The sequence below is a fragment of the Platalea leucorodia genome (genome assembly GCF_965183815.1).
Source record: "Platalea leucorodia genome assembly, chromosome: 4".
Taxonomy (NCBI): Eukaryota; Metazoa; Chordata; class Aves; order Pelecaniformes; family Threskiornithidae; genus Platalea; species Platalea leucorodia.
The window spans coordinates 105,639,349-105,927,706 of record NC_138826.1 but is presented as its reverse complement, the minus strand read 5'-3'; the positions used below and the strand labels follow the sequence as shown (position 1 = coordinate 105,927,706).

At 40.7% G+C, this 288,358-nt stretch overlaps 5 protein-coding genes across 5 annotated transcripts; 2 read left to right on the top strand and 3 right to left on the bottom strand.

The window, feature by feature from the left end:
* Positions 1-69,176: 69,176 nt before the first annotated feature.
* On the bottom strand, positions 69,177-119,018 carry IL17REL (interleukin 17 receptor E like; the record flags this gene model as incomplete). The annotated part of the gene is made up of 17 exons (XM_082308580.1): positions 69,177-69,204; positions 71,305-71,359; positions 73,743-73,800; positions 74,803-74,862; positions 77,454-77,599; positions 77,927-77,984; positions 78,641-78,688; positions 81,069-81,232; positions 84,611-84,674; positions 86,901-86,972; positions 87,136-87,275; positions 88,108-88,152; positions 89,766-89,880; positions 91,371-91,480; positions 92,259-92,408; positions 98,114-98,141; positions 118,917-119,018. The coding sequence occupies 17 exons, from the start codon at positions 119,016-119,018 to the stop codon at positions 69,177-69,179; spliced, it is 1,443 nt and encodes a 480-aa protein (XP_082164706.1).
* Positions 119,019-140,816: 21,798 nt separating this feature from the next.
* On the bottom strand, positions 140,817-158,738 carry MLC1 (modulator of VRAC current 1; the record flags this gene model as incomplete). The annotated part of the gene is made up of 11 exons (XM_082308410.1): positions 140,817-140,891; positions 142,877-143,044; positions 144,510-144,632; positions 145,724-145,780; positions 146,737-146,853; positions 147,329-147,400; positions 148,335-148,436; positions 154,004-154,105; positions 154,191-154,244; positions 156,346-156,435; positions 158,559-158,738. The coding sequence occupies 11 exons, from the start codon at positions 158,736-158,738 to the stop codon at positions 140,817-140,819; spliced, it is 1,140 nt and encodes a 379-aa protein (XP_082164536.1).
* A 5,457-nt stretch (positions 158,739-164,195) lies between these two features.
* On the top strand, positions 164,196-212,831 carry MOV10L1 (Mov10 like RNA helicase 1; the record flags this gene model as incomplete). The annotated part of the gene is made up of 25 exons (XM_082310219.1): positions 164,196-164,283; positions 166,527-166,711; positions 172,310-172,466; positions 172,873-172,985; positions 173,890-174,080; positions 176,199-176,339; positions 179,575-179,769; positions 180,466-180,580; positions 182,097-182,274; positions 182,895-182,965; positions 183,338-183,429; positions 184,192-184,250; positions 184,823-184,933; positions 189,570-189,748; positions 190,259-190,405; positions 191,105-191,226; positions 192,041-192,140; positions 192,589-192,753; positions 195,225-195,374; positions 197,009-197,116; positions 201,077-201,214; positions 201,995-202,086; positions 206,324-206,328; positions 206,440-206,556; positions 212,653-212,831. 25 exons carry the CDS (start codon positions 164,196-164,198, stop codon positions 212,829-212,831), a joined length of 3,198 nt encoding a protein of 1,065 aa, XP_082166345.1.
* A 15,858-nt stretch (positions 212,832-228,689) lies between these two features.
* Positions 228,690-251,100, top strand: PANX2 (pannexin 2; the record flags this gene model as incomplete). The annotated part of the gene is made up of 3 exons (XM_082308933.1): positions 228,690-228,915; positions 247,400-248,851; positions 250,739-251,100. The coding sequence occupies 3 exons, from the start codon at positions 228,690-228,692 to the stop codon at positions 251,098-251,100; spliced, it is 2,040 nt and encodes a 679-aa protein (XP_082165059.1).
* Positions 251,101-283,183: 32,083 nt separating this feature from the next.
* LOC309588763 (tetraspanin-7-like) lies at positions 283,184-283,900 on the bottom strand (the record flags this gene model as incomplete). The annotated part of the gene is made up of 1 exon (XM_082308427.1): positions 283,184-283,900. One exon carries the CDS (start codon positions 283,898-283,900, stop codon positions 283,184-283,186), a length of 717 nt encoding a protein of 238 aa, XP_082164553.1.
* Positions 283,901-288,358: the final 4,458 nt, after the last annotated feature.

Below are 288,358 nucleotides of genomic sequence, written 5' to 3'. Positions count from 1 at the left end.
AGGAAAAAAAAGCCCATAATGGCAGCTGCTTTTGTGGTCAAAATGCTGCAGCTCACATTCCTATGGAGAGCATCAATCAAGTATCAGCAGGGTTCTCCTACTTCACACAGAGGCCAATTCTTAGTTATAAGTGTTTTCAGAACAAAAACAGTCAGAGCGCTTTACTGAAAATAATGATGTAGGCCCTACTGCATTTTGGCCCATATTTCTTGTGCTACGACAGCCCCTCATTATTACTTCTTTTTTTCTTAATAAAAAGTTTGTACACTTTGAGGGGGAGTAGGGAGAGGGAAAAGAGGAAGGGACTGTGATATCACTCCAATATGCCCGTATGTGACAGCTGTGAATTTAACTCGCCTTTTAACTCTCCTTTTAATCTAGCAAGTAGGCATTCAGCAGTTGTGGACATTAAGCTCTCCACAGTCACTTTCTTAGCCTAAAAATTCATGACAGCTGCTACAATTAAGCAAGGTACCTTCAGTAGATGTACTTAATATAGTGTCTAAGTGACTTTGATCAAAGATATTTGTATTTCGTGTGAATAAATGTACTCAGCGTGGAGAAAAGCATTACCAGCTTGATTTCCATAGCCATGTGCCTTAATATGTATTAACAGGATGAAATTAACTACTGCCGGCCCCCAAAATTTATCAACCAGTTAACATGTAGTAACATACCAACTTGTACTTGTGGCCTAGATATTTACAGGCTGGCTAATATTCTCCTCTCCCTGTGTCCCTCTGCTCCTGCCTCGTCTGAGTCTGGAGACATAGCTAATAAAGTCACCTTGAAAGGATAAAAGCAGAAAGTGCACTCAAGGAAATGGGTGGCTGGTTCATTCCTCAACAATTACTGAGTCTGGAAATCCAAGACGTACAGCAGGAAAGAGCCATTAGTTTATAAGAAAACTTGGAACATCTCACATCAATAAACAGTGAGGCACTGTTCTCAAGTTTTACATCAATACTTTATTTTCTGACAGTCTTCATAAAGGCAATATTTAAAAAAATAACATTCATATTTTAAGAATTCATTGGGCTGCATTGAACTGAATTGATAAAAAATGCTTAGAATTGTCTTTAAAAATATATTAGATTGTATTATTGCGGCTACGGTTGGAAATTAAAGGCAAAACTATTGTTAATTCTGAACACTCAGTCTAATGGAAACCTTTCAAAGATTACTATATGCATAAAAATATGGTAAGTCAAATCGCTCAAGTAATTTCTCCATGTCAGATGTCCTAAATAAGCTCTTGCACAAAGATATAATGAATTTTAATTGCATACAGAAAATGTCTGAAACCTAACCACAGGTATAACATGCTGTGCCAGCTATTTCAGACCTGCTTTTTTTGTCCCTTGCATTTCATTTTGATCACCCTGTTAAGAATAAGCTCATATGCACAAAGAGAATCATTTTTCTTTTAAATTATTAATTAAAAGATTAATGCATACCTTCAGATCTCACATAAGAGCAATGTTCCAATATCTGTACAGCTTTTAATGAGGTGAGCAAGAAAGATCCAAAAACTATTCTTTTCTGTGGTCTTTTTTTCAGTGTTAGTGAGAAAATTTAGCATCCAGTGAAGAACAAGTCTCAAAATCTGCTACAAAATATCACATAGACTAGGTTGAGATATGGAAATAGCCTGTTACATAAATGCAGAGAAATGGCTAGAAACGAGGACTGTTATGTTGGACATCCCAACTCTCCCAGAACAACTCCTTTACCAAGTATTCAAATCAGGAAGAGATTGCTATATACTGCTGCCACTCCACACCAATCCCATATTTTACAATGGGCCCATTCTTTCTACAGGGAAAATTAAACAAATCCACATTATTTCAGTTGATTGGATATGCAAAATACCCTATTTGTTTTAAGAGGTATTAGGCAACCCTTCTAGACAAAGAATCCCAGCTCATGGCATGTGCAACTTCATATATCCACCTTCAAAATGCCTAAGCAGCTCAGTTCTGCCAGTCCTGCTGTGCCAACTCAAAGGCCAATGTGAAATATGCACTTTTTCTTTTATTTGTGGCTTCTCTTTTGAAACATGTACTCATTTCACAACATCCCCAGGGCCATCTGGTATCAGGTTGCCTTTCGAGGCATACCTGTCCATCCCCAAAGTATTACCTGGCTTGAGCTCAGAGGTTAGGAAAGCTTACAGACAGAAAAAGGCAAATCAGATGTTAGCCAATAGAGAAAGGCATAAATAAGTTTTTAGATATATTATGTTACAGGTCTTACACTGTGGTCATGACTAATTCATTTTCTCCTCATTTCTCTAAGCCAAATTTTTTTCATATTTTAAAAGGCAAATTTTAAACTGCAGCAAAAACAAAGAAGTCATTGAAGTCTCATTTTTTCTTTATGCATTACAATTACAGGAAAAATATAATATCACTTTGGGTCATTCTTCTGTGAAAATTCACAGAGTATTAAATAGCCTTACTGTCAGAGTACATAATTTTAAATTGCGTAAGCAACAGATGGGAACAAAGGGTCATTTTGTCCATTCTAGTGTGTGTGTTTTTTAAGTGTTTTACTTCTAGTTGTAGAACCTCTAAAATTGAGGCTTTATGTAAGAAATTACATAAAACAGCAGATAGTTACATTCACCACGGGAAAGAAAGACAAGAAGAAATAAATATGATAATCGGATGATTTAAAACAGCATGATCTCTTGATTGCAGTCTAAATATTAATACCTCTGTGTTTACTGTCCTGGTGCATGGAGAGAAAGACAGGAGTCAGGATGACAGACTGCATCAAGCATTCCTGGTGCTCAGCACCCAGGGAGTAGGACCACTATTAACGAGCTGCAGACAGGATTTGATTTGCCCATTCCTGCCATACAGAAAGGAAGAGGACTTAATTAATGACAAATTATCACTTATCTGATAATGCATATGGCTCCCTGCCATACTCTGAAAATTACCTTTATAGTCTTAAGTTGCTCTTACTGTTTTGAAAGGTGAGAGGTGTTTTGTACTGACAAAAAAGCATAAGATCTTGGTTTTAATCTTATTCCACAGTAGAAAGCAAAAAAATGGCAAAAAATAACAGAACAAAAAAAAGCTGGTTTAGCAGGTAGATTTTTGGCTGAATTCAGATTTTCATTTAGTTTCAGCTACAGAGGCTCTCTTCTTTATCTTATCTAATATGAAATTCCTATTCTGCCATTAAAGCAGTCTGGTAAACTACTAATTAGAGCTATTAGCCTTAAATGTCCTTTGAATTTTGTACATTCAGTCAGCACCCATCCCAAAATGTGCTTTGATCTTTGATGCAAATGTAAGAAGCATCCTGATGTCCTCCCTTGAGGAACATAGTCCTGTCACTTTAACTTTATGGTTGATGCTGCCTGGGGTTAATATGGTATTGCTCCCAGATGCAGTAAAGAAAAAGACCATGTTTTGCTGAGAAAGAGAAGTAGACTCACAGTCCCTCCAAATTCTTGAATTCTAAATGTCTTATTTGGTATTTCAAGTACTTTATTTTGTGACGTATTATAGAAAGAAAATAATTTTAATATTTTTTATTGTCCACAGGTAAAATGCAATGCTTCATTCTGCCACAGACTACCTTTTCCTTTAAGAATGGCTGTATGGATGACTTATTTTGAAAAGATTCCTTAGAGAACATTTTGTAAGAAAGACAACAATTGTAAATTAAAGCACAATTATAATTTATATGGAGTCCTGGTCTTTTATGGTCTGACTCTTTATTAGAGCTACTATTAGCAACTCCCTGCAGAGCCTCTTTTTGTAATCAAAATGACAACTCATATCATCAGTGGTAAACATTGTTTGAAATGTAATACAACACTTCTTTGACAGAGGCACAAGCAATTTTAAATTCACAGCCTAAGCCTACACTTTCAAAATCAATGAAAAAGCCCATCAAATTCAGAGGGCTTCTGATTAAGACAAGAGTCGTGTAAATGAGTAAGTAAATGTTTCAAGTGGCATTTTTATACTGATAAGAAAACCAAATAATTCCTTTGTGGATCTGCTGTTCTGAGGTGTGATCCTGCTTTCCAGTGCTGCTGATGCACTCCTTCCAACGAGTCCTTAATGCAAAACACATAGGCAACCCCAGAAGCATCCCTTCTCCTCCAGTAACATCCACATGAGTGTCCATACCTAGATTTCTACTTGCTCTTCCGTGATGTCTCTAGGCCGTGATTCCACTGCTCTTTTCTGCACAGAGGAACTAATATTGTCCGAGGTGAAATTGTTCACTCTGTCAGCTTAGACTTGCTTGTACCCTGGTGGCGATGGCATTCTTTTGTGAAGTGGGAGTTCAGGATTCCTTTCTCTTTAACAAAAGTTATTAATTCGGTCCTAGGGTTTCCACTGTTGAGTAAGTGCGCTAGCCATTATGTTACTCAAAAAACATGGTCAGTGTTTCTTTATTATGAACTGAACTCAGCATTCTCAGTGTGTAATTCATTCGCTTAATAAATCAAGTCCTTCCAAGGACTTATGCTTAGTTTACACACTTCTCTTCCTGTCTCTGAGACACAACAGGTCTTGGATGGGGACTTCATACTTCTGAACAGTGACATGACAGCCAGTGAACAGTCCACATGGCAAGTTTAGCCCTTAGTCACTTGTGGGTTCAAGTACACCCCAGGTGCCTTGCTCTCATCTCAGTCCCTAATACATATTAGTGCAGTCCGTCTGTCTGCACAAGTGCTTCTGTTTAGTGCTTTCTGCACAAGTGCTTCTGTATCTGTCAGACAAGTGCAAAAGTGATTAGTCCAAAGATATTGCACATTTGATTTTTAATACAAATGCATGCAACTAGCAAGACATTTCCAATTCTTCTTTCTATAACTAACTCAATCACATGCATCTGCAAGAATGTCAATTCCTCCCCAGTGACCTGAAGAAAGTAGTTTCATAGTCCAGTAAAACACATTAAAGTCCGCATTCAAAGTGAAAACAAAAGGGGGCAAAAAAAAAAAGGCAAAAGGACCGCTGTTATGAAATCTGTGGAGAATTTTCTTTTTTGTCCTTTTGGAAGTCAACCCTTGCTGTTCACAACTATCTTGTTCCTTACAAGCAAGGAGCCACAATAAATAGAATTATATTTTCCCTGAAGATAGTGCCTCAGTTCTAAGGGTGATGATTTCATGTATTTATATTGGGAGAATAATTTGAATGGTGGGAACATTTTTTTTTTTTTTAATACACACATTTAATACAAATAATGAAATTACAGTATTCTTATATATGGTGTTAAAAGAGAATTTACTGAAAAGCATTTTTACATTTTGTCTCACAATTACATAATTCTTATACTAACCCTGTTGCCTACATCTTCACATTTTCAAGAGGTGTGAATTTGACAGATCAGATGTCAGTTCAGAAAAAGTACACTAAAACTTGCAAAAGGTTGGATGCCATTCTGGCTACACCGATTAAAAATTGACACATATTTGGAACATGCCAGTTCAAGATTGAAGATGACAACAAAGGAAAGTATGAAGACATGGAAGTTGTGATTGACGGGTGGTACATTATTCTAAATTAATACTTAGACTGGGAGCCGACATAGTGGAGCAAAACAAAAAATGTTGTATTTTATCTGATACGCTGCCCCTCACAATAGCATATTCTGAAAGTTCAGAGAAAAATACTACGCTATTTATAGCAAACACATAAAATATCATCTTAACTCTTTATAAATACCTCCTTTATAACACAAATAATACAAGAAGAAGCCATCTTGATTTTTATAGTTGATTATGTATTACCATTTACCCTGTCAGACCCAACCTTATGAATCTGACAGCTTTAGTATCTCTGTAACCTCGGCACAGTTATCTGCAACTCAGAGACTGCTGTATTTCAAGGTCAAGGGTGCCAAAACCCAAATACCTCCTTCTCCACTCTTCCATACATACCCCTTTCACTTTACCCCAGTGTCTCTAACTTCCCTCCTAGCATTATCTCCTCACCTTTATTTCCCAACATCCACCCCCTTGCCCACATCCCCTATATTTCTTTATCACCTGTTTTTAATTTTCCTTCTCCAGTGTTTTCAGACGTAAGCACCAGGGTGCCTAACCCATGCTTGTCAAGCAGTTTCTGATGCAAGGCTGGGGTGAGCTGGGAGGACATGTGCACTGGCAAGGGGACTTCACACATCAGTGACCGACTGGGCAATCTGACCACCTTTCATATCACCTGTTTTTCCTTGCATCCTCACATCCTTTCCTCATGGCCAAGAGAATTGTTCAGAAGGCTACAAATTGTGCAACGCTTCTCTTGGATTTCTAGCTGCTATGTAAAAGTGCCTCATAGGACCACACTGCATATCAGCAGTTGGCCACGTCTGATATGCAGAAATCAGTATGAACATCCTTATAAGCATCTTTATAAGCCTGTAATTTCTCTCCTTCACGTCCTAACCCACTCACAGAAACTATAAATGCCTCCAGCCCCTTGGGACACTTCTACCTGAAATCTCCTGCGACATTTTGAGTTACGCTCTGTCTCCAGTGCCAGTGTTGGTCTTTCTAATACAGAATAGGTCTCCCTAAAAACAGTCTAAAAGGTCTCTTAGTCAAGTCTAAAACAGAAGAAACCAAGGCTTTAACTTAGAGAATTCACTATGGATCATAATCCCTACATCCTCTTTCTCATCTGAGAAACACTTTCATTATTTCATATTTTGAGACACAAAAGTAGTATTAGACGTAGGAAGCAGTTTCAAATATTAAAAACCAAAATTATAGACTCCAAACTCAGTAGTTCTGATTTTTAAAAAAATTTATATTCCTTTCTCTTGTTAAAGAGCCTTTGTTTCGTCTTTTTCATTCTTTATCTTTCCTCTCCCCAGTTTAATGTCCCTAAAACTGACAAAGAAAGGAATAGTCATGAAAAATACATCTGCTTTGGCCTGCCTGTGCAAATGTTAATCAGAAAGTAATAAGTAATGTTTTGTATGTGTTTCTTTACTAGTACATCACAACATGGTCAGTGTTAAGGCTACATGTTTTCAAGAGGAATATAGAATATTAAAAAATCAGGACAGCGTATTCTTTTTGCAATGCAAAAACTGAAATTCCCAAACACACAAGTAGTACAACCACTTCCCTTGAGAAATGGAAATGAGCATGAACATGTGATGAAGCATACTTCCATAAAAGACAGAAAATCTGGTAGCCAATTTATCTGTTTTGGTAAGATCCGTTTTCATATTCCACTACTATTATCTAATGTAGGAATTTTATGAGGGGAGTAAAAACACAACTGCACTTACACTGCAAGGAGGTGCAATGTAGATGCCTCCAGTTTTACATGTGATTGTTTGAATACCATCCTAAGTCTAACCACAGTTTTGTAGATAATTAGTTAAACCATTTATTTCTCTGATGTGTACACATCACTGAATTAAAAAAATTGCAAAGTGAAGTCACTACCAAAAATGTAGTTCTGCCCTTTACCTGCCCTAACAGTATATTTCCTCCCCTCCTTGCATCAGTAATAGTACCCACATATCCATCAAGCCTCCTGATCCAGCTGTGAACTAACTTTTTTCTCTTTTGTGCTATAATTAATTTTCAGTTAGATCAGCAGTTTGATTCAACTAACCATAGGGTGCCAAAAGCCAATGCCAATACGAAGGTGAAGGTGAAAATATGTAGTCAAGGATAGAGAGGAGAGTCCTGTCACTCCTTTGGGCAGCATCATGACCTGAGTATTCAAACTAAACTCATGATACTGCAGGCTAGCCACAGACACACACAGGCTGCTTCTTGTGTCCATACGCACTGAATATTAGCTTCAATACCCTCTCATACAAGACAGCGTGTCATAGACACACCTTTGGAGAAACCACCAAGCAAGGTAACAGATCTTAAAGCCACAAGGGAAATTCCTCAGAGCAGCACTCTGCCTGTAAGTAAACTGCTGTAAAACCCCCTCTGCTTTTGGAAGCTAAGCTCTTTCCTGCAGCACAATCACGGGACGCTGAGCGTCCCAGCCCCAGCATCGAAAATGGACAGTCAAAATCACAAGTTTAAGCCTGTATTTTGAGCACTGGAAAATGAAAGGGTTTCCTCTACTTGCAAATTCTTTCTCCAAGAAGGGGGGATAATGAAAACAGCTCTTTAGCAGTATAACATACTACTATCACGGTTCCTATCTATTCTCTACCAATCATAATTTCAGTAAAACCCCTATATGTAAGACAAAGACTTTTACAACTCTTTCTTTTTAGTCATCTCCTACAACCTAATTCTTCCAAGACTGTCTTTTTTTCATTCTGTAAGTGACATTTACTGCAATTCTTCATAAACCCCTGAGAATTGGATTCCTTGCTCCTGGAATCGAATAAAATATGTGCACAGCCTGTCAGCAGGTCACATGTATCCTGCCAACCTACAACTAATAGATTTTTCACTTTTCATCAGTGGATTTCAAGACAGTATGTAGTCTGCCAAATTTACTAAAAAGCTTGCTACAGTATCGCACTTTCAAAATGTGCAATCTGTCAAAGCCACAGCTCAAAATGTCTGCTACGATGAGAGTCTTTGAAAAATCTGCTACGGTGTTGGCATTCATTCAGAAAATAATGAGTATATCAACAGAGAAGGAGGGGAAAGGAAAAAAGTTGTTGGGGGGAGGGGGAAGAAGTAGAGAGGAAAGAAGATTAATCCTGAATGTAATTTTCTAGAACCTAAAGAAACTACAGGAATTCTTTATGCAAGTGTAATCCAGTTTCATACAAATTCCTCCAGGATGACAGCATGTTAATAGATAAATAGTCGGAGTGCTACATTTAATAACAGTGATGAAAAGATAATTTATCATAGATTTGACCACAACTGTACACAGCAAACCTCAATATTGATTCAAACACTGAATACATTTAGCAAACAGAAGACAGCAAAATTCCTTGCACTGCTATTGAATATTATGAGATGCTATATATGGAGAGTATCATAAGAGATAGGTGGAGAGAGTAGGGATGCTTAATTTATTAACTGAAAAACGAAGGAAACTGATGCAGTTAAATAAAAATAAAATAAATAATAAATAATAAAATAGACAACAACACTCACAACAAAATACCCAAGGACTGTCAAAAGTAATTCTGAGAAATTTCCTTGTCTGTTTTCCTTCATCCTGTATTTCAGAAAATACACATTTACATTCAAAGAACATAAAAAGAGGCAAAAAGAGGGGGGAAAAAGAACATTTAGAAAACAAGAAAATATTTGCATATTAAAAACAAGTTCTGGTGTACCTACTTGAACAGCTGACAACACAAGCAAGTTTTCCTGGACGTGATGCTAAGCTAGCAAAAGGACTGCAGTAGAATTTTGAATTCAAAGCACTACAGAAGATCTGCATGCTCCTTGCCATGTATCTCTGAGAACAGGAGGTTATAGAAAGTTCCTTGAATGTAGGAAGCAAATGTATCCTTAACATCATAGCATTAACATGTCTGAATCCAATCACTTCTAGAACCAAGCAAGGAAATTGATAGTAAGAATATTGAACAACAACAAAAAAAACCCCAAAACCAAACAAACAAAAAGCAAACAAAAAAACCCCACACCAAAATAATATCACACACACAAAAAAAAAAAAAAAAAACCCTCCACTTTGGAGAAAGCTTGTGCAAAATTTCCTGCAACCAAGAAGGCTACTGAGCTGATTGAAACCAATCAGGCAGGCTTACAATGAGCATGAGATAACTAGAATAAACAGGGCCTGTGAACTAACTTGCATTGCCAATTTGAGTTTTCTCTATTAAAAAGTTAAATATTCATTTTCTATTCTAATAAAATCTGCATTTCTTGTTTATTTTAAGAGCTTTAGGCCTTATTTGGGAGCCTCACTGAAAATCTCACCTGGGATATATGAAACCAACTCTTGAAAGAGGTCTTTACTGAATTAATTATTATATTGGAATTGCTCCTAATTTAGAGAATAAAAGTACTTCAGTCCCTTTTTCATGCAAAAGGAGAAAAAAATTATTGAATCTTTGAGATTATGGTTTTATGTTTAATCGTCATGTCCCTAAAAGCACAACAAAGTGTCCTGGGTGACTTTGGCAATGGAAGCCAAATTCTTTGGTTGCCTTTAAGAGACAAAATTCAGAAGTGGCTTACCATTTTATAAAAAATACTAAAAATATTTTGGTTTTTAATCCTAATATTTTGAAGCATCTTTAATTAGTCCCTCTTTCCTTCCCCCTCTCACTTCCATACAAATATCTTGAATGGGGGGTTCACATCCATAACTTCTGTTTGCATAAGCAAACCACATTGAGGAAGAGTCCAGTAGAGGTAATGAAGTTGCATGAGTACTTCATAATTTAGCACTATGGCCACAAGCTGAGATTCTGTTCTATAGGCTTCAGAATAGTGATTTATTTCCAAATATAAGTATGGTAACTTAAAGTAGATAAATTGAAGAGTTTGTCCATTAGTCTGTTAAACAAATGCAGCCAGAGTACATTAAAAAAGCATGTAATTTTAATGTAGTCAGCTTCATGAAACTGCCGGGTCTCTTGAAGCTCCTGCAAACATTCTTATTTTCCAATAGAGATGGTCTATAAGGTCCATTTTCCCCATCTTTCTCCTGCAAAAGAAGTTAGGAAGTGTGTGGGCTTCAGTTCTTCTTTCACATACATCACAGTTTTGTCTTGGAAAACTTAGAAATCACATTTAAATGTTTACAGGTTCTGCCCTGTGGGATCTTCAGAAGACATCTTTGAATTTTGTTAAATTGTGCCTTCAGCATAAGCATTGCAAAATTGTTTCAGTAGGTGGACAGAGATATCACTCATCAGCTTAACAAGATTTAGAATTTCATTTCTCCTTCTCTGTAGAAGACCATCAAAAACAGCAGCCTTGATGATCCACCTGTGTCTTGCTTCCAGGTTTATATATTGTTTTATGTTACAGTTCTTTAAGTGATTGCCTCCTGCAGCACAACGTAGAGAACCTGGATTGCAATTAAGATGCCATCCTCTCAAATGTTCTTCTTGCAAGTGTCAAAGGGGTACAATAGTTCACTAATGAGTCAAAGCTGCAAAGACTCAAGCACCTATAGTGTGTGAAAAATGTCAGCGGTTTTTGTTGACTTCAGTGTTCAAAAGGCTGCAGATTTAGGCTCAGCAGCTGGAACTTTAAAGCATATGTCTACATAACTGTTTTAAGTTTGACCAGAACAGAGCTTTCAAAGGGAATTTCCTAATCATCCCCATTTACAAATCAAATCCCTTTTGATTCACAGTACAGAGCAGTCTCAGAATGTCTGAACTCCACTTCTACATAAAATGTTTTGCCTGGAATGTTCTCTGAGATCTCATAAGCTTCCATACTGATGTGATCAGCTGTGCTCCATCACAGGCTTTCCCACTCTTAAATGATTTGTTCTCACTTGAGTTTCTCTACTTGTCTAAAGAGGGACTTCTCAATACGCTACAGGCTGGCCAATAGGTATGTGGATGTTCTTTGCAGACCACCTCTCTGTGTTTTATCTTTACAACTCTAGAAAAGAAGGTGCAATTTGAGAATCAACTCTTATTTTGGAGTGTGGATGTTAAAAAGAAAACAAAACAAAACATAAAATTAAAATAATCAAAAGCTAGAAAAACAAGCTTAGGGCATGTTCTTTGGAAGACAAAGCCCACACCAAGCCTCAAGGAATTCTGGGCTCCAGAGGACTGCAGACTGGGTCTGCTCCTTTCCTTTATCCCAGAAGAAGAATTCCATCCAAATTAGCTTTTGATGATGTACAATATTAGGGGAGGAAAAAATACAGTTAAGATTATAAAATCGTCTCTCTAAAGTGATATTTTATTCTGCTGGCTAACTAACCCCCTACTTGTAGTAAAACTATTTTGTTGTATACTCTGGAAGGAGAGAAATGTAGCTGAGCTGTCCCAGTTCCATAATAAGGAGTTAACAGAAGTGGGATTGTATCTGGGTCCCAATCTGGGAGGGACAAAAGTGCTTTTGTTTCCTTGCAGTGGAACCCTGCAGGAAAGTTAAATAGCAGACAGAGAACCCAACAGAGAAGTGGTAATACTACATAGGCTACAACCTGTGCAATGCACAAAGATATATATACACATACCATGGAGATTATTAACACTCTCCAAATTTAGGCACCTATTTTAACCACTTACTCTCACTTACAGCCAACAGGAAGAGAAAGATGGCTTTTTCCAAGGGGAAAAAAAAGAGATTCCTTGATCTAAACTAGCCTTGGAGCTGACTCTCTCTTGCTCACTTCCTGCACTGACTACAGAAGGAAAGTGCAGAGAACAGCCAGCTACCTTAAATACTAAGAAATTCGCTGATATAAATATCCACCACTGTGCCTTTCCCATCCTCACAGATAATGTGGATTTCGAAGATAAGGGAACTGTTTTATATACTATCTAAAGTAATCATTCCTCTGCTGGCTTGTCAGATAAGTCAGTCCTACGAAGTTTTACAGAACTCACAGTTGTTCTGAAAGTTAGGATCACCCCAAAAATGAGGAGACTGAAGGCTTTTAGGAATGTAATTTTATTTCTCCTTTCTTTTTCTACAAGATAGACTGTACACAGTTTCTTGAGGAAAAACACTTTTAATTAAAAAAAAGGTTTGAACTCTTTGGTTGCAACAGCCTCAGCCACAGACTGCACACAGTTTTAAGAGAATGGTGCTTACAGCAGAATGATTAATTCAGAATTCGATTGAGATAACTTGACTGTTTTGTAAGTGCCTACAAACAAACTGGTCTTCCTCATGTTTTTTGAGGATTCAAAGGAAATATTTACAGACAGCAATTACAAAAAGTGATATGGTGGAATTACCGAAATATTTGTGGAAGTTCTTTTGCAATATTTGTTCAGCTCTAATGGAAAACTCACTTCCAAACATTTCTAAAATTGCACTTTACTGCACAGTCTTAAATGATGTAAATGCATGTGATACTAGTGCATACTAGGAATTCCCAATAATCTGAAGTTCAGCTACTCCACAGAAAAGACTTTCAAGAATTCAGACATTTCACAATGAGGAGTCTAAATATATGCTAACAATGACACCAGCTTCAAAAAGACATTGCATTTTGGAAACTGAATGAAATACCTAGCAAGTGTGGTCTTATATAACCTACCAAGATGTCTGTTTAAAATAAGAGCTCTTTAATCCGATTATGCAATGCATATAGTAAGAAAATACATTGCTGTACATACAGAAAAGCTTCTAAGCTACTATTGGGGCCTACTACATGCATTCACAATTTTCTTCTGAATTTCTTAAATATGTATTTATCTATTAGACCAAAACAAATTCTTCTTAGCTGAATCAGCTTCATACATTACGAAGAGTAGAATTATCGAACATGCTGCTCATCATAAGACCACTGGTACACTTCATCAAGTTATCTATATCAGAAAAATGACCATCCTGTTGCTTCAGCCCAAGTAGGCAGTGACAGGATGACTACAGAGAAAGCCCACTCCTAATTAACTGCACCTCATTCTCTGAAAAAAAAAAATTTAACTAAACATTTTATTTCTTCAAAGCAGGAAAATTTCACAGAAGCATCAGGAATGAAGACAGGGAGATACACTGAAATAGACTGTGGCAGATCCAGCTCAGTTCCCTGGACTGCCCAAGTGAGGAGCCAAGACTTTATCAAGCTGAAAACCCAGCCCTCACATGCACACACACATTACATTATGTACTTAATATTATAGTATGCATCAGTCTCAAGTGATAACTGCATTATTATCAAATACATGCAATAGATATTACGCTAGTGTATTTGCCTACATTTGCCAAGTGCAAGTACCCTGAAATCATCTTTGAAATCCAACTTATGAAATTCATAAGGAAAGTAAAAGGAGCGTTTTCCCTAACTGACTGATGCCTTGAGCAGTCTTTGAAGTAAAATTCTATTTTTCAGTATAAACATTTTGTCAACTGCTTCCTTTCTCACTTATGCACGCAGTCATTAAGTTCATCACATATTGCCCTGTATTGAAACACATGAGTCTCACAAGCCACCTGGCCTGCATATTCCCCTTACCTACTCATGGTTCATTTCATTTATTATACTACCTATTGACACAAGCTTCCATGCAGTGGTTCCAATTGGGCACCCTTGAGTCCCTGCTTACATCCAGGGCTCAGTGCCAGCGCCAGCAGTCACAGCAAACACCCCCTCCCGGTGAGCGACCGGGTGGCAGCTCCCGGCCACGCTTCCCTGGGGCTAACCCCCAGGATGGGAAGCGGCGCCTCTCCCCAGCTCCCAACAAACGCTAGAAGCAACAACCTCCTTCCCAACCTACGAGCCTCACTTCTAGCACTACCAGCCAGATTTACAATATTTTCCCTTCAGGGGACTTTCAGCATTAGATGTGCCAGGAATTTCATTAAAACGCAACATTGCCTTAACAGCTCAAGTCTCTGGCGGTTTTCCCCAGGAAAAACTGGCAGGATCGATTCCAGGCTGCTCTCCCCATTACAGAACAGCACAGTGCTTCCTACACACACCACTGAGTTACAAGGATGCTTTAAACTTGCATTACTCTTCCCACTCAAACAAGATGTTGGTTTTAATGTCTGCTAATAATACAGAAGTATTTTGATGATTCAGAGTGTGGCAGCTGACTTACAACTCACTTTGCGCTATTGAATTCAATGCAAATTGCAAGAGAGGACAAAAGTCTTGTGAATGTGAGCTTTGAATTGGAAGAAAAGGTTTCCTTCTGGGAAATGTTTAAGTTGGGAAAAAGCCTACTTGAATTTTTATGAATATGTTGTTAATAAACATTGCCATTGTCAAGGCGCCACAAAGGCTGGTGGGTCCCTTGGGGTCAGGCACTGGGAGTGATGAGGGCTCCCCAGGAGACCCAGCCAGGCAGGGCCTCTCAGCCAGGGCCTGTCCCACCCCAGCCAGGAGCAGGGAAGCCAGGGGCAGCCCCAGCCCCAGGCATCAGGCAGCTCCCTGGGGATGGGAACAGGCTGAGGCCAGGCTGGGACATGGGCCTGCAGGTAGGCCCGGCTTGGCGGGGCCCATGTCCGGGCAGGGCAGGGCTGTGGGGAGCTGGAGACCGGGCCTGCTGCAGCTTCACTGGGGCAGGGGCTGACAGTCCCGGGGGGCTGGAATGGGGTCCTGGGCCATGGCCAGGGCAGTGCATGTATATAACTGCTCACAGGAGGGGAAAAGGAAGAATCAGCCCTTCAAGATTACACAGCAACTCAAACTCCTTTAAGAAAGTTTACCCCAAAATTGCTGCCAGTCCCACATATCTGGCTGCCCAGAGTCTCCATTGTATAAATATCTAATAACAGCAACTATGGACTTTCACCATACGGAACTGCAACACATAACACAGTTGGTTGAAGGATCAGATGCTCAGGTAGTGTTTTCTTCAATCCTTTCAGTAGCAGGGAAGAATATTGAACAGAACAGGCAGACCCAGCTGACAAACACATGGCTCCGAGGCTGGTGTCACCGTCGGAACTTTAGGTTTTTCAATCATGGGATGGTCTATTCATCACCAGGTCTACTGACATCCGATGGGATGCACCTTTCTCAGAAGGGGAAAAGGGTTTTTCTCAGGAGCTAGGAGGGCTGATTGATAGAGCTTTAAACTAGATTGGAAGGGGGAAAGGGAAAATACCAGGCTAGTCAGCGATGAGCAACGGGATGGCACACCAAAGTCCGAAGAGCTGCATGCTAGTGAGATTCCTCAGACTGCTCCACGAGGTAATTGGGCACAATGAACCGCACTTGAAGTGCTTCTACACAAATGCATGCAGCATGAGGAACAAGCAAGAGGAGCTAGATGCCTTGGCCCAGTCCCAGAGATACGACATCATAGGCATAAGCGAAACCTGGTGGGATGAGTCTTGTGACTGGTGTGCCATGATGGATGGTTACAGGCTCTTCAGGAGGGATAGGCAGGGCAGGCGAGGCGAGGGGGTGGCATTGTATGTAGTGGAGGGGCTGGAATGCATGGAGCTAGCAGTTGGCGATGGCACAGTTCAGAGCCTCTGGGTAAAGATTAAGGGACAGACAAATAAATCGGATGTCGTTGTGGGAGTCTACTATAGGACACCCAGCAAGGATGACGACACTGATGAGTTATTCTTTAAGGAACTAAGGGATGCCCTTGTCCTTACGGAGGACTTCAACTTGCCAGATGTCAACTGGGAGTATCACACAGCTGGTACAAGCAGGTCCAGAAGATTCTTAAACCATCTGGATGATAACTTCTTGGTACAGGTACTAAAGGAACAAACCAGGAAAGGTGCCTTCCTTGATTTGTTGCTTATTAACAGAGACGGTCTCATGGGTGAAGTGGTGATTGGTGGCTGCCTTGGCCACAGCGACCATGAAGCAGTCAAGTTTAAAATCTATGGTAACAGGAGGAAAACTGCCAGCAAGACCTCAACTCTGCATATGAGGAGAGCTGACTTCAGTCTGCTCAGGGAACTACTTAGTAAGGTCCCCTCACAAAAAGCTTTTGAAGGTGCTGGGATCCATCCATGCTGGTCACTTTTTAAGTACCACCTCCTAAGAGCACAGGAGCAGGCAATTCCAAAATGTCAGAAGTCAAGCAGGCGAGGTAGAAGGCACGCTTGGCTGAGTACGGATTTTCTTCTAGAACTAAGGCGAAAAAAGAAAATTTATGGCCAGTGGAAGCAAGGTCAGGTGACATGGCAGGACTACAGAGATGCTGTTTGCCACTGTAGGGAGGAAATTCGCATGGCCAAAGCTCAACTAGAGCTCAAGCTGGCCAGTACTGTGAAGGACAATAAAAAGGGCTTTTTTAAATATGTTAATAGAAAAAGGCAGGCCAGAAATAACATTGGTCTGTTACTTGATGAGCATGGTCACCTCACAAACAGGGATACAGACAAAGCAGAGACGTTTAATGCTTTCTTCGCCTCAGCCTTCAACACCGATGATGGGCTCTGGGACCCCCAGAGCCCTGGGCTAGAGAACCATGAGTGTGAGAATGAAAAACTCCCAACCAACCCCGAACTTGTGCAGGATTTGCTGCTCCTGGATCCCTATAAGTCAACGGGGCCTGATGGGATTCATCCGAGGGTACTTAAAGAGCTGGCTGATGTCATAGCGAGACCTCTCTCAATGATTTTTCAATGCTCTTGGGAATCTGGGGAAGTCCCAGTTGACTGGAAGCTGGCAAACGTTGTCCCAGTCTTCAAGAAGGGCAACAAGGATGACCCCGGTAACTACAGACCTGTCAGTCTCACCTCTGTGCCTGGCAAAATTACGGACAAGATTATTCTGGGAGCTGCTGAAAAACATGTGAAAGACAACGCAGTCATTGGTCCCAGCCAGCACGGGTTCACGAGGGGGAAGTCCTGCTTAACAAACTTAATTTCTTTCTATGACAAGGTTACCCACCTAGTTGACCAAGGGAAGCCAGTCGATGTAATCTTTTTGGACTTCAGTAAAGCCTTCAATATTGTCTCTCACAGTATCCTCCTGGACAAAATGTCCAGCACACAGCTGGATAAACACATAATGCAATGGGTGAGTGATTGGCTGACGGGTTGGACTCAAAGGGTTATAGTAAATGGGGTTACATCGGGCTGGCGACCAGTCACTAGTGGGGTTCCGCAGGGATCCATCTTAGGGCCAGTGCTCTTTAATGTCTTCATAAATGACTTGCATGCAGGACTTGAAGGACTACTATCTAAGTTTGCCGATGACACAAAATTGGGAGGAGCTGTTGACACTCTCGGGGGCAGAGAGGCCCTGCAGAGATCTGGACAAATTAGAGAGCAGGGCAATCACCAACCGTATGAATTTTAACAAGGGTAAGTGCCAGATTTTGCACCTGGGAAATGGCGACCCTGGATGTACATACAGACTGGGGAATGAGAGACTGGAAAGCAGCCCCGCAGAGAGGAATCTGGGGGTTCTGGTCGACAGCAAGTTAAACATGAGCCAACAGCGCGCCCTGGCAGCCAAGAGGGCCAACCATGTCCTGGGGTCCATCATGCACTGTATTGCTAGCCGGTCGAGGGAGGTGATTGTCCCACTCTACTCTGCACTGGTGGAGCACTGGAACAAGCTCACAAGCGCCAAGCCTGACAATATTCAAGAAGCATTTGGACAACGCCCTCAGATATATGGTGTGAATTTTGGGGTTGTCCTATGCAGGGACAGGAGTTGGACTCAATGATCCTTGTGGGTCCCTTCCAACTCAGGACATTCTATGATTCTATGATTCTATGAATACATTGGAAGCACTGTGCAAGACCCTGAATTTTGCATGGAAAAGCAACGTACCCAGATTTGGAGTGGTATTATATGTGCACATATAATTGATTCAACAGGTCTTGTTTTTAAATGGACATAAATCTTCCACACAGTGTTGACATTTGCTTTCCCAGGGTGCCTCAGAAACCATGCAGCTTCCCCCCCAAAAAAAAAAAAAAGAAAAAAGTGACATGCTGATGGAGAACTGAGATTTTTTTATTTCCCCCTGTTTTTAAACCAGATAGTAAGTAGTTCAGAGCAAGTATTTAATAGACTGGAATAGTATTTCATTTTTGTCTAATCCAAAGACATTCATCAGAAACCTTTCAACTTACAGGTTAAACTTGTGAGTGAATGTAAGCTTTACTTGTTTCACTGAGATTTTGGCTTCTCCCTTCCCAGCTCCATGCAGTTACTATCTCACACAGCTTAAAACAGGAAGCAAGAGGTTGTCTTCTGCTCCCCAGCACTAGTTTCTTCCCAAGTCCCACATCTGCCTTTGGGTCCCCCAGCATGCTCCCTCTTCTTCCTATAGCGGTGGTTGTCCTGGTCGAGGATGGGGCTACCCCATGCACCTCCGCTAGCCCTGATGATACTACCATTCCTCAGGCCTTCCTGTTTCTTCTGCCTGGGGAGATCTGTAGGTCCAATAGAGTTCTCCATTCTCACTTCTCAGTTCTGCAACGGTAAGAAAGGGGAAACAAGAAAGAAGGAAGTAACACCAGCTTAAATTCAACTTTTTTTTTTGTGTGTGTGTGAGAATATGGCAGCTGATTTTCCCCACATTCTGGACCCTTTCTGTTCACTTCACCATATCCTCAGAGAAACAAGCAAATTCCTGTATTTCTTTCTTGTTCAAAAGATTCCTCTTTTTAAGGAGCTGGAGACAGCTGAAGCTCCCTCCTGACTCAGCTGTTTTCCTCCTAGTGGCAGGGAAGTGCAGAAAGCAGCCAGTTCTTGGGACTTTTCAGTCCTTTTGAATAACAGTAATATCCAGCCCATCAAAGCTTCATTTGCAAGAGCATTACCCATCTATGAAATGTTCCATGAACTTTCAGAAACATTTCCCAAGTCTTGTAGGAGTAGAGACTTGAACCCTCAGGTTTTAAAAAAAAGGGCGTTGGGGGGCTTGAATGACAGTACATCAGCAACATTGTACCATAAACATTTGTAGCAAGAGTGTCACTGTTTCGAATTACTAAAAATATTGAAAGGAGTTTCCTAATATTAACTTTTTTCTAATACACTAGAAAGCCTGCTGTGATGGAAGACAATGTTTCTTCAGCTAAGACACATGTTTTGTGGTCTCCCAGCTCCGAGTTCTTATTGTCTGTCCTTGACAAACCCCATGTGATGACAGGAAAATTGAACTCTGCCACAATTAACATTCAGAATAGATGAGCATATGCCCTGGTAAATATTATTAATATGAAGAAAATCTTAAAAACAATTACTTGCACTCAGAGGGAAAACATAAACATCAATCCAGACATTTAGAGCTTGAAAGTTTGTCTACATAAAAGTCATGACACTCATGTTAAGAAAAATGGAGTGGTTTGTTTCAGGCAGGGTCAATTTAAAATTAAAATACCTTTCCTTCTCTTAAAACTTAGTGAACAATGTGACATAAAATATAATATGTTCTTTTACTGTCTTTCCCTAAAATAGAATGGTAGGTGAGAGGAAGACATTAACATCTATATAAAATATAAACCATTAACTGTAAACTAAGAAACAGATAAAAAATGCACAAACAATAGGAAGCAGAGACTACTCACTGTTAACTTGGATACAGTACATGATTCGCAGAAATGGACACAGAGCTAAGAGGGAAAAAAAAAAAAAGTTCTGACTTCTGTTCACCCAGTCAGAAAAGTGGGGCATAATATTCACATTTAGGATCCACATTTCTCTTTTTCTCCTTTAGTAAAACCTGAATACTTTATCCTATTTTACCATAGATCACAACTATCCAAAGCCAATACACGTGAAGGGGAAGAAAAGATTCTGAAATTCCTTCTTCTCTAGCAATGGCTTTGAAACAAACAGGTTGGTTTACTCAATTTTTTGCTGCAGAATTTCTTAGCCAAAAGAACAATCTCTATGTCAATTATGCAGACATTTCACAGGCTTAATCAGGTATTTTAAGCTAGCAAGGAGTTTCCCCATTTAACATTTATTCTCCAAAGTTCTGCAGAAGCTCTTCCAAGTTCTGCAGAAAGTTCTGCAAAGTTCTTCCAAGCTCTGCAGAAAACATGTTTCAAAACTGTGACAATGTCACATTGCAATCCACAAATCCTACCCTTCATAACTGCAGCAAATCCTTGGCCAAATACATCTCCAAGTGTTTTCAGTTAACTAGGACTGTTCATCCCAACATGTATATTCACAGCAATAATATGAACAAAATGCAGATATTTTTACTTTAGAATTATTTCTACTGCTTAAATGTAAAAAGAAAAAGTTCCATTATAAATATAAGCAGTTAGACACAGCATCTATTTGATTTTATAAAATAATTTTCTCTTTACTCAACAACATAAAACGGTCACCCTCTTTAGTCAATACATCGTTTCAAGTCTAAAAACTTCCAACAAATACAAATATTTCTGAGAAACAGGCACACAGATTCTCTTTTAGCAACATTTATTTACACCAGAATGGAATCTGTGCAGATTAAACCTACAGTTCATCTTAAAGTATTTGGACAAACTATTGCCAAAATATTCCACATAATTGTCTCATTTATTTTAATTCACTCTTCTAAGCTGAATACATGCGAAATAACCCATAATCTTACATTCCTAGTGACCACTGGAATGACTTCATAAAATGTCATCAATATAAAGCATATGGAATAAAAGACTAAGCATATATCAATGCTGTATTAAAGGAGAAGGGAAAAGTGCACTTTCAAATATTTCTGCCTTGACATTCTGGCCTACCAGCCACTTAGCCTATAAATAAGTGGATTTAGTCTTTTATGGACTCTATTCTTTCCTTCAAAAATGGACTGATTCATCATCATTATTATTATCAAAAGCACTATGTTTATTGGCTATTAGTGTCTTTCTGCAGGGACACATCAACATTAAAAAAAAAAAAAAAAAAAGCCAGGCAAGTTAAAATCCCAAAATCCCAAAATCAGATATAAAAGTGTAACACTAATTTTAGTTGATTCAGTGTTGGGTTTGATTTTTGGCTATTCCTTAATTTAATACATAATCACAGTTGTAAATACTCTTATTCTGAAAATATTTCATGTATTCATGCAAACCAACAGATCCTGGAAACTTGGAAGTGGCATATCTTTGTGTTTGTGTTTTAAATTTTTCTTGAAGGTGATTTGCAAAGTCCAGAGCTGATAAAAATAAACTATAAAAAAAAAAAAAAAAACCAACTAAAAAAACCCCAAAAGGTAATTTATATATCAGGTAGACTTCATTAATCAATACCATCGCTTTCAATTACGCAAATACTGCATGCTTAACTCTGACCTGCTGTTGTTATACCATACTCAGCTATTGCAGGTGGGAAGTTAAGCATTTCTAAAGGAAAATAGTTTTGCTACCTACTACTTGTTTCAGAATTTTTTTTAGGAATCAGCACAGGTTTTGACAATGTTAGATGCACAGCAGCTGGAGCAGCAGGTGATCCAGGCCCTTTAAATACAATACCTACAAACACACAGGTGACTTATACAGGTGTCCACATAAATACTTTCAATTCCTAAGTTTATGAAAGAAGATTTTGACTGTGATCAAAGGTTTGACTTAGTTTTAATGATTACTTCCCCATTAAATGTTAAATATATTAAGTAGCCACTCTGCCAAAAGACTCCTTTCGGCAATTACGCCTTCCTTTTACTAAGAGTTGATATATAGGCAAAAACCTCAGTTTGAAACAGGCGTGACACTAATGATTGAGAAGATATACAGACAAAGGGAAATACATAAGAGCTGAAAATTAGCCTTTTGCAGGGAAATAAGAGAAGGCTTGTGGAACTAAAGGGAAATGTATGCAGCACCCATACATTCAAGCAGATGGCAGCTATTAGTCACCCACAGGACTGTGGTTTCAACATTGAACTTGCATATGATTTATCCTTAAAAGCATCTACAGTAACACTAATTCCTCTGTGCAATGAGGCAGACTTCTCTGCTGTGATAAGAGGGATGCCACTGTATCCTTCTCTCTCTATAAATACCTTGTGTATACAGCGGTTCAGATGACCGAGGGTTTTGGTGTGAGATTTACAATAGGAAGTTAGGCCACAGAAGTCCCAGCGTATTCTAATATTGTTATGGAACACAAAGGCTGTGGACAGCAAGCTGTAACGTAAGGCAGCTGGAGTGAGACTGTGCATTTAAAAGCATATTCTTACCCAAACCTATTCCCTTGAAATTACAGAACAGAAGACGATGTATACCTTCATTCTGGCTTCTTGACTGATGGGAGGTTTTCAGGACAGAAAATTCTTGTTCTATATGGAGCTTTGTGTTACAGAGTTGTGCTGGTCAGATAATTCAGAGCAAGTGGAAAAGCTTGCTTAGAGGGATTGCTGGGTGTGGAGGTCACCCGTTGAGGAAAAACAAAAAGCTAAACCATGAGTCAGCCTCAAAGGATGCTGACAGAGAAGAGGCTCCTGCAGGCTGGTTTTGCATTTTTATCCCCTAAACAAAGCTTTTTCTAAAGGAGGCAGTATGATTTCTCAGCCTTTTAGGTGACAAAAGATATGAAATAACAATAAGCTAGAAAAGCAGCTGAGTTTCCCAAGGCACTGCAAAAATCATGTAATTTTTGACATTTACAGAGATGAGCCAACTTGTTTAAAAACATACATATATTAAGGTTGCTTTGCAGGTGACCAGTTCTCAATTCCTTTGTGTAACCATGCCAGTGAAATTCTCAGCTAGTGGGATTAAAGCCTCTGAAAACTGTAACTCATTGAAAGACAGATTGTGCCATGTTCTGAACCAGTGCTTCAGGTTTCCAAGCCTTTTACATGACTTTTCAGCTTCTACTATAGCTGTTAGGCTCTTAGCAGTCATTGAGCACAGGTCTGGAAACTAAAATCACCTAGTGAGGATCAGGAAACCTTTTTAAACACAAACTACAATGTGTGGGAAAAGGGAATAGAGAAAAGAATGGAGGGAAATAGGCATCACAGCATTCAATTCTTCCCATACTGCAAAAGAAAATATGATTGCCTCGATTCTAGCACCTCCAGAAGTTATGAATGAGACATACATGGCACCAGCTATGGTTAAAAGCTCCATTTTATCCTTCATAGGTTGACAAATGTTACAAAATGGGCTGTGCTCTTACATTAAATGCAAGGAGCAACAAGTTACTGACTGAGGTACTGAGAAACAGTTAAAGCTCTAGACGGCAATGACAGGGCAAGTGCAGGAAGAAAACTGCGAACAGAACATTCAGTATTTCCACTGTCCCCCAGTGCTCTCCTTACACTGGAAGATGGGAGACTTTTGATCCTTCCTGTCAAGAGCTGTAACATAGATGGGCTAATGCAATTTCTAGGACAAAGAAATTATAAAATTAGACAAAAGCTAAACACAAACAAAAGACATAGTTGGTTCAAAATTTCTTCACAATCTCCTCTGTAACAGGTCAGGGAAATATAGCAGCAGAAACGGACTGTTTTTCTGGGGAGAAAAACAGTATCATCAGTGAGATCAGTCCTTGGACCATTTATTCAAATCCTGAAAGGTGCTGAAATAAAAAAAACCCTGATATGCATTCAGCATATTGCAGAGAATTTGGCTATTGGCAACAAGATAAAAAATTTAAACAAATACAATTAAAAAGAAGACAGAAATCAGGCTTACTCTTACTGCCAGTAAGATGACTTACTGTTTTTTCTGAATCGCTCATTGATTATTCAGAATTTAAAATCCCTCCTGAGTACGTATGCTCAGTTGCCTTGATGGAGCATTCCCAAATCTCTGCATTGCTACTTGCCCAAGTCCTTCTAGCCAGATTAGCAACAACAGTCAGACTCTTCTGCTTATAAAGATGGGGCATGCACTTTTCAAATGCTCACTGAATGCTGTTGCTCCTTCCACATGACCACCTCACTGTTTCATCTTCCTTTCCTCCTGGGATATTCCAACTCCCACAGCCAATCCCTCTGCCTTGCTGAAAGTGCTGTTACTGCTCAGGTAGACAGAAAACTCCCTTTGACTTCAATGATTGAAATTCACTGTACACTGAATCATTTCAGTTGCTGTAAAACACAAATGGTGAGCTCTTATTCACTCTAAATGTGATAGAGAATAACTGAAGTCATCAATGCTTCACATGTTGAAGCTACATACTTTCAACAAAGCTGGCTGAGGATGGCAATGTCACAGGAAAAATTGATTGCATGGTTGTGTTTCCCTGGCAATTTAAAGATACAAGTGAATCCACTTGTTACTTTCAACACTCCTCAAAATTCTACCAACTGTGCAAACAATATGTCTAATGGCACTAGACTAGCAGAGTCTGCTTGAAATTAGATATGTGCTCTGAATATCATTGGAATGCCTGTAACAAAAACTCCCCTGAAACTACAACATGACGTGAAGTATATGTCCCCCGCTATCTTCAGTGGAATCAGAGCACCCGTGAACCCAGATCCACAACAGCATCAGCTCCAAGGAACCCGAACCCAGTTCATGTTTTGCAAGAAGTCACAACCTGTGAGCTAAATCAAAACTGAATATCCAGAAACACTCATCCTGGCCTTATGATATACTATTACATGACAGGCATTAGTTCATGTAATTAGAGTTTGTATGCATAGATTAAGACATCAGGCTGCAGAGGAACATTTACTTTGAGCAGGATTGTGACTTGGATTACATTTCTCTATGGAAAAGAAGGATTACACATTACTGCAAGTGGAATATTTAGGGCATAAATAGAGCACCCACTTGCTCCGATAAAACATAGGTGGGGACACTTTCATTCCCTGGGGCAGGGAAATAGTTGACCACGGGTAAGGGTAAATCTCAGACCAGATATATATCTTGCAGCACTACAGAAAAATATGCAAGAGAAATAATGAGGAAATTAGCTACATTACTGAGTAGAAAATGCTAATAAATGGGATCCCACCTCTCCCAAAATTAGAGAGATCTTCTTCCAGCCCAACATGCATGCTGTGTGAAACTGCATGAACAATCCAGCTTTCCTGGAATCTGCATCATTCCCATAAGCAAACAGAAAAGAGCAAGTCAGTTACCCATACAAATGGGGCATGACATTGCAACAGCCTAAGGGTTAACATTCAGTCCTCTCTACACTGGAGAAGAAGCGATGCTCACCTGAAGCCCTGCATCTCAAAGGTTCTCTAATGAGATGGCACATACTGCCAACTGTGGCTCAGAAATCCACTTTAACCCTCATGGTTTGACAAATGTTGTAGAGTGAGCTGCGGTCTTACCGTACCCCAAGTAGGAAAACGGGATCCAAGGCACTTCTCAGATGCTTTGCTCTCTCTAAAGGTTGTCCTCAAAATCGAGCTTGAGACTACAATGAAGCTAGCAGCACATCCCAACCCTGCTGTTGAAACAGTTGTTCCATGAAGAACAGAATTCATGATTTGTAAGTCCAGAAGAAGAGATCAAGGAGGACCCTAACAGTACAGTTCACCTGCTCTAAAAGAACCTGAGGTTCTGCCATTCCTTCTCAGCACAGCTGCTTTTGCACGGAACAATTACTGGGTAAAATTGCAGTATCAGCAACAGGAGCTATCATCTATTGGCTGTGCTCTTTGGAAAGGAACAACTTAATCACCTTTGAGTGTCAGTGGGAACGCAACCTAATCACAAGACATGAGAAACCATCCTGATAAAGCCACTATGCCCAGAGAACAACTGCAGCACTAGAAATGGAGAATAAGGTGCAGTGAAGTCATGGCTGATGGCAGACATGCTAAGCAAGGCATGTTTCCTAGACCAGTAACAGAGATCTCTCAGTGAAAGAAGAGACTGAGAATATCAATAAAACTATATCATCGTCCCTTCTCTGCTGGGAGGCTCCAGGTCACTTGACAAAAGTCTCAAAGCTGTAGTTACAGTTAGTCTGTGTTAGGCCGATCGCAAAAAGCCAATGCCAGGGAACATTACACTCTGCTACCAGGTGACTATTGATCTCTAGATGCAGTGAAAGCTGTGTCTTATTTAAAGAAAATCCACGGAGATTTAAGAACCCCAGTAGCACAGACAGAAGTTTCAAAACTTCTGAGAAAACTCTGACATGCTTATACCTAGTCAGAGAGCCACGAAAGCCAGGATTCATGTTGTTCCACATATGCAGCTAGGTGCTGTCATTAGAGTGCAAATTTGGAAGAATGTAGGTCCCTAGTTTTTCATAAAAGAATCTGAGTTCCCTACAAAGAGGTGTCTCTGAGAAGGCACACTCTTGAATCTGGCAATAAACCTGTCTTCTCAAAGTAAAACACAAATCATGAGGTTTTATCCATGGTTTAAAATACCACATAGTTCCAAGGATGTGCTCCTGAAAGAAATGAAAATAACCGCAATCATCCATGGTGAAAAGCTTTAGTCGGTTAATTATAGTCTCTCTTTCCAATGAGAAATATATTTGATGATATTTGGGCTGAATTTTGAAATGCTTATCATGCTTCTCCAAATATGAGATTCACATTTGCTCATGCTGTGCATTGGATCTCTGTTTGAAAGAGAGAGGCAAGAAATGTTTATCATAGTGAATTCATAATATGGGCATGTTGTTCCAAAACCTGCAAGGAGAACAAAGATATTACTCTGAAATTAAATGCACTACCCTAATCAGCAAGCCACTTCAAATTAACTCTAAGAATACCTGTACTTTCAGTCCTCTCCTGCCTTTTTAGTTGTTTAAAAACAAGTAAGTATTATCTTTTATGATGTCTGTACTTTTCAATTAAAATTGAGTTTTAAATATTTAAACAACAGCTAAATAACATTGATATGAGCTGATGTGGAGGAATATTCACATTTGGGAACTGCCATCATCGTGTCAATAATAGTTTAAAACACTGGAGGACTTGTCTTGCAAGACATAAATCTTTAATCAACCTATGAACAGTTTGTTATACGTTAATTCATATTGAAAACAGCACTCCTGTGTCAGAACCACACAAAGACAGGCCTACCACCACATGGGAACCATCTGCACATAATCCAAGTTACCATTGTTTAGCAACAGCCTGATAAGCTAGAGGTCCACTTAAATGTGTGTAAGAGCCGTTTCTCTTCATCACATCCTAGTTCTGTCAGACTGACTTTATGACATGAAAAAAATGTAACAAGATTATGCAGCACAGCTGGACAGCTCTTCCAGGCTTTCAAACAAAACACTGTGTAAAAGTTATTGTCAAACACACCTGTCCATTCCATTTGCTTATATGTCAGCGCGCAACCAGTCTCTACAAAGCTCCTACTTTGTAGAGCACCTTGAGACACAAGACTCTTTTAGACAGCCAGGTTCTATTTCACGTGAAGCTGATAAGGTGATAAAAGTAAAAGCATCTTTCCTTTAAGGAGGTTTGTAGCTATTAAAGCAGTGAACAAAGACAGTACTTGGTCTGAATTTGCTCAAGATCACATACTGGGAGACAAAGAACTGCAAGGCACATTCATGTGCAAATGCCCCCATTAGCCTTTGTAGTTTTGAGCATTACTCCTGCTTTCTTTTACTTTTCTCCATTATAATTACTTATCATTCAAAACTAAATATTCCTGCCAATTTTACTTGATCTCTCATCAGTCTCTGATGCGGAGGTGCTGCTGATATGCCTGCAGGGCCCGTTAAGGCTGAGGGGGATTACTTTAAAACAGCTCATTCACTCCTGTTTGGTTGCTACCAGAAGGCTGTGATGGGCACTTGTGTCTGTTCCCTAAAGGCTTTCGTGAGTTCGGTCTTACATTTTTCACAATGAGGTTTTACATCTTTCACTCTGCTTCTCTCACAGCTGAACATCCTTGAAGGAACCATCACGGAAAGTATTTGGGCTTTTGTACTTGCAGTACAAGAGGAGGAAGATTCAAGGAAATAAATAATAAGCACCTCCTCCCCATATCACTGGGAGTGTTAGAGTATTTGAAAGATATGGGATATTTGGAGTTAAGATTATTTGGACGATACAGGAGCCCTCCGCTTCCTAGGGGCAGTTAGACTCTTGTCTCCCACCTCCCAGGGAGAGTCTGAACCACTCCAAGGTATACTTGAGTGGTGTTCTTAATTTCTCCTATTAGAGCAGGTCCACTTTACATGAAATATCCATCAGGGTAAAGAGAGAAAAAACAGGCAAGACAACTAAGTTCCTATCCCTTCTCCACCAAAAAGCTTAGTATTCTATGCAATGCTGAACATCATGAAGAAGAGTACTTGAGAGAAATCCACCCTGGAGTTACACATACAACAGTGGTTAGTGAACTCTGTTGTGAGATATGGGTTCACATCCCCTTGAATTGCAAGAGAATTGAATCTGGGTTTCTCACATCTTCAAAAATTCCAGTCCAGAATGGCTGGGTAGGGAGAAGTAAGAAAAGAGTAATTTTTCTGTCTGGCTGTTTAGTGAATAATGTATATCACTTCTTCGTCCTTTTTCCACAAATTTGCAAAAATACAGTTGTCAAAGCTTGTCTTTTTCTTTTGGACACAATGTTTTGGTAAGTTTAGGATTAAATTTGCTGACAGGCTTGACAACTGAAATAAAACCCCAAAATATTTTTCCTGGTTTCATTTATAGTTTAAAAAAAGAGAGCACACAAGGATCAGATATCTGAAGTTTTACCTCTACAAAAATATGTATGAAGGCAAGCGCACTGAACACGTGTATTACAAAAGACTCTCACCTTGACACCCTCCCCAGCTCTCCCAGTGTCTCTTTCTTTGCCGCCCCACAGTTTGGGACCCATTTCACCAGCCATCTTTGCCAGGAGGACCTACTGACACACTCCAGCACCCACATGTGTATTTATCCTGGCCCCAATCTGCTTCGCTTCCATGCCAGAGCTAAAAAAGTAATTTTCGAGCCATCACAGCACTGGGGTGCAGAAGATACAGAAGCTGAGGCTCATTCCTGCTCCCCAGCTCCCAGTTCTGCTACAGGATTGAGGCAGAAGCAGCCTCAGAGTGAATTTAAAATGCAGGAAGCAGGCTCCAGAGATCCCATAATTTCACCTTCTGTAAATAGAGCCTGCCCCACCTATTACCCCCAATCTAAATAGACTTTACAAGAAACAACTGGGTGCTGTGCAATATGCATCATTGAGGAGCAGATGCGGGAAGGAAGACTTACAGAATATATTTTATTAATGTGTGAAGATTTCCTCTTTCATCAATCAAACTATTACATTCTACAACTTGTTTTTCCTTTGCAGAGTGCTCCCTGCAACGCACAAAAGAGAAGGCTCCTCATGGTGGGTTGAAATTCAACCTTAGTATGGTGGGAGACAACAGTGTTTGCCATCATCAGATGGCAGACCCAGATAAAATCCAGGTTACTTTCCAGAATTCCTTTGCCCTCCCTGGCTAGGGGCAGGCTGGGCAGGGAAGGGTCTCACACCCAAATCCCACCACCATGTGCTGATATATTGGCCAGCTGGCAAGGAGTATACATTAATTGGCTAGGTACTGCTGCCTCTCAGCTCAGGGGAAAATCAATGAAATGGCTTCAGAAGCTCTTTGCCCTCTTACAGCTCCTCCTGCTATGTCAGCAGTGCAGGGACCATCCCCACAGACTCACTGAATGTACTGCAGCCAAGAGATGCAGGGATGTAGCCTATTTCTTTATCAGCTCTTTAGGACCAGAGTGAAGACAGGCACTGAACTGAGAACAAAAAAAGTCTAATTTTTCTTATGCTTGTCTCTCCCGACTGCTGACAGTGTTGAGGAGGAAGCCACTAGATTTAAATATTTTGCAACTTTGTTGTTGTATTTTTACCTTTGTGTATGTGTAGTTTTCTAGGATTATTAAAAAACACAATGAAAAGCTCCACCGTTTAACTCCATATTAAGCACCCATATCAGACCTCAGAAGCATTGCTCTACATGTTTTTAAGTGTGCATCACTTTAAAGCTAGTTGACTGCTAGCTGTCTTTTCATTCTGTATAGGGGTCAGAGGTATCTGCAGCTTTTGTACTCCCAAATGCAAGATTATCTCTAAAATCTATTTTCCCATCTTATATTTCTTTTGTTCCGAACAGTGAGAAATAGACTGCAATAAGATTTAGTACTTACCATGCATACTATGTACATTATGTGAAAGAAACAGGTCTAGCCTGGATCTGTGACTTCCATGATTTTATTTCATTGTTCTTGTCCTTGCCAAGTCCTCAAAACATAATTTGATTTCGTATCATTCGAATGACTACCAGTATCACATGATTAATATAAACGAACAATGTCTGAGGAAAAAAATAAGACCAGATGAACATAAACACCAGAGGATGATTCATTCTTGGTGTAATTTCTGTGTCAATGGAAAATACAGCAGGGATAAATTTGGCCCCATGACGCAGAACTTCCAGGAAACATGAAGCTATTGTAACTAGAGATCTCTGCTGACGTATGAATTGAAAAGCAAAATAGAAATGAGGCAAATTCAGCATGGGCATAAAAGGAATGAAGCTAGCTCTATTAATTACCCAACTGAAAGAAAACAAAAGCCTGGATCAAAATAACCTAATGTACAGAAAGAAAAGGATGAAAACATGAGGCAAGAACAACAGCATGATGACAGATTTGAGAAGCAGCACATAGTAAATAGGATGACTAAAATGGAAAAAGAAAGTGTTTTCCATGACATTCAGCACAGAAGACAAATCTTTGACTTCTGAGAAACCCAGTTCAGAGAGTGTTCAATGAACTACATCGTTCAATAAACATCCTTTATGTCCATTAATAACCAAACAGCTTTTGCTAACACCATGCTCATACATAAAATTGTGAAGAGATGGCTTTTGATCTGATGAAATTAGGGTAAAGGTGATCTGTTCCTACATAATTGGTACTGCCATTTTCATCACTTCACAAGGGGCACAAGTACCAGTTCACCTCAGGAGATGCCCCACACTTTCAATTTAAACTCTTATTAGTGTAAAATATAGGTGGTAGAGTAGGGCGCAGAAGAGCAAAGGTCAAATAAACCCCTCCTTATTGGCACATTTTTTTCCTAAATTTGATAAGAGAGAGTCAGAACCGTCACTAACCCTGCTGTCCAAATCTTCTGCCCTGGGGGAGTTTGGGAACATGTCCCACCTCCCTCCTTCCCTGCCTGCCCTCCCTGCCTGGGTTTGCTGCCTATGGAGGACAGGAGAAGGGGGCCACCCCCATCTTATTCCAACGTAGAGTTAGACACAGTCGAGACATGCCCTTGGTGCCGAGGACTGCCTGTAGCAATTATCCCTTAATGTGCACAGATTCTACTGTGAAGAGAAGATAATTCAGGTCAGAGAACATTGGTGAAATTTTTCTTGTAGTTATTTTTAAGGAACTGGAATATTTTATTACAATATCTAAGGTTGTTCCTAAACCAAGTAACTTATTAATGGTGTCGCCAACTATAATATAAACCCTTATGTTCCATGCAAGCTGTGACAAGTCAAACTGTAGATTCTTTTTTCTGATAGTTTATTAAAGGCAAGAAATGGTATCATTAAAAACTCAGGTTGACAAGTTCTCCAAGAGCAGCGAGGAGAGGTTTAGGCTCACTCCAGTCATGGATGTCCTCCTGAGAATTAACAATCAAAAAGGGATGGGAGAGTGAAGAGAGAAAATAAATCCAGATCTTCAGATGGCCTCTCCCATCCTCATGACAAGGTAATTAAGTTATGGGTTGAGAATTTACCCTTGTTAAAACATGAACCTGTCCTTTCTGGTGAAAGCTGAGTGCATACAAATGATCTCACCAAGCTGTGTTCCTAAAGAACTCCACCATGTAATCATAAGCATAGCCACTGTGTGAACTTCATAAGCACAAATTAAATTTCCACAGATAGACAATCCCAAAGACACAACCCAGATGCAATCTGATTCCTCTGTGTTCTCCAGGATGGGTCTAAGTCTTACCACCCTTGACAAGTGAGCTTTTTTCAGTTGTGTTATTTTAAAAAGTGTCATCAGAGGAAAGTAGTGCTTTGTGATAGACCTGTATCAGACTAATATTTACTAGTTTGCAGATCTGGAATATGAAATCATTAACAGCCTGTTTGTTGCTATCTTTTGGCCTGTAAAAAACTACTCCAGAAAGACACATTTGAGGAGGATTTTGGCAATTATGAACCTATGTCTTTCAAAGTACTAAAATTGCAGTTGCTGTAAATTACTATATAGAGCTGACTTCTCAAATAACAGATGTTCTAAAAGACAAACGGACACATACAGAAAATCCTTACTGAAATTTTTATCATGGAAATATTTCCATCTAAAACATAATAGTGTTCTTGCTTGACTTTTGTCACGAATTATCTGTTATGATTGTCTGAACTACAAAAGAGATTTCAGTGTTTAATAAGTTATGTTTATCTCTTGATTTGCCATTATCATATTAATATTACCGAATTTCTACAATACTAATAAATAAGGAAAAGAAGATATTATTCTTGTCAGTCACTCCAAAATAAGAGTTTTTGTCCAGGAGGAAAACATATCATATGTATGTTATTAGCTTGGTTGATTTGTTCTCTGTCTTATGATTTGCAAGGAAAACTTGAGGTGTAACAGGCAGGGATTTAATAAAAGTTATTTTCTAAATAAATAAAAGTGAATTATTTCCCTGTGGCAACCACCAGGAAGAACATTACACAAAGAATCCTACATAGTTTGGTGCTTCTTTTTACATGATAAATGATGACCATCTGTCCAGGCAAGGATCAGTAGTACGGCTTCTCTTACAAAGTAAAGCAAGGTCAGAAGTTTATGCATCCGTCTTTATGTGTCTGAGATGGCAAATAGCACCCTCAATGTATTACAAGTGCATCAGTTTGCATCCCTGACCCAAAGTGAAAAATTTGGTGCGGATGATGCTATTTATTACTTGAACGACATGAGCCAATTTCTGTGACAATGACTTGATCCTGAAATCTCTCTTCATGTAGACTCTCAACATTGCCAATGAGATACTTGTAAAAATATGAACTATTAACTTCAGCAGCAAAGAACTTAAGGAGTATTGCCCTTCTGAAGACTTCTATCATGGATATGACTAACTAACCAAAAAATAATGATACTTTCTATTTAATAATCGCTAAAAACAGCAGTTGGCAAACAGGGGAACTGGATAGGAAAACAGGGTCAGGTGGTTGGTTAAGAGATAGACATAAAGTGACAAATTTAGGACTGGAAGGAGTTAGAGGACTAGTACAGGCACCTGTTTTTCATTCAGAAGGGGAACAGAGATAGGAAAGGAATTTCCCATCAACCTCCCTAATCTTCCTTCCCTTTTCTGGTTTCCCAGAAGAGAGGAGGAGAGCAGGGTTAGGAGAAAAGGTAAGCAGACGAGAAAGGGGAAAACATGTTGCTTATCTCTTCCCCTGCTCCTTCCTATCCATGACAGGCAATACTGCAGGAACAGTAACAAAACAGCAGCAGGTACAAAGGATCAAAGCAGGCTAGAAGGACCAAGAGGGAGGTGTCATGGGGATACAGGGGATCACCAGATATCATTGCTAGGCCCCGAGAAACTCCTTAGCAACCCAGTCTGCATATGAACATAGCCTTTACTATCATCAAAATATTTGTCTGTGTCTCCAACACTGCTAAATATTCAAGGTAAAACCTATGCTATCCCTTTGTAACAATTTTATACAGATCCTTCCACATTTGAGTCCTGGCTTCCAAATTCCCAATACAGGACAGTATCACTAGCTTCCCCACTTCTGCTTACTCCAGGAAATCCTACAGGCATAGGGATAACTTCTCTGACTGGTCATTCTAATTTTCCTTCTTTTTTATTTTTTTGTATACATAGCTGGGAATATTTTTCCCACAGTGAACTAACTTGCAGTTTTCCTGTGTGCCTGTGGTCTGAGAAAAATGTCTTACATGATTTGTGTCAAATTCTCAACAGAGAAAAACGGAATTTGATCTTTGCTTTTTAATAGAGATGTAGTGTTACCACCTTCTGTTTTGGATATAGGTTAGCCTCTTTTATTGATAAGGGCTTGAAGCAGTGCACTTCTGTGCCAGAGCTGATTCAGAGTCCAGTGGTCTGATTTCCTAGTGTAAAGCAGCACAGAAACACTGCTGCCTCTTTGCATACTCTCTGTCCCCCAATCCTCACTCCAGCCCACTGTCATTGCTAGATATGTTCAGGGCATTTGGCATCTCCATGCAGAGAAAATAATTCTTTTCACCATGTCTCACCCACATCTTCAGCTCAGTAATATTAAATTTCATAACTGGGCTATGCTGATCACAGCTGGAGCAGAATGAACCTAGAGGATTTGAGGAACTATTGCTCTGGTTCTAAATAGCACTGTTCTTGTCTCTCTGAATGACCAGGATTTTGTCTGGGGTCTCCTTGCTTTTAGTTACCACATCACATAACCAAGCATCTCTGGTCTGAGATTACAGTATAAACCTACAACAGAAGATTAATATGCAAGAGTCTGCCCTACACTATTTACATCCCTGACATCTAGCAAAGGTTTCTACAGAGAACTTGCTAACTCTCTATTAACTCTGTATCTAGATACACCTGCTATGTCACTGCACAGGCGATGTGCTTTGAGAGACAGGATGCACAGCTAGCAGAAGATAATGGAATGGTCACATTAAATTGAACAACAGAAGCACCTCCTAATTATAAAGCAATATCCCTTATTTTCAACACATTTTTATGTCTATTAAAAATAACTATCAGTCTGTGTAATCATTATATGACTAGTGCTGCAGATGAAGCTACCCAAAGGGCTATTTTTTCTGTATCTTAACTAATTTATTTTGCCTGCATCTAATATTCCTAGTGTATTATCTTGCCAACAGAAATATGGACATACTGTTCCATACAGCTATGTATGAATCGGTGACCTTGTTAAGAAGTTAGCAATATATTAGCCCCATCTCCTGTGGTTTTGTCATCTAAAGAAATTTATGCCACACTAGTCACCTCACCAAGAAAAACATAGCATAGAGAAACTGAGGGAGAAAATTCAAGGAAAATGTGATGAGAAAGAGTAGGGATGTTGGTAGAAATCATAAAAATATGAGGATTATTTTCCTTGGAAAGCAGGTGAATAAGAGGCTACAGGATTAAAAAATACAAAGAACAAGACTGAGATACATTTTCTCTGTGTCAAAGCACAAAAGTAAGAGGATATTCAATCAAAATAGAATATCATCTCACATGATACTCAAACTCTGGAACTACATTTCCGGATGTCACAAGCACCAGGACAGCAGCAAGATGGAAAAGGAGATTACATGTTCAGAGGTAACAGAAGAAAATATGGAACAGAGCTAACAGCATTTCAGAGGAGATTAATCTTCATGTTTCAGGATGTAGTGAAAAATATCTTAACTTTTCTGAGGTATCTGAGCTGGCCACTTTCACAATAATACTGAATGGCTGATGAGGCCACCTAACTAGACTGCCATGTTAGATTAACTCCTAGACTAGTCTTCACCTGCAGAGTAGAAATGTTGAGAGTAAGCAAACTGTCTTATAACTGTCTGTAAAAAGCCAGCCAAAACCTACAAATGCATTCACTTTTCCACCCTAGTGTTATATCTGCCTATCATCCATACAGTGAGAGATTGCATTTTCCTTCCATTCAAATTATTGCAAAAATTCTGTTAAAAAGGGAAGTTAGAAGGACAAAAATAATTTGAAAGATCAAATCCACATGTGTACACATATGGAAGGAAGATGCCTACCTTCACTTTCTGAAACTGGATTTATGTTGGACTCATAGCTTCTGTAGGAACGCAGGAAGAGCTACACATGAAAGATAAGGGACATAAAATGCAGTGCTCTTCATTTTAGATACATTTGGTCTGAGTAAATCAGCCATGTATTATCATCACAAAGAGCTGGAGGGACATCTAGTGGACTTACTTACTAGTAGGAAGGCCTTTGTGCTATCGTTTTACTGCACTGCTCCACATCAGAGGTGTTAATCCTAGAATCATAGAATCCTAGAATCGTTAAGGTTGGTCTTTCCACTAAATGAGCATATGAAATGCCAGAACAGTACTAAAATCCATGCCATGCAAAAATAGGCAGCCAGCTATAAAACATACTGTCATCAACTCTAGATCTGTAGTCCGACTCTCATATCCAAACTGAGATACAATTTTAAACCAATCTACAGCTTACTGACACTACTAGATCAGAATTACATGTTTAAAATACAGACCTGAGGCATTTTAAATATAAATACGTGTAGTGCACATTGTACCAGCCTTCCAAAAGTTGTTTATGGTTTAACACCTATGAAAATTCCTTTACAGGCTGCAGGCAAGAGATAATTCTATTTTAAATATCTTTTTTAAGAGTAAGAGAGTACTATCTTACAACTTTACCCTAATCCTATTGGCTTCAAGAGAAGTAATGCATTTTGGAAAGCAGAATGAGTCATTCAGCAACATGTATTTCATATAAACTTTATTCTTATCCAAGCTATGAATATTTACTTCCACTGGCCTTCCTCAATAATATACCTGAACATTTCCAAGCTTCCTAGGAATGGAGTTACAAGTGTATTTACACATTTAGGGAAGTGGACAGAGTTGGGGAATGCTCTGATTCTGGGGAGTAATCCTACTAATTTCAAGTACCTTTGAGAAATCCAAGAGAAACGATATTTGAGAGCCTAAACATTTTTAGTGCCTGAGTCCAACAGATGTATTCCAAAATAGTTCATCAGGTTAACATCTGTATCTTTAAGAATATCTTTAGGTAATCTGGCAATTCCCACGAATTTTAATTTGAGCTTCTGGACCTGCAAATGTGTTCAACTTTGTTCCAGACATGGGCAATCAATTTTCTGTTTAACTGAACTCTTAAAGTATTCTAGTTTAAGAAGCAACTGAAGGAGAATCATGCAAAAGCCATTTCCTTCTTCTCTCCACCCGAGTCAAAAGCTGAGTCTCAGCTTTCCTATCTCTAGTTTTCTATAGTTCTCTATAGTTGAAACTACAGAAACAGAAAACTCCTCCACAGTTTCAGTAGCATTTTCAGCTTTTCAAATATAAAAGTTATTTCATTCTATGGTCTGTTTTGATTAATGTGAAATGGGCCAATATCAAACTAGGCCAATTTAAAAAATTAGAACAGAAATCAGTTCCGTTGAAGAAGCTGAAAGGAAAAGGCCAGCTTCTCTCAGATATAAACTTCTTCATTCAGAGCCATCCCAATATGCAGAGTTATACTAAAACCACAGGTCTTGAAAAGCATGAAAGTCTCAGGGCAACAGAAACAAAGACTAGGAGTCAAATACGTAGGAGGGAAGAAGAAATCTTTATTTAAAATTTAAAAAAAAACCTCATGTGTCGGTCTCATGATTTTTCTGGAACTCGGCAGATGGCTCTTAGTCCCTGACAATGAAGGGCCTACAGGTACAACCTGGAACTGCCTGGAAACCAAGCTATCATCCATTTGAGTTCTCAGATCTGACATCTGTTTCCATCTGCAAGTTTTGTCCAGGAGGACGAAAAGGACTTGTGAGGACTTCAGGAATCTGAGTCATGCTGGTGGTCATTTCAGTTGCTACACAACAGCTGAAATATAGTCATCCTGACACAGATGGGATTCAGTAGATCCTATTTTGTTTACGCACTTCATGCCAATCTGTGTGCCTCAGATCTGTTGTGAGTGGCCTGCTCACTATCCACACCCATATTTCAGTCTGGAAGACAAGATACACACAGCAACCCTACACTGAATAATAAAAAGCTCTACAAGTGCCTGCTTAAGCTACAGTCCCTGGTGGGAATCTTTCTTTTCCTCCAGTTCTCACAGGCTTAGCTCTGGTGTCTCCCAGGTGTTCATGATGCTACCTGGAAGAGGGAGGGTTGCCTGCATCCAGTGATCAACGATATTACTCTTGTCCTTGTCTGAGCATAAAATTCACATCACATAGGCTAACTTCCAGCTGGCTGTCCCAACTCTGTGCTGGGACACAGAGCTAGGAGACCCGAAATGCTGTGACTGAAGGGCCAGACCTTGGGACAGAGACGGACCAGACTCTGATCAGTTTCTAAAGGGACAGTCTGTCCTGAGACAGCAGCACATGCCACAAGAAAGATCAGAAGATCTTTACCTGAATAATGGTAATTTTTCATCACATTAGTGAAAATACATTGAAAAATGCTACTTTTAGAAAACAATTAGTTATTCAAACATCTGCACTTTTCACTCCACCCTGCCAAGAGTTCTTGGTGTTGGCTTTGTAAAAAAACCACTAGGATTTCTCTCAGAAGTTTCTGATCTTGCAAGGGGAATTTTTTCCTTTTCTATAATCCTATATTTTGGCTACCAAGTGATAAGTGAATAGAATCAATGTGACAGAAGGTAGACATGCAAACAGGAAAATCGCACTTGGAAATTTTACTACATTGTTGGTTGTTTCATACAGAATAAATGTTTGGCACCACAACATCGATGGGGTATAGGAGTACAAATACCGAATGCATTATACACAAATAGGAGGCTGGGAGCAATCCAATCTTCAAGAAATTCTGAATTCACATGTCAAAGAAGATACCCTCCTTCAAGAAAGTACACACTTTCTGTTTGAATATGTTCCTTATGAAAAATGCTCATTTCAGGTTATTTTGCCACGCATTAAACACATAGACATTTGTAATCCAAGCACATGTTACTACACATCCTAATGCGCACAATACCCTTCACATCCCTCAATAGATTCAACTCCAGGTGGCCTTTCACTCTGCTAATCGAATCCCTGCACACTCATACAGTGTCTCTGTTCCTCCAAGGTTTGGAGGAATGACCTGACCCTGCTCCTACCTCTTCTGTGTTCCTTTATTATGTTTTTTAGTCAGGAGACCTCATCTATTTCTTCCTGTCTGTAGCAGATACCAGCCACAATGCCCATGTTTGTCACCCACTAACTCTAACCCATAAGCTCTCAGCTGGCTCATCATGCATCCCTAGGCAAAGTTCACCTACAGTGTGTAAACTCTGTACAAGAAGAAAGCAAAACCTTCAGAAGGCTGGCTTTCTGAAAGAGAAGTCTGCACAAACCATAAAAGAAACATATGCTTCCTGTTGCACTGACACAGGAACATTGCAACTTCTACTGCCATGTTGCCTAATATGGGCCAATATTTTATAGACTACAAAAGTGTAGAAAGTATGGCTTCATAAGTAGACAGCTTTCATCCACAGCAAGCTCCGACATACAAATACAGATTATTGAGCAAGACACTTGCTTTCATTGACATTTTGACTAAATTCTCTTTTAGGTTCCTAGATTTGCTTGAATCCAAACGTGAAAGCAAAGGTTCTCAAATATGCACATAAAGCTGAAAACAATCTCACAAATAAAACCCAGAGAAAACCGGCCAGATTTCCATTCCTATAATTTTTTTTTTTTTGTATTTTGCCCTGAATGGACTAATAATGCCTGTCACAAACAGAGACAAAATATCTGACAATCTTTCTTTCCACTGTGCTAGTGTTAGATTTGGTCCCATCTCACAGTGTTTTCATGGATAGACATAGGAATGGGGAATAACACCATCATTTGGCCAATGGATTTTCTAATTAGATCACATAAAGGACATCTCCTGAAAGCTAGGCAGGATCAAAAGTCAACACTGCGCATTTACTAGCTACGTAGTACTTATGGAAAAGTTATGAAGAGGATTAATAGTTACCCAAAAACTGAAGCTGAGGTTTTCCTTGGATAAGGCTCTTGCAATGTGCAGGTTAACAGAGAGAGGTTGATTGCTATGTCCCAGTTAATTTCAGAGAGCACCCATTTGGACATTTGGACTGCAGGAGCAAATTGCTGCAATTTGTATTGCTAGGTGTTCTAAATCCAAGTCCAGACCTAGAGTTTAAAAGATAATTTTCATTTCTGTGGCATTCAAAATACATAGCTAAAATGATTTTCTAAAAGGTTGCAGTGAACAAGCCCATGCAAACTATTCTCATGGTGAAGGTGGCTTATACCAGCCTGAAGATGACAAATAAACCTACTGCTAATCTCATTGCTGAAAAAGGCAGACAGCCAAAACACAAGGTTATTCCCAACAGATTTACAGGCCAGCAAAAAAATCCCCATCTCAGGCTTGAAGTCCTTTTGACTGAGTAATAATAAAAGTATTATGTCTACCAGTGCCCTTCCCATCCTTATTCATATTTCCACCCAACTCAATTCAACAACAAAGGAGAAAAAGAAAAAAAACCACCTTTTATCTGTTTCAGTCTTCAGGATGCAGAGAGCAAGGAAAATCCTCTCCTCTCCCACTACATTTTTCTTCACATTTCTTTTAAAAAGAGGACACGTCTCTTGCTTTAAAAACACTTTTCCTGGAATCACAGGATCACAATGCTGAAGTTGGCAGGGACCTCTGGAGATCATCTAGTCCAACCCCCCTGCTCAAAGCAGGGTCACCTAGAGCAGGTTCCTGTGGACCACGTCCAGCCAGGTTTTGAGTATCTGCAAGGACGGAGACTCCACAGCCTCTCTAGGCGACCTGTGCCTGTGTTTGACCACCCTCGCAGTAAAAAAGTTTTCCTTATGTTCAAATGGGAATTCCCATACTTCCGTTTGTGCCAATTCCCTCTTGTCCTTTCACTAGATACCACTTAGCAGAGTCTGTCTCTGTCTTCTTTACTGTCCCCCATTAAAGATTTGCCCACATTGATAATATCCCTCTGAGCTTTCTCTTCTGCAGTCTAAACAATCCCCTCTCTCTCAGCTTCTCCTTGTACCTCAGGATTGGCTCTAATCCCTTAATCATCTCAGTGGTCCTTTGCAGGACCCACTCCAGTATGTCCATGTCCTTCTTGCCCTGGGGAGCCCAGGCCTGGACAGAGTGCTCCAGCTGTGGCCTCGCTAGGGCTGACCTGGGGGGGAAGGATCACCTCCCTCCACCTGCAGGTGCCACTGCCCAGTGCAGCCCAGGATGCTGCTGGCCACCCTTGCACAAGTGTGCATTTCTGGCTAATAATTTTTGTTGCATCCCAGGTCCTTTTTGACAGCGCTGCTACCCGGCCAGTCAGCCCCCAGGCTGCACGGGTGCAGGGGGACCCGGCTGCCCGACATGGCAGGAAGACAGGCTGCCACCAAAGTTTTCTCCCACTGTCTGTCCAGGCCTCACAAATGCTTTCATGTTGCCCTCCCTTATCACCACTAAGACAGACCAATGTGGCTAGTAATCATTTGAAAGCCCAGCATGGAAACTTTGTCTGTTTTTTTAGGAGTCAGGCCCTGCCTTGACGGACGCCGGTGGCCACTCACCACTCCCGGCCCCCATGGCAGCCACCAGCCTGTGCTGCACCATGACAGACACGTGCAATGTCAGAATACATAGGGAAGCTGCTATATTCCTGTTATTCAGCTCCACTTTCTTTAACAGTTGATAGAACATATAATTCTCTGCTGAACAATGTGAGACTTCAGAGTACTTTCTGTTCAATCTTCTTGGTTAATTCATGGTAAATCTGCCAGGGATGGCACACATTCAGCGGTCCATCGTCATTCTCTGCCGTTGTTTACCCCGTCTCGCCCAGGCTGCGGAGTGAAGGCGGCGCCACCCGCGGGCCGGAGGTCCCCCGGGGCTGCCAGGCGGGAGCGCAAGGCCACAGCAGGCCTGAGATGGGCCACCCTTCGCGCTGGCCTGCAGCAGCTCTTCTGCAGGATCGCCATCCACGCGGCAGACTACAGCGGATTTTGCTTCGGTGCCAGCTCGGTGCCTTTGTGCCCCGGGCACTCGCTGCGGAGCGGGTGCCCGGGCGCCCCGGGGGCGACCGCCGCCCCTCCCCGCTCCCGCCAGCCGCCAGCAGGACGCCGCAGCGGGCAGCGCCGCGGGGCGCCCCGCCGCCGCCAGGGGGCGCCCGAGGGCTGCGGCGCGGGCGGCGGCGCGGGCGGCGGCGCGGGCGGCGGCGCGGGCGGCAGGCGGGCTGGCAGGTCTGGCAAAAGCACCGCGTGCCAGCGGGTTTGCTCTCCGTGAGGGGATCGATGTCACTGGGGAAAGGAGTTCGTGTAGCTCCGCTAAGCTGCGGTGACAGTCGGAGTCGAGTCCTTCCGAATACGAAGCCGGGGAGGAGGGAAAGGCAGTGAGGCTCATCGGGGTACCGAGCCTTTCTGTTTATTTTCCTGGGCAAGAGCAGATGAAATCCCAGAAATGCCATTTCGGACTGTTGCCAAATGATACTGAGCAAATCAAAATGTGGTAACGAGTTGCAACAGTAGAGGATTGTCTCTGGGACAAAACTCAGGAAGAGTTTGTACGTTTCACTAAGCAAAATTTCTGTGGTTTGAAAAAAGTGGGGGTGGGTTTGGTAAAGCAGCTGACTTACGAAGGGGTACATTTCCACATAAGACACAATCTCCAGGAGTGTCCTGAGTTGTGAAACTTTACTACTTATAATTTACATAAGGGGGTTTTTTATTCCTTGATGTCAAAGCAAGAAATGAGTGTCAACTTGGTGTCATTTGTACATGAGGTAACAAAAGCAGAGAAGGGTTGAGTGCCTCATTTTAGGTCATAAACAAAATCACGGGCAAAGCACAGGCCAGAATTCAGATTCTCCAAATTCCAGTCCACCTCCCTACTCAACGCAAAACTCTGCAGCAATTCACACCCTTCCACATCAGGTAGCTTTATGCTTTTCATTGTACTACTCTTGCACAGCTTGAATTTCATAGCAACTTCAGCAAGATATCAACCTTGAAAATGTGTCTTGCAGAGGCAGAAAAGAACAGTTATCAGCTTGGGATAATAATTCTCATTTACAAACTCAAGAAATTTCCAGAAATAGAGGTAGTACCGTAGTTCCATTAAAGCCAATTCCTGCCATTTTGGGGGTGAGGGGGCAGGAATTCATTCTCTGTGTGAAACACTGAGAGCATTAAAACATTGAATTCAGTACCGCCGGGACTAGATCCTTTTCTCAGTGCAGGGATCAAACACCCTCTGAAGCCAGGGTTAAATTGAAACAGAATGGCTAAAGAGATACGGTGTCTAAAAGAGGTGTTCTTCCTGCTCTCTCTACCTCTCTCTCCATGAAGCTATCTCTAATCAAGCAGACCATTTTTTTCCTGGGTCAGTTTTCTGCCAAGTAAGGGAGTTAAATCAGCTCAGGGTCTGACGAGTGCAAATTGGTGCAAGATGAATAGGGAAATCATGCAACCGAGAGCAAGGGGAGACAAAAAGTAGGATGAAGGACTTCACTCATTCAGCTGTGATGACTGGCCCAAGCCATCTTTAGCCATCAGCTTCACCACCAGTAGCTGAAAAACTGTACACACCAACCCCTCCTCCCTGAGTGAAGATTAGCTTTGGAGCTTGTCATATCTGGACTCCTTTCCTTTTGTAGGTGACCTTAGCTTAAAAGTATACATGATGTTGCCAGGAAAAAAAAAAAAAAGAGAATACAGCTTTCACTCGTTTCACAGGCACTTTTCTCGACAAGTTCTATTAAAAGACAAAGTTTGTGCACAAATAAAACCTCCCTGTGTCACAAGTGCATGAAATTGTCCTGACTTCAGGCACACGTTCTCCCCCCTAACTTGACAGCAAAACAGTGTTGATTGAACCATCTTCTCAAAAAAATGGAAGCACTCACTGCTCCTGAATGAAGTAGCCCTGTGTTGCAATGTAACTTCCTATTTCTGCTTTTTTCCCAGTTCCTCAGAATTGTACTTGCACAGGAAGGGCAGCACATACCACTCCTGCTTTTGACTTTACTTTTTTCTTAATCATTCTTGAGAAATTGGAACAGGCTGCCCAGGGAAGTGGTTGAGTCTCCACCCCTGGAGGTGTTTAAAAGACGGGTAGATGTGGTGCTTAGGGAAATGGTTTAGCGGTGGACTTGGCAGTGCTAGGTTAATGGTTGGACTTGATGATCTTAAAGGTCTTTTCCAACCTAAACCATTCTATGATTCTATATACTTAAAAAGGCAATATTAACCAGTCAGAGGGGATCTGCAGAAACAGTGGGAATATTGGCAAGGCAGGCTGAAGAGTGAAGGCAGCAAGTTCAGGCACATGTCAGCTCAGATGAGCAACAGATGATACCAGCAGAGAGGAAAGTTCAGGTCCCTGCCCTTCAGCTGCTGTGGGACCATGTCCACAGTTTATGGATGAGTCACAGGAACACCGTCTTCCCATTCACAGGTGCAATTTCTGCACTTCTGCTTGTAAAAGATAGATCTCATTGACATGACCTGAATGTGTCTTCACCTGGTTATTAGCCTATTAAAATAATTATACCACCATTTTAAGTAGCAAGAATTTTGTCTTATACCTTCACACACATGAAGGTCCCCTGCTTGCTATAGTGGATGCAATAAGCATTTATTTCATTACGATCATGTGTTGGTTTTATTAAACATCTTTTGTATTGCAGTTATGATTTTCATATCCTTGGCAGCATGGGCTTTGGTGTGTAAATTCTTCAGATGGGTTCTTGGAATAAACAACACGGCTTTCTGAAATAGCCAAAAATATCTGTTCTGAGCAGAGCCTTGGAATACGTGTGAGAGGCTGGGAGAAGTGGGGGAGGCAGCTCAGGCTGGCCTCTGGTCAGGGATTCCCAAACCATATGAGCAACTCATGGGGCACAAGACGTTTCAAAACGTCCCCTATGCGGGAAGGTACAGAGAGAAACTGCTGCTGCCGCCGAACTGCAAAAGAGGAAGTCTCAAATTTAAATCCTTTCTGGGTTGATTATGAAGCTCACCAGGTAATTTCTTGTCACCATGTAAAATGAAAGCTCTGAAAGAGGGTGCCCCTACCACTAAAATTCCTGTATGTGAGCTAAGACAGCCACAGTTTAAATTAATTCCCCATTCCTGGGAACCCAGCAAAGACGCCCCATTACTTCTATATTGGACAGACAACACAGCAACATTACAAAACCTTTACCATGGAAAAATTACTGGATAACAGCTCATATGAAAGAGATTGTCTTTTGTCATTTGCAGTGAAAAAGCTGGATTGGGAAACTGATTCATGTATCAAATGTATCTTTTTGCTCTCCTTGTTACACTATTTTCTTTCATCCTCTTTTTCATATAAAGTATTAATAATTTGCTCAAGTGACTTGTCCTCCATTCAGGTGTTGTGTCACCCAGCACAGCTACAGATGAGGATGGCTTTCCTTATCCATTGGCAACTGGCTTAGAGAAAAAGAATTTCAGGCTTTTCTCCAAGAAAATCCAGACCTTCATTTTCAGCAATGACCTGAAAAATACGCTTCAGGAGCAGAGGTCACAATCTTCCAGACCAGTGAGCACACAAGGTGATGGCTGTTGGCGGTTGTCTGAGGTGAGCCACTATATCCTGCTTCCACCCTCACAGGGGAAAAACTTGGATTTAGCATGGCGCTAGTATATTCTGGGGGTAGTAGTTTGCCTTTGGGGATATTCATGACATGTATTTTGTTTCTGTCCCCCTGTGTTGCCTTTGTTTACACCCATTTGTACAGTGCCTTGCTTATGACTGAGGAAAAACCTTTTCTTCAAAGCCTAGCCTGGTTTAATTTTCTCAATTTAATTTAATTTCCCCACAGTTCTGCATGAGAGGGCGAAACAGTGTGTGCCTGTGCTTATTTGTTAGGGATCCTCAGGGGCTGAGCTTGGCCAAGAGACTGAATTGTGCCTTCCTTTCTGCCAGTCAGTCCATGGCAGAAAAGTTACATGAGTGAAGATACCAGAATCACCATCACCCTGAGCTGCATGACAGCAATGAGATTATGAAAGAAAACCAGTTTTAGAAGTGAGAACCCATTTTAGCTGCGAGTGTGTGGAACTGTGTAAGAGCTCTTGGCATATGCATGGTGCTTGTACCTGGCCTTGCAGTCTCTTTGCTGTGTATATTTGAGAGACACAGTGTTAATATTTGTATATCTGTATCTCTCTATATAGATACGTAGTGTGCATGCACTCTGGGGTGGTTCACGGTTCACGATGGGGGCACAAAGGACAGCCTGTGCCTATAACATAGCAGTTCCCTTGCTGAGGAAACGAAGACAGATCAGAGTGGGCAGCACAGTCTGAAAAACTCCGGTTACTGTAACATAAGTTACCTTGAGAAAATCCCTCAAAAGGGAAGCCCTTTGAGGGATTTTCCGCTGTGGGCAACGCCAAACTTATAATGTGCAGAAGTGAAGAAGAACAGTGATTACAGGAGTGCTTTGCCAGCTGTTAAATACAGAGGCTTCTGTAAATTAACGTGTCACCAGAGATTTAGGTTTTCAAATGTCTTTTTTTCACTGACACTGCTGAGACATCTCTGACGCTCTGTTTCACTTCATATGAAAAAGAAAATGTAAATAGCATAACATCAACAGAAAATGGTCCATTAAAAATGCTACAAATACTCATACATTCACACCTAGGTCCATCTTGACCATCTTGTAAGAGCTCTTTATACAACCTGCCATCCTTTCAGAGAGTTCCTAAATGGTTCAAGATTGACATATCCTCTGCCTCCATTATGGCCATATCAACACACAAGGAGACAGCCAAAATGCATGATCTAAAAGACAAAAAATAGGATATTGTCTGGCACCTAGATTTTAGGCCACTATTCCTAGATGGGATTTGTGAGCTCTGGGGAAGAACATAACTGAACTTCTTTAGTTTAGCAAAGATTCTCCAATCACTCTCAGCAGAGTAGATTTTTAAGAAATAGGTAGAAACGATGTAGTCAGGATCTGCTAACATAGCATGATCAAATTTAGGAATAGGCTGCTTCAGTGCTTCTTACATCTCCAGACAGTACTTTGGGGTGTAGATCTGCAACATGTCATACAGTGTTAGATAGTCTCTCTCAGACAGGAAAGCTCATCATAAAGCCTGGTGATTCTGCCTGTCAATGTTTTGCTGATGACAACTAAGGTAATAAAGATGAGTAGAGAAGAGATCGTTGCTCATCACAGCAACCATCTAGATTTAGGCTGAGGGGTGATGGGATGCTTTTCCTCCCATCTCCATTCTGTGACAACAGAACAGGGTACAGAAGGTTGGGGTTGGGTGGAGTCACACACAGGATTCCCCTCTGATTTTGGAAAGAGCCGTAGCAATCAGAAGGAGCTGAGAGCAAGCCTACAGCGATTCCTCCATTGTCCAGGGGACACTGGCAAGTCATTCCTAAGTCTGAGCTTTTCAGAAATTGAAACATTTAGGTTTTTGTTGTTGTTAGTCCTGTAAACAAGTCAAACCTGCAGTTAAGTACAAAAAAAGTCCTTGTTGTTCAGAATCTATGACTGTTCACTTGTGGTGTTTAAAGACATGCCTGATTAAGTTATCCACCAGACTGTTCTAATAACTGCAGCACAAAGTGATCTGATGCCAGATGCACGAGTTCAAAAGCTTCAGACTCCAGTGCTGGAGGAGTTTGCAGAATGCCTGTCTCTCGGGCAATACAGGCAGTAAAATACCTGACAGAAATTTACCCGAGTATGATAAAATACAAAATGCAAGTTGAACATGTTTTGTGCCTGCCTCTGGGTCCTTTTCTGTCTCTCTCTGAAGTAAATATTGGCAAAAGATTTCATGCCAAAAGGCCTGTTTCTACTCATTAAAATTACCTAGAATTATATCATTAGCTCAGTCTGTGTGGTTAAGTTACATTCAGAAACTGAACTTTGTTCATTTTCCAGACAGTGCCTATTTCTTTCCAGTGACTATAATAGCAGACAACCAGCTCAGCAGTAGATGTCTACACCTGATCAGCTGAATCCCATCATCAGCCAAATCATTGCCCCAGCTACTAGATTAGAGGCTTCTCAATCCCGACATTTTTCATTGTGAATACATGTTTTCTTTTGATCACTCTGTATAGTCATATTTCTTCATTAAGCTGGGTGCATGATGGGAGGTGAAGACCTGAAAATGAATCATTTGGGTTCACTTCAGTAAACCAAAGTGGATTCTTTTGATTCTGGACTATGATAACATTTCATTTAGATGTTAAAAACAGCAGAAAACTTCTAGATTTTTAATTAACCTTTTGTGGGAACATCTGTGAAGAACTACGTGCTCACGTTTTTTCTTCATGTGTAATAAAAACAAATGTTGAAACGTTGGAATTTTGCTTGGGATTGAAACTGGGTTCTGTTTAACTGCACTAAAAACATACTGAGTTCAGCCAATTAGGTCATGAAGTTACAAAAGGACATTACAGTAAAAAAGAACTTACCATATTTAAACAGCTTTGTAGTGTTTTCCTTCTACGTTTGCTGTAGCAAACCATAATGCTGATTGCTATGAAATACCGGCCACGTCTATATTAGTAAGCTAGACAACTGGGGTATGTTTTCTGACCATGCAAATGAATGGGACTGCCTGGCTTGCTTGTTTCAGCATAGCTAAACCCTCTTCCTCTCCAGAACAGTGCGGCCTTCTCCATACCATGTATGGCAACCAGTCCCTGGCCTCATGTTATCCCCCAAGCCACTCCTGGCCATCATCTGGGGGAGTGCTAGTTAATGGTCAGGCCAAAACTGGGTCAGGGAGAGCGGTAGTAAACACCAAACAGTACAAATGATAGATGCTGCTTCTCAAGCCAATGCCTTGACCTTGGTTAGCTTGATTGCAGTTTGCTTTTAGTTTACTGCTGCTAAGCAGGCTCTAAGTAGCATGGCCTGGTTCACGCCGACACCACACAGCAGATCTCCTCATGCCTCATGTGGTAGACCAGTGGTTCTAAGATACTGCTACTATTCTGTCTGCTGCTTTCAGTTCAAAATGTTTGAAATAACACTAAGAGGTGTTTTGCAGTCCATCAGGATGTTTTCATAGCAAGCGTTGTAGGGCGTGTATTGCATGTCCAGGGATATGCTATAGGACTGTGTGGAGGTGTGTGAGAAGGCAAAAGATGCTGATATATTGTGGAAAGAGTGTACGGGGGAAGAAAGCCAAAGCCAGGGTAGTCTCATACATACTACCTTTTGAGAAAAAGAGCCTGGAGCCAACTATCCCTAGTGGGCTTTTTCCTAGCTAAAGCAGGTCAGAGAGAGCCAAGCCAAAGCCATGGAGTAAAACTACAACTAAACAGAGTGGATGATCAAAGTCTCTCTCCTTTGCCCTTGTGCATTTAGCAGCAGTAACACCTCCAGGTTCTAATAAAATATTTAACAATAGTTTGTCATCACCTTTGGGAAATCCCTGTGGACTGAAGAACTGGACTCTAGAGTCAAACCATGCGTAGCTTGCAGGTTCTCTAAAGCCAAAGCTTTCCAATGTCAAAACTTCATTTTCAATTTTAGAACAACTGGACTTGAAGGGAATGTACAATTTCTGCACAAAGGATAATTTAAACCTTTGCTGCTCCAAACTGGAGCATTTTTGTGTATGGTTTGTGGCCAGGCTTTGGAACAACACTCTGTTGCATGGTAACAGTCAAAGTGACACTATGATCTGTTTTGCAGAGATATAATTTTATTACAGTGGTGCCCAGTGAAGAGTACTCTATAATAAAAGATTCATAAATATCTATTTTCAAAAGGCCTTATCTAAACCATAAATTTATCTTCAGGCATGTGCTATAAAATAACGCTGTGGCACTCAAGCATAATTTTATATTTTTGGCAGCAGCATAGACAGTATGTTTAAATTTGAGTTGGTTTGCCCTGATTTAGTCCTTTTTTGGTAACTTAAGGGATGTCACAAATTATATCACATTTTTATAGTGTTATATTTTTTTAACAGATTTCATAAAAACCCAAAAGAAGGCTGGTTTTATGCCTGTAATTTTTATGGGCCAATAAATCTGTGAGATGGACTGGTGTTTCACAGCTAAATTCCAGCTCTGTACAAGCATGTTATTTTCATTGTCTTTGTAGAAACACTAATTACTAAAACCAAGACTCTGTACAAACTCTTGCTGATACAGGTTTGTAATCTACTGGGAAACACCCTGAGGAATCACTTTTTTTTTACGCACTTTTATGTTTAAGCTTAACCTGACAGACTGGTGACTCCTTACAGAGAACCATGGGTCAGAGCAATAGCAATAAACAATGTAATAAATGTGAAATCATTTCAGATCTGTATGATAGCATCTTCTGTCAATTAAATGAAGAAGAGTTCTTTTTTTTATGCACAGCAGGACCTAGCCCAGTCCCCTGGGCTGGGAGGTGGTGGGGCAGGGACTCTACCTGCCAGGCCAGGCACACGTAGACGTTCACATCCAGCAACAAGCCTCTGTATCCCCAGACTGCTTCAATACCAAACAGCTGCACCTGCAGCCTACCTCCAAAATCCCCGTGTACCAGTGCATCACCCTCTCTTATGCATCACGCAAAATGCCTATTAATCCTGGGACGTCCTACAGCCAGCTCCACTCAGCCCCACAGACACTGTCTCCCACCTGTCATCAACTGTCTCAACGCCTAGTCCCATGCATACTACCTCACTGTAAATCCCTTACCTGCTGCCAGATATGCGGCACGCATCAGCAAAGTCGTATGATTGCCAGCTACAGAGCCACGGGGCTGCAGAGCCAACGAGGAGCTGTGCAGCAAGGCCACCCCGGGACACTCACCATGCGTTGGCCACTGTTGCTACACTCTGTGTGTTTTGACCTCGAGGTTCGCTTTTCAGTCAGTGTGGCATGGCAAAGAGGGCAACCAGAAAGAAATACACAGAAAGAAGTTTCAAGAGGAGCACTGACTTGATGATATAATCGAAAACAAGCTTGGGAAAGCTCATGCTAGGAATTAGGTAACAGAAGTACTCTGGTTTCTAGGAAGAAGTGATACTGCAAAAACATTGGGAATAAGATAAAACTAGGAGTGACCCACGTGAGGTCATAGGTTAGATCATCCCTGCCCTACTGGAAATGAATTGAATCTAGGTATTTTTAAAGAGCTAATAAGGAAAGTGACTGACTAGGATGTAGCTCTGCTGGCATGGTAACAACCATGAGCTACATCAAACCCAACATGAGAGGCATATGGCTAAGCACAGGCTGTAAGATTTGTTCATTATATTGTATAGGTAATAAGCATGCTGTCAAATAACCTGTCTTCACCTCATCCCCATAATCCCCATACATGCAAACTTTTTTTTTTAATCAGTCCCACAAGACTGTGTGTCTGTAATTCAGTTTTATGACCCCTGAGTCCACATATCTTCACTCTTATTATTTAAACTAAATCACAGTTACTAGTTAGAATGACTTGAAATGTCTCAGGTTTTCCTGCAATTCATTTTTCAGAATGAAAATAGCTTTCTTTTTTTCTACTTTTTTTTTTTTTTTAAAGCTAGGCTTCCCATTTAGGGGAAAAAAAAAAAAAAAAAAAAAAAGACAGTTTTCTGGGCAGGAGGCAAAAGCTGATCATCTTTCCTTTAACTCCATGGAAGGGAAGGGAGTAAACAAGGAAGTGGAGACATTCTGCTGCTGAGAGAGCAGGAGGAAGAATTTCTGTAAATAGCCTTGTCATTTGGTGAGAAAATGCCAGCTGCAGGAGACAGTTCCTTACTGGAATTAGCTGCAGGGAGAGAGATGAACACAAGGCACAGATATAACACGCCAAACGACTGGCTGCCTGAGGCCATCCCTTAAAAACCTTTTGGACAGCACATGGCTGGTGTTGCCAGAAGGGAATGTTCCCCAGGGCGACTGTGCAGTGATGCCCACGCTCTGGTCCCCAAGCTGGTGCCAGTCTGTCCCTGCTCTATAAACCCACGTTCACTCTACAGAAGCCTTTTCAGAGAGGTATGTGTTTCCTCGCTTCACGGGCACTTCTAGCTATACCACAACGCCAGCATGTTGTGCTTAGATCTTAAAGAGCCTGGTAAATGATACACATATGGCCTTATCCTCTATTTTTGTTTCCCAGTCCCCACAGGACTTTCACTGCTTGTATCTGCACAGAAATTGTAACATTTCTTCTGCTCCTGAGCTGGGTCTGCTGCTGCTTGAAAAAGAAGCTCACAACACACTTACTCCTTCCTATTTAACCCTATCTAACAAATTACATTAAGGGGCACAATCCTTTATGAAAAGACCTACTATAAGTCTTTTTGGCTCAGAGAGGACTCCTGACCAGAACAACTGATCAGAAAGTACACCCCAAATGAGTTTTTAATTGGGAAAAAAATCCTATTTTCCCTTTCTATACCAAATCTGAAATTTATATTATAACTGTGATCAACTCTGTCATGATTCAAAAGCTGGAAAAAAATTGCAACCCTTTTCTGTTTAGCATAAATTTGTCACTGATGTTTCAGATAGGTCTAATCAGATTGATGTAGTCATAGGTAATTATTTTCCCAAAAAGTCATTAGACAATACATTAGCCAAGGAGTAATATTTTAATGTCTAGGACTGCATAATTAGTTCAGCATACACGTGAAAGCTGAGAAGTTCACACAAAAGAGGAAGTAGCCGTTTCTTATCACCTTTGATTTGCTTACACTCCTCTGGCTTGCTACATAGCAGGAATAAATTCCTGTCAAGTATTTCCCCAATTCAGATTGGTGTGTCATCATCCAACAATCTGGCATGAGCTAGCCTGCAAAAGAGCAAACTTCTACAGCAAACGGAGCATATCCAGTCTGTGATTGATCTCTTTCTCAACTTTCATACTTAATATGCCTCATTAAAAGTGAAAATGCTGGTTCATTCCCTCAACGCCCATGTGGAGAGGAGCAGTGATAAACCACAGAGCTTGGAGTGCATTCAGGATGACTGCCCTCAGCAGCCCAGATCTCTGAGACCCTTGGAGTTCTATGGAAAATGAAACTACTACAGTATCTCCCAACTGCGGCTTACGAGCAGCAGCTCCCTGTGTTACTGATCCACTGGCAAACCCCAAATTTCCAGTTCAAAATCACAACAGTGTAAAATGCAAGTGGGTAACCGTCAGCCCAAACACCGCAAACCCTTCCACCTACTTTCTGCACAAAGCAGACTACTGGAAGGGGTAGTTTCTAACAGTAAGGTATAGGCTAGATAGTGCTACACATAAAGCCTCCTCCTCTTCTTCCAGATGTCCCAAATATCCAGGGAGTTCGGATCCTACATCCTTGACCTCCTCTGGAGGTTCCGTATCTTGCTCCCTTCATGGGATAGTATTAAGAAAAATAAAATCTGTAGAGGGTTTTAATGTTTTTTAATTTAATTTCATTAACCTTGCAATTTGAATAGCTGCTAACTGGCTATAGAACAGGATAGGTTAGCATGGCAAAAAAACAGTGGCTCAGCCCTTCCTGATTGACCCATGCTCTTCTTAGGTGCAGTGATTTCTTTTTTGCAGTTGTACAACAACCAGTTAAGACCATTCAGATGAGTGCAGCCTGAGCAGTGCCAGTCCCTCGAGGACCACAGAAAGATCTCAGCCCACAGAGGCCAGAGTCTCCTTCGTGTTATCTACACAAATTTCAAGGGGTTTTCTCATCCGAAGTAACCCATAACCAGCAGAGAAGAGGAAGTCATACTTCCTCACACACCCACATGAAAGATGATTGACACTAATGGCATTTGCTGTATTGCGGTAGTTTCTCCTTTTGTCAGACCATGTTGGTCTCTAGTTCTGTCAGAGGTTCCCAGCACCGGCTGACTTGGTCTTATCATGACAGCCTTACTGGAAACTGTTGTTCCTGTTGTTGTTATTCTTCACAGGATTCATCATTCCTGATTATTGCACCAGTTTTCAGAAGTGCTTGTCAAGTGGAAATTCCCAAACTTTGAACAAACTTACAGAGATTACAGTCTATATTATATTTGCCTAGTTTCCTTATAGGAAACTGGGGCCAGGTTGTGCTTTTCAAATTAGCTGGTTTACTTTCCCTGAGTTACCCTCCTCTGAAAATTAAAAGAAGCTGTGTTGTAACTGGAAAGCGGCCAAAGATAAACAGTTTTGTAATGGGCTGTGTGTCAGACTATAACCTTGGTTATTGTTGTTTCCATGTCAAGGCTTAGCTCCCTGACACAGCATGCAGCCATTGGAGCCAAGGAAGTAACATAATTACCTGGACGCAGCAATAGGCTGTTGCCTGCAGTGGCACAGCCACCATAGCACAGGCATTGATCATATGAATTCTCCGTCTGAAATCACTGGCATAATTTTCTTGCTCATGTTATCTGCTGGAAAGAGCACCTGGAATCACCCCAAAGCATCCTCTTACGCAATCGGCTGAAGCTAAAAATCAAATTCTGGAATGAGAATTTGTATTGAAATGGTTGTTATTGGTGTTGAAGCTCTGGTTAGAAATCAGTCCATGAATTCAGCCTCAAGTTAACACAGTTTAAGGACTGGAACAATTTTCAGGGAGGCCTAGGAAAAAATAAATAAGGAAGGAGATCATGAAAGAGGTAAGATGACTGATTTCAGCTTTTAGATTTCTACCTGATAGTGAAGGAATTCTGAAAGACAACTTTGAATAAATTAAAATTCACCTGAAAGGCAAACACTGATACTATGTCCCTCTTCCTACCCAATGACAAATTATGTCTTTCCACATAAACAGTTGGAGGATGCAAATGTCTGAAGTAATACAGATAACAAATTACTAAAGTAAAATAGATAACTGATAAGAAGGAAATGCAGAAACTACTTCCGAAGCTAGTTTCTCAGCACAAGGAATTTGTAGAGCAAAATAAACATTTGAATATCTCTGGCAAAATAAAATAGGAAAAAGAGTGTGTCATCACAATGCAATAAAACAATATTATGTCTATGGGCTTTTTTTTTTCCCCAATGGAAGCTAAGAGAAGAGAAGGGCTAGAAAGGGTGCAGAGGTGGAAGCTAATCTTTGGTCTGCATGGCTGGATCCAAGGATGCTATCAACAGACTAGGAGATAATTCTTTGTGCAATACTGGGAGAAGTATTAATACAAACTGATACCTCTGTGATAAGGAAAAGCAAGGCAGTAAAGCCAAGTCACTTTCAAAGTCAGGATTCACAATCGAGCAATTCCCCCTCCTTAGAAATTACCTCTTAGTGTGTGCATGTGTGGTCCCTGAAGACTTGGCTCTGCAATTCATACCTCAGTCATTACCTCATAGAAAGGGGTAATTTGACAGCAGATATATCCTCTGTATTTTGTTTCAGAAGGTACTGCATTAGTCATAGGTTTCACATTCCTTGCATGCACATTCCTCTGTTTTATATATCATTTTAGCATTCTTCTCCTTTTGTTCCCCTTGCATCTAAGTGGAATTGAAATTTTTCTAGGAAAAAAAGCATTTGCAAACTTGCATTCACTTCCCCATTCTTGTCTTTGCAAAGTGGACGGACCTCCCACAGGGTCTGATATTGCTGTATTAATAAGTAAAGTAGTTAGTTTTAGTCAAAAATTCAGGGTTAAAACGCTGTGAAGTAAAAATGGCAGTACTTTCTCTTCTGACTGTGGTTTCATGTTCAGATTGGAAGCATATCTTGGGAACCCTGGAGCTGAAACACGAGCATCATGAAAAGGAAACTGCTGAGAATGATCTACAGTAGATAGAAGTGGGTAGGAAATGGGTGTCTGAAAAGAGATGAGAAACAAAAGGGATCTGAAAATGTACTGAGCTGCCTTGACAGGAAAGTATTAGGGAACTGTGGATTTCAAGCTTTGCAAAAAGATTTATGATGATGCACCACCATATGCCCATTTTTTCTCTGAAAGCTTTATGTGGAGTAACTGTAGGGAAACCGGAGGAGCCACATCTATGGAGAGTGCAACCAAAGCCCCACAGCCACCATGGCAAAGCCACTGCTGCTTTTCGTGAGGAAAATAATTCCCAGTAAAAAATGTCATGAAACATCGCAATATAACTTACTAATCTGTAATTAGCTTTCATTTGCTTTTATGAACCCATATTTCTTTTCCAGTGGAGCAGCAGGGAAGTCACCTCCAGAGTAAGCCCTCCACCTCAGCTCTCCTCTGGAATGAGCAACAGCCCAAATGAAGAGCCTCACCCGGGCCTGCTCCCTGTACCTCATGTGTTAATCAATATTGCATCCATATGCGTTTGCTTTATGAAATGCATGTTAGAACAGGAAGGTAGAGCATTTCATGTACCTATTATCTATCCTCTTTTCCAAATAAATGTTTTGGAGACTTTTTCCTGGCACACAGTAGGTTCTCCCGGTCTGCAAGCTGGCCCAGGCCCCATGTTTTGCAGTCTCTTTTCAGCACACTCAGCAAAAACGTTGCACTCCCCACCTGCCTGAGAGTCACTCCCACCAAAACTGCCATCCTGCCTTTACAGCCCCCACAGCACAGCCATATACACAGGGGCCAGCTCCTGGGCTCTGACCAAGAGACTCCTATTCTTTCCCATGAGTTGCTGAAATGCCAGGCAAAAGCTCAGAGACACATCAGTGTTGGGGTGTTGGTCATAACAAGTTTGTGTTGACGTTCAGTCTCATCAGTCCCCAGAGGGAATTTCCAGCCTTGTTTGTTCTCCTCACTGTACCTCAGGCCCCTACTTTGCATTTATTATTGCATAGGTGGATAGGAGTCCCTCTTCCCCTTCCTATTTTGTGCCAGATCCTAAAGGTGCTTTGGGCAATTCCCAAATTGGGAAGATGGGGCAATACAAAAAGTCAATACAAGAGCTCAGACACACGTGGGGTTAGCAATCACCTGGCTTCACATCCTACTGGATAAGCTACTGGATAAGCTAACTTCCAAACCATCATACCATAACCTTCAGTACTCAAGTGCACCAAGAGGGGGAAGGCCTCTGTTTCTTCTTCTCTGTGTCATTTTTAAGAGGAAAGAGAGGCTGAGTTGCTGCTGAGGAGTCCCACTGGGCCTTGAAAACACATAGAGCAATGGTCTCCAGAGGGTTTTCCAAATGGTCTGTCTTGAAAATCAAAGAGACTGACAGATGTCAAGGAATGAATAAACAAACAAACAAACAAACAAACAAACAGATAACTAAGTGTCCTGGATATTGCATGGAGAATTTCGCTATGCAGTTTCAGAGGAACCATGCAATTGTGGAAGCACATTTCAACACAGGCTGAAATTCCCCCTATCAGACTCCCAGATGCAGCAAGACTTTAGCCTAGGCCCAACAGGTAGTCTATTCTTTCCTTACCAGTCATTACACTTTGAATGCTATGTTCAGTTTTTCACAATTAATCAAATAAATGCTAAACCTACGCAGCTGTTAAGAAATGCTTGATAAAAATCACAGCTGAGAAGGTGAAGGAGAATGACTAATCCAAAGCAAACAGTACTTTGCATAAATTAAGAAATAAATACAGGGAGATATATTATTCACTGCAGAGCACTTCCCTTTGGAGCACTCCATGGCTAATTGCAAGTCAGTGCAATTCCATTCTGCAGTTTTCATTTTTGGCCCCAGCTGTGCTATTAAGGAGTCTATCTGAAGACAATGGTGTCTTCTAGTGACAAAAAAACTGAGGATGAGGTAGAGGGCATGGAAAAGGTATGCAGCAATTTAAGAAGAAATATCGATGTAAATTTTAACTGCTGTAGAGGGAGCATGTGTTGGTTTCTCAACTGTTCAACATGCTCGTAAGTTATCTAGGTACCAATATAAACCATTTGTTGATGATCCTAAGGTATTCAAGCTGAATATGACAAATTACAAACGGGTTTCGCAACAGTGAGAAGCTGGTGATAAAATGGTAGGTGATATTCAATGCTGATAAATAAAGTGATGTGTGTGGGAAAAAAACAATCCTAACTTCACAGCTACAGAAAACACCATTGACCCCACCACCACCGTCACCACCCCTACCGTGAAACCTTAACTACATGCAGAACGTACCCCGTGCTGGCTCACAGTAACTTGGTACACTCGTGAAGACAAAAGCTACCATAATGAGTAGGTTGCAAAACTTTTCTAAAGCTACTTGTCTTGCGGAAAAATATTATAGTCCATATACGATATTGTCACGTACAGCTTGCTCTAGATAGAAGTGATTTAGACTGGAGGGTCAGGACCATTCTCTCTTAAAACCTGCCTATATAAAGAGCACAGAGTTATAACCGTGCATGGGTGCCACCATATACAACCACCTACTTACCATACAAAGATCCAGGTACGAACTGAACATCCTCTGGCTGGGTCTTCCCTGCAGATTGGCACAGAGGCATATTAACATGCATGGAATGTTACCAAAAACTGTCTAATACAAGGCAAGTGCCAGCAGTTGTCTTTTTTCCTTTTGATTTTGCTTAGTTAAAGAAGTAATAACAAAGCCCCTCTCTCTTCTTTCCAGTCTATAAGAAGCAGAGTCTGCACAGACAATAAAACTGCATTTTTTTTGTAATATGGTGCTAAACTCTGATTTAGCCATAAGCACTAAGGAATGAGATCTCAGAATTCTAACAGTTCCATGTTGTCAGTAGTTCGGTCCTTAGTAGCACTGGTTAAAAACAGGCATGTAGTTGTCAGCGCTGTTAGGTAGGGAACAGAGAACAGGGCAGAACATCACGACGCCACTGTATAAATTAATGAAGCACTCATATTTTTAATACTGTATACAGTTCAAGTGATTTCCATTTAAAGAATGATTAAATAGACCTGAATTCTTCAGACTGACAAAAAGATCAGGAGGGGACAACATAGAGGTCAATAAAGCATAAGGAGTGTGAGAAAATAAGTACAGAGAAACTGTTTGTTGTCCCTTACGACACGAGAGCTAGAGGACAGATAGAGCTAGGTGAAAGGCATAGTGGCTGGTGACAGGTTTAAAGCACAGATACTTCACACATCACCTCCTTAAACTGTGGAGTCCCTTGCCACAAGAAATAGAAAATTCGAGAAGTTTATATGAGTTCAAAAAAAGACTTAGGTAAATTCCTATAAGAAAAATCCTTCCAGAGATATTAAACACACACAAAAAATCTGTTCATCAAGTTCTTAAGACATGGGCATTGAGGCTGGGGAATATCACCCTATGCTTGTGCTGGCTATCTGCAGATATACCCGTTGAAGACAGAGTACAAGCTAGATGAACCTTTGATTTGACTCAGTAAAAACTCTCATATGTCCTTATATAAAGACAGGAAAGCCTGAGGTGATTGGATAAAAATGTGAAAAATGTGGTGGCGCAGAGAAACTCTGCTGACAGCGTGCATTGAAATCCTGGCTAACTCATCAAGATTGTTTTTGGAGTGCTCTGCAACAGGTAAGGAAGGATGGGATGTACAGGAGAAAAGACTGAACTTTTCCTACCTCTGTCTGTGATTCCCCACATTCCCCAGACAGTACTTTTTGCTTCTTCCAGCTCCTCAGCCCCAGTTTCCCAGATGCCAACCATCTGGCCTCCAAGAACAGGAGAGAAAATGCAGTGTTGTATGGCAAAAAGGGAATGTGTGCCTCTAGCTCCAGCCCCACAATCCCCCCCCAGGATGGACTTGATTTGGAGATGGCATAAAGGGAAGGGGCTTGTCTCATCATGTGATACAACACGGTTGAAGGAGGAGCGTCTTTGTCACAGGACACAGTCCTGGCAACTGTGAAAAAGTAGCTACCCCCACAAAATATCAGGACTGCATCCTGCCCTGATTTACATCGATGGGGACCTAAAGTCAAGCCTTTAGGGGAACTAGCAAGGATGACAGCAAAAGCATGGATGCTCATAACACCTGATCCAGAGCCCATCAAAATTTGCCTAGTGAGGAAAAGACTTTGATTTCTCATGCTTCTATACCATATATATCATTTGTACTCTCTAGACAAAACCTATAATTACCCACATTTCAAAAGCTGTTCTGTATGTCTCAGTCTAAAAACTTGCTTTCCACTTACCTGGAAATGAATCACTGGACTTCACAGAAGAATTAAGAGCTTTTGTGTTTCTGGGAAATGAAGCTCAGTAGTGTGCATATATTGCCAAGCAAAAAATAGCAGAAAAGACAAATGGAATCCGTATTTGACTGGGATTTACTACTAATTACTACAGATGACTTACAGATCAGAGGCGTACTTTGCTTGGGTGGGACGAAGTCTGTTTTCTTCATGACAATAATAAGTAAGCAGTGAACGATGTTTCTGGCAGGCACAGCAATTGTTGCTATCAAGCCGAGGTTCACAGGGCAGATAATACACAAGAGAAAGTTTCTCGTGATGAAGTTCGTTCTTTGTCTCCCTTTGTCTCACGCTTCACACACATGAACACACACACACCCTTCACAAAAATTCACAGCTGTCAGATTAGACATGGGATGGGAATTGTGGTTGTGAACTATATTACAATGAACATTCTTTAAGGGCCCCTCCCACTTTGCTGGAGTTTGTCAGAATTCCTTAAAATTGGCTATTACATTTAAAAGCAGTTTCTTTGCAGACCTCAAGATATAGATAAGGGAAAGCTGCTACTCTGTATGCCAAGCCTTACAGAAACCTATCTCCAGGAAAGACTTGATGCAATGGTTCTTCATTTCTGTGAGACAGAAACAAAATATTGGAGTATTTAATGGAGAAAGAGAATGAAACTTTGTGAGAATCTAAACCAAATTAGCCTGTAGTGTTTGAGTCTTATAAAATATTAGAAACATAGATGGTGGCTTACGTTCTTCAGACACAGTCATTACTTTTCGCTTGTAATGATGACAGAGCATTGCTAAGCTGGAGGACAGTAGAGCATCCATTCAGGAATTACACAGTCCTCTTTCATCTGAGGCAGTGACACGACGGCAGCAATTTTTGTACAGCTATTTCCCATGATACCCAATGTCTCTGCACCAAGCAGATAATGACAAGTGATAGACAGCCCTCACAAGTACATTTACATTATCTTTGTGATCTTTGCCATGAAGTAAATCTTGGTCTGCAATATCAACTTGCGCAGACTAGGTTGTATATATACTGTTCCCAGGCTCTTTCAAGAACAGACTGGCTATATCCACACCCCCCCAAAGGGAGGGAAAATACCCTGGAGCCTAAGCTGTGCCCATGCTTTGTCTCAGATGGGAAAAGCTGGTTTGCTCCAAATGAAAGCCCTGGAGTGAACTAATATGTATGTAACATGGATGATCAAAACCCTGAAGTAAACTGGAACAATGAAGTTTCACCCAAGGGACTACAAAATGCTGCTTAGACAAAGAAAGTAACAAAATATTGGAGAGCTTTGTATTCCCCAAAGACCAAGGGTCATTTCACAATGCCCCTTCAGACCCAGTTTCCTGAAAGTTGGTCCTGTATCACTTTTAAGTGCCTGATAAGACCTCTTTAGCAACTGGAACACATTTACCTCAGCATCCTGTTGGTGTTTGTATCTCCAAAGTATTCCTTTAAGTTAGTTCCAGCTGGCTGTGATTGAAAGTGCTGCCTCCTCAGAGGCATTCCATCTCATGGGACACAAGGAAAAATCGGAGGACAAAAGAGAAAGAGATAAATTCATTAATAATTTCATTCATGCAAGAACAGATCTCCAAAGCCATTTCTGGACTAGGGAAAGGCAAAGGAACAAAGCTTTCATTCTGAACTCCAAGAGCTCTGCTCACAGAAGTCAGAAGATTGCTCGTCAGTGAGGAACCAACACATGCTTCAGCTGTGAAGGCATAGGTTCTTGATTTGCCCCTGGCCTTTGTTGGGCTTTGGGCATGACACAAAGGCCTAAATCCCCCCCAAGGTATCCAATTCAAGAATTTCATGTGGAGGCCAGATGGAGCTGCAGTGGAGCAGCTCCCAGGAATGAAAATTAGCAAATAAAATTAAAAACCAATGCAGTAAGACAGCATCTGAAGGTTTTGCAGCAACAGTTGAAGGACAAAGTCAAGCAGAAGAAAAACGTTTGTTGGATTTGACTGCAGTATTTACTGACAGACTGGGAAGCCCTCTTGCACCATTTCTTTTTGGAAGTGGAGATGATGTCTGGTGAGCTGGCCAGCAGCAACTAGATATTTGGTGAATATTCTCCTGGCAGTAGAAGCAGATGAAATCTGATCACCTTGGAGCTTAGAAGTAAAGGTGATCTGTAACACACCCTTAAAGAGATAGAAATGTGCCTCTAGAAAGAAACTTGAGGGTCACAAAACACCACAGAAGTCAGCTGCCTGAAAACAGGCCAAAGGAGTTGAGTCAGGCTAGATATTGATGACAGTTGTGTGCTCATCATTAGCTCACAGAACTTAACACAGGAAGGATGCTCAGCTTGAATCATAAAAGAAACCCACAGTCTCTGAAGGAAGGGACCCCAAATGAGGTAGCTCATTTGGCTCAGCTCAGCCTCATACCTTAAATAGGCCAAGACAGAAAGAGCAAATTTGGGAAACACAGCTCAAATAACACTACAGAACATATATCCAGAAAAAAGGCTGAAGTTTTGTTTATATAGCAAGGTGCGGACAGATACCAGATTGCTGTCTGTGCTCTCACTTGGCCAGAGCAAGTTATCCTCAATCTGGAAACCACATTAGTGCTGTGGTCAAAATGATCTGTCTTGCCTTTCAGTAAATCTTATTAGTTTAGGCATATTCCCACACAACTGCAGTTGACTTCCAGGACTCAGATACACAGCCATCTTACAGCACAGGCAGAAAAAGCTTGCATGGTCTAGAAATATTCTGAGATATTCAGACACTCATGGTTGTAAGGTTAATCAGTGTAACCTCGGTAGGGCACAGATAAGAAACTGAGCAGTTAAAAGGACACATCAATGGAACAAGTAGAACATTTAAGGGTTATTATGATATTAGTATCTGCAGACATATAGAGAACGATGTCTTCCAGGGTGAGCTGGCAACAGCCCCATGTGAAGGCACTCAGCTGGCCAGATAAAAAAATCAATGAGTAGAAACTACAGATGCAGGAAGAGATTCTGGATTTCACAAAGAATGAATCGAGAGCAGAAGAGGAAAAGCCACCAGAGTGGAAGCTCTCGACTCTCAGAAGTGGCTTCTCTGACTGCCACAGAAGTCCAACACTGCAAGAGAGGAAGGGATTCATGATAATATTAAGTAACTAGAGAAAGGGAAAGTTCTACTTCTAAAAATAAAGAGAAACTGACAGTAATGCAAAAAATGAAAGAAACAGCCCTGTCAAGTGCCAGTACTTTTAATGTGGAAAATGGTCATGAAGGGACTATTAAACATATATGGCTGTTGTGTAATTCAGTGGTTCTCCGCTCATTTGAATCACACTTTTGCTTTCTCTCGCCACTATTAGGACTGTTATTATTGAAGAAGAAAAAAAATGACAGGCTGTTTCCATGGCCCTTCTAACTCATGGTCTGCATTTAGAAGCTGAGGCGTAAGATGACTTGCTGAGAACCCAACAAACTGGGAAGTCCTACGGGTAAGAAGCCCATAGGCACACTGAAGAGGACTCCCTGTCAGACAAGAAGTTTCTGGGTCTGTTTGCCTCCCACTCACCGTGATGTTGTGCTCCATGAGAGAGGGGACAAGATAGCATAGGGCAGGGATGAAAGTAAGAAGCAACCAGCTAGGGCAAATGTATGCATGCACTGGATGCAGAGCAGTACATGCCTGGTTCCTTTTCACTTGCATTCCCGTTTTACCCGGAGGTTCTGACTCTGACTGAGGAGTAGATCTGAGCCAGCAATGTGAATCACACCTGGGCTGGCTGACTTCACCTCCCCCTTCCCTCTCCTGCCTCACACTCTTTATCCCCTCCAGTCCACCTCCCCTGCCCCACCTCCAGTCATCCCTGCCTCCACTTCTGCATGTCCACTTCATCCTTCACTCTTTACAGGCTTCCTTCTGCAGGCTTCTTATACACTGTGTCGTGGTTTAACCCCAGCCAGCAACTAAGCACCACGCAGCCGCTCGCTCACTCCCCACCAGTGGGATGGGGAGAGAATCGGAAGGGTAAAAGGGAGGAAACTCGTGGGTTGAGATAAGAACAGTTTAATAATTGAAGTAAAATAAATTAGAACAGTTAAATAGGCAAAGCAAAAACCGTGCACGCAAACAAAACAAAACAAGGGATTCATTCACTCCTTCCCATCGGCAGGCAGGTGTTCAGCCATCCCCAGGAAAGCAGGGCTCCATCACGCATAACGGTTACTTGGGAAGACAAACGCCATCACGCCCAAATGTCCCCCCTTCCTTCTTCTTCCCCCAGCTTCTATACTGAGCATGACGTCATATGGTATGGAATAGCCCTTGGGCCAGTCTGGGTCAGCCCTCCCCCCGGCTGTGCCCCCTCCCAGCTTCTTGTGCACCCGGCAGAGCATGGGCAGTTGAAAAGTCCTTTACCACTGTGAGCGCCACTTAGCAACTACTTAGCAAGAACAAAACGTCAGTGTATCCTCGACATTGTTCTCATCCTAAACCCAAAACACAGCCCCATACCGGCTACCAAGACGAAAATTAACTCTATCCCAGCTGAAACCAGGACAACTGTTTCCTGGTGAGTGCTTCTCCCTACCTGTGCCCACAGATGGCTCAACGTACATTCTCCCCATCTTTTATCTAGTCATCCTGTTTCTGGGCCTTCTTTTGCCTTTCATCCTTTCTTCTTCCAGACATCACAGAACCTCTCATGTAAAAACTGTTGGCCAACCACAAACCCAGCTTCAGAATGCATATAAGCTATGAGAGCAAAGCTTGGAAACCTCTGCAGTGGATGTACTAGAAGCTGTGAAATACATGAGAATAGTGGCTATTGGCACAAACGCAAGAGGTTTTTGATTATATTGGCTATGATATGAAAAGGTCCAAAACCTTACAGAAATCACGTGGAGACAACCATGTGGAACGTGATCCCATCCCAAGCTGGTTTTGAAAATCGGACCTTTAGAACTTAGATAGGAACTTACACAGCTTTAAAAGAGGATGGTTTAGTTTCATTAGCCAGCATGTAGTCAATGGCAGGAAATATATCTTACAAATTCCACCTGTTGAAAGATGCGGTCTAGAGAAATTATCATCTTCTTTTCAGTAGATAAGCTGTCTGTTTTTTATTGTATCAGCTATTTATTAAGGAGTCATTCAGCCCAATGTAAGATGGAGAGTAGATGAGATCTGTCCTGGCACTGATGGTTCCTAGGAAATCATAATTTCTAGAGTCCTTGTGAATCCAATACTGGAACTGACCCTTGCTCATTTAGTTAAAGTTTTTAAAAAATGGCACTTAGGGCCTATTCCTGCAAAATGCGAGCCAGTGATACTGACAATGGCTTGGAGCGGTAGAAAACCAGAAGAGGGATGGGAGTAATAGCTCCCACCATTGCTACCGGACTTGTTCCAGTACTACACTAGACACAGCAGCATTACATGTTTGCACTAAAGGGCTTTCTGGATAAGAAAGAAATATTGTTTTCTTAATCCAGGGAAGATATTTCCGTGTACAATAAAACACTGTCAGGGGATATGAGATGTAAGATAAAGTCACCATTTTTTAAGGCCAGCTGTCACAGGCTACGAGCAAGGGGAATTTGCTCATTGCAACTTTTCACAGTAAATTGAAGCAAATACATTTTCTTCTGTTTGCTAAGCACAGGCGCATGATCAGGCTGCAGTGTTACTTTACGGTGCAGTCAGTCTGCTGTCTAAGGAACTAACAGGAGCAGCACTGTTTCCACTCCCCTGTAGCTGGGCTGCTTCCCTTCTGCTGGCTCACCCATGCCTGACTTTGTAGTTCAGGGAGTGAAATCAGCAGTAAACTAAACCTACAAAAGAAGTAGTCACTATTTCTCTTCTCATTTATTTCTCTGAAGTAGTTTATCAGAAGTCCAGGAAAGAGATGGGTGAGGAACACAGACTGCAGAGCACTGGACTAGGTCTGCTGTGGCTGTTACCATGGCTTAGTGAATACACAGCTACTCATTAGGATGTGGCGATTCAAGCATGCCACTCAACTACAACTTGCTATCAAGGGAATGTATCCACTACTGCAAATAAAGACATCCAAAATCCTGCAGCAGCATCAGTCTGGTTTCCCATACCAGACCCAGCGTAGGTGTGGCAAGTGAAAATAAGTCCCTAAATAAATAAGTAGAGGAAAACTGCTTTAATTTCTGTGGTAATTTTAAATGTTAGTTTCAGGTTGTGCAATGCACTAGGCACAACTGAAAGTCTTTTGAAGAGATTACTCCAAAGCATCTATCAGTGCTTTTGCTATACCTCAATGATATTCTGATATATGCTAGTATCTTGGAAGAACTGGGACATTGATGCTCTGTGATAATAGTAAGAACGTACATATGAAATGAAAACCAAATAACTGCGGGTTGTCTCAAAATAGGGTGATTGGACTGGGCCCACAATAAGCAAGAAGGGAATTTCCTTCAACAAAAGAACGGAGGCTCTACAGAATTAGCCAAGTCTATAGGCAATCACATAGGGGATTTTTGCATTTAACTGTTATTACAGCACGTTTACTTATGCATTGGTCAATATTGCAAAACTATTGCATAGTTTGGGTGAGAAAAAGAAAACATTTCAGTCATCAGCAGAGTGAAATGAATACTTGTAGAGTTAGGAAAGATACTCATACCTTCTTCTTTCAGGACTGACCTACGAAAGTTTAAAATGCCTTGTGAAAAAGAAAAAAAACCCTTTGTTTTTGCAGCTGTAATGTCACAAGGATGGTAGTGTCTGGTAGCTCAGTAATGCAGAACTCTAACTTCTCTAGAAAAGGTATCACTTGAGTGGAACTCCTTCCAGTGTGTTACATGTATAGGGTGGTCCAGTCACTATTTGAGAGAGTGGGAAGACCTGTCCTCAGGTGGAGCATGAATTTTGTAATCAGAAGAGACAATGTTTACCTGAAGTAGTGTATTAGAAACAGGACTCTCAGAGATCAGCTTGGAAGTCAATCAGAAAAGCTACCAGCAATTTTCTCACTACAGAAATGCAAACAGGCAGACCTGAGCCAAAGTATGGAAATACTATTCGGGATTCTTTGCAAATGTTGCCATAAGCAGGAATGTCTTAACGGTGAGCATTTAGGCTAAGATGTCTAGGCTCCCTCTAAAGCAAGTATCCAAGCAGAATGAAATATGCTTGGGAAGTACCTGTCTCTCTGCAGTGGCCATCATGGGAGCCTAGACTACTACCTTTGAATGAACACCTTACTTTCAGACAGTTAAGTGACATGTCTGCTATGCTCATCATTCAAGCTTTCCTATAATACAGCACCAAACCGATCAGGACCATGGCTGGTCACATTCTCTTTGGTATTTCCATCACTACAGCCAACAAGAGAAGATATACTGCAAGAGATTTAGTGTCTGTGCAGCTGAAACAGGATCTTATCATTGAAAGCATCCAGCCTCAGTACAGCTGTTGTTGCTTCAGGACCTCATATGAACTTGTCCTTAGAGGTGGTGTTTTGTCCTAGCTCCACTTAGGTTTTCAGATCCTGCCGCACCTGTATATTCATTTTCAGTCTGAGGACATATTCAAAAAGTTGATCTTAAGACTTTGCTACAATAAAAAGCACACCGTACAAATCAATCTTTCCTACAGAAAAGACTTTTCCACTTTTCCACTGGAGGAAAGTGAAGAGAGTAATGTTATGGTGCGCTCTCAGTTGAATGGCTGAATGTCTTGTTTCTGGCTGCAGTCTGGAGGGTATTAAAGGGAAAGCAGATGTCTGAATAGATCACTGCTGCTATTTCACAGCCAAAGCAAGTAACTAAATGCTTTAGGAAAGCTGCCTTGCCACCGCTGCTTTTGGAGCTGTAGCACTGCTTGGAATAAGAATATATCTAATAGATGTGCAGTCTACACAATGAAGCTTTGATATCAAAGGAGCCAAGCAGAATTTGTCCACTTCAGGGCACCGCAATAACCTTGTGTTTCAACACAGCAGATATGTCTCTTACACCATATTTGTCTAATGTAAATTGCTCTTTGAAAGTCCTGAAACAAAAAAACACATTAAAATGGAAAATATATTTTTATTGATCAACTTCTTGTTCCAGACCCTAACTCCCCACCCATGTTCCTGATCCCACATGAGCAATTCCACATGGTTTCAGGATTTGCTATTAATCATCTCTTAGTTGACTTTATTTCCTTGTTACACAACAGGAAGTAAGGATATTTGACAGGAGTATTCAGTGAAATAAAGGCCAAATGTTTGATAATTAGTACAGTGTGTAATATTATTCTCAACAACTGAGTATAAATACTGGTATAATGGAAAAAAAAAATACTTCAATTCTTTCCACTGAACTGTTAACTTCTAGGCTGGATTTCCACATGACAGTTTTAAATAGCTATCAAACCAAAGACATGTACCTCCTCAGACAAATAGGAAAGTTATCTCCAAGTCAAATAATACAAATGCAAACACAGAAAACAGTTGTTAGATATATTTAAGGAATATGGTCTGTCATGGTGAGATCATCAGAATGGCATCAGAAAACAAAGGAAATTACAAAGAAGGATAATGTAACAAAGCTGAGAAAACTTCCTCCATCCTTCATTTCTTAAAAACTTTTGCTTGTGGTTTGAAAACGAAGGTTACAAATAAGAAAATCTGAAATACTTGTTCTATAGGTACCCAAGGTACTATGAAAGTACTCATTTATAGCATATTGTATATAAAATATTAATTTAGAAGGAAAATGTGAACCTGATTCTGTAAGTGATCTAAGACATTTTTTGTTTTGCAATACTGGGAAATGAGGAATCATAATCCAGCTTCTTTTGGACATGTTAGAATAGGCTTAACTTGCTAAATTCTTCACTCAAGAATAATCTCACAGTAATTAGCAGAAACTACTAACATGAGAAATGAGCAGTCAGACAAGATTTGCAAGTTACACCAAAATACAGCTTGATGTTGAGAAGATATTAAGGACCTTGAAAATGTGTTGTTGAATTCAATGCAAGGAATGCACGCTCTTCATTCTAGGGGAAAAACAGAAGAGGAAAGAAGATGATTGGCTTTTTTTTCTCCGAAATGTGAGAAAGTTCATTGCATTCATATATAGTTGGAGTTAAATAACAAATCTAACCATTTGTCTACAGCTTGTGGACTTGACTGTCACAGTCCAAACAGCACTCATATGAACAAATTAACTAAACCAAGATACCTTATTCTGAATGGTATCTTCTGACAAGGGAAAAGCCAAAGACTGCCTCAAAGCAAAAATGGTAGCCCCTTCTCAACCATGACTTGCATAACTTCTGCAAGGCTGCATATTTTTCCCATCTTTGAACAAGGGCTTTTCAGAACATCTCTACTCTCTCTGGAGTTCTAGGTTGCTCCCACTATTCTGGGTTGCCTCTGAAAGGGTATCCTTAAAGGAAAAGCTTTTTTAAGAGCTCAGGGTCTACCAAATCATACATCCATGGGCTGCATTAAGTACCAATTTGTTTGCAGCCTAGGAATAGGTGTTTTGCAAAAGGCTGTGGGAATGAAAAGCAGCACTGGAAAGCTGAGCAGGCATGTCTAATGAATGAGAGCACAGATGGGATTGATCTGCCTGTAAATGTCGGGGAAAAAGAAGGGGACTCTTGGCTGCTCATGGCTTGGATGGGTGCACTCTGCGCTAGGTTAAAAACTGGCTGGACGGCCGAGCCCAGAGGGTGGTGGTTAACGGAGTCAAATCCAGTTGGTGACCAGTCACAAGTGGTGTTCCCCAGGGCTCAGTACTGGGGCCAGTCCTGTTCAATATCTTTATCAGTAATCTGGATGAGGGGATTGAGGGCACCCTCAGTAAGTTTGCAGATGACAACAAGTTGGGTGGAAGTGTCAATCTGCTGGAGGGTAGGAAGGCCCTACAGAGGGACCTGGACAGGCTGGATCATTGGGCTGGGGCCAACTGTATGAAATTCAACAAGGCCAAATGCCGGGTCCTGCACTTCGGTCACAACAACCCCAAGCAACGCTACAGGCTGGGGGAGGAGTGGCTGGAGAGCTGCCTGGCGGAAAAGGTCCTGGGGGTGTTGGTTGACAGCCGCCTGAACATGAGCCAGCAGTGTGCTCAGGTGGCCAAGAGGGCCAATGGCATCCTGGCTTGTATCAGGAATAGTGCGGCCAGCAGGACCAGGGAGGTGATAGTGCCCCTGTACTCGGCACTGGTGAGGCCGCACCTCGAGTACTGGGTTCAGTTTTGGGCCCCTCACTACAAGAAGGACATCGAGGTGCTGGAGCGTGTCCAGAGAAGGGCAACGAAGCTGGTGAAGGGTCTAGAGAACAAGTCTTATGAGGAGCAGCTGAGGGAGCTGGGGTGGTTTAGCCTGGAGAAGAGGAGGCTGAGGGGAGACCTTCTTGCTCTCTACAACTACCTGCAAGGAGGTTGTAGCGAGGTGGGGGTCGGTCTCTTCTCCCTAGTAACAAGTGATAGAACGAGAGGAAACAGCCTCAAGCTGCACCAGGGGAAGTTTAGGTTGGATATTAGGAAAAACTTCTTCACCGAAAGGGCAGTCAGGCACTGGAACAGGCTGCCCAGGGAAGTGGTTGAGTCCCCATACCTGGAGGTATTTACAAGACGTGTAGACGTGGTGCTTGAGGACATGGTTTAGCGGTGGACTTGGCAGTGCTTGCTTAACGGTTGGACTCGATGATCTTAAGGGTCTTTTCCAACCTTAAGGATTCTATGATTCCATGATTCTAAGGGGACAGGTCCTAATAATGTGAATGTCATGCTCAGCAAATCTGAGATTGTTCCAAGGCTCTTGAAGGTTGTCTTGTTACTTTACAAACTTCTCACTTCCAAGGTTATTTGTCTCCCTTTGTCCTCTCTCTTTGGCAGCAAGGCAGCTACTTCTGATGCCACTGCACTGTGGTGCAATAGAGAGCAAGAGGAGAGAGAGCATAGGAGCAAGAGATGTCTTCAGGGGGGACAAGGAAAGGGGAGAGATAGGACCCTGATACTCCTGCTGGCTAGTACAAAATTCACTCAGACATTGCTTCTGTTCTTTAGAGAGGCCAATGATACGTTTTCAGGATTAACAACTCTGTCAACTCTCAAAGATGTTTTAAACTATACATTGGATGGATACCTGTGTGTCATGGCCTTTGCTGGGTTTCCATCACCGTATGTCTGACCACGAAAATCTAAAGAAACAAGTTCAAATGTAGGTTAACATTTTGTTTTCGTTATGGTTTACATATTTATTCTCAAATTAACTGATCTGGGTTATTGTTTCATTCAGAATATATACATTTCTTTTTTAATAGGTGAAATAATGTCTCAAAATGTTGGGCTACATTAAACAAAATCTAGAAAAGTGGCCAAAGGAAAAATAAAATTTAAAAAGAACACAAAGTTTTGTCTCTAAGTCAATGTTAGTAAATGCAAAAAAAAAAGGATTTTCCCATTTCCATTTTCTGTAGAGCAAATAAAGCTAAGCCATTCTAATTCCAAAGCACAGCTACTGATAGAAAAATGCAATGCATTGCAGTATAATGCATTCTACCTGCCAGAAAACTCCGCTTGCAGCTGGAAAGAACGTAGCCTTCATGATGGTTAGCTACACTGATTTTTTTTGTAATAGATACTGTCATCACTGGAATCTTGGTTTTGAGTAACAAAATACATGTTAATAACATTATGGTTCTTTTGGACACACTGACGCTGTTTGGTATCTTTAACAGTGATACTTAACGATGTAAATTTCTGTTTTACAAAGACATGCAGTAAATATTTTCACTACTTTCACTGTCATTATAAGATTATTTCTCATTTAGTTTGACATTTTGTATAATCCAAATTGTTACAAATTGCAGACAAATCTTTGGTTTAATATTTCCTTCACCTTTATGTGGATTGTTTTTCATAACATCTTGGATTCAAACACAATAGCATCCCAGTGTAAGAATTATCACCCTCAGTGACATTGTCTTTAAGAAACTTTCATCATCTCCTGATTTTGAAAAGCTGGTGCTTGAGAAAATATCTTTGTTATAGAAAATAAACATTTAAGCATGCGAAAGTCCTTAGTAGTAATGCTATTACTGTTACATTAAAAATCTTACACGTGCCAAGCAGTTGATGGCTCCTGACAAGTCATTAAGAACAAAGAATTACAGCAATGAGTTGAACCCCCTCCTGGTCAGCAGGCAGAGATGGAATTATCCACCTACTAATGTGGACCGCATTATCCCAAAAATATAAAGTATGGCAGAACCCATGAAGCATGAGTTTAATATCCTCTATACAAGAAACATAGTGATCACATATTACAGTTCAGATATTCTTGCTATGCACACACTTTCTCAGATTTTTTTCTGAATCTCCACAAAATCTTGATCAGAACAAAAACTTGTGACAAAAAGTTCCACATTTAAATCAAATACTGTGCCCAAAAAGTTCTTTACTCAGTTTTCAGTGTTCCACCATTTTCATTTAATATGCAGACCCATTCTCTCCTGCTATAAGGCAGAGGGAAATTCCCAGACTGCCATCTCTGGAGCCTTTCATTATTTTACATGCTTTCATCATACCCTTCACATTTGTTAAAAGGAAGATATGAATAAGGAAAATGCACCCAGACTACATGAATCATGACACTGTTTAATTGATTAACCTTGAGTGGGCTTGTTATGAGTTTTTAAGTGGAGAAGAAACCTGAACTTGCATTACACAAGGGCTTGCATGGAGAACTACATTTAGACTACAAATTCAAGCCCCCTCCTTTTTAGTATCAGGCTTCCAAATCTGAAGCTATAGTTAACTGACAGGTATTTTTAGAAAACAGAGAAAATCTGTCATAGGAATCATTATGTTTACAATGAACTGGGAGGGGAGGTTGGTTGCGTGGGTTTGGGGAGGTGGTTTTGACAATGCTCAGCTTGAGCCTTCTCTCAGCTTGACTCCTTTTAGATTTTTTAGTTCTAAATTAGTCAATCCACTCCTGTGCTCTTCACCATAAACCCCACAGCCTTAGTTCACTCTGAACTCACTAACTTTTACAACGCCTTACTTTCAGGGCTTGGAGATTTCGGAATATTCTGACTCCATGAGCGTATCTGACTGTACCTCAAATCATAATAATATCCTCACCATACTTCTGCACTGGAGGGGAGTCCCATTTGCAGAGGTGGGGAATTAACAGTAGGGCTGTGCTGCAATCACTACAATGACAGCACTGTGTGCCTGCTTGCCAAGGATTGTTTTTAACTAGTTCCCTCATGTACCGACAGCAAGGTAAATGTAGGTGTGGCGTGCAGAACTTGGCACAGGCTGGAAAATTCACCCAGGAAGCAGAGAAAACAGCCAGCCACACAAGTCGCCCTTGCAGTAGCTAATTAAAAGTTAGTTAAGGTATATAAGTCCATTGCCTATAAAGGAAGCTGAGCGTATCTAGCTCACACACAGACTTCTACATTCAGTCAGGTGAATCCCACCTCAGTTTCCCAATGAAAACACACTTCACCTGAGATGGTCTCTTCTATACAGTGAAGACCTAATTCTTCTTTTGTTATCATTCATACTTACCACAGTGGATATCACATATCTGCAGTGGAACTGAATAATCTACATCTGTCCTCCAGCCCTTTTAAAAGAAAGAAGTGAGGCTTATTCCCCTTTCCGCAGAACTGTTACTAAACACTTGTGTTGACAAAATGAGATTGCTTTATTAGTTTACTCAAGTGACTGCATTTTTTAATCTGTTTTTAAATAAATGCATATGGAGACCGCTGGTCTAGTGTATATTTAGTGAGTTGCAATCACTTTCAGGTTTCCAAATGATAAAGCTAATCAGATTATTTTGGGGGTGGGGGGACAACTGTATTCTGACATATAATGTCTTATTTACAAAATAAATGATCTATGTAGGAAAACATCGATTTTACCACCAAATCTGACTTTTTCACTAGGGAAAGAAGAGCAACTCTCATTACCTGGAAGGCTCTTGCCAGTCTCACTTTCATCTTCCTCCTTTCTTCCTAGCAGCAGAAAGTGAAGCTGACAAGGGCCTTCCAGGGCAGCTGCTGGAGCCTCGCAGCTCCGGCTGTCAGTCTCTCTTGTCCTGGTGTCTGCTGAGAACATTAACTCCAGAGAGGAATAAACCTATCAGCTTCACGCTCACTTTCTATTAATGTTGTCTTAATAAAGTTCAGCCACAGAAATAGCGTGCAAAAACAGCAGTTACTGTACTGTTTGCTATATGCCTAACCTTTTCCAGCTAATGTCAATTTTTTAAATATTCATCTATGATTTACTTGGATGTTTGATACCTTGGAACTTTTTATTACAAAGGAACATACAAAGACAGGATTAGCAATTTCCTGATTGATATCCCTTTATCTGCCACTGACAAAGGAGCAAGACCATGGAGAGCAACTTCTCTGTTAATTAATGTCATCTCAGCAAGAGGTGGTGGCAGCACATCAAGCTAGAAGTAATGCTCTTTGCCAACTCCATTCGCACAGAAATCAGATTTGGCTGTAAGGAGAAAGCAGTGAGAGTGTCTGCTGGTTTTCTTATTTGGGGGTGGGGGGGTTGATGATTTGTTTATTTTGTATAGAGTACCTGCCAAAATCAAGACACATACCTGAATGCAAATTGTTGACCCACACATTTCCCGTGACATAGGGATTGACACAGAATCTCCCTAATGAAAAGAAAAAAATTGAAAACTATTATTTTCCATACTGTGGAACAATGAAAATGTATTGTGCCTCTCCAGCTCTTTGGTTTGTTTGCCAATAATGCTACATGTTCTACTGTGTCAGAAAATTAATAAAGTATATATTCATTATGGAAGGTTATTTATTTTCAGAGATATCCCCGGATCTCAATGACCATAAGCAGCTGATGTAGTTTTGCCAAGCACAGTTTGGGCAGCACAGGAAGAGGGCTAATGTTCCTGCATTTTAGGAAGCATCATAAGGCACGACACCCTCCCTGCCATGGCTGCTCACACCGTGGTAGCAAATGAGCATCTTCACTTCTTTTCCCTGGTACACAAGTTGAAGGAATGACCCTTTCTTTACAGTTCTTCTGGATTTCCCATCACATTGTATGCTGAGAACAAGTTCAGCCTTAGGGTAAAATTGTCCTAAATGACTGTTCTGACATTTAACATTTGATTGTTTATGGTTTGTCGTCAAAATAATGTTAGTTACTCAACTAATAGCTATGAATTCTACACCGCTCTCTTTAGTGTGGCAAACTCCTAAAATAATTTGGGGCAAATTAGGTGAACATGTTCTTTCTTGAGCACGATTGAACAGAGATTACTAGGTAGAGAATGAACATTGGGTTTTGGGAACACAGTGCTAAGTCTTGATGAAAACTTTGTGTATATTGCTAATGGTCTTGAGACAGCAACTGTACGTAATTTATGTGGGCTCCCATTCTGTCATAGTAGCATAGAACATAACAGCTTTGTACCGGAGGGAAGAAAACAGCTTTTTTAAATGCATCAGTGCCCTTCATTAAACACACACTTCAATACCTAGCTGTGATTTATTGGTGGTCCACCATTACCCTTCTCACTTAGCAATTCATGCAGGGAACCTTTAAAACCAGAAAGTCTAAACTCCACAGATTTCATGTGAAATAAGTCGGTTGAAGGGAAGTGCCACTGTAAGTGTTCACTGAACATAGTGTTTGACAACTCTTCTACCAAAGATCTCCATCTCTGCCAGTAATACAGCATTTGCCGAGATACCTTGCCCCATTAGGACAGACTTTTGATAGCACCACCAATGCCCTCTGTGGTCTGTGTTGATTAGGACAGCTGTTTTTTCCCAGGCCTTTCCCCATGTTTATTCAGCTCTGGGATCTCCTGCAGGAGCAGTTATCATGTTCCACTTAAGCATGCCCTCAGCTTGAGCAGCAAAGCTGAGTTGGAAAACTCTGCTTTTAACAGCTGCTCTGTTACATTGAGCACCAGAGATGTAATAAAGACCTAAACTGATTCATTAGAAAATAAATTCAGCTTTCAGTGTTCACCCCTCTGAGTTTAAGAAGTCCTTATTCATAGCTGCCTGCTTGTCAGCTACCCCCTGGTATGTGCACCCTGCACACTGAAAGCATCAGGGGTACTTGAAAAAGTCACAGTTGCAGCATATACCTGCATACAGTGGCAAAGAAAGAACTACAGCTGGAATATATCCTAAAAAGAGGACAGCTGTAGGAGCTACAGCATGCTTGTGTTTTCTAAAGCCCATCCCCCTACAGCGGAGTGAAGTCAATGGGCACAATTAGGAATAACAGCAGAAATCACAACATCTGGATTTCTCAGCTTTCTCAAAATCCATCATATGACATCTCATATACCTGGTCAGTGGAGCAGAGAGCAGGAGCACACATTTAGGGGTGGATGCAAGACTACTGAGGAGCTGGCTGCTGAACCAGCAGGATGCGTTTCAGCATGGTGGTCCTAGTAGCTCCTAGGACCTATCCTGCTAATATTCTCCTATTTGAAAAAGAAACGTATGGCCACTCTTCTGCTCTTTGACCCCACTTTCCAGATGTACCTCTCAGCTGATCACAGGTCAGACCCACAAGGTAACTCTGGTAGGGAGGGTTGAAGGGCAAGGGCAAGCCACAAGTGCTGCACTGAAAATGTATGAGATACAGGCTCAGTTGTAAGAGAGGAACGAGGCTCCCATTTCATGACTAGCTGCTGCCTGAAACAGAATTCTCACCCTCCCATAATCTTTCCCCTCTCTCCCTCGCTTTGCTGGAAGAAGCAGTTGTGTAGTCACAGAGTCAGCCAGCTCAAAAAAGCTAATTTGGCTGAAAACTTACCTTTTTTGTGTGTTGAGTTTGTTTTGGCAGCTGTGAGATTTAGAGGGCCTCAAGATCATCGTGGATTTATGCCTCAAGTCTTGCATTTCATAACGTGAGATTTGCCAGGTCAGCTCTATCAGTGACCCATATATGAAGTACTAACACTAACATTTGCTATATACATAATAGAAATACTACACCACAAAAATATGTTGAAAGAATATTAAGGTTCCGCTTTCTTTGATGTGACTCATTTGACTTTAGGATCCTTATTTATTTCTTGCTTCAGTGTGAGATCAGAATTAGAGCTACATGCTTTAAAAATGTTCCAGTAATTGTTCCAATATGTACCTGCATGGGTTTATTAATGCTTTCAAAGCAAAGCAATAAATGGAATAATAAATGAATGCAGTTAGATATGTTTAAAAGTCTTACAATGTTTAAGAAATAACATATACAAACCACAGAGACTGAATGGTGCGTCCCAACAGATTCACATGAGGCCAGCTGTGTCCTGTTACACACAAGCACTGAGAACTGTGCCTTGGTTTGGGATGTGAAGAAAACTTGTATTTGTTCTGCAGCTGCAGCAGTTCTCATTTTCCAAGCTGACATTAGGGGAAAAGACTTACTTTTAGATGTACAAGGACCATACATTACATTCTAAATTGCTATATTTAAAAGAAATGTCTTTTTAATTAGTTAAGTGCCATCAAATGATATGCAATTATTTTGATTCCCACAAGTTACTTTTTATACTGATAAATACTTGATCTACTGGGGATACACAGAAGCAGCAAACTGACAAATCTCTTTGCCATAATGTACAAGCTACAGTGATGTGAAAAAGTCTCTACTGGAGAAGGCTCATATCTAGTGACTGATTTAAATATTTTTCACAATTTAATATTATGTCATTAAAAAAATGTATTTACCTGGAAATTCTCCATGAGCAAATGGACATTTAACCCAAGATCCCTGCTTGGTTGTAAACTGAAAGCAGAGAAATCTGTTAGGAAAACTGATTTTTCGATTTCAATCTGTGGCTACAGATTCAACTAGAGATGATCAGTGCATTCCAGAAAGTTGCAGGAGGTGAATTCACAGCTTTCCTAGTTGGGTCTCTTCCAACCCTTAATTTAAATTAGGTCCCCCAGTTCTTCAGATATTTATGCACATGCTTATTTTACAGAAACATGTAGTTTCACCAACTTAAAAGTAATCTAAAAGAAAACAATAATATGCCTATATTAACCTTATGTGAAATTCTTTTCTCAACTAGAATAAAAAAAAAAGGTACTCCAGTAAATGTAGTGTATCGATCATTATTACTAAATATTTAATACAGAAAACTTTATACATTAAGTTTACTGCATGCTTCAGAGTTTCCATTGACCTAAAACATTTTTTTCCCCGCTTTTCCTAAGCAGAGAAAACAGAGGGCACAATCTGACGTGTGTGCTATTATTGCTGCTGCACTTCCTAAGAACCTCCTTTTAATCTAATCTTTCAGATTTCCTTCATTCTTACTTCCCGTTCATCAGAGCTATGACACAAATTACTGATCCTAAAGAACATTAGCAACTCATTTTTTTAGAGCTGACAGAAAGAGGACGTTTAATAGGTGTTTTACAAAGAAATCCCTTTACCTTCATGCAAAGTCTCGGGTGAGTGTCTACACGAGAATATTTAACCTGCTTGAAAAGAAAGCACTCAGCATTAGCTAGTTTCATTAACTAATTTCACAAAATCAATTACCCAAAATTTTCATGGTTTGATTACTGAGAAAGGAACTGGTTTGTTTACTTTATAAACATCCTAGGAAGTTTATCACATAAAATAGTAAGTATAGAAACAACCGCTATTTTGAATTACTGAATAATTTGCCTCTTTTTATGTGCAACGTGTAGCATTTTTATAGTCAGTCTGACCCATTAGAGCTAAATTAATCACTTCTGTTGCGGCTTGTGTGCAAAATTCTGATTACACAGTCATCTTGTTTCAGTCCCTCATTTACCACTCATCAACAACTCAGTAGAACATTTAAACATACACCCAAAAGTCTTGTTCCACCTTCAGTTCAGAAATTTTTCAATTTTCCATATCCCTGTTCCAGAAAAGACTTAAACATAGACCGAATTTTAGACATCCACTTAAGCGACCTACAAAATGTTGCTTTTTTGGTTAACAACTGTTTGTTCGCCAAGGGCTTCAGCATAAAAAGCCTTGTCTCATATAAACAATTACTACCACTGTAAGTGATCTTACTTAAATAAACACCGTTGCTCAAGTGACTGAGCACAATGGACCCTGCACACAACACATGGCATCATGACGAAAGTAACACCTCTTTCCTGTAACTTTTTTGAGAAGAAAATAATGGGTGTCCTTGGGTATGTCTACAATAGGGTCACAGAAGATAGATAGTTCTGCAAGATTCCACTCAGATCTGGAGACAGCATTGCCATTGACAGAGAAAGCCCCACCCTAATTAGAGAAGAGTTATGTAGCTTTTGGGCCTAAGTCAGTACCCGTGCACGGTATCAGAGTGTACAGCATCGTGTGGATTTACTGGGGGAGCTGGCACTATGTGAGGAATCTCTGCAGTAGTCTCCAGCACACTACAGAGATGGTCTTCAGGGTTACAGTACAAGAAATGAACCAAAATCAATATCAAACCTTTTAGAATGAATTAGAAATAAAGGGAAAATTCATCCTGTCCGTGAATATTAATAAATACAGGAAAACATTCATTGTCTGTAAGAAACTAATCTTGGATTGTGTTCTGGGTAATAGATATGATCATTACCAGCCAAACCTCATTTTAAGTGCATTTCTTTTTTTTTTTCCTTTTTTTTCCTTTTTTTTTTCTTTTTTTTCTTTTTTTTTCTTTTTTTTTTCTTTCCTGCAAACAATGAGTTGTGCTTGTTGTCAGCAGATAATGAATCCCACAGGGACCCCTCACATGTATAAAATTAAATATATTTATTTTTGCAAGATCAAAGCTTTGTTGAAACCCATAAAATGGTGAATGTGAACAATCATTAAATGCTTGGCCAGGAGTTCCTAATCAAAAAAGCATTCAACAGTCTTGAGTCAGCCTCCCCCCAAATCATGTCATCAGAATAGTTCTCAAATTATCAAAAATTAAGAATTTGTATTTGATTTTATTTGCCTTTTCAGTTGTTACCTCAGGTGTACTGGCTTCTCTCCACAATCAGGAAAGCCTGAAACCTACTTTTCAAGATGAAATCCAGAATTCTAACCAACCTCATAAATCCAGTGCATTCAGCATCATGAGACTTCAGATTGAAGTATGAAGCAGTTCAAGATACATGCAATGAAAAGTCTTTTCAAGTTTAGAACATAAGTACTGGAAGAACTGAGGAACGCAATATTTCAACACCCACAATTTCAAGACCAGTTTGAGGAAGGCACTTCAAAGAGATCTGAACAGAGTACAAAACAATCATGCCCTACCAAGGTACCGTTATGTCTCCAGTAAGATTTAAAGAGATTTAGCTTCATCTCACTTACATTTTAAGTGTCTAATTGTTAAATATCCAAATGTGATCTAACTACAATATACTCTTGTCATAGTCAGTGAAGAGAAAGAGGTACCTTCAGAGAGAAATCCTTCCGACCTCTCTTATATGCCTATCTTCAGATGAGAAGAGTTGTCCTCTCAATATGTCTGTTTCATTTACTTACTTTAAAGGGAATCTGAGACGAATAGTATAGACTTGAACACCTATCTTTTAGACAGTAAAGTCCGGGCAGATGAATCATGCCTTTACTATAAATGAAAAGCAGACCGTATTTACACCAAAGAATTTAGCAAACATTGCTAGCTTCACAGTCATCTCCACTTTTTGTTTCTTAATAGTGAGTCAGTCAATAAGAGCTCTTTGAATAAATCATGTGGTTAGTTCACAAGGACAGGCTGTGATTATGAATAGTTTTAAGTACCAGAAAAGAGAGGAATTTGCAACTGCTCTTATTCCAAGTCTAGCTCTTCACATGCCTTTGGTCATGGCCTTCAATCTCACAGTTTGAATAAATCTGCATAGCTCTTACTTTCTCAGAAGAATTTTTGGAAGAGTTTTGTATATCTTCACAGAGGTCGTTAGACTTCGTTAACCTGCATAGGTTAACCATGACAAGCACAGGACAGGCTGGCTCCCAAGCTAGGGTTTGTGTCACTGGGTTGTAAACAATATTATCCCATAGCACCTTCGTATCTGCGCACAAAGAGTGGAAACATTATTCAAGATGTCTAAAACTGAATCAAAATTGGTCATAAATCTGGTACCCATACATGTGCTTAAAAAAAAAAGCATTGTTTTTCCTTGTCATTTTCACCAATCAGAACTGCAGTGTTTCACATTGTAATAGCGTAAAACTTTAATTCATCCCACTGAAGTGTTGGCATTTACCAGAGGTACTCAACCTGAGAGCTTAAGTCTTACCAGTCTCCCACTACGGCGATAGATAGGCGTCACCAGGGAATGGCGCCTCGGCTCTTAAGTAGGTTGCACTGGAAGTGCATTCTCTGCCCATCAGTCACAGGGGGAGTGTAACACAAGTAAATTCCTAACCAAGGACCCTCAGTTAACTGTGTATGGTAAATTGGAATGAACCCATACATTAGTGACTAGGGGTCATGGTATTGGAGACTCAGATTCTGTATGTCTTTTGTAGGACTTATATGCACACAACGTATATGTACAAAGATAAATTCAAGCCTTTAGCTGAATATCAAGAACTCCAGTAGTAAACAAAGCTGTGCAAGTAATTCACAATAAATATTTTTTCTATAGCCTTTATATAAATCTTCCTTCTATGTATACTGTGCACACTGTAATGTCAGAGCTAGTCAACATATATTTGGGGCTATCTTAAATAGATACTACTATAAAATAAAAGCTGTCTTATTTATTTGATTGGTCAAATTAGTCACTTCATACTGACTTTCTTTTCCATTTACCTGCACATGAATGAGAGAATTTCCAGCATGAAATTCAAACTGATATTTCAGTTCATACTTCAAGAAGTAATTTGGAAAGTTTTATGTTTGTCTAATAGTCAGAAGTAGGTGAAAAATATATTTCTGCAACTATTTGTGAAGCAAAAACTTCAAAATGTGGCCAGTTGGACGTTCAAGAGGAGTGAACAAACAATAGCCATGACTAGAAAATGTACCAAAGTGAAGAAACACAGTGTACATCAAAGAGTGAAAACACCAGGTGCCCAAATTCAATTCCCATCAAGCACAACAATTCCTTCTCTCAGAAATGTCCTGAAATAAAACCTTTTGATATTTTCTAATAAAAACATTCCAGACCCTTTAATTGTGCCAAGCCTCTTGCTGTCTTAACTTTGTGTCGCAATGTGTATACATCAAAATACTGAAACTTTCTATGAAGTGGAAATTTTTATTCTGTTTTAAAAAAAACTGCTGGAAATTTTTATTCTTTTTTTAAAATGCTGTTTTTAATAAATGGACATGTAGTATAAAGCTAATGTTCAGAGAATATTTAACCTGACTGCAAAGTCCTGGGTTCCAACAGTTCTGACAGTTTTCACAGCTATGTTTTGAATGTTATAGGAGTCTGTAGTAATGTAGATATAATGTAAGTGTAATCCTAATAGTTAAGAGAATAGCACCACAATTAAGACTTCTCAGGTTTGTTTCCAGGCCTGCTCATTGACTTATTACCTCACTTTCCTTCTGTTTTACTCCTTTGTGGCATCTACTTATTTACATCATAATAAAGAAAGATGCTCATTCATCTTCAGTCTCATGTAATTACATTGTTCAGTAACCAGTAGACATTCTTTTTTCCTTTTTTTCTTATCTTAGTTACATTAACGCAAGAGTTATTACATGAGGAGCTTCTTTCTGATACACAACTGTTAATTACCTCCTACCACAGAACTAAATCTATAATCCCAACTTTATTACACCAATGATAAATGAGCCAAAAAAAGAACTAATCTACTTTAGATATTCCAGCAAACAGAGCTGTCAGTTAGGAAAAAGAAAGATTTAAAAAGAAAACAATGTGGCTCAAAAGCTGGAACTCCTTATATACTGAAATAGCTGGGTGCTAGAGTCTGAAAAATTGCTTGAGATTTCTGTAAGGAGGATGGTTGAGTAAATGAAAAGTATAGCTATAAAACAGTATTTCCCATATTCACTTCCTTATCAAAGCTATAAGTTAAGTTTTCAATTGTAATTGTCCATTGGAACTTCCTAAATGGACAGAAATAAGCTTCAAGCCCTTCAGTGTGCCAAAGCATATACTGCCTTTCCTCTGACTACATAAAGCTTTGTAACCTATGCTTCAGCTTTCCCCATAGTCCTGATTCAATGCCATCAGGGAGGAGAATGACTGCAGTAGGAGGGGAAGGAAAAGAGGCAGAATACAGAAGGTAGGAAGGAATCATGGGATCCACAAGCCCAATTTCCTGCACTTGCAAAGCATAACCATTCCAAGCACGGGGAATAGGTAGAGATAGGAGAAAATCTGGAAGAAAACAACCTGTGCCTCATGAGACCCAGCCCCAGGCTGAACAGCTACTAAGAATGGAGGTTAGGACTTCATACTGCAGATGGCCAACAGGCTTTGCTTTGATGACCTTAGAGCCAGATCCGAATACACGACGTAGACACACCTACGGACAGAGCTTGAGCATTCCTATAAGTGTTCTCTATTGCATAAATAGAGAAAAAAAAAAAATCCCTTTTTATTTAGTCAAACTGCACTCCGTTGCTACAAAGGAATTGTAGTGTCACTATATTCTGCCACAATAAAATAAATCAGAAATGAAGGCTGGGCTAACTAAAGAGGAAATTGCTTCCATTTTAACACAAATGTATCAGCCCTGCAAGAATGTGAAAGGATTGCAGTGAATGTCTAAGCAGTTTAATGGAGTTTGGATGCACTGTTATGGGTTGGTGTTTTCATTCTCTCTTATGGTATGTTTGGTTTTTTTTAAATCAAATACTAAAATCCCTTAATGGGCTTCTTAGCATAGTCTGGGGAAAAAATATTGTTGTACTTATATTGGACTTAACACAATAAAACACTTTTTCAGGCTACACTTTCTTCTATCTGCCTGGTAAAACTTCCACTAAAGACCTATATAATATGACAATTTCTTTTTCAGCTGTCAGACCAAACTCTGATTTTGCTGGAACACTTTGTATGAATAATTTCCCATTAAGTATGGGAATTCCTTAATTTAACTGTCTTCTTTTTCAACTCCCTATTCCCTCCTTTAAGTTGGGTGTCAGACACCTTCAAATCTCTCCTTGAAGCCCTCTTCTCACATCAGCATTTCAAAGCTGACCTCAGTGGCTTTTCTTCCTTCTGGCCAGTTTGCGTGTGACTTAAGAAAATGTGGGAAATGACTAGAAAGTTACTTAGTGTTTATATTGGCATAAACTTGATGAACAATTTGTTCTGAAAGTTATTTCGTCTACCCACAGTATAACAAACCAATACGATGTTTTTTTTAAGTTTTGCAATGTATGGTTTTCACCTTAGATGAATTTCAAATTGTGACATACTACTGGACCTGCTGAAAATCACTCATATAAAGAGTAATCACACAATACTTGCCATTTTCAAAGGGGCAAAGTTGTATCCTCCTTGCATCTGGAATTGCCAGCCAACCCTACAACCCAAAAAGTAGCCATTAGCTAGAGATTCTCAGAAACACCAGTTTTTAACATTTCAGACAGAATGCGACAGAAAACCTTTCCACCAAAGATAAAGATGCCATGTTTATTAGAAAGCTTTGGAAGTAGTTTTTTAAAGGATGTTTTGCACTAGATATCTATTTTATTGTTCATCATTAGGGGGATTGGAGCTGATGAACTAAGGTGATCCCTTCGAGCACTATATTCCTACTATTTCTGAGTAATTATTTGGCCCAATTTGATTTAGAAACTCTTCAGTTTGATTTTCATTAAGTTTCTTACAGTGTCATTACTTTCTAGGCGTATCAAAAGACATTCAAGAATCATAATATCAGACCTCCTGGCCTTTGCTATGGTAAAGGATGTATCCTTAAAATCTGAGGACTAACACTTAACCCAATCTGCAAGTATATGTGCATGGCTCTTACTATACCCTAATTATTTAGATTCATGTGCAGATGTTTCTATTAATGATAGTTCCCATCTGTTTACCCAGCAATCATATTGTGGAATTCTCTGTGTATATGCTGAGAGGAATAATATCTTTCCAGTGAACTCATGCCTTTCAGAGTGGAATAAAAAAAAAAAACCAGGCTTGGAAAAGACCTTGTAGTTCAACTCGCATATGGACGTATGTGATTTTAGGTGCCCACAACGTACACATCTGAGTGTGACTAAAGTGCCCAAATTACAGTAGCCATATGAAGATCTAGCCAATACAGCCAGTGGAGTCTACAGTGCTACCCAGCACATCCCAAAATAGCCATCTACATTTTGTCAGTTGAGTAACTAACTGCATGAACTAGATCTCCATTGACTATAAGAGTTTGGACATCTAATTCAAATGTAGATATCTACATTTGGACATCTACATTTAGGTATCTTAATCCGCAAGGTAAATCCTACCGTAAAATTCACTGAGAAACTAGGTCACATAGTATCTTTATATCTTACCAAGATCATTTTAAATTGGTTTGCTGACTTTTTATTCCTTTTCATGAAAGATATTCCAAAATCTCATTTCTCAGATTATCAGAAAAAAATCTGTAGCTATCCTGAATATATTAATGGAATGAAGTTTATCCCCCTTCATTCTTGTGGCAAGAATGGCTTTAGCTTAAAAAAAACTGTTCTTTTTCCTTATAAGCAACCCTTCTGATGTGTGTTTAGACAACAAACACATTTTCTCTTTGTGTGTGTTTTACCAGGCTAATGAAAACATGTTCTTTGAATTTCCTTTATAGACAGTCTCTCCATTCCCCAACCATTCTAGATTTTTTGTGTCTTCCATTCCATCTTCCATTTCAATTAATCTTTCTTGAATATGGATACAAGAATCGCCTACAGTATTTCAAAGAAGGCCTTGCCTATACTTTCCTATTAGCTTGGAATAATCTAACCCGCTAGACCTTTGTTCACATTTACATCATGTAAGCATGTTGGTTTAATCATCCTGCGATGAACTATTACACCCAGATCTTTTTTCCTCCACTGTTATTTCTAAATGAGGACTTGCATCTTACAGCAAGAATTCTTTTTATTAGAGCAAGTGCATGAACTTGCACTTCATCCTCCTTTAGTTATTTCACGTATAAAGATCTCTAGTCTCTTCCAATTATCCTGACCCACTTCCATTTTGATTACACCTCTCAACTATATTATCAGCAAATCTCTGTAACACGTTCCCACCTTTTGTGCCCATGTCACTGATGAAAACATTTATATAAGAACTGCTCTAAGTGTGTTCCTTAAATAACCTTCCTACTAGCACAGCTCCATTCAACAGGAGTAGTTTGAATTAGCCCTCCAGTTAGGTATTATCTACCATACAAATCTTGTTCTCACCCCCAGCTTCCTCAATTCCTGTTTTAGTTTCTCATGCAATACTACACCAATGCTATGCTGAAATTCAGTCAGATTAAATTTTATGTCTTATCATTGCTTATAAAAAAAGTCAAATTAATCTTACACAATACTTTCCATAAATTAATGTAAATTGCATCCCATTTTCTTCTTATCTCCATGTTTTAATTAGTTTCCTAAAAAATCTCCTGTACATTTACATAATCATAAGGTCAGACAAGCCCTAGTCAAAAGCTTAGGTCTAGAGCCTTTTTCTGCAGATTTTGCCTCCTTTCTTAGCACAAATCCCAGATAAAATTTCTTTAATCAGGTATATACCAAATTCCAGATTGTATTACCTCAATGCAAAGACAAGGAAGTAGCTGAGAATATTTCAGAGAAACTGATTTTAAAGATTCCTTCCCTTTTATCTGAAATGAAAAAGATGGTCATGAATCCAGGACAGTAAATCACTTTTAATAAAGCTAAATAAAGATATAGAAGGTCATTTCTTATAACTATGACCTCAATGAGGATTTCCATCTACAAGTCACCCCCCACCAGTTCAACAAACTGCTTTGAGCTTTAACTCACCACAGCAAATGCCCCTGCATCTTCACAGGTAAACCATTTGTGGCACAGGCGAACGTAATAATCTTGATCTCGAAGAAAGTTGGATACATTCACTGATATAATTTTCCTTGCCCTGTCTACATTATAATCAAACTTTCCAGCTGAAAAAGAAAATTTAAGCATGAAATTATCACATCTGTTTCTTTATTACTTTGTTATTTCTGATTTTGTTTTTTTCTTTATAAAAGGTACAGAATATATTTTGTAACTTGATGGAGATGAAATTCAACATCTGTAGATTCTTACCTAGGATGTTTGAATTAATTCTTTTTATATCCTGATATTCCTAAAGGTATTCTTATTTTCTAAGATATAATAATTTTCATGAGAATAAATTTCAATATTTTTCAGTTTTAAATTAGCACTGGCAATACTGAGAGGCCAGGACACCTACCAATTTCACCTCAACCTTAGTACTTGAAATGTTATGTAGTTCATGTACAGATACTTGAAATATACACACTAATACTACTATAAAAGCTGATTATCCCAAAGTTCCAATTACATAGCATAGAGAATATGTGCAACTATGTTAGACAAGTACAATATGTGGGGGGATGTTTTACTTTTTTTGTATTCATGGGTATGCCAAAATCAGGATAACAGTTTGGCAAATTAATTTCAATCTACTTATGAGGTCTGTCTGTAGACAAAATATAAAACCAGCAATCCTAAGTGCTTGAAAAGGACACAAACCTACTTCCAAAAGTTTAAGTATTAAATAGGTTGTCAATATCTTTATCTGCTATCTAGCATTTCCAAGTCAATATAAAGAAACACATTTTCTAGGACATTATCTATCAACTACATGGTAATTATTAGTGTTAGTTGCAAATCATCATTTTTCCCTGCTTATTCAGCTATGAAAACATATCATTGCATAGGTCACCAGAAACATCTCACAGCTTTAAATTGTATAGAAGATCAGCTCACCCGAACAATCTGAAATATATTTTCCCACATCACTGTTCCTGCAATCTGCAAAATAAAAGCCAGAGTTTTCTTCAGAGTTTTCTTCAGTGCAGCTTTATTTGTATAACTGTGTAAATAAACTGCCAAATTATCCGATAGCTTCCCAACAGGAAACCTCTCTCTTATACCCCTTTTTAAAGGCAGATGTACATCCACTTCTAGATAAACAGCAAAAAAGAAAAGTACCCTTACCACACACAGAGATTATATCACAACTTGCTTTAAGGAACTCTCTCACCAGTGTGGGGTTTCTACTGGAAAACCTCATCAGCAGTTTAAGGCAGCAATCTAGGGTATAACACTGCACTTCTTTACCTAGTACCTAACAATAATTTAAATAATAATAATAATTTCATTTATTCTTTCCTTGAATGCTACTCCTGTTGTTTACCAGACTTATCCCTCTGTTATAAACAACTGTGTATTTTTGCTGTTCTGACTCTGCTCTAGACTTACAAAGAAACATCCTATTTACCTCCTAAGGAGCTTAGCAGAATTAGAGGCCAGGTGACACTTTCAGAGCTTATATCTAATATTTGTATCTCCAAAACTTAAATCTTGATTTAAGAACATTAAATCAGCTCATAGTGTGCTGCCTACTGTTTTCACCTCTCATTGCTTAACTCAGTATTAGAGCAGCACTGTGCTCTCATTTCCACACACAGTTCTTTTCCCCAGAGAAATATTTCCTCTTTTCATTTGTTTACTCACCCTTGTCAAGTGTCTTAAAACTGGGCTTTATAAAACCTTATTTTTCCCCCCTCTCTATTCACAAAGTACATATCTACTTCAACAGTGAATCAGGATTTATCAAGAAAATGAAAGACTTTTTAAATACAAAAAGTTTTTACTTCTATGAAAGTGTGAAACAGCCACAATGTGTCTGATGCTGTGTGCAAGAGATGATACTGTACCAAGGGGCAAGAGCCACCCACCCACGGGGTCTGGAGATGGAAAGGCAGGACAAATCCAGGCACCAGACTGAACAAGGGGTCTCATCTCATTTTTTGCACCACCATTTGGTGCACTTGTCTTCACTAGCCGCACTGTATCTTGGTTGGACCACAGTGCTGAATCTATTTTTATATGCATATGGTAGGCACTTTACAACAAAAACATGGAAAAATGCTACCTCGTCTTATCCAGTTACATGAAAACAGGTGATAGAACAGCTAGCTAATGAAAGTAAAAGGAAATTTCTCTACACTTTCTTATTAAGCTTTCCTCAACCTCTGGAACCACCTGTGGCCTAACTCTGAAGAGAAGCAGAGGCTCAATCTTATGCACAGAGAGCACACAGGACTGAACCTGCAGGCAGAGAAAGGGCATGTGCCAATCACAAGAAGGCCAATTAGAACAAATGCATAGTGTAGTTCAGTTTCCCATGTACTTTTAGCTATAAACTCCGGTCTCTGTTTTTTATAGCAAGTCAGACATTTATAGGCACAAAATAAATCACTGAAATGTAGAATGTCCTGGCATACATGATCTACAATCAGTTAGATCAGTGTATCCCAGAACATGATTTGGCTTTGCATTTGGGGCTTTTTGGTTTGGGTTGGGTTTTTTCTTTGAAAAGATGTTTCTTGAAAAACATCTGGTTTAAGATGTTTTCCTACCTTCAACATAGTATTCCTGACTCAGCTTGACTTCACAGTAATTTGGTACTGTTTTCATGGTCACATAGATGTGTTGTGCTACCTTGACTTCAATGCAATTGAATTGTACCTGTACCTGTTTAAAACATTTATAAAATCAAGTTTGTGCATGACTTCCAGAATACATGAAAACCACTGGTTATCAGAGTAAAGCAGGCAATATTCTTTGTTCAGACTTATTTATATTTACAAGGAGCATTAAGCAGTCAGATATTGTAGCATTAAGAATGTAAAAGAAGCAGATACCACTTAATGAAAGGATTTCAAAGAGTATCATTACTTCTAATTCAGGATGTCGCTATATCTTCTTCACTTCCAGAAATCCAAATATCTACAAGCTATCAGATAATCCTAAAAGCATAGAAATACAGGTACCCAATGCTTATTGAACTTCAAAAGCAAAAAGGTCTTTCATACTACCAAAAGTCCCAGTTTGTAGGCATTTTACAAGCACAAACACTTGCAGAATAGGAAAAAAAAGTCTGTTTAAATATTCAATGGCAACTTTAGCAAATTTATTCATTCCAGTAACAGTTTGTAAGGAAGAAAGTAGTTTAGGAGACAAAAGTTGAGGTGCAGTTATAGCAGGTCGTTCCCTCACTGATGGCAGTAACTATTAAATTCCATATAGGTTTTCACGTTGGATATACTCCTAATTGGTACAAGGTATTTGGAGGATAAAAGACATCTTATGTCACCATTCTAGTCACTGAACTGAAACTAAGAAAATTTCATTAAATATGTTTGTTGAGTCTTGCCTATAAACTTACCTTACTCTAAAAGCTACCAATTGTTCTTTGCTGGCCCTGCATTTCCTATAGGGACATTTGATCATCAAGTGATGCAGAGTGTAAACTACAATAGCAGTTTGGGAGAAGATCTTTGTTTCACATGTGCAATCAATATAACATTTACAAAGCACACAAAGTAACACATTTTGTATGGGATTAATAACAGCTACCCACCAGTAACTGAAAGCAAAAATTCATGTATTTTAAATAGTTAGTCAAGGATGGTTCTTTTTTTTTTTCCCAGTTGCAAATTTTAATAACAAATACTTCTGGGTTTAGTTTAATAAAAAATTGTACTCTGCTGTTGCAATTATTACCATGAATTTAAGACAGATGTGCACAAATGCTTAGGCACTTGATTGTCTTCTAGATGTGTAAATTGTGTTGACATGGTGGGACTTAAATAAATCATACGTATGCACTTAAAATCCCTGTGGCATTGTACTTCATAGCAATTGGAGTTACAAAAGCTTCCCCACAATTTGGTGGGCACAAAAAAAAAGCTAGCAAGATTGATATGTAAATCAGGCTTTGCAGAGGCAGTTTCTCTTGCAAAAAGGTAAGTGGAAGAAGTATGAAATGGTGGAGAATTGAATTTATGGGTTATAAAAGGACATTTTGTTATGGACTTTCATTTGACAATGCTGAAGTATACATTTCATTGCAGTTTTCCATAAAGTCGATAAGAGAAGAAAATAAGAGAGATACAAAATATATTTCTTTCCAAAGGCTCATAAACATTTAAATGAAAAACAACCCAAAAAAAGGAGTCTACCTTCTTTCCATTAAGCATCTTGCTTTTTTTCCTAGCAAATCTCACATTTGTGCACTGAGATTGCTGTGTATCCAGTGAAAGAGAACATATTTCCAGCCCACGGATATTTTCTGAAATGAGTTAGGAACAGATTTCAAAAATATAATTTGAGCATCTTTAAGAAAAACAAAAAATAAGTTAAAATATACCATATCATAAGTTTTCCTTCTAAGTGAAAGGCACATGTATTTTATCTCTGTTAAAAAAGGGGCATTATATATAACACACACGGAAGGTAGGAGCAAGGATTTAATACAGATTGCTATAAATTAAAGCTTTAATTATGTAAATTCTTATGCAAATTTAAAAAATAAACCTATTAACTCTGAGTGAAGCACACCAGGAAATATCTAAATGGTAACACACTAAGCACATGAATGGCAGGGCGTTAGTAAAAATAGACTATGCCTAAAAAGTTTGAGTGCTTTCATTTTATTTTAGTGCAGAATTGTAACTTCAGACACATAAACTGTTTCTCCTTCTGTTGGGGCAGTCACTCATGTCTGAGCTACCAGGGCAGACAGAATTTGTATGTGTGTGTGTGTGCATGCACACGTGTCAGAGCAAGAAAGAAAAGGGCAACAGTGTGCTTGGGGCACTGGTAGAGGACAAGTGTATTATATTGGAAGTAAAAATTCAGTTGTCTTGAATTATCTCAATTCTCATTCCCTTGAGAAGGGCCACGGCTTTATCCTGGTTTGTAGTAGAATGGTTTCACAAAAAATATCTTTCTGATATAATTACATGGAAACAGCTTGGACACAAATATTGAATATGGAACAAAATTTGGCTGAGCAGCTACAAACAAAAAGTAAACAGAAATGATTCAGTAGCAAATCTGCTTCCTACCATCCAGACTCAAAGTTCCTTTAATGTTTAAATGAAGAGAGCATTGGCTTCCTTGGACGCATTTCATCACTGTTGAGATCTTCATGCTTTTCAGTACCATAGAAGATAAAGATGCAGGAGCATCATGGCAGAAGCTGTTAAAAACGCCACCTGCAAATGCAAATACAAAGACAGAGAAATCTCACTGTGCACAGGATATCTGCGGGAGAGAAAGGGCCAAAGGTGAAGCTCCAGCTCTACTGAAATCAGTAGGAAAGTCACCATTGACTTCAGCAAAGCCAGTACTTTACCTAAGACTTTCACATGGCCAACATAGCTAGTTGGCTTCACTAGCAATGCGGGGCGGGTGGAAAGAACTACATTACAGATGGGGTTGATAATAAATTTCCTGGCTTAGGGAAGTGTTAACCCACAAGGGGAAGGAATCACACTTCTAACAGTTAAGGCTAGCAGAGCACACCTAGACTAACAGTGGTTTTAAATAATCAGATCTGCTAGATCGTGGCTAGACTAATAGTTTATTTAAACTTTTTTTCAAAACCATTACCTGTATATTGTGAGCACTCTCATAGGTAGTATTTTAATTTTAGGATTGGCCGATGGTCTCAACTGCTGTTAAAATATCACTTTCACACAAGAGGGCACCATTGCATTCCTCGTCATGGAAAAATCCCTCACACCTGCAGGATTTCCTTCTGCTTTAGACCAGAACAGCAAAAGCAGAATAAATACTATCCAGGCCTTCTTCAAGGTGTAAGCAGTAGGCACAGGACACAGCTACTATGTCTCATCTTATTTTCCTACGGAAATTTAGTCATCCCAACGCCTTAGGATATCGGTTTGCACAGCCACCTTCTGTAGGCTAATGCAAAAGGAAAAAAAGTCTTAAGGCCCCAAATCTCGTCAAGTAGCCATATTTCATCTCTTTCTACTTCTCAGATCACCCTGCACAGAAATCAGTTTTTTGTTTATGAATTTATGTTGGTACAGTGGATTTAATCCCCAATGCATTCCTTGGGCTTCTATACCTCACATAGATTGTTTGTAGTCCCAAAAATTAAGAGTTCAAGAAACTATCAGAACAAACAGCCAGGGGACTGGGTTTTGTCCCTTGGCTTTGTGGTATACAATGCAGCTCACCTCATTTTAGCTGTAACTACATCATAGCAATTTCTTTGAAATATCTATTACCCTTCTCACTTAGGGACATAACATGAAAGTTAAGACACTCAAGTACAAGTATTTTACTGCACATTCTCCTCCCCCTGGGGAGAGGTTGGAAGAACAAAAAAACATTTGACTCTTATTAGTCATAGTGCTTAACACACTCCTAGAGGAGTTCAACTAGTATGGTGAAGAGCATAGTATGAAATAGCAGTGCCACAGTAGTGTGCTTGCCATAAAATACAGGGTAACAACTCTTAACTTGGATCATCAGGTGCCCGTTGACTCACATGGAAGACACATCCACAGTTCTCACAGAGGAAAGGTAGGATGTAGAGGAGGAGGAAGGGCAAAGCTTATCCTTACTTACCCCTCCAACCCCTCCAATGAAGGAAAGTGCTCTAAATTTAAAGACTGAAAGTGTATTAACTTGTACAGGACCTCTTTCTATATTATGAGATCCTCACTTTCACAGTGTCCAGTTGCAGCTGAAGCCCATTGTCAAGGATCAGATACTGATACATGCAGAATGTGAAGACAGGCTGACATAAACATTGTATCTTGGCTTGAATCTGTCAGGCCTTAAGGTGCCCTCACACTTGGTATTAGGATAAGTCCAGCATGTTACATACCAAAAGTCAGAAAAGACAAATACTTCACACCTGAGTCTCCACTCCATTATCCTGGTTTTGTGCCATTAAGCATCTTTTGGAGGCAACATGACATGCTAATATGAACCAAATGGAAAAGAATGGAAAAGCAAGGACACTTTACCTCAACTGGCAGTAGTCAACTCTCAATTATCCAAGGCAATATTGGCGACAAGAGAAGACAATTTGTGCAAACCAAAGAAAAAGCACAGATCATTCAAAATGTACAAATTAGGCTTTAAGAGCAGTGGAGTACATTGGCTTTTGAAGAATTTGTAAACGTGTTTCCACAGAGATGAGGCAGCCTTAAGAAGTACAGGGCACAGCAGCCAGATGTGAACACTATATTCCGTGTTCCAAGAATGGGTGTTGTAATAACTAATCCTGAAGGTATCTCAGGTTGGAGAGTTATTGTACAACATCCAATCAATCCACCCACAGTTAATTGGGAGGTTATTATATTGCAGAACTACCTGGAAATAATTACTAATAACGTGATAAGTGATGATTAGTTTTAGCTCTGTCTGTCTCTCTCAAAAGATATTTTCTTGACTGCATCGTATGACATGCAGTTGTGGATACCAAATGGTACCCAGGAGCAGCTGTTTCTGCTTAATTCCTTGGTTGGTGGTGTAAATTTCTTGATCCAGGCCTATAATCTTGCCCATTCCCATGTCTGTGTAGAAATGATTTAAGGGAAGAGCAATGTGTATATATATACATTGTCAAAGCTGACAGTTCTTTACAAAGTATTCTGTTTGGGTGAATTTGACCATATTATTTGACCCTACATATTTTTAGGAGAGACTGTCATGACTTAATCGAATTCAGTCCTTAGTTATTACCGCCTGAGGTATGGTATTATCAGATGTCACAGGCTTGGAACTCTCTCAGGAGAATCCTAAGTCATACCGAGGTGCGCTACTGACATTGGATCAGTATCAGGCAGATGCACAGTTTTAGAGACTACTGTCTGTCCATAAGCAGGGACACTGTCCTCCTTGATTACAGTTTCTACCTTCAAACTGAGAACAAATAAGTAATACACTGGATAAAATGAAATTACTCTTCCACTCCGGATATTTTCCCATTAATTTTACTATACATTTTGAGAATTGCAAAAGATGCTGCAAATCTCATTAATAATAATTTAAATGGATCATATCATGCATGAGGATGTTAGTTTTGGATCACAATAAATAGATGATACAAGGAAGACCTGACAGAAAATAATTTTCATTCTATAAATCATCACGGTATGAGACTCATTTCTGACTAATTCTTCAGTAAGCTCTCACCTTATCATCTTTTAATCCCCCCCTTAGACAGTTTCCTCTGGAACACACACCTCTTTCCTTTTCTCACGAGTAGTTTGATCTACACCTCAGAAGACATAGAAGATACATCTTGCTACACAAAGCATCTGCTGAGTAAATCTTGCCTAAATTTTATGTTTATGAATTATAACTGTAATTAGCCCTACATGAGAGAGGGATTGTTGCTGTAATAAAAGATTCCTTAATTATGGACACATATAAGCCCAGGCATAAAGAAGCCAAGGCTTATTATTCAGCATGTAGACACTTTCCTTGTACTTCTGCCATCAGCTCAAGCACAGCAGATTATTTTTTTATCTGATGATGCAGCAATCAACCCAGAACTGTCATGACAGCAAAACACACCTTATGTACACTTGGATAATAGAAGCCAGAGCTGAGCAATGAATACGCAATAGAAATGATTAGATGGATAATCTGAAGCCTCAGGCAAGAAGGTGAAATTGGAGAACAGCAAAAAAAATTACAGAGAAAACCCATTAACAACAGGTCCAGGCCAACACCTGATAAAAAATCCTAACTGGTTTTTTGCCTGGTATTTCTTCCCTACAAGAACTGTAAGAATCTGAACTACTTAGGATACTGACAGTGCTAAATCTGTAAGCAGCTCTAAAGCACACTAGAATTGCTTCACTGGAGCATCATTCCATGAGTATGAATTAGAGTAGCATTTCAAACCTATTTGCATATGATTTACCACAGTATCTGCTGCATCTGTGCATTAGGATGATTCAACAAAATTCATAAACAAACTAGATATGCTCTTCTAAAATAACCACATGGTGCACTTCAGTTAATAAATACCAAAATTCGCTACTTAAAAGTACTTACACCAATTATGAAATTGATTAAATTTCAGACTGACAGCCTCTCTTTCACAACAGATTTCAATGCACAGTAAATTAGAAGGGTTTCATAGTTGTACATTCAGAACATGTTTCAAACTTTCAAGGGTATTGGACAACATGGTGATATAGTGTGCCAAATACATTTTATGAGAATGTAAGGCTTTTTTAAAATCATTGATATATTGATATCGATGTCTGGATATATTACAGTGAATTTCAAATACTACAGTAGCCTTTATGTACTACTAATAGTCTAGAAGAGGAGGAGGGAGAAGGCAGGGTCAAAGCTACATTGCCAAATACTACTGAGCTGATAGCTGCAAATTCTAGGAAATAAAGTCAGCTTTTTGTTGCAGCTAAAAGCAATGACTATGCAAAGGAGCTCTATTATACAGTTAAGGTCTTTTAAGGTAATTGTACCTCAAATAAGAAATAATAAAATGAATGACTATAGAAAAGGAAGTATGGAAATGAGTATACACCCACTGTTGCACAAGTGAATTAGGATGAAGACTTGAAGACTAAAATATGTTTTTTCATCACCCCTATAAGGCTGAGCCATCCTACATGTTACTTGTATTACAGACAGCTGATAAGTCATTTTCAGGCAGCACTGAAAACCTACAACGAGCTCTGCTTCATGTACATCATCTCGAAAGACAAGGATCTTTAGTTTACAAACTCTTCAGTGTCCAAAGTCTATATCCAGCTAAGAGCTAAACATCTAATTTAAGCTTATGTGCATTATCTAAGCACCTCTGGCAGTCAACAGAGAGGGAGAACCCCTCTTGCGTCCCTCCCAGCACGTAAATCACCTTGTCCTAAGATGGGTGGAATGAATCACCAGCTTGTGGTACCTGTAGCGAGTCTCCACTATCTAGATCTGCATTTGTGTAATACCCAGTACAGATTGTAACTCATAACCAACAGTATTGCAGGTATCCTTTCCTTTGAGACCAGGGTTGAAGGGTTTAATTTCCTCAGCCTGTGCTGCCCAAGGGCATGAAGGCGTGCTAGGCAGAGCAAATGTCAACACCCCTGCTTCTTCCTCTGCTTTCCACATAGTTTGTGTAACTAGCAGCTCAGCTGCCTAATCCTAAAAAGATTCATTCGCAGTCCTTGAACCTGCCACTGATGGTTCACTCTGCTCGCCGGCAGAAGACTAGAGACTTTTTCAGGTGAGACTTTTAACTTCATCCCTTCCACAGTTGTGTTCCTTCTCTCCACCTCAACATGTGTCCCGTAAATTTCATGCTTCCAGAGTAAGATTCATGACAGCTGACGTTGGGCTCATGCCCCACACCATAGCATCAGCATCTCACACGCTTGCGGCTCGACATCACGGCTTCTCCCTGTCTGTGGACTCTCTGCCACACGGATCCAGGAAAGGCACCGCGGAGACAAGCAGTGCTCAGAGCTGGGCCTCCAGCCAGGACTGTCCTCTCAGCAGGGACTGCCTGCAAGGCAGCTGCCTCGTACTTCCCTGTCAAGTGACTGTGTGTACTGGAGGAGTGACTGATGGAGGCTTCAGAGTTCAGGTAATTCAAGAGCCTGTATTATTACTGTAGGCAATAATAATAAGCAGAAGCAATAAAAACATGTGAAATGACTAAGCAAATTCTCGCAATGACAATCTATGATAAGGAAAATTATAAAGCAACAATGCACAGTCATTATTAACCTATTATTTAGCAGAGCCTACCAATTTTACAATGTTTTGTCCAAGGAAACTGGTGATAAATACCCTGTCATGACAGTGATCTGATGTCACCAGGGAAGTGGATTCATTATCTGCAATAAATTATCTTTATCTTTCAAAAACAAATGTAGTAAAAATGTGAATGATGTATACTCACTGGAAGGTTTGCTTTTACAATGAATCCCCTGCAAACAGAAACAAAAAAATTATAAAAGTTGAGGTAACAGTAAAAATAAATATTGCTTAATCATTGTACACAAATATAAACATACCTCAAAGAGGTAAACATATTCACAGTCCAGAAGAGAAATAATTTTCAAGATAAAAAAAAAAGATTTTCAAATACAGAGAAAATACACATTACTAATGCATATGACAGCCTGATGTGTATGCGGACACAAGATCAGCATTATCCTTATTTTCATGTATTTCTCCTGAGATGTAATTGTTATAACAAGTATAACAGTTCCATCAAATACAGACATCATTTTATCAGGTACTGCCATCCACACTGACCAATAGCTTATTGTTTTGTCAAACTTTACAATGGACTGCTTCATACCAGGGCAAATAAACCAAGCAATTTTTTAATGGAAGATATCTAAAACACTGTTGAATATTACATGATTTTTAGAAGATCACACCAGGCCAATGGAAGGAAGTATTACAGTAATTGCAAGTGAAGTTTAGAAATAAGACTTGCCCTTTTATTTCTGAGAACTATCTGGCTCAGAATCCTGAAAATGAAATTACTCAGGCACAGTACTTACCGTGTTAAAGTGGCAAAGTGTTTTTGTAAGAGGCAAAGCGAACCTGACACTGAGATTTTAGCAAGTTTCCAGTTATCTTTCAGACAGATGACATCCATTTTCCCAGTAAAATAAACACTTAACCACACACTAAAATAACAAATCTTATTTTGACTACTATTCATGAAATTCTAAAGAAAGGCTATTACTTAGCCAGCAAATAGTTTTCCGCTGCTCTGGCATTCAAGTTTCTGACATAGCACTTATACCAGTATTCCTTTGTATACGGCATATACGTTCCCCCCTGCTTTCCTTTAAAATCAGCGTCTCATTCAGAGACACTTTTGTCACACCCGCAAAAGGAGCAGGCACCACCTTGTCTCCTCTGCTCTCACATGGACTGGCAGCTCTCAGTCCTTTTAAAACATTTTAGGATCTTGTCAATAAGCCAACAATCTGTGAGTTTTAGAGCCCGCAAAAATCTCTCAGTGGACATTTGGTTGTAGTTCTCAAGTTGTAGACAAACACAGAGACTGCAGCCTGGGTAACCATTAGCACATCATCAAATAGCTATTGCTTGGTCTTCCATGAGGCTTTTGTCCACAGGTAATTCTGTCCTCCTCATAAACACAGCTGTAGAGCAAAATCATATTATTGCTTCAGGTGAGAAATGGTAGCATGTTAGCTACACTGTGGCAGCTGCCTAGAGAACCTGCGAAGTGTGGTTTCTGTCCCTTATTGCTCCTTTTAAGTTTTTAGCTAGATAAGATGGTTTTTAAAGAAGGCCTTTAGAAAACCAGTGACCAGTATCTAATCTGTATTAGTTCTCATTCTTTTGTCCTTTTGGCACTTTTATTTTTAATAATCACTTCTGGAGGTAAGTTTTTCATCTTTTACAATTGGCAGTTTGTCACTATGACTCAGAAAAGTGCAGATGCATAAAAGGTGGTATTTTAAAGCACTTTTTTTAAAAAGACAGGGATAGTCATATACTTTCATAGACTGAAGATTATCAAAATTACTTGTGACATTGTTAAAGGTATTGCTTTGGCTGCTTCTACACAACACTACATCGACACTCAAAGAAGTAGGACCTGTCACGTAGAACAAGGCGTAATGGTTTTAAACTAAAAGAGGGTAGATTTAGACTGGATATAAGAACGACATTTTTTATGATGAGGGTGGTAAAACACTGGAACGGGTTGCCCAGAGAGGTGGTAGATGCCCCATCCCTGGAAACATTCAAGGTCAGGTTGGACAGGGCTCCGAGCACCCTGATCTAGTTGAAGATGTCCCTGCTCATTGAAGGGGAGTTGGACTAGATGGCTTTTAAAGGTCCCTTCCAACTCAAATCATTCTATGATTTTATAAAGGTAATCAAACTTCTTTACATAACCATTCTAAAACTAGGGTACTTCTATTTCAAAGGTTTCATAAATTCCTCAAATCCCCCTGAAGGGCTGAAAAACATAACTGATGTGACTTCATTTCTGCTGCAACGTGTTCATAGAAATATTTGTCGTTTATGAATTATTTCTGCCCCCCCCCAAAAAAGCTTCATTGGTACTGTGCTGATTCTCCCAATGCACATTCATCAATAGAAAGAAGACTATAGCTTTCTGAATAATTCAGGGCAACACTAAACCAATAAAAGTGGAACATGCCAGTTCATATAAAACTACTGGAATTTTAACTGCTGTTTCAAAGGCCTGATTTTGAATTATTTCTAATCAAACCCTGTAGGAATATGCAGAAGGACAATTTGAATTCAGTCTCTTTACTTGAGGTTCTTCATGGCCTTAGGGAGTGGAATAAACAAATATACAAAATGACTGCAAAAAATCGAGTAAGTGAATTAGACAGCTAGCTTTCTTGGTGAGAAAACCTAACTGTTGGATCAACCAATTGCTGAGCAACTGCTTACTTGAAGAAATTAATCTCTCATGAGGTTGATAATTTAGCAAATTACTCCCATATTTTTAACTCCCCATTTTGCAGCCAGATTATTGAAAATATTTTGGTTAGGTGGTTGAGAGAGTTTCCAATTGTCAGTCAAAATTTCTTAGAGCATCATCTTTAAATTAACTTCTCTAACTGTTCTTTCTGGTTACAATCATGGTGCAAAAATACATTAGAAAAAAAAAAAACAAGATCTCACTGAAGTAAAGAACAAAAATCTCACAAAACTCAGAGGACTGAGCCTTTTACTTAAAGAAGGCCACTGCTTTGGAGTCCCTGTTATGACACCTGAAAAATGCAAATCATATATGTAAATAAATTATCTTAAGTTACAAACATGAAAAAAAACCCCACCCACTTCTGTGGGACAATGCAGAAATCCTCCTATACCTTCTAGCCTATCCTAATTAATTATTGTTTTTCACTGTTGTTCAGATGAATCCTACCATCTGAGCACTTTCCAGTACCATCTTGCATTTATTTTCTCATCTTCTCCATGGGAAAAAAAGAAACATATCCATCAGTGATGTTTTTTTCTGGTAGGAGATGTTTTGTCACTCTTGGGCACTTGGTTTTGTTCTGGGTGAAGAGTTGTTGGGAAGGTTTACATAAATAATCAAACATTTGCACAAACACTTGCCAGTTACAGCAAGCATTTGGTCACAGCTCAATTCCTTTTTTTTTGTAAGTGTTTCTTTTTATTGTACAATACCAAGGGGGGTGGGGGTGGTATTTTCTTTTATAATCATTTTGCAAAATAGTCAAAAGAGACCATTTGTCTCAAAGAAGAACTCAAATAAATTAACCAAGTTCCTCTCCCACTTTCTATATCTTTTGTTTTCAGGAATTTTCAGTGATGAATGCAATAGAAAAACATAACACCCTAAAACCAGAATGGAAATTTTCTTCCCCTTTCACAAATGCCGTGGGTGTCTTTTATGCAAAAATAAGACCCTGAACATGATAGTACGTTTTACTCCTATACAGAGAGCATCTTTGATTCATATCTGCTTTGGCAAGGAGCCTAAGCAAAATATACTTACACAATGCACAAATAGTTAGGGATTTTCCTATTTCTCTAGGGTTTTCCCCATTTGTGGTATTACTCAACTGTAGCTAGAGGTTATCTGAACAGACACCACCAACGTGCAGCGTTCTGAATAGAAGGTGTGGTGCCAAATTTTTAGCTAGCACAGCAACTTCTCCTCAATCTAACCCAATTGTAATATCACATTGTTTTATTTAAAGACTGTAGAGAAGAAAGTTGAGATCAGCACAGGAAGACTTGGATTTGGGGGCACAGAGAGTATTTTCATGAATTAAAATTGCCAAGGAAAAGAAACAAAGATTAGACCTGCTTCCCATTTCCTCTCATATCTTTAGGCACTGAATCAAGCACAGAATTGTGGAAATTATTCCCTGAATATTCTGTCATGCAGGAAAGTGTCTGAGGCAAATTTGGTTTCACAGTCTACCTGTTAGCTCTGTTGTACCTCGTCCATAGAAGAGTTGGTGGCAGCTCTTCCACAATTCCATAAGGAATAGCAATATGCCTGAAAACGCCTGTGCTAGTTTTGGCTGGGGTAGAGTTAATTTTCTTCATAGTAGCCAGTATGGGGCTATGTTTTGGATTCGTGCTGGAAACAGTGTTGATAACACAGGGATGCTTTAGTTATTGCTGAGCAGTGCTAACACAGGGTCAAGGCCTTTTCTGCTTCTCACCCCACCCCACCAGTGAGTAGGCTGGGGGTGCACAAGAAGTTGGGAGGCGACACGGCTGGGACAGCTGACCCCAACTGGCCAAAGGGATATCCCATAGCATATGTCATCATGCTCAGCATATAGAGCTGGGGGAAGAAGAAGGAAGGGGGGGAGCATTCGGAGTGATGGTGTTCATTACATGTGATAGAGCCCTGCTTTCCTGGGGATGGCTGAACACCTGCCTGCCGATGGGAAGTAGTGACTGAATTCCTTGTTTTGCTTTGCTTGCGTGCACGGCTTTTGCTTTACCTATTACACGGTCTTTACCTCAACCCACAAGTTTTCTCACTTTTACTCTTCTGATTCTCTCCCCCATCCCCCTGGGGGGTGGGGGAGGAGTGAGCGGCTGTGTGGTGTTTAGTTGCCGGCTGAGGTTAAACCAAGACAACACCTTAAAATGTATTCTTGGATTGGGACCAGGTTGTCAGACACTTAACATTCATTCATTAAGGTGCCTACATTAAAGTCAGTGAATGTAGACGGAACAGTTTTTCCCCCTTTTGAGAGATCCTCAGTGGCAAAGCTATTACCTACATTCCTACTTTAGGTTCAACTGTCAAAGAGGGCAGAGAAAAAGGAACATGACCATATTCTGATGTTTCCCTCTATTCCAGCAATTTCTGATCTTTGTCCACCATTAAAAGTAAGCATGGGATTGTATGTATTCTCACAACACAGGGAAAGTGTGGTCTTGCAATAACTGATGTTGAAATTGTAGCCAAAAGGCTGATAAAGATGATGAATTTAATCATATTCTTTTTGATTTCCAGTCGAGAGGGGATGCTCTGCAGAAATCCATCTTATTCTGCACAAAATTAGAAAGGATCTCCCAGATCACTGGGTCTAGTCGCCTGATAACCACAGGTTATCATCATCTAATCTGTTTCAAAAACTGGTGAAGCTTAATTTTAAAATCAGTCAGGCTTTCATGCGCACTGCTCCAATAGCCAAGGCTATTCCGGAAGCCCTGTTCTCTGCCAGCACCAAATCTTTTGATTTTTAACATAAACACAATAATAGTTAGCTTGTATTGACTTCTGATTGTGCCTATTATCTTTAAATAGATGCTTTCCACCCTAAAATTTACTTTCCATTTATCTACAACCAGTAATATACCTTTTCTCAGGTTTTTTGTGAGACTGTAAAAGCCAAGCTCTTTTATTCCTCTCTAATAAAACAGGCTTTCCTTCTTACCATCACCTTTTCCAGCAGCTATTTCTACTTTAATGCATCTGTTCAAATGGAGTGACCAGAACCATGCACAGTTCTGAAGACAATTTCCCACTAGGGTTTATTCGGTGCCTTGTAAAGTGGTGATATTCTTTGTCTCAACTGGGAGCACCCCAACCATGTCCTATCAGCAGTTATCCTCCAATACAGAGAGGGAGCTACTTATCCCTTTCTACGTAAGCAATCCAGCAGCAGCCTTCTTTTCTCCATCTGCTCACCCCATTCAGTTCGTGGAGGGAAGAGCCTACAGATGCTGGGCCGTAAGAGTCCTGAATGATTTCTCATGGCCTCTAGTGAAAAACCTGACAATGCTAATGTGATCTCAGTCACCTCCATAAAGACAAAGCTCTTTGAGCAGTGGACAGCCACAGACAAAGTGATACAGATCTATACAATTTAAGAACTTTGGATGGAAACAGAGAGGATTCAAAGCTGTATCATAAGCTCCTCAGACAATCAACAAATGACTGTAATTTCTTTCACAGAGACATTCAGCTCCAGAAACTATCTAGGGAGAACTTCACAAATGGAAATAACCAAGTATGCTTTAGCTTTTTCCAGAGCTATTTTCACAGGTGAAGGCTTTGCACTTTACCTGTCCTTGATGCTGGTGGGGATGAGAACCTCACGGGACTTTTCTCATTCTATCCTTATAAAGGTTACCACTGTATTTATCTTACTAAATGTAAGGAAGCAGAATTCTTTACAGTAAGAGAAAGCAGAGGGATAACAATGATTCCTATCCCACTAAAAAAAGTCTTAACTATATCATGGTCAAGTATTTATACAAAAAAGAATGTTATTGGAAATGGGTGAACAGGAAAAATAATAGGCCTACAGAACACACCTGGCAATTGAATAAAATTATGGTTATATTTACTGAGAACTAGAGGAATTATAATGATTAATACACATAATATGAAAATTTAGAACTGTTAAAAATTCATTGTTAGCCCTGCTGATAAAATGTCCCCAAAAGACCTTTGCTCAAAAGAAGCATCTGTATTTGTTTTGACCTCATGTGTAATTACTTTCATTGCCAAGGTAAAACTATCTTACTGATGATCCTTTTTAATTTTTGGCAAGCCACAAGGTTGTTCTTCAACTTTTATTGACAATGTGGTGATCAGATACATGTGAACAGTGTGCAATGGGATCAGCTAAGCAATCATAGGAGGAAATATTTGGACTGTTATCCATACAGAAAAGAAATAGGCACCTGAACTTACGGCAAAGCATTATTTTGGAGTACTTTGAACTATTGCTTCTACAAGAGCACCTGGGTGTTGCTGGATTTTTTTACAGAATGCTAAAAACAAAACATCTGAGTCATGCCAACAAATTATCCAGCTCCGAGTCTCTCTGGATGTCTTCCAAGCTGAACAAAACCCATCCCATCACATCAGTGCAGTGCTGAACCTGAAAGGATAAGTTCTACCGAGAAGTGGGATATTAAGCTCAGGCTCAGTACAGCGCTAACCGGGTCACACACTTTTTGGATGAGAGCTGGCTTGTGTCCAACAGAGCAAGGTAACATCCCCCTGTGTTAATGCCATGTTGATGTGCTCTCAACTAAACAGTGACCTGACAATGAACAAACAGGGAAGAGATTATTGGGTTTACTGAAGATTATTGGACAATCTTCAGTAGGGCTTCACAGTTGTCTAAAGCATAGCCTTTTACCAATTTTTGTTTCCTGCGCCATTTGCCATTTCACACGTGTATGTAACTGTCGTCCACAACCTACTGTTTGTCACGAGGCCAAGACTTCCATTACAGCCTAGCAGTACTTCAGTAATGCAGGAGCACATGACTAACACAAGACCCTCAGGCCCCTTAGATTTTTGTCCTTCTGTTTACCTGCTGCTATTCAGGTGTAACAAAGGCTTCTGTCTTCAAGTCAGTATGTCCTCCTCCACTGTACCACTGCAGAGGAATCCTGTTCCCATATTTTAACTGGACTGTCTTGCATTTTAGCTGGACTGCATGTGGCATATAATGTCTTCTGACCATTACTGTGGCTGCTTGGCTGTATCCCTTTTACAGAGCAGAACAAGTGAAAGAGTTGGCAGCACAGTAATTATATATATGGGAACTCTTTGCAGGGACATGCATTTATCCTATAAGTGAATGTCCAGTCAAAACAATACTGCTTTGAGGTCTCACAACTGGGAAGAATATTCCCCCCCTTGTATTTTTTTGTAAGTGAATTGTATGTAAAAATAATGCTGTGATACAAAAAGGACCTACATAGAAACCACTTGCTTTTAAATTTATTGGACCAAAGGGAGCTATGACAGTTTGAAATAAAAGCTGCCTGTTTTATTGTATGCTTCAACTCCAGGACTAGAAGCAGAATTTTCTTGAAGCAACAGTATGCTCTACCTTCTTTTTTTAAGAAATAAAACCCCCAAAAATAAAATAAAATAAAAGTTAATCATTTCGATGTCATGTTTCCTAAAATATTAATACAAGTTGTTAACAAAACAGAATTGCATACAACAAACAAAGTAAAATTAAAAAGCACTTTGAATGCCATATCCTCAGCTGGTATAAATCAGCACCATCCCATACACAGAGTGTCAAAAATTTCAGACCACTCAACTACTTGAGAGGACAACTAATCTACCAAATCAGCACTTCTAGTCTAACAATGAGAGAGGGACATTCTAACACAGGATTAATGGCTATTTCAGTGAGTGACTGGAGATCTCATACAGGGGGTGATAAAATGGAGTCAAAGAAATTTAGGGTGGAAGGGGTCTCTAGAGGTCACGAAGGCCAGCATCCTGCTAGAAGCAGTACTGTCACCAACACCAGATCAAGTCAACCATTACTTTGGCCATTTCTTGAAAAACTGGAGGACATCATAGATTCTACAAGCTCTCCAGACAACCATGGATATCCCATGCTTTGAGGTTGGGATGGTATAACGATCTCTGTAGCACAGAAGAGGCTACAAGAAAAACTTAGTCAAGATCCCTCAGCAGCACTGACAGCACTGAGATTTGCAGCCTCAGAGATCATAGAATCATAGAATGCTTTGGGATGGAAGAGACCTTTAAAGGACATCTAGTCCAACCCCCCTGCAATTGGCAGGGACACCTACAACTAGATCAGGTTGCTCAGAGCCCCATCCAGCCTGGCCTTGAATGTTTCCAAGGATGGGGCATCTACCACCTCTCTGGGCAACCCGTGCCAGTGTTTCACCACCCTCATTGTAAAAAATTTCTTCCTTATATCTAGTCTGAATCTACCCTCTTTTAGTTTAAAACCATTACTCCTTGTCTTATCACTACTGACCCTGCTAAAAAGTCTGTCCCCATCTTTCTTATAAGCCCCCTTTAAGTACTGAAAGGCTGCAATAAGGTCTCCCCGCAGCCTTCTCTTCCCCAGGCTGAACAACCCCAGCTCTTTCAGCCTTTCCTCATAGCAGAGGTGCTCCATCCCTCTGATCATTTTTGTGTCCCTGCTCTGGACCCTCTCCAACAGGTCTATGTCCTCCTTGTACTGAGGACCCCAGTACAGTAGGTGGGGTCTCACCAAAGCAGAGTAGAGGGGCAAAAGAGCAGAGTAGAGGGGCAGAAAGCCCTGGAACCAAAGGGAAGTGAGATTGCCACAGAAAAGGAAGAAAAGGGAAAAAAAAAAAAAAAAAAAGGGCAAGAACTCAAGTGAAGATTATGAGAAGAGCCCCTCCAGGACAGAATTGATCCTCCTGCTGCTGCTAGAGACAGTGGTTATTTCTTTTGGAAATACTTATTTTTCTTTTGGCCTGAAGATCTTTTTCTATTCCAGTTACTGTCTTCTCATACATCCTAACACTACTGCTCAGCAAAAGAAGGAATATATTGCAGGCCTGGCTTTCCAGTGTTCTTGCATACACAGCAAAGCCCTCACTGTTTTGCTCTAGGCAGCTACTCCTTTTGCTTATGTTTAGAGTCAGTCCCAGGAGCTGAACAGCGCTCTGTTGTATACTGTGACCTTTATAAATGATAAATGCCATCCTGCTCACATTCACAAATTGTGGAGGACTGTGGTTGAGTGAAACTCTTTCCACTGATTTGAATGAACTATGAATCAGATCCAAGTGGGGAAAAATTTTTTGCCTATTGTGGTGGGTTGACCCTGGCTGGACGCCAGGTGCCCACCAAAGCCACTCTATTACTTCACGTCCTCAGCTGGACAGGGGAGAGAAAATATAACGAAAGGCTTGTGGGTCGAGATAAGATCAGGGAGAGATCACTCACCAATTACTGTCGTGGGCAAAAGAGACTTGACTTGGGGAAAATTAATTCAATTTATTACCAATCAAAATCAGAGTAGGATAAAGAGAAAATAAAAACTAAATCTTAAAACACCTTCTCCTCACCCCTCCCTTCTTCCTGGGCTCAGCTTCACTCCCAATTGCTCTATCTCCTACCCCTGAGTGGCGCAGGGGGATGGAGAATGGGGGTTGCAGTCAGCTCATCACATGCTGTCTCTGCCGCTCCTTCCTCCTCAGGGGGAGGACTCCTCACGCTCTTCCTCTGCTCCAGCATGGGGTCCCCCCCACAGGAGACAGTCCTCCATGAACTTCTCCAAAGTGAGTCCTTTCCACAGGCTGCAGTTCTTCATGAACTGCTCCAGCGTGGGTCCCTTCCATGGGGTGCAGTCCTTCAGGAACAGACTGCTCCAGCATGGGTCCCCCACAGGGTCACAAGTCCTGCCAGCAAACCCACCCCAGCATGGGCTCCTCTCTCCACAGGTCCACAGCTCCTGCCAGGAGCCTGCTCCAGCATGGGCTTCCCACAAGGTCACAGCCTCCTTCAGGTGCATTCACCTGCTTCAGTGTGGGGTCCTTCATGGGATACAGGTGGATATTTGCTCCACTGTTAGCCTCCATGGGCTGCAGGGGGACAGCCTGCTTCACCATGGTCCTCACCACGGGCTGCAGGGGAATCTCTGCCCCCGTGCCTGGAGCACCTCCTCCCCCTCCTTCTTCACTGACCTTGGTGTCTGCAGAGTTGTTTCTCACATAATTCTCACTCCCCTCTCCAGCTGCAGCTGCTGTTGCACAGCAACTTTTTCCCATTCTTAAATATGTTATCACAGAGGCACCACCACCATCGCTGACGGGCTCAGCCTTGGTCAGCAGTGGGTCCATCTTGGAGCCGGCTGGCATTGGCTCTATCAGACATAGGGGAAGCTTATAGCGTCTTCTCATAGAAGCCACCCCTGTAACCCCACCACCACTACCAAAACCTTGCTACGCAAACCCGTTACACCTATACAAACTTCAGCTTTGCCCATGAAAAAAGGGTCACATCATTTCCAAGTAAGGCAATTTCTCTGTGTGGATTTTGCATTCATTACTACTGGTAGTAAAATGAAGCCAAAGTTTGCAGTATTTGCAAAATAATATTAAGTCAGCCAAATCTAAAAGAGGATTTAGGTACCTGAAACATGATTTAAGCAAACTGTGGTAACCTCAGCCAAACACCGTGATCCATAATACCCTATTAATTGCCACCTAACACTAGGGGCACCTAAGCTTATTGGGCACCTCCCTTTCTGATCTGAAAGCTCCCTGGATGCATGTAGTTTGCTGTTAGGTCATGACCAGAACAAAACTGGAATGACATATAGCTCATGCCAAAGCTCTTTGGGATAGCATACGCTCACTTGTGAGACACACACGACCCCCAGTGTAGCAGGCGGCTGGAGGAGATTTAATAGTAACAGAGGTCAAACTAACAAAGCTCAAGCCTAGCTTCTTTGAAACTGGAAATATTAGAAGAGGAAAGCAGAATATGGGCATGTTCCAGCTTTTATACTCTAGCTTTCAAGTCCGTACCTCAAGGGACAGCCAGGTTCAACATCCTCCTTAACCTGAAGCAGTTCTAACCCTAAGTTGTCTGTTTGCCACGCTGCCCAGTAAATGAGAGGGTTTCCCAGGCCTCCTGCCAAAGCAGTGATATTGTATAGAGAGGAAATAAAAGAAAAATGGTCTGAGAGAAGGACAGGCAAGATGCAGTGCAATTTTTAAAGCCAAGTGCTTTCAACATTCAAATGGGATATCTGTTTCCTACTTCAAAGGCCACTTACATTTTATTTTAAGCAGTCATCAGAAAAAAAAAACAGAAACTGAAACTTTGGAAGAGTGTCTCTCAGCAGCTACTCTGAAGAGAGAATGTCAAACTCTGGCTCATAACTCAGGTGCCTGGGCTCTAGAGAGTGGAGTTCAGGCTAATCCAGTGCTTAACTGTTTTCCCTGCCTAACTTGAGGCAGCACCATGCTGAGCATGCAGGTTTCTCATACTGCCCTGACAAGTCACTAATGCTTTCTCATGATCTCCATTTAATCTGTATTTAATAACCTGGAACCATAGGAAAGGAGCGGGCTCATAGAATGGGTGAAAGTTGCACAGATACTATCCTGAAATGTTGGGGGTGGAGGGGCTTAAAAACAAAAATGAACTTGCTAATCCCAACCCTGCCAGCATGGATCACAAAGTCATACTAAAATTTAGTACAACAAAGCACACCTGGCAATATTTTCTTATAACAGTTTCAAGACTTTGGAGGCCACGTCTCAGGGCTGAGACACACTTCAAAGCCACGGAGAGAAACCCAGGAACACACTTCTGTTTTTTGTAGCTCCGATAAAAATGGTATTTCTCTCTTTTCTTCTTCAATAGAGAAAAATTTCAAACCTAAATAAATTTGAAACTACCCATGATTATAGCTCTTCCTGCTGAGAAATATTTTTAAATGTCGACTTTGGTTTTATTCTAGCCTTAGCTTGTTATGTTGCTGTGTAAGGATGTAAGGTCATACAAATGATCCCTCAGGCCATGCTAGAAGCAGTGGTAGTCTCAGATGGCAACCCTGAGAGGCCACTGCATTCCTTCCTGGTGCCACAGTATCAGTTAAGGAACTGCTTCCATTAAAGACAATAATAAAGATGCCTGACTAGCTCTAATTGTGCTTGCTTGAGTTACAGAAACACTCCAGCCACAGCAAAATGAGGAAAATCTTCTTAGTACATGTAGGTGAAAAACTCTTTATTGCAGCTGTATACTTGAAATTTTTGAGAGAGAGGATTATTTCCTAACTATTCATATTTGTATTATTATGGCATCTGAAAGTCTTAATCCTACACCAGAAATCTTATACCAGAATCCCTGCATACATGCTTTTCCTCTCCTATCAAGAGCAACAAAAGCCCAAAAAAAAAACTTTCCTTCAAAGAGTTAGCAGTGCGAGTACATGAAAAATTAAAAAACATTTGAAATTTGCCATGTAGAAAAGTCCTACTGAAAATATATATACTGTGTATTCCAGCTGAAACACTTGCAGTTTGAGATAACTGATATAGAAGTTAGTTATGAATAAATTTGGAAATGCTAAGGAAGAATAAATAATATAAAATACAAAATAAAAAATAATTACTTGAAAAGTCATTACATAGTCTATCTCTCTTTTTACTGTTAACGCATAATTTTGTGGGAGTTTGGGTCGGGGGAAGGAAAAAAAAAAAACACCTACGAAATAATCACATAGTTTGACTTCACCTTGTGCATCTTCCAGGTACTGTAGTTGCTAAAGTTATCACAGTCCAATTAAAGGAGGCAGAGGTCCAAAAGAAGAGCTTCCAAAGAGACAGGATTCTACCAACTTTACAACAGCAGCATTGTTTCACCTGACTCTCCAGATCACGTTCTTGTCCCTAGAGGCAGCAATAATTCCTGGTGTCCTGGTTTCAGCTGGGATAGAGTTAATTTTCTTCTTGGTAGCTGGTATGGGGCTGTCTTTTGGGTTTAGGATGAGAACAATGTCGATGATACACTGATGTTTTGGTTCTTGCTAAGTAGTGCTAAGCTGTCTCTAAATAGGTGCTAAGTGGCGCTCACAGTGGTCAAGGACTTTTCAGCTTCCTCTGCTCTGCCGGGGGCACAAGAAGCTGGGAGGGAGCACAGCCAGGACAGCTGACCCAGGCTGGCCCAAGGGCTATGCCATACCATATGACGTCATGCTCAGTATAGAAGCTGGGGAGAAGAAGAAGGAAGGGGGGGCATTGGGCGTGATGGCGTTTGTCTTCCCAAGTAACCGCTATGCGTGATGGAGCCCTGCTTGCCTGGGGATGGCTGAACACCTGCCTGCCAATGGGAAGGAGTGAATGAACTCCTTGCTTTGCTTTGCTTGCGTGCACGGTTTTTGCTTTTCCTACTTAACTGTTCTATTTTATTTTACTTCAAGTATTAAACTGTTCTTATCTCAACCCACGAGTTTTCTCCCTTTTACCCCTCCGATTCTCTCCCCCATCCCACCAGGGGGGAGTGAGCGAGCGGCTGCGTGGTGCTTAGTTGCTGGCTGGGGTTAAACCACGACACCTGGGCATGGCCTCAGCTTAATAAAACCATTGGTGTTGAGTGCCTTCATATGTTGCTTCACCCTATGTCTCATTTTTAATGATAGCCCTTACTCACTGAAAACCACCTATACCACACATTCACCTAAAAAGTGTATGTGTTTTTTTCCCCCTTAAGTGGAAGAGAAAATAAGCTACAAAGGCAGACTGAATGATAACACAGATATGACCATGCTCTAAAAATTATTCTATTATATCATATATAGATATAATATATTGAAAATGAGGGGAAAAAATTAAAAGAACACATACTACTGACCAAAACTAAGCATGAAGCATGACACTATGAGAATTGCAAGAATAAATTAAAAAAAAATAAAAAAAACAAACCACAAAAGGGGAAAAATTATAATACACAGCTATCAAAACTTGAAAAGTAATGGAGAAAACTGTCATTGCAGTCATGGAAGGAAGAACAGCAGGTCAGGGAGATGAGAAAGTGGGAAAAAGATCAAAGAAGTTTGCGTATGTAGGGATGAAAGGGAAAATCAAAACTGGAGACAGTGAAGTGTATTAACTGCAATAAATTCTATTTCCTCAAAGTTTTTCCAAGAAAAGACAATGAATGCACATCTAGTACTGTACAATGTTGTTTATATGATTCATACTTTCTGAAAATATGCAGGCAAGTAGAGGCGACTCCAAGAGAGTTTTCCAGAAATGATTGAAATTTACCACACATATTCAAAGCAACTAAGTTGAAACATTTTCTTGCAAGGGAAAGAGCCACAGATAATTTGCGAAGTAAAACTAAAACTCTCTTCATTTTTGCATAGATACTTCCTGAATGAGATTGTATGTCCCATACAGCTTCCACAGCGAGCCCCATATTCTGCGTGCTGAAAGGGCAGGATATGCAATACAGCAACACGGGTCTTTGGCTCTGTTGACTGTTCCAAAGGAATAAGTTAAATATGACTTGAACGACCATCTGTAGAATGCGGAAAAGAGAAAATGATGAATGAAAGTAGAGGTATCAGGGTTAGAGAAGAACTCAAGATGTCATCTACTCTACACTTCTGCCTTAGGAAGAATGACCTTTATCTGAGACACATCTAAGACATATTTGCTTAGCATGTGGAGAGATCTCTATAAGCTCCACAGGCAATCTAGTCCAGTGCTCAGCATCATTAGTTACTGTGACTTTCCAGCTTATTCATAACCTCAGAAAATTCTGGCCCAGTGAATCCCTACAGTTGTGAAGGCAGGGTCAGGGCTGTGATGTGTCCACATCACATCTGAATATACAGGAATTTACCAGTTCTGTTATCATTCCCAGCCAAGTAGTTCAGAGCTGGTCTGGAACGTCCTCGGCAACACATTGCTGTTCAGGGCATATTTTCTGTTTCGTGTTTTTAGGATGGCAAATAATTTCCCAGTTTTCAAAAAACAGCCAGTAAATGTTAACAGAATCAGAAAAAAGTTTTACAAGGAAAAATATTTTCCTGAGAGTATGAAAACTGCTATGAAAACATCTGTGCCAGAGCTGATATCTAAAACCTAGGGAACTCTTGTGGGGATAATGGTAACGCAATGCATAGAACTTCAAATGTGGGTTCCTGGTTTGAACAGCCTGGTAGCCGCAGCACGGCGCATGGGAGCTCATGGCTCCCAGAAATCAAATGATTTTCAGTTAGAGATAGGAGGAAACTCCTTTCTTCAGTCCAAATTACCTACCTATCTGGGAGTGAGACCCAGCTTCTCAATGCTGAGCCAAAAAGCCAGGAGAGTATCCAAAGCTATCCCTAGAAATAAGTCTTTTAAAACTTCTTTTTGGTCCTTCTCATTTTTGATCATCCCTGGTTCTTTCCCATGCACAAGCATTCTGGCAAGAGAGGAAGAACGGGACAGTATAAACAAACATGCCTAAGTAGAAGGTACAGCATTGCCAGCTCCAGTAAACGTACAAATTAAGTTAATCCTAGACTTTACTGCAAGACCACATGGTCCTGTTAAAGTTATTACTGCTCCTAAAAAATTTGTCCTGCCTAGATTTGATCAAATTACAAGTAGCTTTCCAACTGCAAAGCAGTCAGTCAGACAGCATTATTCTGCAGCTGTGGAAAACACCTACTCCCAAATCTCAATATTAACCAATGAGCTTTGGGTCCAAATGGAGCTGAAGGATATCTTCCCTCCCTAAGATCAGGGCTGAGAGAGATTTGTGAGCTAAAATTCGCTGCCAGTAATAAAGGTCAGCTGCTCCCATCTCCTGCTGAGCTTGCTTATATATCCTTTTTTTTTTTTTAAATATCTACCTCCTGCTAGAGGTACAGATTGCATACTTATGTTGACGTCTCATGGTGGTGAAGCTTCTAGCACTGCCTTGTGTTTCAGTTCAGGACACCTTGTCCAGGTCGTGTCCAGGACATCTGGACACAAGTCCAGTTCCAACATCTGTTAATTTTGTGCCCCCAACTTTCATGACTGTCTGTAGTGCTTCTGCTCTTGCTACTCCAGTGGCTTATCTCTTTCCAGATCTTATAACCTTTTTCCAGAGTTCTTGAGGAAGGGACAAGTGAGAAAGAAAACAAACAAGAGCTACCATTGCATTTTTTTTGCAAGTTCTGAATTGCAGAGCTTTCTCCATCTCCACCTCTCCTGAAAGAAGTGGAGGCAGATGCTCTAACAATGAGGAACACTGGAGAGATCTGTGAGTCCCTGCTTGTACCTGTCACTGGCTGTTTTCTTCTCTGGGGGTGAGGAAATGGGATGGCACCCAACCAGTAGCATAAGACGCAGCAGGAAACATGGAAGTTAAGTGTCTCATGTCATTGCCGTGCTATTTTTGACCCTAAGAGCAAATGTAAAACACGGTCCAAGAGATAAATCACTTAAACTTGCTAAACTGCAGCTCTCCTGACTACCAGCAGAGAAGGCAAGCAGGGATATCTAAGCAAATGGGTTAATATCACTGTAATACAGTGACTCAACATGATTGAGCCCCTTAAGTATGAATGCTTTGACTAATGAGTACTTAACACTTAATTATAGTATTCAAAGCACTTAATTAAAACACATAATTAAGACACATCACACAGGAAGGTCAGCACTATTTTGTACTTGTGAAAACTGAAGAAAGGAAATTACTTGCATAGGGCCACGCAAGTGAGTCAATGACAGGCAGGGATGCAAAACCCAGGCTTTCTATCTAGGGCATGCTCTCGTGGATTGTACTGCATCTCAGCAAATATTAGCAGAGGATATGTTTTATATTTTTATGCATCTTCTCCAGTCATCGGGTATATCGATGCATACATAAAAAAGTCTGGTGAATCATCTTCCTGCGTTGGGACTTCACACTGTATCTCTCATTCACTCTGAGGAAGCCAGGTCAGAGATCAGTCTCTTTAGACATTTTCTATGTCTAAAACTAGTTTTTCGAACAGATTTTGGAGACCAACTGAATTATGTCACCTAGATTATCATGTCCATTTTTTAAAGGCTTGGGATCACTTTTAAAATACGAATTGCTTACCTTAATAATGAACAAAGAATGCCAATTTATGTCAGCTGAGTTAGTGCCCTAAGGGTTGTATTATATCACTGGTTTTGCAGTGTGTAGTATTCAGCAAGAATGGACTGATCCATGGCATAAATATCCAGTAAAGAAACATCACATACTTCAACTATGAAAGCATGAACAGGCAGCAACTATATCAAGAATTTGCTGACAATAACCTTTACAACGGGAGGGAAATCCCGGATCCAGTTTAGGGTTTCCTTCTTTATCCATGGACTTTGGAAATGTTACTACATTTAATGGCAGACAATACAAATACTATTTCATAGCTTTCTGGAGAGTTTTTTTTTAAATGTAGTGCTCTTGATCTTTACCAGCTGTTGAGTCAAATTTGGCATAAGCCTGTTTCTTTGTGTACAGCCTGCAAACAATGTGGATTGTAAAATGAGTAGGGCACAAACCCAATTTCAATTGCAGGCTGGGATTCCCCTATGCTTTTACAGGGAAACTTGGTTGATAACTGTGTTTGCTATTGGGTGACGCATGGAGACCAAGCCCATTATATTTAACCTTTGAATACCAGAATATCATGTGAGCTCTAAAGCCAAGCCATTAAAATAAGGAAGGAGAAATAAATCATAATACATAATAAAAGCTTGGTTGTTCCTTTGCCATCACTCAACCCACAATTGTATATTTTCATGCTGTTTAAATTTTCATGTAATACTTGCATAAACATCCAGTGTTCTTTTGTTTTCCCTTTCCTGTACTGAACAGAAGTACAGTTTGTGGTATAGTGATGAAACCTGGATATTGCCTTATACAAGGCAATGCAAGGATGTCTTGCTGAATAGTCATGGTAAACTAAGAATGATTCATAAAGTTGTAATAAGATCCAAAATCTAAACAGTTCAGTGTGAAGGGTTTTTAAGTCACATAGCTCAAAACAGTTATGTCACTGTTTCCCTCTTAAGTACAACCAATGTTTTACTCTGATAAGGAGTACCCAAGGAGGTCAAAACTGCTTACAAATATTCAAGGGACATAGCCACCTTAATATCTAGTCTGCTGGTCAAACTCAACAGTTTCAGTTATTAAACCTGCTCAAAACCTTCTGACAATAGCCACAGTTTGAAAAATGCAGAAAAATGCAAATTAATTGCTTTTCATTCCCTTGTTGCTTTATGAAGAATCACACAACCTCAGGGCTGACTCTGCAGAAGAGAAATCTGCCATACAAACTTATGGGAAAACATCATAAAGAAAAAAATGATTTTCTATAATACTCACTTATAGCAATAGCAGCTACAGAAAACTTCTGATAGTTTTAAAATTACAAAATCTCATTATCAGATTAAGCAAATTGCTAGAAAAAAATGGCATTGATTCTCTACTTTGTGATCTGATGTGCTATAGCAGAAGACAGCACACATACATTGCACATAGACAAAGACAAACTGTAACCCCTGGTTAGTGCCCGTGTAAAGACCATCGAGTTATAAATTATGCAGAAGATAAACTGCTCCCTTTTAAACTAACTCAGGTAGGAATGGGATTGAGGCCACAAACTGTCGTCAGTTATGTAGGGAAATTGAAGTTACTTCCAAAGGGAAAGGAAGAAGGAGTTTTCTCTAACAAGCTAGTCATAAGACTTTAAAGTTCATGTAGCTAAAATGCTTTGCACCAGATTGAAAATGCTACGCTGGCAGTAATTTGTCCTGTTGAGATCATAATTGTTCCCAGTGAGAAAACATTTTTGTCTTAAAAAGTCATTAATTCATTCAAGATTCTTCTGAATGCAACTAGCAGAAACATTACATAGAGAACATGAACTGAATCCTATCTTTAACATCACAAATGACTGATTCCATTACACTGTAAACAATGTATTTCCCCTGCAAATTAAAAAAAAATATACCTTTCTCAGTTATTCAACCTTCAGTATTGGAAAAGTTGTAACACAAACTCTTGAAGGCAAAGAAAGGGATCCAGTCTACCAAACCTCAGGGTTGTGTCTATATCTTAGGCATCTAGTGAATCAGTCTTCTTAACATACATACCTAAGATATGACAGAGAAAGATGCCCTTTAAGGTCCCCAGAATTAAATCCTATCCCCTAGACTGAATCCCACTGAAACAGGTTGCTATTGTTTTTTTACATGCTGAGTCTGATAGTCATACACTCTTTGGAGAGATAAATTAGAACGGTAAATCATTTCTCATTGCAGCAGACCAAGGAGCATAATTATTTAAAATGCATGTGTGTTTGCATTCATAAACATAAGTACATAAAAATTCTTGAAAAGTGCTCAGGTACATCTAGAGATTAATCTCTTATGACTATACTTTATTATTCTAAAAACATTATCTAAGTGGATAGAGACTACAGAATTTGAATGCAGCAATATTAAACAACTTTAAATATAGAGGTGTTTTTTTTTCCCTCAGCCTAGTATTTTATAAGCATCTTTATTCCTGATATTTTCTAGGATACACGTATAAAATACAGAATAAATTTCTGTAACATGTACTAACTTAATATCTGGGTAATACCACCACATTCAGACAATCTTTAGTATGTCTTATTGTCTGTCATAAACACTGACATCTTCAAGCAGAAGCCTGTACAGCCAGCCAAATTCTTTCATGCCATCAACTCCACTTCTCTGTAGCAAGTACATAGGTATCATCTCCTACCAAGACTGAAAGTCAGATTCCCTATTATTTTATCCTTTTTTAATTTACCTTTCCATTTCCTCCATTCTTAGAGTTTCAGAATGCCAACAGAAGCAGAATATCTCCATACTGCCCCTTTGTGGGGATTTTTGGAAACATACAAAATTCAAAGCTGTTCAAGAGATACTATGGTTCACGCTCCACTTTTATGCACATACATAAGTCATTACATTTAACACTGCAGCTACATTCATCCCACAAAATGAAAAACGGGTTTTACTCTTTCTCAGACTTAATTCGTTTATTCACAGGAAAGTCAGTGTTTCGTATAATCCTAACATAATGAGCAATTTCTGAAACCTCCCCTTCCTCCCTCCCTCATCTCTTTGGCACCACTGCTGTTGTAAAAACTGACGCTCCACAGTAATGAATGTGAACTAAATAATTTTTTTTTTCAAATACAAAAGACAGATTAAAAAAACATACTAACAACAGCAGTTGGAAATAGGGTAAGATGCATTTTCTTACTCTCTCCCTAACGGTCATCTTTGCCGCTTTGAATACTTAAATCAGAATGACAGGAATATAAAGTGAATGTTCAGGACAGCTGAAATATTTTTCCGTTTTTGCTTTCTTGCTTTTCTTACAATTATTTTAGCAGCATACAACTACTATATTAATAGACAGCAAATAAAAACAAGTAAGAGATTACCTGAGAACATGAAAGTCCACATTCTTCAATCCTGGGAATAATCTGGCAATCAGAATTCCAAAAAATAATTATTAGAAGAATCTGAACATAAATACTTATCATCCTAAATTGAAAAAAAATAGCAAAACCTCAGAAGAAACCTTCTACTCTGACAATTCTCCCTCTCATGCCAAAACTTTAATATGAATTTTAGTCCCTCCCACAGCACCTCTGAGCTCCTCCCTCTAAAACTTTCCAAAGACAGAAAATTGCTAGTTATGGGAAATACAAAGCATGTTCAACTCATTTCTTATGTACTGTAGTGAAAAATGGGAAACGTGAATTTCTGACAACCACAGTAAAAGCCTTTTCCTTCTGGATTTCATCATGTCAGCTTTAGATCAGTTTTAGCAAATTTCTTTTCTGCAAATTCTATGTATAAATGGGAATTTTGTTTCTAGAGTGATGTACCAGGCAGGTTCACTGGAATCCAAAGGCATTCTTATGTCTACTTATTTTCCTGGTTTTCTAATGTGTTGAATAAAAAGAAAAACAGCTTTGCTGAGGTGGGTAGTCTTGGAAGACTGGTTTCTTGGTTTTCATCAGCAGGAAAAACAGATTCATTTACCCTAGAAAATTGTGCCTTGAACTTATTTCACGTATTATTTAATTTTATCAACAGAAGCCTCTTGTATTATAGCCTATCTCCAGTTTTTGGATTTTCAACACACTTGGGAAGTATGTATGCTTTGCCAAAGCAGCTCAACATCACCAGCTCTGAAAGCAGGGTACGAGTGACTCACAACACCTCAATACCTGTTAGCATAACAAAGTGCCCAGGAGTGCCTTTCCGGGTGCTACCTTGCACAGTCCCACTACCCACCGCAAGGAACAAGTACTCCAAAAAACACACTCGCTGGTTCATATGGAGGCTATATGTGGTGTGTTCTGCCCATAGGTGGAATAGGGAGTTATTCCTCCATAGAGAGGGCTTGCTCACAACTAAGAGGGAGATCTTTCAGTAGGACAGTGCCAGAACCCGAGTCCTTCGTGCTCTTGCAAAACCTTTTCCATCAGTTAAAGTAAGGAATACACAATTAACACCATCTACTAGGATCTGGCTTTACCAATATTTTCTTTTAATAAACAGGTAAAAGACAATGTCTATTCTGCCAATGTATCTACTATACTTGTATTTTAGATACTTTCATATGAGTCTAGTTTGTCAATTTTCCAGTAAGACTTTATTTTTGGAAGATAAAGAACTGTATCAATCACAGTACTGAACAAATTGTTATTTAATTATTTTGGTTAAAAAATAAAAATTAAATTTTTTCATCTCTACATAAAAAAACACCAGATCAAAGATCTGGCCAGTACACTCTCCTGTGCCTAACAGAATCAGTAGCAGATTCTTAGAAAAAATAAGGAAGGAGTTAAATATGCTACTTCCATGGATTATTTTAACCTATAGGCTTCCAAGTTCCAATGACTTGGATTTTATGGACTTCCTGAACTGAAAGCCATGTGCACATTGCTGTTTTTAATAGCTGTTTCTGGACCTTTCCTACATGAATTTGTACAACAACTCTTTGCATCTATTTATCCTTTTGGTTTTCAAAACTTCTTGTGGCTATGAGTTACACAATTAAACTATGTTTATTTGCTTTGTTTTGATTTTAAAACTGCTTCCAAATAGTTCAGTTGGGTTCTCCCCTTGTTCTTGCTTTAGAAAAAATAGAGAATATCCATTCTCATCTCACCTTTGCTAAAATAGCCACAATTTTATTAATTTCTAGCATATCTCCCCTATTTTTATTAAGAATATACCTCTTCATTTTTACTATACCCTTTTGTAAGATAGGGGATCCCGCACACAATATTCAGGAGTGAGCAGATCAAGGATCTTTTTACAGAATAGCATAGTGATACTGACTGAATCATCAGAAGCATGATGTCCCTCTACCAAAAAGCCATTTTGTCTCTCCTTAGTGTATCATTTACCAGTATGTCTACTGCAAGCAAGCCAGTTCAGCACACACCACAGTTAGCAGTTTTGCAACTTCAATTTTAATTGCAATTTATGGGACCATGTAGAATACCGTTTGATTACTGTTTCAGATATTAATCTTATTCTTTTGGATTATTTGTTTTAAACTGAGGGGGATATCTTATATACGCACTATTCTGAGTTTTCCCTACATTACTTTTAAAGAAGCTCCTTGTGCCTGGAAAGCTTGTACCCTTTCAACTGCTCCTTTTAATTTCCTTTTGGAGACTTATTAATTTTATATAGTTCCTTTTTTACTTATGCATTAGCGTAGCACATTTTTTTGGATATTGAACTTGTGCCACTATTGAAGAGCGGCTTTTTGAGTGGCTGCTTGGAAAGAGTTCTTTCTCTGCCTATGGGGTCTGTGATTACTTGCTCCAAGCAACAGTCATTTGTAGTGTTTACAAATTTAGTTTCTGCATCAAGCCCTGAGGTAACACTCCTCCAGTTTCCATAGAAATGACTGATGTCGCTCACTTATTAGGTTTTCTCCTCACTTACTGTTTCTGTTAATTTCTTAGCACACCTCTGTCACCTTCCGAATAAAGTGGTTAGTAGCGCTGCTCTAACACTGTACTCTTTCTATGCAGGAACAGTGTTTCAGTCCAGTTTCTGTAATACCTGTTATTAAGCTCAGCAGGCAACAACCTTATTGTTATTTACTTTATCTGACAGTAAGCTTTTTTAAAAGCATGTCTAAACTAGCACAATCTATTTTACCATTCCTACATAATTTATATCCTGGAGTTACAGTGTTCATCCATTGTTTTTATTACGTCATGTTATGGAACCCCCATGAGGGTAACATTTAACATTCCCACTAAAAGCTGGGCAGTATAAGAGATCCATGCCATGTTTTTTGAAAACTATCATTTATGTAGAAGAATCTCTGCATGTGAAATTTATATGGGCATTAGCTCTTAGGCTCCCTGCTCAAACAGGACTCTAATTCTTGATAATAATTCTTGAAAATAATTTCTTGATAACAGATTTCTTTTATTCCTTGTTCCTCAGTACACCTTACCTATGTTTTAATCAACTTTTGTCTTGTGTTTGACATTTTTATTACTTCATCCCTGAAGAACAGATGATAGCAAATTATGTACTATCCTGCTTCTACCAACGTTCCCTCCATCTTAAGAATAAAGACTCTTTAAAAAACCCTTAATAGAAGCAGCACCTTTTGCACTTTGGTAATATAGACACTTTGTTCCCTAAAGCCTTATTGGAGCACTGGTCAAGGATATAGAAAAACCAAAATTTAAACATTTCTCAGTTCAAGAAGGTTTGAGTCCAAGTCTTGCACATTTCAGGATGGTAGCCTGACTGCTCAGGTTTTTTTAATAAAATGCAGAGGTAGACCATAGAGGACAGAGCAAAATCCAGTATTTCCCATTCTCCATTTTCTTTTGGGTCAAGCCTGATCTCTGGACCGTCAGCCCAGGTCCCTTCTTCTTAACTGCTCTCTGGCTTCACAAATTTTGCATGCTTGGCTACACACTTGGCCTATTTCAAGAGAGACCACAAATATAATTCCACCATTGCTCAAATGTGTTCAAGGAGCATTACATGGGAATACAAGTTAGGACAGACATGCCTACGCAGCCAGACATGGATTTTGTGACTTGTTGTGTAGAAGTTTAGGTACAGAACTCCACACAGATTTCCACCTTGGCTACATATTTACTGAGTTTGTTGAGATGAACATGTCAGTGCCTAGGCTGGAAGGCATGTCCCTGTCACATCCATACTGGAGTAGTCCCAGCCTTCTTTGGAGCACAATAGCCATGTTCACACTACATTTTGCAAGAGCATCCTGTGGTACAGCAGTAAGTACTTTCATGTCTCACCAACACAGGCACGCATATCTTATTATTATTATTCCAGCTGTTTTGAGATGAAGGGCCATGGCCAGCACAGTCCCATGGCTCCTCTTTTAATTTAGTGTGCAGTCGCGCTGCCTGCACCAGGCAACAGACTTCTTGCCTCAGGGCCACTCACATCAGCCACAGGACAGCTGAGTGTTTATAACTTAACAGCTTCTTGTCATGTTGGGCAAGCTCTGGAGCGGAGCTGTGTGGGTTGCTACTGTCATCACAACAAAATATTCACAATAATTCAGAACTACTTGGGAGCTGCACTTTTCCAGGAGTGTGCTTACATCTCCTGTCCAGAGTGAGCCTGCACAGCCAGGGCAGATACTCAGTGGAGGGTACCAGCAGGGCACGTAAGTGCAGCTCCCCACGTAAGCAGCTCCCCAAGTGCTCCTGTATCAGCATGTTACTGCTTCATTGTCCAAAAACAATCACTCCTTATTTCATCTACATGATCCAAGAGGACCTTTACTCTCTTCCCCCAGCCCATCCCTTTCCTACAAGAGTGACAAGTATTCAGCAACGATGGCAAACATTACAGTAGGTAGCACCTTAGAAGCATTGCCTACAACCTGTAGAAGCAGCCAAAACGCACCCAGAACTGTAGGTAGAGGCTAGAAATGTCATTCATGCGCAAGTCTGCAGTACAAGGGGCGAATGAAATGCTCAGTGGGGTGCGAGAAGGCTGTTATTTCACCTGGTTCATGCTGTACTATAAGCAGGCACTTATAGTTAGACCCAAAGTTGAAGAGATTACACAGTTTTTGCAGTTATCCTGTATTTGGGCCCCTTTGGAAAATGCAACTTTCAAAATATGGCCTTCTGCAGAGGCAGGTCAGGTGCACCAGACACCTAGGGATTAAGTCCTATGTATGCAACTACTATTAAAATCATGTATACTGTATCTAGGCAGCAATGTCTAGTTAAGAAGTGATTTACTTCCAGGTAGAACTACTAGCCATAGTATTGTGTCCAGTGATATTGCTTCCCTGCCAAAGCAAACCAATTTCTCCTGTGAGTAACCAAGAGTTCCTCCTTGTATCTACTTCTCTCACCACCCACAGTGCCAGGAAAAAGGCAGGAAAGGATGAAGCATTGCTGGAAGATTGCCCCTGCCCTCACCTTTCTCCCCCAATACAAATATCCACATTAACACACTTGTCTGCCGAGTACTCTCAGTGGAGTGCACTGACCTGAACAGACTCATTGCTGCTCCTCTGGACTGGTATCAGCAGTATTATATTCACTAATAACACTCTGTGAAAATGCAGTTTTTTACTTAGTACAATCAATCAGGATCATTCTCAAAGATGATGACCTCTAATCGGCATGGGATTTTTCCTGTATCCGACTACTTTAGTTTTAGTTTCAGTTTCTTCTGTCCCAGTTGCTTTGCTTCTTTTCAGATACTTGTTTTAATATCAAAACTGCATTGAGTTTATGCTTTTCCTTTACATTTTTTCTGAATCTTCCCTTTTTCAGGAAAGGATAATGCAGGGTATGCCGAAGGTGAGAGCATCTGCTTGATAGGTAGACATAGCTTTGGAAAGGGCAAACCTGGACTTAGTAGCTGGTAAGAAGGGGAAAACAAGAGGAATGTGAGGATTTTGGACATTTGAGAGGAGCCTGTGGGACTACACAAAACTCAGTAAAGAACGTGCAGAAGAAGGGGATCAAGGAGGAACAAAGGGGGAATAGACAGAAAGGAGCCAGCTGCATCTAAACAGCGTCCGGTCAGTACGCATGTGACCAAGCTCTGAGCTTGATGAGCCCAGTCTGTCCTGTCTTCTTACTGAATCCCTTCTTAACCATCCCTCTGTCATTTCACTCTACCCCATGTGTGGGAACACCATGGGGACAAGGTGCCAGGAGAATTCAGGAGAATTTGGACTATTTTCTTCCCTTTCTCAAAAACCTCTTCTGCTGTGTTGCCCCACGCAATGATGTCATCAATGTACTGCAGGTGTTCCGGAGCCCCACCCTGTTCCAGTGCAGTCTGGATCAGTCCATGGCAAATGGTGGGGCTGTGTTTCCACCCCTGGGGCAGCCGATTCCAGGTTTGCTGGACGCCCCTCCAAGTGAGAGCAAACTGTGGCCTGCACTTTGCTGCCAAAGGGATTGAGAAAAATGCATTAGCGATGTCAATTGTGGCATGCTACTCTTCTGCCTTTGACTCCAATTCTTATTGAAGTTCTAACATATCCAGCATGGCAGCACTCGGCGGCGGCGTGACTTCATTCAGGCCGCAATAGTCTACTGCTAGTCTCCACGCTCCATTAGACTTTCGCACTGGCCATATGGGACTGTTAAAGGGTGAGCGAGTCTTGCTGATCACTTCTTGGCTCTCCAGTTGACGAATCAGCTTATGGCTGGGAACCAGGGAGTCTCAGTTGGTGCGATATTGCCACCGGTGCACCATTGTGGTAGCTATTGGCACCTGTTGCTCTTCAACCCTCAGCAACCCCACAACAGAAGGGTCTTCTGAGAGACTGCTGGACAGCTGTTTAATTTCCTCTGTCTCCAAGGCAGCTATACCAAAAGCCCACCGGCACCCTTTTGCGTCCTTGAAATACCCTCTTCTGGGGTAGTCTATGTCAAGGATGCACGGGGCCTCTGGGCCAGTCACAATGGGGTGCTTTTGCCAGTCATTCCCAGTTAGGCTCACTTCAGCCTCCAATACAGTCACAGCTGTTGGGATCCCCCTGTCACTCCAGAAATACAGATGGGTTCTGCCCCTTTATAGCTTGATGGCAATTAGGGTACACTGTGCACCAATGTCCACTGGAGCCTTATAGTCCTGTGGGTCTGATGTGCCAGGCCACTGAATTCACACAGTCCTGTAAACCCAGTTGTCCCTTTCCTCCACCTGGATGGAGGCAGGGCTCCTCTAATTCTGGTGATAGCATCTGTTACTCACTTCTTGTAAATATGAGTCAGGAGTTCCTTCGTTACAGTCAGCAATAAGATCAGCCCTTCTACTCTGTCTGCGGAACTGTCCACTGGAAACTGGAGCAGCAATTTTCCTGGAAGACCCTTGTGTGATTACTTTTCCTTGCAACTTGCATACCTGTGCCTCTAGGGTTGAAGTGGGTTTTCCATCCCACTTCCTCATGTCCTCTCTGTGGCCACGCAGGTAAAACCACAGGGTGGCCCGTGGTGTGTACCGCCTATATCCTTCCTCTTGAGCAGAGGAATGCTTGCTCCTAATAGCTGAGGTACTGGTCTGTACAGGTAGGGAGTAGGATCTATCCTCTTTGAGTCGCTGGACCAGTTTCTCCACAGCCGAGATAAGGAAGGAAGAGACTTTCTTTGTATTGCCAGAATTGGCCAGCCAATTCATCTACTATTTGTCCATCTCCATCTTTCCAGGTCATTACTGCCAATGAGTTGGCATACGACGATGGTGCGCTTTGTACAAACTTCCACCACATGGGCCACGTGCACTTGACTTCATCTGGATCTTTGGATAACTGCTTGTTGTCCAGGTTGTCAAAAATCACCTCCAGCATGGCTAATTCTCTCAGGTACTGGATACCTCTCTCCATGGTTGTCCACTTGCCTGGGTGACATATAACATCTTCCTTGAATCTTCCTTCCACCTTTCCTTCACACCTGACAGGAGTCACCTCCAGAGGCTGAGGACTTGTGCCCCTTTTCCAATCACTTTGTCAATGCCCCCTTCCCTAGAAAGGGATCCCAGCTGCTTGGTTTCCCTACCCTCTAATTCCAGGCTACTGGCCCCATTATCCCAGCATCAGAGCAGCCAGGTGACAATGTGTTCACCTGGACGATAGCTGAAATCCTTTCACATATCTCGCAGCTCACCCAGCGATAGAGATTGGGTGGTTACCATCTCTTTTATGAGTTCTTCCTCTTCCTCCTTCTGTTCTCGTGATGGCCCTGTTCTAGAGTAGTCTGCCTCCTCACCGTCCAGACAGTATGCTTCTTCCTCCTGCTCCCTCTTAGGAGGAGCTTCCTCATCCCTTTCTAAACAAGCTGACTTCCACTTCCAAGATTTCTTCCTGTGTATGGGGGCGACTGGTACCAGCACAGGTTGGTTCCCTGGTTTATCCACAGTGCCTGTGACCAGGGTTTGAGTACCTGCAGTGCCTGTCACAGAGGCAGATCTCTGGATCGTATTCTTAAATAGTTGTTTAACCCTAAACAAGACCTGAACCACATTCAGGAGACATAGCAATAGGAACATGCTGCTTTGAACATCCCAATGATACTCAAAATTCCCAAGAGCTGTGGTAACTAACCTGAATGAGAAAGTGAAGGTGAAGGAGTGGGGCAAGGTGTCCCCCCCATCTCCCCCATAGACTGGTTCTCTGAGGAGAAGAGGTAGAAAGTATAATTATTAATAGTTTCTGAGAGATGGCTCCCAAAGTACGGGGATGACGGCAGTGCTGAGTATAATTTTGTGACGGATAATTTTATCATACCATAAGCCAGTGCTACACAGCCCGGCAAAGCGATAACTGTAATCCAGCTCCCAGAGGTGATAAGCAGCACCGCAGGGAGCGCGTACGGCAAGTAAGGTGTTACGTAACACGCCTCTGAGAGCAAATAAATCAACATTGCGACCAGCGACTACTAAACTAATATAATGAATGCTCATCACAGGTTTGTTTTAACACACTCTGTTCAGATCTGTCATTATCTCGAACCCTTCGAGCCCCATGTTGGGTGCCAAAAAGGACTGTTGTGGTTTAACCCCAGTCGGCAACTGAGCACCACACAGCTGATCGCTCACCCTCCTCCCCACTGTGGGATGGGGGAGAGAATCGGGGGAAAAAAAAGTAAAACCTGTGAGTTGAGGTAAAGACAGTTTAATAGGACAGCAGAGTAAGAGAAAATAATGATAAAAGAATATACAAAGCAGGTGATGCACAATGTAATTGCTCACCGCCCACTGACCAATGCCCAGCCCGTCCCTGAGCCGCGATTACTGCCCCCTGGCCAACTCCCCCCAGTTTATATACTGAGCATGATGCCATATGGTATGGCATAGCCCTTTGGCCAGTCTGGGTCAGCTGTCCTGGCCGTGCCCCCTCCCAGCTTCTTGTGCACCTGGCAGAGCAGGGGAAGCTGAAAAGTCCTTGACTGGTGTGAGCACAACTTAGCAACAACTAAAACAGCAGTGTGTGATCAACATTATTCTCACACTAAAACCAAAACCCAGCACTAGACCAGCTACTAGGAAGAAAATTAACTCTATCCCAGCCGAAATCAGGACAATAATAAACACAAAATAAGACAAAAACCCCTGTAAGGTATCAGTTTTCTTGGTAAACTATTGCTAATTAATCCTACCAACCCCTCTGGACGTATTTGTCTGTCTGCTGCATCTTTTCTTACACCTAGTAGGTAAGTTTTCAGCAAGTGGTTGTTACCTTTGGTATTGGTCTGGTAGTGTGTCCAGCACAATGTAACTTAGATCTTTTATTTAGCTTCCCAAACACAACTGTAATGAAAACAGTAAAAACAACTCCTGTCTACATACAGTACACTCAGTTGTACAAACTGAATACAACTAAATTCTACTTTTAAGTAAATTAAATGAATGCAGGCACAGACCAAAGACCAAAAATGTAATAAAATTAATAACATCCTCAGTAAGATTCAAAAGCATAGAAAGAATATTTTATTTCTTCCATTGTAACAAAGATTTTGGGGCTGAACTACACACTACAGAGTTCGCAAATAACCGGTTCACTTGAAGTCATTGTCATGAGACCTGTATAATACTGGAAGAAGGAATTTGTCAGGTGTCTTATGAAGTCATAGGAATATTCTTCTGCATACACAATTAACTTAGTGCTCCATTTTAAACTGAAGCTACTATAGCAATAAAACATTTCTTAGACTTTAAAGCAATTTCCAGAATGAGCTCTCCTTGACCAGAATGTAATGCTATATCCTCCATACCTGTTTCTAGAAAAATCAAATTTTTTCTGTATTCTTGCCTTTTTTCCATTTTTTTTTTTACTATTGAGAACAACCTTGTTTGTGTCTTCTTGTACCTGCGTACATAATTTTGCCGTGACTAGGGCTGAAGGAAATTTGGTTGGGCTGGTGTTGACTTCAGTCACCCATTGCTTAAAGTCCTGCCCAAGAATAGTATCGGCCCTAGTGGACTCAAAACTGTTCTTCCTGGGTTCAAAAGTATTTTGAGCCTTCTTCATGGTATAGTCAACCTTTCTGTTTTAAAAATGAGATTTGAATTACAATAGGAATTTGGGACCTTTACTATGCTTTTCTAATACTTCTTCCTCCATCACTACAGTTATACTGTAACTATTATAAGTAAATGTGTACAATTGTGTAAGAGGCTGCCACAACAATAAATTCAAATTGCAACCATTTTGGTTACATCAGTGGAAAGAGAAAAAAAAAAAAAAAAAAACAAAACAACAACACAACAGTATTTGTCCCTTAAAAAAAAGTATTCATTACAAGCTAATCCTTGGCTACTTTTAAAAACAAAACAAAAACAAAAAAACCCAAAACAAACCCAAAACATTACTCAAGAAATACCTTTATCTGTGTCTACATCTCTCTTGCTGATTTTTTCTTCGGCCTCCTGTGGTATTCTACTGCTGGCATTTAAACAACTCGCTTGAAGGAGAATACAGAAGCTGCTGTATTCCAGAAGTCCTCTAAAATAAATCACACTATTGTGAGTTCTCTTTCACTAAATTTAAGCAAACCATTAATAATTGTAAAGGAGTTCCACTCCCTCCTTGCCCTCTGGAAATGAAACACTGGTAAATCAATCCTTTGAGTAATCCTTAACCTAGTATAGAAAAAGATATTCAGTTTGGGCAGTGGACTGGCACCAGCCTCCTTACTCCAAGACATTTCTCTGAACTATATCAGTCTCTAAAATTAAAACCCTGCCAAGTTCCTATTCCTTATGTCATCAAACATTCATTTATTTGAAATACATTTTAAGAGACAGAATGCTATTCACATGCCACTTAAAAAACTTTAACATTTACTTTAAAAGTTCTATATGTGGGGCTTACACATTTGGAAGACAGTAAATCTGTGCCCATACTTTCTGAACTGTTGCATAATCTCTACAATAATCCTCCTAATGAAAAGGAAGAAATTAGACTCTGGGGAAGTCCAGTGAAACAACCCATTATTCTGGGTGGAAGCAAAAAAAGGGAGGAATTTTTTTTAGCAACTGTGTACACCTCCTAAGATCATTCAGTGCACTGTGGCCATTTTCCACTTCAACAACAGTCAAAATTTAGCAGCAATATGTTTCCCCTAAGCCTTTAGTGGTGCAAAATCAGTGCTGGTGACTCTGGCCAAGGTTTTAAAAAAACTTCAGCTGCTTTACTAATCCAGTCGGCTGATCGATAGAGCTTTGAAGAAGCCTAAGGCAAAAGTACGTACTCTGTAAATTAGGCGTTCAGTGCAGTATGTCCTACTTCAAACTCGTTGACCTTATAACTGCTCTGTGTACTGCTTACTCATAGTGAAGTATCATGGATCTTCCTTAGCACATGCTATCAGTAAGATAAGACTATTTTAAATTAGCTCCTCAATTATAAAACCAAAATACTTTTTTTCCCTGCAATGCCAATTATTTGCTATGCTTGAAGTATCTGTCAGACGAGCAATACCCTTCAGTGGCAGGGCATCTCAGCCTGAAAATTTAAAAAAGGAAGGCATTGGTTTCAGAGGATTAAGATATTTTCTGTTTTAGTACACATGAGCAGCATAGCTTTTAGGAAAGTATGAAAAAAAATATGCATGCACTTTTCAAATAAACGATAGGCTATGACTAAGACCCACTAGCTGACCCATCTCAAAGGCATTGTAAAAACTACAACAGGCATGAAACTTGTGCAACTTAATAAAAGAAGCTTGCTTCAAAAAGCTAGAAAATTTCATTCTTTTCTCTCATGCAATAGAAAGAAAAGGTTGCCTCTTTAAGGCTAAACTCTTTAGTTATCCAAATTATGCTGAAACGCTAGTGTTAGCTGAATGACTAACGAATCTACCTCACCTTTCTGAAAGATTCTGAGGGTAAACAACGTATTTTGAAGATTAACATTTTTGTTTTCTCCAATACCATGGTAAGAGCATTACTCTGGATTTCACCAGCATATCTAAACCAGTAGATTTTGCTTATATATGTTTTCTTGCAGGAGTGAAGATATACAGTGAAACAGCAGAAAGTGTCTGGCTATATTTGACATTGCAAGGTGTTGAGTTTTCTGAACCCAACTCAACCCAGTATTTTAGCACCTGTTTTAATGGTAATGGTTTAATTACTTCAATAGAGCTACACATGTTTTATATCATACATACTAAGGCACTTTAGTAGATACAGGCAAGTGTTCAGTACCTTCCTGCATTAACTTGTAGGTACATAAAAATATTCCTGGTTAAACAGTCAAAGAATGAAAAGACTTACCCATAAAAATCTCAGTTTTCATCTTCCATGCAAATACCCTAAGAGTGGGGAAAGAGGGTAGGAGGATTTACTCAAGCATACCAGTGTAAATTTCTCAAATTTAAGCAGAGTCTAATCTTTAAAAAAAAAAAAAAATTACGCACACACACGCATATATATACATTTGCTCTGACTTCACCACCATGTCAGTACCCAGAATGAGACAGAATATAGAACATTGACACACACAAGAATTGAAATATGTATTTTTATAAAGCATGCAATTCCATTAAAAGGATCCCGTTTCGTGCTCTGATGATATGATGACAATTGTTAGCCAATTCTAGCTGCTTGCTGCTGCAAAAGAAAGGCATAGTCCTGCTACCCCTACTTCCTTCAGTCTCAACCTTGCTCATCAGACTACCTACCAACATGATTCAATTTGTTGACCTATCAGAAAACTAATCCATCCCAATAAACTGAACAGCTTCCTTTGGGTCAGCTAGCGAGTTAGCTCAGATAGATACACAAGATCCTACAGGACAAGACAGGAATGCATGGCTGGAACCAAGCACGGGAGAGGTAAGGAAGGACGTGAAACTGCTTCTTCTACGAGAACCTGATTCGCATACAACAATTAAAACTGGCAACCACAAGATTCTCCAGCATAACAGGCATTCCTAAGAGACAGAGCAGTTCACTAAAAGATACTCCCTAGCTTATTCTACTACTTAATACATTCCTAATTGAGATGATCCTTCTCCTTATGCACAGTCAACCAGTTTTAAATCAGAAAAGGATCCAGTTAATTTAGCTAAGTATTTAAGACCTGCTGCTTTCTAATTGTTAACATGAATGTTTTTATTATTCAGTAGTAAATCCCTTGTAGTATGGACTCCTCCCACCTAACTTTATCTAAGTGCTAAGGATTCACATTATGCCTAAACCAAAATAACAGCTTATTTCTCCTCTTTGCTTCCTTCCCGGCTCTTTCCCCTTCATATTCAGTTGCACAATTTCACTCTTCCCTCTGCCTTAGCACAGACTCCGGCACTCATTTCATCAAAAATGAATGAATTAAATTAATCCAAGAAGAAAAAAAAAAAAATCTATTTGCTGCATTGGTGAGTTAAACAAGCCTACTCTGAAATGAAATGAGTACCTAAGTTGACTCAAGTTCAACAAACAGCTGTGGTGCAGAGCAGGGAGTGAAGAGATTTTCTCATCCGCGTCAGAGAGGTCGGTGAGGTACCATACCATTCTTCCCAGGATCTTCACAACTACAATACAGACCACCCTTACTATCCTGCAAAACCACTTGTACAAGGAAGTCTTTTCTCCACTCTTTTTCCTTATTTCATATGAGTTACTGGATACAATCCACACATGCTTAAGACTTTCTTTTCCTAAAATTAGAATGATACAACCATGGAATGGTTTGGGTTGGAAGCAACCTTTAACGATCAACTATTTCCAAATTAGGTTGCTGAAAGCCCCATGCGTTATTAAAGAAAAAAAAAAATTAGAAAAATTATTTACAAATTATTGAAGAAAATTATTTTAGAACACTATTAAAATTGTTAATAAAATTATTAAAGAAAAAGCTACAAACTTGAGTGTTCAAAAAAAATCCTCTTGAAACAAAAAGAAAAAAAGAAAAAGAAGGAAAGAAAAAGAAAGCATATTCACAATTTTCCAACCTTTTTGTAGACAATCTATACTTTTAAGAACTTAAAGCTCAGAGAAACTGGAGCTGTTAGCAAATATGGGGTTTTTGCAGTTAAGAGTAAATCAATTAACAAACATATTTACCTTAATCGCCTTTCTAGAAATCTTACCAAATTGTATTTGTCTGTAGAAAGTAGTTCTTGTGCATTTCTATGATTTAGCCCTATAGAAGAAAAGAAGCAAAAACAACTATAATCCAAGCAGCAATAAAAAAAAGCAGTACTGGAAAATTTTCTGTCATTTCTGTGCTAAGGACTATGTCTATCTATTTATTCAGTTTTACTACTTACATTAATACTGATGTACTGAAAGGCTTAGAGATCTGGAATTTTTCAGAGTTGATACAAAACACTTTTACGTGAACTCTGAGGCTGCTGACTACTGTTAGGTAGGGAAGAGCATAAACCCTGTGATGAATTACTTCTATAAGATCTGACTTTGTTTAGATTAAATTGTCTAAAAATCAAAAAAAATATTACATTTCTCAAATTCAGATGTATATACTGATTTTGTTATCATCACATATTCCCACAACTATATAATAACATTAATAACACTGGAATGTAAATAAAGCAACACTGCAAAAACAGTGTCCCGAGTTTACTATGGGCTTACATAAACCAATTTTGTTTCCTAATGCAGATGAAAATTAGATGACCTAGAAAGAGAGGAGCATTTAAAGGCAAGTTCTTAGGAACCAGTTACCCTAATGTGAACTGCAATGCATGTAATTTACCCTTTTTTTCACCAGACTACAGCTACAAGTGCACCTAAATACTTGAAATACTTTGTTCCTTTAATTTTAGAAATAAAAAAATATTGATTTTATCTGATTTAGTTTTCTGTTATGCCCACAATATTTTTCAGTCATGGCTGCTTAAAGGAATAATGCTAATGAGTGAATTAGAAGTTATCCTTACCTAAAGGGCTGCAGTGCATTTAGGATGTACCCTATTAGAAAGAACAAAGGCTGAAGCCCCTTGTCCTGGTCACTTGTTCTCAAATGTGTGAAGACCCCACCTGCCAATGAGTCAAAGTAAGATTTAAATGCTAAACTCTCCTCAGTGCAAGCAATCACAAGTGAGAATAAACAGACCCAACTGCCTCTGTGGAGAGCAATGTTATATCCACTTGTATGAAAAGCTCTCAGTTCTCCACCTCACTGTATATTAAAACCAATTCAGCCATGCTGAATTGAAAATGCATTGCCAAAATCTTCTTGGGTTATTTACCACAAGGTCTACTTCATTCTGGTGATGATAATTTTTTGGAGGGCTTTGGTTTGTTGGGCGGGAAGGGGATTCTCTTATACTCCATGACATCTCCACAAGTACAGTTATGGCTCACCTTTAAAGTCCTAGTGCATCATTATTAGGACAGACTGGATTCTAGAGAGAAATACATACTCTGTGATTAGATACTAGATCTATGGATCAGATCATGAATAGAACAGATATTGAAGTATTGGGTCATGGTACACACAAAAAATGGAGGTTAACACACAAGAGATGCTGCACACGAGGACACCAGCAGTTTCTAGAACAGAAAGTAACCCTTAACCATCTGGAAGGATTGAAATAAAAATTGCTTCCCAACTATCAAAATTTCAGCTGAGGTCAGCAAGGTAGGACTTCAGATTTTAGACGGCATTAACACCAGGACCAAACAAGAAATAAAAATAAGTTGAGTCACAGAAAAAAGGAAAGCTGCTTCTCACCATGTTCTCCTTTCTCACCAAATCTAGGAAGAGTCTTGCCTTGAAAAGCATGGACCAACAAATGAAAGTGATATGGGGAACTCTGGAAAGACTGGCGGAGTGGCAACTATCAACAAAGTGATGCTATGTAGCCCTCTAAAAATGGGAAGTCTAGGATAGGGTTTGAAAATGTTGTAAGCGGCAACAATGCCGGCTTAAGCTAACACCATATCTGCTGTCCCGTGCTGGAGCATCTCAATCCTTCAGTTGAACTGAGAGTGTGAAGCCACATTGTAAACTGAATAAGGAAACCAATGCCGTTTTAAAACTTCTTCAGAACAAAGACTGGTTTTGTGTGATTTGAGTGATTTGGGGTTTTTTAGGCAGCTCAGTTTGAAGCATTACAGGTGTCCTGGTGGAACTCAACGTAGTAGCAGACAGCATGGCGTAGGCTGAAGTTTTAATGCTATCTTTTTTCCTTCCCATTTCAATCTTGAACTTCAGTGTTTATATAATGCAGATAAAATCATTCCGATTTTATGTAACTTTTTATATAAATCAGATGTTGGAAAGAACATAAAAATAAATACAAAAAATCCAAGACGAACCATATTGAAATAAATGAGACTCTTTCCATAGACTTCAATGGAAATGGGTAAATGAGCAGCAGAACATGGTGAATAATTTAAACCAGGACTGCTGGCAAAGAGTACATACCCTCAGAACTGAGCCTGAGTGAGTCAAGGCCTCTGTCTAGAAAAACAAGCTCCAGGGTAGTTGATATTAATCCTGGTTATTCGTTAAATGGCAAGCCCAGGAACAACCAAGAATCAGTCACAATCCCTGCACTGTCAATAGAGGCCAGTAGGAAAGACAGGCTACACCCTCTACAGACAGCATAGAGGCACAGAGGTAGGAGATATGGAGGGAGGAGGCACTCCATCAGCATCTCCCCTCTGGGGGCACTTCTGAAAACAAGCAATGTTGGGGCAACCTCTAGCAACTCAGCCCCTGTAGGAGCACTTGGCCTCTTGTAGCTGCTGGAAAGCAGAGCTGGTAATACAGGAATACACTTCCAAGTTCCTCCTGGATGCCCAAAGTCTGACAGCATAAAGCACAAAACCATGCAATAAAAAACAGCAAATCATCCTATGCACGCAGTGTTTTAACACTCTTATTTTCGCTTTCCAGAACATACAGGTGGTAAGTATCCCTACAAACTCTGGATATCTGGATTTCAGCCTCCATGGTTCACAATAAGCAGAGGAGAAAAGAACAGGTCCTATTTAAATCTAAACATTCTGGCCTTTGTTTGAGGAAATGGCCACTACCAGGCATCTGTATAAAAGGTGTTTCTTGGATTAGGAGCTACATCAGATTTTAAAAACAGAGTCAGCTAGGGGAAAAATCATTCAAAAAAAAAGAAATTCAGTATCAGTTTTATATTTTTTCTCCAGAAACAGTTTATCTTCACAGGACAGAAAAGAATAATTATAACCTGTTCACTAAAGAGGTTATAACTTCTGAACAAATGAAACGGAAAGGTTAAGTAGGAAATAAATGTTTAAAAAAATACTCCGAGGAAAACTCTAGTAAGCATTACATAAGGATATTTTATACCTGTAGACTTCTCCTGTCTTGAAAAAGGAAGTATGAAAAGAAATTTTTGCTTATATTTGGTGGCCGTAACTTGATACTAACACAACACTGATTAGAAAGCAATTGGCCAATACAAACTGTTTCCATGGGCATTTCTTTCTTCATTGCTTAAAGCTAGCAGGCATGGTTTTCCTTTCGCATGAATCTGATTCATCGTGACACATTCAGCTCTATCATTATTTCTCTCCTTGGCTGTTTTCCCTATAAATGTAGGGGCAGAAAAACAGTCTACTGTGAAATATCTCATATCATATTAGCATTAGAAAGGTAACACCAGAGAAGGGGGGAAAAATTATCCAAACCTCATCTTTTGAAGATACTTTATCTAAGATACTATTATTCATAAAATGGATGATACTAACATTTTCTACTGACTGTCAGTTTCTCCCTGGGGGACTTCGCACTGAGTAACAAACAAAAATACTTTTAACAGTTGAACAAACAGGAAATTACTATAAAACTAAATCAGTTGCCAGGGAAGCCTGACTACTCCAGTTTCTGAAACTAATTTAGATTTTATTATTTTGATCTCATGGATTCTCTTCAGCAACACAAGACCCAGATCACAAAACACGCAATTTTTATTTGAGAAACTCCTTTAACTGCAACTATAATTGACAGCGATCTACACACAAACCAACTGATTACATGGTCATAAAGTTGTAATTCCTGGTAATGGATCATGTACAAGTCTACTTTTTCAAACAAAGAACTAAACTAAATCAGCAGGAAGCTATTAATTTTTTTTAATCAATAAATTTTCTGCCAGTTTAATCAGATACCAGCCATGGGTAGCACAAGGGAAGAGGCCAGAGGAGACAACCCCTTTCAGCACTGAGTTTGATCAGCACATTCACCTTGTAAAAATCTTCCCTTTCAGCTGCTGGAGATAAATGGTAGCAAAGATCTAAAAAACTCCTATCGACTCAAAACTGTCCATGCAGAACATCCATGTACATATAAAAACACACATGCACAATCCATTTGACACAGAGACATTTCTGGATAGAAGGAGAGGTCTGTATTCCTGTTGTGGGGTAGGCATTGTACCAATTCTTCCAGACCCCTCATTCTAGTTGAGCACCAAAAGTATTTTAAAGCCCAGGTTCACAACCGGAGCTTAGGGCCAATGAAAATACAGACATACTGCTTTTCTAACCATAACTAGGCATGGGTCTTAGCAGAAAAACAGTAGATAGAAGCACCAAAGGTGACACTTGATAAATTGGATCCTAACTGCAGTTTTCCTCCTCGCCTGTCAGTTCTTATAAGGCAGGTTACTACTAAAAACAACAAAAAATATATATATATCAATAGTCAACAGTGTTTTCTTGTTCCTGGTGAGATGCTACACGAAATTTGCCTGCAGGAGCAGAGAGGATTAAAAAATGCTCTTAAAACTGTGATTTTCCCTTCCTGCTTTCCTCACTTTTCCTAGCTAAATTGGTAGCTGAGGAAGGATTCATGCACCAGGTGCACACAATTTTTTTTTTTTCAGAAGATGCTTCAGCCAGATTTGTTTGTTTATTTTACCTAGGGCTATTTTTTTTTCTTTTAAGCTAGGACCCTAACTCCTGGTATATGCTAAGCAGTAACCCATGGCATTAATTCTGCTGAAACCCAGCAAGGTAGGAAAGGGCACTCTCCGCCAGGTTCCAAGCAGAAACCCTTATAGCATGGCACACACAGTTATCTCACCAAGCTGACCTCAGAGAGGACTATGATTTTTGTCCCTTGAACAGGCTTCCCAGCTGTGCTGTGGAAAAAGATCATCTACCAGCACACCCTAATTAAAGCTACAAGCAAGAGAGATTTATTGTGTCAAACACCAACACACAAAAGCACTTGGCAAAGAAGGGTTGACAGTAGCAGGGGCCACAGGGGGTGTTGCTTTGAATTACAAAAGCATTTACCCACAGAGTGAGATTTACAGTGAAGCTTTCACTGCCTGAGGAAGGATTTTCATGCCAGCAGCCAGCCCTACATTAATTATGGTTTTAAAAGCCTGCCTCTTACCTCCATGATTTTCTCTCTTGCATGGGCTAAGAAAATTCAACCTGCAGAGCAGTATCCATGGTGGGGCTCCTGGTTTACTGGGTGTGCAGGGAAAAGTCCTGGCACCTGGCAGATTGTGCAGTCCCGGCTGTGCTGAACAGGGCAGGAAGGGAGCCGTGGCCAGGCAGGGAGCCCAGGGGTGTTCATCTTCACTGGAAAGCAGAATTTACGCCTGGTAGCTCTATGACGACCTCTTCTTTTATTCCCATCTATTCCTTCCCCTTGTTAATCTAAGAAGACTAAAAAACCTCAGATACAGTCATATATCTCAATCATTACTTCAGCGTCAATCCAAATTCTAACTTAATCAATTTATTTAGCCTGTTTAGTTTTCCTCTTTCTTTTTGATGAATGCTATTTTCTTCACCTCTTATTAAAATACTTTAGTTCCCCAAAAGAAAGGTAAATATCCCCTACTATATCCCGTCATTGGGTTTTTCCTAGCCGCTCCTAGCCACAGCAAAACAGGAATCAGTAGCTGTTTAAAAGGTTCTTACTGTTTGGAGGAGAGCACCTCAAACCATTTGACTCAAAAGGAGATTAAAGACCCTCAGCGCCTTGTTAGTGTAAGCATTTTGTGGAAAGGAAATTCCTTCAGAATGTGCAATTTCCCACTAATTTCTTTTCCAACCGAGGTCAGTAATAGAAGTAATATCTACTTATATCTAACCTTCTGGATAATGAAAGCCAATCACCATTTGACAGAAAAGATACAGATGATCTCTTGAAGATACAGATTCAGTTAAACGAAGGCAAATGTGTTACCACACAAAAGAAAGCAAACCGTTAAGATACACTCACGCTATTTTACATATGACTATCTTTTCACTTTACAGTGATTCATGAAGAACTTCTACACTATCTACAGTCTTTGTCCAGTTTCAATCCATGCGTGATATTTAGAAAGTTGTTCGCATGGTTATTTTTAGGTAGAACTGTCACTATTTCTTTGCGACTTTCAAAAAATAGTGTACAATTGAAAACTAACTTTTTCTATTTCTAAATATAGTAAGATTGTAGCAGATACATCATTATTTATCTGCCTTGTTGAGAGAATGTTTACACAAGTACCACCAGTAGAGGCATGAGATTTGGCAGTATTTAAGGAAACAGCAGCTGCATCCTCTTGGTTGTTGATGTATTAGTCTGGACCAAAAACACATACTGTTTTAGGTGAACGGACAGGTTGCTATATTCATGCTCTTAGGAAGCACTGCTCTAAACTTGAAAGAGTATTCTCTATGTATTAAAATACCGTAATAATTGTCAGCTTTCCCAAAACCAAAAGAAAACGTGCTAGTATACCTGAAGGGCTCCGCACTGTACGTACCTTTCTCTCTCTTTATTTCCCCTCCCCAAAAGCAAAGAGGTAAGCTTTGCAGCATGCTCTGAACAAATGATTTGGGTTATTTCAGATTAAAAAAGAATGAACTTCGAAGTCTAGAACCTTTCAAAAACCAACAATAAAACAATAAACATAGAAAAACGATAAAAAACCCACCACCTTGTCAGCAGCTCTCTCTCTAGTTACACCAAAAAGCCTATTAACATGGAAATGCTTACAGTGTTCGGAATCTACACAATCATACACATAATTCAGGCTAGGAGGCAAAGGCAATCTGTATGGGGGATATCCCTTGTTTAAAGGCAGCTAGGTTCTGTAAGTTTTAAAGATAGTTAGGAAAATAAATAAATTAAAAGTAATATACCTAAAAATACATTTTCATATGTGAAAAAACTCCTTTAATATCAGTAGTATCTCCTGTTATATGATTGATTGCTTCTGTTTGTTGGTTTTTTTTTTTTTTGCTTTGGCTAGTAGATTTTGTGCCTGGCCACTCAGAAAAAGCCCCTTCCCCCTTTAAGAGTCCAGAAATGGAAGCTTAATGGGAAAGAATATTCTGTTTTCACCTCCCCAATTAGAATGTCAATCCACATTCTGGAGTTTCCACATAATAAAGACTTTTATTTATATAAAAGCAATGAGATGCAAAATAACTTTACAACTCCTACAAAAGTGAAGTATAAGCAAAAATATCAATTATGACTTGTATTCATAACTTTACAAAAGCATTTACCAGTTACACTGACTGCATAACTGCAGTTATAACAATCTCTCGCAAATACATGAAGCCTACTACATATTGTCGTATTTTACTTTGCCATCAGCATAAATCCATGTGACTCTACCTTTTTTCTAAAGGTATCTTCTAAAGCAACACTAGAATAGAAATACCAACAAAAAAAGACAGATGTGTTAACAATATTATCAATATATTTCAATTTATTAGAAAGACATGTTATTTACTGTGTTATTCCTTGGCTCCTACTGCTGTAACTATATTGCTGTTTATAAACTGAAAAGTTTTTAAACCTTAATTCAAACAGTCGATTTACTGTATGGGATTGTACTGTACTGGTTGCATTTGCAGAATCCAAACTACTGAGCCATCTGCACCACAACTGCTTTCCAGGCTTTGTCTTTGTCAAAATCCTTTAAGGTATTATTGGAAACCTAAAAGTAAACAAATTTCAGACAAATGAAAACATGAAGCAATGCTTTGGTTAAAAACTGAAGTTCAAGCAAATAAATATCTGAGAGAATCTAGGAGAATGTAAACATGAATAGTTACAGTCTGAGCTATTAAAATATTCTGTACATTGTAAATTGTATAATTTTGTATATTGTATAGTACGCATTTATGATATAAAATATAATAGTGTAAATTGTGTAATACTTGAGACATTAGGTCAAAGAAACTTAGACACATTCCTATTTTAAACATGTTACTTACATTTTTTCACAATTTTTTCAATGTGACTGAAAGCCCTAGCATCTAAATCTCTAAACCCAAAGCCAGAAGTAGCCCCCTCCAGTGCAACTGAAGCAAGATTTATCTGCATACGTGCAAGCAAACTAAGGTCTTGCCTAAGAACACAGACTTCTGAGAAGCCAAAGGGACCTATAACTTCACCTGTAACATTATTCATGTGTTTAAATACTAAAAGGTAAGCAAAAAGGTGTTGCTTTTCTGGACAAAGTGCTCCTTTTAGCATTTAATTCACATCTAATTTCTCAGTGACTCACAAACTAGGCATACTTCTGTAAATAATCCCTTGAAGAGATCTGTTTAGCCATTCCACGACCTATGCTCCAAAATGTGACTTGCAGCAGTGGAAGTGCTGCTGTGCTTCATCTTTTGTACAGAACATAACTCTCAGGACACAGATCCAGAAAATAAGCAACCTACACCGAATGCCCTCAGCAGCCTGAGGGGACATAAATCCACAGCTTCCACTTCCCATTCCAGCTGTATAATGACTTGACTGAATTTCAGTCCCTGCTCCCAATGCTTTCTGTCCAGTGCTGTTTCAATGCAGATGCTCGCTCTAGAGCAGCGCCTGAATCTAGCACTCTCTAGCGCTGGGCCATGCAGTAAGCATCCAGCTAACGTGAGTTACTCTCTCCTATTCTTTAAGAATACAGCACTTTGCTCTGTACAGCAGAGGTGAGGAAAGCATAAGGGCTACAGTGCTGTGTTAGGAGATGGATGTAGTTAACCTACACGGGCTGAAGAAAGCCGGGTTCCCCCAGTTCCTGAAACAGCACTCTAACCCTGAATGACTATATGAAAAGTGGTAACAGTAATACTGGCACCACCATGCTCTAAAAAAAGTATGTGCCAAATCTGTATCTGAAAGGATAGCTTGAACGTGTAAGTGCAGGAGGGAAATGGAAGGAAATATCAATTCTGACCTTTATCACCAACTTTGGTAGTGTAGTTAGGACATGCAGAGACCTGGCTCCTCTGCGCACTACTTCATAATGTCCAGCACAGGTAGCCACTCACTCAGCTTGCCCATTGTTGTTCCTACGCTCCAGGTTCTTAACTCTTCCCACTCACAGTTTAGGGAACTTAAGAGAACTAACTCGGCTTAGTAAATTCACTCCCTCACAGCAGGCCTTGGAAAAGTACAACTATATCGAGTACTCTCATTCCATAGCCCAAAACTTCTGCTTGCATTGAAAGAGTTAACTCCATTCCTTTCTTAAGAGATGGCTTATCTCATCAGAACATGGTCATGCAAGGCCCAACATCTTTTCTCTAACTTCATTCTGACTTATAAATAGCTATTATGGATGTGCATCCTGTGGAGTAGCACAAGAGGACTATCATTTTATCTTAATACGATGATGAATCTCATCTATAATTGGGAGCCCCTACTACAAATAAGAACAAAAGGGGGCTTTAACCTTACAACTGTTTTTTTCTTAACACAACTTGTGACAGATTTACAGATGCCGAGTCTGTCATGGCCCAGTTATCACTTAACGAGCAAAATACTATCTCTTTATTACAAAATTCACCAGTGCATTACCATCTTTACAGTTTTACAGAGCAGCTTTTAATTGTGATCTGAATTAAGTAACAGGAAACATTACAAAAAATATCTTTTTAAATACAGAATTTAAATTTTATAATGGGTATAAATACATACCTCTGTTGTTCTGTATTCCTGTTTTTTAACCTGTGATGCTGTCCATGATGAATCATGTAGTTTCATTTTTGTCTTGTAATTGACACACTGTATTACAGTTCCAATAGTAAGGCATGCCTGAATTAGCAGCATCAACATCAGAAGCAACAGGAGTACATCGTAAGATTGCTGAAAATAGAGACATTAACTATGTTGTTAACTACTTGAATAAAATATTTTCTGCCGTTCCCACTCTTTGATATTTGTATCTATATTTCATTTTTTAACTTATAATTATATAATTTATAATTTACAGTTTATTTCAGCATGAAGCTTCAATTAAAATTTGAGTGCCTGAGTTTGCTCAAAGTAGAACAGATCAATAATTTTTAATAAAATGTTAATTTGCCAAATGATCTTTTCCTCTAGAGATAGAACAGAATTGAGGAAACCATCCCATCCTCTGAGAGCCTCACTGCTGGTTCTGCTCCGAGCAATGTCGCAGCTATACCTGGGCCTGGCCCTGGCCCTGTGCCTTGCTGGCTCTGACCTTGCCCTGCTGACTTGAATTCCTGGCTGACCTTGGATCTGCCTCACTACTATGGACTTGTCTGGCAATCACTGAACTATTGGCTGAACCTGGTTATCATGGCTGGACCTGCCTTGTTTTTCTTTTTTTGGGTACTGTAGGACTGAACCCCTTGCAATGAGGTCGCTGTCCTTGCCTGCCTTGCTGTCACCTTCCGCTCCACTGTTCAGCCTCCTTTGCAGAGTAGCCCACTCTTCCTGCCTCCAGACACAAAGCAGCATAAGAATGTAAGAAATGCTCTACAGGGTCACACCAACTGTCTATAGACAGTCCAGTCTCCTGTCTCCAACATGTGCGACTGCAGAAGCTACTTAAAGAGAGCATGCAAGCCTTGGCCACTTCCTGAGGTCCAACACCACACTATGCTCCTCCAGTATCAGAACAGGATCACACACTCAAAAGCTGGTTTTCCAGTCCCTAAGATCTCAGTTTAATAAACATTTTCCCTCTCTTCTTCTAAAATTACAAGACTACTTAAGGACTAGTGGGTACTAAGAGTCAAGACTCTTACTGACACTATTTTAATCCTCATTAAATGGTTCTTTGAACATCATCACAGATGGCTAAACACTTTGACAGTAAAGCCCTAGAAAGCTCTTCAGCAATGCGCTGGTCACAATTCACATTGAAGATCTGAAAACTTTTTTTTCTTCTCTGCCCCAATCCAGGCTTTGAATGAATCCAGGTGTAAGCTTACAATCCCAACACGCCACCTGTTGGGAGACATCCTAAGAAACAGAAAAATGTATTCTTCAAGTAAACCTAGAATCTTTAATTTATATACTACAAATTTATAAAAACCTCAAGGCATCCAGCATGTTACATATTATTTCTACTGATTCTTTAGAATAATATCCCATTGTTCTTAAACTATAATTCCAGGGTGGCAACAGATTTAACACACTTCAAATTATATCATTAGTCAAATAAAATTTTGAATAATTTCTGTAACATTTTATTCAATCTTTATAATGCAGTACCTTGTCTTCTTATACTTCCTAATCAATTCTTGTGTTGCTACGTAATAGGTAGACGTTAATTTTTCAATTGCATAAAAATACGTACTTTAACAGCAGGTGGATAATTTTTAAAGATGTCAACAACTTGCATGATACTGAAGGATAAGTATGCAGAAGCTGTGAACAACAATGGAGAGATAACACTGCTAATGGCAATCAGGACCTCAACCTAAAAAATAAGATAATAAATGCTAAATAAGAATAAAAGCAAGTTAACACTTTGGTTTGTGAGGTCTATCTCCTTGAAGTAAGCATAACAAAAGTATGCAAAAGTCCATAAGATTACACATATGAGACAAATATTAAGAGCCATACACATTGCACAGAGATACAGAAGCAAGCTTTGAATAAATTAAGCTTCTAGCCAAAACATTGTTGGTTTGTAATTAATTTTCCATTTAATATGGATGATGGGGTTCTTGTTTGATTTTAAAAGTGCCTTTCATATGCAGATAGAGGAAACAATACCCAATTTAGAGAGCCCGTGTAGAAATATCATTTATTCTTCAGTTTGTATGAAATAATGAGAATTAACAGCAGATATTGCAGACTTAGAACCTAAATAACTATGCAAATAAATTTGAGTGCTTTGAGGCAAATTTATTTCAATACAATAGCAGCCAAGTTTTCATTCAAATATCATCCTACAGGATCAAACTGTGACTTCAGTTGTGGTCATGCATCATTACTGACTTAAATGTGGTTGCATGACTATAACTTAGAACAGATGTTTTAAGGAGGCTTAACTACGTATCCGGGACAGTCAATGAATAAATGCACTCTACTGAATATTCTTAGTTCTTGTTGCTAGTCATGCAGATGAGGAATTTGTTTAAAATATGTTCTAGGTCCAGTGCAGCCTGCGCACCTAATTTTCTTCTTTCAGAAACCACAGGTAATCATGAAAGGAGAACAGAACAGAAGGGACCTCAGCTCAGGAACATGAAAGCAGTTCTGGGCGTACCATATGAGATATGTCATTTTCCTATAGTAATTCCCAAGGAACCAGTACAAAAAACCCCCCAACGAACAGTCCTTTGAATTCTTTTCTAGAATTGATGGAATTAAGTCTCCAAAGGACCTACTGGATTTCTTTTCAGGAATATCAGCTTACACTCATGCTACATATTTCTGTCACATTTTGTTGAAATAACTAAAAACAAGTGAGCAACTATGAGTAGCGCCCAGTATCACACACAGGAAAGCTTTCTTAGCATTACTCCACCCTAATAACAAAATCCAAGAATTTTACACACTTACCAGACATTTACTTGGATATTCAGCAGCTACATGACTTGCAATAGCACTTGGAAAGCACTAAACAAAAAAGCATGACAAAATAAATATGTACCTACGTCAAAACTACACAAGTTACAATTGAGTTACAGTGATTCCCACTAGTCACAGGTCACATCCTAAATTTCCTGAAAAGGTAAAACTGTATAGACTTATTATGACAGTATTAGGAACTAATTAGTCAAATGGAGATAAAACTAATTTTCATTTAACTTGCATTTAATGAGTATCATGTATTAAACCTACACATTCTGAAATCTGATTATCCTCAAAACTTCACACTTCTACATAAAAACCTAATGAACCCTACTGAACTCTGTGAATTCTGAATGCTGAAAAACTCGTTTATCATCTTTTTCCACTTCATGCTGAGGGATTTTCCAGACATAGTAGCCATATATAAACCTAATGTTCATTGTCTTCTTTCTGAACTGGTTGAATTTGTGGCAAGCAGGGTAGCACAGGATCCTTTATGAATCCACTGCTCCTAGGTACAGGCTGTTATTAATGGCAAGGGTTACCAATCACTGTCTCAGGCTTTTAGGACAGTTAAGGCTCACAGACTAAAGATGATAGTCTAAGGATTCTACCACGCTGAAACTAAACTCAATTTTTTTATTTTGCACCCTGAAATATTCTAAAACCTAGGACTTGTTTGACAAAACACTTCACTTCTAATACCCTTGTATTATTACTCATGTCCATTTTTCTGAACTGAGGACTAAAAATGTATCAGAGCATTTTATAAGAACCAAAGTATTGTAAATCAAAATACAACAAGCATATTGCATAAATATATTATGTATATCAAAGCGCTAATTCATTTGCTAAGCAGCAACTGCCAATTAGTATTAGGGCCAAATAAATATTCCACTAGGGAGGGGAAAAATGAAAAAAAAAAAAAAACATTTTAAAAATTAAAAAAAAAAAAAATCAAAGACATTGTTTTAAGAGTGCCATCATTTTGCTCTACTTACAGCAACTAAGATCCAAAAGAACGTTACTGAAAGATATGGACCTGAGACTAGAACATCCATATTCAAAGCAATTATTCCACCAAATACTGATGAAATTCCAATAATCACCTCAATTACCTAAAACAAAGAAGAGCACATAAATTATTAAGAGTGCATTTGAACAGCAAATTTCCTATTTGCATACAGAAAGGAACTCACTGGAAGGAAAAAAATGCATTTATGCTATTAGCTATGCATGAAGTCTATGTTTTTCAGATCTAAAATATGGCAAAAGTCCAGCTGGCTTAAGTGAAAAGAAGATCAGCTTCATTATACATATTTATGCTGTCATTTATTAGCTCCACTGAACAACAGTCTAGTTTACACAATTTATCCCTAAAGTCATGAAGTAGTCTCCTTCCTATTATACACGGCAGTTATCATTTATCTTGCAATATTCTACAAGGAAACATTTTAAGATTTATCTCTCATTTCTGTCTTTATTCTTTCAGCTCTTACCTACACTGATCTCTTCCTGGCTTTAAAGCAGCTTAGCACTTAGAAAGATGAAAGAATAAATTGATTTAATGAAAGAAAACAACACTTTTCTTACCGAGTATGACTTCAGAATTCGAGTAGGAAAGCTGACATTGCTCAAAACGATGGTACTGTCATATGCAGTATTCTAGAGGAAAATAAAAAATCACGATCAAAAAAATACACAAAGCAATACATTTCTTTCTAATATCCTGTACAACCTCTTACAGACCCTAACAGTGGCATGCAACGTCTGGTTGGCCCATCAGAGCTGACAGAGACACACCACGGTGTTCGCCAGTGTCAGACCACATCAATCACAATAAAAACAAATGAGGTAGTCCCAGATTAGCTGTTACACAATCACTATTCAACAATGAAACATGGTCATCTTGTCTCCCCTTTCCACCTTCAAAAGATACACTTTCTTCCTGAGCCTTCAGATTTTACTGATGTGGATAAACAGTAGCTGAAGGAGGACAGTACACTACATGACTTTATCTAGCAAGCAATACTTCCACTGGAACACAACAGCACAGCATGTTTGCTTCATTATTACCTAAAAGAAGTACTGTTGTAGAAAAATAAGGGTAGGATTTGGGAGAGCACTTGTGACTAAAGAAAATTTTATCTAATCGCCCCAAATTCTGAAGCCAATATTCATTGTCCAGATACCACCAAACCAGCACACATGATGAATACTTTCTCCACCTCAGGCTTCAGAAAGGCATTGCTTGCATACATACAAGTCACAGTATTCTCATGTTTCACATGTCATTAAGTTTTGTTCTACAAAACAGAAATAAAACATTTGCTATGCCTGTTCCTAAGATATTCAAACAACCCTGTGCTGTATAATTGCAACAGGTCACTTGGCAGAGGGCCCATTACACTCTTAAAGATAGAAAAGGCTGTTAATATTTAGTACGGTGCTTTTATGTATTGTTCAAATCTAGCTTTAGCATGTAATATGAAGTTATATACTGGAGTCGCCCGTAACTTGTCAACATATGCAATACAGGAAAAATCTAATATTTTTAACACCAAAAAAAGAGACATTTTTAATCCTTAAGGGTACCTACTTTCTTTCTCGTACAGCAGTCTTCAGTAGACCTAGCTGAAATGATCACAGTAGTTGCCATGAAGATTTCCAGCAGAATAAGTAGAATCAAGTTGAAATTTATCTGTCAATAAAATGCCAGACATAAATAAGTTACGTCTTCCATATTAAAAATAAAGGAGTGGGCAGGATCTAGCAGGATCCAGCAGTTTGTCTATTTTGTGACATTTAGACGTATCTATTAATTAGATATTTCGTTAATCATTTTCTTGGTTCTTGATGAATTTGTAGGACAACACTTAGCTGTCTACATAATACTCAGAATGCATAACCTAAGAAAGAAACATTTATTTCATTTATGGGAATATTCTGCCTGAAGATTTTATCACTGTCTTCCAGAAGAGCACTTAATGACAAGGGGGTGATTGCTGGGTACGTTTGCATTTTGCAGGACCTCCCATGTGAAACCAGAACACTGCAGCAAATCATGGAAGATTCACAGGAACAGAAAGAGGACAAACAAAAGCAAGCCTGACTAGCCCAGAGGCTAAGGCATCCACTGCAGGGGGGAAGGAGGGCCACAGGCTCCCAACCGCTATGCTGCAATCCAAATGGTGCGATACAATGTCTAATGCTGAATGAAAACACAATCCAAAGAACTGGGTCAAGAATCCCAGCTCTGTGCTCTACCTAACGCTAGCGGAGCATTGATGAACACTCTTCATGGTTTCATAACTCCTGCAGGTCTAACAGACTACATTATTTTGCAAAAACATGAATGCTACCGTTCCTCATCTTCATGAGACAAATAAGTGTAATACTTAACATGTCTCTTTGTTTCTTATTATCTCATGAAAAGAGGTAGTACCTGCTCTACATGGGCTGAATCATTTTCTAGAGGCGCGCGAGTTAGGCAGAGTGAATTTCCCTCTCTTGTGTTCAAAGGCACCGTGTTTTTCCACCGGCAGCCCAAGAAAACGTTTGGTGGTTAAGTCCATTGGGCAAAGTACCAAAAGTTTACAGAAAAGTGACTCCATTCTGAACCTATACAATTATAGCAAACCATTGTTAATGACTTAGAACAGAATTATATTGTCCCTTTATGTCAGACCTGCTTTGTAGATGATCAAATCTCCGTTTTTCTCTGACACATATCTTGCAGCACATGTTTTTTGAAAAAGATCATAAGTGGCAGATTTGAGAGGCTTTTCTGGGCACTGAAATTCATCCTTCTCAGGAAATCGTAATTGGAACTATGTGCCTTGCAGTACACAACAGACTGTACAGTTGTACTAGAGCCGCAAACAGCAATAAATGTCATAGTGGTAAGCTTCTAGGGAAAGTGCTAGCATGAAGAATAAAGACATTATTTGGCAAAAGAAGGGGTGTCAAACATGTGGCCTGCAGAACAATTTAATTCAGCCTGTAAATTCCCAAGATTTGGATGTGTTTTGACATGTAGTGCTGGTACTGACGTGGGCTGGCAAGACCACACTATACAGTGCAGTGCCAAGCAGACGTACAAGTTTGAGTCCAGAAGCATTATAACTATATTGATGGACTAGCTCATTTAGTGCTAGCTATAAGAAGTAAATAACAGAAATTGAAGAAGTAACAGTAAATAAATTAGATTTTTTAAATTTTATCTTTCCAGTATTTTTTTTATGATATGAATTGTCTAGAATATCAGATAGAGCCTTCCACTCATCAAATTAGTTCAATACCCCTAGACCAAAGTAAAAATATCTCATCTCCAGTTCTGGAGTTTGAATGGTTTTGTTGGTTTTATTTTTTAAACAGAAATACAGCTAGAGCTAGAAGTAAGTACCGTTTTATACCATCTATAACAATGGGAAATTCAATGTTAGATTTCTAAGCACTAAAGAAAATTATCTCTACAACTACCACTACACATAAAATCTACCACCAGATGCAGAGAACCAAGTAAGCTGTGTCCCTAATCCTCTTCCGTGACTAAGGAACATGCAAGTGCAATTGGGTAGAAAGTTGTAGATTAGCACAACCGTAATCCAATTTGCTCTGAACCTGCACCAGGTATTAAAAATGTGGTTCACTGAAACTGTATGAAAGGGTTGAATGAATTTCAAGATTAAATAATTTAAAGTTCAATATAGTTGCTTAAATGCATAGTTTTAAAACAATTTAAGATATCCTACATATGTTTCAAGACATCTGCACAGGTCTGACAAATAATGACAGAGGACCTAAAGGAGACTGAAGCCCTCTCGGACCAGCAGCTGGAGCGAGGCAGGACAAGCCAGCCCATACCTAATGGAGACACATGCTTATTGTTAGACAACCAAACCAAGCACCTACACTCCCACCCACGTTGCCTAAGGTTCCACTACTGTCAGTGGAGACCTTAGTCTATACAGGCAAGAGAGGGAACCCCAAAAGCTACTGGACCAACCAGTCGCTAGAGGTGGGGTTCAATTGTACTGGCTGCTGGGGACATGTGACATACTCAAGCATATTGAACGTGCCTGCATGAACGGGATGTATGACAACAGGACTGATGGGAGACTCTCACCCACACAGAGCAGAAGCAGCGGTCAGGCAGAATATCTCACAGCACCTCTAAACTAAGAGATGTCTAAGTTCAGGTCCTTGGAATCCTGCCTTAGCCATCCACACTGAAGCAAACAAGATTGTATTGCAGGGTCTCAGTGACTGGATCATCTCAACTATAATGGAGGTACAGATGCTCAACTCACAAGGAGACAATAAATTGTTAACTCAATTCGGAGTTAATTTGAATCCTGCTCAAGACCTGAATGCTTTCAGTTGCAGTGACCAGCACGCGTGAGGTTCCACTCGTTTTTGTTCCTCAGGCTTCTCACTCTGAGAGCTGGGAAGGAACAGAGTGGCAGCAGTGGCAGGTTGCATCTTTTACACATCACATCCTTCATGTGGATACTAACTAGTATACTAACTACAGAACTGCACACTACTGGAGTGGTGTCACACAGTCACCATCTAGGACGTGGCTTGTATCTTGCATTCCATTTATCTGTCTAAAGTAATTTTGTAGAGTTACCCATCAACACAAGTAACACTAATGAAGAATTACCCAGATCCTTTATAAAGGGGGGGGGTGGGAGTTAAATATAAATTGTCTTAATTGGATAAACTTATCCTTTTTATGAGTCTCACTGCTTTTAAATTACTGGCAGTGATTTCACATCAGACCTAGTGTTATTTTCTTGTGCAGTTTCCCACAGGGAGGGAAAATAAATATGGTGATAAAAAAACAGTTAAAGAGATTGTATTCTACATTTTCTTTGTACCACATGGGTAATGGAAAACAGCTGGCAGTGAGCTGCCAATCAGTGAGACTCTCTCACTGAAACAGTATCCTTCAAAGAGGAGAGCAAGTCAGCACCGTGAATAACGCTTAAGACAGAAAGGTTCAAAAAAGCTTCAGAGCCAGCTTTGCACACACAGTTATCCTCACTTATCTTTATTCAGTGATCAATGACATAGTATGAACATGCAATAGGCAAGTGGAAAGAATTAAAACCACATAACCAAGGATGTCTTGTGGATATTATTGTAAATAACTAACACTTGACAAAGACAGAATTTGCCTTGTTATAAATTTAATGTTTGTCACTTATACTTTTCCAGTCTAATATAACCTCTTTTTTCAAATGGTTTGATCTGCCTTGAAAATACAAAAGCTGTTAGTATTTAATAATAGAAAACACAAATTTTTATGCAATCTAAAAACTACTCACTTCAAAAGTATGCAACTAAAGTTAAGCTCTTGCACACAGGACCAGCTCAAAGCTTCTCAAGAGCATAAGCAAAATTAATTTTGTCACACTGGGGCTCATGACAAAATAACAATTTATTGTGGTAGCAAATGAGTCCCTTGGGCCCACCTTTCCTGGGCAGACATATCCCTCCACTGTTCCCCCAGCGCTGTGATCCTGTCTACCAGGGAAAGGGAATGCAAAAGGACTGGTAGTCTCCAAACTTCTCTATTGTTTTCTCTCAGAATGCGTGGACTGGTTTCTAATATTTGAACTCTCTACCGAGAAAGGAAGGGAAAAAGGAAAAGGCAGTACCCGTGTCTGATATATAATTCATTCAGCCCCGACAGCCTAAGGCACTTGAGGGGGCAAATGCATGAGGGAACTGCTACACTAGCAATAAGCTAGCAAGGGCTGTGCAAAGAATTCACTGGTGTAAACCGTCCTGAGATACACAGAAAACCCAGGGGGCCATGACATTGTCCCATCAAACACGGGGCAAAACTGCCCACATCTAATGCCAGTACTGCTTGAATTCAAGTGATCTGACTGTCCAGAGTGCTAAATCTCCACAGCTCCGATTGACTGCAGTACTCCATCTCTCTGAGAATCAGCCCAGATGCACAGAAACAGGAAGCTAGACTTAGTTACCTAATTTTAAAAGCAGGTTTGTAAGTATTGGCCTAATATACTGCACTTTCTAAGGGAAAGTAAACACAGTTAATTTAAAAGTTCAACATCTGTGAAATCTGGAGCTAACCAGATGTTATTAAAATAGCATAGATAACTCCATAGCAAATTCTAGTCTCTGTGCTATTTTTCTATTAGAGAAGTCTTTTGTTACTAACACTAATTCAGATCTGCTATATTATTACAGGAGTCATTATTACTGCTGAGCTCTTAGTATCACAACAGCTGATATGATAGCAGGAGAAGAACTAACAATAGCACATGAAAGCAGTCATTAACCTTCATAGGAAATGTATGATGTAGTTGTATTGAGTACTGCTATTCTGTGGTAGTCTATTATGAATATTCATCAATGGTAATGATAATGTCTATTGCTATGTTATTTACTCATACATGTAATATTCTTATGTGGTATAGAGGTCTCAGTACATTTTACCATAGCAAAAAAAAACCAAAAACCACCCTATAGTTCTACTGTTTGGCTCAGACTCCAAAGACAGATGTTAAAAAGTTGTGACTCAAAACCAGTGAACTTTTCCCAGCATGAAATATGTATGCTTCAAACGACGTAACTGTTGCATTCTCTTTGTTGATGATGTATACAAAAAATGTTCATCAGAAGTTTCTTTCCTAGTGGCCTCACAAGCAAAACTATCCATTAAAGAAGATCCAGGAATGGATTATACTTAATCTGATGATGAAATGTCCTAGAAGTAGCACTGTTTGGGACACCTTCTCATTTCAGTACAATTCAACCCTAAACACTGGCTAATCTACAGATGAGCTACTAATTCATTTTCAATTTTCTCTTCTGACCCTGCTCTTTAAAAAAAAACAAAAACAAATAAAAACCCAACAAAACTTGCTACAGTCAACAGAAAAATAAAGTCAGTTGATTAAACTGGATCACATTTGAAGATCTAATTCATGTTTTTGAACTTTGAATACAAGAAGACACGAAAGTTGTTTCCATATTAATCTCCTCTAAGTTAGCTGTACCGTGCATCTTTTAGCCATATAAGTTTTCATCTCTGATGTCAATTTTCTAGTCTTGTCTTACTCAGAAAAGTAAAGTTACTGCTAGATGATGTCTCCTCACAGACTAAGCAGGAATACTGGGGTATTGACAACAATGTAATTACTTGTAATCTCCACCCACCTCACACACCCCCTTTTTTTTAACAAAGATAAATATAGCATTAATTAGTAATTTTTAGTAACTTACATTTATAGCTGATGGATTGAGGACAAGTTTGCATCCAAACCAAATTAAACACGTTGTTGTTACAGCAAATGTAGAGACAAACAGAATCTGAAAATTGGGTATCTGAAAAACAGTTTCAGAATGGGTTTCCCTCTCATTTTAACCACAGAAAATAAAGATATAATTGGCAATAAAATCTTACACTTACCACATTAATTTTATTCCTTGCTATAGCAAAGCTCACAACTGCTGAAGGAATACACTGGGAAAATTAAAAGAGAAGACTAGTGGGATATTCTGCACAAAGAATTTTGTATATATTTCTATACCTATACTTTATTTGGTGTGAATTCACATTTCAATTAACTTCGACAAACAGAAGATCAGAAACTCTGAGGAAAGTCTGTCACTCTTGTCTGAACTCATTAATTACAGTCGCTATCTGAGGATTACAAGAGGTTTAAATATGCCTTCCATATCCCTCAGTTTTGACTAGCTACCCAGCACAATATGATGAGTAAAGGAAAGAAAGAAAGTCTTTCATGAAGCATTTCATGCCTTTGTTAGTTTAAATTAACTCTAGAAGGCCTGAGATCCTTGAGCAGGAAAAGAAAAACACTGCTACTCCCCAACTGGGCCTCCACATTCTTTTAAACAAAGTCATGGTTGTGTAAGCTAAAATTTGGCCAGTCTCAACACAGTTCTGAAGAACTTTGTAAAAACTGATCTGTTGAGTCAAATTACACTTTAAGAATTGTGCCCGAGATCTCCACTGTGTTCACGAGGAACTTTGTTTCTATACTTGCAGGCAGAGCTAAATGGAAAAAATCATGCAGCAGTGAAAAGTTTCACAAAGTAATTTCTCTATCCCTTAGCTGTTCCCCAGCACAATAGATAAGGTACCATTACAGATCCAACTCTGTTTTACACAAATACATAATGTTACAACATACTAATAAGCAAAATAAAAATATACTCAACTAAAAGTATTAAAAATGTTTCCATGTTAAATAATAAATCATGTAACAAATGCTGCATTTCTTTACTAATTATCTTTTCACATATCTGAACACTGATGCCTTAACAATGGAACCGCTATTACTAAATTAATACCAACATTTAAAATTCTTGGCAGCACAGCCTTAGCACCTAAATGACCTATATTTAACATAATTAAAACATCCTTGTATGTCCCGGATACCCTAGAGTCTCTAGAACACTATATGACTATGTTTAGACAACTGAATCCTACTACTAGTCAAGATGGTTAAAAAAGCCTAGAGAGCAATTCAGCTCATGCTAAACTAGACCCTTAGTCGTCAGTTGGCTCTCTAGGCTCTTCCAACTCTATTGACTCCGTTATCTGTAGTAGGAGCTGCAACACCTCGCTCACATACAGACACCCAAATGTACACGTCTTTACCCACAGCAAGCCATCCAAACCCAATGTGATAACCTTCTGCATCTATCAGATCTTTGGAAATTCTCAATAAATACAAAGTTCAGAGACAAGATTTGGGGCAGAAAAAGAGACATCTCAGTAACTAACACTAATGTTGCAGAGAATAACACATCAGTGAAGATATTAACTTCAAAAACTGCTTCAACTTTATTCTAACACCTCCAGCAGAAACATAAGTGACAACTCATTCACAGAGCAACTCCTGGGACTTGTTTAAGTAAAGTATTAGTCTTGCACCTAACTTAAAACAAATCTGCAAGTCCAGCTGCGAAAATAACAAGGCCAGAACAGAACCTTGCCATGAACAAAGCAAGTACATCAGACTCATTGTATGTACATAGATCTAAAGTGTAGATTATAGCACATGTAATACAGTAAAAAAAAAAATTAGTCCCTAAAAATATAGTAAAAAATACTGGACTTTGGAAAATGTCAGACATCTTTAATGTATATTTACTAATAAAATCATAATATTCAAGAGAACTTTAGTCTGCTTCAGTACTTGGCTATTATAGCAAAATAAACTGAAAAAATAATACTTTGAAATACAAACTGAAATACATTCTCATAGCATTTAGTGAGGAAATTCCCCAAATACATAACAATGCAAATTTTCTTAAAATCAAACATAGAAAAACTGTTCATGCAGATAACTACTGCATGCCAGTGGTGATCTGGTTAACGAAAATGGTAGCACAAACCAGTTGTCTTTATGACAACCATTATTCCCTAAACCATGGGATGAAAACCCATTTAATGAACTGTTAAACAGAATTAAATCTTCCATGAAGAAAGTTAGTAGTAAAAAGACAGACAGAATAAAAAGACAATAAATCCACAAAAATTGTTTACTATTGATTTTGCTGTCAAACAGCCACAGCAAATAATTAAGAATGCTTACTGAACCTGCTGCACAACGTAAATAATCCATTTCAGATGGAAAAATATTTCCCAGATATAGTGAAAATCCAGAAGTAATAAGGAGGCAAGTCTGTAAAGCAACAAATAAGATGAATTAATACGAATAAAACTATTTCAAAAAAAGCAACTAGTCAGATAGAAATCAGTAATTCCTTCCAAATTAAGCTACTGATGAACATTTAATAATGCAGTCTTTGTGTGAATAATTTTGAAGAAAAATACCAAAACATGCTGAGTTCTGAAGATGTTTTGCTGGTTACCAAGGCTGAACAATATAATCATGTTTGAATTAAGCCTTGTGCCCTGACTTGGCAAATACCTAATAAAATGCTCAAAAGGTAATTGCAGTGTTCAGTGGTAAAAATGTTTCAGAAACCTCAACTAAGCCTCTACTTTACATTCTCTGCTTGGCTCCACCAACATTCATTATGCATATGGGCAGCTGGGCAATTACCAACTAGAACACAGTAATAAAAATAATATTAGGATACACTGATGAAGATCCTTCCACCTATATTCTTGCCTCCCTCTAAATTCTCTTCCTGCTTCGGTCCAGTGTCACACCCATAAATGTTCAGCTCCTCCTGTTCCCTCACAATTATTCCATTTATTTCATAATTAGCAGAGTTACGCTCTCATCAATAAATTATTAGTGTATTCTACTAACATTTTTTCTTTTTTTCTTGTCGTTCCCCTGAGTAGGCATTTCTTTGAAGGGGCTGGGGAAGATGAGAGGCAGAACGGCTCTTTTGTTTTATTTGAGCATTTTTTGCACGTTACAAAATTATGGGGGGGTCTTTAAAAAGTCCTTGTCAAGAAATAAGGATAGCGTGTGTGTGTATAAGCACACACACAGAGAATTCTGGGAGACTGGAAGAACAGTACTAATAGAACACAACTTGAAATTGCGCTTGAAGCATATTGAGTTGTTCCTGCACAAGAACAGACCATACTAGCAGCCACTTTGATGTCACTCCACAGTTTGCAACTCTTCCCTGAAGTAGACGGTTCTGTTCACTACGACTTCTGTTGCTCAGCATACAGACTTCCTTTTTGGGACACCGTCTTTCAGAAGAGTTCAGAGAGATTAACTACTACAATACTTCGCAGAAAAATCTAATTGGAATTGACTGGATTAGTTTATTAATAAAATTGCATTTTCATTTATCCATGTAATTCATGCTTCTTGATAATATGACTTCAGCATATGATCATGAAAAATTAGTATCTCCAACCATTCACAACTCAGTAAAAAAGAAAAATCTAATTAAAGACAGTTGTCCTTATTGACAATTAAGTTTGAGAAAACTTAATGCAAAGAAAGCCAGCTCTTCTTTTGTTCTCTTTTTCTTTAACAGTACATCTGAAAGGGAATCCAAGTTTTGCAGACAGTCAGAAAGGAAAAAATGTTCAGCTGTTTCCATGAAAATAAGGCAATACTTTTATTCACTGCAAAAACAAGTAATTACTGTATTAACAGTGAAACGTTTTTAGCTCTTAATAAAAATTAAGAGCTCTTCAAAACACACCATCTGACAGAAAAAGAAAAGATCAAATTCTAATTGCTATAATGAACTGTAATTAACTTGGCTCAGAACATGAAGAAGCATATGAGGTACATGCAAGATCAGTGTCCTATGATTCTATCAGTGACACAAAAATTCAAATCACTGTGATGGTCATGTAAGAAACACAAGTATATACCTCACAACATGAAGATTCTACCAAATAACTACGACTATTGAACCCTGAAAGATGAATGTGGTAATTAAGTACCATATATATTTTTAATGCGAAAATGCTATTATGGCAAGTAAAGTACTTTTAACAGTTAAAATACGTTAAAAGACTGCATATGATCAGGATACTTTACATCCTTCACCAAAAAGCACTGCTTATACATACATATGGGCTTAGCTACCACTACCACACTTATTCTCTGTTTATGCTATATGATTAATACTAAAGATAAAAAACCAGCCTTCATATAGCATCTTTGATTAGTGCAGAATTATCCAAAGAATACCATTAGTCAATTAAGTGTTACATTCTAAATTTGCTAAATATGTTCTTTTCTGTACAAATATTTATATTCAATGCTATCAGTGATGAAAATGATGTGAAACAGAACAGATTACTGGGCACTGAGACCTCACCTACATTTTTAAATTTCGTACCATTTAAAGTACTTACTCCCATCAGCAAAGAAAAGATCCATGTTCTGTAACTAAAGCAAGGATGCAGCCTCTTTGATAGCTGAAGGTCACTGGATTTGATATCTGGTATATAATTTCCATTCTCTTGTTTTCCCCGCTCCAAAGTTGGCATCCTGTCATAGCTAAATTCTTCTCTGTAACCTTCTTCCCTGGTCATAACACTTCACAAAGGCAATTAAATAATAATAATGGAAATGCAAATGATGAAGAAAGACCAAAAATATAATTTAGTTCCTTCAGATCAGTGCTCAACTAGGTTTTTGTCTCTTTGAGATAAAATAAATAAAAGCAATATTTAGTAACAAGCTGTATTTACATTTCAAAATATGTAAGCATTCTAACAATTTACTTGCATACAATAAGTAAATTACATCCTATAGCCACAGTTCATAAAAATACAGTATAAATACCAAAAAAATGAAAGTTTATCTATGGTACCTCAACAGACTTTTATTTCAAGATCTAAGAACCATTTCTGGAGGTGTTTGGTTTGAGGGTAACTCTATAACCAAAGCTTTTTTTTTTTTTTTTTTTTTTTTTTTACTCTAGGACAGAAAAGATATTTAAATATATTTAGATATTAACTTCCATTTGATTCTAACACTTCTTATCAGGTATCTAAAATGACAGACTTCACTGTAAGTCTGACGAACTCATGTACTCACAATAACTCAGCTACAGCAAACTGTTTCTAATTTACCTAGTATCAACCATTTCTCTTGTTCACTTAGCCCTTTTTTGTTCATCTCACTGATTGCCAATCTGTTCAAATACCTTGAGGAGTATCTTATATTAGAATTAAGTTACTGCAGATTTTTCAACAGTTAAAAATCTTCATGCTTACCTTCAACTGAAAAGTTAACTGTCAGTTTAAAACAGTCTTGTGAACACAGCTGCCTGTACACTTTGTGATATTCTCACCGTTCAGTGAGTCATGCCGTCTTTGAAAAGTTCTCCCTTACACTTTGGCTTTCAACAACATCTATTCAGATATGGAACAAAAGCACAGCAAAAACTTCAGTTAAGCCAGGGAACAGGAAAATGCCTCCTGAATTTTAATTAACAGAACACACTAGAAAATGACTGTACTACATTCTCATAGGGCTGTTTCCAGATCAGACCAACAAACTAAAAAAGTTTCAAGACTCTTTTTTATTTGAGTACTACCCCTTACTCAGCATCTTAAATAAAACCTTCCTCATAGTTTAGCAGTTTTAGTTATTATAATAGCCGTGATATCGATATTCAACAACCTAGTTCCTGTTTCAAGAGCAAAAGCTACTTACAATGCAGTATTCTCCTAGAATAAACTACAGATAAAAATTCAAGTATTCAAGTATCCCAACAAGTTGGGAGGTTAGAAAGTTAGAGGTTAGAAAACTATCAAGAATATTATCTTCACTGTAGAACTCTTATCTTTTTCTACTAACCCTAGTTTTCTAGAGTGTTCAGATAAACTCTGCACACTTCAATTGTGCCGACATTCATACTTACAGAACACCATGATGACTAAACAATATATTCTAAATCTAGCAGGCAGCAGTGACATGCAATGGCCAGCGTACATTGGATCCAGTCCTCCTGCTTATTATGCAATGGAAAAAAAAAAAAAAAAAGAATGCTTTTATCTTGAAATTGTTGGCACCTTGACAGCTACAGCAATGACAGGGTCTTTTGTCTAAACTTTAAACACTCTTGTAACCACGACACAATTAAATCTTCAGTACTCTGAAGGGCATCACCTTTAAAGTATGCTAGAAAAACTTTAGAACAGCACTGCTTCTCAATTTGTACGGACTGTAGATTTTGCTCTTCTCATAATGTCAGCCAATACTGAAAGAATATTAAAATGTTACAGTTGTTTTAATAGACTGAAATTGGGAAATTAATACACTAGACACAGCACTAGACACAGCTGTAAACTGTGTTAGAAAAGGGGGGAGGAAAAAAAGTCTGTGTAGCCAAGCAAAACTGTCTTAAGGAATTAAGCCCTTCTGTACGTCTGTTCACAGAAGAAACACTATGCAAATATTTCCATTATCTGTAGCTTTTCAAAGACTATGGTTTAATGGAAAATGGGTAATACTTACATCTTTTTCAATGAATGCTAGGTACTGGTTTGTTCTAACGTAAATGACCATAGATAGAAAACAGGATCATATTTTACCCCTTTTGACCAATTTCAGGAGATCAACTTATTTTTTTACACAAAATTGGTGAGATATTCAGATATTTACTTGATCTAATCTCTTTGAATAAAAAGAATTTATAAGTCCTGCACCACTGAACAGAGCAGGGCTCAAACCCTAGAAATTTTTGTTCACAATTCCAAGTGTTTCAGCCAGTATTGTACGTGAAAGCTCCCTCTCTCAAGCATGGCACTACAGTGTTTTCTCTGGTTATGGTGAAATTCCTTCTGCCCCCTTTCCCGTGCACTTCTCAGTATTTGCCATTTTCCTTTTTGCTCAGAGATTCACCACTCAATTACTGTATTCTCTGCATTTGGCATCAGTGTCAACAAAAAACACTTGAAACTTCACAGTTCAGTTTCTACTCTAAAAATTTCCTGGGGCCCTTATTTTAGGTTCCCTTCATTTCATGTTCCTGATTCTATAAAAAGTCTTGGGTCACTTTTGTGTATACACGACCACAAGGCAAGAACCGGTAGCCAGAGCCCAAGTCACAGGCCAAGACCTTATAATGTTAGGGAAGGTACGAAGGTGCTGTACAAAGAGATTCCTCCTAATTCTAAAGAGTGCATGGGAAACTTACACAAAGACTGCAGGAAATCTAACAATGCCAACAGAACATTACAGGCTTCTGAAAAGGATTTACAAATTAAGTGGTTTTATTCTAAGTTCGGCCAAAAGATGTCAAGGGATAACAATCAAATGAAATCGTGAGAGGCTATAAAGAACTACTTACTTCCACCACTGCAATGATCACTGAACAAGTTCAGACTGCCTGAAGCAGCTATAGCAGATACTAGGTCATGTGCCAGGGCTGTGCCATGCGAGCATCCCCCACCGTAACCACAAAAGATGAAGAGATTGACAATTGTAACTGATCTGCCAAGGGACAATATGATAAAAACGTACATAAACTTGTCATAGTCCTACTTTTGCATCAGTAATTAATAAAAAAGCATTCTGTTCTGGACCAGTTTCCCTAGCACTGAACCCAGGCTCACACCCATGTTCCCAAATCTAAATGCAAAAATATAAAGCACCTGAAGCTCTGGTGAAATTTATGTTTACAATGCTGACCAACACTTCCTTTCTCTGATAAGATTTTATTAGCTACACTACCTATGCATTCTTTCACACAATTTTTAATTCCACTATTTTAGCTCATTACCTACATTCCTTGTTCAATATTTTCAGCTCTTTTAAAATCAGCTCTTTGAAGTACTTTGTTTCTCTGGAGCTGATTCCTCAATCCTTGTTTCCCAGCTCAGGTCTTGGGGCATGTACTGAACAAAGAGCAAAATATAGGCCAAATAGCTTCAAAGGGATGTCTTGCTCCCCTAGTATAATACAAACTCCTTTGCATTTAGTCCTTCATGTGAACCATCATCTGAAGAGTTTAAATAGCTTCCATCAGTATATATACTATACATTGTATGCTATTAAAATACAAAATACTTCTAGTTTTATGGATGTCATAAACACATCATGTTACCACTTTAAAGGACATCCAGACTGAATACTGGTCTTTTCTGCCTAGGCCATTTTATTGCAGTAAGATTCCTGAGAAGTACAGCCTGGGAAGGCTGTTACAAACTACAGGATCTTCACACAGGAATGTGAACATGTGTAACTACTCCTCTACTCCAGAAAAACAATTTCTTCACCTGTCACGGTTTTGCCAACCAACACTCCTCTGCCCGCGCTCCACAGGAACCTTAGTGAAAGAAAATGGTAGTTACAATGCTTTAAATCAATGTGTCTAAGAGTGGAGGCTGTCACTCCCTCAGCACTTTCCTAAAAAGATCACTGACTACAGACACTCATACACATTTCCCCTCCTAATAGCATCACCTCAGTTACTTCAGAGCAGGACACTGGAACCTGTGTGTAATTACTGGCAGCCAAAATTTCTTCTGGTGTAGAAACTGTGTAGAACTCAAAGTGTTAAAACAATCTGCAATGCACTCCAAGCCCTTCTTTGCCTAAATTATGCTGAGCTAACCATACAAGTAGAAAATAAAAGGTTGCCAAAGACAACTGGTAGCCTAGTCTCAGAATCTAATCACAGACTACGCTGCCTTTCTGCAACAAACAGCCATAAAGTAATTTCCCATAAAAGTATACGCTGCTCTGCCCAGCTTCCTGAATCTGTCTCCTCTAACAGTCTTATGCAGCAGTTCCCATTGAAATTACTGGGATGCTGAGCTCATCAACTCAAAAACAATGCTTTGTGAAACACTACTTAATAAACAAAATTTAAAGGGGGTTTATACAAGATACCTAAAGTGCACCGCATGGAGAGAACTGGTAAAAATACCAACTATGGAAAGGATAAGCAACCATCAGTAAAATTTTATTTCCTCTAGACCCACAGCAGCTCCTACATGATATTCAGACAAAAATACTATTTTTCCTGTTAACCAAGTTTACAATGTTCTAGAGCTTATTCTATCACTTTGAGACTGGCTGTTACTGAGATTACAGCAACTGAACAATATGCCATGTGCACACGCATACTCTCCCACGTACTCTATGTTACCGCATTGGGCAGACTCCACGTCTGACTTACTCCCCGTGCCACACAAGCGCACGGAGAGCCCTCAGCCCAGGTGAGATGGCAGCCCGCCGGTGGGTTTTGCCTGCTCTGGACTCCTCACTTACAGAAAACCAGAAATCTTGTCATACAGCACGACTGCAACACCGGACAGCATCATCAGCAACCAACAGGCTGCACGCCCCCCTCTGCTTCAAGCTTTTTGTGGTAACCAGACCTGACATCATCTTTAACGTCTCCTCAACCCCCGCCGCCCTGAAACCCTCCTGAAGGAGGTCCTCTCACCCTCCTTTCTGCCTACAGTCCCACCGCTCGGCCCCACCAGGAGAAAGCCCTGTGCCACGCGTGGTGAGGAGCCAGGCCGCCCGCCACCCGGAAAGCCGGGGTGACGCCACCCTCCCCGGCCCGGCAGACATCGCCCCCTCGGCGGGCCGCCTCCTCACGGCGGGGCGGGGCGGGGGGAAAGCGGCGCCCTCACGCCGGGGGAGCGGGGCGGGCAGGCGGCACCTCAGCTCGCGCGCACCGCCCCTCAGAGAAGGCGCGAAGCCAGCGGGGGCGCGGGAAGACGGCGGCCACCGCTCGACGTCACGTGACGTCACGGTCGAGACGCGCAGGGTGCGGCGCGGCTCCCACGGCGCAGTGCCGAGCGCGGCCGCTCGCTCCCGCCCCGCCCCGCCCTGCAGCCCGCGCGCCCGCAGGGGGAAAGGCCGCATCGGCTCCTCAACACCTCCCCTCCCCGCCCCGCCCCATGGCACGCGGCGGGCGCTCCTTCACGTGACCGGGAGCGAGCAGCGCGATTGGGCGGCGGCGTCGCTGGGGGCCGGAAGCGCGGCTGTAGGAGAGGGCGTTGGCTGCGGCGCCGGGCCTCGGGATGCTCGCCCTCTTCTCCAGGGCGCTCTCCTACTTCTGGAGACGGGCAGGCGACGAGGAAGGAGCAGATGAGCGATGGGCGGCCTCGGGTAGGAGTTCCTGGGCCCGTTCTGGGTTTGCAGGGCCTGTGTGCAGCTTCAGAGCCGTGAGGGCGTTGGTGGTCCCATCCCCCGCATGAGTGGGGCTGAGTGAAGACCTGTTTCCTTGGGAAAGGAAATCAGGAAAAGCAGACAGCTTTTTGACTACAGAGCATGTGGGAGTGTTCCTAGCAGTACTTTTTTTCTGTGTTGACCCTTGACCAAGTAGATGAGGGGGAGGCTGTGGATGTTGTCTACCTGGCCTTTAGTAAGGCCGGTCACAAGTGGTGTTCCCCGGGGCTCAGTACTGGGGCCAGTCCTGTTTAGAATCTCTGTCAATGATCTGGACAACAGAATCGAGTGCACCCTCAGTAAGTTTGCAGATGACACCAAGTTGGGTGGAAGTGTCAATCTGCTGGAGGTTAGGAAGGCCCCGCAGAGGGACCTGGACAGGCTGGATCGTTGGGCCAGGGCCAACTGTATGAAATTCAACAAGGCTCGGTGCTGGGTCCTGCACTTGGGTCACAACAACCCCAGGCAATGCTACAGGCTTGGGGAGGAGTGGCTGGAGAGCTGGCCGGTGGAAAAGGTCCTGGGGGCGTTGGTTGACAGCCGCCTGAACATGAGCCAGCAATGTGCTCAGGTGACCAAGAGGGCCAATGGCATCCTGGCTTGTATCAGGAATAGTGTGGCCAGCAGGACCAGGGAGGTGATAGTGCCCCTGTACTTGGCACTGGTGAGGCCGCACCTCGAGTACTGGGTTCAGTTTTGGGCCCCTCACTACAAGAAGGACATCGAGGTGCTGGAGCATGTCCAGAGAAGGGCAACGAAGCTGGTGAAGGGTCTAGAGCACAAGTCTTATGAGGAGCAGCTGAGGGAGCTGGGGTTGTTTAGTCTGGAGAAGAGGAGGCTGAGGGGAGACCTTCTTGCTCTCTACAACTACCTGAAAGGAGGCTGTAGTGAGGTGGGGGTCGGTCTCTTCTCCCTAGTGACAAGCAATAGGACGAGAGGAAACGGCCTCAAGTTGTGCCAGGGGAGGTTTGTATTGGATATTAGGAAAAACTTCTTCACTGAAAGAGTAGTAAAGCATTGGAACAGGCTGCCCAGGGAAGTGGTTGAGTCTCCATCCCTGGAGGTATTTAAAAGACATGTAGATGTGGCACTTAGGGACGTGGTTTAGTGGGCCATGGCAGTGTTGGATTTGTGGTTGGACTAGATGATCTTAAAGGTCTTTTCCAACATAAATGATTCTATGATTCTATGGTTATATATACAAATTGGGGGACAAGAGGCTGGAGAGCAGCCCTGTGGAAAGAGATCTGGGCGTCTGGGTTGATGGCAAGTTGAATATGAGTCAACAGTGTGCCCTGGCAGCAAAAAAGGCCAACAGTGTCCTGGGGTGCATCAAGCACAGCATCGCTAGCCGGTTGAGGGAGGTGATTGTCCCACTCTGCACCGCTCTGGGGCAGCCCCACCTCGAGGACTGTGTGCAGCTTTGGGCACCTCAATATAAGAAGGACATCAAACTACTAGAGTGTGTCCAGAGGAGGGGGACCAAGGTGATGAAAGGCCTTGAGGGCAAGACTTAGGAGGAGTGGCCGAGGTCACTTGGCTTGTTCACCTTGGAGAAGTGAAGGCTGAGGGGTGACCTCGTGGCAGTCTAGGACTTCCTCAAGGGGGGCAGCGGAGGGAAAGGTGCTGATCTCCTCTCTCTGGTGACCAGCAATAGGACATGAGGAAATGGAATGAAGCTGCGTCTGGGGGAGTTCAGATTGGACATTAGGAAAAGGTTCTTCACTGAGAGGGTGGTCAGTCACTGGAACAGGCTCCCCAGGGAAGTGGTCACAGCACCAAGCCTGTCAGAGTTCAAGGAGCGTCTGGATGATGCTCTTAGTCATATGGTTTAGTTTTAGGTAGTCCTGCGAGGAGCAGGGAGTTGGACTTGATGATCCTTATGGGTCCCTTCCAACTCAAGATACTCTTAAGATTTTTTTTCATACAGCTTAAATAATGTTGTTTCTACAATGTAGCTTGTATTTAACTAGCTTTCTTAATTGATTGAAACCATAACTTGCCATAAGACTTAAAGACTTAAATGTGAAACTGATTAGTTGGTAACTGTTGGTATTTTTATTTGAACAAGAGAATGACTTTTTGATAGAAGGCAGAGCACTTTTAGTAGCATTCATTACTTGTTGCATAGTTCTGTAAACAAGTGATTTATTTTTATGTCGACACTTTTCATCTGGATGCAGGTGATAAAGAATTAAAAACTGTACAAGGAGTAGTGACGAGATTTTGCCATGATTATGGGATGATAGATGACATGATTATCTTCACAAAGGATGCTGTTACAAAAAATACGCTGCTGACTGTTGGACAGGAAGTTACCGCCACTGTTGAAGAGGATAAAACATCGGGTGGCTTGAAGGCCATCAGGGTAAGAGGTGAAGATAAATAGTAGTCTCACTTTTGCAGTAAATCCCTCGAGAATTTCTTTTGAAGTTACGGTAGTTTTAGCCTCCTGAATTCTACAAAATAGGAGAAGTTGCCAGCCTTTCATCTAGTGGGGATAACTTATTTTGGTTTTTGTTATTGTTTTATTCCATCTCCTTTAAAATGTTCCTTTAATACTGATTCTCTGAATATAGGCCTAAATGTAGTGAATATGAAACTATTGTTTGAGATAATTGCATCAGAATTTGTTTAATCATACCTAGTTCAAATCTCTGTGTGTTAACTTTTTTGAGCTTCAAAGTCGATTTCATGTTATTATTATATGAACGGATGAGAAAATAAAAATAGGGGCTGCAAGTTTGCTCTTTTTGCACAGGAGTGAATAAGAAAATAAATTTCAAAACTTCGTGTTGTAAAAAAGTCAGCAAGTTAATGTCATGGAGAGTTATAAAAATGGAGATTTCAGTACCTTTCTTGCTTAACACTTTATTTGTAAACCTACTTCAAGCTTGATTATACATTGTCACAACTTTAAACTACTGTGTTTTTTTAATCGTATAGGCTCAACTCTGAGGTGCCTGTGATAATCTAGCTGAGAAGCTGAGTCAAGTGGCCATTCTCCATTTAGATATTATGTAAATATGACTGGTCCTTCAAAGACTGGCAGCAGTGCAGAAGCAGTTGATAACTGGGTGGTACAGAACCCATCTTCTTGGCTTGTATCTGCTTGGTTTAGCTGTATTATACTTTAAATATGGCACTAGACTAGCATACTTCATCTAATAAACTCACCCTGACCAAAAGTCTGAGCCAAAGCTTAAGCTGCTTGTACAGAGCAAATCACAATGTAACTAGTTTAAAAGTTAACTTGAGTTTTCTAGTAAATGAATGTTTTATAATTAAGCATCTTATCAGCTCATGCCATCTATAAAGAATATAATCAGCAAACATAGTGGCTTCAGGGATCATGTTTCAGATACTAGGAAGGTAATGACTAGCCAAAGTATTCTCATGTATCTAATAATCTTAGTAAAGTTCTGATATGCAGGTTTAATCAGAGTGTAAGTTACCAGATTGAAGAATTTGTCATTACTATGTTAAATTAGCAAATGATACATAAGTTGGGGAAAGGAGGTCAAAATCCTGCATTGATTAGCATACAGTGTTCCTGATTCCTCATGCCTTGCTTTTATGCACCATCCTGATTTTGGTACTTCAGAGACATTTTGGTCAGTTGCCAGCAGTGTCCAGACATAACCAGCTGCCATATGGAAGTGAGTTTGTACTATTTTGACACATTCAGTAATTCTGCTGGTACCAAGTGGCATATATTAGAGTGAATTACTGTTGATAACTGGAAGTACTAGTATCTCTGTGGTGATGTATTGTACACTTTTCAGAGTTAGTCTGTTGACCAATCCTGAAATTGTTCATACTAATGGTAAGTAGAGACATACCTTTAATAATACTTTCATCTATTGCCATGGGATTACTCCGTATTGATATTTCTCTTCTGTTAGACATGGCTCTTCTCTTGATGATAAACTTGAGCAGTTGAAGCTCCACTGGATTTTTCTGGGCACTTTTCTGGAAAAGAGCTTCGTGGCTTTTAAGTAAGGCCCTGAATATCAGCGGAGGCATTGACATGTCTATGCAAAGCAAGATTGTATGGTGTGTACTTTCTTCCTTGCTCCCTATCCCCCTCAAAATTTGAGTATTTGACCCTTCTGTTTTAATTTTCCAGGTGTCCGAAGGTCAGGCTAACTCAATAAACTACTGAACACTTGGAAATCCAGGGGGTCATGTACATATGCAGAGGCCTCTACAATGTATCTGTGGTATGCAGGACATGTAACTGCTGGAGTGTCACTGCCTGTTGATGGTGATGATACTTAGGTTTTGAAGAGCTGCACTTAAGGCCGGTAGAGTCTCTGTAAAGAATGACCAGATACCATCATAGGCTGCTTTGTGAGTGACCACACCAGCAGTTTAGTACAATATGGTTCCATTCACTGTAACGGTCTTCCTTTGGGTACGACTGCGTGGATGAAGGAGAAGTGAAGGTTTGTCTTTGCCATGGGAAAGAGTTGCCTCCTGTAAAACACATGTTAGTACAGCTGTTAGTCTAGAAAGTTACTTTGGTTTATTATATTTCTCACCTTTTTTGCCTTGAATTTAAAAATCTGTCTAGGATTCAAAGCTCTAACTTCATCAGCCACTATAGCTGTTAATCTTAGAGAAAGATCTTTATCTAATTAACCTATAAATAGGAAACCAATTCAAAGGTGCTGGATGCGTGCTGAAAGCCTTTTTTGTGATCATTATTCATCAATAATAAATATGCTTTTCATCTGAACATGGTAATAGTCCATGAGATGTATGCCAGGCTAATGGGGAAGACAAGTTTTCTGGCTCAAATAATGAATTGCACATGATAAACTCCTCTCTGGAGGCTGGACTTAAGCTTAAAATAAATGGAGACCTCTGAGAATTTTTTTTCCTCTAATGGTTGAATTGGCGGTAACTGTACTGTGTCTGATAAAATTAAGTTGACTAGAAATGTGACTTCTCAAATAGGAGTAGACAAAAAATAAAAATACTAGAGGCCTAACTTGATTTGTGTTTTACTCTGTAATGTTTTGGGGGTTTTGATGCGTGTTTATATATTCGTGAAATCTGTAGACTGTTGAGGAAATGCAGTAGAGTTACTTGTACAGACTTTTGTCAAGGTCTGTCGCTTGTTTGGTAATAGCTAATGATCTCATGAAAACTGTTTCTGAGATGTTGGCAGTTAATAATCAACTGTTTGTTTTTGTTTGTTTGTTTGTTTTTTAATCTGGGTTTGTTAGGCATTTGGTTTTTAATACTTTATTTCAGGAAGATTTAAAATGCTGCATGCTTCCATTTTTCTCTGTTCTGTCCTTCCTTTAACTCAAAATAGCAACAAGAACAATTCCTGAAGGCTAAAGTAAATAAGATGTTTCATTTTAAAGATTAAAACTACATAAGAGAGCACCACTAAGCTGTAAAATGAACTCCAGTTACATACAAAATTTTGAGGGGAGTTTTTCCTAGCAAATCAATTTAATTTTGAAACCAATGCAGTTTCATTGATTAAATAAAACTGAAGAAAGAATATTAGTGGGGAGAGGGTTTTATTGTAATATCTAAAATGAAACATAGAAGGAAAGTGAAAGAAGTCTTGTTTCTAAAATATTACCCACTCTAGTCCTGTTAAAAACTTAGCATCTTGTAAGATAACCTTATGTCTCTCTTTTTTTTTTTTTTCTTTTTTTTTTTTTTTTTTTAAGTGGAATGACTTTCTTACATGAACACTAAATATGGTAAGTCCAGCAAGCAATTTCAGTGCTGGTTGGTAAAATACTACTCTCGGACACAGTCAAAAAATAAATTAGTTTAAATCTTCTTTCTCCTTCCTTTTTTCCTTCTGACTGACAGCTTTGACAATACTGTTGAAATATTGTCATCACTCCACAATACATGAACCTGGTAACTGAGAAACTATGTAAAGATCTCCAAAACAACTAGGATATTTTAGTAGTTGTGGGATGTTTTGCTGTATGTGCTAGATAATGGCCTTTTCAAAAGTACTAGGGATAAACACAGTGATTTATCTTGTTCCTGTTTATGAGGAGCCATAAGTCCTGCAGGCATCTCAGAAGATCTCTTCTGGCAATGTAGTTTTTGATTGGGTAAGTAGCTTAAAGCCAAGCTTATGCCTAAAGCTGACTGGACTCTATAGAATAAAGTCAAAGTCCAAGGGCAGTCTTGATTCAATAAGCAAGGAGACAAAGCTCATTTCTTCAAAGTATGCGGTAATCTGTGAGCTCTTGCAAATAAAAAGGAAAATGGTATAACTGCTCTTTCCAAAGATGTGAGAAGGGGAAAAAAAGCATCAAAGTTACTGTTGAGCAAGAATAACTGACTGTAATGGGCTTTCTGCATAAGGAGTCCAGGGTTCCCACTTTTGGTCCCAATATTTCATCTGTGTTACTGATGTAAAATATCTAATTTCAGAAGAACAGCACTAGTTTCCCTTCTCCAAAGGGTCTGTTCGAAGTACTTGGATAAAAAAACTGAACTCATTCTATACTATGTGATAAGTCTTGAAGTAGTTTCCACGTAGTGGCACAATCTTGAGATGCCCTGAGAGTTTGCTCAGAACAGCCAACAGCATTTCAATCATAGTCTTTTCTTTGGGGCAGAGGGAAGGAAGTAAGTCTGTTTTCCATCTGTGCATGAATGCTGGTCTGTAAGAGAAAGATGACACTGTATAGTCTTTTGTCAGTGTATTGCTTTTTTCACATTAAGAAAATACTTTTTTATTCAGAGTTTCTAATCTTCATGTAGAAGTGAAAACACTACAGCTAACTCTTTTTTTTTTTTTTTCTGTCTAGTTGTGGTTTTTTAGTTACTCCCTTATCTGTGTTACTCTAGTTTTCCACTCAGTTTCTTTATTCTGGTTGTGAATTTGTAAACACTTGGCTTTCTGAAATAAGCTGTTAATTTAATGATCTGACTTGTATGCTTACACTACAGTTCATGGAAGAAGTTGTCCATTGGCATTTTATTTATTGTATTTGTTTAATCATTACAGAGATACCTTGCATACTTCATGCTTTCCTATGTCCTTATCCTCATAAGCCTCACAAAAGAAGAACTTGAGATCTTTTTTTCTCCTGCTTTATTGCACAGTGTAGTTTCTTTACGTACTATCTGGATTCAGCAGTTCTTGCTTGACAGTAATAAGTGCTTCTGTCCAGTGGCATTGGCATTGTTACTGGTCCCGACAGTCTTTGTAGAGAGCAAGGAAGCTCTGAAGAACAAGTGTTTGAACTGCGGAGTGGAGACTCCTGAACCCAGGGTGGTGGTGGCCCTTTGGGAGCAAGGAAGAGAACCTGCAGTTCTAGGAATTCTAATAATTAAGAGCAGAGATGATATATCCTCGCCCCAACATAGCTGGGGGGAAAAGCATGGTTTGTATACATCAATGGTTTGTAGCTTGTGTTCTGCCAAGGGCTGTTTAAGTAAGTAAACTTACATTTGAGGTGGTGATATGGAGAGTCTGTAAGAAGCAGCTCTTTAGGTGTTTTTTTTAATTCAAATTATTAAAGAATGACAGAGGGGCAGTCTGAAATACGTATAGTGTTTATAAATAGCATCCTGAAAACTTTTTTTTTTTCTTTCTGAAATAGTGATGTTCTGGTTCCACTTGTGTACAATCAGTTTGCTGGGCAGGGGGTCCTCTCATCAATATGAAGAAAAGTCTTAAGTAGACCTAGAGCAAGGGAAGCATGAGAAAGAATTGACAAATCAACGTGTAATTATAATCATTGTCAGTGTTGCAGCATACAGCAGACTTCTTAAAAGAGAAGTTACTTACTGTTTACTACTCATGTGTTTGTGTACAAAAATAAACAGCTACAGTGAGTATAGAATTGTCTAATAAGGAGCTTGACTTCCATAAGTTGAAATTCTGGTATTTATTGTAGGAATATATGTTTAACATAGAATTCTGAGTATCAGCTGTTTGAATGTTGGGGTTTTTTTGTATTAATAGGTAGACGCTGTCCAGAATACATGGGGAGACTCCAGTCCTACTTGTGATGCTTCTGAACTAAATATGAAAATATTAATTGGCAATATTACCTCTGTCTCTAAGGATGGTGGCTATATTAATCAGAACACTTTTTTTGCAATGGAAGATGTCTGTGAAGGTGTGTAGGGGCTTTCTTGTTTGCTCTTCCCTAATTTTTTTATATGTACAATAGAAATATCTTCTGATAAACTTGCAGTGCACATCACAAATAAGTTCTAATAGAGTGTATGTAGTGAAACAAACATAGGGATTTGGATGAATAAAGCTACCTACTGAGCATGACTTGCATGCAGTCGTGTAAGCATAGGTTACATGTAAGCAAGCATATTTTTCCACTAGCATCTCTTACTTAGTTTTTCATAACCTACTGGGGGAAGAACTGTGAAGAGAAGTTTGAACTTGGTGGATCTGAATAATGCATTGTTCTGGCTGGTCATTTTATTTAACTTAAACTAGTTCTGTATGGGAGTAATGCAAATATCATTAGTAGCAATTAAACTTGAGAAATGTTCTGGTTTACATAGGTTTCAAACCTTGTGAAGGTGACTGGGTGGAAGCAAAATATTTTATTAACCCGTCAACATGGAACAGTGAAGCAGTTGCTGTAAAGCCTTTGAGATATAAGCGAGTAGACAAGGTAAATGTTCTGCACATTGTTTTTGGCAAGAGGAATCTTGTGTGAAGTGGGGTTTTGAAGGTGGTTTTAAGTTGCTAATATTTGTAGATCTAGAATATATCTTTAAAAGATAAAACATATCATCTCATCTATTTATAGGATTTTCTAAAGTAACAAAGCTTTTTGAAAAAGCGTGCACATTTTGGTTAAAACAGGAAGAGTAACTTATTTACTGGTTATCAATTGTTGATTTGGATGCTTACTGTTGCTTTAGTTACATTGGTTATAATGAGGATGTGTGGATTTTCAAGTAATGACTGTGGAATTTATTATGTTTAATTTATCCAAGTGTTTTGGCTTAAAAACAACCATTCTCCCTTTTTTTTTTATTTTAATGAAAATATTTGTTCCCTATAGGAATACATATGTTAGGTTTATGGTTTATTGTATTTGCCTTAACTGTATATATTGAATAATATTTGCATGTCAACCATAGGGAAAAAAATTATTCTTCTGTGACTGCTTGTATTGAAGTATAAATTAGATAAGTTGGTAAGTCAAAGACAGGTATGATGATTAAGTCAAATGTACGTGTTGTAGTATTCCCTTAAGTGGAACCTAATGCTTATCCGAAGTACTTGTGTTTGTTTACACTTCTAAATCTAGAGAGAGGCACAGTGATTTTAAGTTAGAGCCGTATGTTTACCTCCCATGAATAACTGAAACTTCAGAACACAGCTCTGTTACACATTCTAGACGTACTCCGTTAGCACAATGCTAACACACTGTTAGCACGGTTCTCTACACACGCTCTGTTAGCACAATGCTAGAATGACTGTTGCAGGAAAAAAACATATGCAATGGTAATATGCCTCTTAGCTTAAGCAGATAATATCAAGTAACGCTGAATAACAAACTGTTACAGGTTCGCATTTCCAGCATCTGTGGAAGAAGTGGTACACTAGATGAGAGTATATTTTTCACTTTGGATTCATTGAGACTTCCTGATGGCTATTCACCTTGTAGACATGATCTAGTGAACACGATTGTGGTGGAGAGCAATCAGTCGTGTTATATTTGGAGAGCTCTCTGCTTGGTGCCAGTCAGCCAGGATGGGTAATATTCTTTCATTCTCTTGCCACTTAATAACAACTAGAGATGAATTGTAATTATGCAGCTTAAATTTTGTTGCATCTATTAAGTGATAAATACTGTGAATTCTTCACTGGTTGACTAGAAGGCATGGTAGATCATTGGGAAGATCAGAGTGTGATAGGATTTGGCCCTTGGTTTTTCTTCTTTTCCGGAAGGTGGGGACATCTGTGCTTACTAGAGAAGCAAAACTAGTAGAAGCTGAGCTCAGGGATATTGCTAGGCAAGGAAGGAATTTTGCATAATTTTGTTAGAAAAATGCCAAGCTCATGCTCTTACCTTGTGTTTCCTCTAAACAGTGTTCTTCTAGTGAGGACTTTACTGTTTGAAAATAATTTTTAGCGAGACTGATGTAAAATGGATGTTTCTTTAATCCGTTTTGCTTAAGTTGTAGTGATTCTTCAGACATCTGTCGTAAACAGAATAGTTTAATGGTCTGAATAATAGAGGTTCGTTGGGCTTGCAAATATCAAACTGAGAGGGTCTGCTGGCACTTTAGATGGCATGTGTGATGTGTGAAGGATCTGGACAGATTGCAGAAAAGGTTGGAAAAAAGTAGATGATGTTCAGTATGGATAAGAAGCAAAACCTTGTGAAATAATCAACTACACAAATGTAGAATGGGCAACAACTAGTCAGTAGCAGTTCTGCAGCAAAGATCCGGAGTTTGACTTGTGAGTTTAAGTGTCTATTCTGTGAAAAACACAAATACTGCCCAAATGTTTATAATTAGGACTATTACCTGTAAAATCTGTCACTCTCAATGCTAACAAGGCCTTTGTAGGATTACCGAGTCTGATTCTGCAGGCCAAAAATAAGCTGTGAACCAATCGGAAAGTCCAAGGAAGAGCAAAAAGGACATTCTGGTACCTCTCAAACATAGTCTTTGGGAGAACTTGCCTTGTTCTATCTCTAGGAAATATAGCTAAGGGCAGTGCATATGTCTTCAAAGGAACTATGAAGAATAGAATAAGCTGTTTTCACTGCAAATAATAGATGTAATAGACTTAAATTGTACCTAGACGAAGCTTGAAGTGTTTACATCACTTTGCACAACAGTACAATTTGTTCACTTATTTTTTTTCAGTTGGACCTATTTTTAATGATGGATTTTATAGAGAATTATTACTAAAGCCAAGGTACAAAAGTAGACCTTAGGGTTGATTTCTCAGTTTTAGTGTATTTCCTACCATATCAAAAAATTGAGGCAGCTTAAGCTGCAATGGGAGACATCTAGTGGGCTTTGCTAGTAAATTGATGTAGCTAATAAGGAACAGCTGCAGTCATTTTCTACTTTATTATATTAGACAACTAATAGGGTAGTATAAATATTGGTGATGTTATTAAAACATTTCCAAGTTATTTTCATGCCACTTTATCTAACTGAATAGTTTCTTAATTGTAGAATAGAAATTTTTTAAATGGTTTCTACAGGTAGCTGACACTGAGAGGTTAGAGCTCTGGTCACTGTCTCAGACAGGGAAGAGCATGGGACTTCGGTATCATAGGTATTTTTCACCAGTAGTATGTGTGATTGATAGTTTTTAAGGGTGCTTTTTGTTTTTCAGCTTTTTTCAATTTCTTCTTCAGTTTGCTGCTTGCAGGTTGTAGCAGTAAGCAGAAGCCATAAGTGCTTGGGGTACATCTTGAAACACTCCCAGTCCCGTCATTTTATCTCTTAAGCTCCAGTGCTAATCACAACTCTTGCTAAGGAGTTGCTCTTTGTTGTGTCTTGGTTCAGCTCCCAAAGAGATCCAGAATAGCTTCAGTCACCATTTGATTCAGCTCTTCAGCAAAGATTAGCTAGCTTCTTAATCATTTTAGTCTTGTATCCAAAGTTTTATGCTGGTTTATTGTGCTGCTGACAAAAGGCTTGTTGTTTTTAATTTGCTGCTTAAATTAGTAAAGGTAGTCTAATTGTCTTTGGAAGTATAAGTAGCTGAGAAAAAGTGAACCCTCTAAGCTGCTTCCTAAATACTGTGACTATGCTTTGATACAGTGATTCTTAAACTTGTGCTGAATCAAAGATATTTGCTGAGTCTATTTGTGTTTCAAAATTGCTAACTAAATTTATTATTACAGACAGTCTCACTCTAATGGAGTCAATCTGGATGAGCCTTCTGAAAACTTAATGAGAGACAAAGGAGGGTTGGAAGTATCAAGAATGACTAATTTTGGAACTCTGAAGCAGGGGGAATCTAAAAGAATGATCATTTGGATAGAGTAAGCCTTTCTGATTGTTCCAAGCTTGCTTTCTTTCCATCACTCCATAGTCTGTAAACCTGTCTTTCATATAGAAGCTTCTCGTAGTTGAACCTTGTGGTTCATGGTCTTCAAGTAACCCCGAAATACTACGGAATTAAAGAGAATTTTGTATTGAATTTAATGTTTTTAGGGTGGTCTTTTTATTGAGCATCTATGTTGCCAATAGTGCTTTGAGACTCCCCAGTCTTATGTCTCTTTTCAATCCTAATAAAATCCTTTCTGGAATGAGGATTAAAGGAAATGCTTTTAGTTGTAAGTGTGCTTAATTTAAACTGCAGATATGCTGTCATCTTCAAAATCTTAGGACTGTTGCATACTCATGTATTAAAAGCAGCCCCAATTTTTTTTTTTTTAACTTGGGTGCTGGAGAACTTTGGTGTATCCTTAAGGGCTTTTTGTTTTGGTGGTTTTCTTTCGTTTTTGTTTTTGCATCTGGGCATAGAGGCCCAAATGAAGTCACACCTGAATACCCTCTGTTGCTATGTGCTCTTTCCTAAGAGTTAGTTACCAGATGATAAATTTTAAGTTACCATAGCTTTTTTTATACACAGTATTTCTGTATGCTTCGTATGGTAGTTGATGTGACTTAGAAATATTAACATTTAGCAGAGGTTCTAGTCCTCATGAGTTACAAGCAGCAGTGCAATTTCCTTCAGATAGCAGTTGTGAAATAATGGTGAACTAACCTGCCATAGACAGTTGTATTTGACTTCAGGTAGAATTAAGCTTCCCAAGAACATAAACTGTGCATTTAATTCATTAATTACATAACTACTTCTAGGAATAAAGGGAGTGTACCACAGTCCTTAATCAGCTGCAGATTAGCTGGATGGGTGAAAGACAAGCAATTCAGTTTTCAGATTCCTCAGAAATGTGAGAACAGTCCAGAAGCGTATCTGTCATCTTTTCCATTAAATCAAGAAAACCTCTCAAAAGCTGCAATTAATTCATATAATGACAGTGGAGGAACAACATACGAGTCATTGAATAATACATCCATTATGAAGAATGGAGTCATTCCAGGTACAGTGAAATGGTAACATTTGAATGCTGAGTGTTAACTCCTCAGAAGACCTGTAGGTTTATTTGAGAAGACTTGCCTATACTAGCAATAGCAATTGTGGTAACAGAATTTTATTATAACCTGTTTACTGCAGAAGGAATTAATTCTCAGGATACAAATTTATCAAGGACAGAAGAAAACTTTTTCTTGGGGAAAGATGAAAATCTACATAATGGAGAAAATGAGGGAAGAGAAGATGTGGAACAAACAATAAAGCATGTCAATATTACTGGAGAAATTGTCATACCACCAGGTGGAAAAACATTCGTAGTGATCATATGCACATCTGTGTAAGTATTTCTTTCCATTGGTTCTGACCAATACCATGGAAAGAAGTCATAAAAATTGACTTAATAGTTCCCTTATTCCGTGCACAGTTCTTGTTGGTGTAGGATAAAGTAAGCCAGTACATATTAGCAAATTATGTGGAAACCTATATTAAACCTTGAACATAGTTAGCATTTTAATGCTTGATTCTGGTTTTTGTTGAAAGAAAATGGTAGTAGTAAATGAAGAAATATAGTGGGAGTAGATAACTTCTCTAAAAAAAAAAAAACAGAGTAAAGTGAAGATAAGGCCTACAGCTGGTTATATTCTTTTTGGGAAACCCATTGCTCCATGAGCACTAGAGCTAATGTGGCTTTCCTGGGAATTTTTTTGTCTGATGTTTCTTCCAGTCTTGGTACCCTGGCATCATGTTCATGTTGCTACATGCCTCAATCTCAAGCTTCCCTGCCCTGTGATATTAAATGCAGGTTATGTATGCTGAAATAAAAAAAGAAAAAAGGTTTCTTCCTTGAAGGTGTAATTTATAGAGGAAGTGGTTTGCAAATCTTAGAAAATCCTTGAAAAACAAAAATACTTTGCTGTACATAATATTTCATGGATTTAGTTAAGAATAAAAAGTGGCTTTGTGTGAGCCCTTTCAGGATTCAAATAGGAACCTCATGCTGGAAAGCTTACTTTCATGTACTTTTCAGTTGCCTCCAGCTGTAGGCTCTACAAGCATTGTGTACCACAACCATTGATTCTTATGATCATAATTTAAAAGTTGGAGAGGGGAAAACAAAGTCAAGTGGTTTCATTCATCAAAGTAACACTGCATTAACTTTCACACCACTTCAGTTACCATTTTAAATAGTGAGGCAAGGGGTAGAAATTTTCTTAGGAGGAAATACAGAACAATCCACACAGAACTCCATGGGAGGCTGCAGCATGAAGGTTACAAGTGCTTGCTGGCCACTTAGAGACTGCAAATTCAGACCATAAATCTGGACAGTTCAGTGTCTGCACTGAGTTTGTGTATCGGACAAAACCAGGCTGTAGCTTTAACCTGGGCAGGTAGTGTTAGTTGGCATGAAAAAGTGGTACTCCTGCTAAAGAGAAAGTAAGCTGGAATCCTTCTGGGATGCTTTTGTTTCAGGCACATAGTAATGGTGTTGGACCATGTAGTTAGTGCTGAGGAGAGAATTTGGGCTCTGGGTAGTGCTGGGATGAGTTCATTAAGGGATTTCAGAGCAGATGGTTGTGTTAGATCTTTTGTCTTAAGTTTCTTAGAAACGAGTCTGAAGAAACTGTTCCCTCTGATCTTTTCCCCTCTGTCAGTCCCCAAGTGCCACTTACACATATAAAGTGCATTTTTCACAAGTAAAGGATCTTTCCTACTTTCTCCACTTGATGCGTTTACAGTTAGGGTTCAGTTCTGAGTAGCCTTAAGCAAGGTGGAGCAAAACTGTTGCTACAAACAGTGAAGGGATGTGCCTCAGGTTCCTCTGGTGGAAGTGTTTGGTTAATCTTTTTCAGTAACAGTAATTCCAAGATGTTCCTTGTGACAGAAGTATTAATTCTATACCTACTATGTTGAGGGGAGGAATTTTGTTCTTTACTCAAGCTTTTAATGAAATTGGGGTTTTGAGATTTTTACCTTTTTTTTATTATTATTTATTTATTTATTTATGGTACCTAGATTGAACTCAGGGTGGGGAGTAAGTGTGAGGAACTACCCTAAGTTAGCAGTTCATATGTTACTGAAATGAGAATCTACAATTCTATTTTTAAAAATACTTACGGCTGGGGAAAATAAAGTGTGAACATGATGGCTTTAAGAACATAACTTCTGCTTACTTGAAGAAATCCTGGATACAGTAAAGAACTCCTGTTGCTCGGCTTTTCTGATTTTACTATTGGACGCTATATTGAAGTCACTGTAACAAATGAAGAAGAACTACTAATAGCACCTGTGGAACCATTTTCTCCACGAAAGCCTAAAAGTGTTCCAGAATCTCAGCCAAGGAAGATAACAGTGGTTGCACCTAAATACAGAAGGTACTATGAATTAGAGCAAAAAAAATAACATTTACCTAATACTGCTCTATTTGGTATTGCTGTATCTGTTTTGTAATGCTGACAAGGAAATGTGAAACTGGGAGAGTCTGTACATGTTTATCTTCTTTACAACATACATATATAATTGTGGACATTACTGATAGGTTGTTTTAGTAATGAAATGCTTGACTTCTTCATAGATTTGTCAAACAGGAGCTCTTTCTACTACATAATGTGGTGATAAGATAAACACTGTTGCATAGTAATCTATAAGTAACAATTATGTTATTAAGAAAAAAAGATGGAAAATCGGAAATAGTTTTCTGAAAGAGTTAGCTGCTTAACTCCTCAAGCAACTTTGACATCTATATCTGATAAATGTTTCCCATCTTTCATTCAGAGCTTTTCCTTCTGCAAATAAGTTTCCGTTATGCTTACAGTATTTGCTTAGGTATAAAAATATCCCTAAACTGAAAAAGCAGACACACAATGTTTTCAAATAATCTGTAATTGGAACACTTACCTTTCTTCCCAGTATAGCAAACTTCTCAATTGTCACTTTGAAGGAATAATTGGGTCTGTCGTGTGTGTGTGCGCTTTGGTTTTATAGCCTTGATGATATGGCATGTTAATTAGCTGTTTTTCACATGTGTAATTTGAGAAAGCTAAATGATATGTCATACATTTTTGTTTTAGAAATCACAGAAAGCACTTGCCAAGCTTTCTCCCACATTATACCATACCAGATGAGTTAAGAAAATGTGTGGAGCGGAAGTTAGACATACTGACCTTTCAGCCTCTCCTAGCAGAGGTATGCAAGTGTAGGTTTATATAAGAAAATGTATTTTATGTAACTGTGTGTGTTCAAGCTGGCCTTAATTTGACAAAAATGTGTAGCCCTTAGTGTAATAGAAGATGATGCAGTACTGTTACCAAGTAGACTTAAGACTTTAGTCTGTATCCTGTAACTTCCATGGGTTGCAGTAAGGTACAGAATCCAAGCTTACAAGAGCACAAAAAGGGTAAATGCAAAAAACTGAAAAGGGAGTAGAAGTACACTGGGGATGGGGGGGATATTACAGAAGCTGAACAAAGATTCCTCTTCACTCTCACTTTTTAGGCATCATTGGAAAGGAGTTTTTAAGTGTCAGAACAGTAGTCCAGCAGTTGCTTCATAGCAAACGAAAGCAGAAATTCTGAAGTTATTGCAATAACAGAGGATTCTTTTCTGGTTGTTCAAAACTTTTTTAAAAAAATCCTCAAATTTAAGTCCCTACAGCTTGTTCAAATTCTGCCCGCCAGTATAGCAATTTCAGAATACATAAAAAAAAAAAAAAAAAAAAAAAAAAAAAAAAAAAAAAAAAAAAACACCAAAACTGAGGTCTAACAAGAATATTACAGTGATTCCTTCTCCAAAACTTTGTCCTGATTTCTGGTAGAACATTGCTTCAACTCACTTTTTTTTTTTTTTTTTTTTTTTTTTTCCCTAACTTCTTAAGGATTTATAAACTGGGACTGATACTTAATTTTTCAAAAATGTGAAAGGGTATATTGTCTGCTTTCTAAACAGCTCACACAAAACCTGAGGTCACAGCATTAAGAGGGCAGGTTAGTGATCCTCTCAAAAAGAAGATAAAACTCTAATGTTTGAAATAATTTTATACTGAAAGCCTGCCATTAACGGTAACTTTTTTTAACTCTATCTTAAGTTCTGTCTGGTACTGGTGACTGTTTTAAGTATGCTCCAGAAAGCACTGCTTATTTGGCTTGTATTCGAGTGACAAGATACCAGAGAGCATTCTGTGCTATCAGTCATGGTTTAGGTAGAGCTTTGTCCTGTTGGAGAATACCTCTTCAGTGAGATGCATTAAGCTCTGAGGGAGAAAGTTCAGGTTCTTTCAGCGTGCCATAAGTTGTGTAATCATCAGCCAGGGCCAACACTGACATGACTGACTCTCTTCACTCATCTCTGCCCGGTGTACTTAGATTTTATGCTTTCTGCGATTGCTGAGCATAGAATTCAGTTTGTAGACTGCCCCTGAATTCAGAGGTTGAAACTGCCATTGTAGCAGGGAGAGACTTGGTTAACTCTGTAGCTGACTGGCTATTGTATCTGAGCTCCAAGGGCTATACTAATTCTGCTTTGACTACTGAGGGAGTTTAAACTATTAGCTAGCATATAGATACATGTATTTAGGTGCCTTAATTGGCAAACCAGTTGCTGTGCAGTCTGTCTTAAGAGTGTGTTTTGTCTAATGTTAAGAATAGTGGGTTCCACATCTTAGTGTAGAAGTTTCAACAATAATGTATACTGCTTTGTTTTTCAGCCTCTTAATCTAGATAATTATAAAGCAAACTTTTCTACTCTCTTGTGGCTTGAAGAGATCCATGCAGAAATGGAGATAAAAGACTTTAACATGAGTGGGGTTACTTTGAAAAGGAATGGGAACTTGTTAGTGTTGGAAGTGCCAGGAGTGGAAGAGGGCAGACCTCACCTGATTACAGGTAGTAATTGATGTGAGATAAAGCCAAATAGCATATTGATCAATATTTGCAGTGCAATACAAACTCCTTTTCTTATTCATTTGTTTAAAGAAGTCTTTCACACATTTGAACACAAAGTTATTAATCTAGGCTACTAGACAGGTGAGCTGCACTGTTAATGTCTCAGTGCGAGTCTTAGAGCAGCTGCTGTCTGAAGCAGCATTGCATGTCTGTTCTTATGCATGCTCCGATACTTTAGGATTTTTCATGTACAAAAATTGGTGGGGCTTTCAGCAAAAATAAACTGTGCAATATAGTAATAACTTAGACGACAATAGGTGTATCAAAAGCAAAAGCTGGGAAAGTAGTTAAAATTGAATTCAGAATCTCAATATAATATACAAGATACTGTTTCCAGGAGGCGTCAATATTAGGTGCCTTTTAAAATGTAATATACAACTGCATATGGCATTTCAGAACAGGTACTCACGGATACAGCAACTTTGCTGAAGTTAGTTAACATCTAGCATCCTGCAAATTCCTAGTTTAACCATGCAAAAGATGAAGAAATTAGGTGCTGCAGTGAGAATTTTACTATTCCTTGTAACAGTATGTTGCCTTTTAACTTTGTTTACAATTAGGTGATAAGGTGATACTGAAAAGTCGGGTCTACTCTGAGCATGTAATAGAGTACATTGCCTATATTACTGAGGTAAGCAAGGTTTATCTTCTATTGAAGATACTGTGGTCCACAGGTTTCAAAGGGGTTGCTGGCAATTCATGGAGTTACAGACTAGTCTAACCTGACTTTTGGGAAGATAGATTTGTTTTATCTACATTCTGAGTGGTAATTTTGTATTTTTATTGTATTTCTTGAAGACTTCGGCTTCCCTATTCTTTCTAGATTATAATCTTTACCTGCTCTGAAAGCACTCATAATCTAGATATGCAATATGTTGATAGCAGGTAAATCTAGGTGTTCTTTTTGGAGGTGATGGAGGGGTTCAGTGCTTTCAGAGGTGCTTCTTTGTGTTTAAAATACTTAACCTTCATCAGTAAACTGACTTTTTTATCTTCGCAACAGATATGTAATGAAGATGTTACTCTTAAATTTAATGCAGACTTTGAACAGGCTTACAACTTGGAACCCATGGATGTGGAATTTGTTCATTGCAGGTATTTTTATAAGTTTCCAAAAAGCTGCATTTAATGATTCTTCTAGTAAAGTGACTTTTAAAATATACATGACTGTCAGTTGATTGTTTTGGTAGATAACAGGTGGTAGAAGGAAATAATTAAGATCTTGCCAATTCTTTCACCTCTTTCCCTCAACACAACTTTGCCACTACATTCATTGGTAAAAGACTGCAACTGTAGTCACGATGTACAAAGCATTCTTGTCTTAAGCCTCTCTAAATGATTGCACTAATGCGAGGCAGTGAAATTGGGGGGGGGGGGGGTGAGGTGGGGTGTTTGGGGTTTTTTTCTTGCCTTTTTAAAGGAAAAAAATATACAAATATGGCTGCAAGACTATGCAAAAAAAAAAAATTGCTGATGTTAACCACCCATCCTTTTACACTTTTGTTTTATTCATGGGATGTTGTTATCTGTACAGAGTTGCTTAATATTCTTTGTAAAATCATCTTTGCAGAGAATTTCCTTGAAAGACTAAGTCTGGAACACAAGGCCGTCTTTGTCTCACTGAAGAGCTAGAGAATGTATCAGTGTTATTCATAGCAAACCTGTTGAATGACACTTCTGCAGCATATTTATCAATAGATGCTTCTTAAAAAAAAAAAAAAAAGATTTTGTATAAAACTATTTTTATATGCATTGGTGCATAGTAAAAAATACTGGATGCCTTGTAGGTGTATGCTGTTGTAGTTTATGGAAATGTAAGCTTTTACTTTAATCTACAAATCTGTATTCTGATAACAGGATTACTAGCAGGCGATGCCAGTTGGCAGTTGAGCAAGCTATCAGCCTGGGTGAAAAAGGTACACTTCAGTTGACTTAAGCTGTCTAGAGGAGTTTGTGGGGAGTCTTGTGTTGTATATTGCTTTCACATCAGGACATACGGAGAAGAATGCATTGTAGTTTGTTCTTAGAGGAGTTTTCTGCAAATTTAAAAACAAACAAACAAACAAACAAACAAAAACACAAAACACCACCACCAAAAAAACTCTCTGAATCTAGAGTAGGTGCCCTCAGAATGATTTCATCTGTTGGCCATCATAGGGGAGAGGAGTGGAAAGAAACTCTCGTGAACTGTTTGAGCCAATAAGAACTGTAGAAATCATACTGTTATAATAATAGCAAGTGAAATGGCAGTGTGTTGTGTTACTTTGGAATTTATTAAAAAACACTGATTTCCTGTTTTATGGTTGAGTAGAATGATCCATCTGAACTTCGCACAGGTCTTTACCGTTTTTACGTTAGTTTTGATAAACCAGTTCTAGCAACTCAGAGCAAGCGGATGTATCAGCAGTAATGTTAATCAGTGAAACATGCAAAGTGTTTGTGTGGCTTTCAAATTTCTCTACTTTCTCTTTCTCTTCTAAATTCGAAGTCTTATTTCCAGAAAGGCTTGTCTTAAAATCACCACAGGCTATCAAGACCCAGAATACTGCTGAGTATTGTGTTGTTGATGGTGGCTTTGAAGAATGTTCCCAGCAGGAAAGTAAGGTATCTATTCTGTAAATGTTCCTTAAAATGCTGAATACCTTTCAGATTGGTAACAGATACCTACTGTACATCTATCGTTAGAAAGGAATTGCATAATGGAATATCAAAGAATCAAAGTTGTATTCTGATGCTTTCTCATGACAGGAGTTTGTTTGCTGCCTGGGGACAGGGGAGTTTATGATAACTGATGCTATTAAGCTAACACTCCCATCTCAAATCTAAAGTGCTTATAAAAAAACCCTATATGATTATAATTGGAATTGTCAGATGCGCCTTAGACTAGTTCTCATAGCTAACTGTTGAGTATAGATACTTAAGTCCTGTCACTGTGGCAGGAAACAATTTTATGATAGAAGGTAATCATCCTGTTCTGAGTAGATTTACTCAGGTTTCTTAACTGCCAGTTAAATTATATGGAGAAAATATAGAAATCTGTCTTAAAAAGGACTTCAGAAGGTTACCTAGTCCTCCATTTTATTTGAAGCAGCACTGTCACTAATAGTAAATCAAGTTAGCTTGGGGGGCTGGGGAGGATGTTTCTTTATTTTTGTCTAGAGGTTCCGCAGCCTCTGCATAACCTGTGCTTCGCCACCTTTCCACTCAAGATTTTTTTCTAATTCCCAGTATGAATCTTCCACCTGCAGCTTGTGAATGTGGTCCATTGTTATATGTGACTACAAAGAAGAGTTTGTCTCATTTTTTTTGTAACTCTGATTTAAGGCATCATGGCTATTAGACTGCCTCTTTACCTCCTCATGGCCAAACTAAATCCAAGCTCTCTCAGACTCTCCAGTTCATAACAAGAACATGTTATTGGCTCGTATACATTTCTAGCATCCACAGTAACCCAAAATCCTGAAAAGGGCCTGAGGATTACTACTCAGCCAGTGTGTTCCCAGCCTGTCTTGGTTCCCACAGTTATTCAGTCCCAGGTGTGGAGCTTTTGACTTCTTACTGAATTTCATGAGTTTTCTGTTGGTTCTGTTGCCAAGTTTCTCATGGTCCCTCTGAACTGAAGATGCACCATCAGGCATTTGAGGTATGACTCCTGAGTTTATGTTGTCTGCAAATTTGTTCAAGGTGTTATTTGGTCTCATCCTAGTCATTGATGAAGATACTGAATGATATTCGTCCCCACAGCAACCCTGGGGTTCTTAGCTTTTGACCAGCTTCCAGCTGAGTATCAAACTATAGTTCAGTCAATTTTCAACTTGTCTAAGTGTCTGTTGATCTGGCTAATATGTCCTCAGGCCACAAATAAGAACGATGTGGCAAGTAAACCATTTCAGAAGCCTTGCTGAGGTAAAGGAGCATTATAATGACTGCTTTTCTTTTGTCTATATAATAGTCTGTCCACATAATCGTCTCTTCATCATAGAGGAAAATCAGGTTGGTCATGAAAGGTCTGCCCCTTGGTTTAGCCACGTTGACTATTCCTGGTCACCCTTTTTTCCAATCATGTGAGGGACATGGAATCCAGAAGGATGTGCTCCATGATATTCTCAGGGACTGGAGCAAGGCTGATGAGCTATAGTTCCCCAGGTCTTCCTTGTCCATCTTAAATTGGAGAAATTAGCTTTTTCCTGCTGTTAGAGACATTCCCTGGCTTGCCTTATTTTGTATTGTAGATAACAGGCAGCAGTGTCCACAATCGTATTGGCATGGTGAATCACAGCTACCCTATCCAGTGCCTCTATGCAGTTTGTAGCATGGTCTTCCCGTTCTGTTACTTGTCCCTTTCCTTCCCGCACTGTTACTTTGCACAGGAGTCTGGAGGCCTGCATGTGAGGCAGAAAGGACATTGAGTTCTTTCTCATATCATCCATCAATAAATTGTCTTCTCTTGTCCATCTGTGAGCCTCCATGATCCTTCAACTGTCTTCCACCACCACATTTGCTAAATCCCTTCTTGTTACTCTGTTCTTGCCGCATTTTAGCTTCAGCTGTACTTTGATCTCTTTGGCCTTTCTGATTTTGTCCAACTGTCCAGTGTTTTTGTATTTTCCCTGTCCTCGTTTCTGCTTGTAATAAGCTTTTTATAAATTCATAAAGAAGCTACAAGCTGAGCTAAGCAAGCCTTCTACTGAAATTCCTGATCTTGTGCAACAGCATGTTTGCTTATGATATCTCAATAAGCAACTTTTAGCTCTCCTGCGTGTCTTTTTCCCCACATGGTAGCTTCCCAGCTTGCCTGGTGATTTCTTACAGAAACTGAGGTTTGCTCGAGAAGGGCCAGAGTTCCGACTCCCCTGCTTTACCTTCTTAGCCTTCCTCCAACCTTGCAATCTCTGCAACAAAAGCTGGTATGTGGATGCATGCTCTTTCCTGTATATGAGCAGCAAGTCTAGTAGAGTGTTATTTCTGATCAGTATGCTGGTCATTTACATTAGGAAGCTGTCACCAACTCATCTAGAAATTCTGGACATTTCTTGGGTGAATTGCAACAGGTGTGTGAATGACTGAAATCTCCAGGAAGCTGCATGACCTGTGGTCAGGACACTGATGGCGGTTGTTTGTCAGAAGTCTCATCCATGTTGTCTTCCTTCTGGCAGGGATTTGTTACAGACCACCAGATGATATTGCTGCTGTTCCATCCTCCTGGGATAACAACTCAGATATGTCTCTGGTTTTGCAATTCATAGTGTGCAGTCAAGGAGCTCCTGCACATAGACCCAGAGCCGTGCTGGTGAGAGCAGCAGCACAGCTGGTTATTGTTTTGCAAAATGCCTGCTTCTACTGAGGCCTTTCTGTTTGACTAGAAGGATGGTGGAGAACATCACCTGGACCCCTCGTGCTCACCCCAGAGCTATATGATCCTCCCCTTGATCTATTCAAGGTGTCACTAGTACCCACATGGGTAAGCAGCAAAGGGAGTAGTCAGAAGGACTAGATGAGCCTTGCAGTCTTTCCATGACATCATGGCTCTGGGGAAGCAGGAAACATCTCTGGATGATACCTCTGTCCTGTATAAGGAAGAGTAATCAACCTCTAACACTCCTCAATTCACTGGATTAGGATCAGTATTATTAAGATGAGTGAGGCATCTGGTCCAGAACCTTGCAAACACCACATTCCCTACAAGCAGTTTTCTCCCATGCTGCAATCTGAAAGAGGTATCATCTTGCTTAGTGGTATGGAATGTGAATGTTAGCTTTTGTGGAAGGAAACAAGTTATTCAGCTATGGCTTCAAAATCCTTATCTCGGCCTGCAAAGTATTTGTGAAATAAATGTTTAATGTTAACATAAGCCAGACTTTTAGAAATCTTAAATTCAAGGTGGGAATTCCTAGCACCTTCTTCTACTACTCTGTCTTTGTCTTCACAGTAGATACTCTACTTAATGGGATAATGCTATTTAATGGGGAAAAAACTAAAAACTAGCACCTTCAAAAGTGTTAGTGAAGACAGTTGCGTGTCATCTGAAGGTTATAAATGCATTTATCTTCACTTGCTGTTTTCAGGTCAATAAACTGCAGAACAAACAGGCAAAATGCGTGGCATCAAGGGAGGTGAACGTACCAGATATGATGAGAGTAGCTGCGCAAACAAGCCAACTTGGTATACTTCTAATACTTTATATTCAAGTATAGACAGTTCAGGATTGCAATCATTTCAGTAAACCAGGGCTGAGTAAGATACCTTTTAGATGTCCTCATGCTCTGTCTTTTAAAGACAAATTCTAGAACAGTACTAGCAGGAAGTTTCTTTGGAGTCTTTCTGTGGATTACTTAAACATCTCCAGTTCGTAGAATCCTAGAATGGTTTGGGTTGGAAGGGACCTTAAAGATCATCTAGTTCCAGCCCTGCTGCCATAGGGGGGGTTGCTCAAAACCCTATCCAACCTGTCTTGAACACTTGCAGGGAGGGAGCAGCAAACATCATGTGATATATTTTGTACTCGATAAATTATCATTTCCCAGTCATTTACTGGAAAGTTTTTGGTCATGTTCAAAGTTTCCAATTTGTTACTGGGATGCTGTGTCTTATCCTTGGGATAGCTACTTTGGTGAAGATGCTGAAACTTCAGAAAAGTTTTCAGAAAGCCCAGATCATTCTTATGCTTTTCTGGAAAGCGTGAATTTAGGTAGCAGTGTACTTAATTGCCAAAAAGGGTGATTTTATCACTTTGTAGCAATAAAGAAATATGGAATGGATTACCTAGAATGCACTTCTGTCCAAGGGTTAATAAGATTCTGCTGTGGAAAGTTAAAGCTAGACTAACTCAGACAGAATTAAGAAAAAAATTTCAGTAGTTGTGACTTACTACTGGTCATCTAGTACTGGTACTATCCCTGAAGTACCAGTTACTGTAAGTTACTGAAATTTTGCTATTCTAGGACAAAAAAGTGAGCTTGATGCTAAAATTACTGAATAGAGTTTTTACAGATTGTTGGTTTACATAATCGTAGTCCTTTCCTGGCCTTCAATTTCATTAAAGATGCAATACACTTCTGAAACAGTAATGGCTTCTTTTCTACATGCTACTCTATGAAATCAGAATTTTTGAGAATGTTACCACATAAGGAAAATGAAAAATTTTTGAAGCATAATGTGAATTGGTTAATTGCTTTAATCTATGGAAGTTAAAAATATTTATGTGGCATTCTAATATACGCTTATCTTGATTATAGTTGGTGAAACTGTGACGCTTAAACAGAGAGCTGGTGAATTTTTCAATCCTATGCTGAATGAGCGACAGAAACTGGCAGTGAAAAGGATACTGAGTGGCGAATGTCGTCCAACACCTTATGTTCTCTTTGGACCACCAGGAACTGGAAAAACATTAACAGTAATTGAAGCTATTTTACAGGTAATGGTGGGTGACAAATCAGTCATCTCTAATCTTTTCAGTGTTGGAACACTTACAGTAATTCTGTAAGTACCATCATATTATTTCCCAAGGAGTTTTCAAAATACTCTTTTTAAGATCATTTTCTGTAGCTCCATGAAAGAGGAAGGATCTTGATATGGATTTAACAGAATTCTTGAATGGCTTATTTTCAAGTCTTCTTGTCTTTTGTCTTTAAAGCTTTAATGAACAGTATCTAACTTGTGATTCCAGTAGTGCATAATATATTAATGAAGCACAGGTATACATTAATATGATAACCATTAATTCTGCTATTGGTACACTCAGTTTAAGAGTACTTAGTCATGACTGTCAAGGCTAGTGTTCTTGAACTGCGAAAGGATGGATGAATATAACATGTATGCAAAACTCTTCTGGATTCTGTTTTCAGTAAAATAAAACGGGCATGTTTGAGCTGTTGCTACTTCTCTAAATAACATGTTTTTCTAATGTCCATCTTCTTTAATGTAGATACATTATACTCTACCAGATAGTCGAATTTTGGTTTGTGCGCCATCAAATGCTGCAACAGATCTGATTTGCTTGCGGCTGCATCAAAGCAATCTGTTAAAACCGGGAGCTATGGTCCGAGTTAATGCTAGCTTCAGGTCAGAAGAGGTAAATGTTATAGATAGCTGCCAGTTAATATTTTCATTTCAATATTTTGATCTTAAAATACTGGTTTAGTAATGTAACTGTCAGTGGTTATTAGGCTGGTTAGGCTTGTTTAGAATCCAAAGTAGGAACATATTACTTCAGCTTTTCCAGAAGATTAACTGGAAAAAGTTGATCATAGTCATTAATTTGATTGTATGAGCATAGAATCTTAACCTCTCTCCTGCAGCGCTTAACTCCACAAGCAGCACATACAATATCGGTGGGGTTTTTAATGTGGTAAGATGCTTTGACTCACAAAGCAATCCTAAAATCTGTTACTGAAGTCAAGCCTTTGTCTCCAGATTAAGACTACTTACGCAGAGAATTAAGTAAGTAGGATTGTCATCTTTATACTGTACATGCACATTGTATGTGCACTTTATATATTTTTATATACCTGTATATATTTATATACATGTGTATGAAACATCCATATGTTCAACTTTGATCCTTACAATAAAGAAAACACAGATGTCTTGCATATGTACTACTTTGTTTAGGCAAATTAATGAAGAATTCATTTTGCTGTATGAATGGGTCTAAATCTTGAGTGTTTTGCTCAGCTTCTAAAATAGTTTTCAGTGAGCTTTTTCATTCAAATTAAAATGTTTAGTTTTAGAGCGGCATTTTGTTTTACAAAATACCTTTTTGTTTCTGCAGCAAATTGATGACATAGTGAAACCGTACTGCAAAGATGGTGATGATATTCGGAAAGCATCGTGGTTCAGGATAATAATTACCACATGCAGCAGTGCAGGATTGTTTTATCAAACAGAAATACGGTAGAGTACTGTAGATTGGAATATCATTGAGATAGCTGGATGCTATAAAACCCAGAGTTTTTAGATACCCAGCTGTTTTAATACAGTTTATTGCATGTGCCTCTATTTTGAAATTGTCTTCCTAGCAAACCACTTGGTTTTAGTAACGTTTCAGCAGAGACTTTCTCCATGGTAATTTAAGAATTATCTTGAATAATGTTAAAAATTTTCGACACAATAACTTCTCCTCCAGTACCAGTGGAAGCCTTGGAAATTATATTGCTGTTGACAATCCTTTTGGCTCAAAAGGATTGTCACATTAAAAATTACGCTGTATTTGATTTTTATCAAGTCACCTTTACTAACTGTAAGCAACCACTATGTCAAGTGCTGTTAACTAAAGATTCCTCTGGTTTTGATTTTTGACTTTGTAGAAGGATACTCTGGAGCCTAACTGGCTTGAGTTGTTTGGTTGAAACAAAGCCTGGGGATTGTCTTTGCTACACCAAGTGCATTGTTCTAATTAAATAGCTGAAGGAAACTGAGAACAAGGAAAGCTTTTCTAAGTGTCTTAACCTTGGTATAAACAATGCTTTAAATAAGGTAATCAGTGGTTGTGTGTATTGGAGTATGTAAGCGAAATCAAAGATGACAAAGTTACTGGGTGGTTTTTTCTATATTCCGTGTTGAAAATATCCATCTTTGCTCTGTGTGTGTGGAGTTGCCTGGCACACTTGACAAGGAAGTTAACAGAATTGCTGAGGTCAACCACAGGGTGGCAGAATGAACTAATCTGAAAACAGCCCTGGTTTGGGTTCATGTTATTTAATTCTAGGCTTGGACACTTCACTCATGTGATTCTGGACGAGGCAGGGCAAGCAAGTGAACCAGAGAGCCTGATTCCTATTGGGTTGATTTCAGAAGCTAATGGACAGGTAGTTCTCTTAACATCATTTACTGAAAGGAAAAAAGTTTTCATTTACTGTTTTTATTTTTGTGAATGATGTAGAACACAAGCAGCCATTTCCTGGTAATGAGTATGGAATTCTGAGTACTTGTAACAAATCTTATTCGTGCAAAATATCCATTTCCCACACTTAGACGAGTTGTTTTATATCTAAAACAAGTCTACATTAGTACAGAGGATTCAGTGTGTGGAAGGTGTCAAAATAAAAATATGCTTTCTCAGCTTAAGACAACAATGTACTTCTGTCTTGGGCCTAACCCTTTTTCACAGAGTAGATGTTTGGAGGAAAGCAGAATGCTTGATATAAACTGACCTTTGAATTCCGAATTCTGAAGTGTGTATGTTGTTGCTGAAACTACGTTTTTTAAAGAACTGTTTTAATACAAGATGGATTTTTTTTTTAATTACATATACAGATAGTTCTTGTTGGAGATCCAAACCAGTTAGGGCCAGTAATAAAATCTAAAATTGCACTGACTTTTGGATTAAATATATCCTTGCTGGAAAGACTGACATCAAGAGAGATATATCTGAGAGATGAGGATGCTTTTAGTGCCTGTGGAGCATATAATCCTTTGTTGGTGAGTAAAACTACAGTTTTAATTAACTTTTTTGCATCTAAATCAAAAAAAGGAGAAACTGTGGTTCTTGCTGTTTCCTTACCACCTTTTTGCTCCTTGATGCTTAGTGATAAGTCTAGCTTGAGCATTAGTTCTCTAGGAAAGCTTGATTATTTTGAATATATACTGTCAATAGCAAGGCTGCTGAGCCCTCCAGCATGTTAAAACCCTTCTTTGAAGGCGTTCTCTATTATTCAGCAGAATAAGTCAAGTACGGTGCACAAAGCAAAATTCTAAATAATGGCTTAAAATTCCCTTCCATCTCTATTGTCCGCATTTACCATAACTTCATAACTTAATTTTCCACAAACGAACAAGTACAACTTCTACTTTTAACATAAAAAGACAAACAAAGCCTCCTCTTCTTTAAATATGAAGATCAATTTTGCAAACATCATGTTTCAGGAAGGGGAAAAAAGAAACTGTTCTTGTTTCTTTATCACCCCTTATTCTGAAGGATAGCTTCCCAAAACTCTCGTACAGTGAAGTACCTAAAGTCTATGCGTGAAGTGGCAGAGGTAGCATAGTACAGAAACAAGCACAGATGTTTCAGCTGCTTTAAATTATTGTCTGAATCTGAAATATAGGGCTAAAGTTAAACTTACTAAGATGCCTTCCCATTCTTACCGTAATATACTTTGAAGAATTAAACTGAGAGCAAAAGATGACTAGATGACCATGTAAGCAGAAGAGGGAAGAAATCTGATGGCAGACTTAAGGGGGAAAGCAGGGGTGTTTGGCCCTAGGCTGTAGGTTGGGTTCAGCCTACTAAAAACCTGTCATGCTTCCTCCTAAAATCTGTTATCGCAAATTTTCATTGTTGTCCTCCTTATACAATGCATAAGGAGAATTGGCATAGTGAGAGAGCAGGAAGTCTGAAGGCTTTAAGGATACCATTGGGCTTGAGTATCATACATTAGTCTTTTTACAGGACACAATTTTTTCAAGCTGATTATTACTTTCTGGAATGCGTCCTTAAGGCCATTCTTTCATTTAAGGACAAATATATTTCTGGTTTCTAAGGCCAGCTTCTATCAGCTATTCTGATGCTCCCCTTCTGCCTGTCAAGATTTCCTCAAAAAAACAGGTTACGTCCATGGAAACCCCATGAAAAGAATATGACTTTCTTAAAAAAAGAGCATGTGCCTATAGATCAAATGTTTTAAGAAACTGGAGAATGACTAATTAATCTAGCACATTCAGTTCTTTCTTCTTTTTTTTTTTTTTTTTTTCCTTTGGAGGGGAAAGAGATGGTCCTTCAAAAAACTGCTTTTATTTAGTATTTACTTATAGAAGATCACACCTGCAGTTTTTGCCTTTAATACAGTTCTTCAGCAGCTTTAGAAAAGCTAAATGCTAGAGGATGGTAAGGTAGTATCTGCTTGGGAGCTGTGTGCAGTGAAGTTTGATGAATAGTTGTCTGTTTCAGTTATGGATTTTGGTTTTTGTCTTTGCAGATCACAAAACTCGTAAAGAACTACAGGTCACATTCTGCATTGCTTGCCTTGCCATCTAAATTGTTTTATCATAAGGAGCTAGAAGTTTGTGCAGACGCTTCAGTAGTAGCTTCTTTGTTGCATTGGGGAAAATTGCCCAAGAAGGGATTTCCATTAATTTTTCATGGAATAAGGGTATGTAAAATGTTCATGTAGTGAAAGTGTGAATAAGGAGGCCTGATAAAAGTTTGGTGATGTTGTAGATGAGTTCTCTTTAGAATGAATTCTAGAAAGGATATGAAAAAAGAATAAACTTTCTTTTGCAATTAATGGGACTTCCTGACCATCTGGTTTTAGAAACAACTACTGAAGTCAAATGTTGCTAAAAACTTGAGCAGCTGCCCATTGAAGTGTATTGTGGAGACAATTTGATACAAATTTAAATTCATAGCAGATTGACCAAGACGGAGCTACAGTCAGCTGCCTTTAGATTGCTTTTGATGAGAGTTCATTACATTAGAATGAATACAAGCCTTTAAAACTAGAGGATTATTAAGGCTCAAGTAGGCAGGGGAAAAAATAGTACTTTGGGAAAAAAAGGTTTTCTTTAGTCTTTCAAGAAGTTTGTAAAAAGTTATAATATCGACTTGTTGCAGAGGCTTGGTTTTGAACTCCTCTACCTTGCACAAAAGCAAGATATGAACTTGCTAACACGTTATTGTGAGTTGAGATTTGACTCCTTTGTTGCACGCTTAAAGTACTGTCGTCATAAATTCTCTGGCTTAAAAAACAAAACAAAAACAAAACAAACAAACAAAAACAGTATAAAATGTTAGGTGATGCTTGTTCTTTGGAAAGGGTGTGTAGCAAAAAAAGAGAAATTATATATAACATCACTTTTTTTGCATTTAGGATGTATAAGAATAATCAGTTTAATAAATACATAGTCACTTCTGCGCCTGGTCTTCATCATCTCATTTCCTTTCCCCAATACAGGGTAGTGAAACACGTGAGGGTCACAGTCCTTCCTGGTTTAATCCAACTGAAGCAGTTCAAGTAATGCAGTACTGTTGCCACCTTGCTAAAAATGAAAGCGCTGTAGTGTCAGTGACTGATATTGGAGTGATTACACCATATCGTAAACAGGTATAATTGATGTCTAAGGACTTCAGAGTTGCTGTATTTCATCTTGTGGCTTTACATTGTGGCTGTGGTTTGTTAAAGCAGGGAGGCATATCTCAAAACTTCACTGTTGTGCATCATATTACAGAGTGTATTATTCAGTCATTAATGATGTTTCTATTGAAATCTAAATCTAGAGAAAGACAGCAGTAATAGCATTCTACTTTTGCTTTAAAAGTCAGGAAATTACTAAGGAAAGATCTGCTTGCAGTTTTGGAGACAGAAGCAGATTTTTCAGTTGTTGGGAGTAAAGAGTGCAAGTCAAGAATTCATTATCCAACAGCTGGAAGAGCAATCTGATTCTGTCACTTACTGTCTGCACTGAGGAGTGGAACAAAAGGGAAATGTGGTGAAGTAGGTGGCATGTCACCTTGTTATGGCTTTGAGGAGGCTAGAGGAATTGGGACTTCTTAGCTGTCCTGTAGTCAGACTTGAAGTTTGTGCTGCTATTTAAACCTGTAGAGAATGTTGAATGTCAACTTCAAATGCTGTGTTTTATTTTTAAAACTATTTATATTCAAGTCTGTTAAGTACACGGTGTCTGCTTTCATTTTAAAATGAAGATTAAATCTCCTTTCATTTCCAGAGGATGCTCTGGACAGTGTTTTCCTTGGTGTTCGCATCTCAGTATTCATGGCCTTGCATGCGTGGGCTGGGGGAGATGCTGAGGTGTGTGGAAAAGGCCAACCCCTTTTTGAAGAAATCTCACTTTTGCAAATTAGAGCTCTGCCTGTACTGATCCTACTGGTCAGGTGTATGCATCTGCCCATGTTTAGAGTTACTATTTATTTTTCAAATATTTATATATAGTATTGATGTGACGGAACCTCTTATACTCTCTAAAACATTTCACGTCATTTAATATGATTGTCCTTCGTCTGCCTATGATGCAAGACATGTACTAGTAATGTCCGCTTCAAGAAAGTCACCTTGTATTGCAGGAACGCTGATTAGAAAGTAGTCATTGACTGTAATCCTCAGTTTAGCCAAGCATGATTTCTTGGTAAATTTCTTGGAGCACGTAAGGTATAGTCTCCAAGCAGCTTTTAACAGATGGTAATATACTGATCCCACACATACCAGCATTCCAGTGCATGAGACTTCTTGTTCTCTTTGTCTTTTTGGGAGGATACTTAAGGTCACATCTCACCTCTGTCTTTCAGTCTGCATGATGCAGCTGGCAAGCAAAGGTGGAATCTCTGCAGTCTTCTTGAGGGGCTGGGGGAAGCTGCTTGCCCTACCACATCTGTGATAGGCATGGTTTTGGATGTAATGCACATTAGAAGAGGGTTTATGGATCTAAGTTGTTCTCATTAAAATCTGGATTATTAAACATCTGTTGATTTCTGTTTAAATGATGGTAGTGAGTACCTCAACTTCTAAGTTGTGTAATAAGTGTGATACTTCTCAGGAAAAGTTACTGGCTTAGTTTAAAACCTTACTAGTGGATGATGGCTAAGCTTGGTGTAGGCATTCCCTGTGACATCTCTGTGTTAAATCACATACTTGTACATGTATGTTTTCAGTTTTGAAGTAAACCACTCTCAGATGTAAAAATAAATTCCTTCAAACATGGGGTTTGTTTTTTTTTTTGGTAGGTGGAAAAAATTAGGTTTCTTCTGAGAAGTATTGATTTGGCAGACATTAAAGTTGGCACAGTAGAAGAGTTTCAAGGGCAGGAGTACATGGCTATCATCTTATCAACAGTATGTATATTTGTTGTGGTCCTATGGAGTTTTTGTATGTGTCTAATTCTCTAAGTTTCCTTTTTGATAGAGGGCTTTTAAAAGTGAAAAATAAAAATTTAAAAGCCATGTTTTTGTCAGTCTGTCACAGTATTTGAAAACAGAGCTTATTTTTAAGTTCATGGAAACAGTACAGCATCTGTGATTTTGAGGTAAACCTTAAACCTTTGTAGATACTCATGCTGAATTTATTTTAGAGTTTCACGTGGATAATGTACCTTTCACTTAAGTGTGCATAGGGAGAATGGAGACTGGATGCATTTTAAATATTAGAGACAACTGTGTAAATCACAGTATTAAAAAGTAATTGCTATTTGACTTATAAAAGCTGATGTAGGTTCTTACATTCTTTTTCACCTTCAGTTTGAGAATCATCAATGGTATACAGCTTAATGGTATACAGCTGACGACTTCCCAGACACCAACACTGACTGTGCCTAGAAGCTGAATACCCTGTATCACAACTTTATGTATTTTAATTATATTTATTTTTTTTGGTACGAGAGCACTTGATAGTCTTTTATCATTATCTTGCCCATTAAGTGCTGTGCTGGTTGTATTATGCAGATATTGTTAATGGTCTTTTCTAGGTGCTAGCTTTTTGAATCTGAAACTATCAAATGCCTTGAAGAAAGGGTCTGGGGGAAAAGAAATAATCCATGCTATGTTTCTACTTCAGCAGTACACTAGTCACAGGCCATCATTTTAACAGTACATCACCTCCTTGATTCAGAGTTGGTTTTGGTTGATGACTACTATGTAAATATGAAGGTATAGGGGCATAAACTGCGTCACTAGAGGTTTTTAGACAACCATGAAAATGCAGAGGTACTTAGTTTCACTCTCTGCAGTAAATGGGTCTTTCAGAAAAGTGCTGACAAAAGGGAGCATTCAGGAAATGTGGGAAGATGCGTGTTTGTGGATTTGTGCTGAGCCCATCCCTTGCATTTGACAAAGGGGGAAAGAAGGTTGTGTCACAGAGTACTGGGAGGGAGTTGCTGTTGTTATTTGGAAGCTGGCAGCCCTTCTCTCACCTTATGCAAACTTGATGACCAATATGCTCCAGCAGAGGTCTGTTTTTTCTGAAAGATCTCAGTGCACGTTATCTGCAGGCAACAGACAGAGATGTAGTCATAGTTTTCAGGCTAGTTTTCAGACTAGAGTGTGGAAGCCCTATCTGTAGCAGCTGAGACATCAGGCTTCAGAATACTCTGAGGTTGAGCTGAGGTTAGATGCAGACGTATGCCAGTTCCCTCTCTCTAAATGCTTGATATTACGCCAGTGCATGCACATATCCCTGGTATTTGAGTTCACATGAAAGCCCCATAAAGGGAAAAACTACAGGAGCTTATGTCCTTACTTTTCTGTCCTTTGTCTTAGCTCTTTTTCAAACTGGCAACCTGTCACAAGTGGGGTCCCCCAGGGATCGATATTCGGCCCAATGCTATTCAATATTTTAAGTGATCTGGATAATGGGATCAAGTGTAGCCTGATGAAGTTTGCAGGTGACACCAAACTGAGTGGGGAAGTAGACACTCTGGAAGGGAGAGCCAGCCTGCAGGAAGATCTGGATAGGCTGGAAGAGTGGGCTAACAAGAACCCTATGAAGTTTAACAAGGACAAGTGTAAGGTCTTGCACCTGGGAAAACATAACCCAGGAGTGCAGCTCACACTGGGATCCACCTGGCTAGAGAGCAGCTCCGTGGAAAGGGACCTGGGGGTCCTGGTGGACAGGAAGCTCAACATGAGTGAACAGGGTGCTGCTGCGGCCAAGAAGGCCAATAGGATGCTGGGTTGCATCAAAAAGGGCATCACCAGCAGAGATAAAGAAGTCATTATCCCACTCTACTCGGTGCTTGTCAGGCCACACCTGGAATACTGTGTACAGTTCTGGTCCCCATTGTACAAAAAAGATGTGGACAGGCTGGAGGGGGTCCAGAGAAGGGCCACCAAGATGATCAAGGGTCTGGGAAGCCTGCCATATGCAGACAGGCTGAGAGCGCTGGGTTTGTTCAGCCTTGAGAAAAGGAGGCTTAGAGGTGATCTCATCACCATGTACCAGTACTTAAAGGGGAGCTACGAAGAAGATGGAGACTCCCTTTTTACAAGGAGTCACATGGTGAGGACAAGGGGTGATGGGTACAAGTTACTCCCAGGGAGATTCCGATTGGACACAAGAGGAAAACTTTTCACAATGGGAACAGTCAATCATTGGAATAATCTCCCCAGGTGAGTGGTTGACTCTGCTACGCTGAACGTGTTTAAGACTCAGCTGGACATGGTGCTGGGCGATCTCGTCTAGATTGTGCAAATTCTTGCCTAGAAAGGTTGGACCAGATGATCCTCGAGGTCCCTTCCAACCTGGTATTCTATGATTCTCAGGCATGTAAGATTGTTGGCTGGGGCTCTTGACAGGAGACTTTTCTTTGTGCTTCTAAGGAGAAGTCGGTGTGGAGTCCAGTGTAAGCAGCAGCTGGTAAGTCAGCTGATAGCTACTGAGGCTTTTTGCAGATGGCTTCTGGCTACCAGAATATGTGATACCAATCCTTTATGTTCTGAGACAACATCCATCAGAAGTGCACTGTTGTAGGCACGCTGAACTCCTGGACAGAAGTAAAAATCTGTGCCAGATCAGTGGAAAAGACAGTCAGGAAACTTTAGAGAAAGGCTAACTTAAAACTTTGAACGTCAGCAAGTGATACCAGTTTAGTGTACGTGATTGTGTTCGGGGGTTTAGACTTTCTTTCGGTGGGCATTGTGGGGCCCTACACAGCTGTATTTCTACAGTGTGGAATTCAGTTCAGGATACAAAAAAGTCTGCATATGCTTGCTTTTTTCCAAATGGTAATGTGGTTTCGGTTCAGTAAGTTCCTAAGTAAAGATTTAAGTGTTTGCAACGTGGGGTTCCTGAGGTGTTTGTGACCCAAGATCCCTCAGGGCTGTTCAAGAATGTGTACAGTACAGGCAGAGCCAGTGTAGGTCTGAGTAATAGCATATAAGGCAAATTCATCAAAGGAGGAACTATAGACCGGGAATGTGTAGCTGAAGATATGACCGGTACTGGACTACTTTTAACATAGGATTCCAGGAGAGAGGAGGATAAAACAGCTATGTAAACAACTAAAGCACTGGAAGGCAGGGTGAATGCAGGGGTGGAGGAACAGTTGTTTTTTTGGGGGTTCTTTTGTGGCTCGGGGGAAGAGTTTGTGGGATTTTCTTGTTTGTGTTTTTTCCTGAGGGCAGTGGTACTATGCTTACTTTCTTTGTTCTGCATCATACCATAGCTTTTCAATCCAGCATTGTATCTCTCTTAAAGTAGTTCTAGGTATGTACTATGCTCCTATTTATAAGAACTAGTTCTTACGGTCATGACAATTTTCTTTTATCAAAGATGGGTTCAAATGTAGATTAAACAGATGTGAAATTTTAATGAGCAATAGTTATAGCACACTAGTTGCTCTGGCTGTTTTTTCTAAGCTAAGTCAAAGCACGCTGATAAGACTACTGAAGAAGGCTAGCAGAAAGACACACTGAATTGTCATTCAACTGTAGGAATTAAATACCAGCAGCTCTAGCATTTCTTCTATTGAAAAGATAAAATTACTGTTTTTTAGGAAGCAGTTTTCATATCTTCTGTTTCAAATTACAGTGGATAGTCCTGATGCTAAAATAAAACCAGTACACCATTCTCTTGAAATTGCTGAAGTTGCATTAGCAGCCTGTTGGAGAATAAGCCTTCTGTGGGAAAGCCAATGGTGGGAAATAGTTAGCTAGCTGAAATTTGGATTATGAAGTTAACTTGTGCATTGCTGACACTAAGCTGTGGATTGCTTCAGTAAGCAAATATTATGTTACAAGTTACATTATGGCTAGGTAAGTTGCCATTATTCCATTTCTAAAATTATCTATAATTATTTTTAGGTGCGATCTCATGAAGGCTTATTGGGTGATGATAAATACTGTTTGGGCTTTCTTGCTAACCCAAAGAGATTTAATGTAGCAATTACTAGAGCAAAAGCTTTGCTGATTGTCGTGGGAAATCCTCATGTTCTTGTGAAAGTAAGTTTTGGTTTTATATCTTCGAATTGCATGTGGTATTTTCCACAGTAAATGAATGATTTGGGGGGTAATCTGATGTGAGAGAACATGAGATTCTGTTAAGAATTGGTACGCTGTCCTCAGTCTGCATTTGGGAATATCTGAACTCCATAGGTTCCTATAAGTATGGACAGTTCAGGTACCCACACAGTAGACTTCCAAGCACAAAGGAAATTGTAATGCTGATCTGTGCATACAGGCTCCTACCTCCTTTCTCCCTAGAAGAGGTCAGAACCTCAATGCTGAAGTTTTCCAGCAGCCTGCAAGTCCAATAAGCATACTCTGAATAACCTTATGCAGTCAGATTCTTCACAAAATAGAGTTGTTTCACTTTTTAAATGGAGGGTGGTAGAAGCGATTGTTCCCAATTAATATAATGGCCTGCCAGGGAGGTGGCCTCCTTCTTGAACCCATGCATGGTCCTTCTATAGGAATAAGGTGGGATTTCCTTAATATCTGATAAGGTGTTAGATCTGACTTTCTGGATAAGAAGGAAAGCAGTATTCCAGAAATGGTCTGAATAGAAAGTTTATTCTCCCCACACCTACATGCAATAAATGTAATTTACAGCAGCTACAGGTGTCTTCCTCCCATGTTACACCATGTTTGCACCATTTGTAGAGTTCTGTTTCTGGAAAAGGTCCTATTAAATCTCCTGCATTCATGTACCATGTTAATTTGTTTGCAGATTCACTTCACAGAGCAGCATGATTTAAATGAAACATTAATCTTCTCTTGCAGGATCCCTGTTTTTGTGCACTGTTAGAATACAGTTTAATGAATAGAGTTTACGTAGGTTGTGACCTGCCTTCGGAGCTGGAAAGCCTGCAGAAGTGAGTGTCTGGGCTTCACTTTAACTTTGCTAGATATGGATCAGTTTACAATATTTTTAAAGCTAGTATCATTTGAAAGATTGATAAATACAACAACCTGTGATATCATAGTAGGATTTAATTTTGCTTTCCGAAGTACTGTAAGCATAATAACATGTAATATCACCATATATTCTCCCACCCTATAAGAAGAGTCTGAGCATTAAATATTAAATAAGAGCTGTTGTTGACTTTGGTATTTTACATATCCCCAAATGATGCATTACATATTTGATGACCATAAGGATTGGGGGGGGGGGGGGGGGGGTAGGGGAACTGTTTAAGATGACTTTACTGAATTAAAGAAATTTGCTTGAAGAATAATTTGAACATGTCCCTTCTAATAACACGTAATAAGTTGTTAAATGGGTATTATCTACTAGATGAAACTTTTTTTAATCAAAATTGTTCTTCATGGAAAGGTAAGCAAAATTTTTATCCTATTACCTTTAATTGACAGGTGTGACTAGTTTTTCAGTGTTCAAGATGCATTCAATCCTCATCTGTTCTGAAACAACAAATACTTAACAGAAATTCAGTCCTGAGCAAATCCAGCACCTTTTGTCCCCAGGGAAAGGCACGTGTTCTGAAATGGTTGGAAGTTTCTCCAAACAAGATTTTTAATACTTTTTTTTAAGAAGTGGAAAAAGTTGAAATTTAACAGTATAAAATAGTAGTGGCAACTTATTTGCTTTTTTGTTTAAAATGTATGTGGTTTTATGCCTCTGCATAGAACAGTATGCCTAAATCTATAACAGTATGCCTGAATCCTCTAAGCTTCAGAAGAAGCTTAATGAACTCTTATGTTAGCTTTTCTTTATTCTGTAGTTTTTTCAGCGTCTCAGTTGACTCAGACTTTGTAGTGCCTCCTAAAATTGGACTGTCCCAAGAACATATGTGTCTTGTAATTTTGTTATGGGAGTGTTACAGTAATATATCCACGATGTGAACTGGAATGATACATTAATATCTCCACTTGACTGATGTTGAGTATCTTAAGCCAAGCATGCTTAAAAACCCCACAGTTTTTAAGGCCTTTGTATACACAGCTGAGATCATACAGGATTTTCTTGGTTTTCCACTGCACTCCAGCTATCTGCTGTGGTGTATGGCAGAACAATGCCTCAAATGGTGGGTTAAAAGAAAATTAAAACCATATTTTGTGTTCCTACAAATACACTGTAAAATAAAGTATCTTGTTTTATTTTGCCAAAATTAAAAATAACTGATGGGTTAGCTGTATTCTTGCTATCAGCAGTCCCCTATTGAAAGATTGCCTGTTGAAGGACCTCTTGCTTCAGGATTGTATTACGACCTACCACATCTCACAAACCACTGTTTAGACCTACCACTGACTTACTGCCAACCTTGCTCTTTGTCGGTGTGCTCATGCTCTCTTCAGAGAACAGTGAAGAGATCGTAATGGAGATGGATGATGCTTACTTTACTGCAAGATATACTCCAGAACTTCTGATTTAGTATTTCTATGACCTCTGCATGGCAAAGTAGCAGAGGATTGATTATATTGTGTTACTTAATAGCTACAAGTTAATAATCTTATAACTATAATAGTTTGCATGTTGACATCAGTTTCTACAAAGATAAAAAACTACTTGATTTATTTTTAATATTGTGCTTTTATTACTCAGCAAAAGTCAAATGATAAATGCCTATTATCATACATGGTGTTTATTTTTCTAGAAGAGTTCTTAGTTTAAAGGGCAAGTACACATTTTTGAGGGAAGAAAAAAATCTTTCATCCAACAACTACATTTTGCCAGTGGAGAAACTCATATACTCTTTTCACTGATAACTATTCTTACTGTAACTCACATCATCCACAACTAAACTGTGGAAACCTTTTCCCTGAGTTACTAAGAATAGTCTCTGACAGTCTTAAAAAGTGCTTCCAGAGAAGTGCTTATGCCTCATGGAGATGGCTGCACAAAGCAAGCTTGCATTGTCTTTACGTTGAAGAATGGGGAGAAGAGGGATTTCGGTTCCTGCTTCTACTGTTATGCATTTAAAACTACATTTTTTTCTAACCCTTTCACCTCACCCTGTGTACTGCTGGTTGTTAATGACTGAGAAGCTATACTGTGTCCTATAAAACAACTTTGTCGTCTTCCTTCTCTTGCAATGTTTCTCATATCTTTCTGCCTACACAGCTGCTTCTGAAAACCTTGTTTGAAGAGAGACCTACCCATCAGAACTGTACAGGATTAAACGGTGTTTGCAACTTCAGAACAGTTTCTTCTGGCAGCTTGACATGCAGGCAGAGCTGATTGTTCCAGAGGTGTTAGCTTCAATATTCTAGTCATCTCTTTCATGAAGACATATGGCCTGATGAGCTGGAATGAGGAAAAGGGGAGAAAACAGTTTGACTTCTTACTATTGGTTAAAATCATCTTTCATTTTTACTGTGACAAAAATTTACATAAATTTCTTTAGAGATATGTGAAAAAAGAGGATCAGCCACTGCATGCAAAAGTAACAATGACAGAGTCAATTTAGAGTCAGTCTCTTTCTTTTAGAGACAGTCAAACTAAGTCTTACTTTGCATGAAAACCATGTTGCAGTTATTCAGTTCTGTTTACAGGAACAGTCTTCTCCCAAAAAAGAAAAAAAACCAACTCCTCTTTGTCATGGCTATTTCTGATTAGTTTGAGGGCTTCCACCATCTCTTGGGAGCATGTCAGCAGTACATCAAGTCAGAGAACACAGAAACACTGTTAAAAATTTCTCTTTCCCCACTTCCCTCCAAATATTGTATTAGACGTTGCGGGCTTAAGAAAAGCAAGAGACTGAGAAAGAGGTAGTCTGCAAAGCAGACAACTCCTGAGCCATCTAACATAAGCAGTTAAAGAGTTGACATTTAAAAAATACCTTCGAAAGACCTGTCAAGCCATTGGAAAACCCCAGAGGCTTCCTTGCCAGAATCAAAGCATGTAGTACTCAACTGCACACCAAACAGGTTCTCGTTGTTTTCTCAGTACGTTTCAAACAGTAGCAAAGGTCTGTGGAGTACGTTCTGCGTTGTAGTGGTCTCAACCTTACAGTGGTCCCAACAGCTGAATTCTGTGCCACGGCAGCCAGAGTTCCCTCAGTGGGTGGTCTTTGCTTTTTGAAAGAAGTACCTTAACTTGTAGGTGACTGCATTTAGATCACAAGCAAAAAAAAAAAAAAAGTATGCACTTCTAATAGTATTTTAGAATATGAAGGCTTTATTAGAGGGGCAGTCCCTCATATTGCTTATTATAGTCTTCCACTAACTAATTTTAATGTTTTTAAGTTCCCCTTAAATTCCTGTTGTTCATCTGTCCACGCTGGTGCAGTGTAGGTCAGGTCATGCTAAATCACTGCTTGATGCAGGAGTTGCTGGGCAAGTATTTTTGTGTGTTTCATTTGTTATTTCTGCTGGTACCACATTTTTTTCGTAACAGCTGTTTTAATTGTGCTTTATCTAATAAAAGTTACATCCCTACTAACTACATAGTGACATTTTGAAGATCAAACTGTGGGCCTCTAACGTGAGCCTAATTAAGTCATACCAGCTCAGTAGTCCAAGACACATGCATGGCTGAATGCTGCCCGGTGCCATGCTGATCAGGCTTCACAGACATGCTGTGTGTATTCTTCCAGATAATGGGGGGTGGGAGCCCTGTTAATTCTTTTTATCTTTTATCCTGAAAAATGGTCAGTCTACACCTGAGGCGAAAGAAAATTGAGGCTATTAGTTACAACCTCTATTCAACACCTTATGTGATCGTGTGTTTTCCATAGGGCCCATTATCCCAGTAAGGACACTAAATGAATGGGGCAAGAAATAGAATTTGGAGTGTGCAGGCAACTGCACCCACTATTTACTATCTTCTGCAACCTTGGTTTGACAATGTTAGGAAAGTTTAATAGACTTTTCTTCTTTAAATAAAATAGCTTCAAGGTGTTAAGGAGTATTGTGCTGCACATTTTGGAGCTTAGATACCATGACAAGTATTCTAAATCTTAATAAGAAACAGACTCTTTTGAAAAGCAGTATTGGTTTTGGGGTTTTTTTGTTGGGTTGTTCTTTTTTTTTCGATTAACAAAAGAGAACATCAGCATTGATTCACAGATATGAATGTCTCAGTTTTCCCAGGCTTGTTAAAATTTACATACTCTGATTATTTGAACAATTGGCGCTTTTTTTTTTTAATAGTAATGGTAAGGAAAATGCAATACGCCTCTAAGCTGTGGGGAATGGTGTTCTTCCAGCACATGGTGAAGAGTGGGAGTGTAAAATAATCCTTTTAAACTGCTTAAATTTCCTTACAGCTTCAAGTGTTGTTATGTCTCAGTATCTCTTTCAGGAAGCTGGTACCGAAATATCTTTAGAATTGCTCTACAAGAGTAAAAAGAAACACTTCCACTGCGGTGTCTCGCAGAAGTACAGTAAGTGAGGAGGCGATGTGCTGTAGAAGGACAGAAGTCAAACTGCAGACCATGGAATGAAGAACTCTCTGTAAATAGAGGACAAAGTGCTGTTGAAATGTTAAATTTGGAAAGGCTTGGAATTTGTCCAAAAGGCACAAATGAATAGTTCTAGTCTAGAACTAATAGTTCTTTAAAGGAATACTAATGTCAAGGACGAAAAAATTAGGAGCCAGAAGAGGCTGTGGGTAATGAAAGAATACAGTCAACAAAGGGAAAATGGGGAAACAATTTTTAGTTTACAAAAAAAAATTACACACACAAAACCAAACAAACCCCCCCCACAAGAATTAGTCCCTTCTCTAACCTTTACTTGTTTCTCTTCAATGCCTTTCATACATGACTTCTCTTCCTAGGTGCTAGAACTGAACAGAAGATTCCCCTCTCTCTCATCTGGTGCGTACACAGCTGGCAATGTAAATGCCTGAGAGCTGTGTTTTGTCTAGGTTGTCTAGGCTACCTCTCTAGCTGAGGGAGAGGAATGACTCTGGAAGGTGGTTTACTTCATCCTAAAATGTGTCTATAGAATATGTGAATGAATCCCTGAAGGTGCCTGTCCCTCTCCACTGACTGGAGAGGGAGCCTAGAAACTGCGGCTGACAAGCGGAGTTCTGGATGACTGAAGCTAGGTGAGGGGAAGCCTGCCCTAGCTGCCTGCGCCATCTTTTCCTAGAAGCCCAGGAAGCAGCTCTTCTCCTGTCAGTTAATAAAAAATGACACAACTGGAATTCTGTTTTCTCTTGCTGAGGAAGTAAAGGTTGCTGATGGAAACTGGTTTACACCTGTGGCATACCAAAATGAAATGCTTCAGTGATTGCTAGCCACTGAAAAACTGCATTAGTAGAAGAATAATTCCAAGTCAGGATGGCAGAGCTCAGCACATCTTGATGTGAGGAAGTATGTTAACATGAGGTGGTGTGTGCAGTTGATATCAAACTAGTCTCAACAACGACGGTAATCACATGGAGAGTAAAATAAGGCCTATTTAAGTACAGTCTTACTAGGTTTGTGAGTAAATTTAAATTTACAAAAGCCTAGTGCCAAAGACCTTGGTTTATTGATAAATGGGAAGAGCTATTCATTATGACAGCACTCCTCAAATAACAACGCCCACACTGCAAGTCCAAGAGACTTGCATGAATTATGTTAGATCACTTTAAAATGAATGAACAGTTAAAAGTGTTGGAGATGCTAAACAAGCATAGGAGTTCAGCAGCTGTTCAAATATATACCCTTCCTAATGGGAAATAACATACCCATGTAGACAAGTCCTGGATAGGACTTGGGTCCTTTTTCATTTGTTTTTGGTACACTTTAGTACAATAGAATTCAGTTACCATCGTCAAGGAAAATAGTGCCGCTTTTCTTTTTACACTTTGGAGCATGCACAGTGTAAAAGGTAACAAGTATGTAAATACTGTGGTTTATGGTTCCCTCCTTGTGGTTCTTTCAGCTGGGAAAAAAGTGTGTCCAAAGAGTATCAAACTAAAGAGAAGGTGAGAAGTAGTGGAAATTCGGAGTAGGAAAAACAGCAGAAATGAATAATGGAGATGAATAGTAACTATTTCCCTGTGCACTCTCCTTAAGGAGAGGTCCTGAGAGTAGCATTGCATCTGCAGGGGGGTGCCTGAAGGTGCAGCTGGTGCTGTGCGAGCTGGTGACCGAGGCAGCTGGGCGGGTGGTGCTGCGTGGCTTCTCGGTTCCTTCATAAAACCATGCAGATGATAACGCAGGGGGGAGGTCCGTGAAACGTATCCTGTGTGTCAGGTTTTAACGTGCTTGGGCACGTCTGTAGTGGCATACAGTAAAGCTAGGGTCCCAAAAAAAACCCCTTTGCTTCAATAAAAGCTGGGGTATTTGGCTGCTTTTTTGTGATCGGAAAGCTCTCCCGTAATGTGCCTTTTAGTATAGTGATGCTTAGCAGCAGTGTGTGTTTTCCTGAGAGATCTGTGTATTCCTAATAATATGTCTGAAAAGCAACAAAATGTGCCAGGAAGATGATCCCAGTCACTGTCAGCCTGGCGGGTGATGGCTCTCTCAATATCTGCGTGTGTTTAGAGGGGTCATAGCAACCAGGAGAGCAGCCCTGCCAGTGGAAGGGGCAAACAAGTCCCCAACAGCGAGACTTTTTAAGCAACCACATGTACCGTGTTGATCACAAGACAAAAATGTGCTCTGAAGGAGAAGCCTTAATGCTGCAGCCTTTGTTCCTTCAGTTCGTCGTCTTCAGCAGGGCGGCCCTGGGGCGAGGTGGGTGTCCGTGGGGCGAGGGAGGGCGGCCGGGCGGCAGCCCACGGCACGGCCCGCCAGAGCAGCAGTGGCCTGAGCGAGGTGCAGTTACTGCTGCACGTAAGGATCCGCCCTCGGCACGGAGCGGGTGCGCCAGGCCATCGAGGGCAGAGCAGAGCAGCACAGCACCCGTACAAATCCCCGGCAGCAGGGCGGGTGGAGGGGAGAAGCACAAAAATATGTATATTGTCAGCGCTTTGCAATTTGCTGGAAATATTTTTGGGGAAGTCAAGGGCCTCGTGGTTTCCATTCTGTTGCTAACAGCTGTGCCCTGGGGCAAGGAAGAGGACAAGATAGCGAGGACAGAAGGGTAGTGAAAATTTCCCTTTTGGCTTCCCTTAAATTAATGAGCAAACAGCACAGATGGGATAAGTGAGGCAGAAGAAGAAATGCAGCATAAACATTCCCTGTAGAGTGCCTAAAATGAAAACATTCTTTGTGTGGAACAGGGCAGCGACCAAAAGGCATTTTCACCTCTATTGTGTCTGGTTTGGGGAGAGCTCTCTGAAGACTGTTCAGGTCTCGCTATAGAAAAGGACAGCGACAGTAATTATCGGCCCTGCAACCCTCCAGATGTGTATTGCCATCCTTGAAATAACATGCTGGTTTTCCTAGGCGCCCGACCGCCGCCGCCGGCCCGGCAGCCCGTGCTGGGAGGGGCAGGCGCTGGCAGAGCCAGTCAGGTTGAGCGCGGGCTGTGCTGCCGTCGTGCCGGCGGGTAATGCAATCCATTTGACCTGTCCAAATTTCCATAGTCTTGAGGTTGTGCTGGAGTTGCCTGGTTTAAGACTTGACATTTGTCAGATGTGGTGATTTTTAACTTCAGACCCAAAGAACTGCTAATAATAGGCTAGTAAATAGCATGCAATTAACTTTCTCAGGAGGCTCATTAATTTTACTTAACCCACCACCCATTTTTAAAAGCAGCTTCTTTGCCGGTCTTCAGTCAGATTTCTTCATCCTGTATAATGCTATCAAGCTTTTATTTTGGGTGTGTTATACCAGGTGCTGCTAACTAGGTAATAAGTCATCCCTAGTACGTTCCAGGTGAATGTTACAGTCTCATTTGCACTGAAAATGGTAACTGTAATATTACCTCTTTGTACTTCAGCATGTCCTGAAATCAAGTCTTGAAAATGATTGTGTGCTATACGCATATGGGGCCTTTATGGTAGGGCCCTGTACACGAACCTCAGTTGTGTGTGGAGTCATTGCTACCACCACAGAAAAATCTAGCAAGAGAAAATGTAAAGAACAGATTTTTTTTTTTAAGTAAGTGACTCATTGCAGAAGTACACGTGGAAAGAAACAGGTTACAAAAAAAGCAGAGTTAATTTTTACGTCATTTATTAATAGTAGAAATAAAAATAAATTCATTACAGGCAAATTAATGCTGTCATTTGTAAATTGCCCTGTAATCTTTATCCAGATTAAACTGCAGATCTGCCTGGGACTGAAGTTAACAATATTTGGTCTGGACTGACAAGGCAATCTTTATTGTCCTGCTGCCTGCTTGTAGAGATATCCTGAAATAAAATAACCTTGTTTCCTCAACATGCGAAGAAGTGTTAACAGTTCAAGATAGCTTTCCCTTCTGGTTTTCTTTCTCGCATCCTAGTGTTGGCATCACTCCATGTACAGCCAGGCCGGAGCAGAGTGCTACCTTTAGTCATAGCACGCTAAGGAAGGACTAAGACTTAACGAACAAGCATTGGCCTTGCACACACCGTAGCTGAAGGTACGGTAGGGAACGGCCTGGTGACAGTGGTTTGAACTGCACGTTAACGTGGTCTCAAACATGTTCCTTTTATAAATGACGTTTCAGGCATTTTAAGAGTAAATTATTCAAAGAACCAACTGGAAATCAACTCTTGGTTCACACAGTAGGTACATTTAAAAAATCTCTTGAAGACAATGAAGTGCTTTAAAAGTACGTTCTCCTCTTTTCTTCTGCTAGTCCCCACTGCACCGGAGCTCATCGTTATTTCCTACAAAGTAAAATTATGTTTGAGATCCTGGAGCAACTGTGTTCCAAAAACATCTGTTTTAGTAATTCCTTGTGCTCCTACTGTAAAAGGAATTTGCTATTTCCAGGTTTTTATAATGGGAGTTTTTGCATTGGACTTTTGGCTGGAAACCCTAACAAGCCATACCTTGTAATCCACAAACCCGAGGCAGCAGGTATCTGTATTCAGACAAAATTCCGAATAAAATTTGCATCAGCAAACCTCCAGCTGAATGACAAAGCAACAACTCAGGGGATTATTTGATGTAATCTGAAGATAGGGCCTAGACCCAAAGACGTAAATTCACTCGTGAGCAACGCCATTGACATTCGGGCGTTTTCCTAAACAGTGCTGAGCACTCCATGCCCAAAGAATAATGTGATTGAGCTTGTGAGTAACCTCGTGGACTTCACAGACTTTTTGAACATGCTTTGAGAAGCAAAGGGAAACTGTGGATCCATTGATGTGAAGAGTTTCAACTGACTGCAAAGGAAGGAATCCCATTAAAAGCTCAGGGGGTAATATAATTTAAAAAAAAAATAATCAGGAAGCGCATTGTCTTTACATCAGTGTGTATTTGCATGCATTGGGGCTGAAAACCTTTAAATTATGACCTTCGGTCAGGTACTCATCGTATCTCTCCCCTTTTAACAGAATATTACAGATTTAATGCGAATTTTTGAAGAGCTGCCTGCGTATTTTCTGGTAGATGTATGCAGTGTAATAATCCGTTAACACCCGAGCGGTTCCATTAGCACAGACAGAATGAGACAGGTACCTCAGCAATTCTTCCACCTCACCGACATCACCTGCGTCAGCAGCGCCCCGGGAGGGAGATACCTCCCGCTCCCTAGCACCGTAAGGAATTACCGCACGCCCTCTGCAGTGCCTCAGACTGATCAAATCTACTGCGTTTAGAGAAACTGCATAGCCTGATTTAACTCCCGCTGCCAGCAGTTTCATGCCGTGTATTTTAGACTTCAGTAGTTACGCCTGCTTTCCACTGGGTGATGCAGAGCCAGGTTTACGCAGGCGCCTTGTTTCTTTCTTCAGATATTAGTCAGGTTTTTGCAGTTTTAATCAGGCTAACTGTTAAGGATTGTTGCCGCTATGACATTCCTTTAATATTTTTTCCAGTTTCATTTCTTTTACTAATCAAAAATGTGTATTTATCTTACATTCAGATAAGAAAATACATTATGATCTAATATTGCAAAGACTAATTTTCCTTTTGTGACTTTAGGATCATGATGAACAACTACAGCCCACAGATGCTAAGATGAATGCCCAAAGGGCAGCATCAGATTTTCTGCAGATATTACCTGTCTTGCTTGACTTGAGTGTTTTTTACTTGACTTTTTCTTCTAATGTGAAAATGTCATTATATACTAATTAAATTCTGCTCCAGCAGAAGCTTTATTGAATAACCTAAGCCTATAAGCTAAAAAGATATTACCTGTCTTATTTTATAGATATTTTTCCATCAAATATCTATACTGTTGTTATTGTCATATATCTAGCAGCTTGTGAATCAGTGTGAAAATTGTTCATATGCTGTAATTTTTTGTGTCAAAAAGTTAACAAGTACATATTTAATATCAGAAATGCCTTCAAAAAGTCTATTACATCAAGTAATTATTTCAGAGTTTATCAATCATCAACCACATTTGTAATTTTGTCCAAATATATTTGATACAGTTTTCTTCAGATGTGGATTTCTGGGTTCCTGGTGTAACACCTGGTCTTCTCTTTGGCTTCTCAGCAAAATACATCCGTGATAAGAAGCTACATTACGGCACCGTGCAGAGCTGGAAAGCCTTTGGTTCCCGCCAGCTGAAAATGTTACCTGATCTGACGTTAGCGGGGTTGGGAAGAAGCCACATCCATTCCACAGCCTTCACACTGGGGCAGCGCCTGCCCTTACCCTGTGGACTGGCATGAGCTACCAGCCTGTGTGCAGCATGTTCTCTACAACTGCGCCTCAGGGCAGACTGCGCGGCCTGTAATTCCCCGTGTGATGGCACTCACCCATTCTAATTATTGGTAAAACGGTAGGGTTTTTTGCAAACTAAATAGAAGTTCTTCAGGGTTCAAGCAGTTGTTTAAGTTCAAAATTATTCAGATTATTTTTTAATTAACTCCTTAATAAACTCTGCAGATTAAGTGGTTCCCTTAATTTGGTGGGCTTTTTTCACGTGACTAGTTATTTTTTTAACAAGCTCGAGTAGATCATGATGGAATAAATAATAAAGTATCTCCCCGCTACAGCAATATATTAATTTTATCTTCCTGCTACTTTCTACAGAAAATGCTAATTCAGTGTAACTCCAGTTTCTGCATCATGACTGACAGCTTTACCCTCCCTGCCCACTATCTGATCTGTTTGGCTGTTAGGGTTTCATCTGTTCCAAGTTTATATAAGGAACTTTGCTGCTTGTCTTTATCCCCACAAACAAAAGGGGTTTGATCAATAACTTTAGCTTATAGCTTTAGGCATCATCTAACTTTAACAGTAGGGGCTTATGCCAAAATCAGTATTTTATAATATAAATTCAGTATAATGGGAAATCATTCAACCATTGATATTCTCTATGCAGAGGTAAGTACCTCAGTACAGTCACGTTAATATTGGAGACCTCCACACGATTACACCTAGATCACAGCAGCGCCAGCAAGAGCTCGGCCAGACTGGAGCCCGCTTGTGCTAAACGATGTACAAATGCAGACCGTTTGCAAACACGCGTGCAGGGGCTTAGCCTTACTAATGTGAATATTTCCACTTTTTTTAGTATGGCTGACTGTGTAGGACAATAAAATTAAGAAAGCGTGTCAGGGTTTACAGAACCAGGGACACAACCAGCAGCACGTGCGGGTTTGCCAAAACTAACAACAGCACATGAATTAAAAATGTTTTGCCCAGGGGTACATCAGTTACATCCGTAGGATTACAAGGAAAACCTGTTATCCTGATAGATGAGAATCCAGCTCTTCAGTAGATGTGTTGCATGTAATCTTACCCTAATAGCTCTTAGGGGTGCCATCACTTACAAAGCAAAATGTCTGCAGCCAGGAACGGAGGGACATGATTTGCAGCAGCTATACAGGACTTACACCACAGTAGCTCTCAAAGGCATATTTTCTTTCTGGGTTTGGGCATCTTTCCAGATGTAACAGAGACGTGGAATGCTGCCTATGTAACATAAGGCTATAAAATAGGTTTAGCTTGGAAGGGCCTCTGGAGATCATCTAGTCCATCCCCCCTGCTCTGAGCCCCTCCAACAGGGTCAGGTTGCTCAGGGCCATGTACAGTCGGGTTTTTAATAGCTCCAAGGACGGCAAGTCCACAGCTTCTCTGGGCAACCTCTTCCAGTGTTTGACCACCATTACGGTAATTTTCTTTCTTACACCTAATTAGAGTTGCTATTGTTCAAACTTGTGTCCTTTCCTTCTCATGGGAAGGTGAAAAGAAAAATGTTTCTTCAATAATCTTCTGAAATAAGAGAAATAGAATAAAGCCAAATAAAAAAATTAAATTTCTCTAAACTGTCTGAAGCAAGCAGAAATTCCTTACAACATACCTGGGAGGATCCGTTTGCAATTTTGTCCTTTACTGGAGGACTGATAATTACTACCTCTGGAACAAGACAGTACTGCTTCAAATCTTTTTCAGTTTAGTTTGCGTTATGATAATTTTAGGCATCAAATTGGCTTACACTCCATTTGAACATTAAGTCAATAGAAGCTACTTAGAGGATGTAAATCACAGAAAGTATATTTATTATTCAGGTTTTGAACTGTGGTTTTACTTAGTTCAAGGGTACAAGAGGCTAGGATACTCCAGATAAATAGCCCAGAAATCTAGGTAACACAGGTGCAGACAGCAAAAATGACAGTCACACTCGTGCCCCTGCATGGCACTGCCCAGCACTCCAGATTCCTGGGGAGCCAGTTCCTGCTCCTCCTCAGCCCAGGCAGGTTTCTTGCCTTTGTCCCGCCCTACCCCTGAGCTACTACGCCCTGTGGAGAGCTGGGACAAGGCTACTGGGCGTCCTAGAAGGACTTCGCTGTGTGTCGCTTACTTCCAAGCAGTGGGCAGTTTGGCTGGAGGGGTGGTTCAGACCCGGCTGCGGGATGCCCTGGAGAAAAGACCACTGGACACGTGCAGATCAGGTCTGCGACTGGGGACAGCAGGAGTTTGCCGATGCAAGCGCTGCAGCGGTGCCCAGCCAGCCTGCTAGCACATAACCTGACTTACTCGGGACATACAAGACTGGGCAGGTAATAGGTGTGGTGCGCATGTAGAAATTGTGAGGAGTCTCATCTGTGCCAGATTCCGTGCGCTTTGGTCAGGGAAATCACAGGAACGCAGCAGTCCTACCGCAGGGTGCGATGCAGGTGCTGCCTGCTGCTGCTGGACTCAGCCTGGTTCTGACAGGGGCAAAAACATGTTTTCAGTGTCCTACAAAAGGTAATGTCTGTGGCACTGATATTGATCATTGCTGTTGAGAACTGACTATTTCTCACATATCATAGAATCACAGAATCATAGAATCGTCAAGGTTGGAAAAGACCCTTAAGATCATCAAGTCCAACCGTTAACCTGTCACTGCCAAGACCATCTATACCATGTCCTCGAGCACTACATCTATCCGTTCTTTAAATACCTCCAGGGATGGAGACTCAACCACTTCCCTGGGCAGCCTGTTCCAATGCCTGACCACCCTTTCGGTGAAGAATTTTTTCCTAATATCCAACCTAAACTTCCCCTGGCACAGCTTGAGGCCGTTTCCTCTCAGCCTATCACTTGTTACTTGGGAGAAGAGACCGACCCCCACCTCGCTACAGCCTCCTCTCAGGTAGTTGTAGAGAGCAAGAAGGTCTCCCCTCGGCCTCCTCCAATTCTAATTCTAATTTTTTTGAGAAATGCTGCAAGAATTTTTCCCTTCTCAGCTCTTTATTTCAGTCAGTTCTAAATCTCTGGGATGAAACTAAGCCAAAATATTCATGTATAGGCTATAGTCAAAGCTCATTCAAAGGGGAAAAGATGATTTCTTGAATAGTAAAAGCAGATGATTTTTCTATTTTAATTCATTCTCTTTATTGCTATATTATTATTAAAAATAGCTTTATTATTAACTAGGCAAAGCACTGCTTTTATCTGGAGATTTTGTCCAGTCTTGTTGTTCCAGAAATTATGTTTTGGCATCCATGAGAAAATATGCCCACGTCTGGAAATAAATGTCAGGAAACCTCCATTTGTACATGCCCATTTGCAAACATTAGACAGCAAAAGCCACTGGTTCTGCATTACCTTTCTGTGGTATTTTCTGCTAACAATGAAGAATGTCGCCAGCTGAACTCTTCTGGACACTAAGTCCTCCCAGTATCTGGTTCAGTTTACACTGAAGCATCTCTTGAGGACAGGCCGATGCCCACATTCATACCCAGCAGCATCTGCCAAAAGATGTGACAAAGGCTGCCTGACCCCCGTGAGTCAATATACAAAAAATTTACCTTACGAGGCAGGTACGTATTAGGAAGTATCCGCACGTAGGCACATGTGGATGCCAAGCTTGAGACAAGTAAACTCCCTTCGCTCCCATACGCTGTCTTGCCCAACAGGCTCCAATCAACGGTTATCGGTGCTCACGCGGTGCCTAACGGACTTATGGCGGTTGGTAGGGGCAAATCCACCCTCTCCATGGGAGTGCAGAGCTGTTCCCAGGAGGACACTTCCCTGTGGTGCATTGTGAGACTTGCTTTTTCTTAGCAGGCTCAAGGGCAGAAGCTGTGTGAGTCTGCCAAGGCATATGGCTTTGCAGGGCCTGCACGCTGGGCCTGTGTTTACTGGCAGTTGTGGTTTGGGACACTAGAACAGAGAGACTGTTCATCATTATGTGAAGGCATTGAGTATGGAGACTGAACACAGAGCATATGATAAATCTGGTGAACAAAATGAATGCTGCATTCTCATCCATCAACACTTAACGAGCAGCAGAACAAGACCCAGCATGGTAGGTGGGATTATACCCGCCTTGCTGACATGGGATGACCAGTAACGGCTCCACAGTGTCTGGAGGATGTCATGGCTGTAAGGGAGGTACTCCAGTCTGTCAGGGCCATGGTACATGACTGACGAAATCCATTCAAGTACTGAAGCGGGCTCTCAGCAATTTTACTTTGCAGTGCAGTACATTTAGAAGATTCAGAGTAGGGTTGGGCTGTGTGTGTGGCACACAAAAGCAAAATGGCACTGGCTTGAAAATCACCTGGGTGTCCAGACTGCAAAAGTATGTACATACAGCCATGACAGAGGCGAATATTTTTTTATGGAGCAGAGCCTACATACTGATGGATCCCTTAACCAAACAATGTGCCCTCATAAGAACTATAGACTTAAGGTTAAAGCAGGCAATGGAAATTAGCGATGCCATATGTGCTCGAGTTCATGCCACGCCTGGCAATTCTAATGAGTAATTACTCACTGTAAATGCATGTGCTGTTTTGTGGATTGTGAACTGTTGTTAGACAGATAGCTTACAGATTTTAAAGTGCTCCTTTTGGGGGGTTTTTTTGGAGCGCTCCTGGGATGAATGCACTGTTATAGAGTATTTTGTGCCTAATTAATTGTAAGGACTTAGGTAGCTGAGGGCTTTTATTCTCCGTTACAGAATAAAATATCAATTAAAATGTAAATCTCTGTGATTGCTGGCTTGGGGACGAGGGGATCCCTGTAATTGAACTATGTAGATTACTCACTGTTTTCAAATACATTAATAATAATATGTTGGCACAGCTGCTCCTTCTCATTCCCTTACAATTAAATGGACAATACCAAGTGTTAAAAACAAATGATGACCTGTATTAATTCTGCGAGTGTATGCAAGGGGGTTAAAATAGTTGTGTAGTTAGAACAGCTGATTGGTAATAACAGTTAATGGTCCCTATCAAAAAGACTGCAACTTGCATGAACAAAAACTGATGATAAATGCAGGAGTTTCACTTACCTCCTTGCCTCTTCTCACCTCCTTTCCCTTTCACGTCTTTACTTGGACATGTGATGCGGGGCTGGCTAGAGACTACCTGGATGAAGAACTGTTTCTCCCCTTCATTCGCTTGAGCTATCCATCTCCCTGGAATCGTCTCCGCTCTGCGGTAGCAAAAATGGAAAGGCCAGGTTACCTCCCTGTTAAGCATCTGCAACAGAATCTTTGCAGTGAAAGGCACGTGCACCTCTCCAGAACAAGACGCAGAGGTCTGGCCCACGCTGCAGAGACAGGGGAGCTGTGTACTCATAACCCTGTACAGAACCACAGACCCACAAGAAAACATGCTGGAGGTTGCTTAGGGTGGTTGTGAACCAGCGTTGAGGTCCCTTACCTCGACTCTCTTCTTGTTCCGCAAACCTGTGCAAAGTTCTCTGCTCTGTCCCTCCTGCATTTCTCTGCCTCCTGGAACACGGCCTCTCTCTTTGGCCTCTGCGGCAGTATCCTCCACAGCTCTCTTCCTGAACTCCCTCCAGGGTAGCAGCAGTATGCTCAGCCTTCTGGCAGCACAGCTTATCTTGCAGATCTCGGAGCTCGGTGCAGAACCCACCCAGCTAGAGTTCCTTAACAAACATGGAAGAGAAGGAATCCCTCCGGTGCTACTTCTGTATGTCAAGATGTAGGGTTAAAACCTTCCTTCCTCTTCATATACCATTTATTTGAAAGCTGATGCACAGAAATAGCAAGACAACAACTAAGCATAACTGAATGCTCTGAGCAGCTGTAAAATTACAACATTAGCATTTTCCTTTACCTTTCATTAAAGAAAATTCTGACATCCTGTAGCAGAGGAGACGACGTGATATCCTAGGGGTTAGAGCACTTCCCTGGGAAGTGAAAAATCTGAACTTTAGGCCCTCTTCAGCCGGAAGAATTTGAATCTGTACTTCTCAATAAATTGCCTAATCATGCTACAAAATAGGCTACAGCAGTGCTGTTCTCCATCCACCCTGCTGAAGCAGAGCCAACGTGCAGCAGAGAGTGCAAGATTAATGGCACCAGGGAGAGGGGACAAGCAATAGGGCACCTCTGTGTAGCACAGCGAGATGAGGGCTCCCAGCAGTTTGTGAGTCCTGGAGAGTTTTGTTCCTTGCTCCAAAGGATATTTATGTATTTTAGCTTGTGATGCTCAAACAAGCAGGACGAGCAGCAGAAATCAGGGCTCTTTCTTACCCCTTCACTTCAGGTTTAATGAAAAAAAGGCCATCATCGTCTCATCTGTAGTTCCTTGTTTATCTGCATTACGAGTTTACTTCAACTTTAAATGCTCCTTGCTGCACTGAACTGGAATTATGACGGCCTTCCATGTGATACTTAATACCACTGCCTGGCAGGATGAAGCCTTTACTTTGCAAGCTTCGGAGTGGAATTTGAAAGAATGTTGCTGATTGCAATCTGTACTGAGCAAAGCAGTTAAGCATGTGCTTTGCTCGCTTTTGTCAGAATTTGAAATTTTGGAAGAGACTAAAACAAGAAACAAGCTGTCTTCCGGCAACAGAAAGATAGAAGTATAAAGACACCATCAGCTCAATACACAATACGTTTATGTCTTTAGTCTCCTCTGAAGTAATAAAAACTGCCAAAATCAAATTCAAATACATTTTTAAGATGCTGGGTTTTTTGTTTTCTCCCTCGGTGTTAGTTTCTGTACTTTGGCGGGCTCTGTCTGAATGTTCCTTCAATCTCACACTGGTAATTTCATCTCCAGGTCCCACGCACTGTCATGCCCAGCCCTTCGAATGCCGTATGCGTTTCCTGCCGCGCGCGATCTGTACGCAGCTGCAGTCTCTGCTCCTGAAGCGTTTCAGCACCGTGTCTCGCTGTCTTCAGCCGCAGTACTGAGCCCCCACAAAACATCCACATTTGGACTCCATGTAGCCTTTTGGCTTGCACCGCTGTAAGCCTGCTTGACTCCACAATGACCAATGCCACAACGACATTAGAATAAAAGCACTAGGTCAATGCTGCACCAAGTCCCACATCGCAGGCCACAAAAGTACTCCCCGTTTCATTTTCTTGGTTGTTATGGATAACTAGTCGGGAAGTCTTTGGGAAATGAAATGGTTTTAGCTTTTTGCATACAAAATAGCTTTTGAAAGAATGATCAAAATATGTGTCTGACTCTTCTCCTTTAGATTGAAGACCTAAGATGTAACTGATTAACAGTTATGATGTTTATTGATTAATCAACAGGCCTCTAAAAGACTGATAACACCGTAACTGGCTAATGAACAAATGTCTAATATTAGCAGTACTCATTCACAACTCTATCACTACAAACACAACAATTCTGAGTTACAACTATGTTGCCTGTTACTAGTAGTAGTAATTCACGAATTTATTACTATGAAGAAATTGTATAAATTGCATGCAAGCTCTGTCACATTACAATTCTATTGCCTTCCCTCCTCCACTCAGTATTAGGGCACAAGCCCATCCCTTCCCACCCCACCCTGTGGTGTTGTCCAGCATCTTGGGGGGCTTGGGGCCACAGGGCCGCTTACCACTGGAGGTGTCCACACTTCTGCGACCAGACTATCCCACCCTTCTTTGTTCTCCACCGGATTATGCCTAATGCCTATTATTTTAATTATTCCCTGTTTTTTTCCTATTTAATTATTTTAATTCCTAGTGTTTATTTTCCTGAGCCCACCTTTTCACCAACCCTGCACCTCCCTTTCTCTGCCTAGACTCCTCCCAGACAAATGGGACCTATTTAATGACCTGCCCCTAATTATTTTTTCCTCGTGGGTCCCAATTCTGCTACATCCACACCCAAATTTAGTGTTTCTAACACTGTTATCTAGGCAGTTTTGATACAATAGGGTATTATTCATACTGTTATCTACACAGTCCCAAGACTCCCTTCAGAACCTTTCGTTCAAGCCAGTTACATTTCATCTATACCACATGCTTTTTGGACAGAATTATGTTATCTTACTTTAGCCTTGACTTCTGTACTAACTCTATTTAAGCCAAGCAGTTTCTTGTTTTATGGAGAGACAGCTTGCATACCAGAGCAACCGAATAACCCATTTTGTGCTCACACAGTCTCTTTGCCCTTGAACAGCTTCAGTCGCCCCCCTGGTTCCCGTGGCAGCGTTAGCTGGTTTTGAAGCCCGGTGTTTGAGCGGGGCCTCTTACTCACGGTATGGTCCTGCACATGCCAGTGCTTCCACCCAAGTGCATCCCCGCACACAGCAAGCAGATGGTCCAGAAGTCGCGAAGAGAATGTCTTGCTGCTTCAAAGCCTCACCACAGGCCTTTCTTAGCACAAGAGGACACAAGGAAGAAAGGACATAAAGAAGAAAGCAGAAATCAGTCTCCTACAGCCTGCACTGCTGACACGGTGGCAGACAACGGCAGTGGGAAAGAGCCCAGGCCACATCGTGTCTTCCTGCAGCAATCCCTTCCTCTGCACAGCAGAGAGAAGCTGGAGTAGAAGCAGAAGGGAGAGCGAGCAGCCGGGCAGCCCAGCACCCCGCTGTCACCGGCCCGGCCTGCGGGGTCAGCACCACCTCCTGCCGCCTGCACGAGCCTCCTGCTTGAACATGTCACCAACACTCAGTAGACAGGAAAGCGAAAGGGACCTGGAATCAGTACTCCTTCTCCAAGCATTTTAATGAGGCTGGTTGTATAACCTCCTCCTATGTCCTCACTTCATCTGAATGGAAAGGAGCAAAATTTGCTTTTGATCAGTCACTTCTGCTTGAGAAATAATATACAGCACAGTGAACTGAAACTTTTAAGGTCCAGTTGAATAGGATTCCCCAGGGAACTGTGGGACTGGGAGGACAAGAGACATAAAAAAGAGGAGGTCTAAAGAAAACATTGGACAGATACTTCTTGAAGACCATTATCTGACTAATAGGGATGAAGAAAAAGCGGGGGCATTCAATGCGTTTTTTTGCCTCAGTCTTTAATAATACTGAGAGACCCTGGGCTGCCCGGTCCCCTGAGGCAGAGGACCGCAAGTGTGGGAACAGAGACTTTCCAGTTCTGGACACTGAAATTTTAAGGGACCAGCTGTATCAGCTGAATGTTCACAAGTCCATGGGGCCTGATGGGATTCATCCCAGAGGTCTGAAGGAGCTAGCAGATGTTATGGCAGGACCCCTCTCAATCATCTACCAAAGGTCTTGGGAGTCTGGGGAGGTCCCTGCTGACTGGAAGCTGGCCAGTGTTATTCCAATCTACAAAAAGGGCGTGAGGGAAGACCCAGGGAACTACAGACCTGTTAGTCTAACCGCAGTTCCTGGAGAAGATTATACTGGGTGCTCTTGAAAGGCATTTAAAGAATAATGCAGCCATCAGGCACAGTCAACATGGGTTCACAAGAAGAAAGTCCCGTTTATCTAATTTGATATCCTTCTATGATAAAGTCACCTGCCTCATGGATGAAGGGAAGGTGGTGGATGTAGTTTTTCTGGATTTTAGTAAAGCTTTTGATACTGCCTCTCACAGCATCCTTCTGGACAAGTCGTCCAACTGTGGGATGAGAGGGTTCACGGTGCACTGGGTGAAGAACTGGCTGAATGGCAGAGCAAAAAGGGTTGTGGTGAATGGGCATACATCTGGCTGGTGAACAGTCACCAGCAGTGTTCCTCGGGGTTCAGTTCTAGGGCCAGTTCTATTTATCAACGATTGGGATGCAGGATTTGAATTCACCATTAGCAAGTTTGCTGATGATACCAAACTGGGAGGTGCTGTTGACTCTCTTGAGGGACAGGAGGCCTTGCAGAGGGATCTGGATAGATTGGAGCACTGGACAATGATTAATGGGATGAAATTTAACAAGTCCAAATATTGGATTCTGCACCTAGGACGGAGTCACACTGGGCACAAGTATAGATTGGGAGAGGAGTGGCTGCAGAGCAGCCCTGCAGACAGGGATGTGGGCATGCTGGTGACACCAGGCTCAGTACGAGCCAGCAGCGTGCCCTGGCAGCCCAGAGGGCAAACCCCATCCGGGGGTGCATCAAACACAGCATAACCAGCCGGTCAAGAGAGGCAACTATCCCGCTGCATTCAGCGTTGGTGCAGCCTCACCTTGAGTACTGTGTGCCGTTCTGGGTCCCACAATTTAAGAAGGATGTGAAGGTCCTTGAATGCATCCAGGACAGGGCAACAAAGCTGGTGAAAGCGCTGGAAGGCATGTCCTGTGAGGAGCATTTAAGGACTTGGGGCTTGTCTAGTTTGGAGAAAAGGAGGCTGAGGGGCGACCTCATTGCTCTCTGCAGCTTCCCAAGGAGGGGAAGGGGAAAGGGAGGTGCTGATCTCTGCTCCCTGGTATCCAGTGATAGGACACGTGGGAATGGTTCAAAGCTGCGCCAAGGGAGGTTCAGACTGGACATTAGGAAACATTTCTTTACCAAGAGGGTGGTCAAACACTGGAACAGGCTTCCTAGAGAGGTGGTCGATGCCCCAAGCCTGTCAGTGTTTAAGAGGCATTTGGACAATGCCCTTAATAACATGCTTTAACTTTTGGTCAGCCCTGAATTTGTCAAGCAGTTGGACTGGATGATTGCTGTAGGTCCCTTCCAACTGAAGTAATCTATTCTATTCTAAACAATCCCAGAAGAGATCCATTGGCAAGGACACATGCATTGCTGCAAAAAATACTTCACCAATGTCAGCAACAGTATCACATCTGACTGTTAAAGAGTCACTTTTTCTTGACAGGGAGCACAGAGCCTCCTCTTACTGCCAAAGCCTGATCTCAGTGCCAGCAGCCACAGCCAGGCTGCATTGCCAGTTGCCACTTTTCACTATCATCTGGCATCTCGCTTCACTCTGCTGCCAAACCCCTCACCTCAGTGCTAAGACCCACCGTCACAGCTCGCTGCCATCTGCCAGTGCCCACTGCCAACCCTACACAGTCTCGTCTCGCTGGGTGCATCTGCAAAGGCATGACTGCTCTCACCGAAGGCACGACTGCTGCTCACACAGACAGACAGCAGTACCTGCAGAGCTGTGGCAGCACTAACTGCAAACCTGGCCTAGCGGGAGCATCCGTGCGCCCACGCCACTGCTCGGTGAGTGATGCGATTCCCGAGGTGGGCTGATGGGGTGAAGGCTATGTGGATTAGAGTCACAGCCTTGGCTGAAGGCAAGAAACACCCCACAGCTGCTTCACAGTCCTTCTGCTCCTCAACGATGTTATCAGGGAAGCTACATCCTTTCCATAAAGACATCCTGGGGGACTGCATGAAGGATTCATGGTAGCGTGACCGATGTTAAAACCACCAGATTAAAAGGCAGAAATTCCCAAGCGACTAGGAACTGACAAGGACAAGGACAGCACACAGTCGCTCTTGGGGAAACGGTGGCTAAGCTGGGACAAGCTGTAATATAAGAGGCAGTGAGTGGGATTCATGTGTAGACTCTGGACACCTACAATGTGGAAATGATTCATCTCATTTTGAAGAGGACATCTGCATTTGGTCACATGAACTGCACCGTTACATTTAGTTATTTCTCCTCCTACATGAATCAGGAATAGTGCGCTGCAATATCTAGCTCAGATGCCTTCACGTTTGAATAGATAAATCTCACCCTGCATCTAGAGGTAGCGTACCCTCTGCTTAGAAGGCAAATTCTAGATGCTAGAGGTCTCCCTGTCAGAATTTGCAATCAGTCTCTCACTTTTACTCATTTGCTTTTAAATTTCTGAACTTTCAGGACTTCAGAAAACAAGATTTTAAAAAGCCACGCTTTAGCTTCAAGAATTGATATACTCTATATGATAACACCAAATAATTTATTCAAACTGTCTAAAAATAATACTCCTTTTTTGATCTTTTGTTAGAATTAATCAGAATTCATTCACACGAGTTTCCACTTTGATCTGTAAATCAATTTCTGACCCTACCAGCAGCTTGTGAAATATTTATTAGCACAAGATTATTATCACAGCCTGATTATTGTCTAGATTATCCAGCAGCACACATGCCAGCATGTTATTGCTGAGAAACTTGGCTATGGTGTTTGTAAATTATGACAGTAATTTTCTGTGTCCCAGTCTCTGCCCTGCTTCAGGCTTCTCTTTACCCACATGTTTTGGTCTGACAGTACTGTTCCATCTTGACTGTCTCTTTGGCTTGCTATACAGACATAATCTTGCCAAGCAAGATTACAAAATCGATATGATTAAATCGAATAATGGTATTATAATGAAGCAAGCTTCAAAAGAGAAATTTAAATTACTTGTGGATGTCGTATTTATTTTTAAAACAGAGTGTCTGATTTATGGTTATTTTTCTATGCCAGTAGGACTCCTTGCATATTAAATGTGGAACTAGAGATAATTTAGGGAGAAGATATAACAGATGTATACAAAAGCATATGCATCATGGAAGAGATGAATAGGAATTGATCTAAATACCTTCCCATAACTAAGGCCCGTCAAATTAAATTATGTTTGAAACAAACAGAACAAGGTGGTTTTGATACACCAGGTTGTAAGCCTGTGGAATTCCTTAACAAAAGAGGCTGTGGATGCCAGAAATTTGCAAAGTCCCAACACAAGGCCAGAAAAAATACTCTGAGAAGAGACCTTCTGGGGGAAGAGACCTTCCGGGGGTTATTACACCATCACAAGCTCAGGAAATTCCCTGAACGTAGTTGGAAGCTGGGACAGCGTTGGGGAAAAGGCATCAACACAGGCTGCCTCATTTTTACGCTTCCTTAATTGTCCAGTTACAGCCACACTTGGAGATATAATAAAGGACTAGATGGACCCGAGGTGGCTGCGCCTATGTTCTTAAAGTTTGTAGATGTTTACACCCAGCTTCCTCAGAAATGGTTACTAGAGGCTGGCATTATTTCCTCATTGGAAAACATGAGGAAGCACCTAGAGTCAGCATCTAGATAGCAGACAAGTGGTAAGGGCTTAGGCAGGAGAAGATGATAGGAGGAGAAATACCACAGGAAGCCTCTGAAAACAAAAAGCAAGCAGCTTGTTTTGAATTAAGTAACTGGACGGGCAAAAGAGAGGATTCACAAAGGAGATGACAAAGTGAGGATTAGGAAAATGGTCTTTCAGCAACATTCTCAACAAGCAGGACAAGATTGTCAACAGCAGAGAAAAGCGTGGTGAAACGATTATGATGTTGAAAGTCGGAGCAAAAGTTTTGCAGAAGATTGGCTGTACTGCCTCAGGCTGTCAGTGCACCTTGCTCAGTATCATCCCTCCAGCAAGCAGCAATAACAAGTACATAAGGAGTTTCAGTTGTTTGTTGTGAGAATGGAAAGCCCGTATATTAAGGGCTGATAGAATACACACATAGCCCAAATACAGCTGTGGCAAGAGAATTTGGTGCATCCATCCCTCACCGCAGGTAGGAGGGATTGCTGAGGCTTGAGGCCTGACCCAGCAACTGCCCCCCCTCTCCTCACGTGTGGGAATGACAAAGGCTGTACTCCATTCCCAAGATCACCGCACCCGGCTCCTCACTGCTCTGCCTCCTACCTCGCCCTGCCTGCTCTCCTGCCTGGGATACAGCTGGTGACCCACAGCTCTCTGCTGCGCTACATCGCAAGTGCCCACTGCTGAGGCAGAGGCAGATACTGCATGTTGGTCCTTACAGAGGACCAACAAGCCACAGAGCCTACAGAGGGTGAGGAGCAGGGAAAATGAAACAAGCGATGGTGACAGCTTCAGGTTTAGGCTCTCCTGCCTTCTCATCCTCAGTACTCTTCAGGAGCACGTGGCACTGACAGCTTTGTGCCTGCGATCCTTCCTCAGGGCTGTCGCCATCAGGACATCCCTCTTACCTCGCTCATTACATCCCTGCCTGGATGGAAGGACCCCTGCCAAGAAATATTATTTAAAGCTTGCACCCAATATTTGAACTTGAATCACAAGCAGGACCATCACATTGTTCACAGTGACTGGGGAAAGGGAAATTTCAAGGCAAAGATGAAAATCTCTGCCTTGCTCATGCTGCGCTGCAGATGACAACCACAAATCTTTGAGAGAAACGTCAGAGATATTTGCTTAAGCGTGCCTCTGGTTTTCATCTAAGTACTGCTAAGTGTAAAATCCATAAACAACTTGAGGAGCTGTGACCTGAAGCTTTTGTCTGAATGCCTGGCTATGATGCAGGACGTATGTCCTCCTTTGACGCTGTGTGGTCCAGCTTTCGCCCAGCGAGTGATGCTATGTTCTCCGTTCCCAGGCCGTTCCAGAGATGGACAGCAAGGTCTGGTCGCCTCTGTGAAGACACAGGCCTGAACCCCGTTAGGCTGAGGCAAGCTGAAAGCTGTCCTCTGCGTTTCTGGCAAGCACTCTACCCCGCGGGCTGTGTTATCAGGCGTGACTAACCCCACATGAGCTTTAAAAAGCAAGCAGCTGGAAGGGTTTCTAACGGGAGCGCCTAAATCCTGACGCGTCCGCAGGCTGAAGGCCTTCGGGGCACAGCCTGCTTGGGTGAGGGTCTCCCTTTCCCTCACCGCCACCACCCCCCTTCTCACAAGCCACTGGGCTGCGGGCCTGAGCTCCCTGTGTGCGCTGCCGGGCGGCCTGCGGGGAGCAGAGGGGAGCCCGGGCCCCCTCCTGCCGCGGCCTCCGGGTCCGCTCCGGGGCCTCCCCGCTCCTCCGCGCCCCTCGGCCAGCGGCAGCGGCCCGGACCCGCGCGCCCCCGGGGCCGACCCGGCGCATGCGCGCTGCCGCCGCGCGCCGGCTCCTGCGGGCACGGGGACGGGGACGGGGACGGGGCCGCCGCCGCCCGCGGCCGCCGCCGCAACGTGTTGCACGCTGCAGCCCCGCATGTGCCGTGCCCGTAGCGGCTGCCCGCGGCCGCGCCGCTCCCGGCTCAGCAGGCTCCAGCTGTTCCCTTCAAAACCTTACAGGACCTCTGCGTTCCCGCAGTTCATTCCGGTGCTGCTCTCGCCTCCTCCTCCTCCTCCTCCTCCACCTCCTCCTCCTCCTCCCCACGGCTGCTGCTGCAAGCCCCCTCTTGAATTGCTCTGCACGTTACTGCTGCTTGGTGCAGGCGGGCATTTCCATGCCAGCGCCAGCCACCCGCCGCAATAGCAAGCATCAACACATCATTCGCCTCCCGCTCCGAATCCGGAGCGATTTCGTTACTCGCGGAGGCGCGGGGACCTCTTCCCGGCAGGAAGGTCCAGTGTAAGTTTATTTGCGGCTTCCGCTGTTATTTACAAGTCATCGGTTTTGCTCACCATCCCCTGGGAACGGAGGGACCGAAGTTGCCAGGTAAATGCCCTCTCCCTTGCCTGCCGCACTTCCAGGGAGGCAGCTCCAGCCGGTCTTGTTGCATGGCTGCTCCCCCGCTATTGTACAGCATGAACTGCACCGCGGCGGCAGCGTTTCACTGCATAGCTGTCGCCGGGCAGGTCTTGCCGTCGCCCGCCTCTCGTGACACTTCCCCGCGCGGCTCGGGGGAGCGGCGGGCCGCCCCGGTCCGCACAGCCGCCGCCGCCGGGGCTGCGGCTGCCCGGCCGCACCGCTCTCCCCGGGGCTGGGGCTGGGGCTGGGGCCGGGGGCGGCGGGCGGGGGGCCGGGCTGCCGGCGGGGGAGCTGCGCGCAGGGCCCGGCGGGAGGCCGGGGGCAGCCGCCGGCCCCAACATGGTGCCGCTGCGGCAGCGGCGCCCGGCCGCGGCCCCGCCGTTACCGCTGTCGGTGTTGTCCCCGCAGGCCGGGCGGGCGCCGCCCGCAGCCAGCCCGCCGCAGCGCGCCGCCCGTCCCCGGGGAGGCCCGGCGGCGTGAGGCCGCCCGCCGCCGCCGCTTATGCAACACATCATCGATAACCACCCCGACATGGCCACCGCGCTGCTGGCGGGCGAGAAGCTGAAGGAGCTCATCCTGCCGGGGCAGCAGGATGACAAGGCGGGCGCGCTGGCGGCTCTGCTCCTCCAGCTGAAGCTGGAGCTGCCCTTCGACCGCGTGGTCACCATCGGCACCGTCCTCATCCCCATCCTCCTCGTCACCCTCGTCTTCACCAAGAACTTCGCCGGTAAGGGCGGCGGGGCGCCCTCCGCGGGCGGGCGGGCGGGCGGGGCGCCTCGCCTTCGCGCCTTGGCGGGCGGCGGCTGCGGCCTCGCTCCCTGGAGGCCGCCGGCCTGAGGGGGCAGCTGCTGCCCCGCGCCTGGGCGGGCGCCTTTGCCGCCGGCGGGGCGGGGAGCCGGGCGGCCCCGGGCGGCCCCGGGCGGCCCCGGGCGGCCGGCCTGCGGGCAGGTGCCGAGAGCTGGCGTGGGTGGCGCGGGGTGCGGTTCTGTGCTCCCTGGGGGGGATCCTGGACCCTGGCTGGCTTCAGGCGTTCGTCCTGGCGGTAGTTCGGGCATCTACAACATGAGTGTTGAACTGGCCTGCTAGGGAGGGGCGGATGCTTTCATGGAGACGGCTACAGTATACGGAGACACACGCACACTGTGCTTGGCCATATTGTGATAGTGGAAGTCACCGGTGTGTGTTTCTGTTAAGGGCCTACATCTTGCATACAGCCAGTAACAATTTAAAAAGCCTGGTTTGATTGCCCATCGCCGCCAGTGCGGAGTCCTTCCAGGCTGGGAATGTCGAGTTTTGATGAGCCTTGAAAATTACTGACCCAGTAGACTGTTATGACACCTTTCGGGCCGCTAGTGCGTATGTAAACACTGTTTTACTTTCTCAGGTATAGGCTTGATGAGTGTAGCTGCCAGTGCATGACTGCTGTTAAGGTCCCCTGAAGCTCCATGCTGATGAGCCACGTGAAATTATTAGTGCTTTAATATACAGGACTGTCCTGGCAGTCTAGCTGGTGAAGTTAGTGGGAATCTGCTGTATTCAGTCAGGCTAAACATACCAGAATCAGGCTCTTGCTTTGCACGCTGCTTTGGGATTGACTTCCAGCACTTACGTATCCTTAATACTTGTTTTCATTATGAGATAAAGTTAAATTACCTAGAAGTATAACTGCTTGCAAATGGAGTCTCGAGATTTTTCGTAATTATACTTAAAACTTTTTCAATCTATCTACTGCAGTTTTTAAACATACAGTTACATAGCTCAAGATCTTCAGCCACAGTTAATGATAAGAACCTAATTTTTTGGATGTTCATCTGGAGGTATCTCAGAGAGACCATATTTTCAGGGCGTGCTGAGCTTGCTGAACATCTGAACACCATCTCTTCTTAGCAACTGAAAGGCAGGATTCAAGGTCACCTTTGGTGATCCTCTGTAGAATGCATAAGTTTGGGGATCCCTTCCTCTATTTGGTTTGTAGAGAAGTAAACTAATAAAAATGCAATCCTACAGAAGCTCACAAGAGTGCATACTTATATATGTGTCTTCATACTGTTTGAGGTGTACAGGTTTGAACCTCAGTAGGCCTAAAGATAACCTTGGGTGCAGGAAAGGTTGTGCCCCTTCACATGTGTTCTTTACATTGTGCAAGTTTCCTAGCAGAAGTCCTTTGATGACTCACTGCTTGTGCAGACAGCAGTAACTTGTTCTATATGAACAAATCCTCCGAGACTGCAGATTGCAGAGGAAGCCTCGAGTCTAAGAGACTCAGATTAATACAGTGGATGTCCCTCTGCAAGTCTGAACCGTGGTCCACACAAGTACGTGGAAGAGAGGGGGTCTACTGAATTTCTGCATTTGAGTTTATTTTATGCTGTGGAAGACTGTTCTCTAGGTTAATGGTTGTGTTCCAGGTTTGTTTTTCAGAAGTACCAAAAGCAGTATCATTTGTGTCTACTCACAGGCCATGTACACTCATTTGACCCAGTAAGATACAGTGCAGTAACCTACTGTTAGGACAGTCCTGCCAGGATAAAGCTTCCAAGGCAACACAGAAAACACCCTTATGACTTTGGAAAAATGTGGGGCAACACCCTTCTGTCACATGATGTCATGTGTTTGTTCAGATGGTCTGCAGTTAGAAAAATAATATGAGAAAAAGGAAAAAATTAAAGATAGAAGAGAATGTAATAGAAACACTGTAAGGGTCTGATGAAACTAAATAGATTCCTTTTTGGAGTGAAGAGCTCAGCATTAGTGGATTCAGTTCTGCTTCCACAGAGTTCAAGAGCAAAAGTCCTATTAATTTTAATGTGACCTGAATCAGGTGTTACTCCCTTAGCAAAACGGTATGTACTCAGACTTCTTTACTAAGCCAAGCTTGTCCAGAGACACTGATGGTGGTAATAACAATAGTCCAGCTGGATACGCACTTATTACCGATTCTGCCATTTGTTATGTGTCACCAATGCACTGCCATTGAGCTTTAAAAAATCTGTCTTCATTTGCTTGCTTTGGATACTGCTCCCCATATGCAATTTAAATAATACCTATGAAAGTGCAAACTTTGCTGACAAAATACAATAAGGTTCCTGCTGCCCCTTTGGTTGTGAATATCATAGTAGCTTCCCAAACTTTGCTTTGGGCCCTTTGTATGCATCAGTTACTGCTTCAGAATGGGAAATAAAAACTGATGCTTATCGTTATTCCTAATTCTGTCAATGATATCCCGTGCAAGCCATAGAAAACTACCATCATGCCACTAAAGTGAGAACAACCCCCTTTTCTGGAGTCTTATCCCATCTTATTCAATCAGTGTTGGTAAAGCTCTTGGAACAGTGCTGTGTGCACTCGAGACATAAAAGTGTAGCTATCAAAAAGCAGTGGTTTCTCACAAAACTTTTTGCTGAGGATTGGAAGACTCCGCATGACAAGTGCATAGAGGAGATAAGAGCCTCTTATCTCTCTGATCTACCTTGGAGTTTATGTGTGTGGGATCAAGTGTAGCTTAAAGTGTAGTCAAGAGCAACCGTACAGTCTGTGGAACAAGCGTGGTGAAAGCTGCCTGGGGGAGCAGCGTGGGTGTCCTGCCCTGGGGGTGTGCAGAAGGCAGAAGCCTGGGCGTCCCAGGGTGGCACTAAGCCTTCTGGGGCCAGAGGCTGCCGTGAGGCATGTACGAAAGCAGAATTCAGCCCCACAACACAGGACAAAGAAAGAGTGTATTATTTATTTAAAAGATTATAATTAACAACCGTAAAAAACATTATGTCTGTAGTATAATATATTGTATACCGTAGTTTGCCTGTGGGTGAAGATAAAGTTATTTAATTAATTATGTTGGTTTAGTGCCATGGGCAAAGTCGTCGATTAGGTTAATGCATTTGCTATTCATGTAAGTGATTTGTATGTCCGCGTATTGGGGTGTCCTGATCTTTACATCACTTTTGAGAAATTAGATCACAAATTTCTGTTTTAGTAGCGTAAAAGGCAAGACCTAGTCGTTTAGCAGATACTATGTTGATTTTCTGAATAAATCACAATCCAGCTGAACTTGATGTGTTACAAACGGCTTTAAATTAGGCATTGGGCTTTTCTTCTATTACATGTATCATAGAATCAGAATGGTTTGGGTTGGAAAGGACCTTTGAAAATCACCTAGTCCAACCCCCCCTCCCATGGGCAGGGATATCTTTCACTAGATCACGTTGCTCAAAGCCCCATCCAGCCTGCCCTTGAACACTTCCAGTGGTGGGGCATCCACAACTTCTCTGGGCAACCTGTTCCACTGTCTCACCACCCTCATCATAAAGAATTTCTTCCTTATGGCCAACCTAAATCTACTCTCTTTCAGTTTAAAACCATTGCCCCTTGTCCTGTTCCTACAGGCCCTGGTAAAAAGTCTGTCTCCATCTTTCTTATAAGCCCTGTTTAAGTACTGAAAGGCCTCAATAAGGTCTCCCCGCAGCCTTCTCTTCTCCAGGCTGAACAACCCCAACTCTCTCAGCCTTTCTTCGTGGGAGAGGTGTTCCACCCCTCCGACCATTTTTGTGGCCCTCCTCTGGACCCGCTCTAGCAGGTCTGTCTTGTCCTGGGGACCCCAGAGCTGGATGCCGGACTCCAGGCGGGGTCTCACCAGAGCGGAGTAAAAGGGGAGGATCACTTCCCATGGCCTGCTGGCCGCGCTCCTTGTTACCCAGCCCCGGATGCTTACAGTATCCTTACAGTCTGACTCAATGTAAAAAAAAAATATGGGCTGTCATCCTTGGTTCACTTTTGCCCTATAAATGAATCTGTAACATAACCAAAATTTATTGGGAGATAAAATTTTGTTTCCAAACTTAACTACTAGATGGCAGTGCATTTGGGGTGAATTTGAGCTCTCTGCAGAGGGAAGGCACAGGGCTTACACATCAGTAAGATGTGCTCCTGAGAGTTAAACCTGGGCTGCAAAGGAGCCAGTAAGAGTTTGACTGTCAATTTCAATGGGGACAGGACTTCACTCTGATGGCTGAGGTACGATACAATTCTTGCACTGGCGTCTCTGCGAAGAAGTGCATACAGCCTTTCTTTGCACTTCCTAAACTTTCTTCCATAGGAGAAAAGAAAGTCCCTCAGCTAACCTCTTACATTAGCATTTCTGAGTCTCCCGGTTCTGCTTTAATGTTTTTCAAGAAAACCAGTGTGATTCCAGAAAGGACACCCCTAGAAAGTTAATTAAAGTAAATCCATGTGCCATATTTATACTGGGCATAAGATCATCATAAAGTCCTTTGGGAGCAATAGTCACCTACCCCACCCAAAGAAAGCCCACACAAGTACCCACAAGAGAAGAATGAATATTGTTTCCCTTTCTAAAACTCACCCATGGACAGACTTCATGTAAAACCAGGACATCCTGTATTTAGGGGCCAGCGTATGTTGACCTTGAAGGTAATAAGGAAAGTTTTGGCGGTGTGTTTCTCTTACCCAGTGGATGGATCTGTACTCAAGTGGAATTGGTTTTCTGGAGCCACAGGGCTCTCAGCCCTGGTGAAGGTGCCTACAGAAGGGAGCGTAGGCTAAAGGAAACCTCTCCCATAGCAATATTCTTATTGAGAATAACAGTGTGCTCAGTTGGTAGTGCCAAGGGAACTTCAGTTTGCTCTGTTTTCATTTGGAAATTACTGCTTTAAAGATAGATATTAAATTTTTAGTTTAAATATGAATACCAATGTGTTTCAATTTCTGTCAGAACAATGACGTGACCCCCATTATACCCTATATATTCTTAGGCATCTGCTGGAGCACTCATGCAAATGTATATGCAGTGCTTTGCAAAGGTCCATGCTTGTATTTGACTTGTTAGAGGTTTGATTTCTCATACCTGAAGGTCCAGAAGCCTGACTTCATTCCTTAGCAGCTTGAACAGTTAGTTATTCCTGTGCAGACTAGAAGTAAAATACAACCAATATGAACAGAGAGCTTAGATTTGGCAGGACTGTGCTGTCCCAGTGCAGGAACAGGTGACTATACCAGGTACTGGCTGGTGGAGAAGGAAATTGTAAGCCTGTAAGTATAGGATGTCACTTTTGTCCTTCCATTTTATCTGCTTTGGAGCCTGCTGGATTGTTCCCTTTCCCACAATAAAGGGTTTGGTGTTCTTTTTATTTATTTATTTATCTATTTATTTTTAAAGAAAGCATTTAAAGTGTTTTCATGTTGAAGCAGGCTAGCCTTAGATTAATATTTAGTGAAACTACCAAACTGTAATTAAATGTTAGTAGGTAAGGCTCTAAGATACATAGTTCTAGTCCAGCTACAGCCTGTGTCAATGTTCAGCAGTTGTTTTTAGTGATGATGCTTCAGTATCTCCTGTCAAGGCATGGTCAGTCTGGGGAGGTATGGATCTAGATAAAAAAAGATTCGTCCTTTAATACACTGCCTTTCCATTTTCACTTCCTTTCTAAAATGCACAGAATGCAGAGTATTATTAGACTGCAACATTCATTATCAGTTTGAAGTGAGTCTCTTTGCCGTTCCATCTGGTTTTCATCCTTTCCTGTTTTTACCACTGAGCTAGTACATGCAGACCACAGCCATGAGTAGGATGCTGTTGGGTACTTAATAGTGGTCTTCACCAGCAAGTGCTGTATTCTGTTCTCCATGAACGGCAACGATGCTACTGGCAGCGAGTGGCAGCCTTTTGTAGTGAACCATCTCGTGGCATTTGCTGAACTTCCAAGACACTGTTCCACAGTCCAGTAGATGAAGAGATACTTGGCTTTCATGATGGGCTGCTTGGTTTGTTTGTATTGTTTAACGTTGTTACTAAGTGGTTTAAATATTCCAGTTCAGTGTTGTGCTGTGTTCGGAAGCAACGCTATCAGTAGTGTCTTTGGGAGGTTCTCTGTGTAAGGGACCAGAGAGTGGTGGGCCCCAAAGGAGAATATGTTGCTGTTTCTGGTGCATGTTATCTTCACGATATTGAAATATTTTGGTTTCCAAATTTTCAAAAGCTTTAGGACTGATGTGGTCAATTACAGGGCTTGCTTAGTCATATCCCTCTTGTATAGCGCCTCATGCTTTCTATTCACAGTGAATTATTCTTTTTGTATTGCAGTCATGTTTGCTTTTCCCTCAGAAGCTGTTAAATACCAATGCTTTATTAAAATAAAGAAAAACCGTCATCCAGCTGATTTTTATATTTTAGTCAAAAGCCAAGCTTTGGCATTGATTTTCTTGCTAGGTTTATAAAACAGTGCCTACAAAATACCAAAAAGTTGCTCATAAATACTGTATTTCTATGTCTCTTAGCAGTTACGTAGCTCAGCCCTCTACCACCCTTCTGCTAGAAAATTCTCATGAGGAAGTAATGGAAGGAGACAGTAAGTTAAATGACTGAAGGGTCAGTTCAAGTTTTTATGTTTTCTTTTCTGATTTGTAATCATTTTGCATAAGCAATGCTTACTTCACTGTGTAGTACAGTATATGCGTGAGTTCAATGTCTTTTTATGCATTTCACCCTACAGTATGTTTGAAATAGTATATGTTGAAGATTTCTCTATTATAAGATGGAGTTTTATTTTGTATTTCTGGTCAGCTTTTCTAATTTGTATTTCTTTTTCAAGTTGTGGGCAGCATATTTACACATGCTCACTTACGTGACTTATCTATTAGATGGCTTTTGAGCTGCTTTTCCATTTTTTCTCTTTAACTGCACTTAAAACCACATACAGTAAGAAAGTGAAAATGACATTTTTCCAAGTTATTATTGTTAGTGCTAAGAGTACAGGGCCAGGTTGTTTTATGTACATGATGACACCAGTGCAGAAATTGGTTCTCAGGGGTTATTAGTTGTGATAAGAATTTAAGGAGTGTCTCAGTACCTCTTGTGTTTAAGTGCTTTCTAATCATGTATTTTTAAAAAGAACTGAAATAGTACAAGCAACCACAGGCTGGCTGCAGTTCAGCTGCTGCCTGTTTGCACTGCTGATGGAATTTTTCCCGAAGGGTAAGAGCAATTCACAAACACACACAAACACCGGGTGTGCACAAGATACACAAACTCGCTTTCCGTGAGTTTTGGTCATGTAAAGATTTGCAGTTACGCAGTTGAATGTTAAATAGGAAGGTAATCTTGAGGAAATGCATGAGCCTCACGTATAATCATTCCACTGCAGTTCCTAGCAGGTACAGATATTTTTCTGTCATGACTTCCATTTCTCAAACTTCATTGACACATATACATCATCTTTTTTTCATATGAAATTTAATGACCCTGTTTACACTATTAAATCCTTCATCTTCCCAAGCATCACATATGTGAAGGGGTCCAAAATGTGGGTGAGATTTAGCTTAGTACATGCTTTCAGGTAACTTCAACAATTTGAACAGATGGTTAAAAATATTTGTGTTGAAGAGCTACTTAATTCATTCATCTTAGTCAAGAGGAAACCTTGTGAATAAAGAAGAGTAAGGTCAAGACTGTTTTTCAAAGCTACCCTGAAGTATTTTGAAGCTTTTTTCTCCCTAGACTGCATAGAAATTATGTATCCATGATCTAGAAGAAATCTAAACTCGTACTGTTTCTTAGAACTGTAAAACTCTTCAAGAAGAATCCGCATCATCACTGAGTTCCTTGGGTTCTGTCAGCATTAAAAATGACTGCAGTGGGTACCTTCAGTAGGTATACATGTTTAATTACAAAAACCGAATAATTTTGCAGTAGACTGGCATACTTCTTGTAGAGCTTCCCTTTGTTTCCCATGATACAGGATTTATTCTAAGAAAAACACTGAAATCAGTGCAGATATTTCTGTCATCAGGGATTTTGTCCCAGGCCTGTATTATACTCTTGCATTTGAACTGGGAAATAGAGCAGTTCATTATAATAGCAAGGTTTGGGGATTTGTTTGCTTTTCTTCACTGGCACCATGCCTGTCGTGCAGATTCTTAAGTTACCAGAGCAGCAATGCAGCCAGGTGCTGAGATTTGTGGTGCGTTTTTTTTCAGCTTAAGAGCTCAGTGACTATTTCTGGAACATTTTAGTTATGTGCTGAAGCAATTATTTCAGCATTTTGAGACTGAGGTGCCTTATCTTATGTGGGATCCGTGACCTGTTCAGGAGAGCAGGAGACCTCCACACTGGAACTGGCAGAGCCCCTGGGAGCCTTGGGAGGCTGATTCTCCTGGCTCTGTCGTGATAGATCAGAACAGTTCTGATACTTTACAAAACCCAATTTCTCTACACATGGAGCAACCGGTTTTCCAAAAGGCAGTAGACCAGCCATCTCTGCCTCCAAAATATTACATTATTAAAATAACATAATTACCTAATGAGCTAACTATCAGTGTTTTTCTTCTTTTTCAATACAAAGTTTTCCGGGTGCTGTGTTGATGTCAAGAGGTACTTAATGCAAACCATCTTTTTCATTTCTCATCGTTAAATAACAATAATGCAGTAGAACAAACCTACTGTTTCCTGTTGCTTCCTGTGTTTGTATTTTGCACTCGACCCTGGAATTAAGAAGCCACCCTTGTCTGTGTGTCATCAGTTTCACTGGATTTTCATAATTCATTTCACTTTGGCATTTACATGTTCTTGTGGTTTGCTTTAGCTATTACTCTTGTTGGCATTATCATAGTGTCCGGGTGCTTGTGTAGTTGCTTTGGGGTTCCATCTTTAGAGGGGAATTTTTGACCAAAAATATTTTTTTGATCTTTGGAAAACATTAAAACACTTATTTTTGCACATTACTTCTTCTCCTGTGCAGATGATCTGTATCTCACCAAAATTCCACTCACCTCCTCATGTAAGGGCTAAATTTGGAAGAAAATATTATTCAGATCTCTTTCGTAGGACTATCTGCATGGCTAAATTTTATTTATTATATTTTGACGAATACATTCTTTTAAATTCAAATCTAACCTTCCCCCAAATCTTAACGTAATACAAAGCAACATTATAATACAGAAACATACCTCTAGGTACACATACAAGCATTGTAATTTCCTTCCAGATGTTTTCTTGTTTTCCCACAGAGCTCTCTTGAGCACAGGAAGAAATGTTCCTAGTGACGCTTAACAGTACAGTCACTATAAATAAGCTCTCTTTCCAATAATGTTACCACCATACTGCATGGCCATCACATGGTGGATGGTATCTCATTATTGAGGAAACATTCCTCTATAGGAGCAGCCTAAGTGGTTTCATTTAGGTGTTTCTGCACCTTCTCCATAACAGTTGCCATTTCTGGAATAACCTTCTCCAACAGACTTCAACATATCAACAAAGTAGGAATAGGTATCTTTCTCTCCTGAATAACCTGGGCAGGCGTTACAAGTCTTTAAGCCTCAGATTGCTGGTAAGTGAACTTCAGCATACCAGCTAATTTTAGAAGAGCCAATGTTTATTACATACAGGAAATATAGTTCTGTAAATTTATATATACACTAGGAAAGTGCATTACTCATTTATTGATTCTGCAGATCCAAAATATATGCCGTTCAAGCAGCAGTCCTGCAAGGGAAAAAGACCCAAATTGTAAATACGGGGACACCTGCTGCTGCCCTTACATTGCAGTTACCCCTGTGGGGAACCCATTACCTTTCAGTCTTTGAAACTGCTTCTCTACATCTCACCCATTATCCTTGTAGAATATGGGCCAGTAAAACTTACTAGCAGCAGTGGTTTCCTGTCTCATTTCTTTAGGGACTTTCTTTTCAAGATTTTTTTCTTAAACAGGACAAGTGGTTTCAGAGAGTGGGCAAAAAAGGCTATACCTTACCTTGTTGATCATGGAGAAATTTGTACCTTAGGAAGACTTCATGGGCATGGAACCTATATTCAGATTTGGAAAGAATATTCCCTAAGAAAGGTAAAGGTATTGTCTTTTTGTTTTGATAAAAGTAATAGTTCTTAATAATTAGCTTGCTAAGTTAAGGCTTAGTCTGATGAATGTTTTCTTATTCATATGAGTAAACTCAGTGAGTTAAATAGGACTGTATGACTGCAGTTGATACACAAAAGTAATTTCAGGAATCCATCGTCATGCTGTACTAATTTCTAATCTTTAAATACCCTTTAAATAAAGTAGTTGAAATAAACCAGTTAAATTAAGGGAGTTTTTCCTTTGGCTGTGAATTAATTTGGGTATTAGCCAGGATTTGTTAAAACCACATTCAAAGTAGAGAGTTACATATTCCATGTGGACTGTGTGACTGAGATGGAAAACCTGTATACTGTTTAGATAATGTTATACTTCCTTAAACTACATTTTCAACCTCGGTAACATGAATTTTTTTCTTCTTTTTTTCCAGAGAGAAGAGGATCTCAGGACATTTCTTCTCTTCCATTTAAAAATTGCTGAAAAACTACAAAATAAATTATTTCTGTTTCTCAAAATAAACAGTTTGTTACCTGCTTTGTTGTGCAATCTTTTTAGTACCCAAGATGAATGAGGCATGTATGTCTGACTGCTTACACATATGTGACACAATATAAGGAGAGCAATATGATAAGGACTACCCTTGTCAAATACTGGCATTTATTGCTGAATTCAGGGAGTTTCTCATTTATCTTGGCTGTTAGAAACTTGTGTTCTGGCATCTGATGGGCAGGGAGATTCAGAGATTCTACCTATACACTGAATTTCTCCTTAGAGTCAAGTGGAGAGGACCGTACAAGGAGTACTTCAGAGAACTTGACTGGAATGCCAGCTTTTCTTCATAGGCAGTTTGGGCACCAGCGTGAGGATGATTTATCAGCCCTCTTCAAGAGGGCAGAAAGCCAATTGCTAGGAAGCACTAGGCCCAGGGTGAGTCTGTAGTAAGTATACTTACTGGTTTAGAGGGGAAGCTGTACGAGGAGCAGCAGAAGTCGCTTGGTCCGTTCAGCCTGGAGAAGAGGAGACTGAGGGGAGACCTCATCGCGGTCTGCAGCTTCCTCACAAGGGAAGGAGGAGGGGCAGGTGCTGATCTCTTCTCCCTGGCAACCAGTGATAGAACCCGAGGGAAGAGCAGGAAGATATGCCAGGGGAGGTTTAGGTTGGACATTAGGAAAAGGTTCTTCACCCAGAGGGTGGTGGAGCACTGCAACAGGCTCCCCTGGGAGGTAGTCACAGCGCCAAGCCTGACAATATTCAAGAAGCATTTGGACAACGCCCTCAGACGTATGGTGTGACTTTTGGGGTTGTCCTATGCAGGGACAGGAGTTGGACTCGATGATCCTTGTGGGTCCCTTCCAACTCAGAACATTCTGTGATTCTATGATTATCAATATACTTACCTGATACTTAACTTGGGTCTCCAGCATGAGGGTTTAGGCACTTGTCCAGGAGCTGGGAGATCCAGCCTGTTGGGCAGCACCTAAGCACCATTTCTGCTGCCTGTACCCCCCAGTGTAGGGCCGTGGTGGTCAGGCTGAATGTGCCTGATCCTCAAAGATTTTTTTGCACGAGAGGCATACTTACCTTTGCCTTGCTGTAGCAAACACGAGAGTTTTCATCTTTTTTCACTTTTGAATTATATTTTCTGAAAACTGGGTTCCTTTTTGTCTTTTTTTCCGTCTGCTGTTAGAAAATCGTGCTATTCCTTCTATATTACTGAATTATTGCACTAGAATGCTGAAATCATGCAATTCAGTTGGAAGATTAATGAGGTGTGATTATTTTTTCCAGAGTAAATTCTAAAAGCTGGTGGTCATAGGACACAATTTATTGTTATGGTTTATATTTTGCTTTGGGTGAATATACTTTATTTCACTGGGAATATCGTAGGTGTGAAAAGTCATTTGCCCTTTTATACAGGGGCATATACTGTTTATTACTAATATTTTCCTTTCTTACTTTTTATGTCTACCAAAAGCATTGTAAATGTGTTGTCCATATTTATTTAAATAACTTTTGCTCATAATAATATTTTAGAAGCTTGAAATTGACCCCCCTAGAGCATCAGTTCTTCAAAGAGAGATGCACATCCCAAATTTTATGCACTGTGAGTAATCCCATCGGCTTCAAAGGAACTGCCCAATGCATGAAGTCACTTAAGTCTTTTTAGGAGCAGGTCTAATTTTTTACAGTGTTGAATACTAAGAGATTGGCATTGTTATCTTTATTTTGAAGGGGCAAGTGAACATTTGTGTTAGATGCAATTCACTGACTTTCCCAGGAAGAACTTGTAAAAACTTAACTTTCCAAAGGTAGTGGAGAGTGGTACGTATCTACCAGCTTCACCATGTCTTCTTGACAGTGTACTTTCTGCGTACCATACACCAGCTCACATTTTTTTGAAAGGTTTTTTTTTTATAGCTAGGCAAATACACACACACGTGTGCGCACACACACACACACAGAGCCTCCTTGGTGAACTGTGCTGTTGATATCTCTTCCTTCCATTGAGATGGAGTACTGGGGCCTGAGCTCTAGCCACCTGTATTGCAATGATAGCCTTCTAGACATATTTTACCTAATGTGTTCCTAGTGCAACTGGCCATTGCATTCAATCTTGGAAATGGCCATTTCTCAAAAGTGAAAAAAATTATTCCTGCATGAATCAACCATTATTGCTGGACATGACCTAAAAAAAACCAAGTTCACCTTGAGGACAATCAGACATTGTCCAAAAGCAGGTTGCACAGGCAGCTTATGCAGTCTCCATCTTCGGAGGTTTTCAGACTGAGAAAGGCCTAATCAAGCTGGTCTGAACTGAGTCTTGACCCTGGTTTGAGTGGGGTGCAGGACTTGGTAACTTCTGAGGTTCCTTCCAGCATTTCCATGATTCTGCATTGGGGTATAACTTCAGGGAGTGGTCTAGAACAGCAGTTATCTGATTTTTCAATTGGTAACACCATTTCCAGATCTGAGATGCATTTTTGCAGGGGGAAGTTTCACAGAGGTTCCAACCATAAACCTCAGCACCCCAGCCCCTTGCTTGAGGAATTGGAGAACTTACAGGATTGTGTCTCCTGCGTGAAATGAAGCAGGATTTATTTATCTAACATATTTTCATGCCTGGCACTTGCGCTCAACAAACTGTTTAAATCAGAGCCTCTTGAAGAGGGCAGGTGAACGTATGCTGATGGATATGGAGGTTGGGGAACCACTGAAAGAAGGTGGCTGACCTTGGATTGGGAACAGTAGAAGTGGGAGCCTGTGCCTGCAGGAAGCCCGCAAGCATTTCTTGGAGCCTTTACTAACAGGCAACAGACCCGGCAGCTCCTAGCTTCTATACTTTGCCTTCACTCCTTCTTTCCATACTGTTTAGATTCTTTGTAAAGAGTTTTTTGAGCACAGCCCCTTCCTTCATCCCTCTCCCTGCCTTGGCTGTGTTCTTGCAACCATGTACTCTCTTTCATTCCCCTTAAGTATGCCCTTGGTACCACAATACTTCCTCCAAGTCTTTTTTCTCCATTTAAGTAGTACTTAAGCTGATGGGATGAGATGGTACAGAACAGGAAAAAAGTTAGCTGTCAAGGGATTTTAATTTTTCAAGTGGCATAACCCAATCAATTATATTACACAGCTGAATACGTAATTCTGCATTGATTATTTCATCTTCTTTGCATGTCCAAAAAATACAGTGAGATGTCTGTCATACCTTTTCCATGGGACTAGTTTTGTGGACTTCTAGAAGCTACTTACGTGCACTTTGAGCAGGACAAAATGTATTTATGTACAGCTGTTGAAAACATCTGATGTAATGCTCCTGTGATCATCTAATAGTATCGAATAAAGGGAAGCTAAGCTTCCTAGTATGCATCTTTATACTCAAGTTGGCATAAGATGAAGTATAATATACTTTATATTATATTAACATCAAGGACTTTTTTTCCAATGTAGGAATTATTTCTGCACAGCATTTGCACAGGGTTACTTAATCTCTTAAAAATTATTCAGAAGGAGCATTTCCTGGGAATGTAGGTAAGTATTACTGAAGACAGGATTTGTTCTTAGGTATTCCTAGTGATTCTTTTCTGAAACTGTGTTGAACTTCATATTCTGTCATGCAGTTAACACATTTGTGTAGGTGGACCTCAGGGCAGACCTTCAGACTTCAAACTTACTGTGATTTTACTCTGAGCATCAGAACTAAAAATCTCACAGTAAGCCCATCACATTTAATGCAGAAAAGTTGAGTTTAGTATTCCAGCCACCAACAACAATGGCAGGTTAGTTATCTTACTATTTTTTTTGCCTTTGATACGGATGCACACGTGTGTAAATCACTGATACATGTCCATCCTGAGCCACCTTTTCATTATTGTTTGGAACTAGCAAAAGATTGTTTTGGAGATGATGACCTTGCTCTCTGGTTTTTTTGGTAGGAGTTCCTGTCTCCTGGGCTCACAAGAATGTAGCTATCAAGGAGAGTGAAGGGATAGATTATATTTATGGGCTTAAGCCTAGACAACATTGAGAAGACAACCAATCTGCTCAGCCGTAATTATGTCCCCTAAGCTTTTCAAAAAATTTTCCTTACAGCATCTTACTCTATTGCCTTTTCCTACACAATTGAACAGTTATGCCATATGCAATTAAACTGCAGAGTCTTGGGGAAAAGCTGCATTTCATGGTGGCTGGAGTGGTTATATGAAAAAGAAACTGCCTAAATTGCTTGAGGATTTTCAGAATGAAATAAGAATATCAGTAGAAACTTTCTGTATTTATGAATATAAAGTTAAAAGCAAATACATTTTTTTCATATTGCATGATCCAATGTCAGAGCTATGATTTTAACATTGTTACAGCCTTTTTTTAATGCTACTTACCTATCAGGAGAACATTGTAAAGTAAAAAAATACATCTGCCGTGTCTTCTTGAAACTGTGCGTTAAGTAGGGCCCTCGCAGCTAGAGTGAGCTGTACGTGTGAGAACAACTTATTACTCCCTCATCCTCATCAGATCTGCATGTTGAGATCCAGCTATATATGTTACTGCCATCTTTCGTAACAAACAAGATTAGTTATTGACATGGTGCTTTTCTTTTTCATTTATTCCTGATTGACACAGATTGCAGTAGAGGAGAAACATACTCTACTATGATGGGATCAAACACCTTCATGGTGTTAGATGCCAGGTTAAATGCAAGGTAAAATGCTGGCATCGCCTAAGAAGGAGCATTCACAAAAGCTAACTCAAGCCTAGCAGTGATCTTGCTTGGCAGCCTCTTGTGAATGAAGACAGACTGGTTCCTCCAGGCAAGAGCTAAATTAGTCTTTTGCTTTGAATCATTGTCTGGAAGGGTCTTCCTCTCTCCTCCGTTGTCTGGACTGTTTTGAAGATGAATGAGCTGATGCTATGCTTTGTGAGCCAAGTCTTATGCTGAGAAGGTTAAGCTAAATTCCTCTGTGGAGTAACTTTACCAAAATTAGTGGCGTTCACTGACAGTTGAGTATGGCTCAAACATATTAGAAGATACTGTTTAGATAAAATTGCATCGTAACCCCACTGACCCCACTTCTATCAGTTATAAGAAATCCCACTGACTTCACTGAGGACAGGGTTTCATCTGAAGGGTCTTGGGATTTACATGGCATATAATGAAAGTCATGTCAATTCAACAAATATGCCAAGAAAATATTAGACTAGCATCAATAAATAACAAAACGTTGAATAAGAATGGGACGCTATGCTCAGTTATCCCACAAAATTAGGGATCTCTCACAACTTACCAGGCAATGGGAGCAGCTTAAAAAATGTTTAACAGAGGAACAGCAAACAAATTCCTGTAAAATGGCATTTGCTTTCTTTACTGGGCTGGGCAGCCCCATTTTTGAAGTAGCCTCTAATGAAGCTGTTCAGTCCAAGCCGGAGTTGTGAAGCTCTTCAGACTTTTTTTCACTGAAGCAGTGGCAACGGACAGAGTGCAGAGTTAGTCTGTGAGTAAGTGATCTGTCCAACATAAATGTAAATGTTAAGGCATTTTGTTTTGTTTCCTTTTTTATTTATAGAATAAATATATATTTGATTGTTGTTCTATATATATACAATTTTGGCAGAAGTCACCGTAGCTTTCAGGTCTTGGTGAAAAGAACTGTTCACAGTTTATTTGGTAGTAGCAACTGATACAGGAATCCAAAAATAATCCTTATGGATGATTTGTAGGAATACTTGTTGCTGTGTTCCCAAGTACTCATGGTGCTGATACCTAGGAGGAATGAACCCACATATGTCACAGGAAACTAGGTTTCATATTGACAGGTTCTACTGAGCTTAGGGACACCCAATTCAAAATATTTCTGCTTATAAGAAACTCACCATGCTTCTTTGCCTTTTTTTTCCCCATGGGAACGTTTTCACATAGGAATCTACTTTGTCTCCTGGGAAATCATAGAGTAAATCTTTGATAGCAGGAGTTGTCATTTTTTATATGCATCCCTTCATGGGTGGGGTTGGGAGGGCATGTAATTACCGAAAACAAGAGAGTCAGTGAGCATTTTTTGTGTAACACATGGCTGTAAATACACAAAAATAGTCTAAATGGGAATCTGTCTAACATTAGAGTGCTTTAAGCTCTCCTCTGAGGTTGAAGTTAGATCATTTTAAAATAGTCTTCAAAAGTAATTTTAAAGGATTTGCAGGGCTTACGCACTTTACATGCTGTCTTGGGTAGCATCGTTCATTCTATCAACTCTGTTTAAATTGGTTGTATTTTTAGAAAAGAATCCTCACTGAATCACTTTTTAAAACAATTTTTGTGCAGTCCTCAGCATGTAGATCTCTGTAGGTCACAGGAGAGGTTTCACCTCAACATTTTGCCAACGAACTAGTAGATGTTTTTGATTTGCTTGCATATGAGAAGTAGTTGGTCAAGTAAGGAGTCCTCTGTTAAGCCAAAAGGATTAGGGGTTTTTGCCTGCCTATTAATTTTTAATATTTTATTTATTGTTGTCAAATGACATAATATTTTATTATTTCTCTTCTTGATTTGTATTATTAAGAGAATGGTACCACCACTCTCTTCCAGTGAGCTGTTCTTGATATGAATTGTAGACTGCGTTCAAAACTGGAGCACGCTTGGTGCTCTTGAGCGATTCTCAATTCAAGAGAACATGCCTTCTTCCTGTGGGTCTCATTTTAGGAAGTTTTTTAAAGGTATACCAAAACACTGTAAAATATATTCCCTTTGTTCTACCTGCCAAAACATGAAAATATGGTCTTCCTCTTTGAAAAGGATAATGGTCATTGTTCTTTGAGCAATTAATACTATTCTAACTTTCACAAGTTTTTCTATCTTACTTTCATATGTTGCTAGAAAAATATAATTGTATAAGAACATAACTTATCTACTGGGTCAAGACAAAAGTCCTTCTAGCCATCCTGTCTGATGATGGCAAAAAGCAAATGCTTAGGAAGGAGTGTTAAAATAGACAAGCGTATGGTGTTACTTCCTTTGAGAAACCCTTCCACCCTCCAGCAGCCGGTGGCTTAAACATGTCCTGAGAGAAAAATTGCATCACTATCGGTGTATTTAATAATCCTTGCTGTGCTTTTTCTTCCATTACTTTGACTGCTTTCTTGATCCACAGAATTTGTTTCTTCCATAATACTGTAGGACAGCGAGTTCCGCCATTTAATTGCACATTGTGTAAAAACCAATGTTACAGTTTCAAATGTAGAATTAAATTTTCATAGTGATAAATACAGTTAACACACCAGATTCTGTCCTGGTCAGTCACACTTTAATTCAAGAGTGTTAGCTGGGAGAGATACAGGTGGCTAAATGCTTGTATGTCTTGAAGTTTCAATTTTTTTCTACCATATCCAATGAGCAGACTTTGTTAATAAGGATTAAAAACATTGCCTTCAGCTACATCTAACTTTTTTCTATTTAGAAGAATATTTAGCTGGGATGAACCTTAAATTTCACCTAAATAAATGAGCCTTTCAGCATTTGCACATAACATCCTCAGCTACTGTGTAGAGGATATCAGGTCTTTTAGCTTTACAGAGTTTAGGTCACAGTTGCTTAGGATATTGTTCTCGGAGAGGTAATCAAACCAAAATAAGTATTTCGTGCTGACATTTCTAGCTCAGGTTCATTCTAAAACTTCCAGGTAAATAGTTTTGCCTGGGGGCTTGTGAAGATGTGTGCAGGCTGAGCTGTCTAATGGACGTGGAAGGCTTAACGGTCATGTAAAGATACAGTAAAATAAAATCGATAAAATTTGAAATGTTTATTTTCCAGAGCTCCTTTTGTAGGTTAAATGCACAGCAGTGACTTTTCTCTCTGTTATACAGAGGAGCCAATATACTGTTATACACCACACAACTTCACCCGCGATCAAGCCTTGTATGCCAGAGGATATTGTTGGACAGAATTAAAAGATGCCTTGCCAGGAGTTGATGCCAGCCACTGGCCCTCCTTGTTTGAGCATAAGTTCCTACCTTATGCACTGCTGGCTTTTGCTGGGATAATGTACATTCCAGCTCTGGGCTGGGAATTTCTGGCCTCCACCCGACTGACTTCAGAGCTTAATTTTTTGCTTCAGGAGATCGATAACTGCTACCACCGTGCAGCTGAAGGGCGGGCACCAAAAATAGAGAAACAGATTCAGTCCAAAGGCCCGGGGATCACCGAGAGAGAGAAGAGAGAAATCATTGAGAATGCAGAGAAGGAAAAAAGCCCCGAACAGAACTTGTTTGAGAAATACCTGGAAAGAAGAGGACGAAGTAACTTTTTAGCTAAGCTTTACCTTGCGAGACATTTGTTCATCATCTTTTTAAGCATCATACCAATTACATACTTATCCACCTACTATGCTACACAGAAGCAAAATGAATTTACATGTGCACTAGGAGAGCCTCCCGACAAAACGAGCAGCTCCAAACTGCACATCAGAGTGAACTGTAAGCTGCCATCTGTCCAGCTCCAGCGGATTATCGCTGGTGTAGATATCGTTCTCCTCTGCTTCATGAACTTGATAATCCTCATCAACTTAATTCACCTCTTCATATTTCGCAAGTCCAACTTCATATTTGATAAACTGAACAAAGTTGGAATAAAGACCAAGAAACAGTGGCAGAAGTCCCAGTTTTGTGATATCAATATTTTGGCCATGTTTTGTAATGAAAATCGGGACCACATAAAATCACTGAACCGTCTGGATTTTATTACAAATGAAAGCGATCTGATGTACGACAATGTGGTACGCCAGCTGCTTGCAGCACTGGCCCAGTCCAATCATGATGCCACTCCAACCATGCGTGATTCAGGGATCCAAACGATAGACCCAAGCGTTGATCCAGCAGACATTGATGCTAATGAGCAGCTCATCATTAAGAGACCAAGGAAGAAGATGAAATGGATCCCGACTACCAATCCCCTTCCTCAGCCATTCAAGGAACAGTTAGCCATTATGAAGGTTGAAAACCATAAACCTGAAAAACCGAAGCCTGTGCGGAGAAAAACAGCAACAGACAGCCTTATAGCTCCTTTGTTAGAGTCCGCTGCAAAAACCTCACAGCAATCGTCCGCTCATAAAACCGAGCCAAACGCCATCCCAAGCACAAGCAGTGAGAAAAAACACACACGACACTTTTCCTTGGATGTTCATCCATATATACTTAGCAGCAAAAAACCCAAGCCAGAGATTCAAGCCATCCCCTCGATGCCTACGTCAAAAAGCCAAGAGGGTGGATTTTTAAACCAGGAAGAGAATGTCGTTGTACACGTTACCTCCTCTCTCAAAGGTACAGTATGCCATCATGCCTGTACCACCTCCACAGACCATAATTTGCCTAGTGATCTTCAGAAACTCAAAGCTTATCTGAACTGTTTGACCTACCTTGCTAGATTTTGGGATAGCTAATAATCTTAGGGTTTCCAGGCCTCAGAAATAGGGGTTCTCTCTCTTTATCAGTTATATGGAGGATAAGCATTATTACAGACAGGGCAGTACAAAACAGCCTGCAGGCTGTTGGTGCAGGTAATTTTTCAAATGTAAGCAGATTTTCACAATTACGAATGTGGTCATGCCTTGCCAAGAAAATAAGGAGGGTTTGGCCTCCATGATACCCTTCGCGCTCTACCAGCACCTGGCACATTTCAAACCTGCCTTATTTTCAAGTCACATGGGAACTGCCATGGTAGATGACCAGTACTCTGACCAGTAATAGCCACTTCTTAGGAGTGTGTGAGAAACTGTGCTAATGGCAGTTAAAGCTCCCTGTGGAACAAATTCTCTTTAACTGCCAGTTCTTAGGGGTTGGCATGTGTTTGTCACCTAGGAGATCACAACTCAGATCACTGATACTGTTCTTCACGCAAGAGACATTTTAAATTGCCCTTTGTCTCATGTGGACCAGAGAATGGGTGGTCTGAAGTGTAGGTGCTGGTCAGGGATTCAGGAATTCTGCCATTCCCTTCCCGTGTGGCCTCACAGGAGATGCTCTTTCTGTGCCACAGTTCCCAGTGTGTGTCTTGGAAATCCTGTCCCTTTCTTACCTCAAAGGAGTGTTTCAAATATATCGATAATTGTTAGGTGCTAGAGTGATGGGGAAAGCCATGTGAGCACTAAGAAAAGTGATAGATCAGTAGATAAACTGATAGACAGATAGGTATCTTCTTGTTTATTATTGTAAGCTACTGACATAAGAAAGAAGCACTATGCAGTTGAAGTTACAGAAAGATTTGTACATGCTTAAAGCAATGGCTCTCATCTCATTACAAGCTAAGACCTCCCTCTGGGCTTCGACAGACTGACAGCTACCGTCACCCCACTGCCCAGCACAGAAGTGATTTGAGGTATAAAAGTTTCTGTCACTTCCAAATCCTTATGCTCCTTAGAGCCCTCCAACTCCCCAATGTGCATGTGAGCTATTCTACAGCATTCCTTATCCAGTCACCTGCTCCGATTTCAACTCCTCAAAACTACTGGGGTTTTCTGGTCTCAATTACTTTAATCTAAATTAGTGCTTGAATATTTTAAGGGCAAAAAATAATTACTGTAGTTTTGGGGCTCTGTTACTCCCCATTCCCATTAAAATTTTCAGCTTTGCTTTTGAGTTAGACCTACATTGCAGTTCATCAGGTAAGGCAGACTTATAATTTCTGGAAAGAGACATCAGTGAATGTCAAATTGCTGAGTTCTTTCTAAAGACAAGTGGCTTACAATGTGTAACCACTATTTCTTCCCATTGGAAATATCAGTGCTTTTTGTATTCCATCCTGTGGGTTTCAACATTCATAACGTTTGTCAAAACATTAAATCATAACATTTATAAAACACCTGCCAGACTGTAGAGGAGGATAAAAGGTACTTTTCAGTTGTTTTTTGTTCATTTTACGAAAATACCATTCACGTAAGGAAGCATGAGCATGCGTAAAAAAGCAAGATTTACAAAACCCATTTGTTGTTTGTCCCGTTTCCCTGAGCTTACAACCCTGTTGTTTTGAAACAGTCTTGTTGGATTTCTCAAAGGGTCCCAAGAAAATTCACTTTTGGGTCCGCTCCTGCTCCCACTGAAATCAGTGGCAAAACTGCCAGTGACTTTTATTGGTTCAGGACACTGCTCTGTGATGGACTGGAAGGGTGAAAGACTACCTGTCTTTTAACTGGCTGTTTTGTTTTCTTCTAGACACCCCTCATCCTGCAAAAGAGATCCTATACTCATCTGAGACATGCAGAACTGTGCCTGCTGCCGGGGCTTTTGTCACATGTAACCACAACCATATAGCCACAACTGCTGCTGCAACCAGTATGACTTTGAACCAAGTCAAGCCAGAGCCCACACCTGCACTGAACTGCAACCCAGCCCACCCTTTACTGCACATCAACACACTGTACGAGGATCACGAGGAGGAGGTTTCAAACATAATAGACAATGGTATTCACTCACCAGCCGACACCGGGGAAATTCTCTCCATCCCTACCCCAAGGCAGATAAGGTTGGCAACATTTGATGAACCAATGGCAATTGTGAGCTCGGTGGAGTACTGAAGACCCCGGGCTGCACAGCTGCATCCTCATGGCCAGGCCCAAGACCACTGCAGTGCAGAGCATGGTCCCCCCAACAATGCAATTCACTGCATGAGCATGGAGAGTTTTCACACAGACTATAGCTTTTGGTAATAACACCAAATGGTTTTTCAGGATCACATCATGAGCACTGTCAGTCATTTGCAAAACAGAATAAAGAAAATCTGGTAGAAATAGACCTTTAACACCAAGACAACCATTAGATCTAGCTCTAATCCATAGCTTCCTGATTTAAATGGGGACTAGCACAATTTATGAACATTAAGAGTCTGATGACATGCCACAGTAATTTTAGTGAGTGTTTAAATCCTTTGCATTCAGAATCACTGATTAAAGTTAAAACAACATGGAGGTGAGGTGTACTTTTTTAATGGCAGCAGTTAAATAAGAGTTTTTTTCTAAGCAGAGAGGATTTTTTTTCCATTCAGGATTATGAAATAGTTATATGCAAGCAAAATATTTGTTTGTTTCTTTCTTTCTTTAGCTCACTAATGTTGGGCTTGATGGAGACTTAGCTGAAAGGGCCTTACTACCACCAGCATTTAAGTGCAAAAAGATTGATACACTCAATCTCTTGCATTTATAAATGAAAATACCTGAGGTATGCCCCGCCCTTTAACACGCTTACATGTTTGATGGAAGATGATGAAATGAAGAGTTTATTTTTTTAAATATATTTTACCATGGGAAAAATTACTTTAGTAACTTTTCAAACCAGGTGTTGCTTTTAACAAAATGTGTAGAAGAGAGTCATTGTAGCTGCTTATTTTTTCATAGTGTATTTATGAACCAGGTTAGAAACTTTCATGGGTGCTTCACTGATATGAAAAATCTTGCGAAGGTCGTCATTACAAAATATCTTACAAAATATGAAACCAGCAAAACTGTTTTCAAATTACACACAGTTAAAGAAGTCTGTGAATTTCGGTCTGCAGACTTGGCTAGTCCTTGATTCAGCAAACACTTAAGGCCATGGATGGCACTGAAACAACTCATTTGTCTAAAGCTAAGCACACACTGAAATGGCTTTGCTGGATCTGGGCTCTATTGCAGGCAGACAATAATCCTGCAGTATGTGCTATCACACTGATTCAATATTTGCCTTCCTTGGCTCAAAGCACATCTTCATGCCCATCTTCCTATAACTACAGTATGTGTGATTTAATAGAAAACTCTAGTATAACTAAAACATCTATTAAAAGTGTATCATGCAATAAGCATTCTCAGCAAAATTATAGTGAAACAAAAAGTGACTGTGTTAAAATAATATTCCTAGCTGCATTCAGAATTACGGACTATGTGTGTTTGTTTCAAAATTATGTATAATGGTAGAAAAAAATACGCAGCACAAATATGGGACTGAAATCTTGAATTTATTTTTAATTTATTACCTCAGACATGGATATATGATACCAATATTTAATGAAAATAGCACTGAAAATAAATACCTATTATTCTGAATAGTTTAATGTGTACTACTTCCTAGCTTAGTTACGTACAAGTGGGATTTTATTATAAGCAGTAGGCGGGACATGTAAAGCCGCCATTCCCCCTTACAGTACTTCAGTTATGCCCAGCCTTTTTGGCCTGAACAGCCAAACACCAAAAAGGCAGCAAGCCACAGGAGATGTACCACAGACGGGAGGGAGCGTTGGGGACAGCTGAAGGACCTGACTGTAGCACCCCGAGGTCTCGGCATGGCATGGGGCAGCGTGGAGGTGATGGGGAACGTGGAGCTTGGTCCAGGGCAGCTGGGAGATGATGGCTGCAATGGCTGCTGCTGGCTTGTCTCCTTCCAGCCATGGCAATGTCGATGTTCCCCCACAGCAGAGCTGTCTGCGTGAGGCAGCCTTGGGATGAGCAGGGATTCGAGCAGTTTATACACTGCCTGTGGCTCCAGAGCTGTAGGTTCATCACCCCTCTTCTAACCCGCTCGAACACAAGCTGCAGGGTGTTCAGCATCACTGCCTGCATGACCAATAAACTGGTGTGACTTTTTAAATAACAAATCTGCACATGCGTAGCCAGGGCCTCATTCTGCCCCAGGTACAGGAGGAAGCTTTCTGCAGCGAGGCAGCCTAGGAGAGGAGCATCACCCGTGACGGGACTGCAAGCAAGGTCTCTGCCCGGCCTGACAGGTAACTGCCATCCGTTCAGAGTCACCTGAAAGCAATGGCACAGAGAGACTTTGGAGGTGAGCCAAATGCCCCACTGCATCCTATTCACTTAGATTAATACTGTAGTTAGAATTAGGTTTTGGGGCACATTAAAACCATTATAGTTCAGTACTTGTTAAAGACCAATAAATAATTAGAAAAAATATGGCAAATTGCCTTAAGAAAATTGGGAACCTGTTAATAAAAGCAGAGTGAAAGAATAGGACCCTGAGGCCAGATTTAAAGAGACGTAACTCCCTTATGCCACTGTATTTTCACTTGCCGGAAGGCAGCGTGGTGAATTTCTTCCCTCTTGCAGCAGCTCAGCTCACAATGTTACAAATGCATGGGGAAATCCTTGGGGTTGCCTGTTCGCTCTCCACTTGGTATCACACATTGAGCAATATGTCAAGTGTATGGGTCTGTAGCTAAAGTGATGTACCAATATACATATATACCAGTGTCAGGCAAAGCAGACTATGTCTAAAAACTAAGGATCTGAACTTTGTGTAGTACATTGAAAATAGCAACATTCAATAACTAGAGGGATTTTCATTATGCAGAAAATGCGGGGCTGGGTTCTCAGGCAGGTACCTGTACCGATCTAATAAGGGTGGTGTTTCCTAGGAAGGGTTGCCCACTAAGGTGCACATGTCGCCTATTCATTCAAGAGCAGGACTCAAGTCTGTGTGGACACACTGACATTCTCCGCGATACTGCTGGTTTCTATTGATTTGCTGATGCCCTTGTAGAAATCAATATCAGACTTGAATGGACCAACTTCAAGAAAGAATGGAAAGCATATAGCTCTCCTCATCCCTGGGACAAGGTAAACTCAGAGAACACCCACTTTACTCATCTTTACCTGTTGTGTTACAGGAGCGTTGCGCTATCCTCTTTCACAAGCTGGAGGCTGTGGATGTCGGGCGTCCAGCTTGGAGTGTTAACACGCTAACTACTTGCTAAGGGTAAGATGGTGGCCCAGACAGCAAGCAGAGAGCAAGTGCAGCTTAGCCTTGGCTGATGTGGGGTAGATAACTGATGCAGGCATATAGCAAACACTGCCTTGCTGAACTGAAGGGAAAATGTCAGTGTCCTACCCACCCAATGATACTGAGGGAGCTGGCAGAGGAGCTGGCCAAGCCACTCTCCATCACTTGTCAGCAGTCCTGGTCAACTGGGGAGGTCCCAGCTGACTGGAAGTTAGCAAATGTGACGCCCCTCTACAAGAAGGGTCGGAAGGAGGATCCGGGGAACTACAGGCCTGTCAGCCTGACCTCGGTGCCGGGAAAGGTCATGGAGCAGATCATCTTGAGTGCCATTGCGCGACACGTGCGGGACAATCAGGGGATCAGGCCCAGCCAGCATGGGTTTATGAAAGGGAGGTCCTGCTTCACTAACCTGGTCTCCTTCTATGACAAGGTGACCTGCTTGGTGGATGAGGGGAAGGCTGTGGATGTTGTCTGCTTGGACTTTAGTAAGGCGTTTGACACTGCCTCCCACAGCATTCTCCTGCAGAAAATGGCTGCTCACGGCTTGGATGGGTGTACACTTCACTGGGTAAAAACATGGCTGGATGGCCGGGCCCAAAGAGTGGTGGTGAATGGAGTTAAATCCAGTTGGTGACCAGTCACAAGTGGTGTTCCCCAGGGCTCAGTACTGGGGCCAGTCCTGTTCAATATCCTTATCAATAATCTGGATGAGGGGATTGAGGGCACCCTCAGTAAGTTTGAAGATGACACCAAGTTGGGTGAAAGTGTTGATCTGCTGGAGGGTAGGAAGGTTCTACAGAGGGACCTGGACAGGCTGGATAGTTGGGCTGGGGCCAACTGTGTGAGATTCAACAAGGCCAAGTGCCAGGTCCTGCACTTGGGTCACAACAACCCCATGCAACGCTACAGGCTTGGGGAGGAGTGGCTGGAGAGCTGGCCGGTGGAAAAGGACCTGGGGGTGTTGGTTGACAGCCAGTTGAATGTAAGCCAGCAGTGTGCCCAGGTGGCCAAGAGGGCCAATGGCATCCTGGCTTGTATCAAGAACAGTGTGGCCAGCAGGACCAGGGAGGTGATAGTGCCCCTGTACTCGGCACTGGTGAGGCCGCACCTCGAGTACTGGGTTCAGTTTTGGGCCCCTCACTACAAGAAGGACACTGAGGTGCTGGAGCGTGTCCAGAGAAGGGCAATGAAGTTGGTGAAGGGTCTAGAGCACAAGTCTTATGAGGAGCGGCTGAGGGAGCTGGGGTGGTTTAGCCTGGAGAAGAGGAGGCTGAGGGGAGACCTTGCTCTCTACAACTGCCTGAAAGGAGGTTGTAGCGAGGCGGGGGTCGGTCTCTTCTCCCTAGTGACAAGCGATAGGACGAGAGGAAATGGCCTCAAGCTGCGCCAGGGGAAGTTTAGGTTGGATATTAGGAAAAACTTCTTCACCGAAAGGGCAGTCAGGCACTGGAACAGGCTGCCCAGGGAAGTGGTGAGTCTCCATCCCTGGAGGTATTTAAAAGATGGGTAGATGTGGCGCTTGAGGACATGGTTTAGTGGTGGACTTGGCAGTGCTGGGTTAAAGGTTGGACTCGATGATCTTAAGGGTCTTTTCCAACCTTAATGATTCTATGATTCTGTGATTCTATGAGAAGAACTTACCTAAACTGAATGACCAAAGATGAGAAAGATGAGACACAGCCTCATTTTTAAATGTCTCTTTAGCCTGAATCGCACTAGCATCCCCATCTGCCTCATCTCTGCCTAATGGTTTCAGCTTGACAGATCAGATGACTCACATTCTGCAAGGCTGCTTTCCCATTTACTTCACCAGGAAAAGGACGGCATGTTGAGAGCACAGAAACCCCTTTCTTCAGGGTACTCTTATTCAAAGTACGTTTGACAGCTAAACAGGAGAGAGAATTGTGTCAGAAGCATCTTTTGAGCTATATTTAGGCTGTCCAAACTCAGCAGGAGATCAGCCATTTCTGTCTCACAGCCAGCTAGAGAAGTGCTTCTGTTGGGACTTTTTAGTGCAATAATGCTTTTTAGTATTGATATTATTAACTTTTAGCTGTACTGAGTAAATGTACACATACAGACACACACAGAGATTTATATATATCAACTGTATACCTACAAATTCTATATATACATGCAAATATGTATCTGTTGCATAGAAATGTTCATCTTCTGTACTTTGCTTTGTAAGTAAGCTATACTTAGCCATTTCTTTTCTCTTCATTTCCCATTATCATGCATTAAGCCCAACCTAGCAACATGTTACGCATCTTTCTGACTCTGCTGGGATTTTCTGGTGCTGGGCATGCTGGGGAGGATGCTCTGCTGCTGCAGAGTCAGGTGTGCTGGGTAGTTTATATTTTTATATTGACAGTGAGTCAGGCCCTGATCTCGGGAGCCCTTTTCTGCACAGCGCTTCCTATGACTCCTTGGCACCGAAACACAGGACAGGATTTATCTCTGTGCTGGGGATGCTGTTAGTATAGCTGACAGCTACTTTGCATATCCTTTGTAGCCCCAGGGCTGGCTCCCAAAGCCAGCGTTGGACCCCAAGGCAACCAAAGCAGAGTTGAAGTTCCTCTCGCTCGTCCCGGGTTACCAGCCACCAGCTTATCTGCCAGTTAAAAGTACAGCAGGGATACGGCTCACAGGCTCTACATCTGCAAGAGAGAGGTGCTGCACTGAGGGTATTTCATCTCTAGCGTTAAGAAACCTTTCAGGCTTGAATCAAAAGGAGCACTAATGAAAAGCTAAAAGTGAGCACATGAGCCCAGGGTCCTAAAGCCACTGACTCAGTGAAAACTGAAGACAGCCTTAAACACACTTGACCTAGGACTGCATAAGGGAAAATTCTTCCCTTCCTATCACAGTCATAGAAGAGTATTAATAGGAATAGTGAAAACCCAGCTTTAACCTTTCAGTCAGAGGGTTCAAGAAGCTCAAGAAGAGCTCATCATCATTGTCCCCAGCTTATGGACGCGGACACTGAAGCACAGGAAAGTGAAACAATTTGTCCCAAAGCTACTTAGGCTGTGTCTAAACTATCTAAGCTAAAGCTGAGAACATGCCATAGGTAGGGCAGTGCCCTACCTGCCAGCATAAGCAAGTGAGGATGGTTTTGGGTGCTGCAGGAAACCTCTCTGAATTCTTCTCCTAGCAGAAACCGCTTTTATTTATTCTACCAGAAACATTGTGAAATATTGATCAAGGAATGTTTGGCTTTAAAGAAACAATGGGTTTTCTCATTAAAATCATTCTGCTAAAATACAAGCCACAGGGCACACTGGGATTTTTAAACAGGACAATTATTTTTCAGACACCTTCCAACATCTTCTGGCTTTTAATGAGGAATATTCCACTCCATCTGGAAACAGACTGTAACTAATGGGAAGACATTCTATGTACGTTATTTACAAGCAACAAATTTTCAGCTTTTGCTATTATCTGAACAGTTTTAAAGCGTTTCTTAGCTGTTTTGCCACATTGTACAAACAGAAAAATTCATGAATGACCCCGCCACACCAGTAAGGATCTCAAGGCTCTGCAGGTCAGATTCAAGGAAATGCTGGCCCACCAACCCTGTTGTCCTCAGTGGTTATTGATGCTTCTGACTTAATGCTTTACTGACGTGCTATTTGTTCACAGAATGGATTTGACTGGAGTCAGAGCCAGCTTAAGCTGAAAGAAGTTGTTGTTGGGCCTCCTGCTGGGCTCAAGAGCAAAGAAATTTACTGACCCTTTTGGTTAACTAGAAATAATTTTGCTTTATAATCTCAGGGCTCATAGCATTCACCAGTCCAGCTTTCCAAAAACACATCCAGGGAGTGCACAGAATACAATAAATCCCTGGAAGAGGAATGCACGATTCACATGCAAAATCTGATGTCTTGCACGAAATGAGACAGAAAACCACCCCATATATCCTCCACTGCAGATGCCTGCCTATAAAGAAAAATTACATGCTTAAAAGATTATACCGGTTTTTGCTCTTAGAGCTTTTATACTATGTCAATAAAGCCATGGCAGTTTACCACGGTTATTGCTCTGGGATAACAAGCCTGTGCCCAGACCCTGGGGCGCACAGCAGAGGAGACAGATGGGGACATTTTGTTGCTGAGGGAAAGAGCTTCTGCGAGCAGCTCGGGAACTTCTTTTGCAAAGTGATGGATGTGTTCATCCACGCAAACTTGGAAGAAAGATGTGCCAGAATGGGGGCTAAGAAATCTCTGTACTATTTGTCCTCTATGTACAGTCCTGCGGACTTCACATTGACAGATTTATCCTATTATTGGAAAGGCCAAAAGAATGTAAAGGAGTGACTAGAAGTATAGAAGAAATGAACAGCCTGGAGAACAGAAGGCTCCGGGGAGACCTTATTGTGGCCTTTCAATACTTAAAGGGGGCTTATAAGAAAGATGGAGACAGACTTTTTAATAGAGCCTGTAGCAATAGGACAAGGGGTACTTGTTTTAAACTAAAAGAGGGTAGATTCGGACTAGATATAAGGAAGAAATAGTCCAAAACAACAAAGCTGAGAGCTTGAGGAACCAGGTATCCCAGCAGAGCAAAGGGATGCTTCAGATGACAAGAGCAGCAGAAGAGTCAAAGGAGCTTCTGCGAGAAGCTTTAAATATCATGAGAATGACTCCAAGACAGTGGCAGAGAATACTGTAGTGCCTGGGAAGACGACATTGAGTGAGGGGCCACAAAGATGATGGAGGTACGGGAGCATCTCTCCTATCAGGAGAAGCTGAGAGAGCTGGGACAATGTATACAACCTTTCAGCTAGGCAGGTGGAGGCTGTAAAAGGGACAGCATTCAACACACCTAAGGTCTCCGCCATCCTGCAGACCCCTGACTCCAGGCTCCCTAGCAGCCTGCCTGCCTCCTGGAAACTCCTCTCAGACCGCGTGAAATCAAGGGACTCTCTGTCGTAGAAAGAGAGCATCAACCTGGGAAAAGCCAACAATAAAATACATATGCAGATATGTGTTTTCCCTCTATATTCCAGGAGCTTTGCAATAAGTCTGTTTAACTCTTTTTCCGACAGATTTGTCAATGATGTCCCACAGCAGCAGTCAAAGTATTTCTCTGGAAGTCTGTCTTTACTTATGAGAGTTGCTGGCTTGGCCTGCCACTACCTAATTTGCTCTAAATCATCAGTTTCTACTCAAGTGCTGGGGAGGCCTGGTCTCCTGCCATAAGTCCTTTTGTTTAAACAAAGTCTCATATTAAAGTAACCACAGGATAGGAACCGAGGGCAGATCCAAGAGCAGAGTCTTGGAAGGAGACACTTGAACATAAAGCAAGAGCTGTTTCATTTCCTTATTTTCCCTTTTACCATTTAAATGCAGGTTTATGTTACACTGAATCTCTGGGAAACACTAGAGGAAATGGGGGCTGGCAAATGAAATGTCCTCTGCAGGCACTCTCCTCCTTTTCCCAGCAGACCAAGTATCTCCTCCGGAGGTTCTGACCCTGGGCTTTATGCAGTTATAATTAAAACTTTATGGTTTTATATTGTACTGACTTCCTCAGCAAATACATATTAAAATAGAAATGTCATTTTCATTGCAAATGGGAATTTGTTTTTTTTTTTTATTTTTACTCTAAGCATTGAAACCAAAATCCATAAAAGATTATCTAATTTCTGCAAGTTTTAAGTTGTATAATTAAGTTTTGTAAGTTGTGTAGTGAATTAATATGTGTAAATCACTAGGGTTTTTTAAATGTTTCTTGTTTGGGCTAACAATAAATTGCAAGATACTTGATGACAGGTTTCATGTGCAAAATCAAGGCAGGAGACTTCTCATGAGATAACTTGCTAATTTATTATATGTTACTACCTAGTGCTTAGGCAGCAGTAACACTTGGGAGCTGCTGTCAGAGACCAGTAATACAATGGCAGCTCTGGCCAAGAAGCCAGCAAGCCTACAGCCATCCTACTGCTCCTGCGCAGGCGGCTTTGCCTGCTTGCCTGGGTTCAGAGCTGCCCCTACTTGGAGGGCTCCTGGGCAAGCACCGAGCAGCCTCAACTTTTTAGTCATTAAAACGCACCCTCTGTTCTGGAGGGCTGCCCACTTCTTTGTTTCTGCAGGCCAAAACATTACCCACAGAGAAATGAAAGCCCACGGATCTGCTGCCTTGGCTAGGCAGTGCACGGGGCCATGGGGGAGATCTCTTGACCTGTTGGCTTTTGCAAGAGAGCAGGCGATGAGCAGAAGGTGGATGAGCCAGGGCCCAGAGCTATCAAAGGCAGCGGTCATCCTCCAGGAAGATCATCCTCAGCCCGAGTCCAGGCAGCCAGTGTTTGTCCTTTAATGGGCAGGTCACTGACTTATTTCTGCTCCCATCCCCTTCACCCAAAGTCCACAATCTGCGACGTTCCTGCCTGCTAGGCCCTCCTCTGAAATTCTGCCCTCTTTCTCTACCATATACCTCTTTGCACATAAAAACTGTTTTTCTAAAGCCAGTTCTTACAGACACTGTGCCTAGCTTTCACTGGCTACTTCTTCATTAGCCAGTAATGCAGTGCCATAGGAGCAGATCAGTAAATTGAAGCAGTCAGTGCTGATTTCCTCACTGCTCCAGTATATGTGGTCTGGGAGTTTAAATTCAGATGACATTCAGTGTGCTACCTTGGACCAAACATTCCTGCCAGGCATGCATGTGAGACCCATCATCTGTCTGGACCCTTATTTCTCTATCAGGGGCTGGTTTGTACCTCAAGTAGAGCCTCCAGGGCTGTTTTCTCCTGGAGAAGCTGCATTCACAACAGATCCACTCTGCAAAATGAACCAGTACACAGCGGGCAGGTCCATCAGGGAATTTTCTCCAAAACCACACTACTCCTCCAAGCCCAAATGCCAAAGCTGATGCCGTTGTTATACTCTGTTCTCCCGTATTGTCCCTCCCCAAGCCGTCCTCACAACACCTTACTCCTAGAGCTACAGATCACGTACTGGCTGTGCAGCACCTTGCTCTGCCTCCGCCGCCCCGGAGCACCCACCCGCCTGCAGCACACCACTGCAGCTGGCACAGAAGAGGCTGCAGAACTGTCTCCTCCACCAGCAATGAAGAAAATGAGGAGGACCAGCAGGTGCTAATACTGTTCACCAGATCTGGAGAGCCAAACTCAGTGGAAGTAGCTCTGTGTAGCAACTATACATGTGCATACTCTTGGCCCATGCTAAATGTTAAATAAATCCCCCATTCTCACTGAAGAGCAAGCTTTGCTTTACCGTAGGATGGACACATATACAAGACTTGTTATCCCAGAGTACCTCACACCTCCTAAATCCATGTCCCAGCCTTCCACACCAGCTTCTTGTATTCTGCGGAGTTGACTCCATTAGGAAACTCCTTAGAGACAGGAAGACTAATGTCTCCATTGCCACGTTCAAATTTTAAATGTTAATTTGTTGGGTTTGCTTAGGAAGCAAAAGACCATGTGATAAGTGATACCAAATGTGTCTAAATAAGCTATGATTGTGCTGAGCAATCTATCAGGTTCAGAGTAATAAATGACTACACAAATAGCTAGTTTTAATGATGTTTCCTCTGCAGATTTATAGCAGAAATAAAACCCCAAAGCATTTGGCTCCTGAGGAGGACTGACAAGACTTGTTTAGCACGGATGGCTGATACATACAGATTTTATGGCATAGAAGTTGCTACACCTGAATGCAAACTGAGGATTTTATGGTATCATTTCCATTTTCTTCCCCCGAATGTTAATCAAGCAGCAAATGTATGAATGAGATAACGTCGATTCTGTTAGCAGGCTGGCAATCAGCTAATCGACTTTGTCTGTGCAGTAGGTAATGTGTATGTACCGGTCCAATTATCTCTTACTCCTGGAGAAATAATTCCTAATATTTAGCAGAACCATTATTCCAATGATACATTACCTCCAAATGTTTCTGTTAAAATATCTTCCTCTTGATAGCTCCGTTAATTGCCTTCTGAAATGTTAATGTGCATCTGCCCTTCTGCTGATATATTTAATCCTTTTTTTTTAATTAGAGAGTTCAAAGACAAAAGCTTTACAAACGAAATGGAGTCAACTCTCCTCTACATTAGCCTGGACCGTTTCTTTTGGAATCACTTGGGTTGGACCAGGAGCTGTCCCTGCTGTCTTGGCAAGCGTGAGTCCTGCTGGGCTGTCAGGATGGGCTCGCTCGTCTTCAGCAAGACAGAGGCAGCAAATGTCTTGGCCCTTGTCCCCAGAAGGGCTGTGACTGAAAGACCACCTACTTGTTGAGTGCCCTTGACCACAGCAAACTGGGTCAGCTGAAGCCTGTACTTCAGTGGCATAACTGAACCACTAATCCCAGGCCATAGATATTCAGATGGAATTTAATATTAACTGCTTTATTCAGACACAACTGGCACAGGACATTTTTCATAATCTAGATTATTTTCATAATTTATTTATTAAGGTTAGCCAGAGAGATCTGAGAGCTCATTACTTTAGTACATGTCAGGAGAAAAAGAAAATAAATAAACACACAGTTGTGAAATATTTTCCCAAGTAGTGCTCTTTGTCTCCCGCAAAAATGTTGGGATCAGCCTCCTGCCAGGCTGCTTTGGGACTCTTAAATGAGGGTTAGATACCTGTCTCACCTGCAGGAGCCACTCCAGCAACGTTCTGGCTGCTATCTGAGCCTGCATAAAAAGGACAGTTCTCCACCTCTGAGACTTTTAGGGTGGACTATAGGAGTATAGGCAGGTACACTGGTTTATTCAGTGGGTGCAACAATTCCACTCCCTTCCCATCGCTGATAGGAAGCGAGGAATTCAGCTCAGTTCTTACATTTCCTAGAAAAATGTACAATTAAAATGTACTTGGCAATTCTGGATCAGTGGATAAACCCACTGAAGTAGAGGGATTTTCTCCCCTTAGAGTACAGTGTTTTGAAGTAGGGTGGGGTTCCTTCTCTCAGCACCAGCTCTGCTTTACTGTTAAAACTGTCCTGATCATTAAGAATCTTGCAGTCACAAAGATTTTTTAGCCAGTAAGTCTGATGATACCTTACTAAACCAGAGAGCAATTTGAGGATCTGCAGCATGAATTGTATTGAACTAAAAGGTACTGTTCAATATTCCCTTGCTGCCTGACAGGAGTCTGACAGGTCTGCTCAGCCAGAGGCTGGCTGACCACTGCCGTTTGCACGTGGTAAGCATAGGTAACATAGCATTTCTACATACAGTACGTAACAAGCATTTCTAATTAGCTGACGCCAGCTCCTCCCGCTCCCCCCCTCTCCCCAGGGGACTTCAATGGTGTCGACAGGAGCTACCTTCAGTACACGCATGGAAATGTCTCCATTAACTTCAAAATTGCCGTTGATCACAACCATGGGCTGAGGTGGAACTGAAAGGTTCAGGAAGGAGCCGCTTTCTATTCCCTCTGATAAATTAATCCAAAAGCTGACATTTCATATGTGATTTTAGCAGTCCTGAATAGACTCACTACACGTACGGTTTTGCTGGTTAATATTCCCACAAAATCCATTAGAGGAGATAAAATATTATAATTCCTTAAATTGATTATGAGTGATTTTAATGTTTAGTACAAGTATTTGTAACAATCTCGGCCGTTATCCCGGTAACTCGTATCAATAACAGGCTTCCTAAATGCACTATAAGAACAATTAATCAGACAATACCTTAGCTGCATATTGCATTAATTATACATTCACCCAGTGACAGCAATTAAAATTCAAGCCTTGCCTGAAGGTAGACTTAAGAATCAACAAATACATTTTTAACAGCTTAAAGCTAAAATCACCTTTTGTGTAATTTCTTATTAACAGATAATCATAACATTGGACTTGCAAGTAACTTGCAGACACGGTCATTTATCTGATTTTTTTTCATACATACCCATTTTTTTGTTATTGCCCATTTGTTATCATCCAATGTACTTACACATCTTTGCACACGTTGTACAATCTTGTCTATCAAGAGATTTATAATCAGTTTGTCAGAAAGAAATTAAAATTTTTAAATTGCAACGTTAAATCCAAAACTATCACAACTGCAGATGACAGAAATAGAGAAAATATGTTTCCACAAAGCTTGCGTAATAGGATCTGAATTAATCTCAATGATGGACAGGGAGTAGAAATTCTTCTTTTACTAAGCCTTCTGCCAAGAGACACCCTCCTAGCAGTAAGCAGAAGTGTTTAATCTTTTACTATCACAAGTCATATGTAGCTAAAAACATTCATCCCTACTTGTGAGCCTTCACTCACAGCTTTGATAAATAACGTATTAATATTGCACAGAAAGAACTTGGAACAGTTTTCCATACACCTATCGTGTGCTTTGTGTTTATGCTAATTTATTTTATGGATTTAGAGTGCTCCCAGTGGTACTGCAATGAAATCAGTGCAGTTATTGTAATTAGATTTACCTTGCCGGAGGAAAGGTCAGCTTTCAAAGAAGAAGGAATTATTTTGCCTTTCCCTTCATCTGCCAGACTCCTCTCCAATGTGTACACATAAAGCTTCAATTTCCATCGCCTTTGTTGACTAACAATTTTACTGCATTCTGCCTGAAAAAGAAAAGCCAGAATAACCCTCAGCTGAAAGCATTTTCAAGCTGCATTTAGAAATCACTTTACTCACTCCTGAAGTGCAATCACACTGAGTGAAGCGAAATGGCTTTTCTAATAGGAAGCAGCGAAGACAGAAATTTCAGGGGGAATGGAGAGAAGTCAGGCTGTAATTACACCTGCTGGAAATTACCCGGGAGTGAAGGCTAATAGAGCGTCTCTTTTTAAGTCCCACGGGAATGCTTAAGGGACTGAAGGCAGCAGAGAATTCCCATCACGGGCCAGGAGCGGATGAGGTGGAACAGACAGACAAGAGCAGATCTGCTGAAGGGCCACAGGCAATGTAAAGGATTTGTGCGGTCACAACGCAGACACTGAGGCTGGCTGTGTGTGAGCTACCTCCAAAATGCCGAGCAGGGTATCTGCTCGCTGAGGCACGATACCGCAGCTGTGGGTTGGGCTGCTTTGGGGTCCAAGTCCATGTCTGTGTGGCCCCACGGGTCCCTGCTTGCCCACATCAGCCCCAGCCAGCGCTTACTCAGGAGTTTCAGCATCTCCGTGCAGTCTGTCGCAGTCTTGTGCTCTACAGTATCCGAATAAGTACCTCTATGGATATCTAGGGACCCCAACGGTTCCCAGGGAAATTAAACAGCTTTTTCTAGGCAGGCTTTGTTGAATCAGTCTAAAGTTAAACTCCTTTTTGGAAAATATTGACTTCGTATAAACCAAATTTATACCGATGTGCTAGGAGAGCAGTTTCACAACTGGCACACTGGCTGCAGGTAACGTAACCGAGCGCAGCTGGCGGCTCAGCCCCTGCGCGGGATGCATCCGCCGTGCGCAGCAAACACCTTACTGCTGGAGCCAGGCTCTCCCTCAGGTCTCTGTGTCTCTGGCTGCAAGAAGGTTTAAACATTTTGTACTTGTATATTTTCTGATGGGCAAGGTCAGTCCCTGAAATGATGGGTATTTGATCATTTCACTCCTGAACACAAGCGTAAGTGACCCATGAAATTAAAGGACATTTTCTGGCATTCACTCAGGACAGCTCGAGTTTCCTGAAGGTAGATCAGCCCAGAAAGTCCTAGCAACAAAGAAAAGATATTAATCTCTAGGTGGAAGAAACACCCGAAGTAAAAATAATACACAAACAGGAAGAACCTAACTTGAGTCCAATGAAACGGAAAAGTGAGTTTCCTTCACATTAGAGAACAAAGTACAAAACAGGGAAAGAAAAACAATTCCATAGAAGTGTTATATCTTAAAATCTTTAAGGAACTGATACCATATAACATCAGTGACTAGGGCAGCTCATAGGGAGCATCGGACAACAGCACTGTGGGGTCTGCAAGGATCTGGCTGCTGCCTAGGCTTTGGCAAGAATTTCAGTCATCCGAGTCTCCGTGGGGAGGGACCAGGCGGTGAGGAATCACTTCTTTCCACAGCTGTGGGCCACAGAGGAGCTCTTCTGATACTTCCCCTCATTATAGGGTCAAAGACCATTCACTGTGAGGTCTTGGAGACATACAAGTCTGCTGCCCTCTGAATCTGAAACCGTCTAGATTTGGTGATGCTCTGAGCAAGGGTCTTCACGAGAGAGCTAGGGTCTGTCTCTGTACTACAGGGCTTTGGAGGGGCTTCCCAGAACTCCCAAAGGATATGACATGGTATCCAGCTGCCTGATCTGCCCCTTGAAAACCAACTTGCTAGCGTGATATCCACTACCTTTTGGATTTCATTATGTCCATTGCATTGTTAAAAACTTGCTGGAGTGCCTACAGCCATATAGGCATTTCTGTCTTTTTAATAACATTAATAAATGCATTTTCAGAAAATCAATATACCAGCATCAAGCTGTAACAGTCCAATCTTGCCCATTAGATAAATACCAAAAGTTGTGCAGTTACTGGGTGACTAAAAATTGCTCAGCCTGATGGTCTCTAAAAAGGGAGACAAGAATTACTTTTCAAAGACCAAATCTGCAGGAGATGACCAATGTTTGCACCAAGCAAAATATTCATGTCAGCTTTCTAATATCTAATACCATTATGTCAAGCACCGACGTTTTTTTTTTAATTGTGTGAAAAGGGCCCTCTCTCAAAATGTGCCTATGCACCATTTTAATCTGAATGACAAGCAGCATTGCCAGGCATTGCAGTGATTTCTCCAGCCTACCACACCTGCTTGGTATTTGGAGCCTTCAGTTAAATTCATGGTATCACCACAGGGTACGAGGTGGAGAATTGCAGGAGAAGGAAAAAACAGCTTAGCATGAAACTGGATAGTACAGTTCTTGTTGCCAGAACTGGCATTAATAGTAGTGACATACCTGCCCTGTCAAAGTGCAAAGATTTTCTTACAGTCAGCTTTATAAAACACATAGGATAATCTGCCCAGAAATGAGATGCTTGGGAGTAAGGTGAACAACTGACTTCTTGTCTGTTCTTTACATAAGGGGCTTTATGTGCCCTACTTATTAAAAAAAAATAATAATATGGATTTTGAAGCTGGTAATTGCATGTTTTAAATGCAGAAGTTTGTTTAAAATACAAGCAATAAACCAGGAAATCATTACATAAGGGTATTATGAAAAGGTTTCTGGCATTAATAAGATAAACTTAAGTTACATGATATTGATGTTTTCTCTAGTATTCTATAATCGTGTTTTCAGAGAGATGTTCCACTAACCCATTGAACTACTCTATTTGTTCCAAACTTTAAATAGTGAGCTGAACTATTTATCTTTTCCTACTTCTTATTTCCTACCAAAAAAAGGCACTAACTGGATTTAATGATTTAGCTTTACTCACACCCAGTGAATGCAACAAGGCACTGTCAGACAGTAAAGAAATCAGGTATATGGTGCCTTGTACTTTGAGCTGGTTTCATTTTTGAGCATCCCAGGTTTTCAAGCACTGTGTCAGATGACATGTAATCAATGAGAATAGGTCTATCAGAACAACTCTGATTTTCAGTAACCTCTTCATCATTTCCAGGGAGAAGATCTGTGGCCCATAACAGCCAAACCATTCCCTCTTGCATTCTCAGAATCTTCTTTGTAGTCCACGATAGCTGAAGTCTACATGAGACACGGGTATGTGTCTGGTCTTCTGCTATTTCTGACATTGAAAATGTCTCTTACTGCTCTCCCCGTGTTCTCTAAGTCTTCTTTATGCCTCAGACCTGTGAGTGGGGTAAAAAAATGTCCGTATTACCAATCCCTTTTCCTAATAGGGATTTGAGACATTGCTAGCCAACAATGTCCTGATAACTTAATACTTACTGTCTTTCCAAGTATTTCAATTCACAAAGCCCTCTAGATATTAATCATCTCATTTTATTTGTGTTAGAGATACAGCTCTGCCACTTGCCTCACTAGACAAACAGCCAGATTAGGAGTATGCCGGCTGCCATTCTCACACTGCACTTTCTTTTGCCAGATGAAAACTGGTTTAGAAATGACTAATCAATTCTGGGTATCAGTGAATTTTTTTCATTTATTTCTCCTGTAAAGTCAGTAACCTTCACTGGGCATTTGACAGCCATCTAAAGTGCCTAGCACTGAACAAGTGAGAAAAGGTGACTGTACCATTGCCTCCTATTTTGCATGTGTACACAAATGTATACATGAAAGGTATGAATCACTCCAGAGCACTGCCTGCCCTCACAGGGCCAAGCTTAATGTCAGTGTTCAACAATAATGTTACTCCCTGAACTCGCTCACAGCCTACCGCTGCACAGAGGACTTAACTGAGAGGAAACCTTCCCGCTGTGTCTGTAAAATCCCTGTTTCCAAACCAGCACTGTCCCAGCAGGCAGTGTACTTCAGCAGAGCTCCTAAGGGTATCGCCTGAGATGATACCTTTGGTCTCCTGCCTTCTAAAATGTGCCCACACAAATGAAAGTACCCGACTACAACCTCAAGGCATACTGTTTAGTAAGTACAGTACCATGACGTGAGCATCCCACCATTCTACTGAAGATCATTGTAAACAAAATGTAGCTGAAATGTGCCAGAAAACATCGTAGCATATTTTCAAGATCAAGTTTCTCTGATCAGGTTAGAATTTATAACACATTTGTAATCGGCATTTATCCTATCCTCTTCAGAGCGTGTAACACATTCCCATGATACAGAAAATAAAAATGCAGGACTGTGCATGGCCATATTCTAGTCCAAAAGCTGCTGCATGCCCAGGCTAGGCCTCAAGAACACTTGACTGGTGCAGTCACATCTGTTATTACTCAGTGACTATTGTTCAACATTTGGTTACATTTTTCAAGAGGTTTCATTCCATCCTTCTACGAACCGGCGGTTTGACTGGTGTACACAATGAGTACAGACTCATCCAAGCTGGTAACCACAGTGAGTAAACCCCAGAAGCGGCATGCAGAGATGCTTCAGTTAGCTCTGCGGGAGCCACCACTGCAACCAGAAGCAGGGTTAGCTACGCCAGCGTGTGCTCTGCCCCAGCTGGACGGACCTGCCAGGACGTTTCGCAACCCAGGCTGGCAGATTTACACGGTGCTGCGCTGAGCCGTAGGGACTCACCAGCTGGGATGTCTGTCCTGGGTTCCTCTGGGTTTCTGCTCCTGGCTATGCCATGGTTCTTCCGTCCCTTCTAAGTGGAAAACCTTCTCAAGAACGGGTGAGGGAAGGACAACTGCACAATAGGAACTCATACCACTTCATCCCAAGTGCCTCCATTCAGCACAGTTTCAAATCAGTCAGCCCAGCTTGAGAATAGGAATAGGAGATGATGAATAATATATAAAATCTCCAGACATAAATATTAACTGAGTTGTCCTGAAATGGTTGGGTAAGGTAGTGAAAAAAATCACTGCTTCTTGTCTCTGACATAGTGGGACTGATACTAAGCATTCATCTTCCTTGTAAGTAAAGAGAGATTGCCAGGATCTATCTGGAGGTGCGATGCAGTGACTGCCGAGTGGCAACACCCTACACACTGTGTTTGCTCATGTAACAGTTGCTCTTTTCCCCTCAGTTTTGCCTCAGCCCTGAAGTGTGACTATCATGCATCTCAGTTCCTACAAGTGACCACTGTGTGATTAAACAGAGGAGCGCAGGGTCTGCAAATGTAGACAGCTCTGATATCCAGAGAACTGCATGTTGGGCAGCCTAAAATCATGCCACAGGTGAAGAAAATCACCTGTGTCATGATGATGAAAATCATGACAGGTGAAGACAACAATTGGATGCCCCACCAAGCCTTTTCTTCTCCAGGCTGAACAAACTCAGCTCCCTCAGCCTCTCCTCGTATATCGTGCTCTCCAGCTCCCAAACAGGCTTGGTGGCGCTCAGCCAGATGAGTTGAAGCTGGTCAGCTCCTTCTTGTCCAAAACTGGACAGTACTCCAGATACAACCTCACAAGTGCCAGAGACACAAAATTAATCTTTTCTCTGCTGGCTGCAGTTTTGTTATTACAGCCCAGACTGAGGTTGACCACCTTTGCTGCAAGAGCACCCTGCTGACTCGTGTTTGGCTCATCCTCCACAGCTGCTAGGTCCTTTTCTGCAAAGCTGAAAATGGAACAAACTTCTAGGCCAGTGGACTTCAAAAGTAATCTGGAGGAGAATGATTTAATATTTTCTTCTTGTCCCTAGTGTCTACGCTCTGATGAATTGATATCCTCAGTTAACATTCCCATTTCACATTAGCTCCTTACAGCTGAACATATGCTCACCCATGTCAGCAAACAGCCCCTACATCAGCTATGGTCACTCACGGTGCCAGCACGGCACAGCTAACATTGCATTGACCCATTCCATATGGAATTATCTGTTTATATGGACTATAAAAATACAGCACCAAAAACTGCAAAATCACCGGGAGGATCCTGCTCCCACAAGCCCTGCATAAATCAGCATGGCTTTGGGCAGCTGTGGTGGGACAGACAGTGAGGTCTGCTTCCTCCTTGCTGTCCAGCAGATGGGGACGCGTTCTTCACAGAAGGTGTCTGTCCAAGGCAATTGCTCCACAGCAAGACAAATGCAAACACTTCGTTTTCCCTGTTGCCACCTATGTACAGCTCAGTAGCACTGCACTGCGCTAATTAAATCAGGAAGAATGACTGAAGAAGAGCACTTCGCTCTGACCAGCGCTGGCAGTGATAGAATAAGGAAAGGGTGTTTCTCCTTTTCCTTATTTTTCTTCTCTTCCTGCTACTACGCTGTATCACAGCTGGCTGCTTTTAGAGATGCCAGCTGTTTTGTCAGACCAGCTTTATTGAATGAGAAGGTGTCAGGATGTATGTAGGAAAACTCTCCCCACTTTGAACTGTAGAAAATTTGCCCTGAGAAGAAAAATCCCGTGTTAGGCCAGTCAATCATATTGACATCTGCACTCATAAGTGGCTTGCTTGGAGTCAGCATCCCAAGAAATGCCATGTGTCACAACCAGAGAGTCCTACAGTTCGCCTTTCTACGTCCTGAACTCAGCCATCTCCCTTAAACGCTGTTGCAGTTCTTACCGACCACTGCTGCCATATGCTTAGCCCTTCTGACTTGCCTCTGTCCCTGTTCAGCTTCTACCCTGCACAGAGACCTCCGACTCTCCCCAACAGTGGTTTTAAAAGCATCTTCGTGTCTCTGAGTGGGATAGTGGTATGTCATGGAAGAACCGCAGTGTTGTGAAACACTGATGAAAAATGCCAGATGGGAAATGAGACATCAAGATACTCTTTACTAACTAAAAATACACTCAGTCCTCAGGATCCCTCAAAATTTCCTTTTTACCTCTTCCTTTACTCAATGGCTTGCAAATCTATACTAACTTATGGAAGAAAAAGCAATAACATCATGTCTAGGTCTTCCACAGAAAGTACAAAACTGAAGTGCCATCAAACAGCTTTTTGAAAAAGACTGGGGCAGTACTCAATATCATCAACTAATGACCTCTGGCTCATAGGCATTAATAACACAGTATTGAAGTCCAAAAGAAATGAAGGCTTTGGCCTCAGCTAATGTATGTTTAAAGAACAAGGCATTTTTAATAAGAGTACAGCCTTAGCAGAAAGTTCATAGTGTCATTTCCATAAGGCAACTACTTTGGGGAACAAAGTATCCTTTAGATCTACAAAGGGATGATTTACAAACCAGTTGCATAAAAGAGAAGATTTGATGGTTGTAGTTATGTTTGGTGTAATGACTGACAAAGCAAAGGTAGAGTAAACCCCAGACCTATATTTCATATAGATTGTTCAATCTTTTAAACAAAACTGAAAAAAATCCAAACTTGTCTTATCCCAGATGGGAGGTGGACTATAGCTAAGGATGAGACTTGCAAGGCATCTCATAAACTGCAGGAACTAGTGCTATTAACTGATTGAATATAAATATTTGCAATTCTGTATTAAACATTAAGCTTTTTTTTCTTTTGGGTCAGAACACAACAAGAATTTGTTTCAGCTGTTTACATTGCACTGGGGTTTGTGCTAATGGGAACTCAGCACTGAATAAAATCACTCTCTGACAAACACCTTGGCTGGAATCATAGAATCATAGAATCATTTAGGTTGGAAAAGACCCTTAAGATCATCGAGTCCAACCGCCAAGTCCATCACTAAACCATGTCTTAAGCACCACGTCTACCCGTCTTATAAATACCTCCAGGGATGGAGACTCAACCACCTCCCTGGGCAGCCTGGTCCAGTGCCTGACTACCCTTTCAGCAAAGAAATTTTTCCTAATATCCAATCTAAACCTGCCCTGGTGCAACTTGAGGCCGTTTCTTCTCGTCCTATCACTTGTAACTTGGGAAAAGAGACTGACCCCCACCTCACTACAACCTCCTTTCAGTCACAGTCTACGCCCCGATCAGAAGCAGGCACCTGAATGGATCCAGGCAGCAAATGCCACAGAAAAATGCTGCTTTCCATAATAAGGCTTCTGTCTGAGCAAGGAGAGCACAGAGCTTGCAGAGAGATGTCCACAGCATGCTATGTAGGCAAACATAGCAGCAGCAATGACATCGCCTCCGTTCCCATACCCAAGTTTACAGATTCATATGGGCTTTGGGCTTCATGGTTTCATCAAGCAGTGTCTGACTTTTCTGCCATCAGCAATGCATAAGCCACTGATAACAGGGCACACTGCAAACTTTTGTGGGCTGATATCTGATGGGTTAGTGCCAGCTGCCTGGACCAGGCACCCTTCACTGCGTTGCACTCGTCTGCCTGGCCCTGCCAGGCTCTGGGAGGATGAATGCCCTCAAAGAAAACACAGAGCAACACTGGCTGATTCCTTGTGATTTAATCTGAATTAACACTGTCCTTGGTGAAATTGTTCCATTTCTAGTGGTTGTCCTGGCCCTACTGTGGAAAAAGGGCAGACCTGGTTGAAACCCTGGAAGGCGATATCTCTGTTTCTGCCAGTCCAGCCATGTCTAATGGCTGGGCCTGGGCCAAATGATATATGGATATGTGCACACACTACTGTATAGGTTGCACAATCATGCTGTCTATGCTCATGTATATAGGTGTCCATCAACAGTGCTATAAAACAAAAGAACCTAAGGACCCTACTTTTGTGGAATCAAGTTTTATTTTAAGTTCCCAATGGCTTCCAGCTTTGTGTCAACCAGCTCTGGAAAAGAGTCCCAGGACCCAGTATTGCAATAATTTGGATCAAGTTAAATATGAAATAACTGATCTGACATTTAGGGTGTCAAATGCCTTTTAAATCTCATTTGAAGCAGAACAGTATGTCCTGGAAACACGTCAATACCAGATAGAAATAATCAATATGATAAAAGCCAGGGTGAAGAACAAAGAAAATGCAGTCCCCAAAAATGTAACAACTAAGGAGCTGACCAGCAGTCTGCTGATTGTACTACAATGTCATAATTAAAAGCCGGAGAGGAAGCAGCATCAGGGGAATTACATTAATAAAGCTTTGATGGTACCATTGAGCAAACTCAGTAAAATAAATGGCTTAAAGGCAGGCAATGCTTTTTATATGTTAGAAGGCTCTGTGGGCAAGAAGATTAATCTGTGTTTCATATTATAAATCAGAAGCAAACAAGATAGATAGTGCACAGTGTAAACTCAGTGAAAAACAGTACTGCCTTTGTTTTTCAAAGGGTGACATATGTAGGAAGCACTGGAGAAATCTTACTGGATCCACTTGCAGGGACAGAATGGTGTTTCAACACTGCTGCTAAGCCTCTTGCACAAGGAAAAGAACATGACGAAAACTGTCTTGAGCCAAAAATTGAGTAACAAATAAATGTGAATGTCATAACCACACAAGGAACATCATACAGAATGGAAATAAAGGATGACATCCCTGACACACTGGAAGCATGACATATATAATATATTCTAGAAAGCTGGCTTCAAAACAGTACTCACATCTCCATTTCTACTTGTTAGGGAGAGCTGTATTAGCCAGGTATATGTCTCAATGCCCTCTATCAGAGGACTTAAAATTAATCTCTATTCTGCTTTCAAACCATGAAGCTCATTTTCTGGGAGTCTACCTGGAAGAGAGACCTCTACTTTCTCCAGAAAGTAGAGGATGATATGTTTATTTTCTGATTAATTTGCTCAATGGTACCTTCTAAACTTCATTAATTAAATTATTAACATAATCACTAGAGCTGGTCCAAAACCACTTATTTTCCTTGTAAAATAATTAGTTTAGCTTCTACCTACATTTCCTGGAGTATTACCATTCTAACAAAATAACAGCAACAACAACAAATACCATCAAGCCAACAAAGAAGATATCTGGGAGGTGGGTGGTGGTGATATTTGCTTTGGTAAGAAACAAATATTATCTAATAGAAAAATAGCTATCTGAAATTATTGTTTAATTATGACTTTCTGACAATTTTTTCATATTATTAAAAAACATAAACGTGACTACTGGTGCTAGAAAGCTGCTGCTACTAAAGCCAGGCAGATCAAGAGGCTTCTTTTCAAAAACCTGTCCAAGCAGGAGTTCAGACCTGGAAGGACTGCCTGACTCCTGAGGTGGGAAGCTAGAAAAGAAAGAGGAGTTGGTTCAAGGGACGCAGAAGGCAGCAGAAAACTAACCACTGAGACGAGCATTACAGATAATAACACACCGTGAATAAGAAGTGGAGTTACAGAGACAGGTCTTGGAAGGGCAAAATGGACAAGAAACTGTGAACATGCTACACTGGTGGGAAATTTTACAAAATTAATAAGTTTCCAATTCTGCTTATTACCTAGCCATTCTGGTGTTTTCTTTACCAGTTCTGGTGAACAGATCTATTCCAATTCATGAGATGATAGGTATATTTAGCTGTTGGATTTGTGCTCTTCTTTGATGATTATTTTGGCTGAACTCTGCACTGAAACTGAAGGTGCTACTGCAGATGGCAAGCCTCCACCTCTGTCTCTTCTGAGAGTTCGTAGGTAAGAATGACAGTACCTGGGATTACTAGGAGACAAGTACACATGTCAAGGAACATGGCATAATACTCCACCACAACTACTGAGAAAAGCATCTTGTCAAAAAGGTGGTTTCAGGAAACTGAAGTGCTGATGAACTCCAAAGTCTCCTCAAGGCAGTCCCCTCGCAGCAGTGAGCTGCTATGTGAGAAGAGATTCCTGCTGCAAACCTCAGCACAGCAGAGGCTGACATGAGCAGAAGAGACACTATCACTCTGGTCCTCCAAGGGAAGCTTTATCACGTGGAAAATCTTTCATTCAAAAAGATGTATTTATTACCCTTTCAATAAACAACAACAAATTTAAAAAACAATGTAAAAGACATCCACTACCTAGAGAGGTTTCCTTTATATTGTGGTGGGGATGTTGAAGGCTCAGAAAGTAGAGCCCTGTATTGCACAGGTCATTTTCCCAACTCTACCACTTTAGTCACTTTGCCTGTAAATGACCTAGAGGTAGCAGGCACCCTACATAGTGCTGCCTGCAAGGTCAGGAAAGCAAACAGCAGAGAAACAGCCCTGGAAGATGCACTCAGAGCAGTCCTAAAGCAGTAGGGCTACTCTAATTGATGCTAACATTTTAACCAAGATATTATCAATCCCATCTCTCCGGTCAGGCCTAGAACCGACCAGGGATACTCCCAGCACCCCATCTTGTGACCTGGAAAAAGTGGAGCTATCAGAAATGATGAACACTAAGCATGAAAGATCCCTCTTCTTAGGTTTTATTATGGGACCATATTACCGCTTTGAAGTGTTGGTACCTTAAGATGCATGCATCTCATGTAGACAGAGTAGAGCTGTAGAACTGTTATTTTGGGCAATCTAATAATGTAAATCACCAAGCAGTATTTGACCTATTTGTTGCAACGTTAGGATGCAATATGATATTCTTCCAAGAATCTCCAGTTCCAAGGAGTTGCCTGTCTTGGTCAATATCAGTATTGCACCTCCCTTTGTTTTGCTGTGGTCTTGCCTAAGACTCAAGATATTGTTCAAAACCAATAAACACAAATGTTATATTCATAATGTATCAGTCTGAGTACCCTACTATGATAAAACAGGAGTAATATTTACAAAATGAGAATAGTCTAAGATTCAAGCTTCAAACACCACTTAACTCAAAACTTTGCTGCTGTGAAGCCAGCCTGAGTGACTCTAGACATTAGCAGAATGTGAGAACAGGAGAAGCAAGGCTTCACAGAAATCGCTTCAAGCAGATTAGAAAAATCTTCACAGAATTAGAGCATTTGAAATAATGTTTAATTTGATAATTTGAATCCTGTAGCCCAGATAAGATTCTCTACTAAATTCTATTACATGGATTAAAATCATTAACAAAAGATTTCCCCTCTACAATAAACAGCACTGAGCATTCATTGCAAATGAAAGCTAATGTCAAGGACAGAATGACACGTTGCTTAGATAGCTCCTTTTTTTTTTCTGTCACTGTGTCATCCACAAGCAAGTCCACATACCTGACCAATAAATACAGAGTTTCTGAAAAATGTGTGTGTGTGTGTGTGTTTGTGTTCTCTTTGATAACGTAGGAACACTATATCCTTTGATATTTGAATTTTACTGGCCCAGAAAGTAGATCCAGACAGTAGAGGGCACAAGAAAACAAGGTTAAATTGTGATACTTTAATCGCTTTCTCGGCAAACTACAGTGGCATATTGAACAGCTTGAAATCTGTGGTTTTCAATCAAATTGATTTGAGCAGAAGCATGTATCTTTACTGCTTTGAAGCATAATGGGTGCATGACCAATGAAGTATAAACTGAAGTAAAATTACACAGATAGATATGTTTAGCTAATTAACATATCGGTGTCAAAAATCTTACCTTACGAAGATGGTCAGCCTCTGAGACAGAAGAAAACAGAGAAGAACCACAGGAGATCCTACCACTAGGTTGTTTTGCACTCTAGTCTGCTTTGCATGTCTTTCCATAATATCATCCTTAATTAATACCATCAAAATTCCAGGATATGATGTGACTCCCAGTAACTTTTCAAGTTGCACAAAGTAAACAGTGGCATTAAAAAGTAAACACTACACGTATCAGAAGGCTAATGGCAGAAGGGATTCACACACAGTTAAATCCCTTTCGCAGTTCATGTTTAAATTCTGCTCAGAAAATAGTTTCTTTATGGCAGTGCAGGACTTACCACTGTTTTCTCCTCCTTTGCAGTCTCACTGTCACCACATCTGCCTTCACCTTTGGGCATTTTCTTTTTTTTTTTTACTTCTTCAGGTCTCTAGTCAGATCCAAATTCTTTTAGCTGTACTTCTGTCTGAAGCTATTCCTTCATGCCCTGGCACTAGACCAAAAAGCCCAAGAAACAACACGGGTGCAAAATAAACCAGTGTGAACTGTCTGCTTTCCTAGTGAAAAAAAAATCTCTTCCCACAAATAAATGCTTTCTTTAAGTGCTTGAGACAGTATTTGGGATGTTATGGGAAGTGACTGTGGCTTTGATAAGCTCCCTGAGGTAGGGATGTGTGGCTGGATGAAGGGGAAGATGTTTTTACAGATGTTCTGTAAAAAAAATACATCTTTACAGATGTTCCCCTGATCCTTACAGATACCTTTAGAAACCATAGAAATCTTTTTAAGTTAAGAGTATCTTTTGACTTGCTCTCTTCAGTGCTGATGCCAGCACAGCTCAAACGAGTACAATATCAAAACCAGTGCTACCTTGCTAATGGTATCTGCTATCCTCTGGGCTGAAGAGATTTCAGAGGAAAAGAAAGCCTCAGACTCCGTTAGTTATGTGACTTACGCTTAAGTTTCTGACCAATATTTTGTGGTGCTTCGGAACAAGACTGTGGTAAGACTTCTTAACTTGACCTCCCAAACTTTCCATAGACGTGCCTTTTTTATTGGAACCGAAAATAATTGGTTGGGAAAACACTGAATTTCCAGCTCTCTTCCCATGCTATATCTGATTTATCAAAATCTCCCTTAGGTTGCTGGACCTATGAAAAGGGCATCTTTACTGTAATTTATCTGTGGAAATAGAAGGATGAGTACTCTTCTTGCCAAGGGCTTTATACAATATCAGCTGCTATGAGTGGAAGTCACAGAGGTAATAAGTGATTGTATTTTCTCCAGAAGAAAGAAGATAATGTTATAATAAGATAAATGCATAAATAAACACGAAAATTACTTTTTAACAAAAGAAATTTTTTTCTTCTCTGATTTACCCAGTCTTACTGCTTCCTTATTGTTTAAGTTTTCTGACCCCAGAAAAACCATCTTCTCTCTAAAAATTCACGATCTCTTATAAAGGCCATTTTTAGTTCTGGTTATCTGTAATGTCAAGTTCAGCTACACACAAGTCCAGTGAATAACTGGTGTTGGACAAAATATCAAAACACTCTTGAAGTCTGAAACAGTCATCTTCTTGGTATTCAAGATCAATGTTATAAAATAGTCCTTGTTTCATAACAAGGGTCTAATCTCACCACCCTGTTAATCCTAAATCTCAGTTTGTCCGAACAAAAGAGCTATTCTTTCTACAACTGCAACACAGCTTGCTCCTATACTTAATTTGGTATGTTTTTTAATTTATTAAATAACCAGTGGTGTTAAAATTGAGATTAGCTTTTTGTAAAAGATGGGATCGGCTTTTATGAAAGTATACCATTTAGATGAGTGACTTTGTGCTGAAGAGGATGACAGAAAACAAATACGTATTCCAGCAAGGGGCAGATGGTGCTGTCCAGTGTAACATTTTCCAGTTACAGCCATTCTGACCATCCAGAACAAAATTAATGTTGAACCTAGTTAATTTTAAAAATTAAATTAAACTTTGGTCACTGAGCACAAAGAATTCAGGGCAACTGAAACAGCTACTGGGAATCTGCTAGTCTGGGAATTAATTAGAGAAGAATGACATTTCTTCCATACATCTACAAAAGTTAATATTGTTAATTATTATCCTAGGAACTAGCAATAAACATTCAACTAAAACTCACAGCCAGTCCATGAAATCTTCAGTGATATAAGTATACTTAACATTTATGTGGTCATTGCCAAGGTTTATCTTATTTCCGTGAGTGTAGACCAAGAGTGCAGAGTGATGATTTACATTTTGAATTATTCATTACATTAAGTTGATGTGCTGAGATTCAGGCCTGTCCACCATACAAACATGCACTGGTATGCTTAAAACTTGGTCATATCATGCCTATTTTGATATTCCTAGCCACTTAAAACCACAACAAATTGATTGAATATCTACACAAGGGTTTTGGTTGAATGTGTTTTAACAGCATCCTTCATTCTGGCTGACTGCTATGTGTCATATAACGTAATCAGGGTCAGGATGAGAAATAATTTTAGTAATCAGTGGAGCAAAAAAAGAGCAATGCCATATTGTTGTAAATTTTCAGAGCTTATTGAGTCAGATAAAGAAGACCGCTGTGATAAACCCAGTGCAACTCCATGTCCCTTTCCCACACTCTCCACAACACCTGTTTTATTGCTTCTTTAATGGATCTTCTGAATAAAAAAACCACAATATGCTTCTGTCTTTACATTGCAGTGTACACTTCATTTCACGTGCACTTAGTTGAACCATACAGAGACATACAGAAATACAAATATTGAATTGGATTTGAAACAGTGACCTGTTTTGCTCGTAGCACTTGCTAAACTTTATTTCTGAAGTACCATTTCCCATACAAACTATACTTCTTGCCCATTGTTAAAACTGTACAACATGACATTGATTTCCAGAAAATAACAGGAGGTCCACTAGCGCATAACTCCAAAAAAGTGGTGTTAATACAGGGACATTTACAAACAAAAATAAAAAATTATCTTATGTAAAACAATAAACATCAGCGCTAAAAAATGAAACATTATTTTCTCTACAGATTCCCAACACATTTTCAAAGTTCATCTATTCAGATGAATAGTCAAACGCCTGAGAAGCCTGTTTACATTGCACTCTTCACCTGGAATGTGATTACCGTAGTTACATAGCCACCCAATACCTGAGCAAAGGGACACTTAAGATAAAAGCCACAGCTAACACCCAAGCACAACATAACTGCTAACGCAGAATCCTAAGATCCATCCATGCGGACTAGAATCGCTCTCCAAAAAGGAAAACCCAGTTTCTCTTTTTCTACTTTGATCTTGTGAGCTTTGGTTGAGAGAACTGACCCAAGGGAATTATTTCCATGAGCAAAGAACATTTTTATAAATTTAGTAAAATCAGTTTGTGGGCCTGGACTCCAGTGGGTGCTGGATACTCTCTGCTGGTCCTTGTAGATTTTTGCTTGTAAATACCATTCTGGATTCAACAGTCCTCAGCTCAAACTTCATCTAAACTTTTTGCATTTAGACTATGTTGCATATCTGGAGAATAAAACATCACTTTTCCATGGAAACACCTAATTAAATTGTTTTGGTTTGGGTTTTTTTTACATTCTCAACTACCATCAAGCTTGTGTAATTGTTAATATAAACTGGGGGAATTCCCTTTATGTTCCCTGGGCAAGCCTGCTTTGCTCTGCGGGAATAACGCAGCTTTATCAGGGCAGTCCCACAAGTCAGAGGCCGTTATTAGCAGGCCAAATTGCAGCATTATCCCCAGGTCAGCAATAGTTACAATCCTGCAGGTGGAACAAAGTCATCCTAGAATTGAGCAATCCCTCTTCCAAAAAAGAAAACTGGTGGGAGAAAAAAAAACGAAACCAAAACCAAAACCAGAAACAAAAAGGGCTTCACTATCACAAAAGACAAGGAAGTGGTAGCATTTCCAGGTATTTTTAAATGGGATAAAGCATTAAAAGCAATAACGATACCTGAAATCAGAATCTTTCCAAGTGAACACACATTTTGCCCTGGTTTCACCCCCAGGAGCATTGTCAAACAAAATCCTAGAAGCTTATTTTCAGCAGGCGGAAAGCACAGAAATACCAAGGCATGGTTCTTTTAGGTATAGAAACTGTGAGGATTTAAACAGCAGGAGGAGAGTTAGCTCTGCATTTGATCGGGTTTTCCCCATGGAGAGGCAGCGATGGGTTTGCTCTCCCTCTGCCTGCCTCACCAGGGTGAGCGGGCACGGCTGCCCCGCGGGCAGGGCCAGCTCCATCTCCCAAAGTGAGAGGGAGGAGAGGCTCTCGCCACCCGCACCAGTGGGATGGAGGCTCTGCCTGGCTCGTCCTTGCAGCCAAGCAGTCGTTCTTCAGTGGGAGGAAAAGAGAAAGCCAGAAATGTGGTAAAAAGTAGTAAAGGCAAGCAAGGAAGAAAATGAGCCAAGCCTTCCTCGCCCCTCACCCCATGCATTCATTGCCCGGGCACCGGAGCTTCACTGCTAATCCCCTTTCCCCCACGGGTGCTCCACTCCTCCCATGAAGCTATTGGTCATCTTCTTCATTCAAGATGTCCTGCTCCTATTTGTTGGCATTTGACCATTCTCCACAGCTTTGGTAGTCACATTCCTAAAAGACACCACATCCTGGAGTTCCTTTGTGGTTCTTGGTTCTTTTCTGAAATCTTGCCTCCCCAGTTTGCTGGGTAAGGGGGGTATTCAGCGTGTCTGTGTGCTGCGAGGCAGAGAAACATGTAAAAGTCCATTTTACGGATTTTAAGGAAGTGGGAAGAAGCAGAGGTGGAGCTCTGAAAATTCAGGACGCTCTAAAGTGCAGGGCTTGTTTTTCCTAAAGCTCCAGATGCAAGCCCAGAACTGTTGGGAAAAACAAAATCCTGTAGATTTACACTGCTGTCTGTCCTGCACACACCCAGGGCTACACAGCAAGTCTTGGGGTCCTCTATTTACTCTCAGGTTGTATAGAACTGTCTTCAAAAACATAAGTGGGGGTACACTTCAGAGACAGATCCTTTGAAAGAGGAAAAATGTCAAAGAGTCTCAGGGCTGTTTTTTAGAAACCCTTCTATAAAACAGAGAGTCTGTTCCACTCACCCTGAAGTTAACAGCAAAAGTCCAAAAGAAACTTCTGACGGGCAATGTGCCCTTCCCTCCTCTTGCCAGCCCTAGTCAGGTCTGATCCTACAGCTTTTGCCATCCTCTTGTATGACAGGGACCCAAGTTTAAGGTCTTCTCAGCCCTGCAAAGACATAACCAGCGAAGCACTGGCTAAGAGGACAGGCACGTCCTGAAGGAGGGAGTAGCACTTAGAGCTGCAGCTCCACCTTCAGATGGAGATCAGCATCGAAAAAAACCACAGCAGGAAAAGCACCCGTGGCAGCCGGACAGGTTGAATCTGCACGCAGTGAAGGTAGGAAATCTGTGCGGCGGTGAGGCGCACGCCGCTGGGCAGTCCCTCAAGCAGACCCCAATGGCAGCTGCTGGCACCGCTACCTGGGTGTCCCCGGACCAGACCTGCCCCTTCTGCACTCCAGCAGTTTTCCAGTACCATCATTTTCCAGCCACATAATTTTCCAGTCGCATAATCTTCCAGTCTCAGAAGAACACTCACCCGGTGTAATGCTGAGAGACACCTCTCTTGCTCTCCCTCTTTCCTGGCCCCCATTTCAGTGCCTCAGGATGTTTGCATCACCCAGAAAACTGGCCAGCCTTGACCCAGCTGTCCTCACCGCCCCAGAGGGCGATGTCTGTCCACGCTGCCGCCACTCTCTGTGGAAGCGCTCCGGAGGCTCCAGGGGGGCAGTGGGGACCTGCTGCCCTGCAGCGGGCACGGCCAGGCCGGGAGGCACTTTCCCAGCTCTGAGGGGCTGTGGAGATGCCTGTGGCATTGATGCACCTGACACTGTCTCCAGAAGAGGAACGGAGTCTGGAGGAGGAAGCTCAGGTGGAAGTGGGGAATATGAAGGGAGGATTTTTCCAGTGGGGTGCACCCAGGTCTGGGGGAAAGAAGGGAGCTGGAGGGGATAAGCGGCAGGACCAGGGGGATCTCAGCGAGGGCTGGCGATGCCCAGCAGGCGGGCAGGGATGCGGGCAGCCAGCAGGCAGGCCAGCACAATGCCAATGAGCTGCAGCAGTGCCAGCCCCAGGGCAGCCGTGGCAACGTAAAACATGTTGCTGCTGACGAAGGCCGACACCTTGCTGAAGCAACCGTCGCGGTGCAGCCCGCGTACGTTGGGCAGGCTGTGCTGGCAACCCCGGCGGGCCCGGCAGCAGCTGAGCGGCACCGAGCCGTTTTGCTCCAGCCCCCAGGGCGAGGCGAGCCAGTCGCGGTAGCTCTCCACACCGCAGCAGGACAAGGCACGCTGCAAAGCGTCCAGGGCATCCGCCATCCCCTCGTCCTCCCCGTAGGTGAGCAGGGCCTGGCGTAGCCCTTCCTGGAAACCCTGCGCAACGTTCTGGCGGTAGAGGAGCGCCGAGAGCCCCGCCGTCAGCCCGGCCGCCAGCACGGCGGTCAGGAAGGCGCTGTAGGCACGCAGGAGGCCCCGGTGCTCCGTGGCAGCGCCGAAGCAGCCCAGGAAGCCCCAGATGATGATGGCGGCACCGGTGGCCAAGAGGATGGCGGGGGCGCTGGGGTAGTCGCTGGCCGACAGCGCCAGGTAGGTCCCCAGAAACACCTTGGCCCAGAGGCCGATGATGAGCATGGTCAGCCCCGCCGCCCAGAAGACGAAGCTGAAGGCCAGGAGGGACAGCTTGAGCACGGTCATGGTGCCCTCAGGCCCCGGCACCGGTGGTGCCGGCGGGCGGGCTGTGGCGGTCGCGGTGAGGGGGTGCCGCGGCCGTCGGTGCCGCCGCTCCCCGAGGGTGCCGGGCCGCGGCGCTCCTCGGCGGGGAGGAGAGGGCGCCTGGGCGGCGTTCGGGCTGCCGGCGGGTCTCGGTGCGGGGCCCGGCGGCAGCCTCCCCGCCGCAGCCGGTGCGAGTCGCGCCGCCCTCCCGCCCCGTCCCCTTTTCAGGGCCCGGCGCGGGTGGGACGGCCCTTGGCCGCGCTGCGGGGCCCGGCGGGGTGGGACGAGCCGGCCCCAGCGGGCGGGCTGCCCAGCCCGGACGGGACGGGACGGGACGGGACGGGGCTCCCCTTCCCTCCCCTCCCCTGCCCTCTCCCCGTGCCGTCTCTTTAAGCGAGCAGCCGCCTGGCGTTAGCGGCCATCCAGCAAACTGCGGCCGCCGGGGCAGAGCCCGTACCTGCCCCCCCCAGCTCTCCTGGCCGAGGTTTGCGGTGTGGTAAATGGGGTGTACCTGAGCCGGCCCTCAGCCGTACAGCCATAGAATCATTCAGGCTGGAAAGGACCTCTGATGGAAAGGTTCTGCAAGCTGAAAGCTCGAAATGAGCATTTGCTGGCTTACCCTGGGCGAGGGACTAAACTTTTTCTTGTAAACGTTAGGAGTAGCACCTAAAAAACCCACAAATAATCCACAGGAAGCGTAAGAAATCTATTAAATGAGAAGTTTTATTTTTATTTCTTATACTGCATCAAGCTGTGCTATTAGGACACTTTCTAGAAACAAGCATAAATCCCTACCTGAATATTAACTAACTACACGGTCATTCAGTCAGTCAGTCAGTCTTGATTTTCCCAGCTGGAAACTATTTTCCAGGTGGCCTGACTCCGTTAAATATTCACTTGATTTAGCCCATGATAACACTGAGCCACAGAGAAGGCATTAAATGGCCGTGCAGGGATGTCCGCAGATAGATACTGCTATGTAACAAGTGGCCCAGGAAGGTCCGATGTGAGACTCCACCATCCGTACAGTCTCATTGCAAAAGATAAGCTACTCCTACAAGCCTGATAAGTAAAAGATGAAAAGGAAACCGTAAATGAGGCAGGATCTCAGGCAGAGGCAGAATTAGCATCCCCAGTGGTAATTCATTGCTTAGTGAGTCTTTGACCATACCAAGTGACCAATTTCTCTTTAGCATTTCTTGGCAACACCACAAGAGGTATGTAGTATTCTTCAGTTCAAGATTTTGTACCATCTTCATTGCTATGGGTCTTTGCACTGAATACAGAAACTATTCAAAGGCATTGTGAGACTTAGAGTTGACTTTCAAGTCTAGTTGTCTTCAGGTGCTCAAGAAATTAATTCTGTTATAAACTAACATACTATCAGACTTCTATAAAATGTTTATATTGCTTTTTTAAAATGTTTTAATAAAATGTTTGTTATTACAGTTTTGTTAGTTGGTGAAAGATCTTTAACCTTTGCAGTTTACTGGATCACTGTGCACTTCAAACTGTCAGTCCTTTTTTTTTTTTTCTGTAATTCCTTATCCTGGGACAATACTACTGTCATTTGACTTTCCACTGATACAACTTTGAGTGAAATTGGGGATTTTAGTTTGTATAAGCAATAGTCACACCAAAAAATCAGGTCAGAGTACCCTGTTGTTCACATCTTTATCAAACTCCTTTGGGACTGAATTCTGAGATTTAATTGTGTTCTAGTGGTAATTTTTGTGTGGAAGTTTGAGAAAAACATTTTGTTGGTGTCTTTCTGTTAGAGAATAATGCAAGGAAAGGAGGTGCTTTATGTATCACAGTTTGACACAAAGCGTTAATATAGCATAATCGTCACTGAAACATCATCTGTCCTTTATGAGAGGCCTTAATAATTTAATTAGCAGGAGACTGATATCATTCCTGCATTTTACAGATTCTCTTCTTTTGCCTTTTTACAAGATTAAGCTCTTCTTCAGTTTCTTGACAGATCAAGTCTGAGCTACTTCCTTTGATTCTCAGATCTTCTCAGAAGATTCCCAGATCTTCATGTCAAGATGATTTAGGAATGATTTCCATGCTCTAGAAGTACTTCCCAGTACATTGCACTATATTACCCATTTTAGCACTAAATCATGTGACTAACATCCACAGTGAAGGATAAAAGCTCATGGCAGAGACAAACGAGGTCTGCAGGTATGGAATTTCATAACCAATGGCTACAAGGTGATGGTTTTCACAGTTTCGCACCTAAGTGAACATATGCTGTTGGGAGGCTCTGAAGGTGACATTCATGAAGCTATGTTTCTTCTGAAGCAGCGAGTCTCTGCTGGCCAGGCAGTTGTCAGCCATGTGGGGAAAAGTCCTTGCTCTCCTTGGAATGCGCTGATCATTGCTGCGTTGCCATCTTCCAACCACCTGTTTTTTCTCTTAGGATTTTACACCTTTTCATAGCAGTGTTTTTTCCTTTCGAATCCTTGAACTGCTAAGTATCCGCATCTCAAAACTACCCACTGCAGTTTTGCCTTTCTTATCTCTCATGACTCTCTGTACTTTCTCATGACAGAGCAATTTTTTCAGAAGTTTCTCGGAGTTGGTGCGATCAGAACCAGGTCTTGGACCGCAGACAGCTAAAACCCGTAGGAGAAGGGCTAGATTAGCTACGTTGGGCAGTGCTAATGAGGGGCTACAGCCCCTTTTCACAGGACGAACCTGTGAATGCTCTCTCTGGACACTGTCTCAGATTTGAAGCCACATTTGGCTTCAACACCAATAAAGAACACCAAAAAGAACACCGATATGTGGTGTTTTCTGTTACCTTTGCCCTTCCTTACACTGAAAGCAGCTAGGCAAAATAGCTTTAGAACAGGCTTGCACAGGTATCTTGGGATGCGTTATGCCAGGTAGGAGCAGTCAAAATACAGGGCATATGGGCAGATCTGTTGTCACCCAGGTTCCTCTAGCATGTGTCAGATATGAAGGATGGTGCTAAGGGTACAGAAATCTAAAAGTATCTCTGTAAAGATGTTTTATGATCTATCAGTGCTGTTGTGAAGTACTTGGCGCATAATAACTATTGGTTTCACTGGCAGTTAAGTGCTGAACTTGCTCCAAAAGCCATGTTAAGCATTCAGTGTTAGAAGATGCCAGATGGTATCAACATTTGTGCTTTTTTTAACCAGGGTGAAATGGGTATACAGGGCCAAATTCTGCCCATTCTCATAAGCTGTGCCACTGGAACTGTTTGGGTAAGTAAAGGAGGTAGGATTGGGCTCCTTGAGTGTACGTGAAGCCATAAACAAAACAGCTTCAGTGTCTGAAAAATAATCTTACTAGAAAAGCTTGATTTTTCAGACATTGGCAGAATCATAAAATATGTTTACGTCTTAGTAAGAAAACTGTTACAGAATCTCATGAAATCGTACTAGTGAATAAATGTTCATGATACTGCATGTGATATGTGGACTGACAATTTGATGAAAGAGAAGTGATATTCCTTTACATGTCGCTTTGGAAAGCAAACTGTCATGGAAATACCGTAAGAAGCAAGGATTCAGAAGTGCCTAACCCAATAGTGAGAGCAGCAATACCAATTATCAAAGAGTGGTTACAAACTTGGGCAGCAAATACAGTGAGATTGACCTTGGAAAATGCAAACTAATATATCTTAGAGAAAACTGGTACTTAGTGGCAAGAAGCAGCCTGCCAAAGAGTGCATCTGAGGGGTATGTGGGTGATAGCAGATAGCTAATTAGGCAGCGCTTTGCAATACTCTTTGGCAAGGAAAAGCAGTCTGCTTGAAGCGTGAATTTTCCTCTTTCCTTACTGCTTTGGTTTGGGCATGCCTTAAGTGTTACATCTCTTCCCTGGCAGAGGCATGATGATTTTAATACAGTTTTCCATCTCCGCTTTCTGTGATTTTTTGGCATGCATTTACACTTCCAGTTCTGAAGTAGCTGTTTCCAATCAGTCTGTAACAGAGAGAAAAACAATGCAGGGATTCTTCACGGCTTCTCAAGGAAACGGAGTCTTTTTGTGGTTCCCGGTTCATGGTTATTTAAGGTAGCTCTGGCTACAAGAACAACTGGCAGCAGTGACACAGAGAGCAAGATCAGGTAGTTAGGACCTTTGACATAAAATTACGGGTAGCAAGAGTAGCTTCAAAAAAGCAGTATTAGTTTAGTGTTCACCAGTATGCTTTCCTTAGACACCTGAATGAGATCTTCATGTCATGACTCATGGAGAGGCACTATAGTTGCCAAAGTACCTGCATTTATTTACCTTGGGGAAAACTAGAACTGATGTGATGCCACCATAGTATCCTGCTGATGTTGTACCACTGTACTTTTGATGTTGTAACTATTTATTATTCGTATTTTCTTGTCTGGGAGATGCTTAAGAGCTCCTCCCATGGACAAGATGCCTACTGGGTGGGATCCTTGTATA